Consider the following 288358-nt stretch of genomic DNA (forward strand, 5'->3'; position numbering starts at 1 on the left):
AGGACAAGGCAAAGTTTGTACCTTGAGGAAGTTTTTAACCTAAGCTGGTAAGAATAAGCATAGGGAGTCTTTCATGCAGGTCCCCACATCTGTACCCTAGAGTCAGAGTGGGGAAGGAACCTTGACAAATGTCTACACAGCTATTTGTAGTATGGTAATAACATAAGACTGGCCCTACTGGATCAGACCAAAGGTCCATCTAGCCCAGTACCCTGTTTTCCGACAGTGGCCAGTGCCAGGTGCCCCAGAGGGAATGAGTGTCGCTCATTCCCAGCTTCTGGCAAACAGAGGCTAGGGACACCATGTGGGCCCAAGTCTGTCAATCTGAGCTCAGAGGCTTGCTGCTGTGGACTGTGTAGACCTACACTAATAGGCCAAATTAAAATCCCAGATCCAACAACTATCAAACTGTGAAAGTGAAAAGAAAACTGGAAAATGTATATACAACATGACTATAAAAGAAGAAATAAAAAACTGTAATTTAATGAGCTGTAATAATGTCTTTTCAAACAAGCATCCTCAAACAGTTATAGTAGAGTTGAGTTGGAACCAATACTAGCAGTGTTAGTTGTAGTATATTTAACTTTGCCAAAAATTGACTGCTTTGAAATATTTACTACTCTTTTATATTGCTTTCGTCTCTTGCAAGACAAAAACCTTCATGTGGTGCTCCCGTTACATGTGGTTTGTTTGTTGTCAAAAGGCTATGAGACATCCATTTGTTGATCTCCAGGTATGGTTTTAGCAATGTGAAATTTGAGTCCTTGTCAGGGACAGCATTGAAGAACCGTTGGACCAGCTCCACATGTGTACCAACTGAATTCTAGTAGGCTGTCACATGCTAAGCGTGACTACCTTTCAAGAGTTCTTAAGGAGACTGACATTTTCTTGTAGAGCAACATCATCACTCATGCTGCAGATTATGAGCAAGAGATAAAATTCATGTCTATTAGCTCATTGCCACCATGGACGACACAGCGTATTGCCATGCCGTGTACATTAGGCACGGTCTTAAAGATGTCTCAGTCCTGGAGGAGTTCAAGACCGTGGGAATCTCTATTGCTGCACGAAGATTCAGACAACTGATCATAACTAATGTCTACAGACTTCCAAATCTTGAATAGCTAAAGCAAATATTACCATTTCCCCCTCACCAAGCTGTGTATCTTGGTGATTTTAATAGCGACCACTCACAGTAGGGCTATAGCAGAAATGATGCAGCTGCTTAGCAACTCACAGGCTGGGCCTTGTTTGCACATGTCCATCTTTTTTGACCCTAAAACTATTGACTTTTCACTTGGCCAAATGGAATACTCTACCTATGTTTTCTGATTAAAGACAATTCTGGTGTTCCTCTGTAAGCTTCAAGAACAGTCCTTAGAAATTTCCTTGCAGCCAACAGTGGCACATTATTCTGCATGTCTGCTTTGGAGTTCCATTTATTTGAATCAGCACCTGCAGTGTATGCAAACTGGGTTGCATACACTGCAGAAGTTGAAGACTGGATACACTGTATCAAACCAATCCCAGAAAACTGACTGCTTTGTTCATCTTATTAAACGTATTTCTCACAACTATCTATATTTCTTGCTGGCAGCTGGAGACAGAAGCACTCTTCAAAGAACATGGGAAGAGTGGTGATCTAGACACCGAAAAAGCAGGAATAGAGTCCTTGAACTCCGCTCGCCTGAAGAGATTGAATGAAACCATGGAGGATCTGGACTTCACTCATTTCAGTTGCAAAGCCTGGGCATTCCTCCATAAGCTTGGAGCTGCTGACTTAGTGAAACACCATCAACTGAAAATTACAGCCAATTCTGTTAACACATATCTTCTCTGTAATTCAAAGATCAAAACTGACAAGGTGATTAGACAAAAGATTGAGGAAAGAGTTCTTTTCAAATGTCCAACAAAGTCCTGCCACTTTGCTGCGATCATCTCCTTATACTGCAGAAGAAATGAACAAGGACTTCATGGCCTCCAAAAGTAGAAAAGCTGCTGGCAAGGATGGCATTTATCCTGATTTTCCTTAAGAATTTGGGACCAAAGGGACAAGTATAGTTGACAGACCTTTTCACTGCCATGTATTTAAACAGGGAAGATTCCTAAAAGCTGGCATGAGACAATAGTTATTGGCCTCCTCAAACATGGGAAACCACCAAATGATGCTGTCAGTTATCACCCAATATCATTCCTCTCCACAACCTGTAAGTTAATGGAGCGGGTTTTACTGTCCCATCTCACCCTTATCTTTGAGGCCATCCTGCCAAAGGAACAGGCCAGTTTCAGACTGGGACAAAGTGGCTGTGACCAGGTTCTCACCGTTAATAGTTACATCCAGAAGAATCTAAAACCCAGAACAGCACTAATAGATTTATCCACTGCCTATGACATGGTATGAAGAGATGGGCTATGGCTCAAGGTATCAAGGGTCATCGAATACCATAGCTCTGTGCAACTCCTGGCCACAATGTTGAGCAACTGTAAATATTGCATCCCTTTTGAAAGGGCAGATCAGCAAAGCATGCATCCTCAATGATGATTAACCTCAAGGATCCCTGCTGGCTCTTTTACTATTCAAGATCTATATTAGTGACTTATGTTACACAATTTCACATACATTGATTTATGCTGATGAAATTCCTCTTATGGAACAAGGCAAAAGGCCTCACTATCATGGACAACTTCCTCTTCACCAACGTCAAGATAATGGCAGAATACTTTAAATATTGGGAACTCTGCCCCAGTGGCTCCTCCAAAAATCTTGATAACTGCCTTTCTCCTAAACAACAAAGCTGCTAAGAAACTACTTAGTGTGACCTTCAGCAATCAACAGGTCCAAAATGAGCCCTATCCAAAGTACCTGGGTGCAACTTTGGACAGAAGTTTGACTTTTAAAGTTCATCTGAAGAAGACACGCAAAAAGCGAAGACTAGCTTTGTCCAAAAACATGTAGACGCAATATGGGGTGCCACTACATGCGGACATTTCAAACAGTGCATCTAGCACGTGTTCTTAATTGTTGAATATTGTGCATCGGTCTGGAGAGGCAGCTTAATGCTACAATGAGAATTATAACAAACATGAAAATCAACACCTGTTCCATGGTTGCCCACTCTGGCACATGCACTGTCACCCAAGATCCAGAGAGAGAGAGACATACAGCTTGTGAGTACAAGTGAACCACGTCCAACCTGAACTTACCAGTTCATCAGGACCTCTAGAACCTTCGAAAGACATGCCTGAAATCTCTCCATCCTTTTTGGGATTGGGTAAAGCTCTTAAATTGTCCTCATTCAATCCTGAGCCCCACTGGAAAAAAATTTGGGATAATGTCTCGAACACCTGATTGCAGACACCAGAAAAAACTTCTGGGCTTCAGTCTACCCCAGAAACAATATTCCACTTCGAACTGTTTGAGAACATCAGATGGCAGATACTGTCAACTCTGGAAGATGAGAGACCATGCACGATGTGTCTATGGAACCCAGCTGCAAACTGTGGGACCAGTCTGTAAGTCAGTGCCCACTTCAGTCATTTGCCAGTGGTATCTTAGGGTTGTACCAAGCCATTTCTGAGACTACCCGTTGGCTCACCAATCTGGACTTGGCTCTACAAATGTTGCTAATTACCCCTCTTACCATACACAAGAAATCTCCTTAGAGCAGGTTGAGGTGAAGAGGTTCCTGCACAGCTGATTCCAGAAATCTTCAGTTGCAAAGCTACAATAAAATGCTGATAATTTTTTATCTGACTTCTGTTTAAATGCCTACCCAAACACCATGGCTATGCAACTGATTGATTGATTATACAAAGTACGTACGCTTACCCTCTACTTAAGAGGGTAAGTACTTTAAAATTTTGGCAGAATCCAAAGAAACGACACATAAAATAATAGGAGTACCTACATATTGGTTAAATGGATTTGCACATAAATTGCTTTTGCTGCAGTCTGCCTTCAAAACCAGTGATCTGCAGAGAAATTTGGTATGTAAAAGTCACATTACTTCTGAAAACTGTTACTTTACAAGTAGTTCCGTAAGAGTTGTAGCTTCTGATCGTACATAGAATCCAATGCTGCATAATGTGAAGTGCTGCTATACATACACTATAGAGGTAACCATTATCACTTCTGCCAGAACTAGTTGTTGCTGTAACTGACACAAAGGCCTTTCATCCCTGGCAAATAAAATTAAGGCTTCCACTAGTTCCTGAGAGAGAGATTGGAAACTACATGACCCAGAGGAAGTAAATTACTCTTGTTTGTGTAATTTATACCCTTCTGCTGTGGAGCAAAGTTAAATTGGTAACAGATGTAAGCTGAGAGGAGAACTGGATTGTGCAATATTGACCTACATTGTTTTTGCAGCAGATAAGTCTTGAATGTGCCTTTGCTGAATGGTGCCTACCTTTATTCAACTTGAGAATTAGTTTCACTGTAATCTTTTGTTTAATTTTTTAATCAAGTCTTTTCTAAAGCTATTACACATTCCATTTTATTCACTAGGAGACGCATAGCAGTGACGTTGACATCTGGTTAGCAGAGCTACCAGCTTCAACCACCTCTATGCCAGCATAAGAATCCCTTTCATTTTAGTACCGCCCATCCTTCCAAAACAGTTTTAAAATGTTGACACCCTGAAAAAGGAAGAATGGTGGAGTGGGGAAATAAAGAGGCATGGGGGGTGGGAAAGGGACTGCACAGAGCCCCAGCATGGTGGGAGAAAATGGGGTACCTTGGCATGGGAGATGGGGAAAGGGGTGTTGCAGAGAGTCTTTGAAATGGAACAGGATCAATGGTGGCACAGCGGGAGCTTGGGTGGAATAGAGGGATGTAAAAAGCCCTAGCACATTGCTTTTATAGACTGAACTCACTTCACAACTAGTGTAAGTATCTTCATAATTTTACATTGGACTACTTCTTCCCCTCCGTACTCCTAGGGGAATTTTTGCTGCTGTTAGCATTGTAAGTATAAAAGTGAAGCTACTATAACGTTAACTTGGCCTGATTTTACCTGTATGACCTACTATCAGTACTGCAAAATTGTGGGGGTTTACATACACAAGATTTAAATATAATAGAATTAGGCTTGGTCTATACTTAAAATTTAGGTCAGCATAGCTACAGCACTTAGAGCTGTGAAAAATTCATATCCCGCAGCGCCATAGTTATGCTGCAGTTACCGCAGTGTAAACTGTTGACTAATATATGCTAGCCAGCATCTCAATATATATAGATAATATGCATTAAGCACACATATTGTAACAGTGATATAGTCTAAATTGTTTTATACCATAATCCTGTTAATTTATTCTAAGTATCCCATAACACTTTGCATTTGGTGAAGTAAGCATTTGGTGCAAAAAATTAGGAAACTTGTCAAGATACATTCATTCTCTGTCCTAGTACACAGCTAGGGAAGTACCTTCACGCATAAGTACTGTACCTGGAATGCTAGTATCCAACACGAAGATAAGGAAGGAACAGAACAACAAGTTAGGGAACTGGAACAAATGGATGGGTTGGATTTTAGTGATGCATGGGTGGATTTGGGTTGGATTTTTATGTGTAAGGAAATGTAACTTGTAAAATCATATAAATAATGGCAGCTGACATGTGTAACTTGGGGCACGTCGCTACCTGGGATGGCTCCTCACAGACAGGTATTGTACAGAACCTTTTCCCTGTACCATATTAATAACTCTCACTAAGTGGTTATTTGGTTTATTAGTTCATTATGAAATATATGGTCAAGAGACCAAATACCCAACGTGTGATTTAAGCAATTGACTATACAATTTCTCAACAAGACACAGCTGGGTCTATGCTTGTCAACCTAACTACCACCATCGCTCAGGGAGGTGGTGTTCCTAAAACGAAGGAAATACCTTTTCCATCACTGTAGGCTCTCTCTCCACTACAGGATTATGCTAGGATAGGTTTGGTGACAAAGCTACGATGCTATAGTCCCTGTAGTGTAGACATGGCCTTTGTAAAGATATAACTAAATTGGTAACTTCATGAGAGCAAACAAGTTGAACAGGGTCACACCCCAGCACAATAGGTTAAAGAACTTAAATGCCAGTGGGCTATATTGCCTACTTGAAAAAGGGATGTTAGTTTGGATACCATTCAAGCCAAGCAGACCATGTGACAAATTACCCATTTAAGAGGGCAAGAATATTAAAGATCATTATTGTTTCTGTTTATACAATGCCACACTTGGGAGTAGGGAACATGGCAACTGGGAGTGTCACCTTAATAGCACCAAGAATTGGAACCTTGTCTGTACCAAAATCATAATCATTCTATATTATTTGTATTATTGTAGCACTAGAAGCCCTAGTTATGAACCAGGACCACCTTGTACTAGGCATTGTACAAACACAGAATGAAAAGATAACTTTAATCATGCCATGTAGGCTGGCAATGCTACCTGAAAACCCCACCCTGTTACTTGATGATTCTGTCGAGAAAGGATTTTTTTAATTTGAAATGGAAGAGGAGTAGAAAGTTAGCAATGGGGGTGTACGTTTGGTTGCAGCAGCAGCAGAGGAAGACGTCAGCAGAAGCATTTTGGAGATACTGTAAAGAGAGAGATTATCAAGACATGCATCAGATAAAGGTGAGAGCAGTTCTGTTTCTCCTGCTGAACCTAATAGGAGAGCTCTCCCCTCCTCACATCTTTCATACAAAATACTGTGGGGTCCACCTGGCTGAAGAGAAGCGGATCTTCTTTTTCTCTTGTGCTCCTGGGAGTCCTGACTAGGGAGCTCTGCTTATTTTGCTTAATGTTGTTCTGCATACGTGAATAGGATTTGAATGTTTGGTAGTGTCTCCCTCAGGCAGAGCTGGGGTGAGCTCAATGCAGGCGTTCAGTTCATATCTGTGAATACTGAGCAAAAGAATTTCTGTTTGGGTGAAGCTTGTTTCCAGCTGTAATTGGCTAGTCCTGAATAATTTTCAATCAGATAAAGTTTACTAAGGAACAAAGCACCTCATCTGTATCTCAAAACCAACTTTTGTTGCAGTGATCTTTTAGCACAAAATGCCAAAGATAGTTGAGTGCACTTAGTTTCTCCTGAGGAACCAACTTAATTTGGTGAACCTCTCAAATAAAATTTGTCACAGTATGTTGCTAACTGGTGGGATTTTATAGAGTCTCTTAATACTAGGTGTTTTTCTTAAAGTCCAGCACCTACATTCTTGTGATTCAGATTGTAATTAAAAAAAAAAAAAAATTATACCCATATGGTTGGGAAGAAAAGCCTGAAAGTGTGATCCAAGTGTAACCCAACAGACTCAAAACACTACATAGATTGTAAGGCCAGAAGGGACCATTGGATCTAGTCTGACCTCCTTTATATTGCAAGCTGTAGAACTTCCCCAGAATAATAAGCTGCCCAAGCAAGCACTTGAAAGCTGTCAAGGTTCCTCCCCCACTCTGAACTCTAGGGTACAGATGTGGGGACCTGCATGAAAAACCTCCTAAGCTTATCTTTACCAGCTTAGGTCAAAACTTCCCCAAGGTACAAAATATTACCCCCGTTATCCTTGGAATGGCCGCTACCACCACCAAACTAATACTGGTTACTGGGGAAGAGCTGTTTGGACGCGTCCTTCCCCCCAAAATACTTCCCAAAACCTTGCACCCCACTTCCTGGACAAGGTTTGGTAAAAAGCCTCACCAATTTGCCTAGGTGACTACAGACCCAGACCCTTGGATCTTAAGAACAATGAACAATCCTCCCAACACTTGCACCCCCCCTTTCCTGGGAAATGTTGGATAAAAAGCCTCACCAATTTGCATAGGTGACCACAAACCCAAACCCTTGGATCTGAGAACAATGAAAAAGCATTCAGTGTTTTACAAGAAGACTTTTAATAAAAAATAGAAGTAAATAGAAATAAAGAAATCCCCCCTGTAAAATCAGGATGGTAGATATCTTACAGGGTAATTAGATTCAAAAACATAGAGAACCCCTCTAGGCAAAACCTTAAGTTACAAAAAAGATACACAGACAGAAATAGTTATTCTATTCAGCACAATTCTTTTCTCAGCCATTTAAAGAAATCATAATCTAACACATACCTAGCTAGATTACTTACTAAAAGTTCTAAGACTCCATTCCTGTTCTGTCCCTGGCAAACGCAGCATACAGACAGACACAGACCCTTTGTTTCTCTCCCTCCTCCCAGCTTTTGAAAGTATCTTGTCTCCTCATTGGTCATTTTGGTCAGGTGCCAGCGAGGTTACCTTTAGCATCTTAACCCTTTACAGGTGAGAGGAGCTTTCCCCTGGCCAGGAGGGATTTCAAAGGGGTTTACCCTTCCCTTTATATTTATGACACGCCCCCCAAATCTCAGCTAGGGTGAAACACTGGCTGGGATTTCTTCCTGGAGCTCTAGGAAAAACAGAGTTAATAAGACACATGCATCTCTAAATATACTACCAAGTACATAAAGACTAACAATATTTTCCACATCTCAAGGACGATTTTAACCAGTTGATTCTGGGAAACTTTCACGGGAGAGTGCATCAGCCACTTTGTTAGAAGCTCCTGAGATGTGTTGGATGTCGAAATCAAAATCTTGGAGAGCTAAACTCCACCGAAGAAGTTTTTTGTTAGTTTCTTTGACGGTGTGAAGCCACTTTAGTGCAGCATGGTCGGTTTGCAGGTGGAAACGCCGTCCCCAAACATATGGGCGTAGCTTTTCCAGAGCGTAGACAATGGCATAACATTCTTTTTCAGTGACTGACCAGTTGCTTTCCCTCTCAGACAGTTTTTTGCTGAGAAACACTACAGGGTGGAATTCTTGATCAGGTCCTTTCTGCATTAAAACTGCTCCCACACCACGCTCGGATGCATCTGTGGTTACTAGGAACGGTTTGTCAAAGTCTGGGGCCCTTAGTACAGGGTCAGACATGAGTGTCGCTTTAAGCTTGTTAAAGGCCTTCTGACACTTTCCGGTCCACTGAACAGCATTTGGCTGTTTCTTTTTGGTTAGGTCTGTCAGTGGGGCAGCGATTTGGCTGTAGTGCGGTACAAATCGTCTGTAATAACCGGCCAAGCCTAAGAAGGATTGAACCTGTTTCTTTGACTTTGGGACAGGCCACTTTTGGATAGCATCCACTTTGGCCTGTAGGGGGCTGATAGTTCCTTGACCCACCTGGTGTCCAAGGTAAGTCACTCTGTTTAGGCCTATTTGACACTTCTTAGCCTTAACAGTTAGTCCTGCCTCCCTTATGCGCTCAAGGACTTTTTGTAGATGTTCCAGGTGGTCTGCCCAGGAATCCGAAAATATGGCCACATCGTCAAGGTAGGCGACTGCATATTCTCCTAATCCCGCTAGGAGACCATCTACAAGTCTTTGGAAAGTGGCGGGTGCATTTCGCAGCCCGAAAGGGAGTACATTAAATTCATACAGCCCGAGATGTGTGATGAAGGCTGACCTTTCCTTGGCAGATTCATCTAGCGGTACCTGCCAGTACCCCTTGGTTAAGTCCAAGGTAGAGATGAACTGGGCCCTTCCCAGTTTCTCTAATAGTTCATCTGTGCGTGGCATGGGATAGTTGTCTGGGCGAGTTACAGCATTTAGCTTACGGTAGTCCACGCAAAAACGTATTTCCCCATCTGGTTTGGGAACTAGAACCACTGGAGATGCCCATGCACTTTCAGAGGGGCGGATTACACCCATCTGTAACATATCGTGGATCTCCCGTTCTATAGCAGTTTTAGCTTGAGGAGACACCCGGTAAGGTTGGACCCTAATTGGGTGAGCATTACCTGTGTCAATGGAGTGGTATGCCCGTTCAGTCAGTCCTGGGGTGGCTGAGAACGTTGGCGCGTAGCTAGTGCACAGCTCCTGGATCTGCTGTCGCTGCATACGCCCAAGGGTCATGGAGAGGTTCACCTCTTCCACACCACCAGCACATTTCCCTTCGTAGTAGACACCTTCAGGCCACTCAGCGTCGTCTCCTCCCTGGGCTGTAAACTGACAAACCTTTAATTCTCTGGAATAAAAGGGCTTTAGAGAATTAATATGATACACCTTAGGCTTTCGGTTGGAGGTGGGGAATGCTATGAGATAATTAACAGCTCCCAGGCGCTCCTGGACCACGAATGGCCCTTCCCACGATGCTTCCATTTTATGGGCCTGGAGTGCCTTTAAGACCATGACCTGGTCTCCTACTTTGAAGGAACGCTCTCTGGCATGTTTATCATACCAGGCTTTTTGCTCTTTTTGAGCATCCTGTAAGTTTTCTCTAGCAAGGGCTAAAGAGGTTCGGAGGGTGTTTTGTAGGTTGGTTACAAAGTCCAGAATGTTAGTTCCTGGAGAAGGTGTAAATCCCTCCCATTGCTGCTTCACCAACTGCAATGGCCCCTTAACCTCACGGCCATATACAAGTTCAAATGGGGAAAACCCTAAACTGGGATGTGGTACAGCTCTGTAGGCAAAGAGCAACTGCTGCAATACTAGGTCCCAATCATTGGAGTGCTCATTTACGAATTTACGTATCATGGCCCCCAAAGTTCCATTAAACTTCTCCACCATGCCATTTGTTTGATGATGGTAAGGAGTGGCAACCAAGTGATTTACCCCATGAGCTTCCCAAAGGTTTTTCATAGTTCCTGCCAGGAAATTAGTCCCTGCATCTGTGAGGATGTCGGAGGGCCAACCTACCCTGGCAAAAATGTCTGCTAGTGCCTGGCACACATTTTTAGCCCTGGTGTTGCTTAGAGCTACTGCTTCCGGCCATCGGGTGGCAAAATCCATGAAAGTCAGTATGTACTGCTTTCCTCTGGGTGTCTTTTTCGGAAAAGGACCCAGAATATCCACAGCTACTCGCTGAAATGGAACTTCAATGATGGGGAGTGGCTGGAGAGGAGCTTTGACCTGGTCTTGGGGTTTTCCCACTCTTTGGCACACCTCACAAGACTGGACATAGGTAGAAACATCCTTGCCCATTCCCTCCCAGTGGAATGACCCCCCCAAACGGTCTTTGGTCCTGTTCACCCCAGCATGGCCACTAGGGTGATCATGGGCTAAGCTCAAGAGCTTGGCCCGGTATTTAGTTGGAACTACCAACTGTCTCTGAGGATGCCAGTCTTCCTGGTGTCCCCCAGAAAGAGTTTCCTTGTATAAAAGTCCTCTTTCTACAACAAACCTGGATCGATTAGAAGAGCTGAGAGGCGGTGGGTTGCTCCGTGCCGCCGTCCAAGCTCTCTGGAGGCTTTCATCTGCTTCCTGTTCGGTCTGGAACTGTTCCCTTGATGCTGGAGACATCAGTTCCTCATGGGATTGTGGACCTAGGCTTGGTCCCTCTGGAAGCGATATAGGGGATGGAGCTGTTTGTTGACTGTGAACCGCTCTCCGCTGGTGCACTATGTTGGGATTCAGGCTCCGGCTGAGCCTCTTGTGTAGGGTTATCGGCTGCTGCCAGTTCAGGTTCGGTGGGGCCCTCTGGTGTTGAGGTTGCAAGTACTGGATTCAGTGCTGACACGGGGTCTGGTGTTGGTTGTTTGGCTGGTTCCGGTTCTGGGACTGGTTCCGTCTGGGTCTCTGGGACTGGATCCACTACTGCTGTTGCAGACATTGGCCTGGGGTCCAGGTCCATCACCTCTGACTGGGTCCTGATAGAAGTTTCCGGAACAGAGCTAGGCCTCACGGCTTGTTTAGCCTGGTTGCGGGTGACCATTCCCACCCTCTTGGCCTGCTTCACATGATTGGCCAAGTCTTCCCCCAACAGCATGGGGATGGGATAATCATCATAGACTGCAAAAGTCCACATTCCTGACCAGCCCTTGTACTGGACAGGCAACTTGGCTGTAGGCAAATTGAAAGAGTTGGACTTGAAGGGTTGAATCGTCACTTGGATCTCTGGGTTGATTAAATTGGGGTCCACTAAGGAAGCATGGATAGCTGACACTTGTGCTCCGGTGTCCCTCCACGCGGTGACCTTCTTCCCACCCACACTCACAGTTTCCCTCCGCTCCAAGGGTATCTGGGAGGTATCTGGGCCTGTGGACCTCTGGTGTGATTCCGGTGCAATGAACTGTAATCTGTTGGGGTTCTTGGGGCAGTTGGCCTTTACATGCCCCAGCTCGTTACACTTAAAACATCGTCCAGCTGACGGGTCACTGGGGCGAGGAGGGTTGCTGGAGAACGGGGTGGTGGGACGATAAGGGGTCTGGAGGGTTCTTTGGGAGGTAGGTGGGGCTTTGGGCGGCCCCCGGTAATAGGGTGTGGTCTGGGGTGGTCCCTTCTGGTCTCCGCTCCAACTGCGACCAGTTTTCTTCTTCTCTGCCACCTCCACCCATCTGGCTCCAATCTCTCCTGCCTCAATTACAGTTTTGGGTTTCCCATCTAGGATGTATCTTTCTATTTCCTCGGGAACACCCTCTAAGAATTGTTCCATTTGCATTAGGAAGGGCAAATTTACTGGAGATTCAACACTTGCTCCTGATATCCAGGCATCCCAATGTTTTACAATGTGGTAGGCATGTCGGGTAAATGACATGTCTGGTTTCCACCTTAGGGCTCTGAACCTCCGACGAGACTGCTCGGGTGTTATCCCCATTCTGACTCTCGCCTTGGATTTAAACAGTTCATACTTGTTCATGTGTTCTTTAGGCATTTCAGCTGCCACCTCAGCTAAGGGTCCACTGAGCTGCGGCCTCAGCTCTACCATGTATTGGTCAGTAGAGATGTTGTACCCAAGGCAGGCCCTTTCGAAGTTTTCTAAGAAGGCCTCAGTGTCATCACCTGCCTTGTAGGTGGGGAACTTTCTGGGATGGGAAGTGGTACCTGGAGAAGGATTGCTAGGGTTTGTTGGTATATTCTGCTGGGCCTTTATCCTCTCCATCTCCTCCACATGCTTCCTCTCTTTTTCCTTCTCCTCCTCCTTCAGCCGCATGAGTTCTATCTGTCTTTCATGTTCCCTTTGTTTTTCCTCAGCCTGAAATTTGGCTAATTCCAGCTGTAGTCGAGCTGAGGATTTGGCCATTCTAACCTCTCTGTTTTTAACTAACTTTACACCCGAGGTTTAGAAATAAACAAACAAAACTTGGCTGTAAAATTTTGCTGTGCTGGAATAGAATACCTATTCTCTGATAGTGATTGTCAGCCTACAGAAAAAGACAATTCCCTTGTCTCTGCTCTGGGCCCAAATTAAAGCAAAAAACCTCCAACTACTTGGAAAACTGCTTACCCAGCCCAAAGAAAAAAAAAATTTCTTTTCAAACCTGTGCTCCTTGTAAAACAAAAAAAAAATCAAAATCCTAAAAAAACCCTGCCACTTTTGTCTCCAGGCAAATGGGTAGAGCACACACCCCCTATTTACTTTTAGGAAGAAAAGAAAAAAAAACCTCTGGGTTGGAAGACTGTGAATTTCCCTGCAGGAGTTAAGTACCCTGCCTCCAGGCAAAGAAAACCTGCAATTCACAAGATAATCCCCTTTTGTCTCTGCTTGGCCACAAAGCAGAGAGAAACCAAGCTGCTTTCAGTTTCAAAGCTGCTTCTGGACTTCCTAAAAATTCCTTTTTAAAATCTGTATTTCTAGTTCAAAAAATCTCAACTGGATCTCAAAATGATTTCAGGTTAATCCCACCACTGTGCCACCATGTCAAGGTTCCTCCCCCACTCTGAACTCTAGGGTACAGATGTGGGGACCTGCATGAAAAACCTCCTAAGCTTATCTTTACCAGCTTAGGTCAAAACTTCCCCAAGGTACAAAATATTACCCCCGTTATCCTTGGAATGGCCGCTGCCACCACCAAACTAATACTGGTTACTGGGGAAGAGCTGTTTGGACGCGTCCTTCCCCCCAAAATACTTCCCAAAACCTTGCACCCCACTTCCTGGACAAGGTTTGGTAAAAAGCCTCACCAATTTGCCTAGGTGACTACAGACCCAGACCCTTGGATCTTAAGAACAATGAACAATCCTCCCAACACTTGCACCCCCCCTTTCCTGGGAAATGTTGGATAAAAAGCCTCACCAATTTGCATAGGTGACCACAAACCCAAACCCTTGGATCTGAGAACAATGAAAAAGCATTCAGTGTTTTACAAGAAGACTTTTAATAAAAAATAGAAGTAAATAGAAATAAAGAAATCCCCCCTGTAAAATCAGGATGGTAGATATCTTACAGGGTAATTAGATTCAAAAACATAGAGAACCCCTCTAGGCAAAACCTTAAGTTACAAAAAAGATACACAGACAGAAATAGTTATTCTATTCAGCACAATTCTTTTCTCAGCCATTTAAAGAAATCATAATCTAACACATACCTAGCTAGATTACTTACTAAAAGTTCTAAGACTCCATTCCTGTTCTGTCCCTGGCAAACGCAGCATACAGACAGACACAGACCCTTTGTTTCTCTCCCTCCTCCCAGCTTTTGAAAGTATCTTGTCTCCTCATTGGTCATTTTGGTCAGGTGCCAGCGAGGTTACCTTTAGCATCTTAACCCTTTACAGGTGAGAGGAGCTTTCCCCTGGCCAGGAGGGATTTCAAAGGGGTTTACCCTTCCCTTTATATTTATGACAAAAGCAAATAACACAATATACTTGTGACAGTCTGACACCCCAATAGTCACCACTGTCATATAATTAGGATATGTTTTGTACCAAGTATGTCTTGTGAGGTGTCATTCTAAAAGTCTTGATCTGCTAGACATTAATATCTCATTGGTTTGTATGTGCTATCATCGTGTATGAAGTTATGAAGTTTGGCTGTGTATGCGTTCCTGAAACGTTGTGAGTTTGAAAGCACCCACAAGCAGCCTCTCAGGTACAACAGTAGAAAGGCCAAACAATGTTAATGGTTTATTGAGGAAATGCACACAAGCACAAGGATTACCCCAGGAACTGTATACAATAGAAACCTCTCAGAGATAATACTACACAATGGGAACTGTTTGACCAAGGTCACAGCAAAAGAGCTTTCTAGGAAATGGGAAGAAGGTATAAAAGGGGGGACAATGACATCATAGGGGGACCTCAATCTCCCTGAAACAACATACCTGGAGACACCTGGGGGGCAAGGACTGAACTGTGGGAAGTGGTGGTCCCAGGCTAGAAGGATCTTTAGTCTGTGTATGAAAACCTGGGAAAACCAAGGCAACTTGTGCCTTAAGAGTCTGCCAGACTGCTTATCACACAGCATGAGAATTTGTTAATTTATATCCTACCTATCTAGTATGTTAAGCTCAGTTTGTGAGTTTATTTACTAAGGTAATCTGCTTTGATCCATTTGCTGAACCTTATGATCACTTTAAAATCTATCTTTTATAGTTAATAAACTTGTTTTGTTTTCTCTAATCCCAGTTTGTAGAATTCATGACTGGGGGTGGGAAACTGCATATCTCTTCCCCACATTGAGGGAGAGGGTGAATTTCAATTTTTTTATGCTGTACAGTTCTTTGTGCAGCACAAAACAATTTTGGGTTTACTCTCTAGAGTGGGAGTGCACTTGAATGGTGGGCAATTCCCTAGTTGAGTCTTCCCAGGCAGAACTGATTTCAGTGTCTGTGGCTTTCTGCAGCTGGTGTGTCCCTACGTGTGTGTGTGTGTGTGTGTGTGTGTGTTTGGAGGAGGCTTGAGGCCCTGGCTCATCAGGACAAGGTAAGGGAGTCCAGGCTGGTGGAATAGGTGGGATCATTGGTACCCACTGCATCAGGTGGCACCCCAGAATGGGGGATAACCCATCATAATACTTTTTTTTTTAATAAACACTTTTGGTTGCAGTACTGCAGTTGGTGCTTGCTCAGGCTGTCCTTAGTAGATCAGAGAGGGAGAAGTGAGATTCCTCTGTATACCAAAGTTCATGTAATCACTGGGATTAAGTCAGTCCAGTTGAGTACGCTTGTGCCAGCTTTGAGGTTGAGCTAAAATCTTTAGAATGGTCTCATGGCAGGGCAGTTGCTAGTGAAACAGATTTATCAATCATGGAAAAAGCTGGGTAAAAGGAAATGTAAAATTATTGCTTGCCTTGAACAGATGCAAAATGCCAAATATTTTTGTTTTCTTTTTAAACTGTTCCTGTGAATTTAATGTTTGTATTTTTTTCCTACACAAACTCAATATTTCCTACAAATGTTTAACAATCTTTTGAACTCAACAAACATTGGGGTAATGCTTGTCATGTACAAGCAAAAATGGTTCAATTTGTTTTGAACATGTCAAATAAGATTATACAATCAGCTTTAAGGGCCTGAATCTGTACCCTATTTGTAGGTGTAACTCAGGCCCTAAGCTTTTATTTACATTGATGGTATCAAAACCTGTCTCCAAGATCAATTATTATGGTGTAGAAGACCATTCCAATTAAATGATTATAAATAATCATGTTTAAAGCTTGTTTCCTGAGTCCCCTGAAAGCCGAATGAAGTCAGTGGGAATTGATGGAGCTTGGTGCCTGGTATAATTCAGCCTTCAGTATCCTACAAAGAAAAGATCACCTGTTAAATAAGGGATTCATTTTTGTTTACTGCCCATTAGAACTAACACCAAAACTTACTAGCCTAAATTGACTAGTTATATATTATAGCATATAACTGTTGTTATATGTTATAGCATACATTTTACTGTGAGGTATTACTGTAATCAGTAACTGCAGTTGTGATACCCTTGCATGCAATCAGATTTGACCTTTGCTATGGTATTTATCTTAGGCAGCTGCTTTGTTGAGTCCACCAGTAGCAGATTCTACCAAGTGGGCTGTTTTGAACATGCATAGGATTTTTGTTGTAGCGGATTTTTGTTTGTTGGTGTTGCTGTTTCAGTCCTTTTTGAGGCGTCAAAATAGGGAGTGGTACTGTGGAAGGTGCCCCGCTTCCCCCAGAACACCTCATTCACTTTATGAAGTTGGTAAAACCTTTTAAGAATCAAAATCAGGGCCTCCGTTCTATGCAATTTTCTCTCTCTCTCTCTCTCTCTCTCTCTCTTTTTAAACTAGTATAGGAGTGAAGGACAGCTTGGTTGTACGGACGCTTATCTCTAGCACGAGAATTCCTGCTAACCATGGCTTGTGGATCCACTAAAGAGAAGAAAAAAGGGACATGCATTTTGAGGCATGGTACAAATGTAACCGATTTTTTTGTAAAAAGAAAAGGATGCATCCGATGAAGTGAGCTGTAGCTCACGAAAGCTCATGCTCAAATAAATTGGTTAGTCTCCACCGTGCCATAAGTCCTCCTTTTCTTTTTGCGAATACAGACTAACACGGCTGCTACTCTGAAACGGATTTTTTGGTGTGCACATTTTGCCTTTTGCTGGTTATTAGGAAGTAAGGCTCCTTAATGATCATGGGGGGCGGGTCAGGGCGGCAGCGCATGCCTTCGGCGGCGGTGCACTGGGGGGAGAGGCGGGGGGCATGCCCAGGGACGTGGTGGGGGTGGCTCTTGCCCCTGTGGAGGGCACTCTGCCTATTTTCTGCCCCAGGAAGCCACGCGGTTGGCTCTTGCCCTCGGGACCGGGCGGGCAGCAGCCGCCCTTCAGGGCCGCGGGGGGCCCCCGGGGTGGGCGTTGCCCGAGGCTGCCGCGGCCCCGCCCCCCCCAAGCTGGGCGGCTGTTGCGTGCGGCCGCCCCCGCCCGCTCACTCCGCTCGCCCCGCTCGCCATGGCCTTCGCCACCCGCCGCTTCGCGCGCGCCGCGTCCTCCTCCGCCGCCGCCGCCGCGGCCGCCGCCGCCAAGAAGCTGATCGTGAAGCATGTGACCGTGATCGGGGGCGGCCTGATGGGCGCGGGCATCGCCCAGGTGAGCGGCCGGGCCGGGCCGGGCCTCACCTCACCCCGCTGGGGAAGGGAGACCCGCAGCGCGTCGCACGGGGCGGCTCCTCCCCCCCCCCGGAGTCTCTGCCCCGCCGGGCCCGTCACTCGGGACAGCGGGAGGCACCGCTGCCGGGGGCCCAAGCAGCCCCTGGCCCGCCTTGAGGTGCAGCCCGGGCGCCTTGGCCTGCGCTATCCCCGGACGCCGAGCTGCCGCGGGCCTGCCCAGCCCTCTGCGCCCCCTTCCCCCCCCCCCCGGGCACGGCAGGAGGGGGCTGTGCTCCGTCTCCGGAGGCGCCTCCGGAACCGACTCAGCCAGTTGTCACCCCAGCCATTGTATGTGAACTGTCATAGATTCTTTGAGAGCAGGAGCCTCCTGGAGTGTGTGTGTACAGTGCCTGGGGCCGCTGAGGATTACCATCGTATAAATAACGCTGCCTCTGCCACCTTTTTGCTCTTTTGGTTTCTGTTGTTATGTCTTGTCGTTTCTGGCACAGGCTGTCTTAAAAACTTTTCTGCCATGAGTCACTTACCTTGGCTTGATATTTTAACTCTGAGCATAATTAGCTGCATAAATGCTCTATGTAGGCAGATCTTCAAAACTTTGTTCTTAAACATCTGATAACCTGAGACTTACGTAAACACTCTTTCAACTTTTGAATACGTTCAAACCTGTATGTAGTCATCTCTTATCTCTGCATAAAAATGTGTGAGAAACTGCAACAACCCGTTCAGCGTAGAGTTGATGCATTCATTTTCTTCGTCCCCTTTGTGCTCCACGTTCCTGTTAGCATAGATTTGAATGGGATTCAGTTTCAGTAGGGACGCAGTAAACATGTAGGGTGGTTCGTTTTCAAAAAAATGAATTAAAAGTAGTTTCAGATATTGCACCTACTGCTGAGTTACCCGGTTTTGTGATTGTACAGTAACATTTTCCAGTCTTTTAAAATGTTTGTGGGGATTGACAAAACAATGGAGAAACTGACTATGAAGGGGAAATGGTAACTATACACAAAGTGTGGTTATGCACAAAGCAAACGCTGCAAAAACAAATATTTTTAAAGACTTTCTTATAGTAATCCTAGACCCCAGTCTTGAAATTAGCTCCCATGCTGTCCCACTGAAGCCAGTGGGGTTCTGTGTGAGGCATGCAGCCTGTCCATTTGGACTCAGTGCAGGATCATGCCAGAGGGATTACTTGCAACACTATGAGGTACAAAATATGTAGATGTGATTTATTGATTTTTTTAAATTTTAATATAAGCCGTGCCTTTCCAATGTATATTTGTGTTCAGAGTGTTCTTCGCAATGCTCCAACCTTTATTTGTCACGGAAGAGTACAAAGTTTGGGTTTTTCTTGTGAATCTTTCACACGTTGCCTGACTGATAAGGCAGAAGAAGAAAGCCCTATGAAAATGATTTGGTACCAGCTTGAGGAGGAACAGATTGATTGACAGTCTCAGATTGATTGACAGTCTCGTTAAATTGCAAGAGAACTAAATTTCATTTTGTTAAGATACTGTATCCTTATTTGTAATCTAGTGTTTTACAGTGGGTTAATATTTAAATGGAATTTGCTTGTTTTCCTTTAGTGTTCAGCCATTATAGCCTTTGACTTGTAAAGTTCACTTTTAACTTGACATTTTTGTCCATCAAGTGGCTGATTGCTAAGCCAGGGACAGGACTATTTCAAATATATTTACTTATCTAACGAGGAAAATAATACTTTGAACATCTACAGCACCTTTCACTTACAGATCTCAAAGCACTTCACAAACAATAATTAAGCCACACAACACTCCTGTGATGTAGGTTGCTGCTATTTTCCCCAATTTACAGACATGAAAACAGGCACAGAGAGGTATAGTGATTTGCGCAAGGTCACAAAGCAAACTAGGAGTAAATCCCAGGAATTCTTAACTTTGGATTTCCTGTTTTAACAACTCATTAGTGCTCCCTCAGAGGTATAGCTTTTTCTGATATTCTTGTTGCCTCTATTGTGGAAGGAGGTCCACACATTTGTCTGCTACCTAAAGTGAGGTTAGTCATCTATAACTTTAATTTCTCTATAAAAATAATCTCTCACACCCTTATCACGGGAATTTGGGATTTCTTCTGAAAGAGCCTTCAAGGCCTTTCTCAATAAATGCAGTGCCACATGAGTGTGTGGTGAAATCCATAAATATGTGCGCTGAAGTTTCAGGAAGGTGCACATTATTTAAAATTCATTAGTTCAGAGAGACAACTGAACTCCATATTGAATTCTGTTACACATTCTGACTCCTATTGGCAATTGTTTATAGAGAGAAACATGCATGGTTCTTGACAGGGACCCTAGTGTGAAGGAATGCAAGTCCTCAGGGTGAAGGGATGCTTTAGGGTGTCTTTGTTCCTTGTGCTCACTGCATCCTATTGTAATTATAAATATGGGGGTTATCCCAGAGCCACGTGACTGGGGTACTGCCTGGGAGCAGCACTTCTTTCTTTCTTTGCAATGACTTGTTTTTTCTTTTAAGGCTTTGGAAGATGCCTTCTTTTAAACCTTTCCGTACTGCAAGTGGGAGAGGTTGGCTGTTGCTCAAGTATAGGTGTAACATATTGTAAAATCCAGACTAAGAAGCAGCTGTGTCACCCCTGCCCTGCAACCTGGATTGCCTTGCAATGCCTTGCTTTACAAAACCTCACAAACAGCCTTCCAGCATGCGTGCCCCACCCTCAGTGTCTGTGTGCAACTATAGCCTGCGGGCTTCACTTGGGTTACACTCTTGCTCTCACTAGCCTAAGCTATAGTGCAGGGTGATCCCAACAGTCCTAGATTTTCCTGCAGAAGTGTATGTCTTGTACTCCCCAGCCCTCTCCTGCACAATACAAGTTATATTAAGCCTGTTATTCCTTTAATAGAAATAATATGCACACAACTTGTAACCCCAAATGGAGTTTCCCACGCACTTCAGTTTAAACACACTGGATTAAATAAAACAATAAAATTTGTTTATGAACTGCAAAGAGAGAAATTTTAAGTGAGCAGAAGTAATGAGGCATAAAAGTCAGAATTGATTACAAGAAAAATAAAGATAAAATGTTGTTGATGCTTATTTAACAAATTGTTAAATTAAAAAAAGTTTTCTCACCACATGCTTTCAGCAGTCTTACTGATCAAACTTCTTATATCAGGACCCCTCCCCCAGTCCAACAGCTATTTTGTCTCTTCCAGTGTAGTGAATTGATGGACAGGGGGTGGGTGGTTCCTTGGTGTGTTTCTCCCTCCTTTTTATAGTTCCCCCCAACCCCCTTGAAAAACATTTCCAGCTCAGTACCAGGAGATAAAAAGTTTATGTGGAAGGATGTTCCCTGCTGCTTTTTTCTCAGCTGTTAGCTTCCTTTGTTTCCCTTCCTGCTTGATGCCTCTGTTTACTGCTTAAATGCAAATTAAGCAGTGCAAGTATTCCTTTGTTTAGGACAGACTTGTTTCTCAGTTTCTGTTTGGAACATGTGTTAATAACACAGTGGAATCTTGTAATTTCACATGCAGTATTGCCACACGTATTTTGCCATGACAATAACGACCAGCAAATTATGAGTTTTTAAGTAATACCTTAAAATACATGATTTGTACAAAGATTATTATAGTAGTGTGTAGGGGAGTGGTTCTCAACCTGTGGCCCAAGCAGCGCATAGCAGCAGCCCATGTAACAGTCAGGGACATGCAGGTAGTATATATATTGTTTGGATGCAGCCCACATAACACAGAGAGAGCTGCATATGTGGTCCGCAATGGTAAATAAATTGAGAACCACTGGTGGAGGGTGTGAATACAAGAGTACATTCTGTCACAATGGGATCAGGAACCGGGATTTTTTTATTCTATTCCTGATTTTGCCACGTGCATCTTGTGTGACTTCAGGCAGGTCACACATTTGTTTCTGCCAGTTCCTCTTGTAAAATGGGGACAGTGCTACTTAACTCGCAGGGTTGTCTTGTTTCTTATTAGCCATTTTTAAAAAGCTTTGGCTCCTTGGATGGAAAGTACCATTAGTGCAATGTTACTACAATAAATTGACCAGCACCTCTTCCTGTTTTTCTTCTCTTTTTTGAAAGAAGAAACTGTGAATGTGGCTGTGTAAGAGTGGGCCTGAAAGAGGTGGTGGTCTTTTTAATAAGTCCCTTCTCTCTACTAGTTTCTGCCACCTGCTATATTTTAGTATAGCACCTTAGAAAACAATAAACTAGTTCAAGGGAATTTTTGTTGAATAATTTCTTTCTCCAAGTTGAAAGCATTATTACTTTGTTCAGCATCATTCAGAAAGACTAAACAAAAGACAGGGAATACATAGTAATAGCACATTGCAATGCAGCCTCGTAGAACAGTAATTTTGAACCTTTTTACATTTGTGGACCCCTAAAAAATTTCAAATGGTGTGCGGACCCCTTTCAAAAATCATTGGGGCCTATCCATGCGTCTCACAACATGTGGTTTACCTCATCCAGTGCATCAAATGCCCAAAAAACTATGTGGGTGAAATCTTACAATCAGTATGTCCTTAGATGAACTCTCACAGAAAAATTATCTAAAAAGACACAATACCATCTCTCCTGTGGGCAAACACTTTTCACAAAGCCACTCCATATCTGACTCTCAGTACTCATCCTTTAGGGAAACCGGCACAACACCTTCAAAAGGCGAGCCTGGGAACATAAAGTCTTAACTTTGTTAGACACTAGAAATCATGGACTCAACAGATTTCAGAGTAACAGCCATGTTAGTCTGTATTCGCAAAAAGAAAAGGAGTACTTGTGGCACCTTAGAGACTAACCAATTTATTTGAGCATGAGCTTTCGTGAGCTACAGCTCACTTCATCGGATGCATACCGTGGAACCTGCAGCAGACTTTATATACACACAGAGATCATGAAACAATACCTCCTCCCACCCCACTGTCCTGCTGGTAATAGCTTATCTAAAGCGATCAGTGAGTGAGTTTGTGTGTGGGGGGGTGGAGGGTGAGAAAACCTGGATTTGTGCTGGAAATGGCCCGACTTGATGATCACTTTAGATAAGCTATTACCAGCAGGACAGTGGGGTGGGAGGAGGTATTGTTTCATGATCTCTGTGTGTATATAAAGTCTGCTGCAGTTTCCACGGTATGCATCCGATGAAGTGAGCTGTAGCTCACGAAAGCTCATGCTCAAATAAATTGGTTAGTCTCTAAGGTGCCACAAGTACTCCTTTTCTTTTTGCGGACTCAACAGAGACACTGGTTTTATATCTCATGACAACAATTTGTAACACATCCCTTTGCCTGCTAACCCTCAATTGCCCACTTCATTTTAAGTGGTCTCCCACCATGTGTGTTTAACCCCTTACGTTTAGCAGTCTGTGTCTTGTATATCCTGGAACCAACACAGCTGCAACATCACTGCAAATAAATAATGAAGTAACATATATAGTAAAAAGCTGACTTTTTAAAATTGTGTTGTAATAATCTGAGCTGTTTGTAACGTAAGTAAGAACATTAAGTGCTTTTTAAGATTTTAAACTGACAGTCTCTCTCTTTTTTTTAAATGTTGTTTATAGATGAGCCAATATTTAGGTGCCAAATACAAAATCAAGATTATTTGATATGAACTCACTTCTCTTTATCCTATGGTGTAACTGCTTAAATTTAATTTTCTACCCACCCCTTTTTCATTTTTCCTCCTATTAGCCCAATTGACTTGTCTGCTTTACATTCTTAATAGCTCCTTTCTCTCTCTCTCTCTCCCTCCCCCTTCTCCCCAGGTTGCTGCAGCAACTGGTCACACTGTGGTGTTAGTGGACCAGACTGATGAAATCCTGAAGAACTCCAGGAAAGGGATTGAGGATAGTTTGAAAAGAATGACAAAGAAGATGTTTACAGACAAGCCTGAGGTGACATCTTGGTATTTTTAACCACTGGACAAATTTTATTGAATTTGGTAGAATTACTATTTTAATGTTGTGATTGTTGGCAATTAATGCACAGATGAATACAGGAGACTCAGATTGGTAGAATAGTATTATAAATACATTCAAAAAGCTGGGAAGATAAGAAGTTAAAATATTTGCAGGGTTTTTTGATTGGGAAAGTTGGTACATCGTGTCTTTTTCTGGTTTTTCAGATTGTAGTCTTAAATGACAGATTAACCTCAAAAGCTGGGAAGTCTTTGAAAACTAAGGTTAAAGCCCAAAGTTTGAGTGGTACGTTACTTATCCTTATCTAATAGTAAGATTTCTTTAAACCATTATAAAGCACTATACACCAACTTTACCCAAAAGCAGAGATTACAAGATTGTAATGATACCATTTAAGGAACCTCAGATAGACTTGCTTAAGTCACTGCATGGGGGAAGGGAGAAACATAGCTTTGCATTTTCCGCAGACATGTTCTCCCTTTGTATCAGAACTGCAGCTTACTGGTGGGCATAACTAATGTGCCTGAAATAATGGCTGGCTTTGAAAGAGTGGGCTTTCCAAACTGCACTGGGGCCATTGATAACACCCATTGGCCCATAATGTGCCCTCCTCCAGGAGCAAATGAATATGTCAACCGCAAAAGGTAATACTTCATTGTTCTGCAGGCCTTGGTCAATCACAGAGACAGGTTCTTGGACACTGTGATGTACTGGTTCTGCGGACGTGCCATGGACACTGAGATGCCAGGGTTCTGTGGAGATCAGGCATTTTCCATTTTGGACAAGTGAGAACCATGTACCCCCCCACACATTATTATTAGTGGGGTCTCAGTGCTCCCTGTTCTATTAGGAGACCCTGTATACCCTCTTCTGCCATGGTTCATGAAACTATACCCTAGTGTTAGAGGACTTGGCAAAAGAAGGCTCAGGAGTTGCCGGATGTGGTGGAGTGTGCATTTGGCAGACTCAAGGCAAGATGAGACTAGAATCGTGGAACCATAGGGTTAGCAGGGACCACAACGGTCATCTAGTAAAACGTTTGGATGTCAGTGTTGTCAGTGCCATCCATATTATTGTGGCCTGTTGTCCACTGTACAATTTCTGCAAGACAAAATGGAGAATTTTACCTGAAGTGGACTCAGAATGCTGCTGGTTTGCAAGCCTGGTACAGACAAGTAGACAATGCACCTGACACGACTGAGGTTGGATCCGGACAGGCAGGGGAAATCAGAAATGCCTTGTGTGTTCACAGGATGCTATGCATGAGAGGATGTGATTTTTAACATGCTAACGAACAGGGCACATTGCAATTTATGTGCCACTGCTTTATTGTATGTAGACATTAAGCTACTGCTATGTCGTGGATTTTGATTCTTTGGGATTTAATAAATCCTTTGGATAGAACTTTGAGACTTATTCTTCTTGCAAACAAAATAGTTTATTGAAAAATATTCATTCCAATTACATTGAAAAATCCTTGGCATCCCAGCTGCCATCAAAAAGCCAAAACAAACACACACAAAGAGCAGAATAAGCAAACCGCCAGACAGAAGTAGCAAACTGTATAAGTTCAACCACTACAGTTGTACTGGTAGTGAAACTGAATGTCTCTTGCGTGCCTGTTCTCCTTTGCCCTGGTGGGGTATGTTGTGTGCGATGTCTGTAAATGTACTGTTCCGTGTGTGGTTCATGGCCCACCGAACCCCTGAATTGTCCAGTGGCTGTACAGGCTGCAGGAAGTGGTAGCATGGCCAGGATTCTGTGTTTGCTAGAGTTGGGACTTGCTGCCTGGTGGCTATGAGTGCAAGCAGCCTCTCACATGGGTGCTTCTGCTGCACTCTGTCCTCCTCCCTCGGTTTCTGTTCATGATCAAGGAATGATGCCACCATTTTCTCTTCCAGCTTGGCTGTCTCCCTCCCCCTCTGAACCTTCCAGTCCTCCTTCCCTTTCTGGAAGGCCAGTTGCTCATCTGCCATAGCCACAATGTCCTGCAGCATTTTGTCCCGGACACTTTTCCTTTTGCTGGTTGCGTGTCAGCTCCCCAAGACTTCTAGTTTGATGCCTAGAGGTGGAAAGACCTGCCAAGGAAATGAAAAAGTGCATTATTTTGTGTCCATGGGCAGGGCGGGGGAAGAAAGCAATCTCTTTCCCCTTTTTACATTCTGCATTATGGCAAGACCACAGGCTGATACTTTTATCTCCTTGGTGGTGTTATTTTTATTATTATTCATTCTTTAGTCACTGGCCTGTTAAGAAGGTCTAGCCAGCCACATTGCTAGCCCAAATACATTATAGTAAGAATTGCATATTAGAGTCATTTAAAAATCAACTTTAAAAAATTTCACCCACACAGCGGGGGGTGGAGCGGGTCTTCATACCAAAGGGTCTGTTATAAGTTTCTATTTTAACATTATTTCAGGCTAAGTAAGTCTTAGAAGACATACATCTGCCAGAGGTACCAGAGGGATCTATTCAGGCCAGCAGAGGAATACCATTCCTCTGTGCAAAGGAGCTTTTCCAGTGTCAGGTGACTGAACAGCATATCTATGAAAGGAATGGGCAAGTGAGCTACAGAGTTGGCTGTAATAAGTTGCCCTGCCCTGGAATCTGACCAACCATATAGTTTCTGCTGCATGAAAAGTTTTCAAGCACTTACCAGCTAGGAGTGAGTGAAAATTCAGGCAAAAATCAGTAAGATGCTGAACTAGGATGGAAATGCTTTATAGCTATGGAAAAGACCACCTTCCACTGCCACTTCCACCCTGGATGATCCTGGACAGCATGCCATGAGTGGACAGGGATCCAGGCGACGAAATTCAGCCACCGCAGCCATTAGGACTGGTAATCCAGAAAGAGACCTGCACCAGTGCTGGCGGTGGTGAAACTCAAAACAACATGCTGGTGTGACAGAGTTGCACACGTAGCACTATGTGGTGAAATATGCACCCACACTTGCTGAGACTAATACCCCTTTTCTAACAATAACCATATAGTCAGTAAAAAAGTTATCACTAGCTGCTCCTTTTCATTTTTTTCCTTTCTTGACATCCATCATGGACCCCACATGGAACTGAGGGGTGGGTGGGGAAATGGCCTGACTTGTGGTCTCAGTAAAATACAATTCCCTGCATGTAATTTTTCTTTATACCAATAATATAGCCTGGAAATCTCTCCCACTTGTTATAATAACCAAGATTTTGGGTGCCATTTACCAGATTACAGCTCCTGCTGCATTGTCACTTCCTCTCCTGGCAGTTTCAGATCAATCCCCAAACAGTTAATGTGAATATGGGCCCAGGATGTCCCCTAATTGATCCAGTTCCATGACCTGGTGCAGACCTGATGCCAGCACCCTGCTGTGTTTGGGGTTTTGCTCCTGTGACTCTAGTGGTCTCCCTCTCTCTGCCTCCAGGATTCTAAGCATATCATCCTGACTCAGGAGACAGGACTGTAGACTCTCTATTGGGGTGCTTCCCAGCTTTTGATTGAATTCCTTGTAACAGAAGTGGCCAGGGAGTTCCTGGGCTGACCATTCCCATCCTTTGCTTTGCAGTAGATGATCTTGAGGTACATGATTTTCACTCCGCACTGGACAGTGGTCTGGTTGATCCCTGACTCTGCCAAGCTCTTGTACTGGTTTTTGTTGCTTTTGCCAGAATCTTGGGTCTTGTGGTCCTCACACCACAGACTGACAAGAAACCTTGTATGGAGTTCTCTCTGCTTTTTGGACAAGCAAGGCTCAGCTGTGTTTGAAGTTGAGCAGTCTGTATGCAACGTAGGGTTAAATGTAGAGCAGTTGCATTTGAACTAACAGGTTGCTTTCAATGCATTGGGGGTGAGTGAGAAGTTGAGAGGTAGAAGAGCTGGAGCATACAGGCCCCAGGAATTGTGGGATAGCATTGGTGGTTTATCAGAACACAAGCATTGCAACACATGCTTAAGCTATGTCCTCACTGCAAAGTGGGAAGGCTGGGACATGGGCCACAGCAAGACACTTATATCTATGCCCCTGCATGAGCCAGCAAGCCTGTGTTCTGAGGCGGTAACAAGCATATGATAGAAGGCTTTATGTGTGGATGGTAGGGAGATTGGTTTTAAGCATGTGTCAGAGCCTGTGTCTGCACTACCACGTAGACATACCCATGGCAGGAATAAGGTCTTGTCTGCATGGGGAAATTTGCCAACATAAAAATACCAGTATAATTATACAGCTATAGTTATAGCGGTATAACTCCCTGTAGGAACATTCATATTCTAGAATAAGGAATGTCTTTTTCCACTTTAGCTTATGCTGCTCTGGAACCGGTATAAGCTAAATTGGGAAAAGGCACTTCTTATTCTGGAGTACAAGTGTCCACATGAGTTATACCGGCATAACTATCGCTGTATAATTATAGTACTATAGTTATGCTGGTAAATTTCCCTGTATAGACAAGTTCTTAGACCCCAAAATGTAGTATACAAGTGTCTGTTTTCAGCTGTACTGGATCTCTATTCTCGTTTAAAAAGCCTGCCTTTGTATTTGATCTGTCCTCATAAACTGTGTCAGTGATTAACAGTTCTGGCAGTCACAAAAGAGATTCGAAATTTTGTTCCCATTCCCAGCAGAACTCTAATACAGTGGATGTTGCCTGTAAGCCATTTCATTTCCTGAGGTGTCCGTGAAGGGCTTTGAATTATAACAGTGAGCTGTGAAACCAGATATCTTGCTTATGGAAGGAAAAACAATATAATGGTTTAAAACCAAAGAAGTCCATTTTCACTGAGGGCAGGTCAGAATTCTCTTGGGAAAGTATTGAAGAGATAAGTCAGTTGTTCACTGGAACTGTCATTCTGAAGGTTGAAATAAAGGGTGGGGTGGAGAACAGTCATCGTAAAAGAATGAAATAAAGGATCTCTTCCTTGCTTGTGAGAAGACTTGAGTTGCTGTGAAAGTTTAGTCCATCTGTGGAAGTATAGTACTCTCATAAACTTAAAGCTTTCTAACTGATCTGGAAATATAGTACAAGTTATAACGCCTAATATTTTTAAGGCTCAAAAAAGCAACCAATGAAATAAATTGACCTATGAGAACTTTCATACCAAAGAAATGAAACCTTTTAGAAATAGGTTTTGTGACTTCTGTTTAACCTTTCAGGCTGCTGCTCAGTTCATTGAGAAGACCTTAAAGAACCTAACAGTGAACACAGACCCAGTAGCAGTGGTACACAGCACCGACCTTGTGGTTGAGGCCATTGTGGAGAACCTGCAAGTGAAAAATGATCTCTTCAAGAGACTGGACAAGTTTGCTCCAGAGTATGTATGATTAAACAGAATGAACTGGAATCCATCACCACTTGTCTCTTATGTTGTTTTGAAATTTATAGCTAATATCTTTTTCTTTAAATGACAGTTTTATGTCATTTTCTTAGCTTCTACACTGAAGCAAGAAGGTTTTCTTAGGCTCCCTTTGCTTCCAGACTATCATGTGATATGGAGTATTTGACATGCCAATTGCTGATTTTCTGAACACATGGCAAGTGTAGTTACCCAGTTTATTTTCATGTTATGCCTCATTCAAGAGATTTCATGGTATGCATAGACAGAAAATGAGTTCATTGCAAATTCCTTCTGTTCCATGGATTTGTAGTATACTTTTGCATGTCATGTTAAGGATCTCTTTGTTTGTTTAATTGTTCCAACAATATGTTTTTCAGGTCAAAGAGAAACGTTAGGCCTGAGCTTTTCTTTTTCTGTAGCAGTGGTTTTAGGGTTTTGTTTTTATAACTTTTTAATATTGGCAGTTGTTTAGCATGGCAGCCAGCAAACCAAAAGATGTAATTGTCCAACTTATTTCTGTGTAATATTTTACACATATTCCATCTTTCACCCAAATATTCTTCACAAATTATATGCATACAGCACGAGTGCAATGCAGAATTCTTTCCCTCCCCACATTAAAATAGGAATTGACTTCTAAAGGGAACAAAGGGAGAGCAATTCTCCAGTCTCAGCTTGTGAGCAAAGATTAAAAAAATATAGAGAAGCCAGTGAACCAATTAGAATGAATTATTTAACTAAACCCTTCTCCTGCTCCCCTCCTTCCCCTCCTTTCCCCCAGCTGCTCACACCAAAGAGGTTTAATCTTTATTGGTGTTATAGAAATGGAGATCTGACAAGTCCTGTCCTAAAATGGAAAATATTATCAATTACTTTGTCAGGCTGATAAATAATCAATCAAGGTGGCTGAAGAGGCGAGAATCATGATTCCAAACTCATTTTGTCATGTGCTTTTCAAAAATGGCTGCAGAAGTTCTGATCAGTAAAGGATTAGCAAATGTCAGAGTTGCATTTAGGCAGCTTGTGTCCTCTGAGATAAACATCACTCGCATACAGTGGCTGGGGTGGGTACCAGCACCCATACAAATACTGTTGGTACCACTGAGTTGTAATCCTGCATTAAAGTGGTTGAACTAGAACTATCTGTGCAAGACCTAACCCAAATATACCCACAGAACGATAATTTAAAGTTCTCCTGACACAGGTATTGGTAGGATTATTATACAGATAATACGAAGAGCATACAATACGTGAGTTCTAGTCTGTGGTTTTTAAATCAAGTAGGGCTCAGGGACAAGATGTGAGATTTCCCTGCATCTAGTGAAGATGACTTCCTCCTTCCTCTCTTGCTAGGTACAGCAAACCATCCAGGGTGGGTTGACATTTTATTGTGTGGCTCACAAAGTTACATGTGAATACAGTCCAGATTCCACCAACTGGCAAGTATGGGAGGGCAAGAAATTCCCCAGGGAGGAGAATTCCATACAGAATCCCTCCCCCTTTAAAGAGCTCTATTCCATTCCTGCTCCTCTGCAAATTATTCAGTTCAGGCTATGGAGAAGTGTTTGTATTTGGGGGAGATTGTCTACCTGGATAAGTACCCAGGATCAAATAATTTTGTTTGTATTATAAAGATAGCATAACAGTTGAAATGAAGGTATAGAGTGTGCTTCAGCCTAAAGTGCAGTATATCTGATTTCCTTTCACTGGTATCACTTGTTCGAAAAAATTCAGGAAATGCACTAAGTGGTTGAGGCACTCTGTAAAAATAAAAAAAAATAAATTAATATGTTAGCACAGTATTTACCAACTGCTCTCATTCTTTGCACCAGCAGTAGTGGCTGCATATTATATGTTTAAACATTATGTAGCATTGGATGCCTGGCTCTCTCTACTGAGATTTAAGGTAGTGATCTATGACTTCTCACGTGGAGAAAATGAATGGTAAGATGGAAGCAGACCTATCTCTGATGGGTCACTAAATAGATATCTGTAAATGCTAGTAGTTGTGGATTGTTACTTTTTCTAACAACTACTGCATTTTCCCTACTGTGTATTTTGATTGATATTAGGCTTTTATTTTCATTATTGGTGGTGGGGAAGGTGCGTGAAGGAAAGAAAGAAGATCCTCCTGCCCCCACGCTTTCTTCAAATCGGCACAGAAATCAAAGGATGGTGGCAGAAGGGAATTATGTTACTTCTAAGTGTCTTTTCTCCACTGGCTCAATAAAGTGATAGGATTGTAGCCAAAAGGAATTCTAATATATTCCCTACCCTAGAATGAAGGATTTTGCTTTTATTTTTATGTCTCCATCTTCCTGTGCCTTCCCCATAGCTTGGAATAATTTTGGATCCCTGTGCCCTGTATGTGCACATGCCTATAATTCTCATACCCACAAAAGAGCTGCTAGTGGAAAGGAGACAGGTTCCTAAGTTGCTTCCTTTTTTCTCCCTTCGTTAACCAGCCACAAGCCTAATTGGCTTAAGAGCTGGTGAGATGGATTTAAGAGCTAATGAGGTGTTGCGTTAGTTGACTTTTCTCCCTTTCTTCTTGCAGATCATATATGTTGCTATATGTCAGGTGGAAGGTTGGGTCTTTCCTTGTAACTCAAACCACTGACAGTGGCAAAGCTGGGCAGGGTCAGAGCCGAGACTCGTGCTCAGCAAATGTGGTGGCAGCTCCTTGTGGAGCCACTCTGAGCGGTTGCAGTGTTGGAGGGTGAGCCAGGTGTCTACTACTGCTTTTCCCTCAGAACTCCAGCATGCTCGTAATTAGCCAAAGCACTGAGCAGCGCTGCATGGAGCTATCAGCCCATTCTCCCTTACGAGAAGAATCCAAGAACTGTGGGAGCTATTGAAAACATACCTAATCCCTGTGACAGTGCAGCAACCTTTAAAACCCTGACTGATCCAGTCACAGTTTTTCTCTGTGGCAAGGGGCGGTACAGACCATTCCTCCCCAAAATATCTGTAGCTTGCTTAGGTTGAAGTGAAGACCAAGAATTGTATAGGTAGGTTTGAGCTGGAACCGTAAACGAATTTCACATAAGTAAGCTCAAGTAGCATTTCAGCTTATTGTTAAGAAAACTGTTTGAGTTGACTTAAGTTATTTATTGTACTTTGCTGCCCTTACCTCCATTTAGTATGCAGAAGCAGGTATACATCTGTATCCCACATAGTAAACTTAGTTAACTTTATAGCTGTGATTGCTACAAGAAATATAACCCTTGTGCAGAACACATAATGAGCCCCAGCCTACTTCCTTTCTCTCTCCCCCCCCTTACACCCCCCATCTTAAATAAATAAGAGATGGAAAAAACCCAAATCCCTCTGTGTGGAGAGCATAGTTTTCTACATAAGTTCTCCGAGGAGTTTGGACACAAGAAACATTGTGTCAGGTGAATTGTTTTCTACTGTTGAAGGTTTAGGGTTCACAGGAGGGGAGCCTGCTGCTATGAATCTTCTCAGGAACTTGTAGAGGTAAATTAGCTTATAGCTCAGCCAAGTTAGTGAGCTTTAAGCAGATTTGCTTCTACAATCATAAGTCTTTAAGATGCTCAAATAAGGTGGGGCTGCCTCTATCTCTCTGTGATGATGCTAAGCTTCATTAAGCTACCTGGCAGCCCCACGCAATTCACTACTTTGTGGAGCTGCTGAACTCTGTTGGGGGTGGGAGGATGGGACATTCAGGCTTGCCAACTCTCCGTTTGTACAGCTTAATACTTTTGCAGGGGAATGAAAGCTGCATGGGGCAAACAGGTAGTCCGTGGGACTTTAGCATCCCCAGAGAGCACTGGGGAATTGGGGTAGGTATTGTCCCTGCTGACTGCTTGAAATTTTATGCTTGTAGATACAAATTGACTTAAACTAAGCCAGTTAAGTGCTTTAACAGTACAGAAGTTTTGTACAAGCACAACTCAAAGCACTAAATCTGCACTCAGCAGCTGAAGGGGCTCTGGCTGCAGCTGTCACACAGGGTTTCTATTTCAGCTTAGATGAATCATGCCATTGATTCCATTGATTTGTATGCGTAGTCCTCTGCATTCTTATGGCACCTTCCATTTGAGGATTTGCTGGCACTTTACAGACTTTAATGAATTTACCCTCATAGCAGCACTGTGTGACAGGGAAACAGAGAAGTGTAATTACTTTCTGGGGTTTTGCCTAACTGTGTTTGCAGGTTATATTGTTTTCAGTATTACATTTGAGAATCCTCCTACTATTTGGAAATGGTTATGATGCCTCCTCTTCATACATAATCAATGACCCTGGTAATGTCTCTGAGTTTCGTTTTCAGAATAGTGATATGGGTGGGTTCCCCTCCTTATGCACCACATGTTCTACTGTCATTGAATCAGTTCCTGTCCTGCTCTAAATAGGCCAGTGCAGGATTGTCATGTCACTTCCTGCGTCCATTATTATGTGTGCATTTAATTTATGTTGCTTCTACTTTAGACAGGTGTGTCAGTCGTCATATAGTGAGAGTTCTTCATTATTTCTTTTTCTGTGAACCCCCCTGCCTTTTCTCTCTGCCTCCCTAACTGTACACTGCCCATTTCTGTGCAGTGGGCATTGCATATCATCATTTCTGTTGATCCAGGATTTATCTTTCTGTTAGGGCAGCAACCCCAGCCAGGAGCTGGCTGATGTGTCTGGCTTGTGGTTTGTATTCTGAAATTGTGTTACAAAACTGGCCAGAAGGAGGCATTCTTTCATCCACAACTTCAGCATTTTTAAAGAAGGAGCTGGACAGTCTGGATAACTTCATGGAAGGCGACGTTTCTTTTCTCTTGTCTTTTGAGTTTTGAGATTCTGTGTGATTCTTCCTGGGCCCCACTAGGTGGCACTGCAGGCAAGGACACCTGATTCCAAAAAGATTTCATTAAGGGTTTGTCAATATTTCCATTTACTAAATGCTATTTTCAAAGGTTGTTAAGCATTGCTCTAAGCTGGAACTTTTACTATCTAAATTTGGTTTAAACCAGTTTATTAGTTTAAGTAGATAATGTGGGCAAGGTGCACTCGGACACAATGTAGCTTTAATGAAGATTTTTTTCTAATTGTATCTATAGAACAATGCAAAGCTTTACTTTAACAGTAAGGTTCTGATTTTTACCCACAGAAGTGGGCATTTCAGAGATTAGAAGCTTAACTAAAAAATTCTGACCCTGCAACCATTAGTTTGTGAGAAGGAGTCTTGTCTGTTAGGTTTGCTTCTGGGTTTGTTTATTTATGAGAGACTTCTGTATGGAAATTCATTTGAAGCAATGGTGAACATTCTGAGTAAGGGTGGGTCGTGAATTGTTGTCCTTCATATTCTTTGACCTTCAGAAATCTTAACTACTGATATCAGAATTGTGGGTGCAAAACATTCTTTCAGTGCCCTGCCCAAGAATAATCTGGGGGTTTGTCTACACAGTGCATTAGTCTGCCTAGAGAGGTGTAAATGCTAATGTGCACTAGCATGTTGCATACTAGCTGGCCTATGCGGACCCTGCAGGCACTCACTAAAAGTTCCCTAGTGCACATTAATGTAAGGAGTGCAACACGCTAGTGCACACTAGAATTTACATCCCGCTAGTGTGGACTAGTGCACTGTGTGGACAAGCCCTAAGGCTTGTTTTGTGGTGCTGTTGCCAGGGAGAAATGATTAAAGGATAGCTGCTGGGGAGATGTGTAGGTAAGACTTTTTAGAGACATTTATGTGATTGTCAGACTCAGAAATTCAGATATTTTACATAAAGTAAAAATGCAGTGGCTTTCACAGTCTCTTTTTACATAACAAGTGTTTTTCTAACGCCTCAAGATCTATGATGCTCTCCTGACTCAAAGAAGAAACAGTTTCTCGATCTAACAGGTGTTATGAGGTTTAATAATTGAAAAGTGCTCTGAAATCTCATTAACAGAAGGTACTATATGAATTATTTAAATTTAAGAACTGGTTTATGCCAATGGATGGATTTCTTTTCCCTGCCATTATAAATCTAAAAAAAACACCCCACCAACCACATATCTGGATATGGTCCTGTCTACTGAATGACTGTGCTGTATGCAGCAATTCTTGTCTCTTCGTGGCATCTGTTTTCCTGCTCTACTTCTTCCTTTTGCAATATGTCTGCTGTCTAGATCTCTCAGTGTATACTGTAAAAAGATTATTGGCAAAAATTTTCAAAAGCTAGACTCTTAGATCCATATTTAGATTTCTAAGAATAGGATTTTCAAAATCATGTAAATGACTTAGCAGCACAAGTCCCTTAGGCTCTTTTGAGCCAATGAAGAATTTTCCTGAAATAAGAGATTTGTGATGGGGACTATGAAACTTTTCTACTTTTCATGGAAAAAACTCTTTTCTTGATCCAGTGAGGAGACCTATATATTCTTCTTGGAGTTACAAATTCATACAACTTTCAGAGACAAGCTTAACTATTGGTCATTGCGGTGCTATTTTTAGTTGCATGCTATGGAAAGACCAGTGAAGGGTAGTGTCAGCTATGTATGATGGGGTATTTTTAAGAACAGTTGGCCTACAATAGGCTAGCTGAAAAAAAAAAAAAAAGACACTCATGATTAGCCACTGAATGCCCATTGAAATCTGTTGATCTTTAGAGCACAGACCTTCTTGTTGACAAAGATAGCTGTCATTTTTACACAATCCTCACTTCCTTTCCCCACAGAAACACAATATTTGCGAGCAACACTTCGTCTTTGCAAATAACAGACATAGCCAACTCCACCACTAGGCAGGACCGCTTTGGTGGCCTCCATTTCTTTAACCCAGTGCCTATGATGAAGCTTGTGGAGGTAAGTGTCTGATAATAAATATTATAGCATGGCAATATACTTGTACTTCACTGAGAGTTCATTAATGTAATAGGATGTATCCCAGTGTGTAGCCCTCATGACCAGGAGGAGCTACCTTTAGAGATAAGAAGATGAAATGACCTCCATTCCAAGAGAGGGTGATGGACTGAACAGTCCAACAGGACTTTTTCATCTCTGGTTGATCCATCTCCATGCCCAATCAGCTTCTGGCTTCTCTGCTGAGACTGCCAACAAGAGCATCAGGTTTGATGATGATTTCAGTCACATGGACAACTGTCTGATAAGAACTTTTTGTGTTTTAAGTCATCAGGCAATGGGCAGAGGAATTTGGGTTCCTATGAGCCCAGGCTGGATATGAACTGATGTTAAAAGAGGTGAAAGACCCCACGTCCTGTTGCCAGTCCCCTGAGTCATTAGCTCCTTTATTGTGAATGTTTCAGAACATCCGAAGCTAATCCTTAGCATCTTTGAAACAATATGTATTTTTATGCTTCTGATACGTTTCAGGTGAAGTGTGTGGAGATTTTGAAATAATTTGTTTTTAATACCAGGTTTGGATCTTTATTTCTCAGTTGTATTAAGGTACGAAAAATACAATTATTTTAAAGCTACTTGACCATTCATCTAAAGGCACATGTGCCTGGTGTCTGTCGTTTTAATAGATCATAAAATATGTATTCATCTTGCTACTTAGAGTAGAATAATAAATGCATCCCCTGTGGAAGTGTACAGGAGCACATGAAGTCCGTCCCATCATAACAACATTACTATACTCCTTACCCAATTTATCCCCCTCTCCAAAAAATAATGACCAACATAACCATTTTTTTTAACATCTGATGCCTATGCAGTGGGAGTAGGGGTGAGCCAGAACCCCAGATCTGAAGCACTTACCATAATTCCCTCAGACTTGGGGGGCGGGGTTGAATTTCACAGCTGGATCTATCTTTGAAATAGGTCAAACCAAAAACTGCAGAGACAAACACATATGAACTTTTGGGTATGTCTGAAAGTGAACTTTGGGCCCATCTCTGCTACGAAGCAAGATTTCTTCCTCCCCATGCCCTAAAGTGCTGTGCTTCTTTCTCTCTCCTCCGACCCCCAATATATGAATAATTCTAGAGTTTCCTCAGTAACAAACATTCACCTATGTTGTGCCTTCTGTTATAACTTCCTAGTTTTTTAGGCTTATTTTTTTGTAATAATTTTCTGGATGAAATCTTCCATGTGTTATCTCAGTCCTAAAATAAATGATATTTCAGGAAAGTTTGAACAAAATCTGTCCATCTGTTGTGTTCTGAAAATGCCAATTGATACACATTTTCTGCTGTAAAAAATACTTGAGTCTCTCTCTCTAGATGCATTAATCATATGGCAGATCTTTGCAAGCTGAAATTTTCCACCTCAGTAGTGAATACTGGGGACTGATCTTCAGGCCAACTTACAAAGTGGTATTTACAGGACTGTGAAATAGCAGAGATGTATCATCACTGGAGCTGGTCAAAACTCAGGATCAATGACCATGAGAAAATATTTTCCCACGGAAAAGAAATTCTAAACAAATTTCATTTTGGAAAACTCAAGATGTTTCTGTTCAACTTTTCCCAAAATGAAACTGAGCCGCCAGCAGCTCCTGGCTCCAAGGGACTCTGAGGGCTGCCTGGGGAGTCCCCTGCTATGGAGTAGGGAATCTTAAAAGTCCTGAGAGCCCTGGTTCGAGCCGAGGCGGTCATACTCCTGGCTCCACAGCAGGGAGTCTGGAAGCCCTGGGGTCTGTGACTGAGGCAATCTGTATGGCACAGTTACCCCAGAGCTGCAGGCTCTGGAAGCCCAGGCTTCCCAGCAGTTCCCCAAGGGAGCTGGTAGACCGGCAAGTTTCCATCAGGACTCTTGGAGTGCACTGGCAGAAGTTTGTCAAACTGAAATGGTTCCACAAATATTTTGGTTTGAGGAATTGGCATTTTCCGACGAAAAAGAGTTTTGTTTTAAAATTCCCAATCAGCTATAATTGTCACTAGCCTGATCCGGCAAAGGCTTTTGGCGTTGGGACTTTATGTGGGCATAAATATCTGCCTGGGATCTCTTTGTAGGGTTGAAACCAATGCTAAAAATTGAAAGAGACATACTAGTTTTTCCTTTTGTCTAGAGGCTCTTTCAATTTCAGGCTGTCCTGCAGCATCATAATGTTTGGATTGGCAAACGCTGCAGACCTGTGTTCCCTAGGTAGAATAGATGATTCAGATGGAAATAAAGAAAAACCGTAGAAATGTGTGTTTTATTATTACAATAATGAGCTTTTGTTTAGAGTCATTCTATAGTAATACAGTCATCAGACCTCTCTAACAGGAGGTTACCATATTACATAGTGAGCATCTTTACACTACCCATGGCACGTCATCTCCAGTGATTTTACTGAATTGAGTGAAAACTCTCTGATTACACATTTAACAAACCAGGCATGGCTGCAAATGTTAACATTCATAAAAATTGGACAGGTATGTTGGGGTTTTTTGCAGGTGGAATGTTCTCTCTCTGAATTTTGAATAAGTGGTAACCAATATGTAGAAACATTTCAGTTACCCAAGGTCTCATGAAGCTTATTTTTGTGAAACCTCAATTTGGTGCCTAATTCCAGTTGACATTAAACATTTATGTAAAGAAATACAAGTTCAGATTCCTATAATAATATTAACTCATTCATATTGCATATATAGAATATATTAGATTAATAGTTTTGCTATTAAATGGTTGACATAGATCTTGTCAACCCCATAGTTTTGCACTGATTTAATTAAACTAGTTTACTTACATGTGCAAACCCCAGTGTGAACACTTCGATTAACAGCGGCTTTTTTCAGTTTAGCTTAAGTATGTTGCCAACTTAAGTTGAACTGGAATAAGCTTTTTTTAAATTGAAATAAAAATATCCACATGGCCTTTTGAACTGGCTTAACTAAATCTGTTTAAAATCACACTTCAATCATAAACTCTGTGATTCTAAGGTCAGAAGGGGCCATTATGATCATCTAGTCAGACTACCTGCACAACGCAGGCCACAGAATCTCACCCACCTACTCCTGTAACAAACCCCTAACCTATGTCTGAGCTGTTGAAGTCCTCAAATCATGGTTTAAAGACTTCAAGGTGCAGGGAATCCTCCAGTAAGTGATCCTTTATATCAATCCTGGGCATCTTTGTTTATAGTGTGACAAAGTTCCTCCTCTATCTTAGTGGGTCTTGCGCTTATTGGCAGATTTGCTCGCCTTGGAGCTTCACGGCAGCCCTCAGTTTGACCGTTTTCATGAACCCACAGTCCAGGTCAACTCCTCCTGTGTCTGACCAGGAGTTGGGACGTTTGGGGAGAACCCGGGCCCGCCCTCTTCTCCGGGTTCCAGCCCAGGGGCCTGTGGAATGCAGCTGTCTAGAGTGCCTCCTGGAACAGCTGTGTGACAGCTACAACTCCCTGGGCTACTTCCCCATGGCCTCCTGCCAACACCTTCTTTATCCTCACCATCGGACCTTCCTCCTGATGTCTGATAATGCTTGTACTCCTCAGTCCTCCAACAGTATGCATTCTCAGCTCCTAGTGCCTCTTGCTCCCAGTTCCTTACGCGCGCACCACAAACTGAAGTGAGCTCCTTTTTAAACCCAAGTGCCCTGATTAGCCTGCCTTAATTGATTCTAGCAGCTTCTTGATTGGCTGCAGATGTTCTAATCAGCCTGTCTGTCTTAATTGTCTCCAGAAGGTTCCTGATTGATCTGGACCCTTCCCTGTTAAGGAGCCGGAATCGTTCTTCACTCGCTCCTGAGCTATTTGCTTTCCTTTCTTTCCTAAAGCCCCCCGGCCCGGATTTTTCACACTTTTCCTTTTGCTTAGTTTCCCCCCCCGCGTTTGGGCCGGACGCTTTGTTTTTTTGGTTTCGTTTTTTCCCATTTTTTTGAGCTGCGTCAGTGTGCTGGCCGGTCGCCAGCACCCCCCCCCCCCCCCCGATGCCTGCTTTTGGACTTTGCTCCTTGCTTATTTGAAACCCCCGGAGGAGGGGGGGAGGACTGCCAACCTGCTGTCCGGAGAGGGGAGTGGACCCCCCCAGACCCAGCTGTTTTGCTTTTTGCCTGGACTTTTTCCGAGAGCCTTGGGACAGAGCCAACAGCTGTAGCAGACGCCAGAGGCCGGAGAACTCCCGGGCAGCTATGAATCATCGTGGAGAGAGGCCGTAAGACTGAGGGATTTCTTTTGAATTTCTACCCTCGGGGGGGGGAGTTGACTGCATTTCAGCTGCGCCTGCGGCGGCACAGGGGTGTAGCAGGGAGCTACCCCCAGATCCATCGGTGCCCCCAACCCCCCCCACCACTATTACAACTATCACGGCCCCCGCTGCTTCGTCCCTGCTGGCAATCTGCCATCTGCCTTCGGATCCAGCTGTTTGCTTTGGACTTTGCCTTTTGGACCAGGCATAACAACCAACCAAGCGAGACTCTTTGGACACTTGTGGTGGGTTGTCCTCCCCCCACCCCCCCCCGGATTGTTTACCCCACAGCCTACCCCTACTACCGGACCCCGATTTTTGCCCCCCCCCCCCTCCCAGTGTTTCCCTGTCTCTCCCTGCTTACAATGGCAGAGAAGGAGGGACGCAAGGCCCCTCCACCGAAATTGGTTGCCCCTTCCCCATCTACCCTCCTGCCCACCCCTCAAGATTTCCCCACCGCCTCCATTGTTAGAACCCCTGCCACCGCCCCCGCTGGGGCATCGGCAGTGGGAGGCACCGGGGCGATTACTACTGCTGCTCTGGTTCCTGCCCCACTAGATTTTAGGAACGCCCCCCCAGTTAGACGGAAAAATCGAAGTGGGCCAAAAGGGAAGGGCCCCGCTAATGCCGCTGGACCCTCCGTGGCAGAGGCCGCCCCCACCACAGTGGCCTCGTCATCGATCGCGGCACCCCTCCCAGCTGTTCCCTCCACCAGCTCTGCGACCATCCCTCCCCCGGCCCCCAGGACGTATGCCCGGGTGGCGACAGGCCCCCCCTCACCTGCCGCCTCCTCATCTCGCCCTCCCACTGCCTCCGCTGCCATTACCAGTAGTCGGGGCCCTCTTCCCGCCCTGACCAGGAAGCACGGTGTTCGTTGCCTTTTAGTACCCGCCTCGCCCCACGTGGAGGCATACGTGCAGGCGTTGGCGAAAGTGGTAGGACCCATGGCCATTGTGGCGGCCTCCAAGATGTATGGGAAGGTCGTTCTCTTTCTGGCCTCGGAGACTGCCGCCCAGGAGGCGGTGGAGAAGGGCCTAGTGGTGGGGGGGGTGTTTCTCCCCCTAGAACCGCTAGAAGATCTGGGCGTCCGCTTCGTCCTCACCTCCGTTCCTCCCTTTTTACCTAATGTTGCCCTGTTACCTGCTCTTTCTGCCCTGGGGAAGCTTGTTTCTGTTATTAGCCCTCTCCCGTTAGGCTGCAAGGACCCCGCCCTCCGTCACGTCCTATCGTTCCGCCGGCAAGTGCAGATTTTACTGCCGGCGGGGGTGCGTGACGGAGAGGCGCTCGAGGGGTCCTTCCTAGTTCCCTACCAGGGAGCCCGCTATAGGGTCTTTTATTCCACCGGAGAGGCCCGGTGCTACCTCTGCCGCTCGGCAGGGCATGTCCGCAGGGACTGCCCTTTGGCCCGGGGGAGAGGGGCACCTGAGACCCCCGAGACCCGGCGGGATATCGGCCCTGTTGTTGCCGACACCCCTGGCCACCCGGCACCCGACACCACCCCCCCTCCCACCCGATCCACCGCTGCCCCCGTCCGGGCCCAAGAGGCACCCCTCCAACAACGCCCGGGCGACCACGGGAGTCCCACTCTTGCCGTAACCACCTCGGCAGAGCCTATGGAGGGGGGTGTGGCAAAGCTTTTACCGGGTGCAGGAGAGGGCTCGCCCCAAGGAGAACCCCCCGCCCCTAATGCTGCCTTACCGCTACCCCCCCAAACCCCTGAACCTCTGCCTCCGCGCCCCGCTCCGTCCCCTGCTACTCAACCCCCGGACGACGCCATGGAGGGCTGGACTGTAGTCCAGGGGAAGCGAGGCAAGCGGAGGGCTCGAGCCCCGCTGCATTCATCTGACGCGGAAGCCCCCCGGAAGACCAGGAAGGGAGGTGCCGACCCTGAGCCTCCCGCCTCGGCCACGAGTGAGATCCATTCGCTGGTGTCGGGAGGTGAAGATAGACCAGCATTGGAGGGTGGAATCCCCCCTCCGCGGGGGACCCTCCCCTCCGAAGCCCCGGGGGAAGCCCCTTCTAACCAGATACCACCTGAACTCCCAACGAACCCCGACGTGACCGCCGAGGCGGGCCCTAGCGGAGAGGCCCCTGGGGTGGTGGGAGTTGGCCTCTCCTCTGTGTACGCAGAGATTGAAGCCCTGGATTTGACCCCGGTCACCCAGGGAGGGGATGATTTACTGCCGGCCGGCCTCGATTTGGGCAATCTCACCCCAGGCCCCCTCTCCCCATGCCCTTTCCCCCTGACTGCCTTTCCGGGTGAGCACCCCACGGAAAGTGGTTTACCGCCTGGGGCCATGGCTGCCACGACCACCCCGGAGCCAGTACCTAGCATTCCTCGGAGCCCCCTCCCTTGCCCCTTCACCCCCGACCCTGCTCGGGAGGCGCCTTCTTTTCGCTGTGCGCCTCCTGAAGCCCAGGGCCTTACCTCTGCCCCTGCCCCCACCCCTATTCCGGTTCAGTCTCCCTCCTCCTGCAAGGCTACCGCCGCCCCTGGGGTTATTTCTTTTCCGCCTTTTGCAGATTCCCCCCAGGGAGCAGTCTTTATGTTTTCTAGTTGCGACTCCCCAAGAGTTGCACCTTTCCCCCTGCCATCCCCGTCCGCCCCAAGGCACGAGATGGAGTTAATAACCCCAGCCTGTCAGACACCCCGTCGGCGGTCCGCACCCTGCCTACCCGCCTTAGCGGACCACGAAGCTGCATCAAAAGCCCCACCAGGGACTGCTCTGGGAGTTGTAACCCTACCCCCCCATGAGCTGCAGCATGCATTACGGGAGTTCTTGAAACGATGCCGTGGTGCCCGCGATAGGGCACAGCTGGCTCTCCAGCAATGGGGGGACTTTGATCGACTCCTTCGGGCCGCGAGAGCCCTTATGAGGGAGGGTAGAGGGCAAGGGAGGGGCGGTGCCGCGGCCTACGAGCGGGCCCGCAGCTTCCGGAAAGAGTTACTTACTCACGGGATGGGACACGGGTTGCTACGCGACCCGCCGGGGGCCATGAGTACCCCCACCCCTGAGAATTCCCCACCCCCCCAGCCCTCCGCATGACACCTCTCATCATTGTAACCCTGAACACCAGGGGCTGTAGGATGGCTCTCCGCAGGTCCCAGGTGCTCTCCTACCTTCGGGAGGGGAGGTACTCTGTGGTTTTCCTGCAGGAGACCCACACGGACCCAACCGCCGAGGATAGGTGGCGGCTGGAATGGGGGGACGGGGTATACTTTAGCCACTGCACGGCTTGGCAAGCTGGAGTGGCGACCCTGTTCTCCCCCACCCTGCGGCCCGAGGTGCTCGGAGTCACTGAGGCCGTGCCGGGCCACTTGTTGCACCTCCGAGTTCGTTTGGAGGGGCTCGTGGTCAATTTTGTTAATATCTATGCCCCGCAAGTGAGCTCACAGCGGCCGCAATTTTACCAGCAGGTGTCCGAATTTCTCGACACCCTGGATTCACACGAGTGCCTGATCCTGGGAGGGGACTTTAACACCACCCTCGAGGAACGGGACCGCTCGGGGGCCGAGCCGAGCCCGGCCGCCGCGACCATTCTTCGAGACATAGTCGATTATCACTCCCTAGTGGACGTCTGGCGTGACCATCACCCAGATGATACTTCCACGTTTACCTTCGTTCGGGTGGAGGCCCGTCGGTCGCACCGCTCTCGGTTAGACCGTATTTATCTATCCCGTCTCCATCTTTCACAGGCCCACTCCTCCACCATTCGGCCGGCCCCTTTTTCCGACCATCATTTGGTTGCCGTCACGGTCTCCCTCCGTGCAGAGGGACCGGGGCCGGCTTACTGGCACTTTAATAACAGCCTGTTGGAGGACGAGAGCTTTGTGATGTCCTTCCGGGAGTTTTGGCTGGCCTGGCGGGAGCAGTGGCGTGCCTTTCCCTCGGTGCGGCGCTGGTGGGATTTAGGGAAGGTGCGCGCCAAGCTCTTCTGCCGCAACTACACTCGGGGCACCAGCCGACGGAGAAATGCGGCGATAGAGCAGTTGGAACGGGAGGTCTTAGAGCTGGAGAGGCGCCTGGCCGCCAGCCCCGGGGACCCGTCCCTCTGCGGAGCGTGCCGGGAGAAGCGGGAGGAACTTCGAGCCCTCGAGGACCACCGGGCCCGAGGTGCCTTTGTCCGGTCCCGCATCCGCCTCCTTCAGGAGATGGATCGCGGCTCCCGCTTCTTCTACGCCCTGGAGAAAACGAGGGGGGCCAAAAAACACGTCACCTGCCTTCTAGCGGAAGACGGCACCCCCCTCACGGATCCGGAGGAGATGTGTGGGAGGGCCCGTGACTTCTACGCAAACCTTTTCTCCCCGGATCCGACCGATCCTGGCGCTTGCGGGGTGCTCTGGGAGGAACTCCCCACGGTCAGCGTGGGCGACCGAGACCGGCTAGAGCTGCCTCTCACCCTGGCCGAGTTCTCGGAAGCCCTCCGTCGCATGCCCACCAATAAATCTCCGGGCATGGACGGGCTGACCGTGGAGTTTTACCGCGCGTTCTGGGACATCCTTGGCCCAGACCTAGTCACTGTCTGGGCTGAGTCCTTGCAGGGCGGGGTCCTCCCTCTCTCGTGCAGACGAGCGGTGCTCGCCTTGCTGCCGAAGAAGGGGGACCTCCGCGACTTACGAAACTGGCGTCCCCTCTCACTCCTTAGCACGGATTATAAAATCGTAGCGAAAGCAATCTCGCTGCGGCTAGGGTCCGTGATGGCGGACGTGATTCACCCAGACCAGACCTATACTGTCCCGGGTCGCAGCATTTTTGACAACCTCTTTTTAGTCCGAGACCTTTTGGAACTCGGGCGGAGAGACGGTCTGTCGTTCGCCCTCCTGTCTCTCGATCAGGAGAAAGCGTTCGATAGGGTAGATCATGGGTACCTCCTGAGCACCCTGCGAGCGTTTGGATTCGGACCTCAGTTTGTGAGTTTTCTCCGGGTGCTGTACGCCTCCGCGGAGTGTCTGGTTAGGCTCAACTGGACCCTGACCGAACCGGTCAGCTTCGGGCGAGGGGTGCGGCAGGGGTGTCCCCTCTCAGGCCAGCTGTACGCTCTGGCGATCGAGCCTTTCCTCTGTCTCCTCCGCAGGAGGTTGACGGGGTTGGTGCTGCGGGAGCCGGAGCTGCGGCTGGTCCTGTCGGCGTACGCCGATGACGTCCTCCTCGTGGTCCAGGACCCGGGCGACTTGGCGCGAGTGGAGGCATGCCAAGCCATCTTTTCGGCAGCCTCCTCCGCCCGAGTCAACTGGGTCAAGAGCTCTGGCTTGGCGGTGGGGGGCTGGCGGCAGGTAAGCCCCCTCCCACCCGCGCTTCAGACCATCCGGTGGAGTGCCGGCCCTCTGCTCTATCTCGGCGTTTATCTTTCTGCCACGCACCCTTCTCCGCCGGAGAACTGGCAAAATTTGGAAGGCGGCGTGATTGAGCGGATCAGGAAATGGACGAGGCTACTCCGATGTCTCTCCCTTCGGGGGAGAGCACTGGTGCTTAACCAACTAGTCCTGTCCACGCTCTGGTACCGGCTCAACACCCTAGCCCCGGCCCCGGGTTTCCTGTCCCACCTCCGGAGATTGATTCTGGAGTTCTTTTGGTCAGGATTGCACTGGGCCCCTGTCGGGGTTCTCCACTTGCCCCTGAAGGAAGGAGGGCAGGGCCTGAAGTGTCTGTACACTCAGGTCCGCGTTTTCCGCCTCCAGGCCCTGCAGAGGCTCCTTTATAGTGCAGGTAGTTCGCCGTGGAGCATATTGGCGCATGCCTTTTTACGCCGCTTCCATGGGCTCCGCTATGACCGACAGCTCTTTTATCTTTGTCCGAGAGGTTTTCCGCGAGACCTCTCCGGGCTGCCGGATTTCTACCAGGACCTCCTCCGGGCCTGGAAACTGTTTTCAACGACCAGGTCCGTGGCGGCCATCGTGGGGGCAGATCTCCTCACGGAGCCCCTGCTTCACAACCCCCAACTTTGTGTGCAAGCGGCGGAGTCCCGCACGGTGCGCCAGAGGTTGGTCCTGGCGGGAGTTACGAGGGTCGGGGACCTCCTGGACTACGACCGGGGGGACTGGCTGGATCCCCTGACGCTCGCTCGACGCATGGGGCTCTCCAGCCTTCGCACCCCCCGGCGCGTGCTTCAGGAGGTGGAGGCCGCTCTGACCCCCGCCGCTCGGGCTTATGTTAGCCGAGCCTTGTGCGAGGGCGCGCCCCGCCCATCCCTTACCCCAGGCCCGCCGGACCTTTCCATCGGGCCCCTACTCTGTCGATCCCAACACACCCCTCATCCTTTCACTGCGAGCCGGCTGCATGAACTGCAACCGGTCGGTTTTCAAGTTGCATCACGGAAATATCTATATACACTCACGCTCCATACCCTTCATGCCCGCACCCTGGTGTCCCGCCCCGATACAAAGTGGCGAGATCTCTTACCACCTTTGGAGGGTGAGCAACCTCGGTGGGCCAGCCTGTACTCCACCTTGGTCCCGAGGCCCGTCGGGGACATCAGTTGGCGGCTCCTTCACGGGGCTGTGAGCACGGGCGTGTTTTTGACACGTTTTACCTCCCTTCCGGAGACTTGCCCTTTTTGCAACGTGAGGGAAACCCTGGCGCACGTCTATTTAGAGTGTGCCAGATTGCAGCCTCTTTTTCGGCTCCTCACAAATATTCTTTTGCGCTTTTGGCTTCATTTTTCTCCCCACCTCTTTATCTATACACTCCCCATCCGTGGCCCCACCAAGTCGCGGGATCTCCTGGTTAGCCTCCTCCTAGCCTTGGCTAAAACAGCCATTTATAAGACCAGAGAGCGGAGGTTGGCTCATGAGGCGTCCTGCGATTGTGAGGCCGTTTTCCGACTCTCAGTACATTCACGTATCCGGGCGGAGTTCCTCTGGGCAGCGTCCACCGACTCCCTTGACACCTTCGAGGAGCGGTGGGCGCTGTCCGGGGTTCTCTGCTCGGTGACCCCGTCCGGTTCCCTCCATCTGACCCTCTGATTGAGGGAAAGAGCGAGAGCCGCCAGTCACAGCCGTTAGTTGCTGTGAATACCATCATTACTGTTTTCTAGGAGGGGTCCTATAATACATGGGTGTACCCCCCTCCCTCCCAACCACCCACCCCGCAGCCGTGCCCATCTTGTCGGGCACTCTCAGGAGAGGGAGGGTCGGTGACCCTGGGCGCGGCGCTAGGTAACTCGAGAGGGTGGAAGACCACGAGTGTCGAGGAAGCCCCCCCGCTCTAGGCCACCAGGTAACTCAGGAGGGTGGAAGACCACGAGTGTCGAGGAAGCCCCCCCGCTCTGGGCCTGGGCTAACCTGAACACCTCTCCCTCCTGAAAGCTGTTGTGTTATACCTTTTGATTGCGTTGTTTTGTTGCTAAGTTTTTTTTTTTATCCCTTTGTATTCTTTGTAACTGTTACAAATAAATTTCCTTTCTGTTTCAAAAAAAAAAAAAAAAAAAAAAAAAACCTTCCCTGTTACCTTACCCAGGGAAAAGGGACGTACTTAACCTGGGCTAATATATCTGCCTTCTATTACTCTCCTGTTGGGGAACAGCGGAAACTGAACCAATCAGAACAAATGAACTCAGAGTGCTCTTGTTAGCTCCACGTTTTATTTCGTGCACTAGGGACAGGATGAAGAACATATTGGAAAGCTTTCACAGGAACCGATCCTGTGCATTGCTGAGATATTGTAATGGCAACGAGACTCAGCACTTCACAAAATAGGGACCATTTTTTTTCACAGAGCTACTTCATTCCAATCCAAAAGTCACTATGGGGAAACCGAGGCAGGAGGTGGCGAAGTAATTTGCTCAGGGCCCAAGGTCTCCTGTGTTCCAGTCCAGTGCTCTGTTATCGTTGGCTATGTAAATCATCCAATCAGAGATGAGCAACAAGACCACATGACTCCAAACTCACCAACACAGCATGAATGGCAAATATTTGCAGTTTGTGAACCACCTGCAAACCAAGTATTATTGACCCAATAAATGTGTGAGTAATTTTGCCAAATTAAAAAAAAAAAAGTACTCTCCTGTAGCCGTCTGCCCGGACCCTGTCACAATAGACAGGTCTTAATGTACAATGGGTCTGATCCTGTTTTTCCAAAAGTGTCATGGGATCTTTCATGTCTGTTTAGAGAAAATGAACCTGTGTGTCTTTTAAGGCTGAAAGGCCCTATATGATGACTGAATGGCACTCAGTTTCTTTGTTTCAGAATGACAAAGGGCTGAGGTCAGAACAGGTGAAATCCACTTGCATTGCGTTACCTAAAAGTGGAGGTCTGGAAGAAAGCAAACATCTCTGACGAGGAAAGAGATTCAGAACAGAATTGCAGGATGAGCGATACTTTTGATTATACATCTGGAGAGAACGTACCCATGCCACTGCAGCAGGCTTCAGTATCAATTTAAAATGTTCTAGTGTATTTAAATTTTATATAGATTTTTCAGTGGGACATGCATTTTGACCCTGTGACACTTAAGCACTTGCTTTAGGGATCAACGGTTTGAACTCTGGACGTGCCAGTGCCAAATGGCTAACTAAAACTACACTGGTTTCAGAGTAGCAGCCGTGTTAGTCTGTATTCGCAAAAAGAAAAGGAGTACTTGTGGCACCTTAGAGACTAACCAATTTATTTGAGCATAAGCTTTCGTGAGCTACAGCTCACTTCATCGGATGCATCACGAAAGCTTATGCTCAAATAAATTGGTTAGTCTCTAAGGTGCCGCTAGTACTCCTTTTCTTAAAACTACACTGTTAAGATGCTGTGATGCTGGGGTCAAATCCGTCACAAATTTCTTTGAAGATTGTCTAAAGGGCACTTATTTAGTCCATGCAGAAATTCTCACTGAATCTAACGGGACAGCTTTCACAGACACACATTCTCTTACTTGGCTGGTTCTTATTTGCATGCTCAGGGTTTAATTGATTGCCATATGTGGGGTTGGGAAGGAATTTCCCCCCAGGTCAAATTGGCAGTGACCATGTAGGGGTTTCACCTTCCTCTGCAGCATGTGTGTGGGAGTCACTTGCCAGGATTATCTGGATATATCTCACTTAATCATTTCCCTGCCATTGCAGGGGTCTCTGGCTTTGGTGCCCCTCAGTCCCTCCTGTTCTCTGTCTGGCGTACAATAGTCTAGTCTCCTATGGACCATAATACTTGATCTAATTTTGGTAGTTGGAATTAGTATGTGGGTGCTGGGTGGTGTTGGTGGCCTGTGATGTACAGGAGGTTAGACTAGATGATCTGGTGATCTCTTCTGGCCTTAAACTCTATGACTCCTTTTCAGAAAAGAAGAAGAGAGTTTTTAGAGATTTTTCCTTTGACAATTTGAGAGACTAGTATTTAGCATTCAAAATTCCTAGAAGTAAAATAAATTTGAGCTTCCTTGAAACTGGTGTACAGTCTTGTGTGAATGTCTTCCAGATGCTTAGATCTAACTTCAAAAGAAGCACACTACCATTTTACTGCTGAGAAACAAATCCTGCTGCTTTTATTCCACGCTCACTGTTTTTGTGTTGATATCAGTAGTCATTCTGGTGCTTAGGAGACCAAATTCCACTGAAAATCTTGTGATGATAAAGTCTATCTGTCACTGCTTATGTAGCATAGTTGATTCTGCGTGGATGCATAGAAAGTCCAAGTTAACTAACAAATGTTATTTCCAGAGCTGCATTGGCATCATTTCTCGTTCTGGGGCACTAATAAATAAGTAAACAGATACCTTGTTAAATTCAAACTCTGTTAAACTCTTTAGAAAAATCCAAGTTTGCCAAAGGGTAAGGATAAAATTGCTAAGAAAATAACTTGGGTCCTTCCTACTCTTAAGCTTATAAGAGGCCTTTACACAGTTTGAAAAGTAGAAATTAAAAACTGTTTTCTTTAGACTTCATGTGTTGATATAATACAGTGTCTGTGTCTGTCCACCTGTTTATATTGGCCAAGGAAGCCATGTTACACCCTTTCTATCAAGAACTGTGTGTAAACATGGTTCTCTAGAATGTCGCCAATGTGTTTCCCTGGGCATTAGGGACCTTATGGCTTTTTTGAAGTTTTTATACTATCCACACAGGAGCCTTTACAGTAGAATTCTAAAAAGATGAACGCCATTGCTTTGAACCTGGTGCATGTTTTAAATGTGTTACAGTAACAATTTCAGAATGTGGAGGGTACTTTGGGGTGCTTTAAAATAGATTTCACTGTTTTATTGTTACATGTATATTAATTTTGGTTAGTGTGACTGTTCTTTGTAATATAGGTATTTTGTGGAATATTCAGAGAACATCCTGAATCATGGTTTAATTTTTGGCACAGTTATCGGGGTGGGGAGAGAAAAGGCTTCTGGTTGCTTATTAACGCATGTTGGTTCCCTGCTAGGTCATCAAGACACCAATGACCAGCCAAAAGACTTTTGAGTCGCTCATGGAATTCACCAAAGCATTGGGAAAGAATCCAATATCTTGCAAGGCAAGTAGGTCTAGATTGTGAGGAGAGACGTGCAATGCTCAGGGGACTTCAGGTCTGCTCATTTTAAAAAAAAAACTATTCATTTTAATGTGGTGTGTAATTGCATGAACACAATGAAAATTTTGTACTCTGCTTCTGGCACAGATTATCCATTCCCATGCAAATCCCTTCAGGAGAGAACAACTTGCTTGCTAAAAGTCCTTGAAAGAAAGAGAGATCCCAATCTGCCATATCATTGTGTGAATGGAGTGGGTCTGGCTGTTGCGTGGAAAGAGCAAGGGATAGTTCTGGCAAACCTAGTGCGGGTCAGGGATCGCAGTTAACTGCTCCAGTCCATTCAGACCCTAACTACAGTGGAGAATCTTGATCCCCTTGCCCTCCAAACACCTGAGGCATCACAGCCAGTTCATGTGCTGTGTTGCTTTTGGATCCTCCACTATGGGTAGTCTATGCACATTATTCTCTCTCAGTGTGGGTCAGAGCAGTATTAATCTTCACTGCTTTTTGCTCATTCGCCTTATAGAGGGCTTCTGGGGACTGGAGTTGTGGGGAGGGGGAGGCAGCGCGATGGCTCCTCCCCTTTCATGGAAGCATCTGGCCCATAGAAAGGAGGAATTATTGTCAAGGAGTTGTTGGCATCCTGGGTTCTGTTTTCAGCTGTACCACCACATTGTTTTGTGGTCTTTGGCAGGTTTTTTTAAATCTCTGTACTTCAGTTTCCCAAATTGTAAAGTGTAGATAACTCTTTCCCTTCTCATCAGTTACTGTTTGTAAAGTAGTTTGACTTCCATGAGCAAAAAGCACGATGGAAGTGAGACCTTGGACAAGTTCCTTCGCCATTCTGTGTGTTAATTTTCCCCTTTGTAAAATGGGGATTATAATGTTGCCTAACATTGTGAAGCACTTGGAATATGTACTTGCTGTATAAGAGCGTGAGGTGTGGTACTTTGTACTATTATTTATTATTATCCTAACATGGGATAGTATATTAAATAATACTGGTGTTTACAGTACTCTTTCATATGTTCTATTTCTCATTTCCCTTTACATTTTTGATTACTATAGAAGCTTACATTAAAACAAGATCTTGGTTGTTTGGGAGTCAAGCTGCCCCTGCTGCATAATTCTCAACCCAGTTCATCACTTTCTGTTTGCAAAATTGACATTGGTTGCTGTTGAAGTGATTATGATGTCACAGAAGTTTGATTTACAATGATGAATAAACAGCAGGAGTAGAAAAGCTCTTAAACCATGAATGTGTTTGTTAATAAATTCACACACGAAAGGGAAGAACTCCTCTCCCTAGATTAGATCACCAAAAAAACCCAGTATCAGCAGAATTTTTCTGACTAGCTTGTATTTTCCAAGTAGCTTTCTAAGAGGCAACATTGAGTCTTTTAAGACCAGTTAATAATTAAGAATGGGGATGAGGCCCTTTTATGTTCCCCAGCCATATCTGATCACATAATAGCTCTTAGTTATGAGATTAATTTCTGTTAAACAAAAGTAGTGAACAGGTAAATCAGGCAAAAGACCAGTAGTCCAGAGTGAACTGAAACTTGGTGAGCTAATAAGCAACTTCCTTGTTGACCTTGTAATACAGCATTTGGCTATAGTATCGGTATAGAGGGTTTATTTAGAAACTCTGTGCGTTTTTTTTTACAGGATACCCCAGGATTTGTTGTAAATCGTCTCCTGGTGCCATACCTGCTAGAAGCAGTCCGGCTTTATGAGAGAGGTATTTACCAGTGGTATTTACTTTGTGAGATGTTGACGTTACTCTGCTAAATATTAATCTCTTCAGATAAGTGTTGGGATTGTTATAAATGTTTGATCTTTTAGGAATCAGTCAGATGATAAAAAGTTGTGATCATGTCAAATGTCAGCCTATAGATGTAATTAAAAGAATTTCTCATCTGAATTTTGAGATGCTGAGCAATCCCTGGATGCTGAATCAGTATTTATAAATTGCTTATTTGAATTTTCCAATGGCTGGGAAATGCTTTAGAGATGATGGGGAGAGTTGGCTTGGTTAGAACACCTGTTCTTGGGTTAAAACGGGTGAAGTTTTTGAACGTGTTTTAGAATCTTAAAAGCATATTTACCCATGAAAACTAATCCAGGATAAGGTAGGATATGGATTTAAAGTGGATTAACTATTCCAGATTAACTCCATGTGTGGACGCTCTTATTTCTGGAATAAGAGAGTCAGCACCTGAAGTTAGTCTGGAATAGCATTCTGGAATAACTCCTCTTCTAGACAAGCCCTAATACCCATTTTCAAACGTGTCTTGGGCACATAGGAACCTCGGGCTTTCTGCCCTTGAAAGTTATATCTGCATAGCTACAGTGGTCAAGGATTTGAAAAAAACAACCCCCTGACCGACATAGCTATGCCAACAAAATTCTCAGTGTAGGTGTAGCTGCTGTTCCCACACCAACAGAAAAACTCCGGTCGCTGTAGGCTGCGTGTATACTAGGGTGTTATGCTGACTGACATACGCTCGATAGTGTAGACAGAACCTCAGTCCCATTGCCTCCCAGTAACCTCCTGCTCCTCTCCCACTAGCTCTAGTTGCTTTGGGGACTCCTGCTTTAGTGGTAGTCTCTTTTGCATTAGGATTTGGAAGGGAAGGAATCCTGACTCCCATAACCAAACCCAGCTAATCTTAAAAACCTAAACCATTTAAAAAAAACAAACAAACAAGCTAGTAATGTGAGTGGATAAAGGGCAAGTTACAGACGCCATGTCTACACTAAAAAATTAAGTTGACCTAACTTACACTGGCAGTAATTACATTGTGCCTATCTACACTTTTCTCCTTGTATCAGCAGCGTGCATCCTCACCAGAAGCACTTGTATCAATTGCACTGTCAATCTGGGGCATTGTGGGACAGTTCCTGAAGGCCAGTAACAGTCAATGTAAACAATGCAGTGTCTACACTGGCACTGCGTTGACCTAAGTACATCGAACTTGACTTTATGCTACTCATGGAGATGGAGTTAAGTCAGTGTAGTGGGGCAGTTACGTCAGCAGGAGCAAAATTTAAGTGTAGACACTTCCATAGTTAGGTCGACATAAGCTGCCTTGCGTCGACCTAACCTCGGTAGTGTAGACCAGACCTTAATGGAATTGTTCTTATTTCAGGCACTCTGTTCGTCACTGCATGCTATTAACAATGTCTTTCCAAAGTTTTGTTTTCGAAAGCAGCATTTTCTTACAGATGAAAGCATTCCATTACCAGCATTCCAGCTAGTACATTTTAAATATTAAAAAATCTCCTTTATAGCTTATGGAAGTGATGGTTTGATCTCCAAGAGAAATTTAAACTTGTGCTACTTGTTTATCCATCAACAAATGCATCTAATTACATCACGAAGGGAGAATAGAGCAAATTACAGTGACTTGAAAGGCAAAGGAGCGGGGGTGGAGAGGGACAGCTTTTCTCTTAGTAAAATATCACAATTTGGAATACATTATGTGGGTGTTCTAATGTGTTAAGGAGATGGCTTTGTTAAATGATAGATGTAATTTTATGCACTTAGGGAGACGATAGATTTTTAAATTTATAGAAAAATTTCTCAAGGATTTTATAATAAAATCAACTCCCCTTTGCCTAACCAAAAACATTATTTTGATTTCAGCTTTGTTCTGGTTGGTCTTTTTTGTTGAAGAATACAAGGATTCTACACTTGTTTAAAATTTTATTAATGAACTTTAATTATTTAATGAATAAATTTAGGGGGTTGATTGAAGTTGCGTTAAAGCCTGAAGACCTGACGTTCACATTGATTGATATTCTCTGTTGGAATGTGTTAAACTTGTATCATATCTGTTCCTCTTGTGTTGATCCTCATGGTAGTGACTTGAATCAGGTTAGAAAAAGAGCATTACTCTACTAACCTTGGCAGGGAATCTAGGATATTTCTTGACAATAATAATCATTGAAACTTTAATTTTGTGGGGTCAATCATTGAAGTCCTGGGCATGCAAAGTATTCAGGCACAATAAACATTTGAGTCTGTGGGTAAAGATTTCAGGATTTCAGCTTTTGCATGGGCTTTATTCCTCTAATGAAACATTGCAAGTAATTATTTAAATTGGTGCCTTATTATGAGGATTAATATAGGAAAGTTCATATTGCGCTCTTTTTATTGAAAAACCAAGAAACCTCAGTAAAGTAGTCTGGCTTACATGGAATTCCTGTATTTAGGTAGCTCTGACTATGAATTGGGGGACAGCTTTTTTTGTGCTGTGGTCCTTCTAAGTGTATTCTGTCTTTATTGTTTCCAGGGGGCAGGGAGTTCTCCTGCAACTAGTTAATGTCGGTAGGTGGTCAGGCATCTAAGGCTTTGTCTACACTGGACTTTCGTCAGCAAAACCTTTGTTGTTCAGGGGTGTGAAAAAATCACACACACCCCACCCCGAACGACAAAAGTTTTGCTGACGAAAAGCACCCATGTGAACAGTGCTTTGTTGGCAGGAGAGTTCTCCTGCCAACAAAGCTACCGCCACTTGTTGGGGTGGAAGTTTTTTGTCAGCAGGAGAGCTCTCTCATGCTGACAAACAGCAGCACAGCTGTCGCTAAAAGGTGCGTAGTGTAGACATAGCCTAAGTGGTAAAGTGTCTACTGAAGCTAAGAAAGTGAACCAAATATTTTGCTGTTGTAAGTAGGTATAATTCCATCAACTTCAATGGATGAGTTGCATCCATTCTGCTGTGATGAATTAGGCCCAATAGTTTAAATCACATTGAAATTAAGTGTCATTAAAATTATTTTCCATTAGTGAAACAGGCTAATTCTTACCATCTTTCAAAAGTAAAATGCGGATCCCAAACATTTCAACATGATTTTTTTTTAAAAGGGCACAAGAGAACATATCAGCCACAGAAAGGGAAATGAGTCTTATCAGCTGCTTTAGAAGTGGATCAGCAGTTGAAGATGTCCTGCTTAAATAAAAGGCAGTTTGAAAACTTCTTGCTCATGTTCCACAATTCAGAGTATTCTCGTTGATTTATGAAAAAGAATGAAGCCCAGGGGCTTGAATCCTACAAGCTGCTGCGCACTCTCCTTTCTCATCAACCTTAGTGGAAGTTGACTTGACGCTTCACAGAATTGGGCCCTTTGAGACTTGTGTAACTCGATCACTTCAGGCTTCAACCAAAGTCCCTGGAAGTCAATCAAAAGATACACAAAGTTCCTTGGAGTCAAAGGGAAAGTCCCTTTAATGGCTAGCCTGTCTCTGACCTCTTTCTCTGTATCTAATCTCTATATGGCTGAGTTTTATTCTACGTTCCTTTCCTTTTTTTTTTAAAACCACATGAAATTATTTTTCAGATTCACATTATAAATTAAATGTCTCAAGTCTTGGTGTTTGGGATTTTATTAACGACATTTCTGTATATTTTGTATTTTTTGCAAGTCTGAAATGTATAGACTTACACCAGAGCAAGATATTTTTATGAAAACTTAAAAATAATCAAGCACAAAATTTCTTCAGAGTGACTTGTTTGCAAGGTTTCAAACAACTTTAACTTTAGTTAAAATAGCTTTCTCTTCTTCTCTTGTTAGTGTGCCCTGGATCAGGGGTCTTTTGTATCATTATCCTCACATACAGCACAAAAGCCTCTACTGAAATAGGCAATACAATAAGGACGAAGTCAGGAAAATGGGAATTAGACCCACAAACATACTGTGGGAGAGGCCCAGCTTTGTACTCTTCTTTCTAGCACTTCCTGTCTGCTCCTGCTTTGCTGGCTGGGCCCACGTTTAGTAGCAGTTGAGTCCCTAGGGATCTATCGGTTTATTGGCTTCTGGACTTTTCTCACAACTTTGATCTATGGGTCCATGTATTTGTCCTTAAACTGTCCTTGAAAGTATGCCAGTGAGGATACTTAGCACTATTCTGGATACTCCTTAATGTTTACTGTTTTATATTTCTGCTGATAACCATGCCAAACACAATGCTTATTTCCATAACATATTTACTATGTGCTGGCTCAGTTTTAGGGGACCTGCAAAGATTACTGTAAAGAGCTGTGCCAGCATGAAATAACACTGTGTTAATTATTTAAAAATAATGGCAAATGGATACAGAATCTTCTCTGTTCATCAGACTGTCAATATTTTCTCTAGGAGATGCATCAAAGGAAGATATTGATGTTGCCATGAAGCTGGGGGCTGGCTATCCCATGGGTCCATTTGAACTGCTGGACTATGTTGGGTTGGATACCAGTAAATATATTATAGATGGTACTGTATACACATTTTCTTTCTTTCTTAGATAAATTGTAACTGGAGGTGTCAACTTAAGTCTGACTTACACTGAATTTAAACTGAGGAAAGTGACTTTGCCTATTAATGAATGATCAGTCAGCATCAATAATAACATGCCATCGTTTTCAAAGGCATGTGTTTACAACATGGGGGAGGTTCATCCCAAGTGACTATAGTTGTTCTGGGGGTCCCTTTGTGTGTGTCTGCACTAGAAAAATTAGTCCCCTTGTTGCAGCACTGGTGTTCGGCTGCTAATGCAGCCATGGCTCAGGCTTTGAGCAGTTTGCTAACATAGACCACTGCTGGAATATAGGTGCTTTTCAAACCGAGACCAGGCCACAGTGTGTTGTGGGGGTGAGAGAAGCATGAAATGAGGCTAAACTGTTGAACTCTTCCTCTTCAAGAGTGTGAGGAGAGATGTTGTGCTCCAAAGAACACCCATAAACTCACTCTGTAAAATCCCTTCCAAACTTCTCTGGCTTTAATTTGTAAAACTGACTTACATTTCCTTAGAGAATGGTGCATGTGTATACATGAAGCGAAATAAGAAACCCTTTTGCCTACACCATTTTTGTTTTGGTTGGAGGAGCCCTACTAAGTGATTTACAACAGTTATTTTGGAGAGAGAAACCCACCTCTTTAAAATAAATGTGGTTTCTGCAACTCTAATCAAACAATTAGGAAAATGGATTGCATACTGTATAAAAACAAGTTGGCTGCTTTTGAGTGCCAGAATGACTGGAGAGTGTGGCAGTGCATAGCAGCATAAGAGGGGAAAGCTATAAAGATTGAGCAAAAATATGTAATAGGAATCACAGCATGATAAGGACGTGCACATTCTAAATGCAGGCTTGTGTTTACTGGAGGTAATTATGAGAGGTAACTTGGAAGTTTGCCATAGAGTTAAGCAAGTTGGAAGAAGGGGAGCTCCATCCTTGTGGAACAGTGTAAAGATTGTGTGGAAAGTAACTGGGAAACAGTAGGAAGAGCGGTCAGAGTCCTCAGTTTCTTGATACTATGAGGGAAAAAGTGATCATTGGGAATCATCTTAAACTAGTCTCTTTGTCAAGACGATCTCCTGTGAGTGAGCTGGGAGTATAAGTCTTCAGACTGTGGGTAGTAGAGGCTTAAACAAGAAGCATAAATATGTACATACCACTTCTAATGAATTTCTCATATAAATATTATATAGCCTTCCTTCTGTAATAAATGTGTGAGAGAGTTCCCAGTCATGTGTTTGTCATTATTGTTGCTCATACTCTACCTCTGGTGTTAAAATGTTTATTGCTGAGCACTATACTTAAGTGCTAACATCCTGAAAGCCTTTTTCAAACAAGAGCTCAATCCTCAAAACATCTCTGTGACGTGTAGGGAAGTAGTAGTATCCCCAGTTTACTGATGGGAAAACCAGGAATGGTTATTTGGCTGATTTAGACTGTGTTTTCAACAGAAAGGTATCAATGTAGGTTAATAATCCCAGTGAAACTGGAGAAGCTAATGAAAATGGGTGAGGAAAGGGAGAAGAGGAATGAATTGGAAGTGACAGATATTTAGGAATGTATTCCCTCCAGTCCATTTTCCTACATGTTTTACAAACCATATTTCCCTACAGAGCTAATAGGGAAGTCATTTATATGTGTTAAAAGTTGAATGTCTCATCATTTGTAAGTGAACAACAAAATATGAAGTGCTAAAGGTCTTGGCTTTTCAATAGCTATAAGATGTCAAACCCCAAAGAAGATGGTCTTGCAGAAGCACCTCAGAGATGTGATGAATGTTTGAGCTGATTAGCCAAATGGGATCTGGAAAAACTAAAACTGAAAGCCAAACTAATTGGGACTTTTTATCACCTCAGACTGAGTTTGATTCCAGCCTATTATCCCTAACCTAATGCCTCCCCTTGCTGCTTTGCTGTGCTCAATAACAAGGGCCCATAGTAATTGTGTTCCTGTAGAATTATTCTGGCAAATGTATTTTGAGGGGTCAGGTATAAGTGCTGTCCTTGCAGAGGTTACCATAGTGACACCTTTCATGACAGCTGCTCCCCAGCATGCAGTGGATCTCAAGGTGAAGGGAAGGCCCCCTCTCACCACAGTTGATAAATGGTTGGACACTGATTTAATGACTGGCCCTGCTTTCCTGGTCAGAAATAGGAGGCTGAGGCGCAATTGATGACAAATTGTCTGACTGTAATTGTTTAAACGGCTCAGATGTATTCAGCTGGTGTTCTAAAAAGGTCTGCTTGAAACAAAATCTCACTTTCAGAAAATTCTCTTCAGTAAATCGCTTGGCTTTCTATTAGTCAGTACTTCTGAGCAGTGTTACATTTTCTGACTGTTGCACAGATTAAAATCCTTCTTTCACCCTTGCTCTTCCAGTATTTTTATTACTATAGAATACCCCAGCTGCTGGGACACTGGGGATAACCTCCTTCAATAATATGTAGAATATACTTAGGGTGTAATCCATTAAGGTACATAGGTGTCTAAGTTCTGTTTTTAGACCCCACTGCAATGCCGAAAACTTCCATTCAGGTGCCACCTAACCCTATAGGTACCTAAGCTCAATCAGCACCTAAGCTTCTGCATCTGGAAGTGCACACTGCAGCCTCTCTCTAGGGACTTGGGCAATCTCCCACTGAGCAATTCACATCTCAGGGAAGATGGTCATTTAAATCACATGCGGGGACTTGATCCAGTAGGCATGTTCAGTGGTGTGCTCCACCTCCTAGGTCGGCCCCCTCAGGTGAGTTCACACAAAACAGCTGGAGGGAGGGAGGGGGAGAGGAGGATAACCTCTCACTATCTTTAGTCTAGTGGTTAGGGAACTCCCCCAGGATATGGGAGCCCTGCAGTTCAAGACCTGCCCCCCTCTGCCTGATGAGGAGAGAGGATTTGAACAGGGATCTGCCATCTCAGATGAGTGCCCTTATCACTAGGCTTTACTGTCACACTAACTTTCTCTCTGGTCCAATTAATTAAAGTGGAAGAACTTAGATAGGAGAGAATGACAAGACCCACATGAGAATATTTCATGGAAGAGTACTGAAGTGTCCCTGACATCTAGGAGACTGTCCTCTTTGCAAATAATAAATATCACCACTAACTTATTCTTCCTTTCTCCTACCAGGGTGGCATTCATTAGAGCCAAACAATCCTCTGTTTGCTCCGAGCCCACTGCTGAATAAATTGGTAGAGGAGAGGAAGATGGGTAAGAAGACGGGTGAAGGATTTTACAAATACAAATGAACTCCAGCATATGAGGGGTTGTCAAGCCATCTATATAAGCATGTGCCATGCAGTATTTCTCCTACTACACTAGGAATGCTGCTTGACCAAGCCTTTCCTAGAATGTCTCAGGTGGTTCTGTGCATTTTGATTGCAATCTGTCTCTGAAGTGATTGTTTACACCAGTTAACAATTTCTGGGCTGAGGGCCGATTTGGTAGATTAATTTTTCTTGTAATTCTGAAAGCTTTACACACATGGTGCCTTTGTGCAGATGTTGATCTTTCAGGCACAAGACATTTTCTTGCAGACAAAAATGAAAACAGCATTCATGTATTTGAACAGTTTATTATATTAACAAAATAACTCACGCACATTTTAGTGAAAATAAAATTGTCAACAACTCTGTATTGAATCCACTGGTTTTGAATTGGTGTACTTGGTTCTAATCCACCGGGTGGCAGTCTGTTTGCATCCTGGCAAATGTAGAGGCAGAAATGCAATGTCTGGTTTTGTTTTGACATTTTTTTTTAAATTATGCTAATCTATATAACATAGTAATAGCTGGATTACAATATAATAGTACCTTAAACAGATTATTTTTATAGATTCTGTATTTTTAAAAATTTAATCTTGAAATGATTTATACTGTCATTTGTGGCTGACTCCTCAGGAAAAAAGCTGCTTAATACTGTGTTTTAAAGCAGTAATAATTATTTCAATTGGGGTAACACTTAAAGGCTCAAATCATGGATCAGGGCCCCATTGTGCTAGCTGCTGTACAAATATATAACAGAGATAGTCCAGCCCTGAAGAATTTACCATCTTAAGTACATGGATTTATTTTAACCAGCTAGAATAAAAAGCTTGTAAACATTTTTATAAATGTTGGGGAGTCCTTTAAGCTAGCTTTTTTACTGGAACTTCTTCAAAAACTACATTTATTTTTGTAGTGTCACTCTCCTTGTACCAGGAGCAGCTCAGCTGCTGTAGCTGAGCTCTTTAAGATCAGGTCCCATCTGTGTAAATGTATAGGCAGGACACTCTTTGTAATGGGTCCTTGGTTTTGGAATTTTCTTTTCCCTGGGCTTGCGAGGGAGTTTTGTTAATATTTCATGCCTGGTTCAAAGCCCCCATTTTCTCAGGCTATTGTGGAAGAAATGGGTGGAGGGTTGGGGTGTTCATTTCTTTGGTAGCCCTTTTCTATTATTTAGTTTGTGATACTTTATAGGATGGGTGTCTATAACATAAATCGGAAGAAATATGAGGACAGTTCTTCCATCCAAAGATCCTGCAGAGCTTTGCAAACTCTCATTGTTCGGATAGAGAAACTGAGGCACGGAGCAGTTAAGTGACTTGCCCAAGGTCACACAGGAAGTGTGTGTGTCAGAGGCAGGAAGAGAAATCATTAACTTCAGTGAGACCAGGATTTCAGCCCACATCTGATTCCCAGTCCTGTGCCTTCAAAGAACAATGTCACATTAAAGAAATCTTACTGTCAACAAAAATTGTTGGTACTGATCACAACTTAGCTTGTTAAAACTGAATGAATTTTTAAATTTTAGTTAACTTTTCATGATCGGTGGTCTTCACTTTTTGAAATTCTTCCAGCGTGGACACAGAAATAGAGGAAATCAGTTTCACGTTAAGGTTCTCAATGTTTGAATTGTGAATCTTGTGTTTAGTGGAAGCTTTTTTGTTTTAAACACAAAATCAATATTTGGGGCCAAATTTGAGTTGATAGTCTTCCCTTTAATCATAAAATCATCTTTCATTTAATGTGAAGGATTGATGTTTAAAGTCCTGCATGAGCTATTTCATCATAAACTTAAATATAATCAATCATCAGTAAATGTGATATTTTGGGAAAACAAACTTTCCCTTATGCAATGTTTTCTTTTCAAGAGCTCTAACAGATACACTTTGTATGCGTGTGTACGTATATATAAAATATATACCCAAAATCTGCAAGTGGCATTTGGAGGTTCAGCTTGCTATTCCTGAAAAGTTTTCCCTCCAAAACGAATGGGACGTTTGGAGGTGCTTACTCTGAGGGAGTGGTGTTGGTGTCCGTCAGGAGTGCTTGGCGTGCCAGACAAAGCAACATAGGTAAGAGATACCAGTTCAACATTTCAAACCTGAGTGCCTAAAGTTAGCCCCATAAATCCATGTCAAGGCACAGAAATATAGAGTATGCATAAGTCCCATTGAAGATACACTTTTGAAAACCAGTCTACTTTTGTTGATGCATCTTAATATGGATTTAAGGGGCTAACTTTAGACACCCAGGTTTGAGAACATGGGCCAACAGCCATCTTAAAAAATAGCTTATTTTTGATTTGGCTTACTGTTCTCAGAAATGCATAAAACTTGTTGTAAGTAACTTGTGTTCAAGAGATTATGATGAAACAAATCTGAAGTGATAACAGCTACAAAAAGTCATTGTGCTACAGTTCAAATGTCCCTTCGCCAGAAAGGATTATGCAGTAGTCAGAGTCAATTTAAGATTCACATTAGGGCAGTGATAATGCACGAGGGATCATAACCCTAAAGGAAGGATTTCTTTTAATGACAAAATGGGATTCAAATCAAGCTTGAAATGCAAATAGTAAATGGAAAATTGTAGAAGAACTTTTTCCACCATTTTCTGGCAAAAACTTGTTTAAAGACACCTTTGGGAAATTAGCTTAAAATGATGCCTAATGAAATTCAACAAAGGAAACACCTGTTTGCACCTCCCCTTCCATCACTAACGATTGTCCAAGGATTCTGCTCCTTGACCTCAAGGTGTTGAAAAGAGGATGTGGTATCCTGGCCCTGCTAACTACTTACGCTCTTTCTGATAAAGTAAAGGAAAGCAAGTTGTGAAAAACTGGGGAATAGGGAAGAACAAAATGTTTGTTGATGTTTTTCCTTCTCTACTTGCTTTTAAACCCTTTGTCTTCCTTGTCCTTTTTCTCAGCAGGAGCATTCACTGCATTTCCCTCGAAGCTTTGAGATGTGTGCATGGCACAGATCTGGGGGGCAGCTTGACAGTCAACAGCTGAGGTGTCCGACATAAGCCCAGATACTGCAGCTGGAAAGATGGCTCAGAACTTAGCATCTGGGTCATCTGGCTGCCAAACATGTTCCCTCTATGGTCATTCTAGCTGCTGACTCTGTTGGGGAGAGCACAGGAGCACAGCCTATTTCACAAATGTAGTTTTAACTAGAACCTTAATGGGGCTGTCCTAGTCGGAATGCTTTGTACTGCTCCGTGTCGAGAGGGAGTGAGGTGTAAAATGCAAGCCATGGCACTTAGTGTGACAGGGATGCTAAGAAGGATCAAGCCTTGTGCAAAGGTTGTAGATCGGGCTGCCTGTTGGTAGAGGAAACACTCCCTATGTTGTATCAGCACCAAAAGATATATTCCTTCTAATCTCTCAATTTGGCTCATAATTACAGTTGCCCAGTAGATGAATGCAAGCATATTTTGGTTGTAATGTTTGTACTTACAGGTGTCAGTCTGATTCTCTAGCATGTTACTGTGTGGGATGGGTGCACTACTCTTTGCACGATGGCACCTCCTGGCAGTTCTGGGGATTAGCTCTGCCAGGCTGACACACCTTCTAGTAGTTACACTCTGCCACTCTCTCGCTCCAGGAACTGCGGAGTCCTCTTTGTAACTCAGCCCTTGGGCCAGGTCACTATGTGGTTTCCCCTTCCAGGGATGTGTATCAAAGTCTCTGCTCACCAGCAGTCTCAGGCAGTGCACCCATTTGCTGCCCCAGGTGCCAGTCCCTCAGTGGCTGGTAGGGGAACCCGAGCCTACTCTGGGTTCTGGCTCAGGGACCCTCTAAACAGTAGCTAAGGTAGGCTCCCTCCTGTGCCTTGCTGCCTTTCCCTGAGCCTCTCCCTTACCTCTTGGCCCTCCCCGCTGCTCTGGATTTGCCAGCTTCTCAGCTCCCTCCTTTCAGGGAGCTTTTTGTCTCTATATACCCACTTCCTCCCAAGGACTGACTGCAAACTTACCTCCCGGCAGTTTGCTGTCTTTCTATAAGCTCTGCCTGTTCCCACACAGGTGAGCTTCCCTTAATTAGAGCTTTCCACCCATACTTAGTTCTCCCAGATTGCAACCCAATTGACTGATTGGGGCCACTTGGCCCAATTCAGCTCTTGCAGGCCCAGTGTGGAGTGTACACCCCATCACACTGTGGTAGATATTTTCCTCCCTAGATAGTGAGGACAGTAGCTAGATAGGGATATTTAATTGAATCTAGGATGGGCCTATATGTAGCTGTTTTTTAAATGGTGTGGATGACATTTGAGAACACATTGTCCTAGACACCACCTTTTTCCATCGGCAATCACAGAACATCTCTGCGGTAGCTGTAGCAGTGGTTTAGATGAAAAAACAATATTGCAAAAACAATTACATGTATTGTAGGTGGTTTTAGATGCACTTTTGGCTTCAGAATCTCTGTTGTATTTTGTATGCCAGGAGGAAAGTTTGATGGTGGGGCCAAATAAAGCTACTTGAAAAAGGTAACCCTTTTATCCCTTAGACTGATTGCCCCTTGTGTCTCTCCCAAAAAGTGTTTGACCTAGTGGTTTTGGAGCTAAAATGCAAATGTCGTTTTAAACTAGATTTTTGTTTTTTAAAATGTCAGAGAATTGTGACACAAATGGGGCTACTGCAATAGTTAGGGCAGGGGCCCTTAACCTGTGAGACACAACCAGGTGTCAGGGACTCAGTACCACAAGCCCCAAGCATTCAACAATCATGAGTCTGGCCTCAAAAAATCATGATGTTGGCTTGAAAATCATGAGGTGATTTATTTTTTTTTTAAATGATAAATGCTTGTTTCATTAATGTGGTTTCTGAGCCTTTAGTGTGCACTCTGGTCACATTTTCAAGCTTTTCTCTAAAACCATCAAGCTGGAAACTTACTCTCTTTTTAAATGAATGCTGAGATTCTCAGGTAATTGCCTGCGTCCAGGAGCTTTAAGAAACTTTCCTGTATCATGAGAGCTGGCAGTGTGGGGTTGCAACTACTCTGCCCTTCCCATATTGCTAATATGGGTAGATCCCAGCTAGATGGGAGAGGGGCCAATGGGGAGTCTTGTTATGGAAAGTGGTAAGAACTAGTCTAAGACAAAGCCTTTTTACCTGTGTTCCTCTCCTTTAGGATGTGTGGTGGTGTTGTAGCAACTTCCACATGGTGGGATTCCACCATTCCTTTAAAAAAAAAAAAAGGTGGGGGGGGGGGAATTGACCACAGTTAGAAATCTCTGTACTATTTGTGCTGTTGCTCTTTGAAGGGCATCTGCTAGCTTTTATACGATGAATTATTCCCATTCTTGCAGGAGAACTAAACTGCAATTACAATCTCTTAAATGCAGTCTTCCTACTCTCTTGGATACTTGGAGTATCAAGGAGCTAGGATTTTTTTTCTGTCTCATTTAGACTAGTGCTCTTCAAACAAGTGTTCATTTTGATGTATTCCTGATGCTGATTTCAAATGTTTAAAACCCTCAGCTAAAAAAAATCAGCCCATAATTGTCAGATAACATAACATGCTTTTTCCATTCTCAGAACTGGAAAAAGCCACTTGCCAGTAGCATGTTAGAAACTGTCCCTGCAAAGATGAAGGGGAGTTGTATCTTGCACTGTACTTCAGGAGACTGCATATACACCATACATTCCTATTGGTGCATGTGGAGGTCCCTGTGTTGATCTGGGTCAGGAAATCTACATAAGGGCCTGGCAGTGAACCAGTGCAGAGCAATGGGATTGCTGCTATTTATGTTAATTCACCATCCAGTTGTGTTTCTGTAGAGCAGCTCTGTGCTTGTGTTATAGTTGTGTGTGTTTTTGTCCCATTCCTACCCCTTTGTGTTAGTTTCTAGTTTTAGTCAGTTTTTGCATTAAATTCTAGTGCAAGTACTTTGGGGCAAGGGACAGAGACTTCCTGTGTGTTTGTACATGGTCTAGTGCAAATGGGACTCCACTCCTGCCTGTGGCCTGTAGGTGCTCCTGATGGATAAGTAACTTAATAGTAAAGTACTATTCCAGGTGGCTAACTCATGTATTTCTTCTGCATGTGGTGATGTTTGTAATAAAAATGAAGCAGGAAGTCAGGTTTGGTTTTCAGCCTTGGTTCAGATGCTGCAGGTTGGGTAGAGTGCAGGAGGATATTTAAATACAGGGCAGCAGCTTAGCAGGCACTAAGGGCTAAATCCACAAAGGGACTTGGGTGTTGCAATGCTGAGGGCCCTACTGCCCAGTTAGACATGCAGGATCCCCATGCATGGTGTGGGAAGATTTGAGGCCTAAGAGGGATTCTCAGAAGTCCGCAAGATGAGTGGAGTGTTTCCTGAGAAAGGCAGAAGAGGGTTTAGGTCCCAACCCTCAAAGATAGTTGAGTGCCTAATTTTTGGGCTGAAGGGAGGCACCTGTTGCTGCTCAGGATTCGCAGCTGTGAACCCTCTTCTGGAGTTGGGCACCTATGCCAGGTCAGTCCTTTCCTGAGAAAAATGAGAGAGAGATTTGGCTATAATGGAGTGGGAGTCACAGTCCAGTGGTTAGATCACTCACCTGGGATGTGGAAGACATTTTTTCAAATCCCTGCTCTGCCTGACTGGAAACTTGGCTCTCCCATAATCATGGTGAGTGCACTGAGCACCAGGCTTTTGGTTTTTCTGGTGCAGATATACACATATTACACTTTCAGAGTAGCAGCCGTGTTAGTCTGTATTCGCAAAAAGAAAAGGAGGACTTGTGGCACCTTAGAGACTAACCAATTTATTAGAGCATAAGCTTTCGTGAGCTACAGCTCACTTCCTCAGATGCATATCGTGGAAACTGCAGCAGGCTTTATATATACACAGAGAATATGAAACAATACCTATTCCCACCCCACTGTCCTGCTGGTAATAGCTTATCTAAAGTGATTTCCAGCACAAATCCAGGTTTTCTCACCCTCCACCCCCCCACACAAATTCACTCTCCTGCTGGTGATAGCCCATCCAAAGTGACAACTCTTTACACAATGTGCATGACAATCAAGCTGGGCTATTTCCTGCATAAATCCAGGTTCTCACATCCCCCCCACCCCCATACACACACAAACTCACTCTCCTGCTGGTAATAGCTCATCCAAACTGACCACTCTTCAAGTTAAAATCCAAGTTAAACCAGAACATCTGGGGGGGGGGGGGATAGGAAAAAACAAGAGGAAACAGGCTACCTTGCATAATGACTTAGCCACTCCAAGTCTCTATTTAAGCCTAAATTAATAGTATCCAATTTGCAAATGAATTCCAATTCAGCAGTTTCTCGCTGGAGTCTGGATTTGAAGTTTTTTTGTTTTAAGATAGCGACCTTCATGTCTGTGATCGCGTGACCAGAGAGATTGAAGTGTTCTCCGACTGGTTTATGAATGTTACAATTCTTGACATCTGATTTGTGTCCATTTATTCTTTTACGTAGAGACTGTCCAGTTTGACCAATGTACATGGCAGAGGGGCATTGCTGGCACATGATGGCATATATCACATTGGTGGATGTGCAGGTGAACGAGCCTCTGATAGTGTGGCTGATGTTATTAGGCCCTGTGATGGTGTCCCCTGAATAGATATGTGGGCACAGTTGGCAACGGGCTTTGTTGCAAGGATAAGTTCCTGGGTTAGTGGTTCTGTTGTGTGGTATGTGGTTGTTGGTGAGTATTTGCTTCAGGTTGCGGGGCTGTCTGTAGGCAAGGACTGGCCTGTCTCCCAAGATTTGTGAGAGTGTTGGGTCATCCTTTAGGATAGGTTGTAGATCCTTAATAATGCGTTGGAGGGGTTTTAGTTGGGGGCTGAAGGTGACGGCTAGTGGCGTTCTGTTATTTTCTTTGTTAGGCCTGTCCTGTAGTAGGTAACTTCTGGGAACTCTTCTGGCTCTATCAATCTGTTTCTTTACTTCTGCAGGTGGGTATTGTAGTTGTAAGAAAGCTTGACAGAGATCTTGTAGGTGTTTGTCTCTGTCTGAGGGGTTGGAGCAAATGCGGTTGTATCGCAGAGCTTGGCTGTAGACGATGGATCGTGTGGTGTGGTCAGGGTGAAAGCTGGAGGCATGCAGGTAGGAATAGCGGTCAGTAGGTTTCCGGTATAGGGTGGTGTTTATGTGACCATTGTTTATTAGCACTGTAGTGTCCAGGAAGTGGATCTCTTGTGTGGACTGGACCAGGCTGAGGTTGGTGGTGGGATGGAAATTGTTGAAATCATGGTGGAATTCCTCAAGGGCTTCTTTTCCATGGGTCCAGATGATGAAGATGTCATCAATATAGCGCAAGTAGAGTAGGGGCTTTAGGGGACGAGAGCTGAGGAAGCGTTGTTCTAAATCAGCCATAAAAATGTTGGCATACTGTGGGGCCATGCGGGTACCCATAGCAGTGCCGCTGATCTGAAGGTATACATTGTCCCCAAATGTGAAGTAGTTATGGGTAAGGACAAAGTCACAAAGTTCAGCCACCAGGTTAGCCGTGACATTATCGGGGATAGTGTTCTTGACGGCTTGTAGTCAATCTTTGTGTGGAATGTTGGTGTAGAGGGCTTCTACATCCATAGTGGCCAGGATGGTGTTATCAGGAAGATCACCGATGGATTGTAGTTTCCTCAGGAAGTCAGTGGTGTCTCGAAGGTAGCTGGGAGTGCTGGTAGCGTAGGGCCTGAGGAGGGAGTCTACATAGCCAGACAATCCTGCTGTCAGGGTGCCAATGCCTGAGATGATGGGGCGCCCAGGATTTCCAGGTTTATGGATCTTGGGTAGTAGATAGAATATCCCAGGTCGGGGTTCCAGGGGTGTGTCTGTGCGGATTTGATCTTGTGCTTTTTCAGGAAGTTTCTTGAGCAAATGCTGTAGTTGCTTTTGGTAACTCTCAGTGGGATCAGAGGGTAATGGCTTGTAGAAACTCGTGTTGGAGAGCTGCCGAGCAGCCTCTTGTTCATATTCCGACCTATTCATGACGACAACAGCACCTCCTTTGTCAGCCTTTTTGATTATGATGTCAGAGTTGTTTCTGAGGCTGTGGATGGCATTGCGTTCCGCATGGCTGAGGTTATGGGGCAAGTGATGCTGCTTATGTATGCATATTACACTGTCTTCCTGATCTGATCACCCTGGCTCTCTTGGGTGGGTTATCTGTGCTCTCTGAGCATGGCCCTTGGATCAGGTCTGGCAGGCTAGATAAGCAAGAGAATGCCTAGTATAAGAATCCCACTGGGCCTTAAGTGACTTTTGAGCATGCCTTCTGGCACAAACATAGGTACCAAGGGCATTTAATTGCCTTCAGGGTTAGGTGGCAGCTAAGCAGATTGAGGATCTCAGTCGTACCTAAATGTTGGACTTAGGCACCTGAGGCCCTTTATGGATCAAGCCATAAGTAACTGTGCATATCCTGACTGCGGTGTTGGCTGTTCCACACAATTGGATTTTTCCTATTCTGGTCTCTGATACTATTTTGTTGGTGCATTTCTCTGCTGCCTAGTAACAGCCTGAGCTATTCTGGTCCTACATTTCTGCCAGCAATCACTTCTAGGGTGGTTTTCCATAAGTGGACAAACCCTTATAGTAGACACACCATTCAAAAGAATGCAAAACGTTTGTCACTGGTAACCTAACCTCCCACTGGGGGCCTTAGCTCCAGCATTGAAAGGCTTGCAGATTTTCACCAGCAAGCAGCTCTCTGCTGAGTTGTGGGAAAAAGGTTGGAAGGCTGCTTTCATGAAGGTTGGTCTACAATACACAGCTGGTACATGTATATGGGGAATTAACACCAACTAGAACCCCCCTTTATGCTTTGTCCCTGTAAGTTAGCATCATTGATTTGGTAAACATGTATACAGTACAGCAGAAACTTGCTCAACTGTGCATACAATTAAAATGGATTTTTGAGTCTGCACTGACCAGTGAGATTTGGCAGCTGTGATGAAGGCAGGGGTGGTAGAGGTAACATAATGCTCCCATTAAGAGCATCATGTCCACTAGCCCTTCTTCCTCTCGACATGCAACAGCACGCTTTCAATCGAGCATGTCCACATGGAGTCTGTAAACTTCATCAAGCCATTGTACAGCTACTGTCTGTTCTGGCACCTGCTCTCTTGATTCTTCTGGGAGGTAGGTTCAAGTACCTCATCCAAAGCGGGCAGAGTGAAGATTTGAACCCTGCTCTCCCACAGCCCAGGTGAGTGCTCTAACTACAGGGCTGATGGTAATAAAGAAAAATAAAACCACCCTGCTGCCAACCATCACCTCCATATTAGTGAGAAAGGGCTGAGCAGGAGATAAGTAGCTCCCCCTCAGCTTGCTGGGTTCTTTGGATTCCATGGAGAAGGAAGGTGCCTAGCTGTTGCGAGAGTGAGCCAGAGTCCCCCTTGGTGGCTAAAGTCTTTTCAAAACTGGCCCTAAGGCTGAGATTTTTCAAATGTGCCTAAAAGATTTATCTGGGAGCCTAATCTTAGATAAGCAAGAAGAGTTTTCAAGAAGTTCCCCACCAAGAGCTATTGGGAAAGCGCAGGTCTCCCTTAGATATCTCAGTGCATAAAGGAAAATGGAACAGAATTCCCTCTTAATGTTTTCTTTGCTGGCCTGCTCAGACACACTCTAGGAACAAATAAATGCCTACTGATGCAGCTAGTCAGTCACTTCAGCCAGTAGCAGTAACAGCAGGGCCCTTAGGGCAGAAAGAATACTGAACTGCCACTGGATTTGTTTGTTTGTTCAGCCAAATGGTTACTAGATTTTAATATAAATTGTGTACTGTCAGGGTATTTGTGTCAGCCTGTGAGCTTCAGGAGTTGAAAACCAAAGCTAGTGTTTGGATGTTAAATATTTCATAGGTGTAAATGTTGCCTAAACACCATCTCTCGTGAAATGAATTAAATGAAACATTCCACCAAGTGAACCTTGAGTCGGATCGCTTCAGAACAACAAGTATCAATGTGGAGTTTGAAGCGAGTCCTGTGACAAGCTTCTGCTAGTTTGCTCAAGAATTGGAGGTTTATTAAGAGACTGATTGTACCAAGTGATTGTTTCTTTGGTATTAGACAGATGTTTCCGAGGGTGGTAGGTTTCCCTGGAGAGAGAGACTAGTGTGTGGATGCTCTTATTTTAGAATAACTAACTAAGCTTGGTGTTTGAGTAAATTACACCAATCTACTCTTTCCCCAACAGTTAACACCTTACCAGATCTTCTCTAAACCCTTGCACATGTTAAGTGCAAAAGGGTGTAAACAGAGCCAAAGGAAGGCTGTGGGGGGCTGGTCTGTAGTGTACATACTGTTATATGGCTTAAGCTCCCAAAAGCAAAAACACAGGGTTGCTACTACCAAGATGCCTGACAAAACTACTAACTGCTTCCCAGTGAAATGGTGTTAGCCCTAGTATCCCTAAATATACCTTGCATACAGGAAGTGGAAGTCCTAATATTATAAGCAGTAGTAGATATGGATTGAATATTTCACATGCACTAATTTGTACCTTATTCCATAAAACAGCGGTTCTCAACCAGGGCCAGTGTTAAACTCACTGGGGCTGAAGCCAAAGCCTGAGCAATTTAACTTTGTGGGGAGCCTTGGCAAATGCACTGCTTGCCCTTAATGCCAGCCCTGGCTTTTATAAGCAGAAAACCAGTTGTGGCACATGTGGGCTGTGGAGTTTTTATAGCATTTTGGGGGGCCTCAATGAAAAAGGTTGAGAACCCCTGCCCTAAGAGACCCAGACTGCTGCTTAAGTTACTACTCACTGAGTTGTCACCACTGGGAGCTGTCTCACTTCCAAACCACAAAAAAGAATCATTCTACCCCGCCAACTGTCAGCATAAAGCAGAGTTGAAGGTCCCTCACAGCTGGGTGACTAATGCATTGCATGTCATCTGTTTGTTTCTATAATCTCATGGGGGTAGCAATAGCTGTGAGATAGATTACATGTATCATGCAGCTTTGCCTGTTTTACCCAGTCTGCCCTCTAATCCATCCCCCTGTGACTTACTCCAGTATGACCATTACCACATCATCTCAGTTCCTCTCAAAATCCCTGAGCTTGGGACCTGGTGACAAACTGAAACAAGTTAAATGATCTGCCCAAGTTGAAATTCAAATAATTTTTTTTTTTCACTTTAAGCCCTTTCTTAAAATTTACTTTCCAGAGATGTTGCTTCTCTTTTCCCAAATAGCATTTGGTGAGAGGCATTAGATCAAATATAGTCTCCCCATCCTGTAAGTGTGACCTTGTATTTAGCTATATTAACACGGTTTTCAGTTTGAGGCTGAAATCTTGTAGGGTAGCACACTGTTAAAAGCACAGGCAGAGTTCAAACTACAGTGTAAGTCCTCATGGATGTAAACAGAAGCAGAGGAAGTTCTACTGAGGTCCCTTAGGTATTTGTTCTTGACCTAGTGCTATTGTCAGTGATCTGAAAGAAAAAATTCATTGTTGGTAAAGTTTGCAGATCACAAAAATTAGTGTAGTGATAAAGACAAGTCAGTTCTATATAGAACTATCACCTGGTAAACTGGGCTCACTTGAACAGCATTATTTAATGTAGTTAAATGCAAGGTAACACAGGATGGGGAACTATTTGGGAGAGTGGTGACTCAGGAAAGGATGGAGTGAGGTCATGGTGGTTCACCAGCTGCACATAAAGCAATGCTGTGGCTAAGAGCAAATGCAAGCCTTGGATGTATAAACAGAGGAACAGTGAGAAGAAGTTGGGAGGTATTACCATTGTTATGGGATTTGTGAAATTACTGAAATATTGTGGACAAATTGGAAAAGGTTCAATAAATATCTACAAGAATGATTCAAGGTCTGGAAAACCTGCCTTACTGTGCAATAGTAAAGCAACTCAATATTTTTATCTTAAAAAAGAAAGTTAAGAGGGGCCTTGATCATGGTCAGTAAGTACCTAGGTGGGGAGATAGATGCCTCTTTAATTTAGAAAAGACATGAGCTGAAGGTAGTCATTCTGATTTAAGGAACACTTAATAGCGATGGTATTTAATCATTGGAGCAACTTACCTTGAAGTGTGAGCTCTTTCTAAAAGATATGCTTTTGATGCAGGAACTATTGGATGAGGTACTATCACCTTTTATGAAGGTGGTCAGACTAGAGATGATTGTAGTGGTCCCTTCTGATCTTAATCTGTGAATGTCTGATAACACCAATAAATACTACACCCCTGCATTTTTCAGAATACAGAAGAGCTGATGCTGTTTCCAGAAACCCTTCTGTGTGCATTTCTTCCATCAGTGAAGTCAACCTCATGTTGTCCATGGCAATGTGTATTCACGGAAGTACCAACTTTCAGGAAAATAGTTCAGAGATAATACAAAAGAAGCTCACCATACCAGCCAGGGCCCGCAACCTCCAATTGGATCCAGCCCCACGGACATCAATAAGATTCATATTTAGGCACTAGCCTCTGACTACATGAACTCAGTTGGCAGGTTCAGGACCCTTGCTTGTAGGTAAGTTTTTTGGACACAACAGTAAGAATGGAATATGTGCCTCTAACTTGCAAGGCTAACACTGACCATTCAATACCTCTCAGTAGGAAACTGAGAAAAAGAGTGAGGGCCCTTTAGGTCAGATGTCTGAGGAAGAGCCAGCCCCACCTCTTCCTCATTCCCAGGATGAGATTATGAGGACAGGTGGTTTCAGGTGCATTAAAAAAAAAATCCTATTTTTTCCCCAAGACCCTTAGAAATGCAGGTGGGTGAGTAAAAGAATCATGTTACCCATAAAAGGGATGTTGAGCTGAAGATCTGTAAGCCCCAAAATATGGATTCAGCTAGAACAATCCTAAGAATTCTGCAGTCCTTTTAAACTAGAGATGGCTCATGCTAGATCATGTAATCACTCTTAACCAGACAAGTGATGTTTTATTACAAAGCTTTTATTAAAAAAACAAATGCTCAGCACATTAACTCAAACTGGAATGACAAAAAAAATACAGTTGACAGTATTTTTGGCAAAGGCTGTGCCTTACTATTTTAAAAATGGGTACATCAATGCTCATTTCAGTAACTGGCATAAAATCCCACTAACAGGCTAACAAACAGATACAAATACAGAACAAGTGAAGTAAATTCAAGTGCTCAGCTTTTTGTTTTTACAAGGAGGAGGGAAAGGGGTGAGAACTCACTGCAGTTGAATTTACTGGATGTATTGCTTATGTTTATAGAGTGTAAATGAAACAGGAGTGACATGTCTACTGACCAGCTGACTGTGATGTTACATTTATTTAGTTCTCTAGGACACTCTATTACATAGACTGAGAGGCCACTATTTGTTACAAATAGTTTAACAAAAAGCCACATTTTCCATACAGGTTTTTTCCTCTGGCAGAAAAAAAAAACCCTTTAAAAAAAATCAGATACTTGAAGCTTATTTAAAAGCTCACAGCTAGTAAAATATACACCAGTGACATTAGAAACTAAAAAGTTAAAATATAAAAGCATTCAAGTTTCTTAAAGCTAAAACAAAATTGATCCTTTTGCACCATTAAATAAAAAAAGGGTGAGCGTCTTCCTCAACCAGATGAATTCCATTCTTCAATGTGCTATACAGGGGTAGCTGTTAGTCTACATTATTCAGTTGGCTGAAGCAGGCAGAGACAGCTGACCTACCTGTTGCCAACTCAGTATGGAGAGAGAGGCTTAGGAGTGCAAGGAGAAGATGAAAGATGTTCTGCTGACCTGGGAGTTCTGAAATGCTCATTTGTTCCTTTTTATAAATCAGGGTTGGGGTCCTGTGGTAGTGAAGGGTTTTGGCAGTGATTGTCTTTATGATTCAGTGTCTTTAGCAGTGACATCATGGTGAATTCGACCTCCTAGAAAGACCCTGGGGGTGGTCTGTACAGATGAAGGACACACCTGGGGTTTTAACAAGCTTCCATCTCCAGAAGGGGTCCTGGCGTCGCTGCCTTTACTTTGCACGTTGAGAAAGTACTTCTTTTCCCACCTACAGAGGGAGAGGAGAAAGTGTCAACCAAAACTAATTTCCTTGAAGCAATCTTCAAGGAGCCCTCTGAACAAATACACCTTAACCTGTCTTCCTCTGGGGAAGCCTATGATGATGGTCACAGTAATCTCATGGACCAGCTGCACTAGGGGAGTGCTTTGGGAATAACCTGAGTTTCTAGCAGTGCTTTGGCTCCTGTTGGAAGCCAAGTAGAATGTTCAGAGCTCTTGTTTTATATGTTTATCAGATTATTTTGAGTTATTAACATTTAAGGTCCCCATAGCTCTAGGATGTGAAAGTCAAAAAGTGTTAGGTGATGTCTAACACTGTGCACCTTACAACAGCGTGGCTGTATCACCAGAAGAGAGCGCTCCCGGTAACAAAATAAACCACTTCCACCAAGGGGCAGTAGCTTCCTCCATGGGAGCGCAGCTCCTGCCAGTGAAGTGCTGTCCACACCAGTGCTTTCCATCAAGACTTGTCATGGGGTGAGGTAGGGGGGTGTTTTCACAACCCTGAGCAACGAAAGTGCCAGCGTAGACCTAGCTTTAGAGAAGTAATTCCCTTTTGTGAGGGGCTTTATTTCCTTGCAACAATTGACCTAGAAGTTTGTTAGAGAATTAGACAGCCTCACATCTCATTATGACAATAGTAGGCATCTATTAGAACTCCAGCTTGGTTGGTGCCTCACTCCCTACTCTCTTTAGGCTATGTCTACACTACACAACTTTTAGCAACATGGCTGTGTTGCCACAGCTGTGCCACTAAAAATCACACAGGGTAGTGGCTGTTCAGCAGCTCTCCTGCTGACAATGCGCTGTTCACACTAGCGCTTGCTGCGAAACTATTTTTGTCTTTTGGGATGGGGGGTAGGGGAGGGGTTAACACCTCTGAATGACAAAAGTTTTGTCATTCAGTTGCCTGTGTAGACATAGCCTTAGAAACAAAGAAATTGACTTTTATTTAAGCAACTAGGGGGAAGGCCAGATGGGAGGCTGCTTAGCAGTGTCCTCTGAACCCCTGCCATAGTGTGGAACAGAGAACAAGTTGTCCTATCAGCTAGGGGATGGCTTGTAGGTCAGAGACCACAGGGCTCAATTATCTGACAGAGTTTGTAAGGATTTTAGGAATAGCTAATATTGTGGCATGCAGAAGGTCAGCAGTGCAAGCCTTAAGTACTGCTCATTCCCTGTCCAGAGATAAACAATTCTGATAGTTAGCCAGGTTGAGGTAATACAGAGACCTATAAAGACTAAGAGCTACCCCTTTCAAACAGAGACCTATGTAACTGCTGATTCAACAGTCACCCATGCCCTCCTGACCCAGACAGCAGGATTATAAAATAGCTCCTCCCAGCGCTTGTCTAGTGAGTCATGCCACAGTGCTAGATGGTGAATCAGGTATTTTCAGCATAAAGATCAATCTTCAATGGTGATCTCAGTGTTGCTGTTATGCCATCAACATCTACTTGAACTGTAACCCTTCAAGTACTGCACAACTGCCAGTGACTTATAATTTCCAGTAATTTTAAAAGCTCTTCTAATGAGAAAATTTATCAGGCACAGACTTCATAGATAATCCAAAGATTTCTTCAGCTGTCCATGAGAAGAGGTGATATCTTATTTGACAAACTTCTCATGGAGAGAGAAAGAAGCTTTGGAGTTTACACAGAGCTGCTCTATGGGGTCTGGGAAAAGGTACTCAGTGTCTCTGCTAACTAAAAGGTGAAACACATGGTTTAGCATAAGCAGTTAACTGGCCACTTCACCTTCTGTGGTCTCTTAACATCTCCAGTCATTTGGGGTGGGGGGTAGGGGGGGAGGAATTACAAACACTAAGGAAAAGGTGGTAGTGATGAGATAGTATAGCACTGTGGATGAGGTAAACCAAGAGATGGTAAACCCTTTTCAAGCAAACAAATGGGTTAAGTGTACACATTATTCCAAGGGTCAGGAATGCTGTTAGTTTATTATAATATATGTCAAATCAGACATCAGGTTAGAGAATCATATTGCTGAATGGCTCTATCATGTCATCAGAGCTGTAACTAAAGCCTACTAAACTTAGGGTGCAAATATTTATCTGATGTGCCAGACTGGAAAATGCAAAGTACATTCCTGCCAGCAGTTTAAATTGAAGTCTCATTATAGAAGGTGTTTGTACAGTGCATCTTGGCTATTGGTTAGACAGTGATTAACTTATTACTTTAACTCAGCAATTACACAAGCTAAAGCTCTCTAGGGACCAAATCCAAACACACACTGAAATCAAGACGTTTCTTTACTTTAGTGGGCGCAGGATCAGGTCCTAAATCCCAACCAGTAAGTTAAATTATCAAAATAGAGTCCACTAAGAACCATTATTTTGATGGAAGAGAAAAGGTGAAGGCTGACAAACATGGAATAAACAAGGCTGCTTCAGAAAAGCAGAACTGCACTAGAATGAAAATGCAAATCCTGCTGCTAAATCCATTCAGATCTGTAATTTGAGGGAGAGCTGACACATTCTGTATCACCCTCCTCCCTGCTTAGCTGAATAAGGGAAATTTTCCACTTGGTGCTGTGCTTCCTAGCCACAAAAACAGCATGTAAAGCTGTTGTGCCCTTTGCAAAGAAACAGCTGTTTCAACGGACGCAGTCTGTATTGACTAATTCAGTTCCTATTTCCTTGGAAAACCATCCCAAGCCCCAACTAAAAAAAGCCTCTTCAGTTTCCTGCCCCCCCCCTTTTTTTTTTTTAAGTAGCACATTGCTCCATAACATATGGGGATCAAAGAGTTATGAAGGGCTCTACCTTTCCAAGGAGCACGAAAGAGGCCAAGCAAACAGCAGAGGAACACTGGTGAGAGCACCCTGCAGATTTATATTTACTTTGTGCCTTTTCATCCCAGGTTTTCAAAGGTTTGGTCCAGGTTGCTCTTCCTGGGAAGGTTTTCCTCTCAGTCTTACATGAAAACATTCAGCTTCCTGTTGAGGAATGGCCTTGAGGCGCCAGGCCAGTAGTTCACAGCAGTCTGATACAAGTGCTGGGATTCAGAACTACTCCCCATTAGCAGCCACCAATGTCTACTTCACTGAAGGAAATGAAATGCTCTTCTGTTGAGATGATTCCCTACCTCCTCCCCCTTCCCTTCCCAGCAAGCCGTCTTTGAAGTCATAAGGTTAAAATAATGACCACGGCCTTGCTCTGGCCTTACATTTTTAAACTGGGACCTTTACTTTCTGAGTCAAAGTACAATCGTAGCAATTTCTGGCTCACATTTTCATAACCTCTCCTCATTCCTTTTTCCCCACCAGTAAAAGGAGGCTGCTTACGTGATTCCAATTGTACAAGAGGGTGTTAAAAAGGAGGCCTAAAGTTATTGTTTCTAGGGTAATACTACAGAAAATTACACAGTAGTTACCCTGAAAATGAGGACTAGGATATGGTTTTCCATAGCTGCCTGTTTTTTAAGGCTATGGATTTGAAAGTAACTTCTAATGCTGATAGACCAAACAGTACCTTTAAAAAAACCTGAACAACTATGGAGTTGCCTTAAAGATATAAAACAGGTCAAATCAGGATTCTTTTCAAGAAACCACAGGCATGTGCTAAGGAGACTGAAGACTTCCCACATCTGAGACTTCACTGGGGGGCTGCAGCTGAAGTCTGTCCAAGCCAGGCATGCCCCAGCAAAGCCCAATCCACAAGTGAAGTCGGCGCAATCAAAGACTGCAATTACAGTTCCCTGGCTGTGGTTAGGCTTCAAAGAAAGTGCTGCAAGTCACATTTTACATATGTGAAGTCTTGAGCCTGAGCCACAGCCTGCCATTTGCACTGTACATCAGACTGCAGAAAACACACACACCCCTCTCTGTCTTTGGAATAAGTAACTTCAATGGAAATCAACTCAAACATAAAAAGCTCTTAGATTTTGATAAAGCTGAACTTCAGCAACTAGCAACCCCAGACTTACGATTCACAACTGGCTGTTGGTGAAAAAACAAATGATTTTTGCTTTCCAAAAAAAGAGTGACCAAAGTTTTGCACCTTTTTCCTCCCTACTCCTTGCAATGAAATGGAATGAATCCTAGTCCCTCGAGGCCTTATCAGCTTCATCTCACAGAACATTACAAAATAAAGTTACTCATCTTCATGATTAAACAAAGTTTAGGGAGGATGATGGGGATTACAGAGATTCATCCAATTCAGACCAGTTATTGGAAGTGGGGTGTGTAAATAGCCTTACAAGAAGTGGTGGATAAAAGGGAGAACTACTAGCCCTCCGGAAAAGGCTATTTGAGAACAAATGTGCTTTAAAATGGGCTGTATTTGCCTGGTTTTTCCAGAGCACTTTGGTGTGGGGCAGTGGAAGGAAGGGTAGGGTAGAGGGTGGGGGATGGGGAGGGGAGGATTTCAATTACAAAACCTGCTTTTTATTAGTGTGTTTTGAATGACATGTCAAACTATTCCTGAGCAAAACTAATTAGAAATCCAAATGTGTTATTTTCTTTTGGAGTTTGCAGAACTACGGCTAAAGGCCCAACTTATTGCTACTGTTTCTCAATATTAAAGACACAAGTAAATAGAAGAAAAAAAAAGCCACTAGTACATTCTTAGACTGAAGCATTTAAAGTCTCTCTCTCACACACACACACACACAGAGGCCTTGTCTACTCAGGAAATTCTTAGTTTCTTCATCCATGCTAGCACCAGTTCAGCTCCATTGCTGGTAGTTACAGTGGGATTACTAGCGTGATGCTGATGCAGCAGCATCTGCTGCTGTTTTATATGACATGAGTCAAACCTACTGACTTAATGACCTAATGACAGGGCTTAAAGTGCCAGTGGCTACCTAAAGCCCTAGGGCTCCCTCCCACTGGTGTAGAGTAGAACCAGCAGCAGATTTTGTTAAAGGCATTCTAGAGAGCCTGAAGATGACCCTCAAACTATCACTGTTACAGTGTTTGAAGGGATGATACTGGAAACTCTGGACCTGTTCTTTCCATTTCAGACAAGGAACTGTGTAGTTTATAGTAAAAACATCAGGTTACCTCTAGGCAGCCAAGACTCCAGCAGCTTCTTTGAGAGAAGAATGATCAGTATATTAAGACCTGCAAGGGAGGAAAAATGGGTTTGTGCCTTTTTTGCTTCTTTATGATGTTTAATGAACATTTGAAGGAATAAACCTTTCAGAAGAGGTGGGGGGGTTGCTTTATTTTACACATTAGAAATTCAGTTCATGTCTACACTATTGCTGCTGAAAGATTTGGTCTGATAGAACAAAGAGTATAATATCACAAGTATCAAGCAAGTAAAACCTGCACAATTGAGAGGAGATGGAAATTTAGTCAAGGTTTCAAATTTTGTAACTCACAACACTAACTCAAGCACCTGACAGTGTCAGGAGGAAAGATTCCCTTCAATTCTCTTATGTTCCAAGAAAGTAGCTTGCAATAACAGGGAAAACTGGATATTCTTGATACTTTAAAAGTAAATCAAGTAAAAATTTCTTCAGATAAAAAAGAAGCAAAAAATGGCAAAAACTTTTTTCCTTGTAAATCATATTTAAGCTATACATATTTTTTTCCACTGCATGCATCCGATGAAGTGAGCTGTAGCTCACGAAAGCTTATGCTCAAATGAATTTGTTAGTCTCTAAGGTGCCACAAGGACTCCTTTTCTTTTTGTGGATACAGACTAACACGGCTGCTACTCTGTAACCTGTCATTTAAACTATAGCAAGTACAGTTTTTGGTTAGACTTAACACTGATTTGAAGAACCAACCTCAAAATTCAGCCTATGCTCATGAATGAGTTAATTCAGAAATAATTTTATATTGGAACAAAAATCTCTCCGATCTCTCCGTTACAGCCATCTGTTTTTACATAGCTCCATTAACTCCCTCTTTCCCAAGTCCAAAGTTTCCAGTGCAAGTAGCAATGCAAAGAACTCACTATCCCAGCACCATGGATTCCAAAGGCTCAATCATCATTTCCTAACAACCACCAACTGCTACAAACAAAAACCTTATCTCTGTTGTGATCTCAAGTGGAGTAGGTACATAAGGCAAATAGCAATAAACATTTGTCTCCAATTCTAACAACCAACAACAACAACAACTCAAGAGGGGATAAATTTGCAACAATTTTAACAAAAAACTTTCATCAACTTTCAAGTGAGTGCAAATTTTTCCACAATGGAACCTGGAGCTATTTTTGCACTAAAATTCTACCTTCTGACCTTTGAATATACTGTGCTTTCCAAAAGCATATGCTGGGAATCAGTGTCAAGAATTCTAATTCCACCTAAATGAGAGCAGATTTCATAAACATTATCCCTATTTTTATAATGAGGAAGCAGACTCAGAAAAAGTAAATGGACCTGCTCACATAATAGCACAGACGAATCTACATCAGCAGATCCATGCAGGGGAAGAGGTTGTCCTGTCCTTCCTCATCCAGGCCAGGACTAGCAGCTAGGAGCCCCCTCACTGGGGTGCTCCCAGCAGCACAGGGGAGATCAGACCCACCTCCAGAAACCTCCCCTGACTTCAGGAAGCTGCAGTCAAAGCTCAACTCTGAAGGTAGTGCAGAAGTGAGGGTGGCAATCCCGTCACACAGCCACACACCCCCACCCCTCCCCTCGTCACAACAGCTTTGCAACCCGCCGACTTCTTTTTGTATCGGGACTCTCACAGTTACAACATTGTGAGCTTTCAGATGTAAACATCTGAAAATGACTAATTTTAAAGCCCTCTGGCCATGAAATTGATCAAAATGGACCATGAATTTGGTAGGGCCCTACCTATATGTATAGCTGTGGAAGCCTTAACCCTGCACACCTTCAGATTTTTGCTCATGGGTCAAAGACTTTAAACTGGGGAGAGGATCAAAGATTAAATAAATAGACTGGTGTGGGGGGGCATTGAGAGCTAGTTGTTTAAGTACCAGATCAGGCTCAGGAGACTGGCTCAGTTAACAATTGGCAGAAGTCACTTTGCCAAGTCAAAACCTCTGAGCCTAGGTTGCTTATCTGTAAGATGGTTGTTTTCATGTTTACTTTACTACATAATGTTAGAGTGTTTCCTAAGTGCAAAGTACTATAAAATGCCAGCCAGTGGTAGAGGGGAAATAAAACTCAGGACTAGAGCTGGTCAGAGAAACATCAATGGAACCATATTCTGTTGGAATATGCAGTTCCATTGAAACTGAAATGCTTCATGATTTGCTTCATTTTGCCAAAATTTCATTTCAGGAGGGAAAAAAAAATCTGAAGGTCAAAACAGGATGTTTTGAACATTTTTAGGACAAAATATTTTGATTTTGAAACTACTTATAACTTTTGTAAAGGAGAATTCTGAACTTTTCAGGTTTCCTTCTCATTTGAAATTAATCTAGATTTTGAAATCTTAAAATATGTTGTGAAACGATTTCCATCCTCTACACAAGGTTCTACTCAGAACTTCAGTTGCCTGTCTGGTGCTAAATTCACTAAACCATGCGATTTCGAGCAGGTGTGGAGGTGGACTATCAGCAGCCTCCCCTCCTCCTTCCCAAAGGTCAAAATTAGAGCAAAAGTTTCCCATTCCCCCCCTTTCCAATAACACCTTAAAAGTTTGTTTGTTTTAATATTTTCTATGGAGGGGATGATTATAACATTTCAAGATCTTGTAAAATAACCCCTGCCTCACAGAAATTTCCTTTGAAATAGGGTTTTGTTTTATTAATTAAAAATGTTGGTTCTAATTAGTCAACACTGATTTACTTACTTTTTGGACTTCATAAGTTTGGAATATGAAAAGGGACAAGTCAGTTTCACTTGTGTATAGCTCATCTGATTTCACTTTCTAGCTCTTGTAGCAGAGTATGTGGGTTGCAAATATTGCAAGTTGGGATTTCAATACCAATCAACATAATAGTTTAAATCCATGGAATCACTTTGACCTTAAATTTATAAAAAAAAGTTAGAAAATGTATATGTTCACCCTAGATTCACCTGCCACTGGTCCCTTAAAAATCAAAAGCAACAAACCACACACTATGCCCTAGGTAACAGATGGAGACATGGCACAAAAACTTAATAGGGTTATTCTGTTATCTTTTGGCATTTGTAGTAGATAAGTAGAAGAATTCTCTATTCCTCATCTCTCCCAACAGGTGTCACCGTATTCTCTACGTGTAACCTGAATAGGACAATTTTTTTTTTGAAAAACATTTTTTGTTTTTTGAACACCTGAAAGGAGGAGACTTCTTCCTTCTTGTTTGTCTTTCACCTTAGAAATGTCACTATCAAATCTGATCTCCCCTTGGTTTTCTGGCAGACGTGCTGTATACGTTAAGTCCATATGTGCTTTTACACATTCTTTGAAGCTTCAACAAAAGATACCTATTTCCAAAATGTTAGTCCCTGATATTAACACCTGTTTCAACAAAAACATTTTAAATAGCTTGACAAATTATCTTCTGCTCAGCGGCCTGGTTCTCACTCAACACATGTTATCATCATTACCCTAGTTCTCCAGCCAACAGAGAGCTTCCAGGGTAGACAAGACCTAAATTTCTCATGTGATAACAGATTTTTTTAAAAATGTAAATAAGCTTTATATATCATAAAGCATCAGAGGAGACCACGCACTTTGCTGGTCACTTAAGACTTAGAATTAGATTCACTGTTGTAGTCATATTGCCATTTTTAAGGGAAAGTGGCGGGGTAATTATTTTCACCATTATAGTTTAGGGTATTGATAAGCCATACTAGAGTGAACACCTCTCTCTTGCTTCTCTGCCAGGGTCACAATGTTTACACCTCAAAAATATTTTTGCTGCCAGCCACCTTGCCTGTATCCAAACACACTTTACTAGAACACCACTGTGAGCCACAAAGGAAATTTATAAGCATTAAAGTAAAGTAAATAACCACCCCCCACAACTCTTGACACATTAACATATCCAGGGTCACATTTTTTATGTTCTCCACACCTACAGGATCTCTACTTACTGAACTCTCCAATCTGTCACTGGATTGCTTTTATTTTTTGCTCATCTAACAGCAATTTAAAGAGCTTTACCATACAAGCGATAAGATGTGTACTTCATCTTTATGTTTCTACATGACATCGGCCAGGAAACTATCTGACCAAGTTCTTTTCCATGTATTATTTATGGAAGCAGGTTTGATCTAGTTTACATTATTCGTGTCATCGTCTCACTCATTTCCACTACTATTTAGAAATAAATTTTCTTGTTTTGGATTCATTAGTTACCCACTATTCAAAATGTCATCCCCTTTTTTAATAGCATTTTGCTCCAATATTCCTGATACTTAAATGTAAAATAATTCATCTTCCACTTAAGCTTCACACACACACACACACACACACACACACACACAAAATCAAAATAAGCCTCTTTAATATGTTTTGATTGTAAATAAAAATTATTCAGGTTTTGTCCTCATGTTTGAGAGTGCTGCTGAACTAAATGCTAGTCCTACCAAATTGTTGAAAGCTGCAAATAAAGATATTTAATTCTCCCAGCTTTATTCCTAATTATTTTATCACTCCTTAACTAGTGGAGAACTTGACAAATGGCAGGGTGCAAATCATTAAGTGATATGCCAGTCGCAGTTCTTGTACATGTCAAGTTAAATATTTCCACATTTCAGTGTAACAATCTAGAGTAGGTTTTTTGTAAATTTGTTTTTAGTTGCACCTTTCCAGCAATTTAGTAGTTATTCTCAGTTCATAATGAGAAAAAGCAGCTTTTTTGATTCTGTTAAAATAAAAATTCAAGAAAGGAATCTGAAATCTCTACTTTCCGTACAGAAGTTGCTGCCATTTATGGGTTTGCGAAGAATGCTTGCATTCAGAGTATACAAGCTGTGTCACCTGCCCGCTCAAGAAAGATGTTTTCATTATCAATTCATTGATCTGAAGCCACCCTCTCCACCAAAAATGCAACTTTTACCATTGGTAAGTTGTAACCTTAAGATTTATTCTAGAAAAAGCATTTTCCCAACAAATAGGCAATATCGGTTTAAAACCATCACCACAAAAATACATTTGGAGACCATTCTGTAACGCTTTCAAATCTGCCATATGCATTTGAGGATCACAGAGTAGTTTCCAAACATTGGAATGCCAGGCACTGAGCTCAGCACTGCAGCATGCCATTTTCAAACAACTTTATTAAGCTTAGTCAGAATCCAGTCTCCGAGTCTCATGCAGCAGACAGATCAGCATGAAGCAGGGTTTCAAATGAAAACTAACTTTAAATCACCAACAGTGGAGCTGTAACAAGTTTACTGGTATTCACACGTGGAGAGGTGAGCAACTCGTAAAGCAATTAGTTCTCATTAAATGATGGATGAGCAAAAAGTTTGAGGCCCTGGCTTAACTTGGATACACTCAAACACGTGTGGGCACACCTTTCCATATACCTTAACTCAGTGGCTCTCAACCTTTCCACACTACTTTCTGTTCCCCTTTCAGAAATCTGATCGGTCTTCAAATTCAAAGCTTCAGCAAAACTAGTTGCTTACAAATCAGACACAAAAATACAAAAAGGTGCTACAGCACACTATTACTGAAAAATTGCTGACTCATTTTTACCATAACTATAAATCAATTGTAATATAAATATTGTACTTACATTTGAGAGTATCATATATAGAGCCGTATAAACAAGTCTTATATGAAATTTCAGGTAGTATTGACTTTGCTAGTGCTTTTTATGTAGCCTGTTGTAAAACTAGGCGAATATCTAGATGATATTCTAGACCCCTGACTGAGAACCACTGCCTTAACCCATCTCTCTTTGAATGTATCTTCTGCATCTTTCTTTTTCTAACCCCTCCCCCGTCTCATCCTTCTTTCAACTACACTCCCCTTAGTACAGAAGTCTCAGGCTTATCTCCCCTGCTTAGACCTAAGGATTCTCTCTTTTTGCTTCCTCTCCCAACTATCCTCAGAGCCCTGACCGCTTGCCCTCTGACCTCGAATGGACTCCCTACATTTGTAGAGATGGTGCATGGTGTGCCAATTTAGCACTTTCTGCTTCCCTGAGATCTTCAGTTCTCAGACCCTTTAGTGAATCTCGTTTTAAGGGCACTCCCAAATGCATCATCACCACTCACCCCCAGGGAAGTCCCAGAGACAGATTTCACAAATGTCTGGCCAGGACAGACTGCAACAGCCCTATTGTGGGCTTTGTAGTACATTAAGGAAACTGATGCCTATTGTAGGCAAACTATACCTGGGTTTGGAAAGGACACCTATCCTAGCCTTCAAAGTAAACGTTGTCCAATCTTAAGTTTGGTGGACTTATGTTTTCTGAATCAATCTGCCCATTTGTATTTCTCACTGGAACACATTTGCACTGCCCTTATAATCACACACAGAATCACTGTATCAACAAGCGTCATTCAAAAAAAGCTATCTGCACAGAACAAACAAGACAGCTCAGCTCCAATGGAGAAAAAGATGCCTACCATTCTCAAATTCCATGTTACAAACTGCTTGAGGATAGAGAGACAGATATTATAATACTTCCCACGCCAGGTAGGGAAAAAACACAAACACTTGCAACACATTCATCCATTTCTATTTCAGCTTGTAAGAACATTCTCTTTGTTATCTACAGAGTTCACAAAAATATTCCAAACACAAATAATTCACTTGAGGCAGAGCATCTGTTCTGAGAATCAAAGCAATCCAAGAAAAAATGAAAAATGTCCCAATAGTCAAGAGGTTTAACTGTTTTATCTAGAATGGAATCTATTGAAGTTTGATAAGTCCTACACGTTAACAGATTTTAACCACTTAAGTATTTTACCCATCTACAAGAATTCAGAAAGGGTTTAAATTTGGACTGTGATGATAGTAAGTCAAAAGATCAGTTTTATCATAACTCTAAAGCCCAAGATTAAACTATGTACCTGACATCTTTATTAAATTTGTCGAGGAGATAAAAGTTGAGCCAAGCAGGATATTTAGTCACATACTGAAGTATAATGGTTTGTATCTCCCAATTTTAATACTTGGGCCACCATTGTTCTCTTATTGAGCAAATGATTCCATGAAAACAACAAGAACCATCCTACCTGGTATACCTGCATAATAAAAGTAGACAAGTTCCACATGACCTACATGCGTATAATCCTTGAAAAATGACCCTTCCTAAGTATTTTCAATTTCAATACAATTGACAATATTTACTAGAGGCTCCTTTTTCTGTTTTATCATTAGGGATATGATCTTTGCTGTTTAGGCATCAATCTGTTCCTGCTTCTTGTTCCTCATGAGCTTTTCACTATATAAATCACCTCTACAAATAATAGTGAGGTCTCAGAGAAGAGGATTTCAGGTGAATAAGCAACAGGACTTGCTTGCAGAGGAGTTTCTAACAAAGAATGAGCCTGTTTTTATGCATGGTACAGAGCATGCGTTTTAGCACAGTACTCAATAAAACTTGTATTTAGAGACTGCTAGGAAGGAGCTGCTGAGTCTAATACTTAAGGCATTCACTTTTACTTCTGAGAAATCTGACTTCCGAGCAATATTTGCTGTGCAGACTCTAATAAAAAGTCAAGTTTATTATAGAAAGGAGTCCGGGTCAGATTTTCTGAAATTTTGCATAAAAGGCAAAACATCCAACCCTACATTTACTTGTATATTTTCCTCCACTCTATTCATTTCGACAAAACAGCACCCCTCAGATTTCACTATTGAAAACAACAAATAGCTCTTCAACACAACCCACTTTAGACTGAACAACATGACAGCATAACATGCAGAAGGGTAGTGAGTTGCACTCTGAGTGGCATACAACACAAAGGAAATAGAGTAGCTTAGCTTGTATTCCTCTGGTAGAGCACAAGCAGCTGTACATTCAGTAGATAACAGTTTTACTGGCTACTTTCAAAGCATGAAGTCAGCCATGGAAACAAATAGAAGATTCAGTAGCTACATGCATTCTCTTTCTGTAGCAAAAAGTTTTTCAGGAGGAGGGAGAGAAAGAAGGGACCTGGAATGTGGTTCATACTCCACACTGGCAATGAAAGGGTTAAGGGGCATTGGTGAGCTCAATTAGCAACTACAAGCCATGTCAGGCTCAAGTAAGGCTAATATGTAGGGAAGGAGCTTCGTGGCAAATATAAAGAGAAGGTTTCAGGGCACAAGGGGAAAGAAGCCCAGGAGAGTAGGCCCTGGAGTTCTCTCCTGAGAAAAGAGCTCTGAGTTAGTCAGGAGAGAGACTAAGAAACTACAGGGGTGGATAAAAGAACCAGATCTCTTGGGGGAAAAGCTCTGGGCAGTATTGCTCACTACCAGAGCCAGAAAGGAGCTGGGCAAGAGGGCCGAGGAACAGACCAACATAGGAACAGCAAGGAGTTGGAGGGAGCAGACCTTGGCTTTTCACTACTTTGTCTTAGGACCAGAAACCAGAGGGGGTGGGGGGATCTGGGTTCCCCTCCCCAAACTTAGGAAGGTGGTGTGAAACCCCCTGATGCAAGATATAAAGACTACCGGAAGCCCTGAGACAAGAAAGTGGAAGGACTACTGGACTCAGGTTTAGGGGCCAAAAACCTTGACATAAGGTCATTGAACTCAGAGGGCTGAGCCTGAGAAACAGCAGACCGCTGCAGGGCCAAAGAGGCTGTAAGGAGGGGGTGACAGAGGAGGCGATCCTGCCAAGCCCAGCCATGAGAGGGCATGCTGGCTGGTGAGTCACTGCTCTGTAGGACCTGTCCATATTAGTATTTAACCTTGTTATGATGCCTGAAACACTTGAGGACTTTTGTAAGTACAATCTGGGCTAATTAGATTGTGAAAATGAAATATTTCAGCTGACTCAGTGTCCTCTAAAAATGGATCTCCTTACAGAGGAGGAAGCTGAACGTCCTTCCAGCACAAAGATAGAGAAACAAAAATTCTGCTGTGGTACAGTCAGTGATGAGCTGCCAAAATCTTAACAGGTTCCCTCCTCACCCCACGAGGGGGTTGTTGCCCACCCCCGCCCCCCGGGACTCCTGCCCCATCCAACCCCTCCCCTGTTCCCTGACTGCCCCCAGAACCGGGCAGGAGGGTCTTGTGGGCCACGGTAGTGGGTGCCCACCCCTAAGAGCCAGAGGGACCTGCTGGGAGCAGAGGTGGGGAGTCCCGGAGATGCTTACCTGGAGCAGCTCCCAGGAAGCATCCGGCAGGTCTCTCTAGCTCCTAGGGGCAGGGGAGCGTAGCTGGGGGGGAGCAGGGCTGGAGCACCCATGGGGAAAATTTGGTGGGTGCAGAGCACTCACCAGCAGCTCCCTGCCCCGCCCCCAGCTCACCTCACCTCCGCCTCCTCCACTGAACACACTGCCCCGCTCGGCTTCTCCGCCCTCTCCCCCGGCTTCCCGCGAATCAGCTGTTCAGCAGGAAGCCTAGGAGGGCTGAGAAGCAGGCGGTGGCTTTCCGCTCAGGCCGAGGGTAGTGGAGGTGAGCTGGGGCGGGGAGCGGTTCCCCTGCACTCCCCCTCCCCCCGGGTTACCTGCTGCAGCGTGGGCACGGCCCCCCCCCCCCCGTGCCCTCCCCCGCCCACCTCTGCCTCCCTGGGCCTGAGCAGGAAGCCACGGCCTGCTTCTCAGCCCGCCCCGGCTTCCCACGTGAACAACTAATTCGCAGGAAGCCGGGGGTGGGCGGAGTGGAGAAGCAGAGCGGGGCGGAGGAGGAGGAGGCTAGAGCACCCATGGAGGTGGCGCCCAAGGCACCACTTTTGGCTGGTTAAATTTAGAAGCCCTTTTAGAACCGGTTGTCCCTCATGGAACAACCAGTTCTAAAAAGGGCTTCTAAATTTAATAACCAGTTCTAGTGAACCGGCTCCAGCTCACCACTGGGTACAGTCTATACTGATAAGCATACCAGATGCCTTTAGTGGATATCCATTGTGTAAATTAATAGTGATCTACCTTAGGAGAGTGAGATGGAGAGAAGAATCTCAAAAAATCTCTAAAATGGAGAACAGATTTTTTTTTTTTAATCACTTTGAGATTTAGCCAATCATTATGGGAGAAAAATTCTTAATATATAGTCTGAAATATAGTCTATTTTCTTATACCTTGCTTTTCATTAGTGTTTATTAATCATTTTCAATTAAAGAAAGACTATGAGAAAAAGCAAACCAGTGCACCCAGCCAACCAGCAACAAGTTAATTGCAGTGCTATAAAGCACAACTCTAACCTGCCCTTTATGAATTTTGTGTGGCGTGCTGGCTGGAAGGGTTTACGTTGCTTAATAAAGCCATCCTTGTGCTTCACAGGCAGACTTGCAGCTAGTCAGTGAGGTATGGTCTGTTTGAAAAATGTAAATAAGAAAAGGGAGGTGGTAAATCCCTAATACATAGCCGGTATAAAAACCATCAATAATCAAAACAAGGTTTCTTTGGGATATGGTATTTCTATAATTTGTGCTAAATTTAGATTTAATCGTAAAATTAAATCTAAGTAGTTTTACTAGAGTGTCTCTTTTACAACTGAGTTTTAGCAGTAAAGCTTTAGAGATGTTCTTACCATGCTTCAGATGTAGGCAGCTGTCATTCTGGGGCCTGTACCTGTAGAAGATTGTTGTTCTTTAACAAATTTCCACTGAAGAGATTTTGCACATTCCAAATAAGTTTTATGATACATTATAATATAATTTGTTTTGTTCTTTTTTATGGTTCTTATACCAGCCATTTTGTTGTTTTTTAAATATATTTTTCAAGTAAAAGGAAAAGAAAGAGACCTCACTGATGCTTTGAGCCAACCTATAAGGCAGCTGTTAGTGTACAAAAACTAAAATGTAAAAACACAATGGAAATACTACAGTGGCTACTAAAGTTTCACATGAAAGGATTATTTAGTGTCAAATCACAGGTCTGACACACTTTCTTCTAAGTCTAAGTATGATAGGGAAATGGGCATAAAGGAAATAAACAAGCAAAACAAGACAATAAAGATGGCAATGGATAAGTTCATCCAAAGTTAAAATGCCTATTTGATGCATGTTTAATCACTCACATTCAAAATAAAATATTTTAAAATATAAAAAGATGTGAATCAGAAACAAGTGAAAGAGCTGAAATGGAACAGTCAGTGCTGGTGGTTGCGTGTGTGTGTGTGTCTGTGTGTTTGTTTTTGTTTGGTTGGTTTTTAAAAAAACAAAAACAAAAAAACCACCACAAGAGAGCCACTCTCAACATACCTGCTGTTGACTCCTGTAGCTTCTCTCTCTTCCTCTTCTTTTTCTTCCCCTGGAAGATAGATGAATTTACCATACCATTCTATATATAGAATTATTTTCCCTGTGTCACCTCCACCCACTAACTATTAAACGAATTCTGTGCATAACATCCCAAATCGGAGGATATTGTGAAAAAGTGGCATTGAAGCAATAGCATTTTCAATGTAGTTAAACCCAATCTCACATTTCTTCCAGCTGTTCCAACTGTAGTCACAGTTTTACCCTTTTCATGCTTATGGAGAAACAGGTGCAAGGGCCTTAGAATGCGTTTTTTAAATGTGACAAGTCTTCCAGCCACCTAGCATTTGCCAGCATTATTTGGTCACAGGTAGACCACCAACAGAAATATTTTCTTGCCGATGTAGAAACACTAGGTCAGTGCCATAATTTACAGTCCTAAGATGTCTTCATAGATCATCTTAGAATCTAACAGGAAAGAAACAGTTTCATGTGACACCAACAGAAGGGTTTTCCAGGTGCAGAAATAGCTGGCAACTAAACTTGCCCTCACGTTATAAATCACCCAGTAAGAGTTTGGTCCAGTATGTTAACTGTAAAATCAAGGTCCTGTGTGTCCTGAGGCTGAAGAATTTGCCATAGAAGCCACCCTTGGAGCAGAATTGTGTTCCAGAAACTAAATTTTCATTAAGAAATTGCTAGTCCTTGTGCTTGCAAAGATAACCTTTTAAAAACATGAACCTAGTATAAAATCCATGCAGCATGGTCTCTGAGTTTGCAAAGAGCCTGAAACAATATCTCAAAGAGTCATGAACTGCCCCACTCATGTAGATGTGGCATTAACTGCGGAACGTTACCTCTGAAACATGACGGCATGCATTTATATGCACCATAATAGATGGAAAACAACAAACAGTAAGACATTCTGTCTGGAACAACTTTTGTTACGTAAGTGCATGCAACATTTGTGTTATTGGTATTGAGAGAATGGATTACTCCTTTGAAGCTCTCCATGATCATGCCAGTCAAATTGTGGTCATCAAGATTGCTGTTCACTCACGAATGCTATTTCAATTGACTACAGTATTCTTACTCACTGTCAAACTGTTGGACGTATAAGTGTTCCATCTCCTAGTCAGCTACATTTCAGTGATGGACAAAATACTTTATTATATAGATTGCTTTGTCATCCTTCAGAATTAAAGATACTATACATAAATATAAGGTAATATTTAGTTTTCAATCCAGTTTAGGGGAATCGAAAGTAAAAGAGTTACCTTCTAATTGAGGTTTTATGCTATAAAAAGTTGTACTACTTTTAACTCGGGCTAATTTGCTTTCTGCTGCCTGATGGATTGCTAAGTAGTGGCATAATAAAAAAAAAAAAAGGTAGGTATAGCCAGTCCATCTGAACAGGGACATATTTACACAGAAGCCCTCCTTGCAAATCAGATCTTGTCTACACTTGAAATGCTACAACAGCACAGCTGCGCTGCTGCACCACCATGTAGTGCTTCAGTGTAGACACTACCTATGCAGACAGGAAGGGTTCTCCTGGCGGAGTAAGTAATCCATTTCCTCAAGAGGTGGCAGCTAGGTCAATGGAAGAATTTTTCTGTCGACCTAGGGGGTAGGTCACACTGGAGGGGTAAGTCAGCTTCACTATATTGCTCAGGGGTGTGGATTTTTACACCCCAGAGCGATGTACCTGAGTCGACCTAACTTTTTAACATAGACCAGGTCTAAGACATTTTTAAAATCAACTACATGATACCAGAAGCTTGCTCGGAATATATTGAGTTCAAATGCAGTTTGTGTTTACCATATTACTCATGAGTGGCAGGATAAAGCTCTCATGTTAATAGGTAAAGTGATCAGCCAAAAGGATTGGTGAACAACTCTTGATTTGTATCAGCTCCTCTATTCAAGTATCTCAAAGCACTTTTGCAGACACTAAATTCCAAATACACGTGTGTTAGGTATGTCTACTTCACATGTAGAAATGAAGGCACAAAGTGTTAGATTTTACAAAGTTTTTTAGCCACTGAATGCAACAGAATGGATAAGGATAGGCCATGAAAGGCTTTACATGTGACCAGAACTCCTGCCTTCCTTTAACATTACATGAGCACTTATGTGACCACATGGCAATCATGCCAACCCACACAGTCGAAGAATGTGTCAGTAACAGTTTCCCCCTTCATACATGAAAGAGGGCAGGGCCCCATCTGTGATCTTTTACAAAGCTTCCATTTTTAGGTAGGCCCACAATTTTAGTTTGTTGGCCTTAGCCCATTCTAACTGCCATCTCTACATCCTTCAGCGACATTTCTTCCCTGCCCTACATTGCTATCAAAACTCTGGTCTTCTAAACCTCCTTGGGATGGTGACCCAGCTAGTATTCGTTAAGAGTCTGTTACCAAACATTATGCCAATTTCCACACAGCACTCTTCCAATCCTGGCCTGCATCACTTCTGGTGTTCACCTCCTTGCCTGTCCTCAGCAGAGCGCCAATAGCAACAGATAATTGGATATGAATAAACTTCCAGAGGCTAGATCAAGACCAAACACTTAACTCCTGAGCTAAACCAAACTTCAAGGTCTTCAAAAGCACATCAGCACCCTGTTCCACCTATACCGCTAGAGAGAGTGCCTCTTTACAGAGCAGTGGTCATGATGCAACATGCAGTTTGGGAATACCAGGAGAGCAAGACCTTTTTTGCTTGACCTTGTCATCTGAGGTGAAATTATGAATACACTGGAGCATTAAGATAGATGAAAACAATTAGAAATTAGATCAGGAAATTCGGGAAAAGCTAGTTGTCAGCATTCCCCAAAAAAGGTATTAAATTCTGGCAGCTCAGACACTGCTGCATTAACACTATTTTCTTGGGTCTCCCGTAATGGTGTTATCAAATGACAGACGTAGTTTTGCTAGCAATTTCTCCCTCTTTACTGACGAGGATCCCAATACAATGTCTTTTCAAGAATACCATGAGATTTTTTTTTTTTTTTGCCAAGAAATGTTCCTTCTTATGAGATTTCTGAGAGCACCCGAATAAAACAAAAGCATCACACTGAAGGGGTGGGTGGAGAGACTATGTTGTGTAAAACTAAGCCACCAGTACATTAGTAGCCCCAAAACATAGTGACATTCAAGGGTATTTACACCTCATGTACTAGATGTATATTGACCAGTCTAAAGTCCAATTCAAACATAACCAGGCAAAGTGACCATTTAAAAAAAAGCGAATCACTGTTGAAGCAATTTATTTTAAGTGATAAACTGCTCTTTACTGGGCTCTTCTGCTCATCACCCCTGCTAACACAGAACTGTATTCTGATGAGAGAAAGGTACTGCAACCTTGCGTCCAAGAGCATACGGTATAATATGCTGTGTCCATCATATGCATGCCCCCAGAGAAGCATGATGAAGTACTACACAAAACAGTTGGTGACACCAAAAACAGGAGTGCCCTCATTTGCAATATCAGAATACCCAAGAGTCTCAACATGGCACTTCTGCCTCATTGTCAGAATGTAATGGCTAGCAGCACGCTCTGATTTGGGGTTGAAAATAATGTCGACACAGTCATTAATCTGGATGTGCTGCACTGGAGATGGACATCAAACCTAATTTCCCTATATCTTGTAGTTGCCCAGGTTGAAAGGACAAGTGTATTAGGGTAACTAGTTTATTGCCAGCGTTTCCTCACACGGGTGCTGGTTCTCCTACCCAAGGCACTGTTACAGTAAAGGATCATCCCATCAAACACTGAAAATAAGTCTTTTCCTCTACTTTGGATCTTACTCAGGGTGGCTTCACATGCTGAAAACCTTAGTGACAATTTGATTTGGTATTTCAAAATAATTTAGGATTTTTGGAGAAATGGAAAATTTTAAGATTTGAGATAAAGATCTGTTTGCCGCAAACACACTGATTTTTATGTTCTCCTATAAAAGTGGCCATTCTGTGGAAGTTCTCTCAAAAGAAGATTTTTGGATAGTCATCGGCCAAGACCAAATGGAAAACAGTACGTGAAATTTGAAGAGAGTTACTTTCACTGGGCTATACATAGTAATACAAGAAATTGTATAGGACATATGATAATATTGGGTAGGAAATCTTAATGCAATAATTCTACATATTGAACTTTGAGTTTCCTCTTTCACAAAAATATGAGGCATCATGCTCATGCATTTCAAGACAGAATGCATCAGTCAGAAAGTATTATGGCTACAAAGTTTTCCAAACTTGGATGTTTAAAGTTTTGGTCTTCACATCTATATGTATTCTCATTTTAGGCTAGGATTTTCAGAGAAGTCTAAGGGACTTAAGGTGACCAAACTCCCTTTGGTTCTTTTGACAATCTCAGATTTATTTAAACATTAAATATCTACTTCACTCACTCAGTTCTACACTAATTTGTTGTGATGTAAGCAGCACTAATGCAACAAGCAAGCAGATTTCCTTAAAGGAAAGTAAATACAAGGCTAAGTTTTTATGGTCCTTGACCACCCCACCTCCCAGAGCCTTTCACAGTAAAAATCAGTTAGGAAACACTAGTTGAAAATATCCACCAAGTGAATGACTTACATAGTTATCTCTTGCAGACCAGCCTGGGTAAAGCTGCATATGTAGCTGCCTTTCTTTCCGAGCTAGTTCATAATATTTAGCTTGTTCTTCACGGGAGAGAGCATGCCACTTGAAATAAAACAAAGTGTTAAATTAGGAAATACATCATACCCAAACAATGTGTCTCATGAACAAATGTTTGTGACCCTTTTCCACTGCAAGTGGAGAAGAAATTCATTACTTATCACAAGCTCTTGCATTTCCTACCCAACCATTTGAACATTTGTCAGCATTATAAATGTCAGCTGCCTGGAGCTAGACAAAATTTGTTTATGCCAACTACAGGATTCTCCATATAATCTATTCAGGGAGCCATGATTGCCCACCATCATGTGAGAAGTCCACAGTACTGTTAATAAAAATAAATGTGCCTTTACGCTGTCTTCTCCATTTCACATATCTGAGTGCAAACATTAAAGATACATCTACACTGCAGCAGTGAAACTCTGCAGTTGTAGCACCATAGTGTAGATGTTTCTTACAATTGACGGAAGGGTTTTTCCATCAGCGTAGTTCATCTCTCTCAAAAGGAAGTCACTAGATCAATGGAAGAACTTTTCATCTAACTTGCTGCATCCACTCCAGGGATTAGGTCAACCTAACCCCAGCACTTGGTGCAAATTTTTTCACAGCCCCAAGCAACGTACAGAGACTGGTCTTTTTTAAGTTAAGACTAGGCCTAAGGCTCGGTCTACACTCAGACGTTAGGTTGCGATAGCTACATTGGTCGGGGTTGGGGAAGCCACACTCCTGACAGACACAGCTATGCCAACCAAACCTTCAGTGCAGGCACAGCTGTGTCAATGAGAGAATGCTTTCATCAGCAAAACTAACTTCATTCAGGGAGGCGATGTTCCTAAATTTATGGAAAAAACCATCCCATCAGCATACAGGACATATGCCTACAGGACAAGGGAATGCTGGCATAGCTATGCCAGCATACTTTCCACAGTGGAGAGACAGCCTAAGTAAGGCTCCAATACAAGAGAGCCTCCTGTCTTAGGTTTAAAAACAACTAATATATCCATATTCCTATAGGCGCGACTAACTTGAAGGCTGGTAAATGAAGTTACAGAAAGAACGTCAGAAGCTATTTGGGGAAGGGACTTTTTGTTTGGTATTTGTACAGTGCCTAGCACAGTAGGATCCTGTTCCATGATTAGGACTCCTAGGCACTATTGTAATACAGAAAATTAACTTTTGCAAGTTTGCTCCAGTAAGGCAACCAGATAGTCCAACTGCATCCTAGTAACCATCAATTCAGCATTATAGTGGCATCTGCAGCTCTGCTTGTGACCTAATGCTGTGACCTGTCCCCCTGCAAACACTAAGCCAGTCTTTTGCTGGCTCCTTGGTGCAGAGAAAAGTTTCTGAAAGTACTGGAACAAGGACATTTCTCCTTTCCATCTTCCTAGCTTCATTAGTGAATTTTCCAAAGGCCAAAAAAGGGATGCTTTGTTATTACCCACATTTAAAATCTAACCTGCATAGTTGGTGGGACACTGCCAGATAACAGGGTCAGTGTCCAACCCTTTTCTACTTCAGAACTAAAGGGTTTATATAACTTTTTAAACTTGTGCAGAGTCAAGTTCACTGTTTTCCCCAGAAGAGCCATTTCCCTTGTTTGTTTGGATTCTTCACACAACATGGAAGAGTTGTTTTTAAAAATAAATGATGTGACAAACTAGCAGGGAGACTCAGAAGCAGGAGTGCCCACCTGAAATTAACTACTTTTAACAAAGGACTAGGATTTCAGGTCAAGAATGTCCTTTTAATGTCTTTCTTTTTGACACTTAGGTTTAAGATGCACAGTAAAGGTTTGGGTTTAACTTAGCAAATTCCAATATGTTGCTGAAAGCATAACAATCTATCCTATTTATGGCTTTCTACCAGGCTAAATGCATGGTATCTCAATGCTATCCAAAGAGCACTGACTACTCCAGAATAAATAATGTTTGTCTTTTACATCTGAGCAGTCAGTCAATCTGGGTCACCCAGTAAAAGGAAAGTAACAGCTAGGGAACAAATTCCACACAAAGAACGCCATTCAGGCAGCAGGCAGACACAACTACGACAGCCAGATTTCAATAGAAAGAGAGGCTAGACGAGAAAGGTCAGAGTACCTCAAATAGCTGCCAGTTTAAGCATTTCTGCTCCAATGCACGGAAAGTGAAAATCCTTAGGAAAGTGTTTAAGACAAGACACATTTTTGGGAAGATTATGCTGTTCAGAGCAAAATGATGCATTGAATATAGCTGCCATATGACCATGAAAATAGAAACATCTTTCTAATAAAAGAAGCTCACCTTTCTGTTCAAAACTTAGTAGGAAGTTTACATGTAACATGAGGAGGTGAAAGTGCAGTGGCACGAGGAATTCCATTCTATTTTTTGGGGTCACCGGTTCCTAAAGGTCATGTAACTGTTTCTGATGTGGCAGAGCAGCACAAGTTTCATTTCTCATTGGCTTAATTGTTCAGACCCCTGGACTATCCAACAAAGCCTGGACTTCAAAATCTTGCAGAAGATTTTCTTGTACAAGTGCAGAGGCCCCTTTGCATAAAGGAGATGTTCTCCCATATCACATCTCTTGCAAGTCAGCTACACATGCAAATTAAGGTTTCATTTTTTATTTTTATATAAATAAATAAAAATATAAAGGATTTAAGTTCAGGGTCTAAAAAAAGAACTCAGGACATCAAAAGAATTCAGAGTTTTTCTCTCTCTCTCTTTTTTTTTTTTTAAATCAGAAGACATATCTAATATTTGCCTGTGGTGGATGCAACAGTTAACAGTTCTCACTGATCCCAGAGTGCTGACAACTTAAAACCTAGACTCTCGAGAGGCTCAGAGAATAGGAACTCTTCCCACTTGCATCTAGGAGTTTGTCAAAGAGGTCACCATTCCACAATAGCATCAGAATGCCCAAAAGCCTGCAAAGGTGTCAGAATACAAGCTCTTTGAGGCAAAGACCACATCCCTGTGTTTAATTGACAAAAGGCAATGAAAGGGGATGAAGGAGAGATAGCAAATAAGGGCTCATCTGCACTTGACACACTAGAGTGGTGCAGCAGCAGCATTTCAGCATAGACACTACTTACACCAACAGGAGGGGCTCCAATCAGCACAGGTAATCTACCTTCCCAAGAAGAGCTATCTAGATTGACAGAAAAATTCTTCCATTGGCCTAGCACCGTCTACACCGGGGGTTAGTTGGCTTCACTGTGTTACGCAGGGGTGTGGATTTTTCATACCCCTGAGCGATGTACCTGGATCAACCTAACTTGAGTTTAGACCAGGCCTAAGGTTACAAACACTCAAAAGGTACATGTACACACACACTCACTCACACACAACATAGGTTTTGTGTTTGTTTTGTTTCGTTTCGTTGAGGGAGATGGGGTGGGGTGGATTAGTTAGAAAGTAAGAGCCACATAAAGTTGTTGACACACCTTAAAAGTAGGTCTTGAGGTACATTAGTGAGATTAGCGGGGTAGCCTGGATTAAAAGATTCTGAGATTTGTGAGATAAACAAAATGAAGTATCAAGGCTAGAATGATTAGTGGAGAGGAGGAGAGCAAGTCTCATTAGGCAGGGCCATGAAGGCAGTAACAAGAAACTTGAGTTTGTGATGGAGAAGGGGCAGCCAATGAAGTGATTCAAAGAAGAGGGGGAGGGGTGAGTGGTCAGACTGCCAGGCACAGGAGATACCATGGTAGTTTCATTTTGTAAGTATTCAAAGGAATAACATGAATGTTGGAAACTAGAGAGAAGAGCGGTTGCAGTAGCCAAGACAGGAGGAGAAGGGTGTGATGAGAGACTTCACTGTTTAAACAGATTTCTTCATTTGGAGGGAACAAGTAGCCATGTTATAGCAGAGAAACAGCTCTGCTATAGACATAGTTAAAGTTGTTTCATTTTCTGTTTTAAGGTGGATTCTACAGGCTCTAAAACCCATATACAGACTCCAACTGTCTTGAAATTTGCTGTGACTCATGGGAGTGCTGGGTAGTGTTAGTGGTCCAAATTTGGGGTCATTGTTCCCAAGAATCATCCCTTCTAAAAACCCAACATTTTACAAAGTCGTATAATTCATGGAGCAGCACGGGGATGTTGGAGCAGTGAAGAGTGTGCAGAGATTGGGAGGGGAGATTAGGAGACAGGGCTCTGGGGCTTTGGCAAGGGGAGAGAGATAAATGGGGATTGGTGGCAAGAGAAGGAGATCAAGGGGAGACGATGCAGATGTAGGCAGGATGAGGTGTGGTATGGAGATATTGGGTGGGCAGGGATTAGGGGCAGGGGCTCTGTCAGTTCCATATCTTCCCCTCTTGTTTGACGTGCCAACCCCCCACCCCGCACTCTTCTCCTCTTGTCCTAGCTGAGCTGCGAAGTGGGGGCAGATGCCTTCCATTCACAGATCCATCAATTGGGCAACAACTGAGGGCCAGAGGGGGAACACCTCACATAATGAGGAGGATGAAATGGCAGGAAATGATCCCTTCTTTCCCTGACCCTCCGTGTGCCAGCATCTGGGAAGGCTAAGGGTACATCTACACTATGGAGATTACACCAGCATAGCCGTGCCACCATAATCCCATATAGTTCAGAGCTTCTTCAAATCCCCATTTACATAACTGAAGTCAGCCAGCTCAGAGATGTGTGAACTGCTCCACTAATCTCAGGCAGAGAAACAAGGAGATGATGCAGGGGCAGTGAAGGAATTAACATGCAGCCAGTTCATTCTGTGGCCAGGTTAATCACTGCCAAGGAGCCAGGGGCAGTGGTACATGGGGATGCAGAGAAATTGTTTTAAATAAACCAGATTAAATTAAATACCCCAAAACTTCATTAATGTAGAGTTAAGGTTACTTAGTGGTGCCTCGTGCCCTTCCAGAACATAAAGAGTGGCTAATTTTAAGCCTCTAAATACCAGGAAATGAATTAAGGTACATGTTACCCCTTCTTTGCGCAGAGACAATCGGTATATTTCTACAGCACCTAGCACAATGGGGCTCCAACCTGGTTGGCTTCTAGATGCCACCACCATATAAAAGGTTAAATAATTTTTATGTCAAGTACTGTGTATTTAGAGGAATATTCCAGGGAGAGGACAAAAGTTACACAGGCTGACTGCAATTGCGTAAACGGAGATTTGCAGAAATTCTCACATCTAAAGTATTGCATAAGGGAGGAAGAAAACGTTCAAGATGCACACAAAATAGCTTATTCAGTCTTTGTTAAAGCACAAATGGGAATTTTCAATCTTCTGGCCACATTAAAAAAGAATAATCATAATCAAATAAAGCATGCTTTGATGGAGTCAGGAAGCAAAGTTTACAATATTCTTTACAAACAGAACCAGAATCATATTGACACCAAACTCTGATTTAAAAGCCAAAGGCTTAAGGTAGCTGGCACGCACAGCTCAAACTAAAGAAGTCCCAGAAGAGAAAGAAAAACTGTTGTTGGCAGTCTTAGAACTTGCACAGACAGACAGGCTTTTTAATCAGGTTACTTGGCACGTATTCTGATCTGATAATCTCTAAAGTAAAGTAAAAATGCAAGGTACCAAAGCAACACAGCTTCACTATATCTCCTTGGCTAGTTTAATCATGCTGGGCATGGATAGTTCTAAGGTCTGATCTATAGTAGGAAGATAGGTTGGTATAACTACATCACAAAGTGGTGTGAAAAATTCACATCACAAACAATGCAGTAAACCAACCCAACCCCTGGTGTAGACAGCAAAGATTCCTCCTGTCAACCTAGCTACCACCTCTTGACGATTATCTACAACAATGGGAGCATCCCTCCTCTCAGCACAGGTAGTGTCTACACTGAAGCTACAGCTATGCTGCTGCTGCATTTTAAGTGTAGACAAGTCCTAGGGATGGATTGTGGTCCTACTTAGAACCTGCATTTTATTTTTAGATCAATTGAATCTAATAAAAGTCTCTTTCCACTTGCTTTTTACTCCCAAGATGGAGTTAGTAAAATATTAAGACAGTCCACGGTAACATACACATTAGACACAATCACAACTTTTTGATTGCAGCACTGGACCTAAAAGAGAGGGGTAAGTCTAATGATATGGCTAACTCCCCTGCATGAAACCAAGATGACCGTTTTTATTTTTAGTTGCATATCCTTGCTTCTAACAACGATGTAAATACGTGTATTCTAGTCAGCGCATCAAGCCAGGAAGTTAGCCTTTTTAGAGGGTTTTGAGGCAATATACACCAATTACTAGTATATACATATTACTGTACATACCCTTCTGCCAAGAATCTGGTTGATAGCTGCGCTCTCTTTCAGAGTACACTCTGCTACGACGTTTGCTCTCATTTCTTTCATGTATAACATAAAAGCATTCAGAGGTTTTTTAATGTGAGGTCTTTTCGGCTCTTGCTCTTTTCTCTGTTCGTGCTGAGGCTTCCTAAAACGTGGTGGGGGAAAAGACACAGTATCTATTTACCTTTAGCCTAAAAGTTATTGAGAGGAATATTTCCAAGCTTCAATTTCAAATTAAGGATGTGCTACTGTATGTTAAGTGTGAGAGCTCGTGTTTTATCTACTACTGCAACTTTTGAACTTACAGTAGAATCTCAATGTTATGAACACCAGAGTTATGAACTGACTGGTCAACTACATGCTTCATTTGGAAAGAGAAATGGAGATGGAAGGCAGAAGAAGAAGATGAAAAAGGAAAAGCAAATACTGTACACTACTGTGTTAAAGTACTAAAAAATAAAAGGGAAAGTTTAATAAAAGTTCTGACGAGTCAAGGAAACTGTTTCTGGGTTGTTGCATTTAAATTAAAATGGCTAAAAACAGCATTTTTCTTCTGCCTAGTAAAGTTTCAAAGCTGAATTAAGTCAATGTTCAGTTGTAAACTTTTGAAAGAACAACCGTAACATTTTGTTCAGAGTTATGAACAACCTCCATTCCTGAGGTGTTCGTAACTGAGGTTCTACTGTATTCTGTATTTAGAACTGAATTTAGTGCTCAAGGAGGGGAGTGTTGGATTGGCAGTCCTTGATGATGAATGAAATTGTACTTTATTTATCCATGAGACAAACACTCTGCCAACATGTTTCCACAGTGCTCCAGAAGGCCATCTTTAGGGGTAAAAAAGTAGCTCAGTCTCCTTGCCCATTTATTTCTTGAGCACTTTGTGTTCATCTGCTAAAAAGAATGCCAAAGTATAGTGGTGGTTTTTACAGTCAACACCTTTGCACTAGAAACTGACTATCAGCTCACAAGCCTAGCTTCAGATAAGCCACCAAATGACAAAACAGCGTTCGGCAGCTACCATCTTAGATAACATTCAAGGGAGTGGCTGAGAAATAAAGGCTTCATATCAATAGTGCTCCCATGAGCCATCCACTCCCCACTTTAGTTATGGTAAACTTTTACAGAATCATAATTCAGAGTGACCATGAAGGACACTTGTTTTGTTTTTTATTTCTCAGCTCTCCTTTTAACTATTAATCTGCAAACACTTCAGGATTTAAGGGCTAGCACAGAGAGGCAGACTCACACATGCATTAAGTCGCTGTCAGTATGTGGATGTTCTTGTTTGACTTGAGGTGTTACAATAGCTGGGTGAGGGATTCCAGTTGTGTGAGGGCCTGGAGGACCAGGAATCATATGATGTGAAAACCTAAAAACAAACCAAGTAGAGAGTCTGTAACAATAGGAAGAACAGGCTGCATATCCAAAACTTGTACTTTAGCAGTAGAACACTACAGAGCTTGCAACGAAGAAGATGTAAAAATTAGTTAGCAAAGATTCATGCATTGTATCTAAGCTTATTCAAAATAGGCCAACATTTTGGACTGAAGAAGTTATTTTATTACCTCTCAGATAAAGAGATGGCAATGTGCACAAGGAGGTGTAACATACCTATTGTTGCACTAGACATCAATAAAAATACACATTCCCTTAACCAAAAAGTGCATTTCCACATATAAATACTGAAAATATCCATCACCAGCCAACAAAGGAGGGAACTGCCATGCGGGGGGGGGGGAGGGGCGAGAAAGGGGGCAGAAGCAAAAAGGAAGAGAAGAGTCCTTTCAAAAAAAAAAACCCAATAGGTATGTCTGTATTTAGTTTTGAACCTTTTGCTTTTCAAAACATTTTATAGTAAACATGTAAGGGTCCAAGATCATTTCCCCTATAACCCTACTTCTCCAACACTCTGCGCTAATCTTTTAACTCTGAATGCAAATCTGGTATTCTGGGAGGAAAAACCAATTGGTTCTTCCAGAACTAGATTTCTTTCCCTTTCATGATGTCAAGGCAGAAGAAAAAAAATCATCCTCTTAATCAGGGGTGCGCTCCTCGAAGTGCTGAGCATTCTGACTCCAGTCAAGCAATGCACTTAAAGCACATGTTTATCTTTGAGCGTGCAAAATAGTCTCACTGCTGTCAAAGCAAGCACGTGCTTCAGTAGCTTGCTGGATTGCACTCCCAAGTAATCAGTACTTGCAGGATCAAGCCCAAAAAGAGAGCAGTTTACTGCATTTGTTCATGTTAAAGCTTATGCTACAGTGATTTGCACAAGAGAACGTAGTAACCCAACCAAATGAGGTTGGGAAGGGGCAAAGTTTGTTGTGGAGAGAGTAGCTATTTTCCTCTTGGATACCCTGACTGAGACATGCTTGTAGTTTACCTGAAAAGGAGTAGAGGAAGAGTAATTAAACACAGAAACCCATATAAAAAGTTGTGAGGAGACCACCACTTAAGTGGACAATCCAAATCCCAGTGTGAAAGCAAAGCAAAATGCAGAGATGGGACATTGCAACCTTGTGTACACCAAGCACAGGATGTGTAAGGCATCTTTTGAGAGTGCAAAAGCATTACAGAGAAGATTTGGAGTTTGGCATGGCTAAGTCTCAGTTAGCATTGCTTGCTTGCTTGCACTAATATGCAAACATAGTGCCTGATTCACACACCAGTACAGACAGTGTGTGTATTTACAGCTTGTTGGCATCCCTTTCCTTCTAATAGCTCTGGGCTAAGAAATTCCAACTTCGGAGTAGTTCTGCATATTTCCACATGGCACACTACCCAATTTGAACTATTTAAGAGCGTAATTACATAATTCAAACTAGAATGAGAAGTTTTGCCTGGTTTCATATTTGAAGAATAAAATCTTGGGTATTTCCTAATATAGTGTGTCTAACAATAATGCCCATTTTATATTAAATGGTTTGATTAACGGTTAACACAGTTCGTAAGTGTTTCTAATGTCAATACTTCACTGACTGCCAGGAAAATGCTGAATGAGACTAGTGTGGGATCCAGGCAAACTGTACATACACAGACATTTTAAATAAAAATTATACATACATTTTTCGCTGACTGAAAAGTAAGCAAAGGCAGACCAAGATGCAAGCAGAAGAGCAACTTGCCCTTTAATGCCAACAGTTACTCCCCATTCAGTCATTCACCTCCTACACCTACCTGGACATGGAAGGGTCGACTGAGAGTGAGGATGGGTAGGGCTGCCTGAATCCACTCGAGATGGGATATACAGGCTGACCTTGCCTGAGGTCACAGAAGAAAGGAACCCATCAATAATATGATATTGTATTAAAAGATACCCTAGAGTCACAAGCACTTGATGGGAACTCAGCATGGTAGCATAAACAGTTATCTGCCATGTATTCTGTAGCTCATGGGTGTCTACATGCTTGCACTGAATAAGATTTCTCTCTCGCCCACTGAAAAGATATTCATTATCTAGGTTTTGTTTAAAAAAACCCAAACCATTGCCTAATTTTAAGTCATTGGGCCAGATTCCAATACCCTCAACTCCTGTGGAACAGTAGTCCCAATGCAATTAATGTACAAGTACCAGAATCTGGCCCACTGTTAGTGTATTTACAGTGAGTCCCACAGAACTATTTGGAGAGTTTTCTTCTTTTTTTGGGGGGGGGGAGGGGTGGAATCTTTGAAACCGAGGGACTGTCTTCATTTTGCATCTTGTATAGTATGTCACAAGTTGTCAGCACTTTTAAGAAGCTAAAGAAAACTTTATATTTATTAATAAAATATAAATAAAATGAAAGTACATTTTAGTCACTTGGGCTTAAGGCTCTTTTTTGTTTTTGTGCAATCAAGTGACTAAAACCAGCTCATTTGAAATCCTACCATTCTTTAGAATGTCTTAAAGATATTGTCTCTCTATATGGAATTCTATCACCAATTAATGCTTCAAAACACTGAACTTTTTCTGCTTAGTTCACATCATCTTTACTTCCAGTTGGTGTTGATGCAACTCTTGAACAAGGATTAATGCACTTAAGTAACGAAGTTCAGACAGAATAATTGATCCAGCTTTGAAAGACTAAGCACAATCAATTCTATTCAAACACTTATTGATAGACAGATTTAGTGTTAAAACTGGGATTTCCAAAGCTGCTGGCATTTTTTATGCTCAGGATAACAGTTTTCACACTTCAAGTGAGCGTGTGTGTTGGGGGGTGGGGGTGGGGGGGAGAACAGTGCTCAAAACCAGTAAAAAAGAAGAGGTAGAAATCTCAGTAATGCTGCAGCACAGAATTGAGCTGGAAGGAGGCAGAGCATAACGGACTGTGGAATATGTTCAGGTATGAGCGAGCACTGCTGAATAGATTTCCAAATTTGACAATTAGCTAGTCTCTCCTTTTCTTCCTTCTCCTTTCAGTTTCCTTCCTCCCTTCCACACCCTCCCACTTTCTGGATCAAGAAACTATTCAGAAGTGCTGTCACTTAACCAAAGCTGGCAAAAGGACCACCAGAAATCATCTGGTAGTGGTGGAGGCAGCGGTTCAGTCTCGAGACCAGTGAACATTAAACTGGAAATCAGGTGCTCTGTCTTTGCTATTAACTTACTATGTGGCTTTCAGCAAGTGATTTTTGTCCTGATTCCACAAGGCCCAGAGCTCAGACTCAGACTTTACGTCCAGAAGGGACCATCATGATCATCTAGTCTCACCTTACCTCTTGCACACTGCAGGCCACAGAACCTTGCCCAGCCACTCCTGCAGTAGACCCATAACCTCTGGCTGAGTTACTTAAATCCTCAAATCTTAATTTGAAGACTGCAAGTTTCAGAGAATCCACCATTTACTCTACTCTAGTTCAAGCCAGCCAGTGACTTGTGCCCCATGCTGCCAAGGATGGTGAAAGACTCCCTGAATCTCTGCCAATCTGATCTGGTAGGAAATTCTTTCCCAACTCTAAATATGGCAGTCAACTGGACCTTGAGCATGTGGGTGAGACCCACCAAACACCTGAGAAAGAATTCTCCGTAGTAACTCAGAGCCTTCCCCATCTAGTGTCCTATTTCTGGCCATTGGAGATATTTGCCACTATAAGCAATCATCATACCACCCCCTCTATAAACTTATCAAGCTCAGTCTTAAAACACGTTATGTATTTTTGCCCCCCTTGGAGGGCTGTTCCAGAATTTCATTCCTCTCACCACCAGAAACCTAAATTTCAAGTCTAAACTTCTTGATGGCTAATTATATCCATTTGTTCTTGTTCCAACTTTGGACCTTAATTTAAAGACTCTTTCCCTGCTGTTTAGCCCTCTGAGGAATTTAGAGCAATCATTTCTCCTCAACCTTCATTTGGTTAAGATAAACAAGACACGCTCCTTAAGTTCAGAGGCTGCTCAGCACCTTGCATATTCTGGTCTGAAATGTATGTTGGTTTCCCCTCAACCTAAAATTGGGATGATAATACTTACCATTAGGTATAGGGTGACCAGACAGCAAGTATGAAAAATCGGGATGGGGTGGGGGATAATAGGAGCCTATATAAGAAAAAGACCCCAAAATCAGGACTGTCCCTATAAAATCAGGACACCAGGTCACTCTAATTAGGTAGGGCACAGAACCGACTGACAAGGCGTGGGATTCTAATTCACTTAACCCCTCTGCATTCAGTTTGTCCTCCTATAACTATATATATTTGTTATCCATTCTAAAATGCTTGGAGATTCTCAGACGGTAAGTGTCAAGCATTATTGATCATCCTGTGATGGGAGACCCTATACATAAATACGAGCTCCTGAAGGAATCCTACTGTGAGCATTGGGAGTAGGATCCTTATACTGCTAGTGTTAAAAATTAATATATGAACTCTTCAGTAACTGAGTACTAATCTCAAATCTTACCATTTCTGTAAGGAATGTAATAAAGTTTGTTCTCTATTTTGGTGCAGTTTTCAGTTAAAAAAATCCGTACTTGAAAGTTTGTTACAAGTCATTGCAATTTTGGGTTGTTAAAAAAATTGATCTTTAATTCCTTGAGACCTGTTTTTCTGCAATCCTACCAAATGCCAAGAGCCATAAGTGTGAGCCATAAGAACTATTCTCACTTCAAAGTGAAATCTATGTATTTCAATTTCTGTACATGTTAAAAAACAGATCCAATTTATTTCAAAGATCAACATTTTTGATCTTTCAAGCTAAAATAAAATAGTCACTTCTCTCACTGTAGTAATGTTTTTCTTAGTTCATAAATTCTACAATTAATTCAATAATCCTAGAGAGGATGTGTATGAACATATGTCTAAGCAGCAGCAAGAGGATCTTACCAGCCAAGAGGTGGCGTTATCTGTCCTACACCACCAGGAGACAAGGGATAGAAGGTAGGGATATCAGGAGCTGGAGGATGTCTGGACATGCCTGTCAGAGAGTATGAATAAGAAGTTTGGTATTTGAGTGAAAATGTGGTGATTAATGCTATAATACAAAACTAACATGGTGAACATCACAGTAAAAAACTGTTGTTCTATACAAGAAAGTCTAGCTTCATTTTTGGTTAGTATTAGAAGAAAACACCATTAATTCCAGCCTTTAGAATAATAAATAGAGCTTGCATCCTCGACTAGGGTCAGGATTAAAAAGAAAAAAAAAAACCTTGTGGAAAAAGTAAAGGGGAAGGAGGGAAAAAAACCAACAAACATGACTATGAATGCAGCCACCATGAGATCTAAAAAAATGTATGGAGATGCTTTGGCAATACTTCATCTCTGAAGTGTTGCACTGAAACTACTGACAGAGTCTTGAGCAAGTGTTCTGAAGAGCCAAATGAAACAAGAAAAACAAAGCATTTTCAAACAGGCAGCACACCAGAGCTAACAGCTGAGGTAAATTGTTACTTGTACATTTTTCACTGGTTCCCTTATGAATTTACAGATTTTGGAAACTTGCTACCACAGAGGATCAGTAGTTAATTAAGAAGCATTTTCAGGCCTGTAATGGTCACACTTGATATGATTCATTTGGCTTCTGATTGTCACTCCAGCTCCAACTAAGCTCTTCATCAAGTTGACTCCTGTGGGCTCCAAGGTCAATCTGAGTTGCACTAGTAGTGTTTCATGGAAAAAAATAAGAGTCCCATGAGAAGTGATCCATCAGTTCACATTCTCCAGAATACAAAATCCTACAAATGTAAAAATCACCTCAAGATTAAAGCTAATCCTAGTCCCAGCTGGGTCTGTGGTTTTCATGTTTTACCTAAAACTCATGCTCCAAGGAGAGAAGGAATTATGGTTAGAGGCCAGAGAGACATTGGTTTATTTAAAATGCGTTTCAGGAGGAGGGGTTTGGAACAGCAAGAATTGCAAATTTAACGTCACATGTTAAATCAGCTACTTTAAATTCTATATTAAATATTTATATAGGGACACTCTAAAGGTGAAAGATGGAACATTGTGATCTTTACTTTGAGACTCTTATTGTTGATATTTTGACCATAAATGGAGATTTAAAAAATCAGTTTAAGATTAAGGGATTTAAAAGGGTAGGTTAGAAATCTTAAAATTGTTTTGGGGGAGGGGGTGAGCATGGCAAAAATGTCACCCTAATGATGTTGCTGCTACTCTCTCAGTTTTGAGATTTCAGTAGGAGCTGAAATGAACAATTTAAGACCAGAAACTGAAAATTCATCTATGTTAAATTCATGGTTACAGGAAAAGTGATGGCTGACAGAAGAGAACTTTCATTTGGCTTATTCCCAGAGTACTCCATCTCCTTTTTACAGATTCTATAACAAGAATTGCCATACTGAGTGAAAACAAGCCCAGTGTCTCGCCTCTGGAAATGGCCAATCCCCAATACTCCCAAGGAATAAGAGACCACTATATTGTGTACAATCAAATTGCTCAATTTTACATAAGGGGCTGGTGCTATTCCTTCCCCAAGCCCTGAAACATGCGATTGGATTGCCCTTATTGAGCTAACATACATGAGTTACTCCTGGTCCAAGCTATTCAGCCCTTTAAGGACTACAGCTTCAGTATAAAACATGTTGATCACTTGCTGTATGGCAGTAAAATGCACAGGCTGACTACATACCGTGTGAAAGTGGTACTTTCAGTTATTTGTGTGAAATTTACTGACAGTTTGAGGGACCCCTTGTTGTCATATGAAGGGACGGCAAAAAGGAAGGACTGCTCTCCTTGGACAATGCCTTTGTGCGTGTGAATAAACACATAGCAAAGAGTAAGTTTTGTAACTATTTACTAACCCTCAACTCCCAGATGATTCACTTTAAAGTCAGGCTGCACATGCATGAAAACTGAGAAGAAATACTACATGATAGCCATTTCTCCAGGAACACAACAAAGCTCAATGGCAACCATTAAAATCTCTGCCTTTAGTTAAGAATGATTTGGGTGTGGCAAAACCAGTTCAAAGCCAGCACAACTCTTGCCAATTCTGTACCACATGTTCCCAGAACTCATAATACAAGGCACCTTAAAAGAAGAGCATAGCAAGAGCCAACGGTTTGCTGAGCAACACACCTCTATTGCCAGAGGCACACCAAGTCCCACAGTCAGATGCCAAGGTCTAGCAGAGCTCTGAGCAGAGGATACCCAGAAACTAGGATCTGAAGCAACTCATTTTATCAAGTCCTCAGATCAAAAAGTAACCAGGAGGTATGACACAAACACCAAGGGAAGCATATAGCAGCAAACATTCTTGTAGAATGACCAGATGTCCCCAGTAAACTTCATTTTACTAGGTTCTGGTGCACGGATTGCGTTTAAACTGGGAGACCTAGTTTGACTAAAACCGTGGAATGTGTGTCACCTCAAAGGCCTCCAGCCTTCTCATTCATTCCCACCTCCAGCAACCTCTCATCTGCTCATCAGAGGCATGAGCACTGCAACATCCCCCAGTTCAGTGAGAATAGGATCTATTGCCTTGCGTTAAGGGCAAGAGAGATCTGGCAAGTAGGGAGAAAGGACCGACAACAACAGAAGGAACCAAAATAAATAAGGGAGGACTTTGAGCTAGGGCCTATGGTGGGGACAAGAGGAAAATAACTGTAGCACAGAAGTGCAAATGAAAAGCAAATCCTGGCTGAAGTCACAACATTTTCTGAGTTACCATGCCATTTCAGTGCTGTGCACCCGATGAGCCACCACAGGCTGACAACTCTCTGAGATAAGGGATAAAATGTCAGTGTCATAAGGGGGAGGAGGGCGCATCAGAGCAATGGAATGGAGTAATTTGGTTGAAAGTCCCTGAGGAATTAATTCATATACATATTGCTCTCTGGGCATGAATGCAGAAGGTAAAGACTCACAAGGCCATCAGAGTCAGTACTATTGTCCACGTAAAAGGAGCTGGAGTAGTACACTGGTCTATACTTAGTTGCCCCAATACTTAAATTCTGACTATCTCACAGGCTAGACTTTTAGGAGTTGAACAGAAATCACACAGGAGTGTGACTGGTTCTTGGATACAGTCCATTGATATTGTTGGCATAGGAAGGACAATGAGCACGCAAGGGATACATGGGATGAGTTTCGAAAACCTCCCTCAAATGGACAATACTGACAAGTAGTCAACCATTTTTCTAGAAATAGGCTTGCACCAGAACCCCAATCCAGACAAACCAGAACTCAATGGACCTTCACATTCTAGCTGTGCAGCTTGGCAGTCCTCCAGGCATATACAAAAGAGTACTGAAACCAAGGGGTGCAACAATTCAGCCTATAGATTATGCACATAGCCAGACCCCTACACAACCTGAGCCAGCTGCCACCTGTCCCTTCACAAAGCCAAGTCTTCTGCCTTTGTTTCCCCAGTATAGACCATGACCATCACAGACCCAAGGGAGCAGCCTCTGAGCAGGCCCTCTATGGAGGGCCAGGAGCTCTGCTTTCTCTTCTCCGGTGGTACTGGCTACCCTAACATCCAAGGGAAGCAAGAGACTTTTCTACAGCCTCCTAACTACCTGTTTTCATAATCATAGAATCCGTTATATCTATGCCTCTGTTGCTTCATCTACTCAGCTACCCTGGCTCCTGAATCCTCTGTTCTTCTTTACCTATCTTCTGCTCTGGATCACGCCTCCACTCTCCCCATCTTTACCTTGTTCATCATTGTGCCTCTGCGTCTAGCTTCTACCGACCTCGCTTGCTCCTTCCTTGTCCTTGCCAATCCCCTGCCCTCACCACACCACACCCCCCTCATCTCCCCTCTTGGGGATCTCATTGGGAGCTTGTTTCCTTGCTCTCAAATCCACTCATCTGGTTTTGGTTTTGAATGTTTTACATGCACAGAGAAAGAGTTGACATCCTAAGATGCACAGTTCAACTACATGCCTAAGATTCTGTTATACTTACATTGCCTCAAATTGTGTGTTCTGAAAACTACACATATATTACACAGACCACTACTCTATTAAGGTAGTGGCAATAAGGAGAGAAAGGGAACAGAGAATCTTCCTCTTACATGGCACTACATTTTGGAATATGATGAAATACGTAAAGGAAATAAGGACATGAAATACAAGTTTGACAAAAGAAGGAACTTAAGGTTTTAAATATAGAATTCAACTCACCTTCCTGGGTCTCAAATCACTGACATTTCCTATTATGCCTGTATACTGCAATACCTGGGCACAACAGGGGGCGCCAAGGAGATAATTTTTTTTTAAATCATTTTAAAATATTTTTATGAGCAAAATAAGGCAAAGTGGTAAAAATGTGCATTATCCTCCAACTTTAAACAGCCAGGACATTTATATGACGCAAGAATAGCTGTCCCATACTAACATGTTACATGTCAAATTTCAGAGGAAGATATTTTGCTTAATTATGAGACCCTCGAAACCAGGATTTACAATAGATCCTTTGATATGTTGGCAGGCTCCAGGGTACTTGAGCTCCAAAAACAGCATTGACAGTTAGAAGTAGCCTCACCTTGTTTTGAGTTGACATCTGAGGGGATGTGTGAAGGGTGTGACCCTGGTGAAAAGTGCTCGTCGCTGTAAGTGATAAGTGGCGTGAGAGGGTGAACCGCATGGGAAGGCTGCACCACTGGAACCTTATTTGACTGCAAGAGAGTAAAAACAAGCAGCATTAGTAATAATTCTCAATTCTCTAATGGTTTTTTTCGGGGTGGGGGGGAGCGGACACTCACGGTAACTTGTTTTTAAAAGATTCTTATTTGTATTACTAACCATATTTAGCCTCCTTGCTCCTGAACATACAAAGCATGGAATCTTACCTGCTGGGGCAGAGTGCTTTTGAGGGGGATGAGACATGACAGTCAAGCTTGTAGTGGCAGCCTAAAGACTGTTGGGGTGGACCAGATAGAGAGGGTGCTGAAGCAACAGCCAGGAAGTGGCTATGGTTAGAGAGACAGCTGCAGCTGCTCTTGGGAGGCCTAGTGGAGTGGGAAGAAGCAAGAGGAGGAGCTGACTAGTAGGAGGGCAAGTAGTCCACATAGTACCAGAATAGGACCAACTTACACAGCAGAAATGAAATTACAGGAAAGCTCTACACCACCAATTACAGTTTGCATTTCTTTGGCCTTGAACAGTGAAACCAGTCTGATCAGTGTCATTTTTGTTTGAAGTCACTGTCTGGTTCTTATGCATTAATACAGTGCTATACTGTTGAAAATTTCCAACACTGCTGGGGTATCATCTCCTTCCTTCTGCCCTAGCCCTACCTCCCCCAAAAGAGTCAGGAAATTTTAAATACATATTTCAGTTCATAGCAGGGAACAAAACAGTCCTCCACAAGAGAGTAATTTAGGGTATAAGGAGTTGACAGTGTCCCTTTAACAAACTAGGTTGCTTATGAGCAAAACATACCAGCTCAGTTTCTGGAGAAGGGTGTCAACCTAAGCAGCAGGAGTCTGGTACTATTTACTAAGTTTCTAAGAACAGAAAAGTGCTAAAAATGCCTGAAGACCAGTATTGTCATGTTATGCTCCCAACTCGGTGTTGGGGGCGGGGGGAACCCACAGACATAAAACAAAACACTTGTATTTGATATTTTATACAAATTAGACACAGCCATTAAAAACAAAAGTGTTTGCCTAATACATGCAGGAGTGCCCTGAAGCTAAAGAAACACCACCAGCAGTAATTCTTCTCACAGCCCAACATTATCCCCAACTCCTTACAAAAAACACAAAACTAGAAAACAACTGTTTTGGGGACTTATGTGCACGTTACCTATTTTCCTATATTTTACATCCTCATTCCTCGTTTCTCATAGCAGGACTATGCTATAGTAATTCCGGCATGTAACAGATAGATTACTCATCATTTCTACCCCAGAATTCAGTCTGCTGCCCCTCTGCAAAAATAATTATGCCACAAACAGAGGTTTTTAATTAAAAACGAAGAAAGTCAGACAAAAATGCTCTTAAAGCTCAGCAAGGACACTAACTGCCAAATATTTGGAATTAAGAGAAAAAAATTAAGAGCCCTTTGAAATGAATTTTATTTGAATCCTAATACTCAAATCCTGGCATAATAATAGATTTTAGGACTATATTTTAAAGCATAAATCAAGGATTTCTTTAGACTTCTAGAATGAGAAGTGGTAAGTGGATAACTAAATTTAAAAAAAGGCTGATAAAAGTGCATGCAGGAGTGTGGCTGGGAACCAGTGCAGTATTTTCTGCTTTCCTTGTTTTCAGAGCACCACCTTAAGGAACTTGCATTAGAAGGCAGTATCTTCTTAATGTCTGACCTATCCCTCCAGTCATATAGCTCAGAATCTAGTGCCATGATATTTTGCTAAATTATGCTATCCTTGCTCTCCTCTTAATTTTACGGTTTTCAGCACAGATTTGCTTTCCTGTGGGAAGGAGATAAGAACCTCAGGATTTTAATTTAAGCTTTGGCCTTGTCTTATATTTTGCAAGATGGAGAGAGAAAGCAGCGCTAGTAGGTGTTTTAAAGCCAACAAGCATTAGGTCCATTTTTATAACCAAATAATAGAAGCAATATGAATTTTCAATAATATGAGGAGTTCAGTTCCAAAGGTGATCGCTCAGACTGCTGTTCATCCCTCCTTTTTGTATAAATTAAATAAAATAGGTGCCAAATTTCAGATGATTTGCAAATCATGTCTCAGTCTTTAGCTGCAAGATTCGTGCATTGACTCTCCAATCAGCAGTTACTTTAGCTAGCTTAGTCAGTGTATTGTAGGTCTGTAGATGCGTTGACGTCACACACATCAGTTAGGCAGTATTGATTGTTCAAGTTTGGTAACTAACCTTTTGTACCATGTTGAGTATAATTAGTCTGCATGTTCCACAGTAGCAGGGTTACTCACGAATTAGTTTTAAATATTATCCATTTATGCTTTTAGTTAGCCCTTCCTTCTATCCTCTAGGTCTTCAGCATCCTCGTGACTTATTTATTTAAACATCTTATTTCACACACCATGGACATCAGGTTATCCAGCGTGCCTGCCACCTGCTGCTTTTAAGTGCTTAGAACAGGCAGAGCAGGTTGTTTACCGAGCCCCCTCTCAAAAGCAGTGAGGACAGCACTCAGTAGCTTCTGTAAGAGGAATGGTGGCATCAGTCCACTTCCTACTGGATAGATGTTTACACCAAAAAACCAGTAGCCGGCATGGATGGCAAAGGCCCCAAGGACTGAATGGACAGACTACTGAACAATCCACTCATCCCTAGAGATTGTACCTTGTATATGAGGGACCAGACACTGGTGATGGGACTGTGGGGATGGGAACTTTATTACCACTGCTTGTGCCATTACCATCCTAAGAACAGAGGAATTCTCTCTAGACCTCTCCATCCAGCTCTACCAATGAACAGAAAATAAGAATCAATGGATACTCTTAGAAGTCTGACATTCCGAGAAGTACCAGGTCAAAAGTGATCTTAATTGGCTGATCCATGCATAGATACCCCTTCAAGTCACTGCTTACCAGAAGTTGCATTCTGGTAGTGGCGGTGTTTGAGACCCCCACAGATCAGAGGTGGGCAAACTATGGCCCGTGGACTGTCCTGCCCAGCCCCTGAGCTCCTGGCCGGGGAGGCTAGTCCCCAGCCCCTCCCCCGCTGTCTCCCCCACGCAGCCACACTGCTGCGCAGGCAGCACTCTGGGCAGCGGGGCTGCACACTCCTGCAGGGCAGAGTCGCAGCGTGTCTAGCTCTGGCCGGGCAGCGCGGCTGCCAGACATGCTGCTTTGAGCATCATGGTAAGGGGGCTGGGAGGTTGGATATGGGGCAAGGGATCCCGGGGGGCAGTCAGGGGATGGTGAACAGGGGACAGGGGGGGGGGGGAAGTTAGATAAGGGGTAGTGTCCCGGGGAGCGGTTAGGGGACAAGGAGAAGGGTGGTTGGATGAGTGGGGAATTCTGAGGGGGGCAGGCAGGGGGCAGGAAATGGGAGGGGGTGGAGGCCAGGCTGTTTGAGGCTCGGTGGCCTCAAGCCAAAAAGTTTGCCCACCCCTGCCATAGATTCAGATTACTTACGGCAAGTAGCAAAGATGTACCCTATTCTACAGATATCTAGATTTCATTTCAAATCTGAGCACTGAATCAAACTCTGCTTGGAAAGTTTCATGTTAAGTGTCAATATTTTTTTTAAAATGTATTTTATCAATGTTCTTCAGGTGATCACTGAGGAACACCAACGTTCCACAAACTCATTCAGGGAAAGGGATTCAACCTGGGCTCGGCTTTCATTAAAAGCCTTTTGTAAGTCTGGTACTAGCGGAAGAGTGATACTGTGCTTTTATTCATTTCCCTCAATCTTAAGGTCCCTGACTGGGCTCTCCAGGGCATGGGCCCTCATGGGCTGATAAATCTGCCAGAAGCAAGGGGCAGAGAGCAATGCAAGTCACCCAAAATCTCCACTCTACTGAAAAGGCCAGAGTCATCCGACCTGCTAATATAATGGGATAGGCCAAACATTCAATCAGGCCTTGTCTAAATGGGTGGGAAAGATTCAGAACAACATGAATGAATATAAACGGATACAGTTATGCCACTATTATCCCCCATGTAGACACTTTTTCCAGGATAGGAGAGGGCCTTTTTTCAGTTCAGGTCACATATCTATACTGTGTACAGCTATATTGTGGTAGCAAGCTCTCGGTGCCTCTTCCAGCTGGGTTCTTATAGAGCCCTGATCAGTTTTAGAGCTGCCTCTCTCCTGGTGAAATTCCTGAGGGAGGACAACTGGTACAGGTTTCTAAGGAGAGGGAAGTGGAGTTACAGAAGTGAAGTTTGCCCATACACACACACAGGGTGTTTTAAAGGGGCAAATTTATATTTGCAGGTTATGGCATTTTATCATTATGCGCTGCATCCACCCCCTTCCCCCCCCACAATAACCAATCTAACAGAGGAATATTATAAAAGTTGCTGCCAAGTCAATTTGCTTAAGCAGGATTTGTATCATGTTATAAGTGTTATCGCTTAATATTGTGGTTAACTGCAATTAATCCTGCTCATGCTGGAAAGCCAGAAAGGTTATGTTTTTCACTCAGAGGGTCTCCTTCCCAGAGTGTGTTTTATTCATGTATAATGTGACAAGACAGTTAGAGGGAGGGTGGGGGGAAAGGGTGGGGAATGTAGATTTTTTTTTCTTTGCAAAAAGAGAGGACTAGCTAAAACATGTAGGGAATGTGTTGAGTTCCAGCTCTCTCCAGGCCACACTCGAAGGTAATAGGATGTTGTACTTAAGAGCATCAACAGACACAATGGCCACAATCTAGGTCACGTAGAGTAGGAGAAGAAATCAAATAATTTGGTTTCTTTTTGTACAGCTTGATAAAGGAAACCAATCTTCAACCATTTTAGAGATTAGTTTCCCTTTATCAATCTGTATTATGGACTGCGCACATCAGCCTTTCCCCAATTATTCTATGAAGTAATGTATTTTACTGCAAAAAGACTTGAGCAATTCAAATAGATCTGAACCTAGAGACTATCACAGTTTGGGTCACAGATACTGTAAGCTCCAGGAAATGGGGACTATTTATGCCTTCTATGTTTTGCACAGTATTCAGTATACACTCAACAACTACACAATTTAAAAAATAGCCATTGCTACCATATGCAAGTTTTGAGGTTTAGTTTTTTATACTGCTGTGATACTTTCATCCCAAATAATTTACAAACTTGGAATCTAATCCTGTAAACCCTTAATCATTTTTTGATCAATCCCATTGAAGACAATGAAACTATTTGAATGACTATGGATCACTTCGGTGGTGAAAGTTTCAGGACTGTTCCTATACAGGAAGTTGAATCCCCCATTGAAATGCAATGTTTGGGTAAAATACCATAAAGCAGTTTCTGATGAAGTTCTTCTTATAGATTTGTCTTTTAATAAAATCATACATATGCTAAAATGGCTCCTCACCCAACTCCCAGATGGCATATAAAACAGACTGAAGCCTATGTATTTGGGGGAAAAGTGAGTAGTTAAGCATGTTGGTGTTTGTATATACACAAACACCCATTTCATCATTGTTTTGAAAAATATAGTTGAACGTAAACTTTCCTCAAATTCCACAGAAAATTTAACAACTGTTTTGTATGTCAATCACTGTGTACCGAAAAAAATTACATGCCTTTTAGGAGAAAAGAATCAGTCCAGACTTACTGAACAAAATATTTCCTTCCACTTGTGTTCAGAAGAATGCTATAAGACACATACATAACCTCATCTTTGTGCAAAGGGTGGAGGATACCCTCCCATATGACGACCAGCAAAAAAAAAAAACCCTCTCAAAGAAGCAGAGGGTCACAGATTTTCAAACCTAAAAACCTGTTATGCTTTAAACTACCTTGATGTTATACCAGGTTTATGAACATTAAAGGTTAATTAGAAAGAAACACTGAAGTCCATTAACCTGAGTGTGTGCCAGTTATGCTCTCACTGACCAAGCTCAAAAGGGCAGTCACCCTGGAACAGTTAAAAACTAACCCTGCTCTTTAAGGTTGAACAGAGTCATGTCACTGGCTCCATCTCTGTTACATAACAAAAAAACTCCAGTGGAGCATGGTGCTGGCACACAGGGTCTCAAGTATGCGGTGTGATTTTCAGAATCTCTTTTGGAAATAGTAATGTACATGGAATAGCTGGTACTTACTGAACTCTCTCTGGGCCACTTCCACACTTCATGGAAGTTTTGCCATTACCTGTGGCTTCACAGAATGATGCATTATTATTTGTTACTAGCATAGTGCTAACAGACTGCTAGAGACTTTGCAAGCAGGTAAGAAGGTCCCTGCTCCAGAGAACTTGCAATCCAGACTGAGAGGTCACAGCAGAGCTGGCTGGCCTGACAACCAAAGAAAAACACACAAAAACAGTTTAGCTTAACTGTGTACGCTAAACTCCTCTTACATCTTGAGACCCCTCCTGGGCATTCAGCCGACACTGGTCAAAAATTACTAGTGAAAGATTGGATGTTGCCTTAAAGTCATCCAAAATGTTACAACTGCACTATTTCCACAAATGAAAACCAAAAACATGTTTAATAGAAAAAGTAAATGCAGCCACAAAAGAAACCACAATTTTCTAGTAGGATCTTTCCCATATACAGAATGTCAGCTTAAAAAAAAAAAGTTATGAGTTTATGATCAAATGCAGAAAATTGTTAAGAGTTCATACAAATGCAAACAGGTTTCCTGGCTGATGGCTTTTTCTTTCAGAGACTACTGGGGCTTTATTTACTTTAGACTAAGAAGTCTACCATGATGATATTACTACAACTGGAATTTCACTGCTGACAATTTCCAGCAAACACTCCAATGTAAGAAAGGCTTTAGAGAATATATGCCACATGTTTGCGAAAAGAAGCTAAGCCAAGGTTTCAGGAGTGAGTAGTGATTTTAGGTGCCTTACTCCTTTGGGGCCCAACCTGAGATGTCTCAGAGGGGCCTGATTTTCAAGCAGTGAATGCCCAGGACTTTCTGAAGAGTGCATTTAAAGGTGCTCCAAGTTGAGCAACCAATAATTGGGATATCCAAAAGTAGTCACTTTTGAGAAAAAAAAAATCTTGGTCATAATTTTCACTTTCTTTTTTTAAAAAATCTTTGGATGAGCACTCTTCCAACACCACTTAAGAATACATTCAAATCAATTAATCTGAGAAGACTTTGGGGGAATAACAATGCCATATATTAGATTCAGTTTAAGCTCTAAATGTTTTTGTTCTATTTTTAAAGGTCTGTGAAGGAAAAATGATTAATTGAAGCTTCAGTAAAAGCTAGCAGCTGTAAGATATCCTATATGCAACAAGTGTGCAAAACTATAAAAAGCCCAAGACTGAGCTACCACAAAAATGTTTGTTGGTTAACACTAGCGATGAGTCAAGCTGTTGTGGAAACTTGCATTGAGCTGAATGGAGACTCTGTTCCACCAGGTGCTGAGAGAAAGATATTAATTTAATAATCTTCCAAAGGGCTCTTGTATCCATGACGATGAGGTGTTAACAATTGGACAAGGAGTTTAAAAAAAGATACAACCTGTGATCCAAACACCATGAGCAAAAGTGGAGAATATTGTGGTAATAAGTGGACTGATTACTCATCTTCAGTAAGGTTAAATTCATGCTGTCATCCCCATTCATTTCAATGGTAGTCACTGCAGGTATTAAATGTGTATATACAAAACAGACTCCAACAAATAGTAGGATGGAGTCGAATCAAGTTCCCAAATTACCTTTGCTGTTCTGGGCTGTACTAAACTGCTAGGTAGCTCTGATATTTTATTCTTGACATCCCTACCACCACCCAGCATCTGTTTGCACACTAGAGGGGCTTTAATCCCAATCTTTGTTTGAAACCATTTTGGAGAATCCTCATAGCTCTTCATTTGACGTGATCCAGACTGACCTGATCTCAGCTACACAAGTTTCTGAAGTGCAACCATCAGTAATTACTCTGATTAGTTCCCTGCCTCTAGGCTAAAATAGCTCAGAACCTCAGCCACTGGATGGATACAGTAGCATCACAAAAACGTAACAAGACTCAACAAGTCAGGAGTATAAAAATGATTTAAGAGTAAAAGATAGCCTGCCTGTACTTTACACAGAAAGGAAACACCAAAACGCAACTGTTGCACTGGCTGATTTTTATGTTCTGTTAAAATACTATCTGCGCTCTACTTGTTTCATGCTGCTGTTAAAAGATGAAGATACTGTTATTTAATACAACAATTATATGAACTTGCTACAGTGACACAGAATTTAGTAGTACACCTGTTTTATAGCCTACCTCTCCAACCCTATCCCGTTGGAACCTCTTAGACCACTCTGCTTTTCTCAGCAACTGTAGAATATTTCATATATCATTTATTTTCTCTTTTTTTCAAGCAAGGCATGTTTATGCAGATTAAGTTATAATTACAGCTGAAACAATAGTCAGTGAAGTACTGTTACTATGTTACACTCACAAAATTCATGTACCAGGGTGAAGCCACTTGCCGGGGGGGGGGTTGGGGGGCGGCAAAAGGACCTGGAAATCTATTAATTTGATCCCCAACCAAATTAAAAACATTCGGTCATTATCAATGAGAGGCACCACACCCTGCCTAGCAAATTCATGTTCAATATCCTTTGCAGGGAATATTCATACTTTATTCCTGAAAATAGAGTTGCTAATTTTTTTTAACCAACCCAATATTTGACACTTTAATGAAAAGTTTAATAAATAAATAAATAATAAATAATTTGGAAAATTTCAGCTAGCTCCTCCAGAAAAAAAAAAAGCAAAACAAAACACTGAGAGCATTGCTAACATAGCAAGTGTTTTAAAACTCTCTTGAAACGAATGGAGACCTTGTGGGAGAGCGATCATCTCACCGGAGAAAGATTTGTGGGGGGGGGGGGGGGGAGACATCTGTCACTCGGTATCTAATTTAGTCAATTCCAAGAGCGAGTGTTGTGCTCTGATATATCAGAGATTAAAATTATTTTTGGTAAGGAGTATTTAGCAGATCAAGAGAGGGGCAACTCCAAAGGCAAGGGAAATTATCCCAATCTTCCCATCAAAACACTGACTGAATTGTAATGGATTAGCAAATCCTTAGGTTTTTCCATATGAGGACTGTTCTTGTTCTAATAAAAGTAGTTTTGAACAATGTAGGAAGTGACGAGCCTAAAAGACCTTCAGGAGCTTAGCCTCCCATTGCCACAAAGGTTTTACAGGCAGAAACAAGACTTAACAAGTGGGTGAAATGAACATGTGGACTGGGTGGTGGGTGGAGAGGATGTGGGTAACAAGAATAGAATGTTTTAGCATGAACTAGCTACATGTAGATATAATAAGATGATCAGTGTCATAGTAATTGAAACTCACCACTTTCCTAGCAGGTATTAGATAGCAGCTTTATGGGGACATCATGGCAGAGATGTGGCAAGCTTGAGATATCTAAAGTTCAAGTTATTTTCCCTCCTCCCACCTAAAAAAAAATTTTAGGACAGTAATAATTTTTATATAGAATGAACACTAAACATCCTTCTCTAGGTGCTTGCAGAATGAGGACTCCTGATCTGACTTGCAGAGATTATTTTAAAGAGACAGAATAGAAAATAATGCTATACTCAGAAGGTATGGCAGTCTCTGAATTACTGCATTGAGTTTTGATCACCTGACCGTAAGTAAACAGTAGCAAAGATGAAGAGGACCAGACAAGGGCAACAATGATTAGTGATGCAGCAAGAACTAATGGAAGGGGTGTCCACACACACACACACAGTTAATATAAATATACCCTGTTAGGAAAAGAGTCACTGGTGGCTTCAGGAAAGCATTCAAAGTTGTGAAAGTCACTGTAAAACCTGACCCAGACCATCCTTTTGCCCTGCTTCATAACATGACAAAAAGCCACTTCCATAATGTATATGTATAACTAAAAAGGAAAATGTTTAAGTGCATCAATCCATGGATTTGCTATTACAGGAGGGCAGAGTCAAATACTGCAGCCACTCTGAAATAAGGGATTGGTTAGTTCTATAAAAACTGAAAACGAAATCTCATGCTTTAGGGGATAAACTGATCGCCTGCAGAATCAGAAAGGAATTCTTGTGCAGTTGCTGTCAGTCAGGTAAGTTACTGGAGAGGGGTGGGGGAAGAGAAGGATTATGCTCTGAATTAGGCATTCACAACAGAGGCAGAGGCAGATACCCAACTTGGACAAAGGAAGTGGTCTGAAATGGTATGGCAAATCCTATATTATTCTTATGCAGAGGACATTGTGAGGGTGCAGTAATTCTCTTCATTCAAAGGCACTAACAGCTCATTTTGTAAATGAAGTGCTACACATTCAGTATCACTCTCCACTTGGAGCTTTATGCAAGACAAGATAGGAGCTGCAATAGCATGGGAGACCAAAAGGATGGGGGGGGGGAGCTGGGGCCGGGGGGAGAAACCAGGACTAGGCCACCTGAGCCAAAAACAGATGACCAGTAGGGGCCAGAGAAATGTGCTAAAAATCTCCACCTTATTGCAGAAAATTCCTGCTGTTGCTAGGGTGCAGAAGAAAGCAACTAGTAACGAATTTAAAGGAGCCAGTTTGTCTTCTAGCTGTCCCCTAGTTCCTGGGCAACCCTGTAGTAACTGGCCATAGCCGCAACACGTGGGAAGACAGTCTGGGAAAGCAGCAGCCAAACAGATGTTTTTACCAGTCACCAACGGGCTAAGGGGGCAGACAATAAGGAAAGACACAGAAATGCCCGGGGGGGAAGGGGGGGATTTAATATGTTTAATATGTGGATGAAGAGGATGGGAAAGCCCCCCTCCCGAAAAATGGGGATGAGGGGAAAGCAAGGGTGACAATTTAAGAAAGGCAGGTTGTGGGAAGGGTTGGAGGCAATAACCCTAAATTTGTATTTTGTGGCCCATCAGCTGCATCGATTTCAAGGCCAGAAGGGCCATTATGAGCATTTAGTCTGACTTCCAGTATAACACAGGCCAAAACCCATTAACTTCTGTTTGAGTTATACCATACATTTTAGAAAGAGAATATATCCAGTCTTGATTTAAAAAGACTTCAAGTTTGGAGAATCCACCATGTTGCAAAGTAAGCTGTTCAAATGATTAATTACCCTCCCTGTTAAACAACATGCACCTTATTACTAGTCTGAATTTGTCTGGCTTCAGTTTCCAACCACTGGATCTTGTTATGTGCTTTCCTGCTAGAAAACTATTATACCCCTGAGAGACAGTGTTTCCAGCATGGCCAGTTCAGAGAAACCTGTGGGTCTGCAGAGTGTGACATGAGATGGGTTACATTAGTAGATTTAGATTTGCTTGCTGTTGGTATGCTTCACAGTCAGATATTTTTAAATCTGGCAGAATAGAGTTTGCTACACATTCGCCAGGGACACAGACCAGCATACAAATCAGAGTTTTAAGCATAAAAAAAATGGAGCAAAGAGCTAGAAAATAAAGGCAACACATAAGCAGGAGGAGCAAAACTTAAGTGCAAGCCAGACTGCAAAAAAGAGGTTCATTCTGTAAGGTCTACGTAGTTAGAGCATATTATGAGAAGAGAAGCATGGGAGCAAGCAGGGGAGCATTCCTTTCTTCCTTATGTCAGGATCCTGAACTCGACCATCTCATGGTCACTGCCTCCCAGGTTCCCATCCACTTTTGCTTCCCCTACTAATTCTTCCCAGTTTGTGAGCAGCAGGTCAAGAAGAGCTCTACCCCTAATTGGTTCCTCCAGCACTTGCACCAGGAAATTGTCCCCTACATTTTCCAAAAACTTCCTGGATTGTCTGTGCACAGCTGTATTGCTCCCCCAGCAGATATCAGGGTGATTGAAGTCTCCCATGAGAACCAGGGCGTGCGATCTAGTAACTTCTGTGAGTTGCCGGAAGAAAGCCTCGTCCACCTCATCCCCCTGGTCCGGTGGTCTATAGTAGACTCCCACCACGACACCACCCTTCTTGCTCACACTTCTAAACTTAATCCAGAGACTCAAGTTTTTCTGCAGTTTCATACTTGAGCTCTGTGCAGTCATACTGCTCTCTTACACACAGTGCAACTCCCCCACATTTTCTGCCCTGCCTGTCCTTCCTGAACAGCTTATATCCATCCATGACAGTTCTCCAGTCATGTGAGTTATCCCACCAAGTCTCTTATTCCAATCACATCATAATTCCTTGACTATGCCAGGACTTCCAGTTCTCACTGCTTATTTCCCAGGCTTCGTGCATTTGTGTATAGGCACTTGAGATAACCTGTTGATCGCCCCTCTTTCTCAGTATGAGGCAGGAGCCGTCCCCTCTCACGCGCTCCTGCTTCCTCCCGGTATCCCACTTCCCTCAGGGCTTTGGTCCCCGGTGAACCTAGTTTAAAGACCTCCTCACTAGGTTAGCCAGCCTGCTTGCGAAGATGCTCTTCCCTCTCTTCGTTAGGTGGAGCCCATCTCTGCCTAGCACTCCTCCTTCTTGGAGCACCATCCCATGGTCAAAGACTCCAAAGCCTTCTCTCCAACACCACCTGCATAGCCATTCGTTTACTTCCACGATTCAACGGTCTCTACCCAGGCCTTTTCCTTCCACGGAGAGCATGGATGAGACCACTTGCGCCTCAAACTCCTTTATCCTTCTTCCCAGAGCCACGTAGTTTGCAGTGATCCGCTCAAGGTCATTCTTGGCAGTATCATTGGTGCCCACATGGAGAAGCAGGAAGGGGTAGCGATCCAAGGGCTTGATGAGCCTCGGCAGTCTCTCCGTCACATTGTGAGTCCTAGCTCCTGGCAAGCAGCAGACTTCTCGGTTTTCCCGGTTGGAGCAGCAGATAGATGACTCAGTCCCCCTGAGGAGAGAGTCCCCGACCACCACCACCCGCCTCCTTCTCTTGGGAGAGGTGGTCATGGAACCCCCAACCCTAGGACAGTGCATCTCATGCCTTCCAATTGGTGGAGTCTCCTTCTGCTCCCTTCCCTCAGACGTATCATCTGGTCCACTCTCCGCATTAGTACCTGTGGAGTTCAGGATCCTGACACAAGGAAGAAAGGAAAGCAGCACAATGTGGACCCTGGACTTCAGAAAAGCAGACTTCGACTCCCTCAGGGAACTGATGGGAAAGATCCCCTGGGAGAATAACATGAGGTGGAAAGGAGTCCAGGAGAGCTGGCTGTATATTAAAGAATCCTTATTGAGGTTACAGGGACAAACCATCCCGATGTGTAGAAAGAATAGTAAATATGGCAGGCGACCAGCTTAGCTTAACAGTGAAATCCTTGCTGATCTTAAATACAAAAAAGAAGCTTACAAGAAGTGGAAGATTGGACATATGACCAGGGATGAGTATAAAAATATTGCTCAGGCATGCAGGAGTGAAATCAGGAAGGCCAAATCACACCTGGAGTTGCAGCTAGCAAGAGAGGTTAAGAGTAACAAGAGGGGTTTCTTCAGGTATGTTAGCAACAAGAAGAAAGTCAAGGAAAGTGTGGGCTTCTTGCTGAATGAGGGAGGCAACCTAGTGACAGAGGATGTGGAAAAAGCTAATGTACTCAATGCTTTTTTTGCCGTCTTCACTAACAAGGTCAGCTCCCAGACTACTGCACTGGGCAGCACAGCATGGGGAGGAGGTGACCAGCCCTCTGAGGAGAAAGAAGTGGTTCGGGACTATTTAGAAAAGCTGGACGTGCACAAGTCCATGGGGCCGGATGCGTTGAATCCGAGAGTACTAAAGGAGTTGGCGGATGTGATTGCAGAGCCATTGGCCATTATCTTTGAAAACTCATGGCGATCGGGGAAAGTCCCGGACGATTGGAAAAAGGCTAATGTAGTGCCCATCTTTAAAGAAGGGAAGGGGGAGGATCCTGGGACCTACAAGCCAGTCAGCCTCACCTCAGTCCCTGGAAAAATCATTGAGCAGGTCCTCAAGGAATCAATTCTGAAGCACTTAGAGGAGAGGAAAGTGATCAGGAACAGTCAGCATGGATTCACCAAGAGCAAGTCATGCCTGACCAATCTAATTGCCTTCTATGACGAGACAACTGGTTCTGTGGATGAAGGGAAAGCAGTGGACGTGTTGTTCCTTGACTTTAGCAAAGCTTTTGACACTGTCTCCCACAGTATTCTTGCCAGCAAGTTAAAGAAGTATGGGCTGGATGAATGGACTATAAGGTAGATAGAAAGCTGGCTAGATTGTCGGGCTCAACGGGTAGCGACCAATGGCTCCATGTCTAGTTGGCAGCCAGTATCAAGTGGAGTGCCCCAAGGGTCGGTCCTGGGGCCGGTTTTGTTCAATATCTTCATAAATGATCTGGAGGATGGTGTGGATTGCACCCTCAGCAAGTTTGCAGATGACACTAAACTGGGAGGAGAGGTAGATACGCTGGAGGGTAGGGATAGGATACAGAGGGACCTAGACAAATTAGAGGATTGGGCCAAAAGAAATCTGATGAGGTTCAACAAAGACAAGTGCAGAGTCCTGCACTTAGGACAGAAGAATCCAATGCACCACTACAGACTAGGGACCAAATGGCTAGGCAGCAGTTCTGCAGAAAAGGACCTGGGGTTACAGTGGACGAGAAGCTAGATATGAGTCAACAGTGTGCCCTTGTTGCCAAGAAGGCCAATGGCATTTTGGGATGGATAAGTAGGGGCATTGCCAGCAGATCGAGGGACGTGATTGTTCCCCTCTATTCAACCCTGGTGAGGCCTTATCTGGAGTACTGTGTCCAGTTTTGGGCCCCACAGTACAAGAAGGATGTGGAAAAATTGGAAAGTCCAGCGGAGGACAACAAAAATGATTAGGGGACTGGAACACATGAGTTATGAGGAGAGGCTGAGGGAACTGGGGATGTTTAGTCTACGGAAGAAAAGAATGAGGGGGGATTTGATAGCTGCTTTCAACTCCCTGAAAGGGGGTTCCAAAGAGGATGGCTCTAGACTGTTCTCAGTGGTAGCAGATGACAGAACAAGGAGTAATGGTCTCAAGTTGCAGTGGGGGAGATTTAGGTTGGATATTAGGAAAAACTTTTTCACTAGGAGGGTGATGAAACACTGGAATGCGTTACCTAGGGAGGTGGTGGAATCTCCTTCCTTAGAAGTTTTTAAGGTCAGGCTTGACAAAGCCCTGGCTGGGATGATTTAATTGGGGATTGGTCCTGCTTTGAGCAGGGCTTAGGACTAGATGACCTCCTGAGGTCCCTTCCAACCCTGATATTCTAGGATTCTATGATTGTGAACAAAGAATGAAGGGGAAAAAAACGCAGAAAAAATGAGTTGATAAATACTAGAATAACCACCACCGAATTGGCCAGTTTAGAGTAGCTACTGCATTGGTTCAGATTGTGCATCATATAGAAACAGCAAAATTGCAGAAAGGTCACCTGTAAAGAATTTTTTTTTTAAAAGAGAATTTGTGCCATTTTGCAATCATCATGCTTCTTATTTATTAATTGCTTTAAGATTTAAAAAGAATTCGGCCTTCTTTGGTTTTGCTGGATGACCTCTGGTTGGGGCAGGGAGAAGAGGAAGACTATCTCAGATATGTTTATTGTGAACTGACACTTAAAGAGACATGCCTTTATTGCATGTGTTCAATAGGCACTGGAGTTAAATGAGTGATTTTAAAAATAAAAAAGTTTTGAACATCTTGATTAGAAATTCATTGCCATATCAACTGTTATTATTAGGCACTAGGACAATGCAATCAACAAGACATTCATTCTCTGGAAAATGTGTATTTACAATGTAAACTACATCACATTAAAAATAGTCCTCATATCTAAACATTTATCTTTCATTTTCATCATATAGCATAAATTTCCAGGAAATGCTCTGCAATTTGAACACCGATTAAATAATTTACTTAAAAATCCAGTATTTTTCACTAGTGATTCCTTTAGTTTTGTCTAGTCTTAATATAGTTTATATTACAAAAGACATAAAAAAAACTATGTTAAAAATATCAAGGTTGCAAAGTCAAGCACTCAAGTTAGGAAATGTCAGAATTAATGTTGCCCGTGCATCCTTAATTCAGCCCCCTTGTACATGTGTTATGAGAGTCTCTTTAATTACATGTCACACAAACCTGTTGTTTCCACAGGACTCATGGGCAACTTTACTTTTGGCATTTCATAGTTTGAGTTTTTGACTTTGAAACCTTAACATTATGAACAAATTTTAAATTTTATTTCCTTTTTAAAAAAGGACTTAAAAATGTGAAATTATGTGGAATCTTTTTAACCCCCAATTTGGGTCAGAGTTTGGATCCTTGGATCTGCAGCACAGTCCTCTGCCACTCGAGAATAAGGAGTAACTGGTAGCAGTAGTAGGGGTTTTATCCTCTCTGTGAAGGAGCCACTGCCAGAGGGTTTCACAGTTATTTCCTTACAGCAGAAGAATTTGGAGACTTGGGACTCCTGGGTTCAGTTCCAGGTTCTGGATGGGAAAGTGCTCTAGTGGTTATAGACCCTTCTGTCCCTGTGACCCCATCTTTCCACACTCCCATTCTGCATCTTTCCAACTCCTCCCTTGACCAACCTTCCCCTCCCCATCATGCGATTGGCAGATCCCCTCATTTCAAGGTGGTTTGACCTCAGCTCACACCCTGTGTCCTGGGCTTTGTTATTTTTATTGTCTCAGAGGAGCACAGTTCTCTTGGTTTATAGATTGAAATTTGATCTTCAGAGCAATTAATGGACCAAACTTCAGAAACACTGAAGATTAGGACTGAAGACAAACTCGCATATGAAACTGCCTGGAAACCAATGCAGGGGACTGATGTCCTTCCTCACATGCTTTTTATGCTGCTTCAGCACTGCTGCCCAGACTGGATTTGGTGAAGTAAGGATGTGCACTGCATGCAGTGGCAGGAAGCCAGGTACTTTGCTGGGTGCCCTATCCCAATGATCATCACCACCCTGTGAGACAAAGGTGACACTGTGGCTATTCATGTCCCTATGTTCAAGAGGTTAAGAGGCTGCAAGTTTTGCATACTGTATATAATTTAATTGGTTAGTAATAAGTGTCTTGATAATCTTTAGACATTAAGGTAGAAACATTTTCAGGGCTGTCATCTTCAAAGTCTTGGAGTCCTTCAGTTTAGGATAGGATGGTTAAACAAAAACCCCTCAGACACTAGAAGCTGGTCCAGCAACAGACAGTTCACATTAAGACAATAAGAGGACTACTTCTGAAACTCCTGGTGTCTTACAATGATACATGGTATTGAAACACTGTGGGAGAGTAAAAATGAATGTGCAAAGATTCTGCTAATTTGTATTAATCACTAGGAGATCCTTTACAGATTGCTTATTCCACATGATCTAGTGAACAAAACAAATTTAAAATCAGATGCATCACAAAACATACTTTGCTCATTTATTTTGTCAGGTGACATTTAAATTTACAACATAGCATGTTATAAATGTTTATATACTATGCTATATAAATATCATTAAAATAGTAAGGACTGAAGAATTCTGTAATGAGGTCTCATTACAGAGAATGAGGTGAGATTAGTAATAGTATTGTTTTTCTTTGAACAGCAAATTGTCAGGTTTATGGATTAGAGGGGCCTTGGTTTAAAATATGCAAGAATCACAGAAATTGGAAATATTCCCCAGTCCTGTCTTTTGTCCCTGCTTACAATGCAAAAGTTCTTGTGGTTCAGAGGGGTGTTTATGCAGACTGTGTTTATATATTTGAAACATCTCAAAGTAAAAAATGTATTCACTATGTTTGAAGTTGTGATTTTTTTTTTTAAATCAGAAAACCAGAGACAGGCATCACCTACTAACTTTTAGCCAAAAAGCACAAACAACACTATACAAGCTATGCTATTAAGTGTAGTGGGAAATTGTTCTCAAGTGTTCTTGCCTTATTTCAAAATGGAGTCACAATCTCAACAAGCCAAAAACACTAATTCTTATATTGGAAGTAATAATGCTTATAGAGATCAATACACAAAAAGCCAAAGGAGCAAACTACTAACTGCAGCAGCTGCTCAGTGATCAGACTTTGCTTTTACTAAGTCTTCTTCCCTGCAATGCCTTCATTACTATTACACATTTTATATTGCAGTAAAACTCCTGGAGAACCACCAGATTAGGGCCCCATTGCGCTAGACATTGTGTAAAAGCTTACAGTCTCTGCCCCAAAGAAATTGAAATATATAAAAACTCATGACATAATAGGTGGGTGGGACCTTTCCCCCCACCACACTGTTGCTAACTTCAACAAGGTGCTACCAGACACTGGTCTTTTTACCACCATCTACACTTGCTCTGAGTCTGCCACAGAATACATGTCCACTTGAAGCAAAGTACACAGACCCTTGATTATGTGGTGTAGTGTCACAAGTCTCAGGATCTTGTTCAATGTAGTTAACATGCTGGTCACATAATATACAAAAAGGGAAGAGAAGCAGAGGGTCAGTTTATTGAAATTCAAGACTTCTGTAGACATTGACCCTGCATACTCTCAGTGGGGAAAAAATAACTTTTTAAACTAACTTTGAGTCCAGTTAAATCGTATTAACAGATTTATCCAATAATATGCAAATTTGGGTTTAAAAAAAGTCTTAAGTCTCAGCTCTAAGTGATTTGACTTCTCTGCTGATAGAGTCTGCTAATGGCTGAAGATTTAAAGCATCAAGTCTTAGCATACATCAGTGCAGACAACAGTCATTTATTGAAGGTAAAAAAGTCATCTCATTAGACATCCATCATTGGATATGGTCACGATGGTCCAATGTCTTCAAATAAAATATTCATTTTAAACTGAAAAAAATCCACTACAGGTATAATGATTACACCAAAAGCAGCAGTTTAACAATGCAAGCTGCAACATATCTGGAGGTAAAACATCTGCAAGTACCTGAAATTGTGCCTTCTGTGGAATAGTTCTACAGAATTTAACAGAAATTAACACAACAGGGCCCTACTGCAGTTACTCTATTAAAGAAATCTCATTTAGACAGGTTATTTGAATCTTCCTACAGAATTTTATTGCCAGGATTAATTGTCTAATAAATGATATAAGAATTTGTAAGAACTGCAGAAGCCTGTTGAAAAGATGTGGCATTTGAGAACAGGACTCTTCTATCAGAGCCCATAATTCAATTGTGACAAGAATAAGATGCAGATTTGACTTGATTTGTAACCACATCTTAATTATGTTTATAAGAGAAGAACAAGAATAATTTGGAAGAGTTTAGGTACTTTTCTATGTAAAGGGCATTCAAATCTACAGGTAGAAGACGACTTGTAACCCACACAGTATATATGGGAACTGACTGTGGCTAATAACTTATTCAGATGCCAATCGGAAGACTAACTGAACCCCAAGCTAGCTAGCTTTTTCCTAGATGCCCAGTGCTTTTAACCATCATCAACATGCCATCTCTCCACCACATGTACAAATATGAAATGCTAATGAAAAGTAACAAGGGAAGTCAATGGGATTAGCATGCTTAAAGTTAAGTATGTGCTTTGCTGGATTGGGGCCAGTACACTCAGCAATTTTTAGAGAAGATTCTATTAACATTTTCATTTTACATGTAAAGGAGATGCTTCAGTATGAGTTTTCTGTGAGTATCAGTCAAGTACTGAATATCCCCGACACATATCTGAGCAGATCCATGAATTTGTTTGTGCAGGGAAGAGAGGAAAGCAAAAGAGAAAAGGAGAGTGGTTTGAGGAGGATTCACATGTGCACACACACACACACACACACACACGTACATCTTTGCTCGTGTGTGCAAAGATCAGAATTTTTGCAACAGTCTCCAAATGCTAAGGAAGGACTTGATTGAGGCTTGCTTCACAATTCAGCAGCTCAGACTTTGGATAGACATCTGAATGCTGACCTGCTAGCGGTTTGAGATTCGTCCATCATTACTAAGAATACATCTCCAAGATTTATCGAGTTAATTAAGAAACATTACACAGCTTCAGTACTCAATAAGTCAAGTTTACAGTACTTTGGAAAGTGAAAACTTGCACTCTCTCAGCATTACTGAAACCAAAAAAAGGTCTTTTAATTGATCTTAGCATCTGTTTAACTTGCTGTAGGAGTCCATCTAGTTTACTATGTATTACTTCCTCTTCCACACTGACCAGATGAACGCTCAGGGTATTAATCCTGAGGGTGATCTGGACTGCTTTTCTAGTCGCTGTTGCTTAGGTTTTACAGAGGAGCCCAAACTGCACCTCAGGCCTGTGACAAAATGAACACTCTTCTGTCTATGTTTAGGCATTGACTATGCTAGAAAAAACTACCAATGGTTGAAAACTGACTCTCACAGGTCTGCTCAAACTATTTTCAGTCATCACTAGGAGTCAAACTGTTTTTCAAGGCAAGAAGAAGGGGTCCAGAAGACCTATGTCATACATCTATTAACTAAGGATAAAATCAGCACAGACTGAGCCTTAGAAGCCCCGACTCCTCACTGCTGGCAGTTGGACACTCCTGCTGCTTGAATGCCATACCTGCATGCTAGACCATGATCTGCCACATCAAGCACCTAGAGGGAGAGGCATGAACAAACTTCACAATAGCTGAGACTGCAGCAATGCTTCTTCCCAACCTTTCCCTCCACCCCACACCCAGTCATTTCATTCGGTTACTCCTGAGCATCATCATCCAGCTGGCCAAAAGGCTTTTTTTTTTGCTTTTTTTTTAAAAAGTTGTTGGTATGCACAACAGAGGTGATGCCTTTTAAATCCTATGTAGGACCTTCCTGTCTGCTGCTAGGCTTAATTTTTTATTCAAGAGCTGCCTTTTTAAATTTAAAGGAGAAAAAATATTTTAAAAAAGTTTGAAGAGTTAAACAATTCTAACCTTTGCTCACTGTAAAGTAATCCTGTATACACTTGTCTGGCATATAACCAATACAAGGTCTTTTTGCAAGGTTTAGTTTTTTTAATTCACGTCTTTAATCAACACTACTGGATGTAGTTCTGTTGTATACAGACCTGCTAGCATTAATAGATAATTGCAGACTAAAGTCAATCCTTCCGAACTCTTTGGAACATTATAAAACATGAATTATGCTTTTAAAATTAAAAAGAGAGAGAGACTTCTGAAGTTCACCATTATCCTTCCATTACAAATGGCTCTTTCAATTTTTCATGCAATTAGCACCTTCCCCTAAATACGTGAGGAGGATGGATGATTTTCAATCGTAACTGCTTTCCTCCTTAGCAGTTTATATACAAAGACCATAGTATCCTCTGGGGAGAAACAAAAGCATTATATTACGAGGGGCACATTGCAAAACAATTTAATCAGACACAAAATTAGCATGTGTCAAAACAGCTTTTTAAGGCAATAAACTGTTAAGATTCCCCCCCCCCCATCTCTCTTCATGTCACACAGAGCTACAGGAGATTACAAAATATAATCTTCAATAAGGGATATTCTTGCTTTAAAAGATTCTCACACTTCTTCCTCATCACTAGATCTGGGTTCTCACAATTATTCTATACATTAAAGCAGAGCCATTACCACCAAAAGGAGTTTAAGGGTTCAGGATTTCTGTCAGCTCTTTCATTTGTTCCAGGTTAAAAAGTTTAGCACATAAAAGGTCTTAGCCAGGCTGAGATTTGAAGGAGAGAAAGAAAAAATAAAAACAAACCCATGACAAAAAAAAGAAAAGAAAAACATACAACCAGCCCAGCTTTTAAAAAAAAGCTCAACAAGTGAGAAAGTGTTCTGACTGGCAAGCAGGCACCGCACTTTTATTCATCGTCCCATCCCCTACAGCCTCTACTAATATCTTGTTTTGACAAAAAAGTGAAAAGATATTTTAGGTAGCACAGGAAGCAAGAAATATTTGATTGCCTGTGGAAAAAAACCAAGAACTTTTGAAGGTCTATCCCCTCAGGGGACAGAGAAACAGCAAAACTAAGACAATTACTGAGTCCAGGAATAAACAACAACATTCAGAACAGGAATGGAGGGGTGCAAATCATAAAAAGTGCCAGCTCGACAGGCTTAGAGACTTAAATCCAGTGTAAATTTCACCTTGTTACTCTGCCAATAAGATGACCCACCATGAACCCAGACAAACCACCTTTAGTGGCAATAGTACAGTTCACTTCAATACTCATCACCAGGTCTCCTAGACCTCGGTCTATACAAGGAAGGGAGTCTGCATTAGATGAACCGCTGGGTTCAGACAACATATTTCTTGTCAGACCGAACTCTCAGCTGTCAGTGTCCTTGGCTGTCTTAAAAGCCAATTCGAAAGGTTTTTCTTCGGGGTTGTTTGGTTTTGTTTTTTTGCACTGTAAAACTGTATTGAGACCCACTCATTTCCCACAGGCCACTGCATAGCGGTCACATAGCAAAACATCAATATCGCGGTGGAGTCTGGTGGCCAGCCAAGGTAGAGCCCCATTCATAGCGGTCACATAGCAAAACATCAATATCGCGGTGGAGTCTGGTGGCCAGCCAAGGTAGAGCCCCATTGTGCTAATCACTGCACAGTCAGTGACCATTACCATCCAATAACCATTTCAGTTGCTACCACCAATGTTAGCCAGATTTGAGCCGGTGACTAGGAGTGACAGGACTGAATCTCCATGAGACAAAACACTTGAAGAGAATGACCTGGAGTCACTCCCATTTGGTGCTCTAAGAGGAGAATAGCCATGTCTATCCAGGCGCCCCTGATCGACCTCACCGAAGTCTGCCAGGAGCACCCAGGAGACGTACGACACTATCAGTCCTACTGCACCATCTGCCGCAAAGGCAAGGAACTGCTGCTGTACAGCAATGCAGTACCACGTCTGCCAGCAGCACCTAGGAGACGTATGGTGGCAGTGAGGTGAGCGGGCTCCATGCTTGCCGTGGTATGGCATCTGCATGGGTAACCCAGTGAAAAAAAGGCACAAAACGGTTGTCTGCCATTGCTTTCATGGAGGGAGGGGGGCTTGATGACATGTACCCCAAACCACCCGTGACAATGTTTTTGCCCCATCAGGCATTGGGAGCTTAACCCAGAATTCCAATGGGCAGCAGAGACTGTGGGAACTGTGGGATAGCTACCCACAGTGCACCGCTGTAAGTCGATGCTAGCCACGGTAGTGAGTATGCACTCCACCGACTTAATGCGCTTAGTGTGGACATACACAATCGACTGTATAAGATCTATTTCTAAAAATCGACTTCTATAAAATCAACCTAATTTCATAGTGTAGACAAGGCCTAGGAGAGTGGTGAAGCACTGGAATGGGTTACCTAGGGAGGTGGTGGAATCTCCATCCTTAGAGGTTTTTAAAGCCCAGCTTGAGAAAGACCTAGCTGGGATGATTTAGTTGGGGTTGGTCCTGCTTTGAGCAGGAGGTTGGACTGGATGACCTCCTGAGATTTCTTCCAACCCTAATCTTTATGATTCTATGAACCTTCCAGAAGGCTTAACGTTTTTACCAATCTTTTTTTCAGCACAAATTGGCAGAGTCTTTTTTAATGACTATTTCAAAAAGTGGAAGCCAGGATCCAGAGATACATCAGATCCTCCCATATTCCTCAGAGAAGGATGTTCTTTAGCCTACCATTCTCAGATTTCAGGGGCAGTTCAAGGTTTAGTTCTTATTTTAAGAAGGAACACTCCAAACTTAATCACATTGCTGTCTGAATATTAAAATAAGTAAATAAATAAATGAACAAACAAACAAACCCACCCTGAAAGGGAGGGGAGAAAGCCTTTCTATTTACTATATGCATTTGACAGAACTTTGTATCTAGGTAGTTTCACAGTTTCCCCAGGTTATTTAGCATTCAGTAACAAGGAAGATATTTTAAAAAAGAAAAATGGCATTATGAAACCACAGAAATAAGGAAGGGGACTCAGACATCTGAAATTACCTTTATGTTAAGACTGACAAGATTTAAAGTTGATTGCCTGGAACTTTTTTTGCCCATTCCCAGCACAAAGTGCCTCTTGCCCTGTAAGTTTATGTATGCTGGTACCCATTCTCTCAGAACGTTGCTTGAATTTGTATTTCTATGCCTCACTCCCAGTCTAAAAAAGAATCTGCTTCACAAATCTACGGATCCCAACACATTTTCATCAGCTGCCTTGTGTCAGTACCAACAGGACAGCATGCCATGAAAAGCAGGCAAAGGCATCAGTTAATCCTCCACCTATTGCCTCTACCCTTGAGGATTAAACTGCAAGAACAGTTTATGCTGAACTCGTTTTTTAAAAAGAACAGTTTTAAACTAGTTAAGGCTGACACTAGTTATAGTTTGCCTGGTTGCTGTGGACAAAGTTTTAAAACCATAATTAGGTAGTACAAAACTGAGTTCTTTAGAAGACTAAAATCCCCACCACAACCACTGAGGCTAGGCATATTTAACTAGAGCCAGTTTAAGGGCTTGTCTACACAGTTTTTGTACCAATCTAAGTAGGTGCAACCCCTTGCTGTGGGCACAAGTACAGTAGTAACTGCATTTATTTACTCGCGTCATTTTTACTACCAATTAGTTAGATACAAAAAACTGCATGCAGCCAAGCCTTAAAACCACTTCAGCTAAACTATCTCAGCACACACTTTTCTCTCTAACACCCTTCTCTCCTCCCACACATTCTTTAACAATCGCTGCCCTTGTAGGACAGCTGGCAAGAGACCAATATTGTACCTAAAACTAGCAGAACAATGCAAGTCAGATTAAGACCATTCTCCTCCTACTGGAGAGCTTCTCAGGTTTGTAAACTAAATTTTGGAATCCCAAACAGTATAATCCAACACAGCCAGATCCTTAGAAGTCTATGTTATTCAGTTGCTTCAATATACCAAAGGATACACCCTCCTCAGCACACTATTTATATGTTGTTTGGAGGGGCGGGGGTGGGGGGGGGACCAAGGAAATGCTGCCTCCTCCACAAAACTAAGCAGCTAAGCCCCCACCCCCAAAAAGTATTTTTTTATACATACAGGGAGATGGCTTTGCCACCTCAGAAAACCCAGGCCAGGTGTTTCATGCTTTAGACTTCAGGGTAAGGCCAGGCCAACTAATCTGTAGGCTCACTCAGTAACGAGATAAAGGATTTCAGTTAGGTGCTGAAGCTGCTGCTGTGAGAGATGTGGGACGGAGCAGTGTTTAGCAGGCAGCAGTGTCTCACTCCTACTGGAATGCCTGACCTTTCCCAGGGCTTTGATCATGCTGACTCACAGTGTGCGATAACGAGCCCTCTGCAGAATCTGGTGGTGTTTTTAAAAAAAAACACAAAAAAACCCCCACACACAGGCCACCGCACACCAGCAGCTTTGAGGCCTCATGTTTTTAGTGCCAGATAGTTACTGTATTTCCAGCACTCTACCCAATCCCCAGCTTTCCTTTCTAGATATTGTTTCTAGACCTGAACTTTAAACGGATACATTGTCAGTATTTACGCTGAAGAAAATGTTTTAGAAGGGGAGCAGGTTAGACCCATCTTCAAGCTTTTGCTTAAGACTGGTTTGTTTAAGAGTTAGAGCAACAGTCACACACACAAACTTGCTTGTGGGCTGAAATCTTTAGCCCCACTTCCATTTTGAATATTTAACCCATATTATTTCTTATATATAAAGGGCTGCTATTAAAAATAAGTTACATCCAATTTATCGGCATCTACCTCAGAATGGCTCATTTGGAATAATTTAAAATTAACAGCTATGGTACTAGGTTAGTAAAGTATGAAACATCTGGAGCCCTGGGTAGACTGCTGAATATTGTATGTGCTAATCACATCAAATCTTGAATCATTTTCTTTAATAAGACCCAAACCCACGTAACACCTAGCCTATTTTTGGCTTTGTTTTACATAAATTTGCAAGTAGATCTCCTCAAATTGTTTTTGCTCATGCAATTTTAAAATGATTTAAAAAAAGTTGGTTACAATTCCTTAAATGGTATGTTGTGGACTGTATTGTCTATAATGGTTTTACCACAAACATGGGTCACCGAGCAGAGCTCTCAACTGCTGCAAGCGGACGGAAGCTATATCTAGCAAACCTGGACGTTATCCCTGTTGAATAAAAAGTTGTAATCAGTCATGTTGTCTTCCTCTAGGACAGAGGTGGGCAAACTACGGCCTGCACGCCACATCTGACCTGCAGCCCAATCTCTGAGCCCCCGGCCCCTCCCCCGCTGCCTCAGCACGTGGCGCAACCAGCGTTCTGGCCTGCCACTCCTGCCGGGCAGTGCGGCGGCATGGCTGGCTCCAGCATGGTAACGGGGCAGGCAGGTCCTGGGCCTGGGCAGTCAGGGGACAGGGGGCAGTTGGATGGGATGGAGGTTCTGGGGTAGGGGGGTGGTCAGAGGACAAGGAATAGGGGGCAGTTGGATAGGTGTGGGAGTCCCAGGGGGCCTCTCAGGGGCGGGGGTGTGGATAGGGGTCGGGGTAGTCAGGGGACAAGGAGCAGGGCGGGGTTGGATAGGTTGGAGGTTCAGAGGGGGGCGGGAAGTGGGAGAGGGCGGGAGCCAGGCTGTTTGGGGAGGCACAGCCTTCGCTATCCGGCCCTCCATACAATTTTGCAACCTCGATGTGACGCTTTTGCAAAAAAACAACGTTTGCCCACCCCTGCTCTAGGAGGTTAGCTATGTAGATTTCAGATACAAATTTTACTTTAGGGCAGGCTTTAGGATATTAAGAAAGTCTCCTTTAGCCTGCTGAAATTTCATGTGTATATATACACTAGCACTCTCTCATCTCTGTTAATTGGGTTTTGTGAAATCTTAAGGGCAAGAGGGAGGGTTGCCTATTAAAGTGTGCTCTGGAGAAGTGGATACAGAAGTGTTAAGTACTACAGTACCAGGAGAAAGAAAGAGACAACTCCTCTTAGTTACCTGTCTTAGTAAGCGTACTATTCAACTTTTGGAAGAACCTTTCTTCAGGTTTCAGGACAGATTTTCTTGAGTGTTTGAGGAAACCCTTATGCTGCTGCTTCTCGCCCTGGTCAGAGCTATGCTGACCTTTTGTCAAGGCACACTCCCCTGGAACCACAGGTGAATTTCTGTACCTTTTCTATTCAAGTTTCACAGAATAAAGATTTCATAGATTTTCAGAGCCGAATCTCCTCACAAGTCCAGGTAAAGCCACCTCCTGGAATTAATACTTCCTTTAAATAGCAGTTATTACACCTAGTTAGATAGCGATCCAAACTTTAAGCCTTTGAACCATCAATGAGCTGTAACCCCTGCACCCAAATAAAAAAATTCAGCTCGTTTTCCTCCTCCCATACTATGATCTGATACATACGACTCGGTCATTAAGGACACAGTGGCCTTTTTAGCCACAGACTCATGTGCAGAGTACATGTTCGCTTTTACATTTGATAGAACTGCAGCAGCTGGTTTTGAGAGGAGGGAAATAAAGAGAATAAACCTGTATGCCCAATATGCCAGGGTAGCCTGTGTCCATATGGAGGCAGAAGATACAAAAGCATGGACACAGGCTACCCTGGCATATTGGGCATGCAGGTTTATTCTCTCTATTTCCCCCCTCCCAAAACCAGCTGCTGCAGCTATCATGAGGCTTACCCTCTTGCCAGGATGCTGGAAGGCTGGCCTCCAAGGCAGTCATTAATCTCTCTGTTAACCAGCTGAGAGTGGGTGTTGCTTACATAGAATCAGCTCTCTACCCTCCAAAACACCACTGGCATCTCCTACAGCCACATGACAGGCCCCCAAAAGCTCACAGTATACAATGTAAGCCCTAAGGCTACTGCCCAACCCAGGTTTCTTATGTACCCGGATAATGCACCAGTGCTGCTAAATCACTGGACAGGCTAAGACAGCCTCACTTTAGAAAGGATGAGCAGAAATAATGCAGGAATATTAATGTATGTTTTATCTACATTTTGATGAAGCAAGCTTTGATACCATGGTGATGAACACTATAGAAAACCCTGTGGTAGGTAGATACAGAAGGCAGAGGTGCGTGGCGTTTCAAGGGAAGTGCCTAATGGTCTGGATCAGAGATGGGTTTCTCATAAGTTTAGAGAAACACCCTAGACATATGAAGCATATTCAAGGGGAGAAACAGGTACTTTTAGTGTAGGTATCCAATATATGCAGGTCATGCACATGAAGAGGGGAAGATGCAACATTTACATGCAATGTGTGAAACATGAAGACCGTTTGACCATTTTACTCTTGCTGTTCAGCTAATTCTTAGTTTTGACCCAATCAGGGAAGAAGAATTCAGAAAATGGACAGACATTGGTGTAAATAAAAATCAAAGGTGCATCAGTCTTAGACAGTTGAGACTTGTACAGTTGCAGTTCATTGAAGTGATGATGTAGCCAGAAAGTGGGTTTCGTTTAAGTTTTACTGTAAACAAAACGGTACGTCACTTCTGTTGCAAGATTAACTAACTGTACTTTCCTGAGGTAAGCTGGAATGTGTAGGATTGAGTTATATAGTGTGCTGTAGAGATCTCCCTCTTCAGTCTGCACCATCACTCAATCTCTATCTATCTCAGCCTCTTACTGATCTATTCAGTTACTGCTTTTTAAGAGCACTAGCTGTAAAAAAAGTAAAAGCCTATTGAGAACTCTATGTTCACGTCTGCAGCTACACAATCTACTAATAGGATTGTAGGGTCTCAGATATAGGAAATCTATGTACAGATACTAAAATGTTTTGTCCGCCGGAGATACTATTTATGTAAACATTTGGGGGAAGAAAGCCTGTCCAGCAGTGGGTTGGATATCAGTTAGGTGGTGTGCCAATTAATTAAATTTTTGTCACTGGAGTGTGAAAGGTGATGCATGTGTGAGCAAAGTTTATTGTAATTTCACCCACTGCAGCATGCTGCTGTGACTGTTGTGGTCTCCCTCTAGATGACTAGTAGCATTTCCTGTGTCACAGTCTCAGTCAACTGCTGTTGGCACTCCAAGCATTAGGCTCCACTCCCCCAGGCGTTCACACACACACACACAGAGTAATGGAGGATTCATTCATTAAGGCTGCCAGAAATAGAGGTGCAAACCAACTTAGGCAAGACTACTTTAGCAATTACAACACAATCACAACAGTTCCTAACTCAGCCCAAGGGCATCCAGCATAGGGGGGACATCAAGTGAGACTTGAGACCCCTCCACACTGCTTGCATTCTCCTGCTGTGGTTACTACTGACCTCCCACCAGCAACATGCTGGATCTCTGCCCAGCCTTCTTCCATAGCCCGCTCCCCCAACTCACCCATTCACTATGCAGTCTTGAAAGGTAAGTTTAATTAAAGTCTGGGCTGTCAATTAATGGAGCCACATTCACCTCTGACGTGAAGTGGAGCTGCATCAGCTTGCACTAGTGGTGATTTAGCTCTATCGTGCTGGGTTTTTTTGTAATTCAATACATTTATTTCTGGGTGCAGCTGATCAAACTTTTCAATTTGAAAGAAAGAGAACCGAGCTTTCTTTGGCATTGCTAACTGATCTGAAAAGGAAGGCAGCAGGGAGGGGAATTGAGATGAGTAAAGAAAAGACAAATTAAAAAGTTTCCTATAAAGAAGTGTTCAAGGTTTGTTTTAAAAGTAAAGGATCAGTTTGAAAGTTAACTACAATAAAAGCCCAATGATGTTACTGTGATTCACTGATAATACAGCAACTCTCAATCTATGTATCTTCAGGAACTTGGGACAGCTATACAGGAGATTTGGATTTCCCCTATTCCTGCGCAGCAGCAATAGTCCTCAAAAAGTTTAACTGCACAGCAAAGCAAGATGCATTATAGAGAGAGAGCACTTCAGCCAAGTTTTGATAGTACAATTTCTATAATGCATGCTGTACCACACACTTTATGCATACAACTGCCTGTCACTTAGAGTTCCACTCCATCAGGATACAAATGGACAGAATTTAAAAACATGGATGTATTCGAGGCAGCACAAACTTTTTTGCTCTCTGAGTAACAGTAGAGTTGTGAGAAAGACAAATGCAGAAATTCAGAATTAAAAACTTAGCTTATTCACACTCCTGTGCCATTCTCAACCAGTGTCACAAACTTAGCTTTGAGTTTTCTGCCTTTTCACCATTGGTTTCATACTATTAACATTTCAGTCCATTAGTTAAAAACTGGGGTTTACTTTAAAATGTAAGCAGGCTGATTTTCAGGGATTGTGTCAGGGCTGTCACCTTGTTAATTCTTGCTTTCAATGCACTGCTACTAGTACCCGCTCAGTGTCCCAGCCCCATAATGTACATAGTTAATTTTGAATTGGGAGAATCGCTTGTGTTAAAATTTTTTAATCTAATTTCAACTCACAGTCAAGGTATGCATTTCTGATTCACTACACACTGTGCAAAAATTACAGAATTGAAATCTGCTCACCGAATGGTTGGTTGATAGAGACTCCAGTAATTTAATTAGCTGATTGTAACTGAGAATCTCAGTTACAGACTGGATCAAAAAGAGATCACGTTTTACTCACTACTGGGGATAGGAACAGGAACTGGGGATAGATCACCAAGGTTTTCATCTGAGGTGCTTTAACCCAGCCACACCTAAAGCAGCATTATCGGAGGATTGCAAAGGAGCATTAATGACTGCTTTTCAAGTGGCTTCCCATGACGGAGACTTCAATTAGTTTTGGCGTGTGCTTTTTTTTTTTTGCTGTAGAATGGGGAACAAGGGGAAAGAATGAAAGTCAAGAAACATGGCATTACTACACTTCTTTTTAGTCATTATTTAAGTTGAATATCAAAGTTAAATAACCCCATGATGATAATGTCTCTTACTTCAGATTAAATCATTTTAAGTCATGTGCTTCTAGTCAAGACACTTCTCATCTTGGTTCAAACCAACTAATTATCCAGTTATTCCTAGAGTCCTCCAGGATGGGGGGGGGGAATGGAAACACACACACACACACACACACACCCCTTTCAAGACTTTAAGATGTTTAAAAAAAAGCGCAGGGGTCATCAACACATGTTCTCCTCATCTGCAGGGTCTGATCTTACAAACACAATGTCTTAGTCCCACATCATACCCCAAGCTAAGTATTTCCAGGCTCAGACCCAAGTATTTTCAGGATCGGGCCCTCAGTTTGTGGGATTTAACTGTATTTGCCCCACAAATAGAAAAAGTTTTGTATTCTATATAATGAATTAATCTCAGAAAGGATACTTGAATTAGGTGCTACCACAGCATAAAATTATGCAAGATGCTGCTGACACGGATAATGACAATTGCAGCAGCTAAACAACATGAATGGGAAAGCTATTTCCAAAAATGAAGAAACACACACATGCACCATCCACTCTTCTGCTATGGCTGGCAGGCACCAGATTCAGTTCAGCTTCTTGTACAATTTAACTACAAACATTCCTGGTGATAGATACCACACCACTGCTTTATACTACAAAGTGTAAGGCAGCAAGGATTCCAGTTAAAACAAGTTTCAAAATAAAGTGATCTACAAGATGCTAATTTAATTTGTGATGAATGTAGTTAAGTTTTGAACAGAATTTGGGGGGGAGAAAAAGGAGGAACAACTAAGCAGTCCTCTGACATTTTGAATTGGTTAGAGGTGCTGTAATTTAATGCCTTCAGCCTGTCAATTTCAGAGATCCCCAGCTATCACAATATGGACCACAACTTCATACAGAATGCCTTGTCGTCCCCTCCTTTCCTTCCCATTTGTGAGCCCATAACATCCTTCTGGCAGCTCCTGAAACTGCTTACATGGAAAAAGCTATGAATTTTTAGCTGCCTTTAAATGCAATTTAGCATCAGGCAAACAGCCAGCTCTCTGCAGATCACTAGCAAGTACTCCGTGGGCCACCGTTTGAGAAGTGATGCAACTATTCTGTTACTATTGCATGTGCAGTACTTTCTAAAGGTAAAGAGTCCAAGTCCATGCCTTTTTTGGAACAAAAATTCCTTTAGGAATTCTACTCCCCATATTCTCACAATTAAAAGCAGGAGCTATTGTATTTTTTTGGTACAGGTCTAGTCCTGAAACATAGTGAGATGAGTTCTTGACCTCTGGCACCTACATTTCATCAAGTACCACTTAAAAATGAAAAGGAGCACTTGTGGCACCTTAAAGACTAACCAATTTACTTGAGCATAAGCTTTCGTTAGTCTCTAAGGCGCCACAAGTACTCCTTTTCTTTTTGCGAATACAGACTAACATGGCTGCTACTCTGAAACGCTTAAAAATGCTACTTCATAGGTTGATTGATTTTTAAAATGAGCATTAAGAAGCACTTTTAAATACAAAAGATTAGAGGTTTCAGGAGTCTGTTTAAATTTAGGGCCTAAGAAAGATCTTTCCTTTTAGCCTGGAAAGGTAAAAAGTTTTGATTCAAACAAAAAACAATTACACCTTCGAAGTTTTCCTACAAACCTTTGAAATCAGAGCTCCAAAGGCCTGTTTTTCAGAGGTACTGAGCACTTACTACTACTCCAATTGAGGTCAAGTGGGCATTCTGTACCCACAAACGTCAGACATACATCACTGATTGTGTCTCATTAAAGAAACTAAGTTACATTTTTCTTTAAAAGCATTTTCTTCACTGTAGGCTATATCCACACTATGGGGTTATGCTGGCATAACTAGGGTGCCATAGCTTTACTGCTATAGGCTTGTCTATGGTTCAGGGACTAAGTCATGCACCAAGGTGAACCAAAAATGCTTCATTAAGTTGGCACACACACTAAATTTCAATTTTAACCACTGAAAACAGAAAAACCTAGGATTTCTCATCAGTGCAATTTAAGATTTGGAGGGGGGAAAAAGCACTACAGAGATTTGCCTCAGTTGTCATTCAGGCTGTCAAGCGATTAAAAAGAGTAATCGCGATTTATCACACAATTAAATAAATGGTATTCCATTGTTTAACAATGCAATTAATTTTTTTAAATATTTTGCATTCTACATTTCAAATACAAAATACAAAGTGTACAGTGCTCACTTTATATTTATTTTTGACTACAAGTGTTTGCATTGTAAAAAACAAAAGAAATAGTATTTTTCAATTCACCTAATACAAGTACTGTAGTGCAATCTCTATCATGAAATTTGAACTTACAAATGTAGAATTATGTACAAAAAACCCTGCATTCGAAAATAAAACAATGTCAAATTTTAGAGCCTCTAAGTCCACTCTGTCATACTTCTTGTTCAGTCAATCGCTCAAACAAGTTTGTTTACATTTGCAGGAAAAAATGCTGTCTGCTTCTTGTTTACAATGTCACCTGAAAGTGAGAACAGGCATTCTTATGGCACTGTTGTAGCTGGCATCGCAAGATATTTACGTGCCATATGCGCTAAAGATTCATATGTCCCTTCATGCTTCAATCAGCATTCCTGGGGACATGCATCCATGCTGATGACGGGTTCTGTTCAATGACAATCCAAAGCAGTGTGGACCATTGTGAGTTCATTTTCATCATCTGAGTCAGATGCCACCAGCAGAAGGTTGATTTTCTTTTTTGGTGGTCAGGTTCTGTAGTTTCCACATTGGAGCGTTGCTCTTTTAAGACTTCTGAAAGCATGCCCCACACCTCATTACTCTCAGATTTTGGAAGGCACTTCAGATTCTTAAACTTAGGGTCAAGAGCTCTAGCTATCTTTAGAAATCTCACATTGGTACCTTTGCATTTTCTGAAAGCGTTCTTAAAATGAAGATCTGCTGAGTCGTCATCCTAGACCGCTAGATCATCAAATATATGGCAGAATGTGGGTAAAACAGAGCAGGGGACATACAATTCTCCCCCCAGGAGTTCAATCACAAATTTAAATTAACGCTGCTTTTTTTTTTTTTTTTTTTAAATAAAACGAGCATCATCAGCACGGAAGCATGTCTCCTGGAATGGTGGCCAAAGCAAGAAGGGGCATACGAATGTTTAGCATGTGGCACAAATACCTTGCAGTGCCGGCTACAAAAGTGCCATGTAAATGCCTGTTCTCACTTTCAGGTGACATTGTAAATATGAAGCGGGCAGCATTATCTCCTGCAAATGTAAACAAACTTCTTTGTTTTAGCAACTGGCTGAACAAGAAGTAGGACTGAGTGGACTTGTAGGCTCTGAAGTTTTACATGGTTTTGTTTTGTTTTTGAGTGCAGTTATGTAACAAAAAAAATTTACATTTTTAAGTTGCACTTTCACAACAAAGATTGCACTACAGTATTTGTATGAGGTGAACTGAAAAATACTGTTTCTTTTGTTTATCATTTTACAGTGCAAATATAAACATTCACTTTGATTTCAGTTACAACACAGAATATATGAAAATGTAGAAAAACATCCAAAATATTTGATACATTTCAATTGTTCTGTTAACAGTGCAATTAAAACTACGATTAATCGTGATTAATTTGAGTTAATTATGTGAGTTAACTGCAATTGATAGCCCTACTTTTCATTTAAGTTTATACCTTTCACGAAACATTTTAAAAAGAAATCTGTATTTATATACAAAATATCAGAACCCCTCATATATTGTTGAAGTCTGCAGCAAAGTTTTACACCTTAAGTAACATGCAATCTAATTCCTGTATGGTTGTGTTTAAGGGGGTGAGAGGAAGCAACTGTATTGAAGCCAATGCTTCAGGCAGCCCTGGAGCAGACTGGATCCAGTTTGAAAAGAATTGGCAACCCTAAAACTTTTTGAGAAGATAAAATTTCATTGATGTTGGCTCACACTAGGCCCACTTCAACTCTGCACTTGTCCTCTGTGTTTCCTTGGCATATCTGTTCCTTTCCTCTATCTGCTTTAGCATAACCTTATTTTTCTGTTTTATCTTTAGATAACTGCACCCAAGGACCGGAGGGATTGATTTTTTGTTTTGACTTATTGTTTGAAGATCTGTAACTCAAAGCAGCTCTCATGCCTGTGATGTCGAAGCTTGAGCAGCATAAAAGGTAAACTTAGTCCTGTGTATCAAACTAAGCACTGATACTATTTTATAATCTGTTTTATTTTGCTTTTTGTGGGAAAGGAAGACTATTTTAAGGCTTTATATTATAGGTAACAAGATTTTGAATAAGGAGTATGGCACACACAGTAGTCATGAAGACTTTTATTTTAAAAAGAGAAACTTTGTGAACCGCAGATTAATGCTCGGGGAAGGGAGACCCTTATTCTCAACATAAGGACACCATTACAGGTCATGTTATATATACACTACATACAAGACTGCCACAGTCAACACACTACCATATAAGTCTCAAAACCACCACACACAATTACCTGAAGATTAATCATATGAAAATCAACTTAATACCCCACAGAAAGGGGGAGATAGTAAGAGACACATTTGTGTCGAAACAATGATGTGTCAACACAAACATTAATACTAGCATATTCTGAGATAGGAAATCAAATCAACCGACAATTAAAAAAAGTCACTTCTACATTAAACCTCCTTTGTAATGATCTGAGATTCTCCTCTTCACCTAGCAGTTCTCTTCCTCCCCTTCCCCAAAGGTTGCTAAGATGTTTTAAATAATCAGTTCTGTAAAATAAAAAAAAAGCAGGCACTCAGATTTCCTATACTGGTGATATATTTTGTATTACAGAAAGCCAACACACATAACACACACATCCCTTGTTTATGATAGTCCATCTCATCTACTCCCTGAATTTGCCCAGCTTTCTAAAATATGGTTACATATGCAAACATTATCTCCCAATTGTAACCTCATTTTCTGCTCTGCTGGACAGCGTGACCAGCATTTGTCATCATGCCTCCCCCGCCCACATCATTCAGATGTCTATAATTGTCATCAAGATGTGGCATGTCAGCAGGACTCCAGCGTTCTCTGTTCCCCATCTCCACACAGTAACTCAGGTAACAAACCCATAATCTCGTCCTGTTTTCATGATGGTTGAATTACACATAATTGTTTCTGCACAATGATTGATTTCTGCCTGAATAGAGACCTCTGCCTTTTTTCAATGCAAGCGAGTGGCAGCCAAGTCTCTCCATCTAGGAGGAGGCAGCAGCCTTTGAAGAGATCAAAGCCAAGGCCGCAAGCAGTTGTGCGCCCTGGGAATATGGAAAGCCTTTATGCTCTCAACCCCATTTCTAACATCACGTTGGATTGCAGCTGCATTACATTCTGCCAGCATTCTTAATGCTTTTAGTATTGACTCTGACATCACCAATAGCTGTTTTAAAGTAACAAAAGCAGAAAGATAACTTATTTTGGAACACGCAAAGTTAAGCATTTGTTTTTAATATGAAATAATAAAAGAAAGCACACAAATTATACACATTTCACACAATTAAAAACATGTTTTTCATATGGAAAGAACAGAGGGGGTATTTTATAGCCTGGACCACACAAAATGAGCCAATCATTATGCACCCGCTTTTTCAAGCGTAAAGACTTCAGTAAAAAATACAAACGGATAAATGAGTCAAACTGGAGAAAATATTTTTTTACTTTCTAAGCATTGATGTAAAGTGAAATAGTAGACGCCTAAGGATTGTCTCCCCTTCCCATCTTCTTGTAGTAAGCAGACAATGGTTCATTTATGCATTTGTAATGCATCACATGTTCATTTTAGAAATGCATAAAATCCTCATTAGTTATCTAAAGGACTTAAAAAAAAACAACAAAAAAAACCACGCAGCTTCCTTCAAGGCTTTTTCTCCACAGAAGCGCCTGTACAGTCTCTCTCTCACCCTATTATGCCATCTTAAAATTGTTCCAGCCATATCAATGTTTTTAGAATTGCCAAACACTCAGATGCAAACCCCCATGCCAAATTTTGACAGTGCAAACCCAAACAAACTGGATTTGTCTTTATCAAGACAAATTTTCCAGATTCTGATTTTAAAAAACTTGCATAAACCAGATAAACTTTGAAGTTTTCTTCCAGTAACTTAACAATTTGAGGAAACAGAGATGAGGAGGAGGTAAAGAGAAAAGGAGAGTAGCATCAATAACCGCTCCACAACTCTAAAACAGTACTCTGGCCACAGATGTGCAGCACTGGGTATTTTGGTAAATACTTTATTATTCTGAAATACTTGGATGGCAGCTATCTTAAAAATATAACAGGAATCTAATAGAAACGGGTCAGCTGCCAGCTAAAAATTGCTTAAATGTGTGGGTGTGCTAATGCAGGAATGGAAGAATATGTAAAAATACAAGCAATGCAACTTTAAAATATTATGAACATCCATTTATTCCTTAAAAAAAAATACACATACACACACCCCTCCTCTTTTTTCCTGCATTGTTTTAATGTTTGCTTTTTTATTTATTTAGTCATAGTGACCCTTGTCTTGGGGATTCTTGATAGGAAATATTTTCTGCTTTAGTCCCTCTTTCTTATGGATGCAGACCTTGCCGTTATATACCTTTGTCACTTCAAGATTAGACTACTGTAATGTGTTCTGCATGGGCTACTCCTTAAAGCCATTCAAAGGCTGAAGCTGGTGCAGAACATGCCAGTCCAATTTTGATTTCCTGGGCATACTGTAAAAGCCATTTATATATTACAGGGCTTTGAGGATATGTTCTTAGGGATGATTTTTCTGGAGGGAAACAGGGGCAACAAGTGGGTTTTCCATTTTCTTAGCTGGCCAAGATAGACTTAAATAATCAAATGGAGTTAAATCTATGGAGTGTGAATATAGAGAGCGAGATTAATGCTGCTGTGTGGTTACCACAGATTTAATTATTATCGTGCTCAGCACTTTTCTGTGAGCATTTTTTTTATTGTTGTTCAATACAGCGACACAGTATTCTGCTCCAAACCAGTCCCTCTCATCCCCACCCACCCTACTAAACAAGTTTGTAGCCTTGCACGGCCAGTCCTGCTCTCCTGAAGATGGACTGGTTCTTCACAGCCCGACTGTCTACTGTGAACCTCTCCCTCCACACCTGCTGATTCATGATCAGAGAGAGAGGGCTCTGATTCAGTGCACAGTCTGGCCTTGAATCCCAAGTACACTGCCTTAACCCACACCTGCTGTAACGAGCCTACATGGTACATAAAAGGATGCAAGAGGCATTTTTGTAATATATACTACTATTAACAATGAAAAGGATATAAAAGTCAACAACTATTTTTCTGAGCCTTGAGTTCTCTTCAGTTGGGGAAATATACGTTTGATTCCATCATTGAGATAAATACTGTTCTACTGTGGACAACACAGGCCATACACTTTTTGTTGTTGTTGAGCAAAGAAAGGAGGCAGAGATCAAAGTGTTACACACAAAAACTCCTTGTATCTGTTTTCCACTGAAAAAAAAGGGAAGGAACCCAAAAACTCTACTTAACCCAACATACACAAATCAGTTTTGTTGAGAAACTGGGAAGTTTTTTGTGGGGAAAAGCTTTCTATATTTTTTTATTTTTCCAAAAAGGCCTTCGTCAAGAAAGTTTTTGAACAAAATATTTTAGCCTCCTCTACTTGGTGCCCTTATGGCAGTTCTGTTCATACCCCTTTGCTACCAAGAACAGTATCAGTCAACTTTTACATGTCATTCTGATAAGAAATGCCATCTATCCTATAGCCATGTACTGCAATAGTTCCCAGTAAAAAAATCCAGTACATTAGACAACAGTTAGGTGAAGGAATCTGAGTGAAGCATATCCTGTTTATTCTCCTCCTTTGTGCCCATCCATACACCAGTCACTCTCCAGTCCAAAAGCTTAATGGCACAAAGACCCAGTTTCAAGCCTTATTGCTTTATTCCAGTGGTTCTCAAACTTCTGTATTGGTGACCCCTTCCACACAGCAAGCCTCTGAGCCCCTTCTGTATAAAATTAAAAAAATTTGTTTTTTAATTTAACGCTATTATAAATGCTGGAGATGAAGCAGGATATAGGGGTGGAGGCTGACGGCTCGCAACCCCCATGCAATAACCTCACGACCCCCTGAGGAGTCACAACCCCCAGTCTGAGTACCACAACTTTATTCCTTGGGTTGGGATCACTGCAATAACCCACCTGCGCAATTTAGTTAAAATATTTACTAGTCACAAGACTTCCTCTTCTCCCAGTCACAAGGGATATAGGAGATGAAAGTGAAGGAAAAAGAGGGATTCTAATGCGAACAACCCAAATCACTATTTCAGTGAAGTGACAGTTCCTATCATACACTCAGCTTTTAAGAGATTACTTAAGTTCACCAGCAGAAGGGGACAAGTTTTAAGAGCTTGAATAAAAATATTAAAATTTTGCAGTTTGGTTTAAGCTTTGGAGGAGCAAACATGGGTGTAAGGCCATATCTACCTGATGATGTAAGACTACTTCACCATTTGTGCCCTTGAGGGGAATAAAAAATGCTTTCTAGAGACACTTTTATCACAAAGTGTTTTTTGCACTATTATTTTGCTATTCAGTTCTTTTAAAAACTAAAAAAACCAAAACAGTTCCTTTGTAATTCTTATCAGATTGACATAGCACAATGTCCTCAATTAGCACTGCACATGTTTACACATGGTTCTTTATATAAAAGATTCTTGAACATTCTTGTAGACTTTATTCTAATGTACATTGAAAGGCTCAATCCAACCTAAAAATTTTTGCAGTATCTGGCATGCAGAAGTTCTCCACCCACAGAGGAAGCTGTTTGGTATGGCCATCTCTAACAATCTGAATGTTAGATTAGGCATTCTGCAGCCATCCCATCCCCAGCAAGACTTAGGTACCCTTAAATGACATCATACTCCATTGGGGGGAAGGGAAAGAGGGAAAAAAAAAAAAAGTGTGTTCCTTCTCACCTGAGCTCACTCAGTCCCAGAAAAATGTTCACAGAAGCTGAATCTGAAGTTGCTTGGCTTCCCACAGCTGGCAGCTCTATTTTAGCAGTCAATCATCAGGGGAAAGAGGAAGGAACCATGCAGCTCTAAAGGCCACAAAAGGCAACTGGATGAGGGGTGAGCCACCTCCTCAAGTCCAGCAATCAGACAGTATAGAAAGTTTTCCCCTCCCTCTCAGGAAGTTATTGATTTGTGCTTAGTCCAGCCATCTGTCTCCAAACCCTAGATTGCCAGGAGTAACAGTATCTTGTGGTCTGCATAGCCCTAGATATTTGAAGGGGAGGAAGGAAACTCATTGCAAGTTTTTCCACTCTTCCTCCTTTGCCTATTCCCCAGAGATCTGCAAATTCTTGTTATCTGTGCAGGCGTCAAAGTATCTCGTCTGATCTTGCCCTGCATATACTGACATGACACAAAGCCAGAATGAAACTGTGCTGTTAGAGTTTTGGAAGGAGCTGCAGATATAGTCTAGCAAGATTTTCTCCTTTTACCAGGCAATTCACATGTAACAGTCAATACCAGAAATCAGCATTTCCTGAAACACTCAGGAGTTTCTACATGAAATTAGAGTAATCAAACCTCAGTCTGCTTTCTGCTTCCACTCACCAGTGCCTGTAGAAGCAGTTTAAAAAAAGCACCACTGAATGCACTGAAGATACGTCTTACTCTGGGGCAAAAAAAACCTGGAGTTTAGTCAAGTTAAAGTGTGATATCAGAAAGGTGAAAAGAGAATTGTTTTGTAAAAGTAGCCTATCACAACCAACCGTATTCTCTTTAGTCATAAATAGTTATCCAGTGAACTTTAAAATGGTGTCACAGCAGAAGAGACAGCCTTACTCTATAGGGCAAGACAAATGCCAAGCTTTCCTCAGGAAGACTGCTTTTAGACTGCTCCAGTGAAGTTGCAGCCATGGTGGGATCAATCATAATTATCAATATGCTCGGGGTGTGTGTTTGTTTTTTTTAACCAATCTGTCTCATTCCCCTCACCGCACCCCCTCCCAGAGTCCATCCCCAGCCATGGTACCACATTAACTACAATATGATATAATCATTCAAAACAACAAAGTGTGGGTCTTTTAAAGCACTGCAGTAAAGCCTCACTAATGGCCAGCACATGCACTGCAAGTTACTGAACTTTGTAATTAGCTAATAAGATCCACATCAGGGAGGCAACTTTGTCTGTAAATAAAGCTACATATTCTACATTTGTAAAATGAAGTACTGCACTAGTTAATGATTTGTACTATAATTTCTAAAGGGTTTTCTTCCTTGCGTTAATCCCACAAACAGCATCTGCTCTACAAGTCCTCTACCTTCAAGGTACTCTATTCAATAATCTCTCTCACACCACCTGCTAACACGTCTTCCTTTGTGATATCCCACCATATCTTCTTGAGTCTTCCTCTCTCTTTTATCCTTCAGTCTTGATCTATTGGACTATTACTCGCACAGTTGTCAGGACTGCGCTTTATATGACCAAAGCATCTGAGCCCGCACACCCTCATTTTTCCCTTTATTAGTGTTACTTGTCTACACATTCCTCAATGGTATTTCTTGCTTACACCATTCATCCATCTCAACATTTACATTTCTGTTGAACAGATCTGCTCACATTTCTTCTTTGTTGCCAAACATTCAGCACCATACATTACCACTGGACGGACCACCATGTTATAGACTTTCCCTTGTAAGTGTAATTTCTAAAGTAAAATGTCTTTTTAAATATTAGACCTCACTAAGACACTATTCGATTCATAGATTCCAAGGCCAGAAAGGACTATTGTGATCACCTGTAGAACACAGGGCAAAAAATTAAAAGCAGGAAGTGGGTAGAGATGCTAACATGTAAGACCCGTGGGGGACAAATGCCACCCAAGTCACTTTCATGAGCACTTTGTTTTAATATATAGGAAAGGGGAAGAGGCAGGACAGGTGCTGGAGCAGCACGCAGCTGCGCAGGGCACCAGGAAATTTGGTGCCTCAAATTTCCTGGTGCCCTACGCAGCTGCAGACTTTGCGTATGGGTAGGGACGGCCCTGCTTGTATCCATACCCTACAAAGGCTACCAGACCATGTTCCTTTTTTTCCCCGTTTGCGGTCCTTCCCAGATACCTACCTACCTACTTGGGCACTGCCAGACTGGCTGTCATCTCATCCCTAGCACCGGCACCTGTTCTACATCCACTGCAAAGGATTGCCACTTAAGGCCCAAAGCCAAGACATGCAGAGAAAAGTACAACTCTCATTGAGATTAGTGGGAATTCAACTTTCTTCACCTTTCAGCATCAGGCTTTTAAATCCCGCTAAGTCTCACTCTCTGGTGTGTTGTTTTTTCCTTTGTTTTAATACTTGCAGTAGGTTTAAATGGCAGGGCAGGGAGTGTCTTATAGAGTTTGAGCGTATGTATAGAGTCTAGCATAGTGGGGCCTTTAGGTTCCGCTGTAATAAAAAACAGCATGTATTTTCATTAAAATACATTTTAAGCCTCCCTTATCCTCAAAAAGGTGAGCAAAGGATCATCTCCAAAACAAAAAATATTTTGCTATTTGAGACAGCATTACTAGAATTCCCCAGTAAACACACACCCCACACACACTGCAGCAAATGCTGGCATAAAGCCTAGAAAATTTCTAGAAGGCATATGTGCCTACATGCTGTGAATTGGAATCACAGAATCCCAAGAGACCCAGTGCATCAGTTCGGGTTAAGTAGGATCTACCTAAACCCTTATGCAGTGGCACTTGAAATGAAGCCCTGAGTGTTGATTACAGAAACTCTTGTGTGGATGAAAACCTTTGGGAGCACATCAATCTGTGTCTCACATAATGAATACAACTAAAATGGTTCTATACACAAAAGTGTAAGGTAGTGTCAACAGTATGTTTGCTATTTAAATTACACTTAATAAAAATGCAGTAAAAGTTAAGTAACACTTAGCCATATTCCCAACTACGTTAAAAAAACAAAAACAGAACAAAAACAAAACAAACAAAAAAAACGCACACACAGACATTTAAGTCTGCTTTCATCTCCATGGAGGACAGTTAATTATCCAGATACAATCTTATTTTCCTAGCTCAGAAATAAAATGTCACAAAACTGGGTGACTGGGCAACAAAATGGCAGATGAAATTCAATATTGATAAATGCAAAGTAATGCACATTAGAAAACAATCCCAACTATACATACAAAATGATGAGGTCTAAATCAGCTGTTACCACTCAAGAAAGATCTTGGACTCATTGTGGATAGTTCTCTGAAAAATCCGCTCAGTAGGCAGCAATCAAAAAAGCTAACAATGTTAGAAACCATTAGGAAAGGTAGCTAATGAGACAGAAAATATCATAATGCCTCTATATAAATCTATGATACACACATCTTGACTACTGTGTGCAGATCTGGTTTCCCCATCCCAAAAAAGGTATTAGAAAAGGTACAAAGAAGGGCAACAAAAATCATTAGGGACATAGAACAGCTTTCAGATGAGGAGAGATTAAAGAGACTGGGATTTTTTAGTTTAGAAAAGAGATGACTAAGGGGGGACTATGATAGAAGTCTATAAAACCTTGACTTGTGTGGAAAAAGTGAACAAGAAAGCATTAGTTACTCCTGCATACAACATGCGAACCGGGAATCACCTGATAAAATTAATAGGCCTCAGGTTTAAAAACAAACAAAAAGGAAGTACTTCTTCACCCAACACACAGTCAACCTCTTAGAACTCCTTGCCAGAGGATGTTGTGAAGGCCAAAAGCATAAGAGTTCAAAAAAGAACAAAGATAAGTTCATGGAGGATAGGTCCATCAATGGCTATTAGCCAGGATGGTCAGAGATGCAACACCACTCTCTGAGTGTCCCTGTCCTCTGTTTGCCAGAAGCTCTGAGTGGATGACAGGATGGATCACTTGATTGCCCTGTTCTGTTCATTCCCTCTGAAGCACCTGGCATTATCCTCTGGGCCTGAAAGTAGATAGTGGCCGATAGACCGTTGGGTCTAATCCAGTATGGCCGTTCTTATATCTTATTTAAAAAACAATTACAGTTTTAGTTACCTATCGAAATCTAAGTCAGTGAACACACATGTCCGCTGAATACACTCAAGCTCCTCTAAAATCATTCACATCACCATTTTTCCCTCTCGTGGGAGTGGACAATTCCTGGCTGATTAGCACAGCTGGGGCATACTTTAACTCAATACTGTACTTTTAGTTCAAGCCCAAAGATTCAATTAATATATTTTTATTTAAGTGCTCAATCGCTTTCTTGCTGAGTGGACAGATTCCTTTGAAGTGGGAAGCCAAAAATAAATAAAAGCTATCCCACAAGATGAGAGTCTCAAAATAGAAACTATTAGGCTGCTAAATTAAGTTATTTTGCATGTAATTTTACTATTAATTTAGTGCTTATGAGGGCCAAAACAATAACTAGAGAGGCTAATCCTAGACACCCAGGGTAGGAACAGCATGCAAAGTAGCTATACAAGCTTCTCCACAATGACCTACCAATGATCCTGATAGACCAACACTAGTGGCAAGAATGACATTCAGACTTCTTGCCCAGTCTAATCTCTTTTCTCTCTGCCAGCAAGAATGCCAACTATGTATCCCCACCAGGAACTGCCCTAGCAGTAAAACTAAAGCACCTGATCTTCAGTCTTGGCATAGCTAGTACACATTCATATATGCACCTCCTTCCCCCCCATCCCAGTGGAAAAACCACAGCATTTTTAGCTGTGAAGGCAAGCCCATAGAGTGTAATTAAGCCCACTGTAATGTCACTGCAAGTGTGGTGGTATACCAGTCCCCTCTAGATGCGTGCTAGTACGCTAAGCGTACCACAAGCTTAAAGGCAAAACACAAGTGCCAAGCACTAGGCTCTTAGATTTCTGGTCTTACTTGAAGCATGAATGTTCAAGGGAAACAACTAACAGGATTCTTTTTATTAATGCCACCAAACAGTACAAAGTGCAAATATTCTAGGCACAGTGACTTTAGCTTATAACAAACAGTAAGCCAACAGACCCAGCCACTCATGACAGTCCAATGATGGGTTACAAGGATAACTGTACCTATGGGGACCCCTCAGGCTGCTACTGACATGGCTAGCATTTTGCCAGCAAAAGGCCACGTCTCTGTCCAGCTTTCAGGCCCAGCACTCAAGCTATCTGCATCCTCTGGGCTTACTACTCCTGCTCACATGAAGCCACTGGCTCTCAACCTCATCCTCTGACTTAGGCTGTCCCTTCCTATACTCTGGGAAAGAAGGATCCCTCTCCTTACTGGCTTTCATATGCGGGTGGTAACATTGCATAGTAGTGATCCGGCAGATTTGTTAAAAACACTTTGTCCTCATCTACACGGTCCAGTTAAGACACACAGGGTCATTGTTTAGCCATGCCATAGTAAGAAGAGGAGTTAATTGTGATTTAGCTAATGTAGACATGGCTTAAGTTAAGTACTAGAAGAGATATTTTATTTGTGGTTCGACCACTCAAAATTACTTAAAAAAAAAAATTGTTCTGTATACTAGTGGTAAGAGGCAACTTTCCATCACTATAGCACATACATCTAACAAGGTTTTTAGAAGACATACACTAACACTTCACTGTTTTAGTGACATTTCCTTCTCATATCAGAGGAGCTTTTCATACCCAAGACAGATGTTAGAAACTTAGTCAGTCAATCTTGCAGCTCTTCTGCATCCAGACTGAATGACTATAGGCATTGAAGAATATGACATGTATTTGGCAAGGTTTCTTCCCCCTTTCTTCTTGGCATCTAACATTATGGATGGGATAACAAATGAATGCCCGTTTCTTTAGCACCAGATCCTGCATGGTACTGAGAGCCTGCAACAAGCAATTCTGATCAACATTTTCTCTGGAGCATGACTGAAAAAGAAAAGATGACCACCACACCAACAGGATGACATTTTACTTTTAAACCTCCTTAAAATGAAAGTTGCAGTCTCCAGTTTTTAAAAGTTGCATTAAATTTGCTTGTCTATACACAGCCTCTGGCTATAGGGGGAAATAAGAGATTATGTCAAATAACCAGATCAACTAAAGCTATGAAGAATCAAAAGTGGAGCAGTGAGCAATTTTTTTTTTTCCTATAGCTCAGTCCAAAGCCAGAACGGTGTCACTGACTGCTTTCTATTTCTCCACAGCCAGTAAGGATTTTTAACAACTGGTCAGTTGTGGAAGTTCATTTCCAAGTAAGGGTTGCACCAGCTTAAGAAGGAGACGAAAGCAGCAGTAGAAAACCACTATGTGCTGAATGCCCTCATTAATGGCAGGAGAAGGACAGTCAATACACAAGTGAAAAGTCTTTTTAAAAAAGTGCACTGTATATGCATAGGGCCTTCATAAGGCCCCAGGCAGCATCATTCTACATTGTCACAGCTACTACAGTAGTCCTTTGAAACAGGGGCAAACCAGAGGCACTCAGGTAACTTCTGTTCTGTCTCACCCATTCCTCTTCCCAAATGTCCAGCGTACTTTGTTTAACAAATGAGAAACTGAACCCCATGTAGTTTGTCTCTGTTTCAAAGGACCTATCTCAGACATCACAGACTGATGCTCCATGCGGCATCACAGCTGATCAGAGCCAGGCCAGCTAGCAGAAATGGTTGAAATAGTAAGGTTCACTTGTTCATGCTGAGGATTTCCCTTTTCTCCCATCCATGTATGAGCTGGATGCCCACACTGGAGTAAAAAACAAAAACTAAAAGAAAAAAAAATTCAAATCTTCCATCTGGTCTAAGGGCCCCACTTCACTTCTATCCAGACTGTACCAATGAAGTACCAACTTAGGTACCAAATTTTGGGCAGCTCCACATGTGATTTTTTTAGTGTATGGTATTTAATAAGCGAATTTTCTTAACCCCAAAGTTAATCTTAAAAAACAAAAAAAAAAGTGTGGAATTTCAGTGCTGGTGAAAGAGTGTCTTGACAGCCTTGGTGAATAAAGTCCTCTGTTTACCTATACACTGCCTACCAACATGCCACCACTCTGATTATTGTAGGTGGAGGAGGGTGAGGAAAAGAGACAACTGTTTAAAAACAAAAAAAAGAGTAATAGGAGTAGTTTTGTCTAGGGCCCATACAGGTCTTGATCTCAGTTTATTTCCGCTCCCCCATCACTCATCTTATCTTGCACTCAGACTCACAAAATATCCATTAGAAAGTTAATTCCTGAATTAGGCTGGTTTCAAACTGGTGACTATCCAGTCTCCCTGTAAGTGCCAACGTTGACACCTTCAAGAATGAAGCTTGCTTTCTCGAAAGGTAAGTTTAAGAACTCAACTTTGAGCTATTTGAAGCTTAGCCAGGCAACATCATCTACTCTGGATATAGAGGCACCAAACCCCCACCCCAAAATCCCATACTGTTATTAGGCTCCCACAAACACTCAGTAATCAAATGCCCTACCCTGTTCTTGAAGGGACAGCTCCCACTGACCAAAATTGTTAGTCTGTATAAATCATTTTTTGTCTTAAGCCTTCTCCCAACTATGTTTCACTTATCTTGAGATGTAAGCTCCACAAGGCAGAAACGGTCTTGTGCATCTGTACAGCACCTAGCACAACCTGGGCTCCAAATGCAATTGGAAATTTTGAACATCACTCTAACGACTTTCCACATTAGAATTCCTTCCTGTGGAACGTCTAATGAATTCCATATGCATTGTCCATAGGGGACTATATCCAAGCCTTTTCCAAATGTTGCTGAGAATATTCTTCAGTCTACTTAATAATTCCAGCTGCTAATCAAAAACCAGTTTGGACATTAAAAGAATTCTTACTTTCTGCTAAGCATGCATGCATGCACATTGCGGGTGGGGGTGCGGGGGGGGGGGGGAGGGGAGAAGTGTGGAAATAGAGTTGCAGGAATTCTATACCATACAATATAAAGCCTAATCCCTAGGAAAGAGATGCATTTAATAGCATAGTAGGAATTCATTAAGGAATTTTAAAAATACAAAGGTTTTTATGAAGGTTTTGCTCCAAGAATGCTACTTGAAACTAATCTTGCTCAAAGGGCAAAAAACAAACAGCTGCCTACTTTTTCCTGTCTTCAACACCCATGCTACGCACCAAAGAGAAACCACTAAAAGAACTCTCCACTTCACGGGACTCATTCACCAGGTGTTATTGTGGTTTTCATATTATCCTGTGTGTGTGAGCATCACTTTTGCTGCAGCTACCTAAATGTATTTCTTTGCTCTTTTGCCTACCCAGCTATCTGATAAGGAGTATACTGTTATAGTGGCTTCTATTCTACAGTGCTGGAGGTGTAGAAGAGCTTGTAGCTTGTTTTTCTGCAAGTAGTAAATGAATGATCAGTTACCGGGGCGGGCGGGCGGGGGGGGGGGAGGGGGGAGGAGAGAATGCAGGAGGAGAAAGTAGCCTAACCCTAGTAAAAATTGAACGCAAATTTGACTTTCATCTCTCTACATCAGTGGTTCGCAAACTGGGGTGCCACTTGTTCAAGAAAAGCCCCCTGAGGGGCCGAGCCAGTTTGTTTACCTGCCGCATCCGCAGGTTCGGCCGACTGCGGCTCCCACTGGCTGCGGTTCACCACTCCAGGCCAATGGGGGCTGTGGGAAGGGCAGCCAGCACGTGCTGCTTCCCGCAGCCCCCATTGGCCTGGAGCGCCGAATTGCAGCCAGTGGGAGCTGCAATCAGCCAAAACTGCGGACACAGCAGGTAAACAAACCGGTCCAGCCCCCCAGACGGCTTTCCCTGAACAAGCAGCGCCCCTAGTTTGAGAACCACTGCTCTACATCAAGAACAGTGTCAATATCAGCTCATCAGAAACTAAACTCTATAGTAAAGTGCAAGATGTGTACTAAACATCGAAAAAGGAAAATTAAAGTCCAAAGAATCAAGTATGCATGAAGAAAATTTTAGCATTTTAAACATCAGTCTTTTGAGTCATTTTTCCATTGTTCTGAAATTTTCAGGAATCTTGACTAGTTTTTTCACCCAGCGTCTTTTCTAAGCACGATTACTGACAGTATTGTTCTTCCTCTCCCAAATCAAATTAATCTTGACAATAACTGCTTGAAAACTTAGCTACAAACATCACTAGTACTCCCCTGGCCCTTGCATACAAGTCTGTACATATTGCATACAAAGATCCAGAGGAAAAAGCGCAAGTTGAATGCCTGGACACAATTTGCCCACCCCAAACTGCAAGCCTCAGACAGGAGCAGCTCCATTGGCATGACTGGTGTCCCCCCCAGGCAAAAAATAGAAGTTATTCAACCATGGGTGTAGTTTGACCCAACCCTGCTGGCAAATAGTTGCACAGCTTTATGCATGTACCTAATTCCATTAAGATCAGTGGAATTATTCACATGCATTGAGTTAAGCACATGTAGCGTTGGCAGGATCAGGGCCTGAGCTTGTATCCCTGTCCTCTGAAGGAAGAGCTGGTTTTACACTATTATGTCTAATATAATGAAATAAAATTGTGTTAATTAGAAAGGGCCACTGCAGCTAATATCTATTCAGTTTAATGAGCATTTTACTGGATTATCTGAATGTAAACAAGTCAGACTGTTCAGATAGTGTGGGGAGAAAATCAGAATCCTGAGGTTGTTTCAAATTCTGTCTAACATTCCCAGGCAACAGATGCGGTAAACAAGCAGTTGCTTTGTTATGCAAATGAAGAATCTCAGGTATACCACAAGGTTACTCCACACGCAAATGGTCAGGCTGACACCACTGATGAGAGCTTGGGTCTCTTAAACCAACTTATCTAAACTGTTTTTCAACCTTACTATCTGCAAGGAAACAGAGGGAAGTTGAATGGGTGACAGTTAGAAGCCCAACAAAGGTAGAGAGCAGAAGTGACGAGGTGGGAAGGCATAACTGCTTACCACATAGGTTGTGGTTAATAGCAACGTAAGCAAGTATAATCTTCTGGATGCAGTGTTTTGATCTCTCTCTCTCTCTCTCTCTCACACACACACACTCTAAAAGACAGCTGTCAAGTATAAAAACAAAGATGATAGTTCAATTAAACAAACAAATAAAAAAAGATTAACTCAAGCATGTAGCCTTGTGGTTAAGTCTGGAGATTTCAGTTTATGGTCAACATTAGTATATTACAAGAACACTATTTTACAGGAATTGTGGTGCTGCTCCAATACGCTCCCTTAGACATTAGGCTGAGAGTATTGCAATTAAATCCATCTGCTTTCTATCCCCGCCAATATCACAATAGCTACTCAAATATTTCTACAATAAAAGGAAGCTGATCAATTTAGTCTGAAATATCGTTCTTCCACTATCTGAAGAGATGTACCAGTAGTGTGCAAGTAAATAACTGATGTCCCACTGTAACGCATTTAAGAACAAAACATTTTGAAATTTTAAATTCTCTAGTCATTTTTATAGGGCAACATTAAGAAGTTGGATTTATTTTGCTTCCAAATCTTGCACTCATGTATTGTTTCTTGGAGAAAGAGAAAGTAGCACAGGGTCTTATTAAATTCCTGATCTTCAAGGAGACATGGATCTGAGCATTAAAGACTTCCAACTGACTGCATCCTTTTTGTCAGCAAGATAGAACTGCAGTTTAATCTATCAAGAATTTTTATTTTACATATCTTTCAGCAGAAGCCAGTATACAAAGACTACATGGGATATAGTTTGAGTGCTTCAAAATTAAGTATATATAGACCTTCAAGCGGAAATTAAAAACAAAAAAAAAACACCCCCAAAAAACCAACAGGTTTTTCCATCTTCTTATTCAAGACAGATTTTTTTTTAAAGACAAAACTATAAAGCAGTATTGTATACAACTTTTTTTTATTCTTTCAAATGTAAATAAGGTTGCAGAATATAAGCAACATTTGCAGCAGGGTTCAGAATGCCAGAATCGATTGTGTCATTCTGAATTCAAGCACCTATATTTGGTGGAGACTGTCTCCAATGTTTAAGTATAATGTTTTGCTGTTAAAAATACCAATATGGATTAATTCAAAGTTTTTCCAAACAAGTTTAAAAAAAAAACAACACAGAAATAAAGTTAGAGTAGAGAAGTTGCCAAACACTTTTGCATCTTACTAGCTCTCCATTACTAGGGAAAAAAAATGCAAAGCATACAAATGAATAAAATGTATGAAACAATTTCATACCATCAGTGGAATTCTACAACAGGAGACACACAAACAACTTCCGGTTTTCCAAGGCAATTCTGCTAATGTGATTTCCTCAACTAGAATTAAATTTACAAAAAATTCCCACTGATTTACAAAAACAAGTGGGAATTCAGTGTACAGATGTTAATCAAGCACACTTCTACACCAACCAGAGAAAATTACTCATCTTGACAGTAAATCAGGGCCAATGGCCAACGGCCAACACATGGTAGAGCACAAACACAAAAGCTACTCTCAGCTACATCTTACATAGTTATCTTAGTTCATCCACAATTGTTTCACATGCTATATCTTCAACTATGGTTATTTTTCCAGGTGACATTCAATCTCACAGACCCGACAACTTCACACAGAGCAGCCTGTGTTAGAAATAATATCAGCTAAGAACAAGTAGATGAGGAAAAACATTTGTCAGCTCTTTTTGAATGTCGTGTACCGATTAGCAATTCCAGTAGTCCTACCCCCAATTCTCTATTTTCCCTCCTAAGCAGGAGGGACTAAAGCCAGTATAGGAGTATTTCTGTCCTTCCCATCACTATAAAGGTAGCATTTACACCATTCCATCACAGCTTATTCCATAAAGTCACATTAAAAGGTATCTTTTTCAGCCTTATTCAAACACAAAACTCAATACTTCACTTATTAGATTTGCAGCTTTTCCTCCACCAACCCAATCAAAATCCTCGGGAAGTTTATACCCCATATGAAAGCAGCATACAGAATAGCAATGTATTGTTCATCTTAGTTCTATTTAACATAGAATATCAAAAGTGTAATATACGGAACAGAAAGCAATTTGTCTCTCCAAAGACTATTTGTATAACAGGTAACTCACTGTTCTAGGGATGGGTGGAGACAAAGATCCATTAGACATGTAGGGATCATTGTTCATATTTGGCATCATGATATACCCAGAATAACCAGAGTATGATGGGCCTTTGCTGTATAAACCACCATCCGGATGTTTTCCTGGGAAAGAAAATAAGAGTTGTTAATTTAGCTTCCACTTAAGTTTTTCTGGTACATTAGAGACATTTTACAGTAAGAAATGCACAATATCTTTTTTTTTAAAATCTTTGGAGATGTGGAGGGGGGCAAACTGCTAGGGACTTCCATTTTATTTTTATTGCTTTCTGACAGCAGTTACTCACTTAAATGGTTTATTAAACAGGCATTTGTTAGGAACTGCACTTAAGATATGGGAAGACTTCAGTATAGCCAGTCTATTTTATGAGTCTACTCAAACACAAACACGGAGATTGTACTAGGATGATTTGCATAAGAGCCTGGAAGAATAGACACACATGTAATGCACTACATTAGATTCTAAAGCTACTTGGTGGTCTTTGCTAATAATTTTTAGACACCATAAGAGAAACCATTTCTAGGCTGTGTTGGTGCATTTCCATTGCATGAACAACAAGCAATGCTACAGACATCAAATAACAGCAATGGAGATCAAATGTATAAAGCAGTAATTCTTTCATTTTAGGTAGCATATGGACTTCTCCCATCAGTTACACAGCTGGTTGCAGGAAAGTGCAGTAGTATGGTTAGACAGAGACACTTCCTTCACTAGCTGACATACTGCATGTATGAACAATTCTTTCTGGTCATGCTAATTGAAAGCTATTAAGGAGAATAGGAATACAGGCTGGTGTGCAAGGATACCCTACTGCTTATTGGGGCCTATTTAAAACAAAGGGGGTTCCACTTCCAATTTGTGGAATATCTAATTTAAATAATAAAAGGCTATCAACAAGGACCAGGACTGACAAAAAGCTGAAGCCTCAAACTCTCATTTTAATTCTAATGGAGATCCTCCTTCTTATGAGCTATACCCCACTATAATAATATACTGAAGACAATCCTACATTACTGTCCAGCTTTCTAAACTAAATATGTACACTGTCAGTTTCACTCATCTTCCTTAATGAAGTATTAGAGTTCACTGATTTGCACATCAAAACATTAAAATGTTGTTCCTGATTTTTTAAGTGACAGACTTGGGTTGGAAAGTGAGCACACAACTTCTTAATATACATAACTCAGTAAGATTGTCAGAATGAGGGAAGAGAAAAGACTTATATATGAACTACTTATATTCTAAAAATAGTTATTTTTTCAGCAAAAAGATCTGTTTGGCCTACTTACTTCAACTGGCAAACAACTGAAATACCATTTAGTTACTGAAGTTAGATGAATACACACCAAATCTCATTTTTGCTCAACTTCGAAAATGTTTGGATTTTTTCCATAAATACAGGTCACATTTTATATACAAGTTCAACTGATTAATATTGCCTTTTAGTAAGCAAAGTTACATCTGTGTACACATTGAGAGGGACATAGGAAGTAACAATGTAGAGTAAAGAATAAGCACATCTCACCTTCTTCAGAATGTTCTCTGCCTTTGTCATGATAGGATTCCTGAGCTTGGCCTTGCCTGGAAACCTAACCACACAGAATCCACCATTAAAAAACAAAAAACAAAAAAAATGGTATTTTTATACATATCTGTTCACTTTTGCTTAGCACTTGATCTTTCAAAAAAAATTATTAAGTGTCTAAGGTCAGGAGAAGCAATTGTATATTTGTCCTACCTCATGCTAAAAAGGAAGTGTGCTAAAACATAGAATGGTGATTTTTATTACAAATGTAATAACCATGTGGTTCTACAAAGCAGGTCTAGCACAAGTAGTGCAGTAATTTACTAAAGGGCCTTATTTCTTAAGAATGCTTTAGGAATCAAAATAGTATTCCTAAATTGGTATCAAAGAATAATGAAAATTGAGTGCCCCCACTATATGGGCTTTTAAAAATTCCATCCTTGTTCTTAAGTTGTTTTCATGTTAATAAATTGCTATCAAAACAGTTTGTGCAAATCCTTTAAAGAGTTTACGATTAATGCTCTGACCTTTGATTTTACCAAAGAAATTCCATGGCTACTTTAGGCCTAATACTATTATAGGATCCTGTGACTCATATGAACTTGCTTGCCCTGGGCTATGGAAATGGACATCTGAAGGAGAGAGAAGGTCCTCCTGCATACACACTAAAAAGGTGTTTAGCACTCACTTGAAATATGACAGTGCAACACTGCAGATTCCTTTATTTTTTAAAAGGCTATTTTTACAACATGCAGTTTGGCTTGATCATGAGACAGCCTGGAACTGAGAAAAAGCCAGTTAAGCTTTTGGATAGTCCCCTAGTGGAAGCTGCAATAGAAGCCAAGAACCAGCATGTCAATTCTGACTATAAGTGAAAGGTTGTTTGTTAGTTGGCAGAATTAATCTACAGTCAAAAATAAGACTTCCAGAGTCAAAGCAAGGTAACTTCTAATGCTTTTATTGGCAGCTGATCTCAGTATTGCAACCCCAATATATTAGCTTATTGCAAAACAATTCCCAATCAATATATCAGAGGGGTAGCCATGTTAGTCTGGATCTGTAAAAGCGGCAAAGAGTCCTGTGGCACCTCATAGACTAACAGACATATTGGAGCATAAACTTTCATGGGTGAATACCCAAAGCTTATGCTCCAATACGTCTGCCAATCAATATAGTTACTACAGATCCACCTTCTATTACTCCCTCCCCCCCACAAAAAAACCCACCATGCCCATTCATTAGTTACTAGAAGTAGCACTATATAAACTCCAGCAGTTCAGTCCATTAGTTGCTCATTCTAGTTTCCTAAAATCATCACCAACTGAAATGCAGGGATTAGGTACAAAAAAAAAAAGTGAATAAAATGGTTGAGATGTGATCAAACTTGAATAGGAGTCTTCACAAATCTTGTTGAGCAATCTCAGATTGTTACTCAAATCCACCACTTAAACCTAAACACCAGAAATTCATGTTGTGAATGCATCAGATCTAGGGCACCAGATGTTAGCCATCTACAAAATCTGACTCCCCAATGCAATGAATTTCCCCAAATCCCTCTGTGTTTGAGGGTAAATCTTGGGATTTTTCTAGGTCTGCCTCTTAAATGTTTTCACAGGCCAATGCATTTTAGTAAGATAGAGGGGTGACCTTCTCCCCGCGAAAATTTCCTATCAGATGCTGAAAGATGATCTGCAACTTCTCCCCACTCCTTTAGGCTTTTTTTTTTTTTTTTTTTTTTTTTAGTTAGCTCCCTCCCACAGGCACCCACGTGTCTCTATTTACTCTGCTCTGATAGCTTACTGTACTAACAAGGCGTTCGAGCCGAAGGAGCCCCTAAGCAAAGAACAAGTTTGATAATGCACAGCACATGGCTCCAAAAAGGGGGTTTTATCTCAATTCGGGCTGGAGCACACGAGACAGACCGGCAGAGAGCCGACGCTGCCGTGCTGAATCAATCATCACGGGTCTCCCAACAGTGTGCGCCCAAAGTTGGGGGCAGATCAAAGAACCGCCGGCCCTGAATGAAATAGTACCATTGCCCAGGCTCTGCACACATCTCTCCGGTTTGCAAAGAAGGTCTCGGTGTTCGCTCTTCCACTCCCCGCACCCCTTACACGCACTCCTAAGCGCCTGCCCTCCCATTCACGGGAAACTTGGCGTATTCGCTCACAAAGCGCGTTGGTCAAAACCGCATCTCGCTTGGCGGCTGACGACGTCCTGTTTTCCTTTGCACCCCCGCCGTCCCCTTCCTCTCTCCGGCATTTTTTAAGCCTTCGCTAAAAATAGACGTGCCAGGAGAGGTGCCCACAGTGTTGCTTGCATTTGCCTGTACCGCCTTTAATTCATCCAGGTCTATTAACCCGATCCAGGACCCTGGAGGAGTTTGACTGTAGAACCAGGGGGGCCAGGCTGGAATCAAGGTGCTTCAGAGCCCTATAATGAGCAAAACCGCGAAGAGGCGTGTTGGTCTTCCCTGGCCGAAGTCTCTAGAGCTGCCCCCTCCCAAGATCCCTGATCAGTGGGTCTCTGAACACTCCGTTGGCATCACGAACTGCACAGCAGCTGGCTGCCCTGCCCTCGGACCCCCTTACCTCATGCCCATTGCTGTTGGGGGTGATCTCTGACTCGTTAACGAGAGAGGACTTGATGTCGGCCAAATCTCCTTCTTCCTCCGGGTGGCTGATCTCCGCGAAGATTTTCTCCTTCTGGGGATCGCCTTCGTCTTTGAAAGGGATCATTTCATCTGTGGCGCACAGCTCCGGATCCCCCCCACCGCCTCCCGGCAGCTGAGGCATAATTGCTCTTTAATTCCTGCTCCGCCCGGGGAACAATAATAATAAAAAGGAAGAATAATAATATTTATTACGTCTTTACGAGCCGCTTGCCCTCGCTACTCTAAGCCTCCCCCTCTCCATCCCACCCACCCCCCTCTTCCCGAAAGAGGCCAGGCGGGCACAGCCACCGGGGGGAAGGAGGGTCTGTCTGTCTGACTTGTCGGTCTGTCTGCTGCTGGGGGGGGGGGTTACATACACTTCCCCCCTCCCCCGGTTTCCGTTGTGTCTGCAAGAGGACAGAAGAGTTTGGAGAAGTTGGGACCCTTCTGGATCTGCTTTTATCTTCTCCGGGACTTCTTTAAAAGGAGAGGCTCCCCCCCCCCCGGTTCCCATTCCCCCGCAAGCTACAGGGGGAGAGAAGATCCCGCGAGCTCCAGCTCGTGCAGCAGCCGGAGGGGCGAGCCCGCTGCCTGGCAGAGCAGGAGCGTTCCCTGCAGCCCCGGCCCGCTGCCTCTCCGGTTCCAGCGCAGCCCCGGCGCTCAGGCTCTCCTTTCTTTGGGGGAAGGGGGCTACAAAGTTCGCCTCTAAAGTTAAGGGGGGGGTCCCCGCCGGCCAGTCAGGGAGGCGGGGAAGACGAAGGGGGCCCGGAACGCGCTTCCACCGCCGGCTCGCAATAACCGCCCCACGCGCAAAGCCAAACCCACCAAGCCTCTTTGCTTTTGTCCTCTCCCGCCCGAGCTCTCCCCGGAGCGCCGCTCTCGCCTCTGCGCCGCGCCCGGCTCGCCCGGGCGGCGTGAGAGCCACGAGGAAAAGCAAAACCCCGGGCGCGGGTGTTGAAATCACGGCGCGCGCGGGCGGCGCGAGCCAGGAAGAGTTCTCTCTCTCTCTCTCTCGAGGCGTCCCAAGGCGCCTCCGCATTCACAACCCCTAAAGGGGGCCAGCCCAGCCGCCGAGAGCCGCCCGCTGCAGGCCGGGGATGGAGCACCCCATGGAGGAGAGACACCCGGCAGCGGCGGCCCCTTTTGCCTCCCCAGGTGCCGCTGCTTCCTGGCTTCAGGGCCGCCACCAGCAATCCACACGCGCGCGGTCCCAGGGCACCGTCTCCCGCCTCTCCTGGGCTGGCCGACGGGAAGGCGGCGAGGCGCGGCTGGAAGCCTGTCGGACGAGTTCCCGGGGCCCGTGCGCGTCTCTCTCTCCCGGGGCAGGGGCAGGCAGAAAGTGGAGAGGGACGGACCGAGCGCGCCCGCCAGAGCGAAGTGGGAGCCAGTCTCTGTAATGTAACTTTAACATCCCCTCCACCCACTCCGCCCCCCGCCCCCGCCTTCTCTCCGTGGACAGGGCGGGGGCGGGGGGGGGAGATGAAAGAGAAGCCGCCGCTCTGATTGACAGCACATTGATAGACACTCTGGAGAGGGAAGGGAAATGGATCCGCGCCGCAGCCCGGCTTAGCTAGCTCGAGTGCGAGCCGCCAAGCAGCGGAGAGAGCTGCTGCAGCCTTCTTGTTAAATACAAAGAAGTCGCCTCGGTTGTCACAAGCCAGTAACGAGGAATCGGTAAAGCGATCGATTCGTTCAGTTCCAGGGCAGAAAGGGGGGGAGAGGATAGAAAGTGAAGCGATTTGGGGGGAGGGGACAGGGACACTTTTTAAAAAAAAAATCTGTCTTTTTTTTTTTTTTTTTTTTTGAAAGTGCAGAACTACTGCATGGTACAAACCTTCAGTAGTCTGCATTTAGTCAGTGATGATTTTGCAAGTTCTCAGCATCTTGCGGTAACACTGATTATTTCTATAATGCAGAGCCGCCAAGGGCGGGGGGAGGCTGTGAAGGGAATTACTACTCTAGGGGGTGGAGGTTTATAATTCACCCAAAACGGAACACACACACCCCGAAGAGGGCAAAGAATAGCTATCTAAACATCCCCAGACAAATCTGTAACAAGGATGTGTTTAGGATGCTTTGTTAAGACTTCCCCTTTTCCGAGACAAGGGGGGATGCACACGCATTAGATTGTTCGCAGGGGGAAAGGGACCTAAATATTTTTTTTTAAAAATGTTTGGAGTAATTTCAGCTGAAGGGCAGAGTTATTAGATCGTCATTAAACATAGCAATCCAGCAACTGACGGAGAGAAGTACCTGGCTAGTAGTCTTTGAACAGACAATGAGATAAACAGGTATCAGGGGCTCACGTTTCAAGTCATCAAAATAAACTCTAATAAACATTTTAGGAATAGCAAAAGACAATCAACTCTCCTCCCTATCCCATTCATTTAGAATTTTTATTGTTAGCCCTATGTATTAAACAGCATCCAGGGTATCTGTATAAAACACCCAGCGTTCAGGGCATTTGGAAATGTCATTAATATGCATTTACTCTGATTATCCTATCTATGTGGTGTTGTAAACACATGTTGTGCAGGAACCAGCTGAAATTACTTTGGCATCGGACGACTACAAATCATGTTTTGTATAGCCGTTGTAAAATTGATAAACATACAAGCTCAAGAACACGGTGAAATAGAAATGTAAAGATATTTTCAATCCGTTTTTAACCTATTATAATTTTACGCTTTATAAGAGACCCCTAGACGGCAAAACTGCTTTCGCTGAAATAATCATGAAAGTTAGGGTGAAATTCCAAAAGTTAAATATTTTCTTTACATCATTTCCCATGCAAACTGTAATTAAAATCCAGCGGGAATATAAAACTGACAAACCCTGATATGAAAATAGAAAAAGAGAAATGAGGATATGTTTGTCACGTTATTAAACAAGTGCACTAAATGCATTAGAAAGCAAGACATTAAAATACAGACCCCCAAAAGAAGCTAACGTGTACCATGTTCCCTTAATTAAACAAACATTCTATTGAAGATGGTTTGCGTAAAGTAATTAAGAGGCGGTTGTTTGGAAAATGGGGAAGTTAGTGATAATTTGTAAAGTCTGAAAGTTACACCTAATTCAAATCCTATTTTCTCCTTCATGTTAATTGTTCGGACTTCCATACTCATTGCAGACACCTCCCTTTGCTCTCAAAATTATTGCAGGCAAGAAGAATGAGTTTAAGCTACCTAATGGGACCCAATTTAGAGAGAAGGAGGAGGAGAAGATGTTCCATTTGGTGTTTTCTCGCAGGGATCTTCTATTTTGGAAAACTAACGAAGCCCATTAGATGCTCTAGGAATTTTCTTTAACATACACATGTGATTTTTAGTGGCTTGACTGTATTTGTGTATATTGCTGTCCTGCTCTTGTCACGCGTCCAGTTTAAAAGGAACTCCTGGTAGCCGAAAGGGTTCGCTTACAGATCCAGAATAAAATAGTTTTGGCATGAAGAATAAAAAAAAATCTGGAGAAGATGTTTTCAACCTTTTTATTATTTAAAAAACAAATCTTGAACAGACATGTTCTGTGAGAAGACTACACTAATTGTCACGACCATTAGCATATGGATCCCCAATCAACATGCAAACACCCACGTAACTAATCGATTGGAATTGGCATTAAATCGGAAGGAGATGTTGCCATGTTGAAATCCTTTCCAGTCCCCATGAGATGTGTCGATTTTGTTGTTTACTATGCAGAATACTGGAGGATGATGAGGGGAGAAGTCATGTTATAGGTTTCTTTTTACCAGGGTGTGAGGTTCACGTGGCGGATTTGACAATTAGCGAGAGATTTGTTTGTGTTTTGTCCTCTCTCTCTCTGCTCTCCTTACGTACAAGCACTGAGCAGGCTTTCTCTCTGTGGAGGTCCAAACAAAAGGGGTGGTTGGAAAAGTGGAGTCATGTACACATTTCTGCCGTGTTACAGAGATGCCCTTCTCCTTATAGCCAGAGGGGGTAGGTAAAATCCGAACAGCAGTTCCCTGCCAAATTAGTCTGCACAAAAATAAACTGTGTTTAATTAAAGAGAACGGAGCTGTGTCCCTTGTTAGAGAGCTCCCCGCGCCACCCCCACCAGGTTTTTCCCCTTCATGTGGGCTGGAGTTTCCCCCATAGCAGTTTTTTGGTGGGAACTTTTTAAAAGCGGGGGGGGGGGGAGTGTAATGATTTATGACAAGAGGATAAACTCAGGAAACCTCAACTCCAGCGCCAGACTTGACTGGAGACAACAAAAAGCTGTCGGTACTTTCAATTCATAGGACTGGAGGGAGAAATGGAAGAGGAGGAAAAGGCAATTTAAGTCTATTGCAAACAAAAGCAGGGATGTAGAGTTAAAATAGTGGGGGAAGGGGAAGAGAGAGAGAGAGAGAGAGAGAGAATGAGAAGAGAGAAAGATTGCAAACACTGAGACAGAACAAATCAGGTGGAAATCGGACACCTCCCCCCTCGCCCGCAATAAACTAGTCAAATAGGCTATATTCCCCTTTACCTCTTCCCTGTCTATACACACACACTCCCGCAGCCAGACCTAATATTCTTGCAGATTTGGTGCAATGCAAGTGAAGGAGCCAGTTCATTGTTTGACAAATCAATCCCCCTGTAACTTGATACATCCTCTGAACTTCGGGGGGAAGGGGGTGAGAAGAGAGAAAGTGAGCTGCGCTTTTAATATTACTTAAACATAAAGGGCTGGATTTTTACCGCCCCAGATAATCAAGCTCAATTCGCCTTGGGGGGTGGGGGGAATAATTATAGGAAACATACTAATCAGTAATGGAGCTGAATAAACACCAGCGGATGGACCAATGGGATAAATCACTAGAAAGAGAACAAGGGTATTAGCCAAGGTCTGACATCAGGATATGACTATATCGACCCGAGGCTGTAAATCCTCCATCAAAAGCTAACGAGACATTTCCAACAGCCACAAATAATAAAGAGGAGAAACGGCGACCCAATTGCTTGCTAAGAGCGGAGCAAGAGAAAATGGGGCGGGGGGGAGGAGGAAGAGAAAGAATTACAAATGGAAACTAAAAACCTACCCCCCTCCCCAAAATACTGTCAAGTTCGTAAAGTAGAAGGTCCGCCTGGAATAAGTTTGTGAAGAAAGTTAACGCCCAGCAGGGAGTCCGCCACCTTTCCCACCCTGTCTACAAATGTACATTGAAAACACAGCTTTCTAATTGGCTTCCATTCAAAACAGATCATGGCAAATCTCTGGGAAGCAGAGAGAAGGCAGCGAGATATGTGTAGGGGGGAGTAGGCGGGATTGCGTGAGAAGAGCCTGCTGCTGAGAGCCTCCCCTTAAATAGGCGGAGGGCGGGGTATGGGGAGCAGAGGGGCGGGGCGGCAGCTCCCTTTGATGTCCCGTCGGCTGCCTCTTTCATCCTCTCCCCCTCTGCCCCCCATCCCCTTTCTGGCCCCTTTGTGTGACTAAATTTGGCAAGAACATGGAGACGCGCCAGGCTTTCCACGTGTGCTCTGAGCTCCCAGCTGAGCAGGGAAGGGTTCTCTTCCGGGTAAGGAGACAGAAAGAAAGATCAAAGAGTTTGTGGAGTTGGATCTGAAATGTGCATTGAAAATAAAAAATCAAGCCTTGGACGCATTCCAACCCTGAGCAGCCTGAGTGAGACACACACACAGAGGAAGGAGCGTTGATCACGTGGGGTAAAATAGAAGAAATCAGAGGGGAAGAGTTATTCCCCCCCCCCCGATTTTTTATGGAGGTTTTGCAATTATTTTTTAAGGAAAATCTCACGTGTATACTTACCATTTTGTGCAGCCAAATGGCTTCAACTAGAAGTATTATTTTAACAGAAATGCGTCTTGCTCTTTTCTCCAGATGTGACAATCGGACCGACAGTGCTGATGAGTGAGCTTTGTTATGACTCACTGCAAAATTTGTCATCAGAGGAGTGAAGTACTTTACTAAACAAACAAAGAAAAACAACAATCCTCCCTCCCCCTCCAAATTTAATCCACAATGAGGGAGGGAGGGAGTTTTGGCAGGTCTGCTGTAATGTTTAGAAATATGCTGTGTAGTGACAAAACATACAACAGTGTGTTCTTACCAAGTGAAAATATTTATAGACATATGAGTGAGCTACTGCCGGTATGCTCTGAAAGTCAAAAGCCTAAGGCAGACTTAACTGTTGGAGTCGCAATCAGTGCCCCTCCGATAATACTATATAAAAAAATCCAACTCGGCAGACTTAAAATCGGGTCTAATGAACAGATTTTAAAAACATTGCTGATACAGAACATACCATTTTTGTATTTGTATAATTATTAACCGTGAGGTGTATTTGCAGTATAGCTACAAAGTTGGAACGAGAGAACCAGCATTGAAACATTAATTGTCACAGCCTGGTGTTTGTTTCTCTGTAAACTTGCCACTTACTAAACTGTGTCAACATTCTGAGATAAAGCTGTCTCTGCTTTTCCTGTATTTTATGTTTGCTGCCTTGCCCCACTGGGATTAAAAAGAAAAGAAAAAGAAAGAAAAAGGATGCTAGAGTCTAAACTAGCAGTTGAGCTTTTCTTTTTTTAAAAAGGCTACCTGATTGAATGAACATGCTTCCCGAGTCTTTGTTCTCCACTGTATTTAGATAACATCTTGATTTATACGAAAGTTTAGTGTATAGGCTAAATCCTGAAGTTCCTGCTCAGACAAGTCCCAAATGACAGGCGGCTTGGGTTAAATAAGGACTGAATAAAGGATTTATAATAACTAATTAATCCTTTGTACTTATAAAGTATTATTCAGCATTTGGTTTCCGACAATTATTTCAGCACAATGGGTCCTTCTAAACTGACCAGCCCTTAGTTACACAATCACAAGCAACACAAACTTATGTACAATGTTACCATTACAAGGCAAAACTTCAAAGAGTGCAAAAATTCTTGAAAGGTTTCAATTGTTGGATACCCAACTCAAGACACTTAAAGGTGCGGAGCACCTGCTATTCCGATTGACTCACTTCCCTAGGAGTTGTGGGTGCTCAGTACCTCTGAAAATAAGTCAAAGGTGCCTTAAAGCAGGCACCTTTCTCTCTGTAATCTGATGTACCATCTCTAAAATGGGAATATTCTCTCCCTAATGGGGATTTGTGAGGATAAATTCATATGTGTGTGTGAGATGCTCATGTACTACATTATGATATACTACAGTCAAGAGCACCATAGGAAAGCCTATAAATAATGAATTTGGATGGCCATTCTAGAGAGTCTGTTTTAAGGATGTCTCCTTTAACAATGCAGGTATCCCTCTGCTTTTTCTAGCACTGGGTACAAGACCAACACTTCTTGCCTAAACACAAAAGTGCTACTAACAGATCCATACTGACTGCAATGTAAAAGGAAGACAACAAGTATCATGCTAATCCAGCTGTTACTTTTGATCACAAATAAATGTAAATGTCAGCTGCAATAATTACAGTCTCCCTTTACTCTTTTTAGTCTATAAAGGAAGTTTTAGTGAAAGGTACCAGGTTGACAGCACCATAACCCAACCAAAATGCTTTGTTTATCCACAGGTCAGGTACAGCATGGGCAATGGCTGTACAACCGCCCACCCAGAGCCTATCAATTATCTTAATTCTTGACATAAAAGGACCACTTCCAGAGGTGAGGGGGTAGTTCAGTCTTTGGCCTCTTTGCTGAGACAGAGGTACTAACTAGTGCTAAGGTGACACCTATTTATGAGGCACTGGACTATAACCACCCAGCCCATTTCCCATAGGTTTCTGAGCTGTCATCAGACTGGAACAACTTTCAGTCACTGCTGATGTGGGCCAGATTTGAATGAGTGACCTAGAGTTGACAGGCTATATCTCAATCCTGAACCATGCAGTTCCCAAACCTTTGATTTCAGCTGCAAATGGTTTGAACTCAGATAATGAGGAAGTTACATGTTGCAGATTCAAAGTGTTTCATCAGTAGGGTGTCTGGTACATAAAATGATGCCATCCCATTTGGGTGGTTAAATTGAAGCACACAGAAAAGTGATGTTACTGGAACTCATTACAAATGCAGAATTTCTTATGGAGTTTCCATTAAGTTACTAAAAGGGGCTAAATCCTGAAGTTTTGACTCAGTCCTCACTCAAGCAAAAGTCTTATTTAAGTCAATGGGTTGCTGAGTAAGGATCATGTAATAACTTCTGTACTTGCCCCATAATTTGGCCTTCACAAATTTGTTCTTTGAGAACAAGAAATATAGAATGAAATAATCTTATGGTTTTTTTCAAACTCAGCTGTCATAAGAGTCTTTATAAAATAAACAATGTTATTTAAAGTAAAAGGGCACTTCAGTTATATATCTAGCAGCAGTATCAAAGGCCAAGAGTATTTTGGAAGTGGTCATGTATAATACATATCAGATTAGGATGTTGTTTAATTATTATTTATTTATTATTAGTAGTAGTATCATACACATCCAGCTTTTCAGTTCTGGGATGCCATCAGTGTTCTTAACTCAGAATGACAGTACATAAAGTGCTGTTTTTTCTTAACTAAATCCCCTTGAGATGAAGTGGGTTTTATGGGATTTTAATGGGCAATTTCAATTGTTTGTTTTTACTTGAGAAATTTTCTTTAGATGAAGATGTTGGTGGCCTAGAGCGCATGAATACTTTAAAAATAATTTTAAAATTAAAACAGTTAACATTCTGGGGAGCTCCCTGGAATTATTTCTGTGTCAGAGAGATGAGAGTCAAGCTGTGCAATATTGTCTCATTTAAGAAACAAATCGATTGCAGGTTTAACAAAATAGGATTGTGATGTCAGAGGCAAACTACCCACCATATTTTCTCTTTATTCTCTATTATCTTCTTTTCCAAAGTACAGCTCTTCTTCTGTTTTGTTATTTAACCTTCACACAAAACGCATAAGAAATGGTGTGGTTTGTTCAAATAAACTCTGTCACAGGAGCTAATTTTGCTGACTCATGCTGATGTAAAGTATTAGGACTGCATGGATACAGAATGGTTTCTGCTGACTCACCACAGCAGGTGACTCCTATTCACTCCAACCCAGGTGTATAAAAGAGGAATGAGGCCCATTCTCTAAAGGGTACAGAATTAGTGACCATTCCAGACATTCAGGTACAGGTGAATGCTTAGGCTGAGGTTTATGTTTTGCTTTCCTTAATACAATAATAAAGGCAAGCCCTGTGAAAAGGACAATGATTCACTGGTTGTTCAGTGTTTTCAGATCCTGCTGAGGACTCTATCTGATTACACACTCCTAAAATATGTGCTACTTGGAAAACATTTAGGCCCCTTTGAAAATTCTATCTGTAATTACCCTCACATAAGGTAAAATGGGCAATATAAGACACTGCACTTAGACCTTCCATTTGAAGAAGGGTGTTTCATTTCCAAAATAGCAACTTTGTCAGGTGATGCTGAAGTTTTTTAGAGTGAAATTCTGCCCTTGAATAGTTTGATGTTGTGCGTGGACTAGTGTGGGGACTGGAGGTAATGGAATTCTCCCTTTCAATGAGGTAGGACAGTGGATACCTAAGCAGCAGGTACATGGCTAAACTTCCAAAGGGGCCTAAAATCAAGCTCCATTTGCACATGTACAGCTTTGCAATCATAAATATTTGTGCACACATCTTTGAGTATTACCACTTGCATGCACTAGTGACAATGCTCAAAATGCCTATGCAAGTGCTGTTGTGCACACCCCAATGGAGGTCACCTTCTGAAAATGTTATGTATTGGTACTTGATAGTAGAAAGTATTGTTATTTACATAGTGCCAAAAGTATGCTAGTTTCCCTACAGGCACATAATCCTTATAAAATATCTCTTTGCGTGGACTTTTTTGAAACTCAAGCTACATTCTCATGTTTCTCATGTTGAGGCTCCTCACCAGTTAATACGCAGAACTCTCTGTATATCACTGTTTTCCCTTACCTGAAAGGGTGACTTGCTACCATCTCCATTGATTGAGGAAATCTGTGATAGTAATTTTTAACTTGTTTTTAAATAACATTATTTCCCTATGCTCTAACAAAATATTGCTAGTAGGAGAGGTCTGGTAGCTTCAGACAAGGTTCTTTGAAAGAGGTGGGAGGGGGTGAGTAGGAATGGGCAACTTTCCAGTGGCAGCTGTGTACTGAAGGCATGAGAATGTGGGAGTCTTCTGCTTGTTTAGTAAGACAGTTAAGCAATGCAATGAATGTTTGCTCCAAGTGCATGACTCCTATCTATTTTTTTAATTCTTTGACCGCTGTCTGACCAAGTCCATTTCACAAATGCAGCTGGAGATAGAAGGGGAGGATCTGTGGGCTATGCCACAGAATTGTCTTTATTGTAAGAAGAGCATTTCCCCGAGGAAAGTTTTTAAAACAAATAATATGGAAATGTCTCTTCCACCCTCACCCCACCCCACCCCACTTATGAGACATTCAGAGGTTTATTTTATTGTGAAGTTGAGCCTCCTACTTCCTGGTGAAGTAACTGACACTGAAGGTATGAAGGTTCATAAATTAATAGTAACAGATGTATGCCAGCAGAATCCAGTGTTGTTTGCTAAAGAAATATGCCAGAAGAATACAATTGGAAGGGTATTGTAGAAGTCTGTGGTATAGTTTCAGAGGGTCCTTATCAAAATACCATAACTGCATGGTTTAGGAGCCTGATAATAAAAACATGCAGCTTGATGGTGACTGAAATACAAAGTATATCAGAATAATGGTAAGTTTTCTCTTAAAAACAAAATGGAAGAAAAATCTGAGTTGAGGCTGAAAACTTCACCTTTAATTCAGTCCTGTTACGCATAGGCATTGTATAATTTGTCAAGAAGACCTGTTTTAAGTAGAAAATATACTATTCCTACTGCTGAGTGATTAAGTATTCCAAAATCACTCCCTAAGAATCAGGAAAATGAGGGAGTGTGGGCAGAATTATTTAATACAAAAAAGAGTGACTGAGTTGTTAGAGAAGGAGACTGAAACAATACAATATGCTCTTGAGAAAACAATTTTAGGCTAAATTCTACAGACATTAATCAGGAGTTTTGCCTGAGTAAAGACTGAAAATTTAGAAATTGAAAAAAGAGAGAATATGAATTTAGCGAGAATGCAGGAACCGAGGTGGAGCTGTATTATTGAGTCTAGTGTCCCAAAATTCCTTATACTACATGCGTCTGACTTTCAGAGCTGCTGAGCATCTACAGTTTCTATTGACTTCAGCTGGAGTTGTGGCTGTTCAATATTTATGTAAATCAGTCCCCATATTTGTATCAGTCGTTGTGGAATTTCCTAGAGGGGCAAAAATACTGCAGTGCCTACTCCTAGACTCAACAAATATTTAATAGTGGGGTGGGGTTGCTATGATTGTTTTAAACTTTAAAATCTCCATGAAATTTGCAACCACTGAATGTAGTTGTACTGTGCTGAAGTGCAGTCAGGAGCAAGTTGCTCAGAGAGGTCCATACTGTTGCAACAAAGGTAAATTAGTGCCTCATTAGTAACTAGGAAATGACAAAAATAATGAGGAGTCCTGGTGGCACCTTGGAGACTAACCCATTTATTCAGGCATAAGCTTTCATGGGCTAAAACCCACTTCATCAGATGCCTGGAGTGAAAAATACAGTAAGAAGAATATATATTATAGCACATGAAAACACGGCAGAAAATGACACAGATACTTCTGGGCATAGTGGACAAGATTTTCAAAAGTGATTAGTGTTTTTGGGTGCCTCAATTTTTGGATGCCCAACCTGAGAAAACTTTTAAAAGAGCCTGATTTTGAGAGGGTAGGTCCTTGTCACTTTCTGAAAATCAACCCCTTTAAGGTATCTCAGGTTGGGCACACAAAACTGAGGTATCCAGATTCACCAGTCACTTTTGAAAATCTTGATCAGTGATACCTATATTGCATTTACTGTTTAAAGGGCCTTCAGAACAGATCATGTTTTAATGCCTACTAGTCTAATACTGCTAACCTTCGTCATCTTAGCCAAAAGAAATATTATAATAATTGGGGTCCACTAGGCCTACTCCAACTGTGAACTCAATTATTAAAAAATGTGTGAAAGTTCATAAAATGTTACATTAACCTATGACAATCTTTAACTCCCTGGGTCCCTTTAATTTCATCAAGAGTAACACAACAGAAGAACCTATAAAAAAAAAAATGGAACATATAGAAAACAATATAAGTATCTTACGCAATTTAAAGATCAGACAACTTGCAGTCTTATCTGAGTTAAAATGAGATTTAATACATAAATTAAGATGACCATATTTTCCCCCAAAATATTTGAGTTTACAATGTACCATCAATCACTAATTACAATGACTGAGCCTCAAGCAATAATGATGATTAATACCAGCTGATGTGCATGCGCCACTATTATGTTGATAATGAAATTAAACACTCCCTGTATCTAGCTTTCCTATCTATGAACTCAGTTCTGCAATTCTAACTCAGCCAAGACTCCTGTTCGTATCAATATGTTTGGGTTGATGATCACCCAAACAATATTTCTAATTAAAAAAATATACGTTCTGGAGTTTAAAAAAACCTACATCTCTGTATAAATACCATCAATGTTACAAGAGATTTATGTTCCTTTAAGGAAGATAACATTTGGCATGAATACAGGCAGGCTGATACTGTGCCTTAAAATGGCATGCTATTAAAGGGTGTTTCATGAAACATTCACCATGAAGACAAAGCTAACCCACAATAAAAAGAGAAGGCAATTTTTTTGCAGGAGATTTAATTTCACTTTTTATATAATATTTTAGGTTTCTGCAAAGCATTTTTTTGTTTTAATGCAAGCCGATTTCACAATACTTTGAGCTATTTTCTTTTCCTCCTGTGAACCCCAAGTTTAGCTCAGATACAGACGTCAAATTCACCAGATTATTTTGCATTAGAAGAGTTTTATCTTTAGCAAGAGCAATTAAAACAAAGGGGCTTCAGGCCAAAGTGCTAGAGCTGCATAAGGATAGCGAAAAATGTAGATTAAACTATATATTAATTATTGGATTCCCTACTGGGAGCTATGAATAGTTAATTCTTTAATTTATGTTGCGTTTTTAAGGTCGTTTATAATTCAGTAAAACCCACCGCATTAGGAGTTTTTGCATGGGGATTTTAGAGTGAGGCTGTTTTAGACAAGTTATTTATACTCTGGAAAAAAGCTCCGATGCACCAGGTATACAGGTATCCATAATTTTTATGGGTTCTTTGCTTTTAGATGCAATGTTTTCTGCAACTCTGACAGACTTGTGCTGAGTAACTTTTATTTTAAAAAGTTCTTGGACTTCTGCCTGTTTTTATTTCATTTAGCTGAATTTGTGGTTAAAGAATTCTGACAACTGTGGGATGGTCTTCCAGTTCCTCACTCCTAGCCTCACCTGTGGTGTTTGCTATGTGGATGTTAATTTATTAACAGATTTGGATAGGGTCAGTAGTGTGCAAGGTGCTATACAGATAGGGCCCAAATCCTGGGGTAGTTAGGGGCCTAAAACCTTTGAGGATTGCATACTGCCCTAGACCTCTGCCCCAAAGAGTTTACAGTCTGCAAGAAGCTTGCCTCCTGGAACCAATAACTAATCTGCTTAAGTTAGTCTGATTTGGGGAAATTAAATTATCCTTCTGTTGTATCTGGAGTTCTCACAGATGAGGATGAGAGCGAACTGAATGCTGACGGTGTTCTGAATGTGACAGATCAGTACACCACTCCACACTGCCATGTGTGAGTCAAAAGCCATGAGATGAGGATGTTAGTGGATTCTGTTTCACCTTCTTCAAATGATATTAAATCCAAATAGTACAGGACCTGTCCTGCAAACTGAGGAGACACCACAACCAGGAATTGTCTCTGACTTTCCAGAAGGTTTCACCAATACCATAGGTGCTGGAAAAAAGTTCAAGCACAAGATCCAGCTAAAAAACTATGTGGTGCCTGTACACCATAAAATGTGAAACATACCAATTGCACAGAGACAGTTACTCAAGGAGGAGGTTCTGAATCTATACGAAGCAGATATCCTTGAACCTGTTGATTCATCAGAATGCGTTTCTCCTGTCATTCTCACCAGGAAATGTAATGGTGCTATCTGCATGTGTGTGGACTTGAGAGATCTAAACTCCAACATTGTTGTGGATTGTCAGCCTCTACCCAACATCAGTGGAGTGCTTTTCACCTTGAAGGAGGCAAGAGTCTTTACTATACTTGATTTATGCTCAGCTTAACACCTGATCCCCTTAATGGAAAAATCCTTCAAGTACACAGCTTTCATCACACCAGAAGGTTTCTGCCAATTCAAACAGATACCTTTTGGTATCTGCAGCATCCATATTCCAAAGAATGATGCTTTGGAGAGACAGAGGGAATCACTTACGTTCAGGATGACATTCTAGTCTATGGAAAAGATGAATCTGAACATGATGTCATCTTAAAATAGGTTATAGAAAAACTTCAACGACCTGGACTTATCAGCAAGAAGATATATCAATTCCGTGTTGACGCAGTGGCATATCTAGGACATACAATCTTTCAGAACAGTATACACGAAAATGAGACCTAGTGAAAGTCATTTCTGATGCACCAGAGCCTGACAACAAGAATAAACTTTTATCTGTCTTGTGATTGTGCAAGTACCATTCAAAGATTATACAGTGATTTGCTATGAAAGTAGTTCCTTTGTGTCATCTCCTAAAAGAGGAACTCAGGTTTGAATGGGATGAAGCATGCAAGAACAGTTTAATGAGATAAAACAAGCAATTTCCACCAACCTGGCTCTTAGCCCTTTTGATTCTGAGAAGCAAACAATTGTCACAACATATGCATGTGAGTATGATCTTGGTGCTGTCTTGACTCGGCAAAAAAAAAAAAAAAAAAAGGACAAGAAGTCACTACTGCATTCACCTCCAGAGCCTTAACTGATCCAGAAAAATCCTATTCTGCCATTGAGAAAGAAGCTCTGTCATGCGTCTGGGCAGTAAGACACTTCAGAACTTATCTGTGAGGTAGGAGATTTAATGTCTGATCACAAACCTTTCAGCTTTATTGACCACATGCAGTTCTGGACATGCAACTCCAAGAATTGCCAAATGGGCCACCAAATGAATGGACTTTGATTTCCACTCAGTTCACCTTACAAGTGCCAAGGACACTACTGCAGATTGTCTGTCTCACCTGCCCAGACCTTATCAAGAGGGTGCCATAGACATAGAGAAAGATGATGAAAAGATTGCCATTGCACAGATCTCTGCTACAACTCAAGGAGTGATCACAGAGTCTCAGAGTAGGCAAGAACTGAGAGAAGACAAGGTACTTTAGAACCTAAACACTTGCATAGTCCATGGTTGGCCTTACAAGCCAGTGACACCAGAACACTAGCAGCCATGTAGACATATTTCACATTATCTCTCTTTAAAATGAATTAATTTTGAGAGTTGACTGTCTTGTTGTGTCTACACTTCTGTGAGAATGATTAATTCACCTGGCACATGAAGGACATCTGGGAATGAGTCTAACCAAAAGATAACTGAGACAAGACTTCTGGTGGCCAGGGATGGACAAGTAGGTTGAGGAAATAAGAATATCAAGGCTTGTGCTAGTAGTGATAAGTCTCAGAAAACCTTCAGCATCCCTCTCACACCAGTTGACTATCCCAACTATACCTGGGAGAAACTGGCTCTTGACATAATGGGATCATTTGAAGATCAGCCTGTTACACAAAGATTTGCCATAGTAATGATAAACTATCTTTCAAAGTGGCTGGAAGTTACATTCACTGGTGATTAAGTTCATGTATTGGTCTTCGACACAGAAGGCTTTGCCCAGAAATTGATAACTGTCAATGGAATGCAATTCACCTCTGCTGAAATGCAAGCACTGCCTCATTTGCAATGTCATCAAGCACAAAACAGTTTCTTTATACCATCCGAGAGAATGAACAGACTGGTGAAAGAAAGTTTGCCACTTACCAGCTTGCAGCAAGACCATGCAAAGAAGCTTTATGTGAAACACTATTTGCTTACAGGACCACTCCACAACAGGAGTATCACCCTTTATACTATTAGAAGGACTCAAGGCCAATACATAACTTACTACCTTTCAAGGGCTTACACCTTCTACTTTTTCAACCAAGCCTTCCAATGAAACTATTTGTGGACATGTTAAGAACAAACAGAAGATATACAGACAGTATGTACGTCGTAAGAAAGGTACTAAAGCTTACAAATTTAAAATTGGAGATTTTGTTTGTGTGAAGCTGTCATACTGTGTCAAAAAGGATGTTCAAGATATTCATGTCCTTTGTGGATAACAGAAATCCAAGGAGATTCTGCTGTAATAATAGATGGAAAGAGATGGAATATTTCAAGATTGTCCACAGTTCTTCAGCCAGCAGTTGAAGAAAAGAATGCTGATTTCTGTCTTGGACCAGAGAACATTGATGCCACTGTTCTGTTGTCTTGGGGGAGGCTATGAATTAGCTGGCTGGAGGGCTGACTCACAAGAAATACACCACTGTGGAGCCAAAGTTGCTGTTGGTAGGGGACACTAGATGAGAAGACCCTGGAATGCCGGGCACTGCCATGAAGAGACATGCAAGTGGCGAGTCACTCTTGACATCATAGCGCCAGTGGGTGTTGCAAGTACTCAGCATCTGTCAGAATTCATTCCTGTGTCCTTAGAAGCAATCAAGGACAGGAACTGATCCTGCTCCACTGAAGGCAGTGGGAATTTTGTTACCGATTTCAGTGGGGTCAGAAGCAGTGCAGTTAAGAGCCACATTTTGCATTCTTCACTCCTTTCTTAGACAAAACTTCCATATCAATGGGAATCTTGCCCAAGTAAATGCAACAGCAGGGTTTTGCCCAAAGTGCCACAAGGGACTTCTTTTTTAAAAAATAAGAAACCAACCAGTGTTGTGCAACAACATCCCTTGCAACAGTAGCAAAACAACTCTCTGGGACAGTTCTGTTCCCATCTGTGGCCAGTCTCCTCTTTGATCCTTTGGTTCACTGTTATGTGAACTGATACAAGAGCAATAAGACAGACACCTGGCTTGCATCACTTGGTGCTACAGCTCAGCCTTATAAAAGTTGCTGCTTTGGGTACTGCTGCTACTGGCCGCCTTCCTGCTTCTTTAATTTTCCATCTTTGAATCCTCACTGTACTATGTAACAATAACAGGTGTTTCTGGGTAAGCTTATTTCCTCTCTCATGGCCAGATTCTGCTACGTGTACCCATGCAGAGTAATACCTGACTCTGGAAATAATCCTACTGATATCACTGGAACTACTCTTCAAGTACTGTTCAGTGTGAGTATGAGTGACAGAATCTGTCCCTCAACCACTGTCCTCCTTTAACCAAAGAAAAAGACACACACAAATTTAATCGTTGACAATTAATTGCCTGGTAATTTAAAGGTCCAGTCCTGTAAGGTGTTTAGCATCCTCAGCTCCTGCTTAAGTCAGTGAAAGTTGAGGGGGTGTAGCACTTCATAGCATCTGCCCTAAACTTGCTAAGATTATTTTAAATATTACATTGAAATTTCCTATGCAGCTTCACAAATACTAGGCCACTGTAATTTTGTCATGAACCCCTTAAGAAGTACAGTTGATCTTATCTAGTTTGTAAGCTTCCACTAGGAAGGACACTGAAAGAATTAGTGGGTACGTATTTCAGAGAGTCTAAAATTAATCTTTGCTTATGGTTTTAGGGGCCTAATCATGCTTTTTTGAAGTCTGCTGGATCCCAAGCTATGTCTGTGCGGTGCTCAGGAGGGGCAGCAAATGTGGCTTTAAGTTGTCTTCACACACTCCGAGTCCTGAGGCTGTCCCGCTGCTGGTCCAGTACACAGTGCAAAGGAAAGCAGCCTCAGTGCTGCTCTACTTTACACTGGCCAAAGGATGTTCCTGCATCTGGGGATCACCAGGGTTAAGGGACACCACAGCCACTTCCTCTTTCTCCTGGCCACCCTGCCATGTTGATTTGATGGTGGGTGTGTGAAGAAGATGATTGGTGTAGGAGCTGCTGTTGTGGCCCTGTGCCACCATAAGCTTCTCTTATGCATTATGAATCCGTGCTGGTTAGACCTGCAAAGTTAGAGGCCAATTTCTGCCAGCAGACCAACACAAGGTGGCCACAGTGTTAGGTTAAACTAGAAGGAAGACATATCTGCACTCTCCAGAAGTGATCCTGTGTCCTAAAAATTAAAATGTCACACTCAGTGTTCCTTGTGTAAGCTCCTTGAGCAGGACCATGTCTTCCGTGTGTGTGTGTGTATACAGTGACCAGCACAATGGGACCCCAATCCTAATTAGGGCCTTTGGATGCAATGGAAATGCAAAGAATAAATAATAATAGCAAGGTGAAGATTGTTGCAACCAAGACAGTGGCTTAAGAGAATGGATCCTGAAATTCCATAAGGCCAGGTCTTGCTTCCACTGAAGCCAATGGCAAAACTCCTATTGACTTCAACAAAGCAGAATTGGGGTCCTGGACTCCATTCAGACAAAACTCCTAATCAGGCTGAAATCAGGATTTAACCCCTCATCTTTAGGATTATTGAATTTTATCTCTCCATTTTTTTTTCCTATGGTGATGGAAAGCCCAAACGTCCCAGAACAGAAAAGAAAGGTGTGGAGTGCTCCTCCTGCTTTTAAATTAGTGTCTGATCAGTAAAGAGAGGAAATAATCCCCACCTTCCAATTTGTGTCTTTGATCTTAAAACTTTTTGTGTGGCGTGCAGCACAGGATCCCGCTGTTCTATTCTACTGCACAGGCCTGATTCTGCCCACCTACATGCGCACTGGTGAACAGTTTGCTCTTGTGCGTAGCCTGTTTGACTACAGCACTACTACTTGTGTGAAGACGTGCTCCCCAGCCTGGGTAAGAGTTGCACAATGAGGCTTGAAGTGTTCATCTGCTTGCTCTCCTTTTAGGCATTATTCTTACTACTAGAATAACGTGAGCGTGATTGGAGAAACTTGGCCACTGTGCAGCAGCACTCTCATTAATGCAGGATCAGATTTAGCTTGCACGCTCTGTCCCTTGCGCTTACGTGTGCAGCACTCCACGCCTGCTCGACGCAGCAGGTTCAAGTCAACGTGTGCTACTCTGTTTTATTCTGATTTTTTTTAAGGCTCTCCTCTGTATTACATCGTTAGCCTAAGAAGAGTGACATATCTCTGGAGATGCCCCGTCTAAGCACCAGCACTCGTCGTGCATACCATATGAAAGCACAGGACTAGGGAAATACTTCAAAGAACCTGAATGCACAATACACTTATTTTCAACTGACTTTTCTTTTGAAGAAAGCAAACACAACCAAACTGAGGCGCAATGCGGGCTTTACAGTCTGTTGTTTCCTAATGGGAAAAGAGTGGAAGGGTCTCAAAACCTGGGAGGGCTGCTGATGAACCAGGTGTTTTATTTGTCTTTACGGCTTTATCATGTCTGACGGAGGGCAGTTCAGGTAGCAGCGCTGCAATGCACAAAGCTCTAGTAAGGCCATTTTATTTTCAGTTTCCCCTCCTTTCAGATGCAACATTCTGCATCAGTGCAAGGTATTGTGTATGAAAACAGCCCTCTGTGTGGTCAGATTGGGCTACGCAATTAACCACATTCACTCAGCCTAGAAGGGTTTCTGTAGAAAATCCACTATCTGTTTAGTATAGTGTGTGTCTGTCTATAAAGAGAGATGATAGTGTGATGTGAAGGATTTATTGGCAGGAATTTGGGAGTTTTATTTTATTTAGACTTACACAAACTAAAAAAGGGCACCTAGCCAAGGTTCTAGGCACCCCAACATAATCCCCTTAATCAAATGAAACAGCTAAAAACACACAATTTCTCTTTCTGTTCCCACAAATCTAATTCCCGCCTCAACAGCCCATCTCTTCAGCAGACTTTGCAAATAGAGCCCCCTTGTAGCATATCCTGAGTGTCAATAGACCTGGGCTATTCTGGACTGGGAGGGAAAGTCTGTTCTGAAGCTGCAAATGCTCACAGAAAATGCTATACCAATAGGCTTGTCAAGGTTCCTTCCCCACTCTGAACTCCAGGGTACAGATGTGGGGACCCACATGAAAACCCCCCAAGCTTATTTTTACCAGCTTAGGTTAAAACTTCCCCCAAGGTACAAACTATTTTACCTTTTGCCCTTGGACTTTATTGCTGCCACCACCAAGCATCTAATAAATATAGAACAGGGAAAGAGCCCGCCTGGAAATGTCTTTCCCCCCCAAAATCCTCCCAAACCCTACACCCCCTTTCCTGGGGAAGGCTTGATAAAAATCCTCACCAATTTGCATAGGTGAACACAGACCCAAACCCTTGGATCTTAAGAACAATGAAAAAGCAATCAGGTTCTTAAAAGAAGAATTTTAATTGAAGAAAAAGTAAAAGACTCACCTCTGTAAAATCAGGATGGTAAATACCTTCCAGGGTAATCAGATTCAAAACATAGAGAATCCCTCTAGGCAAAACCTTAAGTTACAAAAAGACACAAAAACAGGAATATACATTCCATTCAGCACAACTTATTTTCTCAGCCATTTAAACAAAACCGAATATAACGCATATCTAACTAGACTGCTTATTAGCCCTTTACAGGAGTTCTAACCTGCATTCCTGCTCTGGTCCGGGCAAAAACAACAGAGAGAGAGAGAGAGAACCCTTTGTTTTCCCCCTCCTCCAGCTTTGAAAGTATCTTGTCTCCTCATTGGTCATTTTGGTCAGGTGCCAGCGAGGTTATCTTTAGCTTCTTAACCCTTTACAGGTGAAAGGGTTTTTTCCTCTGGCCAGGAGGGATTTAAAAGTGGTTAGCCTTCCCTTTATATTTATGACGTGGCTCCTTCTTTTAAACTCGGTGGGCTGCAGCTCGTGCACCTCTGCTGACCACAGCTGTGACAAGTAGGAAACTCCCAAGCCTTTTAGGGCTTTGTAGGTAGGTCAAAACAAGCACCTTAAATTCAATCTAGAAACATAAGTATTCATGGCAGATCATGGAGCATAGGCGTGTCACTACCAGGAAGCACCACTTATGTGGGCCACTCCATTCTGCGCCAGCTTAAATTTGTTGGGTTGTTTTAGGCATATCCCCATGTAGAGGGATGTCTGTATTCCTCACAGGTAGCAAGATTGCTTGTGAGTTGTACAGATTACTCCAAATCAGCATCAATTAAAACCTTTATGCTACACCACACTGTTGGGCATTCTATATAACCAACATATCTTACTGAAAACTCTACTTTAGAGATATTTTGGATCAGAGGTTTTCAAATGAGGGCTGTCAAGCAATTTTAAAAAATAGTCACAATTAACCACCGTTTTTATCGCCCTGTTAAACAATAATAAAATACCAATTTAAATTAATTATAAATATTTGTGGATGTTTTTCTACATTTTCAAATACAACACAGAATTCAAAGTGTACAGTGCTCACTTTATATTATTATTTTTATTACAAATATTCTCACTGAAAGAGAAACAAAATAAATAGTATTTTTCAATACAAGTACTGTAGTGCAATCTCTTTATCATGAAAGTGAAACTTAAAAATTTTTTTTGTTACATAACTGCACTCAAAAACAAAACAAAACAATGTAAAACTTTAGCGCCTACAAGTCAAGGCATAAAGGGGCATACAGATATTTAGCCATGCACACACCTGTTCTCACTTTCAGGTGACATTGGAAATAAGAAATAGGCAGCATTATCTCCCATAAATGTAAACAAACTTGTTTGTCTTAGCGATTGGCTGAACAAGAAGTAGGACTGAGTGCACTTGTAAGTTCTCAAGTTTTACATTGTTTTGGTTTTGAGTGCAGTTATGTAACAAAAAATATCTACATTTGTAAATTGCACTTTCACCATAAAGAAATTGCACTACAGTACTTGTGTGAGGTGAAATGAAAAATACTATTTCTTTCGTTTATCTTTTTTACAGTGCAAATATTTGTAAAAAAAAAAACTAATATAAAGTGAGCATTGTAAACTTTTTATTCTGTGTTGTAATTGAAATACATATATTTGAAAATGTAGAAAAACATTCAGAAGTATTTCTAATAAATTTAAATGGGCATACTATTATTGTTTAATATTGGCATTAAAACTGCAATTGACTATTTTTTTAATCTAGTTAATTTGTTTTGCATTAATTGCATACATTAATTGACAGCCCTATCTCAAACCTTTCCATAGTATGCACTGTATCTTAATGGAGTATCTTGTGGGCCTTTTCCTTCCATTCAAGATTTCCCAGGCTACTATCCCTATATGCAATTTCATAGCATCCCTTGATGAACACAATTAGTGATATGAAAAAGTGCTGTACAGAAAGTACTTAGTGTATTCATTTCTTTTAATGCACTGCAGAGCTGGAAACAAATAAGAACCAGCAACTTATCAACCAGCTCCCCATAGAACACCAGTGATCGACAGTTTGGAAACTTCCATTTTACAGAGTTTTTGCAAATGTTATTGGGACTATTTTTTCATATCCCTCCACCTGTATAATCCAAATCCCTTTAGTGTTACAGCTATATGCCAAGGCTCCTTCTCTGATGGTCTGTTCAGTGCTGTGTGTTTCTCCAAAACCTGAACTCACTTGTCCAACTTGCTGATCTGCCTGGATAGTGTCACTTGTCTCAAGATAGAAAGGGGATATGATAATGTCATTTAGCTTGCTTTGGAGTGAATCTAAGGAGATGATAGTTGAGTCTGTTCTGTGATGCTGTCTATGGGGTTTTCATCACTGAAGAGAACTGATTTCCTTTTTCTGATGCATAGAGCACTGGAGCAGAGCTCTCTGGGGTGGGCAAAAGACCCATTCCTTCCCATTTTTCTTTGTATTTAGACATGATCTAGCCAGTGGGAAGTTTCTCTGCACTTTTACCTTAATATTTCTGTCTATTTTATTCTCTTTCTCTGCCACCAGAGCTAAGGGTTTTAGGAGTTAAATTCATGCAGAGAGTTGACAGAACTTGACTGCCACCATTGTAGCTAGAATCATTTTACTGACTCTTCCCAAAAACTCTAATGGCACCCCTATACCTGTTAATGTCATAAGAGTGGACAAGAATAGGTCCTGTTTAATGGGTTGGGAGAACCTCCACAAACATTTCACAGGTGAGCTTTGTCACCAGGCAACAGACTTTTAGTGTATTCTACTTGGTCGGGTGTGGAATCTCTCCAATCTATCAAGCAGGACATGTTTTGGGGTGGGGAAGAGTTCTCAACAGTTTGTAGTTGTAGGCTCAGGAAGCTAGAAACATAACGGGGAAAAATGCTTTTTTTGGTAACTAAAATAAAGTGAGTATCAATGATCATTTAAAAATCAAATGGTATTCTATTTAAGGGAACTATGACGCCATTCTGTTAATACAATACTGGAGGCCACCAGGAGATAGTGTAATGGTTTCTTCATGTATTCTGTTTTCTGGAGGACTTTCTAGGGGCGGGGTTGGGAGTGGGGGGAAATATAGGTAGAATCTATAAGGTAAAATAGTACAGCAGGGATAGCTATTTCTGAAAGAGTAAACCCAATTTTCAAAAATGGTAATAATTGGACAATAGTTTATCCAACTATTACAGTTGAATATTCAAGTCAAGAGTAATTAAGGGCCAGATTTTAATTGATATTTAATTGCAGATAAGCACTCCTGAAAATTCCAGTAGGTGCCTAAGTACCTTCGGCATCTACATGCTTTGAAAATCCCACAAGGCAACAACTTGCAACTTTAGATGCTTAAATACCTTTAAAAATCTGACACTAAATGTATATTTTTTATGCTTATCTACTGTTGTGAGTATCCAAATATGGAAGATATATGTCCTGTCTAGGAGTTGACAATCAGTTTTTAAATGTGGGATCTACTCTGAATAAAGGTGAGTAATACATTTGTCCATCTCATTTGTTCTTTTAGAAACGTCTCTGTATAAAACCATCTGTCTAAAATTTCACACCTTTATAAACTTTATCCTTTCATAAAAGGTGTCTCCCCCTTTTTTTCTCTCTCTTTTTTTGCACATGTTAAGTAATAATAATCCCCATACAGGATGTTTCCCAGGGAATATTGACTATGAATTGATTGCCCAGGCTGGTAATTAAGATCCAGAAAATGTTTCTGCTCTGAGGTTTATATTGCTCTTTTAAACTAAATGTGTGAAGATACCTGAACACCTTGCACTGACTTTCCTGTATTCCTTGTTTTCCTTTCTGATTTTATGGCCTTGTCTATGCTACTGCTTAAGTCGATTTAACTTACGTCGCGTAGGGGTGGAAAAAAATCCACCCCCTCTGAGTGACGTAAGTTGCATTAACTTAAAGCGGGGTCTACACCTCTTGTTGAAGTGGAGTAATTACGTTGAGGGTGGGGCGCTCTCCCGTCAACATAGCGTGTCTTCAGCAGGTACACTACATTGATGCAGTTGCGCCGATGTAGCATGGTAGTGAAGACAAGTCTTATGTATGTTATGCTGTTAATGTGGCTGTGTAGAGAATTGCTGCCTGAGTGATTCACGTTTGTTTTTAACTTGACTCCACGCTGAAGTATGCAGGGCTGTTGTAGCTGTGTCAGTGCCAGGATATTTGAGAGAAAAGGCCAGTGAGCCAAATATCAGGGGATAGCTATGTTAGTCTGTATCCACAAAAACAACAAGGAGTCTGGTGGCACCTGAAAGACTAACAGATTTATTTGGGCATAAACTTTCATGGGTAAAATACCACTTCAGATGCATGGAGTGAAAATTACAGATGCAGGCATTATATAATGACACATGAAGGGAAGGGAGTTACCTCACAAGTGGAGAACCAGTGTTGACAGGGCCAATTCAATCAGGGTGGATGTAGTCCACTCCCAATAATAGATGAGGAGGTGTTAATTCCAGGAGAAGTAATATCTTTTATTGGACCAACTTCTGCTGGTGAGAGATTCAAGCTTTTGAGCTACACAGGGCTCTCTTTCAGGTCTTGTACAGGTACTGAGAATGTCACAGATAAATACAAGATCAAACAAATAGTTTAGCATAAGTAGTTAGCACATATTTTAAAGGACAGTTCAAGGTGAAGTGGGCTGTTAACACCATGTTCATAGAACAAAAAGGGAGGTTAGTGGGCTACAGATTGTTGTAATAAGCCATAAATCCAGTGTCTTTATTAAGACCATGATTTTTAGTGTCTAGCAAAGTTATGAATTTAAGCTCCCAGGCTTGTCTTTTGAAAGTGTTGTGCAGGTTTCCTTTGAGGATGAGGACTAATAAATCAGATATAGAGTGATTGCTTTGTGAAAAGTGTTCACCCATAGGTGATGTGGTGTTTGTCTTTTATCTTTTTCCTGTGTGAACTCATTCGGGAGTGTAGCGATTGTCTAGTTGTCTGGTTGTATGAGGTACACCACAAGTTGTGATAGGCATGTTTAGGACTCCTGGATCTTGAAAGGTGTGTTGATCTTTGTGGCAGTGGACATACGTCTGCAGATTTTGCATCTACTTCTGGTAAGATCTGGTGCCACACTGAAGTGCCTATTAACACCGAAACTATGGCTTAAGTTCTCAGGTAGGATGGATTCTGCCCAGCCCAGGACCTGGACGTGGGAGAAAGGTAGCTCTAGAGCCTCAGGGCTGCCCAAATTTGCTCTTGGCTACTATAGCCTCAAGAGGCCATTCTGGCAGCCAAGAATAGAAGGAGTTACATTGTGCTTTCTGGCCCTGTTCTCTTCATACCCACTATACCAGGCACTGTGAAGGAAAGTGCTATAGAGCCCTTGTAGGAGCTATCTGACACGCAGGGAGTCCCCGGTGGCTGGCTTGCCCCTTTGTCTTTGATAAAAGCAGTGGCTGCACAGCTCATCTGAAAACAAGGCCTTTTCTCTGCCTCAGTGTCCGGGTTTGTAAAACAGGTAATAACTTAAGGCAGGGTAGTCTTATGAGGTGTAACTTATAATGTGTGAAAGCATTTTCAGATTCTCAAGTAGAAAGTGCTACAGAAGTTACAGGAAAGATGGTTCCTTATTTGATATAGGCTACATGCCTCGGTCTCAGCAGAGTGGGGTGAGCTGCCTTTATGGGCTGCTGTTGCCCATTCCATACAGGTAGGTGAGGAGTGGGCAGAGGTTTGATTTCACCTCAAAATGTGCCGGCTGGCACAGGTTTAGATCAGTAACAGTTCACTTCTGTCATGGAGCAATGATTCAGTCACCAAACCCTCTTGTTCAAATGTTTGGTGCTACTGTGACCTATAGAAAAAAGGGCTACTGTCTGACTCTTGCAACAGAATCAGAGTTGTTAGAAAATAAAATGATGATGCACTGGCCACCTGAATTAATATTTTTAACTATGAAAAAGTGATTTCTAAAAGGCTTTAAAATTATTATTTCACCTTGTTGGATTTTTACGAGGCTCAATTTATAGTTTATAAATATTGTGAGATTGTTAATTCAGTTGTAATTTGTCTGAACCCAAAAGCTTGTGTCAATGCTGTTATCTATTATAGAAATGCAAACATGCTCTTTGATGTGTTGTTCTGAGTGACTTGGGAGGATAAAGATGGAATACTCCATGGATATGTATAAAAAGAATCCACAAATTGTAAGTCTACTAGGGCCCAATAACATGTTTCCATTTATTTTTGTTCCTCTCTCAATACACTTGATGACAATAACTTTAATGGGAAAGAAATAATTCATCTATCTACATTCACTTAGCAGAAGAGCCCAAGCCAGGTTTCCTGCTATGTTGAGAGAGAGAGAGTTTTCTCTTTCTATAGTAGAATGGTGCTGTATCTTTCAAACATTATTGTATTTATTTTAGAAGAGAAACTTAATGCAAACTGTCACATAGAGCTGTTGGGCAGAAGTTTTTGCTACATGAGCACCTCGTGCTAGTCACATCAAGGAACAGCATCGACCCTGAATGACAATGGAATCTTATGTATTTCTGGCTTGGAAGAGCCCCACAAATGGGAATACAAAATAATCAAAGTAGGATTTCCTGAAATTTAGGTGTAAAGGGATATAATCTGGACTGGCCTTCCATTAGACTGTGAATGTAGTCAGTAACTGCTGTGGGGATTACCAGCAGCACAAGAGCTGCAAAAAATACCAACTTGTTAATGGAGTGTTGGTATTCGAGATTCAATGTAAGGGCCGGATTTAAATCCTCATCAGTCACAGCTGCAGAAGAAGCAATGCAGAATACTCTTTAACTCACCTTAACTTAGTTCTACAAGGCTCATGTTAAAGTGTGTAGAGATCTGTGTATGTTAATGTGTCTGTAGGAGCTTTTTTGGACAGAAACAATATCTCAAACATTTCTGGAAGAGATTAAAACTTTCACTGGGACTATTTTTCAAATCCCACCAGAGGCTCCACCTCTGAAGCCAGGCTCCCTTAGCACTGTAAATCCAAGTATAAGTTCAGTGCACAGGACTGAAAGAAGACAATTATAACTAATGTTTCTAAAACCTGTAAATATTACCTAAACCAGTCTTTTCAGTATATAACAATACAATTTAAGGCTTGGAGTTTGAAAGGAGCTTTTGTAAATTAGGTACCTATGAGCAGATTTTGCTCCCATGGAAGTAAACGGTACTTAAATAGTGAAGGATCAAGTCTCCAACTCACTGCATTTTAGTAGGGGTTGGGCGCCTAGCTCCCAAATACCAGCTGAAGTCTAACTTCTGGCCTCCTACATCAAGAAACAAGTGTTGTGTCCCCCATTGGGAAGCTGGGAATCTAGAGCAAAGGTTAGGAGATATTGGACCGTAAGCTCATCACTGGTGCAGGAATGAATATAACCTATTCTGGGCCTCAGACCAGTGTAATTTATTCAAGGGTCAGGAAGAATCCCACATTTAGACAACAGAAGGAAACATTTTTGTGGCTGTTGCAGTGTTTGGGTTTTATTTCGTGGTTGAGCAGCTTTCAGATAGCAAATGTTTGGGATGTTAAAAAGCAGGCTTGGCTGAGAGAGATTAATGGGCAGAGTGTGGGGAGGGGTCGTCAGAGGTGTATGATCCCATATCCCCACCATGTATAAAGTCAATTAGATCTGTGCAGTGGTCTCCTATGCCAGCACAGAGCTAAATGGCTGATAATGGGGCTTAGCCACTATATCTAAGCGATGTGTGTTTGCACATGCGTGCATGAACACTCAAGCAAGGGTAATAGCAACAGTACATGACATAAACAGGTTTTACAACCAAAACTCCAGAACTTTGATTTCTAGCTCTGGTGTGGTTGGAAGAAGAAATATTCATATATCAAACAAGCAGTGCTGTTTTATTTACAATTGCTTTCAGAAAAATGATAATTAAATAGAATTTTGGTTAGTTCTGACATATTTACTGCACGAAGGCGATTTTATGGCACAAAATGGATTAACCTGTTTAATGAGTACATGAGTGACCAATACTGACCTCACATCAAAATGAGCTATTGCTGCTGTGTGCTGACCTGAATTTTAATTGTTCACTAGGTTCTTTAATTGAACCACAGATGTGCTAGAGAATACGCTGGGCATCTTAGATGGCAGTGTATATGTTCTAAAACATCAGATGCTAGCTTCAATAGATTAGACATCTAACATGCTGCTTTACAAGTATCCTAATTTTAAAAGAAATCTTTGGCATTGTCTTAAAATAGGGAACAAATTTCATTTATATACTAAAACTTATCTACATGCACTACTGTATACCCGAGGCTCTTGAATAAAGGTATATAAATAAATCAACAATGAATAAATTAGGATTACAAGTGTGTGTGGGGGTTCCTGTAAGGCTTATACATTCAGTCCTCTGAGTCAAAAAAAGCTCCTACAGACAGATGTTTTTCCCTTCCCTTCAGTATCATCAGTGTGATACATCTGTTGCTTCAGCCAGTGGCTATGCCAGACTCAAGAGAAAACATGCTGCTCCTTAGATGATGATAACTGCGGGAAATAAAATTTAAACATTCAGAAAGCTACTGTGCTTTGCTTTTTATTGTAACAAATATCTTTTTTGGATGCCCTCATAACGTAAAAGGGACCAACTCTACTTTCTCTGCCCCCATTCACCCATTTTTTGTTGGAGAAACATGCCTACAAATTTTCTTTCTCTATTTTCTTTCTTTGTTGTCCCTCCCCCATCCACCCACCCAATTGCATCTTAAAGGAAAAATGCAATGTCTTTGTAGGCTTTGTTCCCATGATGTTTGTGACAGGTAAGATTAAGATAGAACCTAGTGGCTTCTCAGGAGATGGGTGGGTTGTGCTAGAAGGGAAACGAGGTTCATGTTTCATTAACATACTTTGAAACATACAAAAAGATTTAGGAACAAAACTCATTTCAGTGAGTTGGGATTTGTGAACATAACTCCATAATGTATATATTGAGATGAGCCTATCATCCTTAATTTGGTAGTTTGTAACAGAATGCTTATGAAAGACAAATGTTTACCCAATAAACATTGGTGCCTCCAAAACAAAATATCTTGGAACACTCTTGCCAAAAAAGAGAAAAAAAATTCTGAACCTCCTAAAATCAAGAAACTTGCCAAAATAAATTGATTCTCAAAATAAAGAAACTAGTATTAAAATCAAATTAAAATGGGGGTATTCCAAAATTAAATACTAAACCAAGAGGTAATGGGAAAGAAATTTCTTACGCTTACTAAAATATAACTTTAAGGTGTATATGTTAAAAAGATACACAAAATTATTTTACATTAAGACATGTAATTTCAAGAAAATAACCAGTTTAAAATTAAAATAATTTATTAACTATTAAAAATTATAACACAAGTGGAGGAAGGTTGGAGGTAAAATATTGGGTTTCCTTAGATAGGTAGCGTAATTATGAAGTGTGCTTTTGAAGTTCATGAAGACAGCCTTAGGACAAAAACATTTTTTAAAGTAAAAATTGGCTTGCCCTCTGTTCAAGTGATTTATTTTACATTAAGAAATGGGTGTGAGACATGATGTGATTTAAAATTTTCTCCCTTGATGAAACTGCTTGAGGGTGACATTTTTTCTATTTAGTTTTTTGTTTTGTTTTGTTGGCTGTTCGATCTCTAAAATTTTCTATCTCAAAGCAAATTTGCTGAAAATATTTAGGAAATAAAAAACTCAAGAGTGAGTAAACTTTCCCTTGATACCCAGGAAGCTACAATCTAGAGTCTAGAGAGAACCACCGGGAAGGCATACATTTTTCAGAGTATGACATTCACCTTTTCTAATTTGTGCAGTTCACTGGACCATTCTCTTTGAAATAAACAAAAGTTACTTACATGAACTTGATCAAAGATAACCGATGAATCTTGGGGTACCCAGGACTGAGAGCCACCTTGTTACCCCCTGCCTCGAGTGTGAGAGTTTCTGTCTTGTAGTAGCTGGCTGTCAGCTCCCTGTCATCACCAGCTTTTTAGGCACACAAACTCTCTCTTCTGGGCTATGCCAGCTCTAATTTCACCTTACAGGTTAACAGTAGGTGCACCCCAATCCTTGAGTTACTTGGCAGTAGTCCCCTATGATAACCAGCCCCTCATGCTATCTACTTGCAGAAATGCCAGATCTTCTGCACCCAAAAGATCAGTGTACCCAGTTTACCAGTTTGACTTTAGACCACTGCTCCTCTAAACCACACAGTGCTCGTGAGCACTTATAAGAAAACAAAAACAGGTTTATTTAAGAAAGAACAAAAATTTAACTAGAAACAAGAGAGGGTGCAGGAAACAAATGGTTACAATACAAACAAAATCCTAAAATGTAAGCCTGGGTCTATACTTATCAATTGTTACCTTTCTGATCTAATAAAGTAGATTTTTTTTCTCCCACAAAATACAGTCTGATGCAGAGATAGCTGGTTGCTCAAGAACCAGGCTCCAAATGTTCATGAAAGCACCCCCTGCCCCACAAGAGGTTTCCTTGATGAATGGATACAGGATGCTTTTCCCCTCCTCTGTGTTATACTGAAAGCAGCCTTTTGTTTCTTTACCACCTGTCTTGTGGTAAAGTTTCTTTTTTTTACCTTTAAGTGGTTTTATTTGTTGTTGCCTCTGTTGGTTTCCCACTCAAAGTCTTAGTACTGTGCAAGGCTAAACAATTGAACCTTGCATTGTCTCCCTGGCTGAACAGAGTGGGGTGACAACTCCCCCTTGCCTCCATGGGTCCTGACTGAGAGGCGTTATCTTCTGGTGACTAATTTCTACGCCAAGTCCATAAAGCATACTTTCAGTATAAATACATTATTCATTAAATATTACCCATTCCATATGTCTTGCAATGGTTATGAATCTTGACAAATTACAAGCTTTCTGTGGACACCTTACATGTTCTGCTTTATGGATAAATAGTCTGTAAGATGTGTTTGGTGCAATGAGTTTGTCTGCTCTGAGGTGAGAGTTGTTTGCCAAGAACAGGGTGCTTTTGCCAAAGGGGTCTCTGTCACAGAAACTTTTCTATTGATTTCAATGGATACAGAAGCAGGCCCTTACTGAGTAACATGTCATAGACATGCTTGCTCTACTAGTCTTTACAAACAAAAGCGGGGGGCGGGGGGGAGTCAAAGATGTCTGTGCTGGTAATGGGCCTGAGTGGCAAGGATGGTGCTACAGGTCAAATTATGCTCTCAGTGACATCTGGGCAACTTCAATGTCTTCAAAGGGTTTGCACAGGTATAATGACGCTTTTAGACAGTGCTGCTCACTCTTGTGACTTCATCACAAGTCTTGCAGCGAGTTCTTAAAGCCCTAGCTATTGGAGTCAAGTGAATATTTGAGAATCTCTGCCTTTATTTATAAACAAACAAACTAAAACCCCAGTAAGTTTCTAGCCCTCAGGGATGCAAAGAAACTTGAAAATATGACCAGAGTGCACCTTAAAGGCGCAGAAACTAGAAAGCAAAAGAGAACCATAAGTTTATTATTTTTAAAAAATCTCATGGGGTTTTTAAGCTAACAGCATGACTTTTGGGGGCCTGCCTCATGACTTTTGAATTCTTGGGGGTTAGAAGCACTGCATATGTTCTGTTAAAGCACAAAAAGGGACAGAATCCAACTTGCTCCCTCTTAGCTGAATCAGCTCTGCAGTGCCAACAGACTAAAACATAGTAAGATACATTTAATCACTAACATGAGCAGGTAAAACTGAATACACACAGGGAGCAGATCTGCTGGGTAAGAAGGTGCCACTTTTTCTGTTTGTCACTTTTCAGATTAGAAATCCCATTTAATCTAAAATAAATCACTCCGGCTGAAAGTCCATGGATTCTTTTTGTGTGTGTGTGTGTGTGGGGGGGGGGGGGAAACATAACAAGGGTTATAACCAGACTCTCTATGACACTAAGAAGGTTAAAAATAGTTGTGCAATCAAGGAGCAGAATTCACCTCTAAATGGGTGGCACTGTTTGCTCACACTTTCTACTATATTAAACAAAATCTTTTCTTTTTCTATATCCCAGGCTTCTTAACTATTATGTGTGGGGCTCCAGAGCTGATTTTATAGGCCCCAATTCAGCAATACATTTAAGCATGTGCTTAATTGACTTCACTAGGACTTAAGCACATGTTCAAGTATTATTTTGAGTCAAAGCCTCATAGAGGAAGAATGGCCTCATGAATAATATACTAAATGGGGACTCAAGCAACCTTGATTCAATGCTTGTCCCTGACTCCCTATGTAGCTGTGGACAAGTTACTTAATGTCTCTGTGCCTCAATTTCCCCATCTGTACAATAAGGATAATACTTCTTTTCCCTCATAGTGGTGTAGTGAGGATAAATCCATGAATTCTGTGGAGGCACTCAGACACTGTGATAAATGGGTACCATATAAATACATGGAAACAGTAGGTAATCACTTTCCCTTGAGTGCCTAACTGGGTCCACAGTCCCTGCTTTCTTTCTTCACCCTGCACACCTGTGGGATAGCTAAGGGGTGAGTTAAATCTCTTTGTGCTGGTATTCAGGCAGCGCTTCAGAAAATTGAAAAAGTAGCTTGCTGCATGCCAGAAAGTGCAGTTCCAATCTTTGATGAAGGCAAAAGAAACTAAGAACACCTGCTGCAGTCATCTTTGATATGGGAAGAGCACTGACTCCACTGATTAGAAACACTTAACAGGGAACAGCTCATAAACTCAGCAGTAACAAAAGTGCATAGAACTCAGGAGGCAACAGCAATAAAGTAGCTAAAAGCCTAAAAGAAACTATATAAAATCACAGGTAGAGAAAAGTAACAGCAAAGAATTAATGCAAATGCCCTGATGCTTTTCCTTTTATCTTCATCACTGGCATTTAATATCCAGGAGGTAAGACAGTTGCTCAGCAATGGCAGAAATGGAAAAGTACATTCAGAAATCTGTTCACTGCACTTCGAATTGGAAGTCTAAAATGACAGGGTTCCCACCTGCTACACTAGTTGCCTATTGCAGGGAGATGAAAGACATTTGAGTTGCTGCCCAACAAAATATTTAGCAAAGATTAAGATCTCCTTGAAAGAAAAATCCCTTAATGTTCTGATTTTCCATTTATCTGTAAAAAGAGAGCGTTAAATAAAATATTTATCTTCAGCAAGAGAGACAAGAACCAGGGAGACACTGACCTTAGGCCAGATTCCCTTAACAAGCACTCACATGTGAGTTTGTTGACTTGGGTCATGAGCAAGGTGCAAATTGTGTAACATTGTTCATCAATCAGCTTTGACAGAATAGCTGTTAGAGAACCAGAGCTTACATTGCACAGACTGTTAGGCACGGTTATAGAAATGACAGAGTCCTAGGCTGTGAGTGTGGAAAAGAATGTACAATGTGTGTGTATGCTGAAGACATATAAGCCTATGGTCCTCAGCAGGGCAAGCTTCAAGAAATGAGATTAATTTCCAAATCTTTAAAGAAGTTGCAGGGGATCATATCCCCACCCAGAGGATACTTGACTTGCCTGATGCTTGGGATAAAATATTGTAAATGTGGCAAGACATTAGCACTTCATAACACAATGCCAATCCCAGAGAACAGAATTCAAATGGAAGCCAGGAAAAGGGAGAGCCAGCTGCTATGGACAAAGCTAGGGTGACCAGACAGCAAGTATGAAAAATTGGGGTGGGGGTGGGGTGTAATAGGTGCCTATATAAGAAAAAGACCCAAAAATCGGGACTGTCCCTATAAAATCGGGACATCTGGTCACCCTAGACAAAGCAGACATACTGTCAACAAGCAATGATTCTGAGTTGATCAGGGTGTGGCAATAAAGGCTATATTCTCCCTTCCGGATCCTGCTCTGTTTTTACCTGAGGCCCTGATTCAGCAAAGCACTTAAGCAGATGCTTAAAGTTAAGAATGCTTTTAAGTCCACTCCTATTCAGACAAGCATTGAAACCTATGCCTAAAGTTAAGCATATGGTTATGTGTTTTGCAGAATCAGAGCCCGAGTTTCTCTCCAACACGGTTGAGGGTGCTGAGTATGATAGAGATCTATGATAGAGGTCTATAAAATCATGACTGGTGTGGAGAAAGGAAATAAGGAAGTGTTATTTACTCCTTCTCATAACACAAGAACTAGAGGTCACCAAATGAAATTAATAGGCAGCAGGTTTCAAACAAACAGAAGGAAGTATTTTTTCACACAACACACAGCCAACCTGTGGAACTCCTTGCCAGAGGATGTTGTGAAGGCTAAAACTATAACAGGGTTCAAAAAAAGAGCTAGATAAATTCATGAAGCTGGGAATGGGTGACAGGGGATGGATCACTTGATGATTACCTGTTCTGTTCATTCCCTCTAGGCTACCTGGCATTGACCACTGTCGGAAGACAGGATTCTGGGCTAGGTGGACCTTTGGTCTGACCCAGTATGGCCATTCTTATGGTCTTAATACTGCCTTGCCTCACATGGGTGATGTGAGGATAAACACACGAATGATGTGAGGTGTTCAGCTACTGCAGTAATGGGGGCATATAAGTACCTAACACGGACAGATTCATCGATAGCTATGTTCTAAGCTCAGTTGATTGAATGTTACTGAGGTTCCCAAAGGATGAGTTTGTCCTTTGTGAAGGACAAGGCCTATAAGAACAATTTTGGAAGATTCCTGCATGCCATAAGGCCAGTAGAATTTGTGTTCTATTCTGCTCTGTGTGGAACTGATTGTGGTTTCCATAACTATGCTTCTGGCATGGATAGATATGTTCTTTTGTGCCTAGCATATGTCTTATTTTGGGTATGTAACCCAAAAATTATTTCCTAGTCCTTTCTTTTTCACCTGCAGCATGGATCAACATCAGAGTGACGTTTTATTGTATAAATGGTTCCAGTAATTAAACAAATACATTATTTATTTATTTTATTATAGCCAATCAACCTAATAGATTTGATCACTATGTATGGTTTCACATTGTGTATAGTAGAGCAAGGAACGCAGAGTGAGACTTCATTCACAATGAATTTCCAGAAGGGTTGCAACGTACAAATAGTGATGCTGGCTATATGTAATGACTGGAACTGTCATAAATTGAATATGAAATGTGTGGACAAATACGGTATAGCATATTATATTTCATGCTCATAAATTTGTGTGAGATAAGCTGTTGGGACTCTGCAAATTCAAAATAAGATTGCTTATTTCTTAGAGAGTTCAGGGGAAGTTACAGATGCTCAACAGCTCTCAGGATCAGGCCTACATAATTCTGAAATAGTTAAGTGAAATGCAAAAGATTTTACACATATGGTACTATCTTATTTTAAATGTTTGGGTTAATTACTCATTGAAGAATACTTTTTAAATGTTAACATGGATTCTTTCCCCCGTTTTATACCTGTCACAGCTGGGAAAATCTATGAATATATGTAATCCATCTGTTGATTTACTGGCCCAACTTCTTTCAGAGTGTGTCAGAAATCCACATGCTGTCTCTGGGTGCTGGATTTTGTATTTGGACCTCTGAATAAAAACTCATGTAGACTGAGAGCTCCCTATTGGCTATACATCTGAGGAGCCGCAAAAGTTCCAGTTACTCCAGCAAGGATCTGGTATAAATTAAACCCAGTAAATTGGCTCCAGATAAGTCTATTTTGGATTGTGGAACATGAAGAACTTGTGTGATGTGCTAAATCCTCCCCAGTTTTCCCAAACAATGTCCCTTTTTGGGGAGCTGCCATCACAGATGTGGAAGACATATGGATGTGGAGACTGGCACAAGTTGGACGGCAAAATCCTAGTAGTGGATCAAATTTTGTGCCAAGGCCTCTGTCACCCCCTTAGACACATAAATTACTAAAAACTGGGAGACATGCAGTGAGGAGCTGAGCGTAGAATCTGATCCTTTAGTTCACTCCAGTGAGACCATTTTTATATGTCAAATAAGTAGCAATATGTATCTTGATCGCAATATATAGCTGATTATGTGTAGTTAAATCTCAAAATTTGTTTTAAATCATTTGCTGCCATGCATCTAAAATAAAGTGGTTATTCAAAACATATTTATATTTACAAAAATAGCAGCATGAAAAAATAAATACATATCAATAGTTAAAGACCTATTTTGAGGTTTTAACACTGAAATAGATGTGTATATCTATTCCATAGTGGTAACACCTCAAATATTATTTTAGTAATTCTTTGTGTTTATATATTGAACACAGAAGCATCTTGTTAAATTTGAATTTAGATTTCGACTGTAAGATAGGCGATGTGGGTTAAACTTACAAAAAAATCTTCGAAATTTGTACCTGTAGTGTTGCATACATACACAATTACATATGTACAATGAGGAGAGAGTAGTGATAACACAGTTCTCCTGATTATTGAACCACTTCCAATGCAGATTGTCCCCCACAGTTGAGTTTGATTTTCTTTATCTATATTAATTTAGGAATGTTAGGCCAGACTCTCTAGTCTGTTAAGGACAAGCAGCGCTAACTGGCTTTAAAAGGTTGGAGATAGCCGATGGAGAATTCCCCTTGAATAGGGGAACGCTCCACTAGAGTAATTTCTTATGTCAGTGGCTTCCAAATCTCCGGCATAAGGGCAAGGAGACATGTCTGGGGCTTTCCAGAGACAGGGCATGGGGAAGGGGAGTGGAATTCTGTTATGTCCTGATATAAGGGCCAGACTTCATGCCAATAGGCTCCCTGCTGCTCTAACTTCTACCAGGGTTGAGCCACTTGAACCATTCCCTGTGGCTGCCATTGTCCACTATACTTAATGTAGTGGAGAATTTGGGCCACAATCATTATTGCCAGTAATTCCTAGCTGTATGGTCTCTCAATATATATATTTATACACGATTAGCTATATCTCCTAGTTTAATCGCACATGGGCAAATCCTGCAGTTAGGGTGACCAGACAGCAAATATGAAAAATCAGGACTGGGTGGAGGGTAATAGGAGCCGAAAAAGAAAAAGACCCAAAAATCGGGACTGTCCCTATAAAATCGGGACATCTGGTCACCCTACCTGCAGTCCTCACTCAGGCAAAGGTCCCACTGACTTCCCACTGGGAGTTTTATATGAATAAGGCCTACAGAATTTGACCCAAAACCAAAATTGTAAGGAATATACAACCTGGAACCTTTTATATTCTAGTGTGCTATTGCTTGGCTGTAGGCTGTTCTTTTCCTGTAGTAAAATGGGTGTCATTTGAAATCCCTTTCAGACAGTGAAGTTCTTTTCCTATAGAGAGATCGTCTTTAAAAACAAAAAACAAAACCAAAAAACCCCACACACAAGAGAGGGAGCGGGTACAATGAGCTAATTGTCTCGAAAGTGTGCACTCTGAGAGTTTCATCCTGACCTCATGCCAATTTTTCACTGACACAATCCTATTGACTTCCATGGAGACATTCCTGATTTACACTAGTGTGAGATCAAAATCAGGCCCTATCCCTCGAAGCCACTTGTCTTCTACTCTTTTTGCTTCTTTACTTTTCCCTTATTTAGTAGCATGGATATATGGTCTGTTTCTGTAATATTCCCTCCCCTGGAATTTTACAATTACAATCTTAGTGTTTCACGTTTGACACGCGCTCTCTCTCTTAATGTGATGATGATATTGGTGTATTTATTCTTAGGAAGCCTCTCAATCCCCACAGTGGAGAAGTTTAGGTGGATATCTATCTTCCACACTATCAGACCCTATTTTGAATGTTTTTGTGAAAAGGGTAATGCAACACAGAATGCTGTACATGGCTTCTTCCAGCTATGAATTAGTCTCTTTTATCTGTCTCTGACCACAGCAGAAGTTGGCAGCCTTTCTATTCCATATCCTCAAGTCAGACTAAGAATATCAGTTCCGCTTAGGGAAGCTGTTGGGAAAAGTTTAACCCTTTCAGCAGGTCTTTCCCTAATTTTTTTTAGTTCTTGACCTTCCTAGTTAAGAAAGAAAGAAAGAAAGAAAGAAATTGTCAGTAAATGTCCACAATGATGAATTCAACTTTAGGAGGTTCCAAGAGTTGGAATTTAATAGGAGCACTTTTTATCATTTTTACATTTGCAGATAGCTTTCCTGCAGTGGGGATGCATGGAGGGAAGCTAAGGGGACTGCTGTACATGTTTCAAATGTACAGTTAGAAAGAGAATTTGTATAGAATGACAACAGTACCATAAGCTGTTGAGGGTTATAATGCCCAGCACTTAAAATGTGCTACTGTGCATCATGGTAGGATATGGGTCTTTTCTGTGGAAAATGAACAGTCTTGCCAGTTAGTCTTTGTACAATAAAGCTCTTGAAATGTCATTTGGAGGGAAATAAATTAATGTGAAAGGTGCAGGGAGCTAGTATAGGAAGAGGGGAAGCAGAAGAATAGTTCATGAAATTAATCCAAATATTTGAGCACAAAATAAAATTATTTGACATTATGACAAACAGTAAAATGCAAAGGAACACATTAAAAGCAGAAGCAAGAGACAGATGCAGTGTGTATACAATGAATCTAATACTCCAGAAGAAGAAAGAACTCTTTAAACAGAGAGGAGGGTGCCAGTTTCTCAGTTCTGGATGTCTGAGTTGTACCCAGGTGTGGGAAAGGAAATGAAGAAGTCTGTGAAGATTTCCTAAATGCTATTGGTATTCTGCGTGATTTTTTTTCCCTTTTTTGTATAAGAAAGCATATTTTGCTGAAGTTTCTTTTTAAATTTCTCTTGAACCAGCAGGTGAAAGGAAAATGAAAATGCCATGATTATAAGTAATACCCATTTTAAAAAATGGGCTTATTTTAAGTTCTCAGAATCTGGAATCATAAGTCAGAGGAAACAACTTTCTCTTTGACCTACAGGGAACTTGAAGAGTTGCAAGAGAGAACTCTGAGCCACATTGTTAGAATAAAGTTTTCAGATATCTGGGACTGCCACAAGTTTTAAGGTGGAGTAGAGGGGGGGAATCTACCTTCCATCTTTGCCATATTAATGTAGTTTTTATTTTCATAACTTGTTTGTGCCAGTTTTCCCTGATGTGAAAGTATATGATGAAATGACCAGTGATTTTCTTTCCAATATATAGATAAATCACTGAGTATTTCATTATATTGAGATTATAGTGACTTGAAACATTATTTTAAAAGCTTGACAAGATAATGCATATTTTCCCCTATATGTAGAATTAACAAAAACCTTGCATACCTAGATTCTCTTCAGGGTAACCTTGGACTACGTACTCATCTTAAAACACAAATAAAAACAAGCAAGAAAAAACAAAGCCATGAATACATAATGATACTTAATTATGAGTATGCAAACATCTTATAAATTAAAAATGAGTTAATCTGAAAGCCTTAATTAAAAAGCATTCCATAAAAAGCTTGACAATGTAAGGTATACTTCACAAATTGCACTACATTCATCCTAGACTTCAGACTCATGGTTAACCTCCACCTCTGAGGTTTCTGGCTAACAGTAAGATTGTATAGTGCAGTGCCAGAAACCAGCCTAGTGGTTCTTCTTGCTGTTCACCCACAGTACTCATGTGTGAACTCTGGTCCCTATAAAGCCTAATGTGCAACTCATTAAATGTCTTCAAGGAATGGGGTGGGGGGGAGGGGAAGGGGGATGGGGATGTAAGGATCTAATTTTATTGACTGACTTGGAGTGAAGAAGTATACGCAGCTTGCTCACATCCTCTGTGGGATTGGATGTGGAGACACCTCGTTTTTCCACTGCACAGAGACGCCGTCACATATGTTCAGAGGCTAATGAACTAAAAAGATCTGTAGGCCACATGTGTCCAGCAGAACGTGTATCAGCCTGAATAAGAGTTTCTGTGGGAGATGGCTTTTGGGAAAGTTCCCACACACAAGCCAGTGTAGCATTTCTTTTCTTATTGAGCCTGACTCTCCTTCACACTGAGTCGGCCTGATGCTGCTTTGGCAACGTAAGAAGCCCTTTAGTGGACATAAGTGATATTTACACTCACTTTCGGGTTCCTTTACCCTGACAAAAGGGTATAAAGGGGGCATTGGTGTAAATGAGAATCAGGCCGACTGTTTCTTCACACAGTACCTTCTGCTGAGTCACAGAATCTGCCCCACAACCAGTAAAAGGGAAAGGCTTGTTTTAATGAGGGTATATCAATATTATTCAGTGACTGCAGAGCAGCCGGGAGCAGAGTGTGCAGAGGTTCACAGAAGACATTTTGGTACCTTAGAACAAACACATTTCTGAGTGATGGAGGCTTAGATGGAAAGATTATATCTTAAACAATAAGGACAACATTATTTTTGTGGCTTAGCTTCCCACTGTGGATGGTGGGTTGATGTCCCTCCCTGCTTTTGTCCTGCCTCATGGTGAAGAAGGCAGCAAGTGCCTCAGACTGGTGTGCCATCTTCTAGGCCTCAGCCTCAAGAGCCACGGAGGACATGACAAGCTGGACATTCCAGCCAGTTCAGACAAGGAAGTGGAGAAGGTGCTGCTCCTACTGGGGTACTCCACTGCCAGGCTGATGTGCCTGCAATATCCAGCCAAGCAACAGCTCAGCAGTTTCCCTGCCCAGCCACCTCCCAGCGCCAGGGGACCCAAACTGGATAGATTCACCTCACTTCAGAGCTCTCCCAAAATGTCCATGTCTATGGGCCTACTCGTGTGCCTTCTCACAGGGTGAGTCGGGGGTTCACAATCTGGCCTTGGGAACCTTCTTCCCTGGGAAGTGATACCTTATGCTTAGTGTGCCTGACACAAAAAGAAAATGCAGCAATTACTAAAATAAATTAACATTGTCTTATAAAGAATGCTGGTAAATGTTTTCTAATAAGTGATAGGCAAAAGATTTTTTTTTTTAATAAACTTGCTTGCAGTAATGTGGTCTTCCTCTTTGCAGGATAATCAGTCTTTTAAGTGGGATCCAACAACTTTCCTCAAAAGATTGGAACACTAGACTCAGCCAAGAAACACTTTGAAATGATATTTAACCTAAGGCTGCTAGCATTACAGAACATGAAGGAATAATATTCTCTTTTTCTTTCCTTCAGACTCACATGCACGTGCTTAATTGCATTATTTATCCATATCTAAATACTGTGTAAGGTGCTATCTTTATCCATCTCCATTGCATTTCAGCACTGAGGTATTTTTAGATGCTCCGTACTGTATCTGCTCAGTGTTAATCTTTCTATTTCATTCATCTGTAATTTTGCATATAAGTATAATCCTAATGATTCTTCCTTTAGACTTGATAACCATCTGCTAGCTTTGGAAGGGTGCAAAGTGGGGAAAATTATTATTTAGGGTAGACCAAATAGTATAACTAAGAGCATATACTTCCCTGTGGTGTGATCTGTTAGCTTGAAGAATAGTCTTGTGAAGGAAATGGTGGAAACCCTATATGGGGATATTTAAAAGTAGTCTGAATACAGTACTTGAGAATATACTGAAGGGAATAATGGGATGGACTTGACGTCTTGTCTTTCTCTACATTTTGTGGGCCATATGCTGCTCTCAGATGCCCTGATGTAAATCTGAAATCAGTGTAATTACTTCAGATTTACATTGTTGTTAATTATTATGTTTATCATGGTAGTACTTAGGGGTCAGCTTAGAATGACTAGGAATCACCGTTATGAACGACAAGAGATAGTGGGCCAGGGGGGCCAGGGACCTACTGTGAGAATGATTCTATAGCCTGCTGGTTTGGCTGCTCATGTAGGAGGTGGGAGAGCCGAGTTCAAATCCCTTCTCCACAGCAGGTAGAAAGAGGAATTGAACCCTTGTCTCATACATTGGTGGTGAGTGTAGTGGGCTAATGCATTCACACGCTTTTGTCAAAGTGCCTGAAAATCAAAATGAATTTTTTGGGGGGTAGAAACGAAACAAAGAGTTTTGTGCCAACATTAGTGAAATATTCGGACTCTTCTGGTTCAATTTAAACTGTTGGGCAAACATGACACAAACTCACCAATAGTTTAGCATTTTTTTTGGTGAATAAACTATTAATTAGAAAACTTTTTGCCCACCTCTACCAACAGTCGCTGTGATTTAAGATATAACCGGTCACACACTTGGTGCTGTTTTAAGTACGTTGGCAAGCGATACTAAAATGTATCAGTAGAGCTGGGCAAAAAAACAAAGAAAGGTGCCAATATTTCTTAGTCTGTTTAGTTTTGTTGGATTTTATAAACTGTTCACTTTTTGAAACTTTCCACATGTTCTTTGGTTTTTTTTAAAAGGGTACTTTTTCAAAACGAGCATTTTTTTGATTTTGAAAAACCGCACCATGTGACTAAGCTTGCCAATTTCACTTCAACTAAAAAGCACGCAAACCCTTGAAGATGAAAACTGAGAAAAGAAAACTGATAAAATGTTGCCTAAGACTCCCCTCCCCCCATCAACATAAAACGTTACAAAAAACAATTAATGTTGTCATGCGGGTTTCTAGTTTTGTTTCGTTTTTTTTTTTAAGGGTCACATTTAATTCAAAATCACTGGAACAGAAAGACTAGGCTAATTGTAGATATTGGGCAGCTATTCAATGGGGAGGGGCAAAAAGAGAAGCCTACCTGCCCTCCGGGAGAGAGAGAGTCTGGACGCGGAAAGCTCAGTTACGCATCAGGCGGATAATGCCACTTCAGCATGTCTAATTGTTTAATGCTTCAGTCTGTGTAAACTAGGGCAAGCTGCATATCATATAAATTGAAACAACCCAAGGCTGTTTTCGCATTGCATGCACTCTGCTGCTGTTGGAGTGGAGACTTACCATTGACTCTGATGGGAGAAGGAGCTGGCTCTGTGTTGTCTACTTTGTTGCTCAGTGGTTTCTAACACTAGGAAGGTGAGAATGTAATGTGATCTGTTTTAGAAAACAAAGTCACATCAGCACCAAGTTAAATTTTAAAAAAACTTCCTGGGATTCCTGTTTTTCATGGTCCCTGACAGTCCTTCAGATGTATCCTCTGCAGAGGTTCAAGTGGGGGAAGTGCCGCAGCTTTGCTTTGACTTCCAGCTGCAGGTGAGCATTGGGGTTGGGGTGAGGAGCACCATTCAATGGAAGCTCTGGGAGAGATTGCGCCTGGAGGTCTGGGGAGTGCAACCATTGTGCCATCCTTCCCAAGGATTGTGAGAGGTATGGAAAGACTCATATGAAGAGAGTTTGAAAAGACTTACCTTAAAGAAAAGATGAATAAGGGAATATGATAAAAGTATACAAAATAATGAATGGAGAAGAGATGATAGATTGGGAACTTCTGTTCTCCCAGTCTCATAACATGCTCCATTCCAAAGTCACTAAGTAACAGGATGACTAGAATTGGCCCGTTTCACTTGTTACTCATCTTTGAGCATTTACTGCCACTAACTGTAGTTCTCTGGATCTTTCCAATCCACCAGCTCTTGGATCCATCTTCTTATCACATTGTAGCTCTTTATAATTTTTGATTATGCTCCGCTATCTTGTCAATTGTTAATTTAATCCAGAGAAGTCACATGCATTTTCTTGTCACTGTGGCATTGAATGTATTGTAAGTGCTGTTCAGTTTACAAGGAGTTAAAGTGTGAGCTAATTTTGCTAAAGGGGGAAGGTCTTGAAAGCTTGTGTCCCATCACATATTGTTCGGACTCCTCTAACTCTGAACCCAGCCAGTCTGGTGGTAACAAGTTATTCTAAAGAGCTCCAGCTAGTTCTAGGGGTGCTGACAGCTGCTTGTATGGGTGCTAATAAAGCCTCTTGTGTTATACCTGTGACTGTAAGAAGAGAAATAATTAATTTCAGAGCTATCATAGCAATCTGTATTATTTTAAAATTTCTTAGAAGAGTAACTTAAATCTGCAAAAATAAAAATGCTAAATTACAAACAGAACTTTTAATGTAAGGGTAAGAGGAGACATTTAAAAATATGCAAAGCATCCATTTATGGTATACACATAAAAAGTGAGTAGGTGTTTCCCTTTGATAACTGTATTTTAATTTGTGGTACAGTGTGGGAGACTTGAAACACCTCCATGATGTGCCATGATGGTAGATTGCCCAAGTGTAATGAGAAAAGATCAGAGTAGTAACTTGCCTTTCACCTTTGCAGACCTGAGGGTAGATTGTGATCTCAGTTATGCTGCTATAAATCAGGTGTAACTTCCCTGAATTAGGGGAGTTACTACAGAATTACACTAATGTAGAGAGACCATATACCAGGCCCCGAGTTCATATGCTGCTTAAAGATCTTGTTGGTTTCACTGTAATCCACATTTCTCCACATTACAGAAGAAGAACCTAGTATTCTTGGTGGAGGACTAAGGCCCTACTCCTGGTCCCACTAGTGAAGTTAAAGGGAATTGAGATTTACTTTTCACATTCAGATCTTTATGAACTTTTTAATTCTGGTTGGGGTTGAAAGTAGAAATGCTGAAACCTTGTGAGAGGGCTTAGTCTCATGGGCTTTCTTGGTCAGTTTGAAGACTCTAGAAATGTGGATAGTTAAGATAAGCTTGGGTAAGCAACCAATCTGTAGAGTACTAATTAGAACTGAACCAAAACTTTGAATTGTTTGGGGTTATTCTGTCATTAGTTGCAGGTCACAGTTGAGATTCACTCTCAGGGATGCGTGAGGGACATGTTCACTGCACCCCACTGCACTATATTTGACCAGCCAGTATTATAAACCCATCACTTTTATGTAGCACATATTGATTTAGCAAAAGCCTTGGGAGGATCATACTAAAAAGAGCCTGATCCAAAACCCTAGATCTCAACACCCCCAAACTTCAGGTGGTTCAAAATTCCAATATAGATTTGAATTTTGTGTCTAAAGCAAAAACAACTATATGTCTACACAGTCCATGGAAGCGAGCCTCCCAGAACCCCACTAAAGCTTTAAAAGTATCTGTGTGGACAGTGCTTTGAAGTTGTAGTGTGGGCTGGAGTTAGGGCTCTGAAGCCCACCTCCCTGCTTATGCTTTAGAGCCCGAGCTCCACCCTAGGCCACAACTTCAATGTGCTGTCTACAAAGCTATTTTTAGAGCACTAGCCCCACTTGCCCTAATCTGTTGACCTGGGCTGGGAGGCTCAGTGCTACAAGCTATGTAAATGTCGCCTATGAGTTCAGTGAACTTGTGCTGTTTGCAAGCTAGCCAAGCAACTACCCAGAGACCTGATTAAAATCCTGATTACTGTGGGGATAAGCGTGAGATGAACCAAGAAATGGTGGCTAATATCTGATGTCATCTTGCAACAGAACAGCCTTAGATCTTGAATTTGTTTAATGCTCATTCAGTTTCCCATATATGGATGGCATTGGTCATCCCCTGACAAACACCACGGATGATGAAGTGTATGTGTGGGGTAGGGAGTAATTGTTTTGTTTAGAACATGAGAAAGGGTTGCTCATCAAATACTGAAGGGCTAATTTTTCAGAGATGATGAACACCCGTGGCTCCCACTGATTTACTAGACGTATGGGTGTCAAATACAGCTGACCCTCTTAGGGCCATTATCAGCATTTGAACCTGGGACTGTCAAAATTAAAAGCATGTGTCTCTTCCACTTGAGCTAAAGAAATAGTTAAATTAACTAACAGATTCTTAACCCCTTATGTGACCCAGTCACTACAGGGGGACAAAGACCCATATTGTCATAATATTTCTTAAAATTAGGCCCTCTACTAGCTATAGTTAGACACTGACAAAGAGCTCTTGTCCCTTAATTAAACTGTATGTATTAAGAACTAACGAATGGCCATATTGTGTCAGCCCAGTATCCTGTCTCCTGACAGTGGCCAGTGCCAGATGCTTCAGAGGGAATGAACAGAAGAGGGCAATTTATCAAGTGATCCATCCCTGTTGTCCAGACCTAGCTTCTAGCAGTCAGAGCTTTAGGGACCTGCAGACCATGGGGTTGCATCCCTGACCATCTTGTCAGATAGCAATTGATGGACCTATCCTCCATGAAACTGTCTAATTCTTTTTTTGAATCCAGTTATAGGTTTAGCCTTCACAACATCCAAGCGGTTGACTGTGTGTTGTGTGAAAAAGTATTTCCTTATGCTTGTTTTAAATGTGCTGCCTATTAATTTCATTGGGGGATCCCTGGTCTTGTGTTATGTGAAGGAGGAGTAAGTAATACTTCCCTATTCACTTTATCTACACCAATCATGACTTTGTAGATCCCTATCACATTCCTCCTAAGTCATCTCTTTTCCAAGCTGAACAGTCCCAGTCTTTTTAATCTCCCCTCACATGGAAGCTGTTCCTTACCCCTAATCATTTTTATTGCCCTTCTCTGCACCTTTTCCCAATTCTAATATCTTTTTTGAGATGGAGTGACCAGAACTGCACACAGTATTCAAGGTGAAGGAGTACTTGTGGCACTTTAGAGACTAACAAATTTATTTGAGCATAAATTTATTTGAGCAAGGTGTGAGCGTACCATGGATTTATATAGTGTCATTATGATATTGTCTATCTTATCATCTATCCCTTTCCTAATGGTTCCTAATATTCTGGTTGCTTTTTTGGCTGCCACTGCACATGGAGCAGAAGTATTCAGAGAACTCTCCACGATGACTCTGAGATCTTTCTTGAGTGATAATAACGAATTTAGACACCATCATTTTGTATCTATACATGGGATTGTTTTCCAATGTGCATCACTTTGAATTTGTTGATATTGAATTTCCTTTGCCATTTTGTTGCCCAGCCACCCTGTTTTGTAACTCTTGGCAGTCAGCTTTGGACTTAACTATCTTGAGTAATTTTGTATTCTCTGCAAACTTTGTCACCTCACTGTTTACCCCTTTTTCCAGATCACTTATGAATATGTTGAACAGCACTGCTATTTACCTCTCTCCATTATGAAAACTATTTATTCCTACCCTTTGTTTCCTATATTTTAACCAGTTACTGATCCAGGAGAAAATCTTCTCTCTTATTCCATAACTGCTTACTTTGCTTAAGAGCCTTTGGGGAGGGACCTCTAAGCCTCTGACACAAAAGCTTTCTGAAAGTCCAAGTACCCCATATCCACTGGATCACCCTTGTCCATATATTCCCTCAGATAATTCTAATAGATTAGTCAGGCATGATTTCCCTTTAAAAAAGCTGTGTTGACTCTCTTTCTCAACATATCATGTTCATCTATGTCTGACAATTCTAGTTATCTAGTATAGTTTCAACCAATTTGCCTGGTGCTGAAGTTAGGCTTACCAACCTGTATTTGCCAGGATCATCCCTGGAGCCTTTCAAAAATCGATGTTATGTTAGCTATCCACCAGTCATCTGGTACAGAGGCTGATTTAAGTGATAGGTTACATACCATAGAATTTCTTATTGGAATTCCAGAGAGAACTCTTGGGTGAATAGCATATGGTCCTGGTGATTTATTACTGTTTAATTTGCCAATTTGTTCCAAAACCTCTTCTATTGACACCTCAGTCTGGGACAGTCCCTGAGATTTGTCATCTAAAAAGAATGGATCTGGTGTGGGATTCTCCCTCATATCCTCTTCAGTGAAAACTGATGCAAAGAATTAATTTGCCTTCTCCACAAAGGCCTTGTCTTCCTTGAGAGCTCATTTAGCAATTGTACAGTAGTCCTACTGACTGTTTGGCAGGTTTCCTGCTTCTGATACTTAAACAAAAATGTTTGCTGTTAGTTTTTGTGTCTTTTGCTAGTTGGTCTGCCTAATTATATTGTTACACTTGACTTGCAAGAGTTCATGCTCCTTTCTATTTTCCTCAGTAGGATTTGACTGCCAATTTTTAAAAGATGTCTTTAAGAGCCTCTTTTAGACACGGTGGCATTTTTCTGGTTCTCTTTCTTTTTTGTCTTCGTCTTTTCGTCTTCATCTTCTTTTTAATTTGGGGTATGCATATAGTTTAAGCCTCTATTATGATGTTTTAAAAAAGTTTCCATGCAGCTTGCAGGCATTTCACTCTTTTGACTGTTCCTTTTAATTTCCATTTAACTAGCCGCCTCATTTTCATGTAGTTCCCCTTTTTGAAGCTAAATGCTACTATGGTGGCTTTCTTTGGATGTTAAAGTTAATTACATTATGGTCGCTATTACTGAGTGGTTCACTTATCTTCACCTCTTGGCATTATTTTTGGTAGTAATTACAATTTTTATTTCAATTATTTTCATTAAGTAGGACACCAATGACTGACTGAACAGTCTGTCTCAAAGTCAATTTTTTAACAGACAGCTCCCTGCAACCAGAAGAAAAAATAGCATGCTCTGCACAGTGAACTCGTGTGGTTTTGCAGCTACTGTACTTAACAGAGATATTAGTGTTACTATGATTTTAGAGATTTAGCTGTTGTCTTTCATTTACGTTTAAACCTCATTTTTTCCCCTTCTTATCCTGGGGGCATTACATAAAGAGTTTCTTGTTAAATTTATGATGGAGTCGTCCAAACTGAGAAAAAGAAAATGCTTACCCCACAGTTCCCATGTGAAATGTGGAAAGCAAGATGGTTAATTTCAACAAAGCTTTATTGGAAATTCTTTTTATTGAGTAAGGAATGAAGAAGGCATGCAGTTTGAGCACATAGATCAAGAAGGCATCCAAAATTGCAAACATTATACAGACTACCCCCTACACTTAGAAGCCAGATTTTTTACTAATATTCTCAGCCTTTTCAATCAGCATAATCCAAAAAGAGAAGGAAAAAAACCCCAAAATGAACTAGTCATTTTTATAAATGAAGACCATTCTGCAAGAAACAAATCATTATGGATCAGGATCAATCATTCAGTAGGAGCAATACCCGGGCAATGATTAAAGAGAGAATTTACTTTAAGTAGGGTCCAGAGGCCCCAATCATGATCAGGGCTCCATTGTGCTAGGTGCTGCAGCTTCATGTGTCTATACACACATGCTTGCTTACTTGCTCAGACAGTCCTTGTCCCAAAGAGCTTACAAGCTAAAAAGAGAAAGGATAAAGAAAGCAAAAGAAGATGTTCTAATTTATTTCTACATTAATTTAATGCCTAGCTGATGCAATATAAAGCATTTACATAGTACCAGTGTGTGACTGTTTGATGAGAATACAATACATGAATGAATGCCATGTTGTTGAAGACCTAGAATCAAGGCTTTCTCAGCAAAGGAAGGGAAAAAAGGTAACATGTCAACAAAGGAGGGAGGTTACTATCACATGTGGTAGTCCAGTTCCTGTCCTCCTTAGTTACTTCCGTGTCTCAGAGTAATACACTGGCCTAGCGCATATGATCATGCCTCCCACTAACAGTTGGTCCCAGAGATATAGGCCAAGATCCTCACTGGTATTTAGGTATCTAACTCCCATTGGCTTTAACTCAAGTGGTAAAAGCCTATGCTCTTACTCACGCATTAACTGCCATTACTTAGGGACTCAAATTAATTTGCTGGATGATAATTGCCATGATCACTTATTCTTCCTTTAAAAAAAAATTTTTTTTAGTACATGTGCCCTTTCTCCAGTGCCCTTGTACCTCTCCAGTTCTCCCCAATCTTTTTAAACTGTGTCAGAGATTGTTATTCTTTTGCTGCCGTAAGTCCCTTCACCCCTTAAAACACTTGTTATCTGGACCTCCTTTATTTTCCAAGTATATCCTTACCTGCTTTGTATCCACAACTCTTTTTACAAACCCTATTTCCTAATTGTCCAAGGAGTCTAGTATATCAACAATTTCAGAGTTATTCATATCAACCCTCTCCTCTTTTATGAATGGCTCTATCTTTCCTCTAAAAATGTTTGAGTCTTCCTCCTGAACATTTGTAGATCCCTACAATTCCCTAATTCCCCAAGCCCCCTTTGCCTCAAATTTAACTTATTTTCTTTGCTGCCTTAACTGACTGCTTCTCATTTCGTTTCTTCCTCCTCCATTTCCCATGCAGTTTATTCTTTGTCCTCAGAGCTTTGAGCAGCCCCTTGTGAAACCTCACTGGTTGCTGATGTGAGCACTGCAGTGTGCAGGAGAGTCAGCAGTGCTTGGCCCCTGATTACCAGAAGGTCCTCCCCTTGCTACTTAAAGCCTGCCTTGCAAACACTGGCAGGGAGGGGAAACATACAGGAGAGCAGATACATTAATACACTTACAACACCACCAATTACCCAGGGGGCGGAGGAGGGGAGAAGAACACGTAACTGGAGAACAACATTCATTTTTAAAATGTAGCTCATATGCTAATATATCTCCCAATGTAACCTGGATAACACCACCCAGCATGAATGGTACCTGACAGTGCTTTTTTGTGTATTTGCTTGCTTGCTTGCATTTTCTTTCATCTACTGTATGTATACAACTAAATTATCATTCAAGTTCAGTGGCTGGGTTAAATTGAAGAGGGTGTGATCATTTTATGACCAGTAACAAAATGTTTAATCAGACATATTCCCAAGACAAAGCTAAGGACCAAAACACCCCTGAACTTTGAGGGTGTTCCGAATGCAACCCCAGATCCATGGGGTTATATGAAAGTGATACCTAATTTTATAACACGCCTAAGCCATATGCTAGATCTGGTTTCAGAGCCAGATTTTTTGGCTTGTAACTGCGTAAGAGAGGGCTAGTCAAATCACATGCTTCATGGCAGCAACTGATTGGCACAGGATTCAGGATGGAGTTTTTCATCCATGATCAACTTTACACAACTGGCCAGGTTTATCACGGGTAACTGTTGTTTCTGTGTGTGTGTTCCTTTAAAGCCTCAAGTGTAGGTCATTAATAAAATCAGGATACTACACTTGTATGACTGATCTGATGTGATAAGGCATTTTTTTTCTGTTCCCATTACAGTTTTAAGAGAAAATGTGTCTTTACCAGAGCTATCAGAAAGTTCAGATTTGGAGCCAGATGCAAATTTTCACAAAGTTCAGGGCAGTTTAAATACAGGCTGTGATGAAGCTGGAGCTTGCTGTGTAAGAATTGATGAAAACTGCACATTGACCTGGTTTTTTGGGATGTTTACATATGACTATATTGGTTTTGTTTAATATGGGGGTTTGGGGGGAAAAGGCAAGAAGGGAAAGAATGGCTCAAGATAAGCCACATCTCAGCAAACACTGAGTTGTGAAGAGACAATGCTAGGACAGGAAGAGGCCCTGAACACAGGAGATCAAAAAGAACTGTAGCAGGTTTTAAAAGGAACACACACTCAAGAGAGGGGGTTAATTGTTCTGGGGAACAAACACAGGCACCTGCTGACGGTGTCTGAAGAAGTCAGGTTTGTCTAACCTGGATCAGGGGATGGTAAACTCTTAGTTGAGAGAGACTTGGATATGGACGGCTTTGTTTTTAAATCCTTTTTCTCTAAATGCTTTGTTCCTATTATTAAAATAAACAGTATTTTTAAGCATGCTGTTTTATCGCTACACACCATTAGTCCAAGACTCCTGAAAGGAAGAACCTCAGGTCTCCAAACTCAGTTTTGCCTGCTGGGTAAATACGGGTGATACACAGAATACGGTAACCCAGAGCCCTGTAGCCCATTGTTGGGATAAAAGTGGGAGAATTGTGGAATTCCACCCCAGTCGAGGTAAAGGCATGAGGCCTGCCACTAAGGGGGGACACACAGAGAAACTGAACAGAGGTTTAGCTGGCCCTGGATCATGACACAGGCCACTTTAGTGAAAGATTTCTTTATTCCTTCTTTAGTAAAAGGGCACACCAAATACTGAGTGCCAGGACTTGATGTATCTTTTATTGAGAAGTTCCTGAAAAATGAAAGAAGTCTAGTTCCTTGAGTGAAAGCCCCATTGTCTCTCTATGGTGAGGACAACAGCAGGGTGCAGTACTGGTAGCTCTCTTCATGCTGCATGTTAAAATCAGATTACATGGGACCAACATGCAACATCGAGCTATCAGAGACTCCTTATCCTTTTGCTCATTATCATGTGTATCATTTCTTACTACTGACGGCTACCTGTATTAATCTTTGTCTGCAAAGGCTGTGTGTTTGGGAGGATGGGAGCATGAAGTGATGGGCCATGGCTTTGACATGTTCCACTTGAAGGGTCATCATATTGAATGAATGACTGTCCATTTAAACGTTTACTTAATTATTGTGGCACCAGTTTGTCTCATATTAGTTAAGGTTGTACCAGCATTTTCCACAAATAAATCTTCATTTTTAAAGTTTTATATCTACCCATAAAAAGTTGCCCCAGGCTGATACAGGGATGTGGCATAAAAGTATGGAGACACTGGGCAGGAGGGGAAGGGGGAGGAAAGAGGCTAAACACCCGTTATGAATTAAATTGCACCAAAATCTGAGGTAAGTATTTGCAGCTAGATCCTTCCTGGGAGCCTGGCATTAGTATTGTATTTGCTGTGAGGGAGCCATGGGTTTCATTCGTGGTCTAGTTCCCTCATTCTCTTTGGATGAAGAAAGGGCTGAGAGTGCTGTGCTCAGCCCCTGAATGAGGTGGGGTGCCATGTGTTGCTAACCGTTATCCTTTGGGATGGCAAAGGAAGACTGATGACGAGCCAAAAGATACACACCCCTTGTCAAATCCTCCCTGGCCAGAAGGGTCATGTCTAGAGTGAGAGAATTTCATGGTGAGGAGGAGGAGGAAAGCTGATAGAGTAGTGAAAATGGGATATAAAAATCTCCTTCCTTATCTATCAGAAATAGGAGTGCTTTCAAATGCACCTTTCCCACCTGTAGCTCACATATCTGTCTAGGTACGTTACATGGCCTCCATCAGAGTATCCCACAATTATTAATGAATTTCACTCATAATACTCCTGTGAGACAGGGGAGTGCTGTTATCCCCATAGAACAGCTGAAGGATGGAGGCACAAAGAGACTGAAGTCTATGGTGGAGCTGGGAATTGAACCCAGATGTCCAGAGTCCTTTGTGTGGGGGCCTTAAGCAGCATCCCATTCTTTCTTCCTTCCTGGACAAACCTTTGTTCCTATTCTGAAGTTTGTGTAAGTTTTAAATGGAAAAGAAGATTTAGTTCTGCTTCTGGATGAGAATATCCCACTGCGCCTCAGAAAGCCTAAGATACTATGAGTCAAATGTTCAAAGGGGCTTTAGCTCAGTCTCTAAATGTGCACCCACAATTGCACATACAGATTTCAGATGTGGTAACATTCGTTTTTGTTTTGTTTGTGCTGATCAGGTAGTTAAATATTTTAAAAAACCGCAAAACCCCTGCCTTGACCATGTCTTTGGTTCATTTGCCTTGTGTGTAGGTAACCACAGAGGTCTCTGATGAGTAAGTATGTTTGTCTTGTTGTTCTCATTAAACATTTGTTCAAAAGGATTGCTCTTGGAAACCTTAATTAGAGAGCATGAAGCCATTAAAAAGTAAACCCTTTTGTCCTGGGGCTGATGGGGATGCTGGTCTTCAAAGCTACAAGCCCAGTCAGTTTTTCTACTCCCTTCCCTTTTGTCTGTGTAGAAATAGTCCATTTCATTTGCCCTTCAGACTCAAGGTACTGTCATTTCCCATACCCAAACTGGGGTTATTTTATTGGAATACTTTTGTATAGTGTCTTCTTTCAATGAAATCTTACAGACATGTTTAGGGCTGCCATCCGTTTATCTCTGATGCCTGTTACAGTGGTCTCCAAACACAATTTATTGTAGAAATGCTTCTTGTAGAAACTCATATATTTCATTGTTAAAATACGTGTAAGCAAATAAAGCATAATCTACAAATGACATACACATTTTTAATTGTATAGCAACAACATAGAATCTCTCTTCCTTGTGATTTGTCTGTTGTAACACACGTTCTGCTTAAGATCTTGTAACCACTGGCATGTCCTTTACAGTGTGAATATTTTGTGGCTTCCAAGGAGCTCATCACCAAAACGAGAAGAAGAAAACAATCTGTGTAGCTTCAGAACAAAACAAAACAAAAAAGGAGAAAGAAACAAATGAAAAGAAGGAAAATGATGCGTTTTCTCTTGTTGTAATACAAATCCTGCTATTCTTTATGTTTTGATGAGCCAGATGTCACTGTGCCAGCCCAAGGGAGAGTCAGGGTTAGGCATCTGGGCATAAAGCCTGAATATTCTAAAGAATAATCATCATGAGGCACATGGTCTGAGACTATTAAGTGAACTTTCACTCACAACTTTGGCTTCTGCCAGGCTGCTTCCTTGTGATGGATGGAGAATGTACAGATGCAAGGAAGATGGAGCAGGCCACAGATGTTAGCAGCACAGGAGAAAGGAGGGTAAACAGGGATGAGCTGCTGCTGAGTAAAATATGTAAAACAAGTGTCTCCAGAGAGGGAAGGTGCTCTCATGGATTTGTAACTGGTTAAAAGGTAGGAATCAAAGGGTAGTTATAAATGGTCAATTCTCAGAATGGAGAGAAGTAAATAGTGTGTCCCCCAGGGGTCTGTTCTGGGACCAGTCCTATTCAACATATTCATAAATGATCTGGAAAAAGGGATAAACAGTGAGGTGGCAAAATTTGCAGATGATACAAAATTACTGAAGATAGTTAAGACCCAGGCAGACTGTGAAGAGCTACAACAGGATCTCTCAAAACTGGGTGACTGGGCAACAAAATGGCAGATGAAATTTAATGTTGATAAATGCAAAGTAATGCACATTGGAAAGCATAATCCCAACTATACATATGAAATGATGGGGTCTAAATTAGCTATTACCACTCAAGAAAGAGGTCTTGGAGTCACTGTGGATAGCTGTCTGAAAACATCCACTCAATGTGTAGCAGCAGTCAAAAAAGCAAACAGAATGCTGGGAATAATTAAGAAAGGGATAGATAATAGGACAGTAAATATCATGTTGCTTCTATATAAATCCATGGTATGCCCACATCTTGAATACCGTGTGCAGATGTGGTCGTCCCATCTCAAAAAAAGATATATGGGACTTGGAAAAGGTTCGGAAAAGGGCAACAAAAATAATTAGAGGTATGGAACGGCTGCTGTATGAGGAGAGATTAATAAGATTGGGACTTTTCATCTTGGAAAAGAGATGGCTAAGGGGAGATATGATTGAGGACTATAAAATCATGACTGGTGCAGAGAAAGTAGATAAGGAAGTGTTGTTTACTACTTCTCATAACACAAGAGCTAGGGGTCACCAAATGAAATTAATAGGCAGCAGGTTTAAAACAAATAAAAGGAAGTATTTCTTCACACAACACACAGTCAGCCTGTGGAACTCCTTGCCAGAGGATGTTGTGAAGGCCAAAACTATAACACGGTTCAAAAAGAACTAGATAAATTCATGGAGAATAGGTCCATCAATGGCTATTAGCCAGGATGGGCAGGGATGATGTCCCTAGCCTCTGTTTGCCAGAAGCTGGGAATGAGTGACAGGGGATGGATTACTTGATGATTACCTGTTCTGTTCATTCCCTCTGGGGCAGCTGGCACCAGCCACTGTCGGAGGACAGGATACTGGGCTAGATCAACTTTTGGTCTGATCCAGTAGGGCCATTCTTATGTTCCAAACAACATCCTCAAGGGCTTTGCCACTGATACAAGTGTGTGGATTTTGGTTTTAGTTAGTTTTTATTTAAGTGAAATATAGTTGGAACTACTTAGGGTAGATACTAAGTCAGTTACAATGGGAGTTTAGAGAATGCAGAGCACATGGATCATAAGCAGCAGTCTGGAAATGACCAAAACCTGCTTGATTATCCAGGGCATGAGGCTGGCCATCAGCAGGGCTGGGACTGAGACCCAATGAGGCAGCAGGATGGGCTAACAGACCCGTTGCAGCCATCTGGTGCACAGGGATGTGTGCTGCATAGCCCGGACCCTGAGGCAATCCAGAAGGTCAGAAAGGACAAAGAGAAGAACAGGAGGCTGGGAAGGGAATCCCATCCTAAGTGGCCGGGGTTAGGGCAACTAGTAGAAATGATGCAGTCCAGTTCTGACTAGATTGGAGCCCTGGAAATCAATGTCAGGCCCAGCACAAGCCACTCGGTATCACACAATAACTTGATTAAAAAACTAGACCAATACAAAATTAATATGTCACACATTAAATGAATTCAAAATTGGTGAACTGACAGGTCTCAAAATGTAACTGAAAAATGGGGAATCATCAAGTGGTTGTGCTTCTTGTGGGGTCCTGCAGGAACTGCTTCTCCACCATGTGCTATTTAGTACTTTGTTCAGTGATTAGAATGCTCCCCGCTCCCTCTCCCCCATACACACACAAAATCATCACTGATACAGTTTACAGATGACACAAAAATTGGGGGAGTGGTAAGTAATGAAAAATACAGGTCACTAATACGGAACCATCTGGATAGCTTTATAAGCTGTGTGCAAGCAAATAACACACATTTAATACAGCCAAAAGTAAATGTATACATTTGGGAATAAACAATGGAGGCCATACTTACAGAATGGGGGATTCTATCCTGGGAAGCAGTGAGTCTGAAAAAGACTTGGGGGTCATGGTGATAATCAGCTGAACATCAGCTTCCAGTGCAATGCTGTGGCCAAAAAGACTAATGGGACTCTTAGGTACATAAACAGGGGAATCTTGAATAGGAATAGAGAGACTATCTTACCTCTGCATTTGGCACTGATGTAACCACTGCTGTAATACTGTGTTCAGCTCTTGTATCACAATTCAAGAAGGATGCTGATGAATTGGAGAGGGTTCAGAGAAGAGCCACAAGAATGATTAAATGATTGGAAAATGTGCTTTATAGTGATAGTCTGAAGGAACTCAGTTTATTTAGCTTATCAAAGAGAAGGTTAAGGGGTGACTTGATCACAGTCTATCAGTACCTACATGGGGAACAAATATTTGATAATGGGCTCTTCAGTCTAGTAGTTAAAGTTAATAACAAGATCCAATGGCTGGAAGTTGAAGGTAGACAAATTACAACTGGAAATAAAAACAATGAGGAGTCCTTGAGGCACCTTAGAGACTAACAAATTTATTTGGGCATAAGCTTTCATGGGCTATAACCCAGTTCATCAGATGCATGGAGTGAAAAATACAGTAAGGAGGTATAAATATACAGCACATGAAAAGATGGGAGTTGCCCATTCCCAACAGTTGACAAAAAGTTGTGAGTATTAACAGAGGGAAAATTATTTTTTGTAGTGACCCTGCCACTCCTGGTCTTTATTCAGGCCTAATTTGATGGTGTCAAGTTTGCAAATTAATTCCAGTTCTGTAGTTTCTCATTGAAGTCTATTTCTGAAGGTTTTTTTGTTGAAGAATGGCCACTTTTAAGTCTGTTATTGAGTGTCCAGGGAGACTGAAGTGCTCTCCTACTGGTTTTTGAATGTTACAATTCTTGATGTCTAATTTGTGTCCATTTATTCTTTTGCATAGAGACTGTCCGGTTTGGCCAACGTACATGGCAGAGGGGTATTGCTGCCATGTACATTGGCCAAACTGGACAGTCTCTACGCAAAAGAATAAATGGACACAAATCAGACATCAAGAATTGTAACATGTAGGAGAGCACTTTAATCTTCCTGGACTCTCAATAACAGACTTAAAAGTGGCCATTCTTCAACCAAAAATCCTTCAGAAACAGACTTCAGCAAGAAACTGCAGAACTGGAATTAATTTGCAAACTTGACACCATCAAATTAGGCCTGAATAAAGACTGTGAGTGGCTGGGTCACTACAAAAAATGATTTTCCCTCTGTTGATACTTACAAAAACTGAAGAGAAGGTTGAAAGCTGATTCAATCCATCTGATGTGGCTAAGCACAATTTGGAGTGTTAACAAGGAAGCATGGGTGGTAGTAATTCCCTCCCTTGCTATTTAATAATCAGTCATGAAACTGAGTGCCAACACCATATTTAGTTTCTATCTCTTCTCACCCAGAAAGAGCAGTTGAGTGGCTTTCACAGTATCTGGTGGGGACAGGCCTGAATTACCACAAACAGGCTTAGGCCCAGTCCAGAGAAGACAGAGGTGATATTGGTGGTTCAGAAATAACAACTGGAACATATGGGAAAAATTATATCTGTTCCACCAGTTGAAGATGGCTCCCCACCAGCTGACTGGTGGCAGTCTAGTTAGATTCCCAGTTATTGCTGGGTGGCCATCTTTCATCAGTAGCCAATATGACCTTCTAACATTTGCATCTGGTGAGCAGGTTGCAATCTTTTCTTTCCAAGCAGACATCACCACTGTAACTCATATTTGCTTTGTCACCTTAAGACTAAATTACTATAATGTGCTCTCTACTAGGGGCTACATCATAAAACCATTTAGAATTGGAAGCCAGTGCAAGACATGAGAGCCTGCTTGGTTAATAAGTGGTCTTGCCTTGCGAATATTCAACCGGTGCTCCATGATCTGTTCTGGCTGCCTAGAACTCTTTTGGACCTTCCTACCTAAGAGACTACCTCTCTCCATCCTCCTGTAGGGGTGGAGGGTGGAGTCATTTATGACCTGAGTGGTAGAGGTGGGTGAAATAATGTGGAGAAGGCACAATCATAGTTCTAGTGGGTTGTAAGAATTTCAGTGAAGGATTAGCTAGTGATATCCTGGCTCATGATTTTTATGGTTGTGTGGTATTTGCACTCGAGCAACTTTAACTGTTTTTAAACAAATTTTGGGATTTTTGGGGGGGGGAGGGACACAGGTAAGAATAGCAATAACATTCTTAGCTATATGTAATTCCTACGGATTAATAATTGTCTGGAGTTAATGGTCGCAAGCAGTGCCTTGGGCCACCATCTCCTTCTGGACAGTCATTAAACCCCAGCAAATGTCCTGCCACTCAATTTGTTACTTCTTAAATATGGCTTTTCAAAATACATTGTCAAACTGGGAAAGATGGAAATTCCCTTTCTCCTCTTCTGAAGTTTATATGTTAGTAATGTCATGCCACTTCTTTAAAAAGAATCTACATGTTCCCTATATTCTCTTATAAATTACAGCCATGAATTTAATGTATTTACGTGGGAGTGACAGAGGGAAGAATTTTGGCCCAAAAGATTGATTATAGTGAAAGGAAACTTTCCATATAGGGTTATTTGTAATCAAGTACATGGTGTGCATGAATTATGGTCACAGTTACACCAGTGCAAATCCAGAGTAACTCCACTGAAGTCAATTAAGTTACTCCAAAACAGTGTAAATGACTTCAGAATGTGTCCAATTTGGACTATGGCCTTCTTTGAATCCATGTTTCCTTGAACCATGGTTGTGGTCGAACCATAGTTATGGCGTCACTCTGACACCATAATTCCAGTCTTTTCTGCCAAAACCTGTGAAGATCTGAGCTTTTCTTTTGGAAGAAGTTAAATTAGTTAATTTGCTGAATAAATATGTGGTTGAGTTTTGTGGGTAAGCCTAAGGGGGACGATTGAAATAAAAAAAAACACATTGCACATCAGCTTACCGTATGAAAATCAAGACAATGACAGTAGTAATTTTGTAGTAGATATTTAAGAAAAACTTCCATAATTTTGCATTAAAATTGTAATATTTTAGTACTTGTTTGTATAATGGTAACCTATAGCCGATCTTATATTAAGGTTTGGAGTTAGCCGTGTCCTAGTCAGCTCAGCAGCATTTGTCTATTTGCAGAAAGTGTGGGAACGTTTTCTCTCCTTTGCTATTTAACAATCAGTGCTCTTTTTAATTTTACAAGTACAGTACACCAAGGAAAAATGCAGTCATAATTAGCTATACTTATTTAGGTAATTAGATATTATTTTAAATAAGAACATACTTATACTATATATATATAGTGATAATAACTGTGTGATAAATTCTGGAGCCTGGTGATAAATTGCACGTATCATGCACTTTTGAATTTCTGACCTGCCTCCTATCCGTTTCAGCAGGGGTTTCTAATATTCTGCATCTCCAAGCACATTTCAAACAGCTGCCATTTAAAAAAAGAAATCTGACTGCAAAACTGTTTTGCCAGCCCACCAGCACTTGCTGCAACAGCTGGGTCAGCTAACTAAACTCCATTGCTCCATGCAAGTGACGTCTCAGGACTTGGGTAAGGAGGAATAGAAAGAAATGGGGGAGAGGAGAGAAAGAGAGACAAAGAGAGAATGGAATAACTATAAGGGAGGGAGAGATGAGGAACCACACAGGAAAAGAAGCATCCTTAGGCTCCCAGAGAAAGAGATCGGGATATGCCTCTGAATTTGCCATGGGGAATTGGTTGAAAGGGATGGGTTAAATTTCCCTTGAATGGAAATTAAAGAAAACTTTTTTTCTAATAAGTAATGGTTATGTGCATTTTATGTTAATTTATGTAAATTTGATATCTGGCTTTTACATAGCTCAGTGTAAGTAGGTGTATTCTCAATATGTGACAAGTTGAGGAAGTGATAACTGAATGCCACATAGCTACAAATCATCCTTGGAACAAGATAGACATTTAAATGGGGTAAACAGGAGGGTTAAGACAAGTTCCTGTCTCCAATCTCTTTATTCCTTTCCTCATTCTGTGTTTTATTTCACTGTTGCCTTAAGCAGGGTGTTTTAATGGCTACATTGTCTTTTCAGTGCCTGCTGAATTGGTGAGGTCAATTTATTCTCAATTTATGTATATATTTTATTTTCTGAAGTACCCAAATCCAGGCATCTAGGACAATACATAAAATCTAAACAGTCAGAAGACCAAAACAATTGGGGCATAATCCTACAGCTCATTAAGGGAGGCCAAAATGGTCAGCGAAGTCAGATGTCAGGAAAATGTTCTTGAGGACACAAAGGCTTTTGTTGTTGGTTTGACTGGATAAAGGTGATTCTAGGGGAATACTGGAGGTTTTAGGTTATTCAGATGGCCTGAGGTTTGCACTAGCTCCATTTTGCAGGACTAGCTGGTTTCACACTGGTGAAAGAATGATTCTGGATTGAGGCCAAGGTTTTCCAAAATCACTGGGATAGAGTGGGCACCTCAAATTTTGGATGCACAGTGTGAGACACCTTAAAGCGGCCTGGTTTTCAGAAGTGCTGAGTGCCCCCTCTCTGAAACTCAGGCCCCTTTCAGGTGTTTCAAGCTGGGTACCAAAAAATGGAGGCAACGAAAATCAGTAGTCACTCTTGAAGACCTTGGCTTGGTTTCATAGTAATATTTTATACTAAGGATCTCAAAAGTGCTTTACAAGTATTCAGTATTACCAACCCCAAGCATTCAAAATCATGAGTCAGACTCTAAAAACATCATGAGATCGGCTTGCAAATCATGAGGTTTGTAAAATAATAAATGTTGGGTTGTTTTTATTTGCCTCTTCGTGTTCGAGCATTTAGGGGGTCATGTGTTCACTCTTTTCCACAACTGAGGGGGAGAGAGTCAGAGGTCTTTTTTTTTAAATGACAGCTGAGGTCCTCATGTCTCCAGGAGTTGGGGCAATAAGAAAAACACCAAATATCGTAAGACTTAAGGTAAAATCATGAGAATTGCAACACTGAGTATGAATAAATTCAGCATCACCACAACCATGAGGTAGGTAAGCAACATCAGCCCCATTTTAATGATGCGTAAACTTAGGCCCAGAGCAGTTACTTTATTTGCCCAAGGTCACTCAATACAGGAACAGAACCCAGTAGTCTTTACTTTGACTCCTCTGCTCTAACCACTGTGCTACATTGTTCTGTCTTGGTTACAGCTTATTAATGGGCTCACAGCTGGGCAACAGGAAACCACCATGACTTACTTTGGGGTTTGATTTTTGTGGTGACTTTTGTGACTTAATTTACCCAGATTCAGAATCATGTAAGTGACATTTAGTAACTGAAAGGTGTTTTCCATTTTCATCCTTTTCATAGTCCCTGAATTAAGTAATTGTGGAAATAAGCCAAACAATACACCTTTTTTGGCAAATAAATATTAAAAATTAGATGCCTCAAGCATGTTCCATGCTTTGCAGGAAATTCCCAGACTTTTAGAGAGACAGGCAGATGTAAACTCTGCAGAGCAGATCAATATCACAGCTATTTGCATAGGTGGCAAAAACTAGAGGAGTTAGATGGTCGAGCTCATTTCCCCAAATCTAGGAATTTTCTATCTAAAAGTACCTCTTTTAGTAGAGTTTGCTTTGGGAGCAGCCACTTCCAGAGTGAAAAATGTGCTTCTACTGATATTGCGTCATGTAACATTTTATTGTACAAACCAGGATTTTCATAAGCTCTCACCTTTTTAACTTGGCTTTTAAAATGCTAAGGAGAGAAAAACAACTAAATCCAAATGCATCTGCATTATCATCATTTGTTCTGGCTTTCCCAGTATGTTAGAGCTGATCTATTATTGACATATTGATGCATCTTTTCGCCTCTCGATAATAATTAAGGGCACAATTTTGCCTGTGTATGGTAGTATCTGAAAGTGTTTGGGGTGATGCCAAATGGTCAATTCTCATGTGGCAGTGAGGAAGTGGCTAGATAACTAATTTCCTAATAATAATAGGGTGGTGGAGGGATTAGTATGTTTGTCATAGGGAGGTTGAGAACTATGGTTGGTTTTGTGGCTGTATAATATAACACTCTTTTAACCTTAACTCTCTTTTAATTAAAGTGTTTGTGTGGGATAGAACCTCATAAAACAAAACTGCACAAGACAAGACACTGAGAGGTTCAAAGACACATTAATTACAGGTCAGTTCTATCATACTGAGAGAACACAAGCAGATGACGACGATGCATTTGGTTTTGGCTGTTTTTCCTTCTTGCTATCTTGGACATGAACTGAGAACTTATGGAGAGCCTAGTTTGTATACTGAAATGGTGCACAATACAGGGGGGGCAGAGCGCTTTATCATTAACAGGTGAAACTGAGATAATACAGGCCAGATTTGTCCCTGTATGTCTACATTCCTTTTCCTTTGCCTCCCTAGAGTGGGGTGGGGCTTTGTGTTGACAAGACACGATGCGTTTTGGAGTCCTTCCAAACGCAGACTTCTTTTTTTTATCTAGACATGGACCCAAATGGAACTCTTGGATCTGACCGCCCCTGAACTTGGAAAAGTTCAGGTAGAAACCCAGACTCAGGCTTGCAGCTGCTTCTATGTTTTAGAGGCAATAGTTGCTCTCTGATAGCACATGTACCATGATTCATACTTGAGGTGTGTGCCACTCACCTTTCTCCCCACACCTGGCTGTCCTCACTGCTGTCATGCCTGGAAAAAAAAAGGAAGTTAACACAACCATCAGCTAAAGAAAACAGGTGGGGGCGGCAACTGCTAACTGCAAAGGAAGAAGTTCAGGAGGTGAGGAGGTCACTAAAGTCCTGATCCATAATTCTTTGACATCAATAGAAAACTCCCATTGGCTTTAATGGGATTTGGATCAGACCCTCCCTGCAGAGGAAAGGGTTGAAAATAATGCTAGCCATAGGAGATGCATTTTCAAAAGTGCCTAAGTGACTTAGGCTCCTAAGACTGAAATTCTGGCTCTGTTAAAGTTAATGGCAAAAACTCTGTTGACATCAGTGGAGCCAGGATTTCAAGTCCCATTGTTAAAAGTGACTCAGGGCTTGTCTACTCAAACAATTAGACTTCAGCAAGCTGGGGTGTGAATCTGCCCCACACTAGCCTCCTGCATCCTGCTGATGCACATTACCAGTTTGTTAGATCACTTTGAGCTAGTTCTCTTTGCAACAGAACTAGCTCAAAGTGCTCTAATGAAATGTTAATGCATGTCAGCAGGGTATACATGGACAATTAGACTGCAGCAGGCTCGTGCGGGATGGATTCACACCTCAGTTTGCTGCGGTCTAATTGTTCGTGTAGAAAAGCCCTTACGTAGTTGGGAGCTTAAGTCTCATTAGAAGTCAGTGGGACTTAGGCTGTAAGTCACTTGTGAATATGGAACTTGGGCTCCTATGTCACTTAGGCATTTTGGAAAATTATACCCAAGGTCTGTAGGGCAGCACAATTACATGAAAAGGCTAAGGAATACTTCAGCATGAATTTGCTTTTCTTTCCCCTTCATTTTCATTCATTCATCTGACGGAGGAGTTTCAGCCATCTAAATCGGGATGTCTCTGAAAGCAGAGCTATGCAGAGTCTGTAGAGTCCTGAACCATAACTCTTTCCAGGCCAGAAAACATTCTGCAACTCAGGAGTTCTTCTGACTATTGCTGTTACTTTGCATTTGTATGTGGTGCCATCGGTGATTTACCCAGCAAGGTGATTTACGTGGCACGTAAAGACGTGGGCTTTGCTCTGGAATTAGAACAGCATTTGAATGAAAAATTAGGCTACATGTACACTTGGAGTTAAGGTTGTGTGATTCCCAGCTTGCAGAGACCTACTTGTGCTAGCTCTCAGAGCCAGCATGCTAAAAATAGTAGTGTAGCCACCGTAGCATGGGCAGCGGCAGTGCAGTCTTCCAGCCCTGAATACATACTCCTGGGGGTTTGGGTGAGTTTGTACTCGGAGTAGCTAGCCCATGCCACTATTCGCCCCTGGGGGTCTGGGTGGGTTTGTACTCAGGGTAGCTAGCCCATGCCACTATTCGCCCCTGGGGGTCTGGGTGGGTTTGTACTCAGGGTAGCTAGCCCATGCCACTGTTCGCCCCTGCCTGTTCTACTGTGTCTACATTACTGTTTTTAGTATGCTAGCTCGATGACAGTGAGCACGAGTATGTCTACCTGAGCGGGGAATCACACCCCCAGCTGCAAGTGTAGACGTAGCCCTAGAGGAGCACAGGTCACAGACAAGAACTGAGGGGATTTCCTTTTCTTATAATCTACTTTTTTTAGATTAAGGCTGTAATAAATAATAAAATATCAAAGAACCATACCCCTACTTCACTTTGTGAACCATCAATCATAACTCAAAATAAATCTTCCTGCAAAATGTTCAGAATTACTATTGTTAATTAATAATTACCATGAATTTCATGTTTTGTGTCTCTCTGCACTTTGGGATTTTGTCTGGGACTGAAATAGCATGAGAGGGTATATCTTCACAATATTTCTATCCTAGTTTTGCTGACCCAGACGGCTCAGATAGTTCAGCCACTCTGTAGTTAAACATTCAGACTTTCTTGGGGGTCGTATCCAGGCCAAACCTTCAAAACTTTTGGGCCTGATTCTCAGTTACACTGAGTTCCATTCTCTTAGCTCTGGCAATGTAAGGGGGCCTTAAAACTGATGTTTGTTTAATGTAATTGAGAATTCAGCCCTTTGAATTTCCTTCTTATATTATTTTTAACCCCCCTTCCTTGCTGTCAGCATACCTTTCGATAGACTAATTCCCTATTCTACTTTACCTTTTTATTTAAAGACACCATCTGCTCCCTGCAGCCGTTCATATCTTTTTTTTTCACTAATCCTTTGCTCAGCACTTGCTTCCTTTCACTGTTTTCCTGACATCCACTCATGTATTTTCTTCCCCAATTCAAGTTTTTTGTTCTTTCACCATTTCCCATGCCCTGTACACTTAAGAAAATTTGAGAGACCTTTCCAGAAGTCCTCACAGTCAAAATGTATCTTTATGTTTACTGCCATCATCTCCTACTCCTCATCCAATAGGAATATGCAGAATCACCTGGATAGGGCCTAATCTCTTCCTTTAACTAGATTTCTAATCAATCTCTTAAAACAGACCCATTTGAAGGCCTGTCCATCTGATATCCTATAACCATGTCTGGAACGGTTTACAATTATGTTTATATTGTATCAAGAACGTAGCATGATTAGTGTGCCTGACACTCACAAAGTGTGTTACAACCTGAGCCTGAAATGATTCACAAAAAGAGAATTCACTTGTGGCCAATAAGGCCTATTCCTCAAAGGATAATCTTTATAAAACAAAAGCAAAATAAGTGGAATAAATGGGACAGTGTGCTGGAAATCAGCCACTGAACCAACACTCTAGTCACTGTTTAACCAATTAGGCCCATGGGGAGGGCTTGAATAAGTAGAAGAGTTCCTGATTATCAGGTCAGATTGGGGATGGATAGCTAATGAGCTAACTAGCCCATTAACAAGGAGCCTGGATAAAAGAGCATGGGAAGGAAGGGGGGGGGGGGAGGCAGAAGAGAGAGAAAAGGTAAGGTGGACCTGTCTTTGTGTAGAGAGCCCTTTCCCACCCCTAGGGAGCAGGGGTAGTTAAGCTGAATGAGTCTGTAAATAGTAGGACTGCCTGAGTATATAAAAAGATGGGGAGGTGAAGCACTGTAAATAAACTACCTGGTGGTATCTACAAAAGGAAGGTCTCTGGGCAGTCTGTGTGCGAGCAAAGAAGTCTGGAGCAGAGGGTGTCCCATCACAATAAATAACAAAGGTAATAGAAATCTCCTCAGTATGGGTTCTGCTAAGACCTGCTCTATGATCCTGCTACAGGCATGTCCCAAATGCATTCACTCTGCTGTCTCCCGCCAGATGATCCTGTGCCAATTTTTGCTTCCATGCTAGAAACCTATTCTTCTCCCAAGCCTGTATTACATATCCAGTGCTCTGGTCAAGTTTCCAGTACTGCACATTCCAGGAGATGGGGTGCTCCCAATTGTTTGACTTCATAGTTTATTTAAGGTGATATGTATGTTTTGGAGCAGAATGCTCCACAAGTAAAATCAGAATTCACATAAGAATATAAGAATGGCCATATTGGGTCAGACCAAAGGTCCGTCCAGTCCAGTATCCTGTCTGCCGACAGTGGCCAATGCCAGGTGCCCCAAAGGGAGTGAACCTAGCAGGTAATGATCAAGTGATCTCTCTTCTGCCATCCATCTCCTCCCTCTGACAAACAGAGGCTAGGGACACCATTCCTTACCCATCCTGGCTAATAGCCATTAATGGACGTAACCTCCATGAATTTCTCTCTTTTAAACCCTGTTATAGTCCTAGCCTTCACAACCACCTCAGGCAAGAAGTTCCACAGGTTGACTGTGTGCTGTGTGAAGAAGAACTTCCTTTTATTTGTTTTAAACCTGCTGCCCATTAATTTCATTTGGTGGCCCCTAGTTCTTATAGTATTCAAGATGATCTACCCTAGTTTTCTAGTTAATAGAAGTCATTAATAGAAGGAGTCCAGGAGAGCTGGCTGTATTTTAAAGAATCCTTACTGAGGTTGCAGGAACAAACCATCCTGATGTGTAGAAAGAATAGTAAATATGACAGGTGACCAGCTTGGCTTAACAGTGAAATCTCTGCTGATCTTAAACACAAAAAAGAAGCTTACAAGAAGTGGAAGATTGGACAAATGACCAGGGAGGAGTATAAAAATATTGCTCAGTCATGCAGGAGTGAAATCAGGAAGGCCAAATCACACTTGGAGTTGCAGCTAGCAAGGGATGTTAAAAGTAACAAGAAGGGGTTCTACAGGTATTGTGACAAAGTTCCTCCTCTACCTTGGTGGTATTGTGCTTATTGGCAGATATGCTCGCCTCGGCGATTCACGGCAGCCCTCAGTTTGGCCATTTTCATGAACCCACAGTCCAGGTCAACTCCTCCTGTGTCTGACCAGGAGTTGGGAGGTTTGGGGGGACCCCAGGTCCGCCCTCTACTCTGGGTTACAGCCCAGGGCCCTGTGGAATGCAGCTGTCTAGAGTGCCTCCTGGAACAGCTGTGTGACAGTTACAACTTCCTGGGCTTGTTCCCCATGGCCTCCTCCCAACACCTGCTTTATTCTCACCATAGGACCTTCCTCCTGGTGTCTGACAATGCTTGAACTCCTCAGTCCTCCAACAGTACACATTCTCACTCTCAGCTCCTCACACAAACACCACAAACTGAAGTAAGCTCTTTTTTAAACCCAGGTGCCCTGATTAGCCTGCCTTAATTGATTCTAGCAGCTTCTTGATTGGCTGCAGGTGTTCTAATCAGCCTGTCTGTCTTAATTGTTTCCAGAAGGTTATTGATTGTTCTGGAACCTTCCCTGTTACCTTACCCAGGGAAAAGGGACCTACTTAACTTGGGGCTAATATACCTGCCTTCTATCACTCTCCTGTAGCCATCTGGCCCGACCCTGTCACAGTATGTTAGCAACAAGAAGAAGATCAGGGAAAGTGTGGGCCCCTTACTGAATGGGGAGGCAACCTAGTGACAGAGGATGTGGAAAAAGCTCATGTACTCAGTGCTTTTTTTGCCTCTATCTTCAGGAACAAGGTCAGCTCCCAGACTACTGCACTGGGTAGCACAGTATGGGGCGGAGGTGACCAGCACTCTTTGGAGAAAGAAGTGGTTCAGGACTATTTAGAAAAGCTGGACATGCACAAGTCCATGGGGCCGGATGCACTGCATCTGAGGGTGCAAAAGGAGTTGGTGGATGTGATTGCAGAGCCATTGGCCATTATCTTTGAAAACTCATGGCGATCGGGCAAGGTCCCGGATGACTGGAAAAAGGCTAATGTAGTGCCTATCTTTAAAATAGGGAAGAAGGAGGATCCGGGGAACTACAGGCCAGTCAGCCTCACCTCAATCCCTGGAAAAATTATGGAGCAGGTCCTCAAGGAATCAATTTTGAAGCACTTTGAGGAGAGGAAAGTGATCAGGAACAGTCAGCATGGATTCACCAAGGGCAAGTCATGCCAGACTAACCTAATTGCCTTCTATGATGAGATAACTGGCTCTGTGGATGTGGGGAAAGCAGTGAACATGTTATTCCTTGACTTTAGCAAAGCTTTTGATACAGTCTCCCACAGTATTCTTGCCAGCTAGTTAAAGAAATATGGGCTGGATGAATGGACTATAAGGCGGATAGAAAGCTGGCTAGATCATCGGGCTCAACGGGTAGTGATCAATGGCTCCATGTCTAGTTGGCAGCCGGTATCAAGTGCAGTGTCCCCAAGGGTCGGTCCTGGGGCTATTTTTTTTCAGTATGGATTGCACCCTCAGCAAGTTTGCAGATGACACTAAACTGGGAGGAGTGGTAGATACGCTGGAGGGTAGGGATAGGATACAGAGGGCCCTAGACAAATTAGAGGATTGGGCCAAAAGAAATCTGATGAGGTTCAACAAGGACAAGTGCAGAGTCCTGCACTTAGGAAGGAAGAATCCCATGTGCTGCTACAGACGAGGGACCAAGTGACTAGGCAGCAGTTCTGCAGAAAAGGACCTTGGGGGTTACAGTGGATGAGAAGCTGGATATGAGTCAACAGTGTGCTCTTGTTGCCAAGAAGGCTAACAGCATTTTGTGCTGTATAAGTAGGAGCATTGCCAGCAGATCTAGGGATGTGATCATTCTCCTCTATTCGATATTGGTGAGGCCTCATCTGGAGTACTGTGTCCAGTTTTGGGCCCCACAGTACAAGAAGGATATGGAAAAATTGGAAAGAGTCCAGCAGAGGGCAACAAAAATGGTTAGGGGGCTGGGGCACATGACTTATGAGGAGAGGCTGAGGGAACTGGGATTGTTTAGTCTGCGGAAGAGAAGAATGAGGGAGGATTTGATAGCTGCTTTCAACTACCTGAAAAGGGATTCCAAAGAGGATGGATCTAGACTGTTCTCAGTGGTACCAGGTAACAGAACAAGGACTAATGGTCTCAAGTTGCAGTGGGGGAGGTTTAGGTTGGATATTAGGAAAAACTATTTCACTAGTAGGCTGGTGAAGCACTGGAATGAGTTACCTAGGGAGGTGGTGGAATCTCCTTTCTTAGAGGTTTTTAAGGTCAGGCTTGACAAAGCCCTGGCTGGGATAATTTAGTTGGGGATTAGGTCCTGCTTTGAGCAAGGGGTTGGACTAGATGACCTCCCTTCCAAACCTGATATTCTATGATTCAAATAGAACATTTCCTATTAGGAGATGGAATATGTATGGGTATTCTATGCGTGTGCCTCATTCACCTTAGCAGTCTATCTTAAGGTAGGGTTGCAGCACTCTTACATTTGTTTTCTTGTTAAAAACAACTACAAAGCAGAATTTGTTGTTGAATTGCAATTGGAGTGTTCTCTTATTTTTGGGAAAATAAGTATAACATCAGGCTCTTAAGTAATGTCCTGCTAAAGAAAACATTTTGGTAGAAATCACAAATTCTGTGTGGAAAAAATAAAATTCTGCGGGGAACATTAATTCTGAGCAAATTCTGCATTGTGCAGTGGCGCAGAATTCCAGCAGGAGTATTTTAGCATCCCCTCCTACTAGCAAAGGTACATACAATGTCAGAATGATACATAAATTTTTAATACAAAGCACCCCAAAGGTATTAACACTAGTTCAATAAGGTTTAACTGAGTTGGATAAATGTTATCTTAATTCCATAAGGTTTGTTCAGGATATTGTCAGTCTGTCACAAAGACCAATAGAATGAAGATCATAAGTAAAGGGTATGATTCTTCTTCACATATGTTGCTTTGAGTCTTGATTTTTCACAGTAGAAGAAAGTGACTGAGTGAAGTGACACACAGTATCACCCACAGCATCTTCAAAATGACTATCCAGCCTCTTACACGGAAGCCAAGGAAGCTTCACTCATGAATAAGGGCTTGCCCATGAGTCATTTATAACTGAACCAGATAAAGTGTGAGATAATGGGTTATATTCAGCACTCTGTTATGTGGACAGATTTTCCATAGAAAATACATAGAAGTTAAAGACATAAATCCAAGGGCAGAATTTGGGTCTAATCTCTGAGAGTTTGATAACTGAATTGTAATAATAAATAATAATAATAATAATAATTAATAACAATAAAAGCCACTTAGGGCCAAAATCCCACATATCTGTATAACCCGTTAACTTCATTGGGTTTGCATGGATGTGACTGTGACCAGAATTTGGCCTACTTTATTATACCGGCCTCAGCAAAGGCTTTTTAGGTGTAGGAAGGAGCCAGTGATCCTAAAATATGAGCAGAATCAGAGTTTTATCCCACTACTGTTTCTGCTTTAAGCCAGGGCAACATCTAGTCCCAGCTCACAATTTATGACTGCTCTTTATAGTAAAAAAAAGTTTGGAAAGAAGCTTCCTGGCACTCTTTGCTGAAGTTTTCTTTTAACACAGTCAGATGATTCATAATTAGAAGGAGTGAGTGTAATCTGTTTGCTCTGTAGTGAAAAGAAAAGGAGGACTTGTGGCACCTTAGAGACGAACCAATTTATTTGAGCGTGAGCTTTCGTGAGCTACAGCTCAGTTATGCATCCGATGAAGTGAGCTGTAGCTCACGAAAGCTCACGCTCAAATAAATTGGTTCGTCTCTAAGGTGCCACAAGTCCTCCTTTTCTTTTTGCCAATACAGACTAACACGGCTGCTACTCTGAAACCTGCTCTGTAGTGGTTACACTGAAACTCATTAAGCACAACTGCATCCAGGTGCACTGTTTTATGTAAATAAGACCTCTGTGAAAGATATAGATGTGTAATAAAGAAGAAAAGAAAAGAAAAGCAACAGACTAATTTTGGGACAAATTAATACTGTCCTTGTCATGTTCAGGAAGAAAAAATCATTTGCTGAGCAATAACTATGTTTTAAAGCAGGACAGGGGTAAGGTGAGATAGCAGTAGAGTGTGAGGAGTAAAGATTCACATAGACAGGGTTAACTGCAGATGCTACCGGTAGTAAAGTGGGTCAGCTCTAGTTGTGAAGCTGTTACAGATTAAAAATCAGCAACAAAACAGGCCAGTGTCCTGTTTGCCAATCAGATGCTTATGGTCAGAGTTTTACTTTGTAAATGCCCTTTGCTGTGACCAAGAGGGGTGGGGTGGTGCACCACATTGAATTCTTGTTACCAAAAGCATAATCCAGAACTGTTCATGCCTCACTTCTCTTAGCCAGGGATTTAGGTTATCACGTGGGTTTAGCTATGGTCTTTGCTGTTTTTAACATATTAACAAAGTCATAGTGTGATGATTCACGTCTTCACTATGCCGTCCTTTACAAAATAAAGACCTGCAATCATGTAGGGGTAGCCGGGGTGCTGTTCGAAGGGCTGGGACTGTATTGGGAGTAGGAAAGAAGTTCTTGAGATTTGTATGAGCAGGGCTCACAAACCTTGGATGGTTTGGATAATCTGAACTGAACTGAACCCATACTTAATTTTCACATGGCTGCACTTCCTGGTTCTGGCTAAGACTAGAAGTGACGTACCAGAGAATTGCGAGAATGGACACTCCTGTGAAATTTCCAGTTTTGCAGACCAGAGAGATATGGATAGTTCTAATAATTAGGCCTCCTCTGTACTAAAAGGTGACTCAGTGCAACTGAATCCATTAAAAAAAATCATGCCAATAAGTTACCATTTAAGCTAAATCAATGTAACAAAAGATTAAGAGTTCAAACGTTGTCTACACTAGGTACTTTCACTGATTTAACTAGATTGATTTAGTTAAATTGGTGCACTCTGACAGTAAAGACAAGTTCTAAGGCTTAGGAAATCTGGGGCAGGGCAAAAGTAATGTGTGATTTCCATCATATCAACCAGCTAAACAGATTTAAACTCAAAATACATCAACAGCAGTCTGTAAAAGTCAGTTATCCAGAAAATTCAAGAAAAAGCTTCCATGGAGATTTAATGGACAAAAACAAAATTCATGCTGGTTTGAAGATGCAGTTTGAACTGGAACCAGGGAGGATTTAAAGAACAGTTGGGGCGTCAAACTGATTTCATATGGCAGGCCTGCCGCTTGATGCAGGCCACATTCAGAAGTTATTCAGACAGAAATGCATAAAGACAAACCATGTTAGTCATTATTTACATTCATCCTTTGATTTATTTTAAAACTATTTTTCTTGGTAGGTTGGGATATCTACTCTCCATCTGGAGGGAAAGTGCTCTTCAGTGCCATTTCCCCTTGCCGGGACACTTGCCCTTATCTAAAGGGGTGTCGAACGTATCCTGCCCACAGAATAGTTTCATCCAGCCCGCGAATTTTCCATGAATATTTGGGCTTGTCTGTATGACCCTGGAGTCCGCACTTCAAGGGTATGGTTTATGTTGCTCTGTAACTCCTCCGTGGGGACCCTGCTGGCATTCACTAAATGTTCCCTTAGTGCACATTTATATAGGCCTATTTGAAGCAGGACTACATCAATGCACACTAGCAGGGTCTACGTGGGGAGTCAGTGACCTGAGGAATGTCAGAACTACTGCTGCAACTGGAACGTTGACTTCCATACTTTTGATTGACAACGCTTAAATTTAAATATAAGTGAAGATATAGACGGCAATCGGTGTTTCTGCAGCATGTGTAGATTACTGAAGAATGATTTTTCAAAGAGTGTGGTATAATCTGCTTAATCAGGATGTGCTTAACAGACACTTTAAGGGAATTGATGTAACCTAATGAATAGTAAATAGCAATGACTGCTGATGAATAGAGCTGGTCAGGCATTTTTTACAATATTTTTCATCAAAAATACCAATTTATCAAAATGGAAATTGTTTGAGGGTCAGTCTCAACAAATCTCCCACCTCCAAAAAAGCTGGGGGGGAAAAAGTTTTGAAAATTGTTGAAATGTTCCATTTGACATTTTTTGAAACAAAATCTGTTTTTCTCATTCAAAATGACTTAGGCTAAAAAAAAAAGGTGAAAAAAGATCAAAATGGAAACAAAATGTTTTGATTGACACAAAGTGAAATTTTTTTTGGATTTGCTAAATTTTCAAGATTTTGCCTTTTGTCTTGATTCAAGATGGGGAAAAAAATCAAACTCTTGAAAATATTTGATGGATATGAAGACTGTTTCCCACAGCTTTACTGACAAACAAAAGTCAATTCAGCACAAAGTCTGCTCGATGGGGATAGATTTTCTTGCTTCAAATGGTTAAAGGGAGGTCTACTTTGAAAAATAGCATTGTGGGGTCCCATGGTCATTGATCTGGAAATGAGTGAGAGACATATTTGCTCAGTTTACAGTAAAATGATATGTTTTCTAATATTGCAAACTCACTCTGGAATGTGAAAGCCAAGTACATTCTGTCATTTCCTGTAAACCTGACTCAACTAAGATGTGTAATAGGAATATACAGAGTTGCATCTTACCTACACTTATATGATCCTTCACATAACTTAAATATGAGTCAGGTTAGGCCAATGTTCAGTGATTTGAAAACCCACCTTAACTCAGGGCTGAGACCACTGTTAATTTATTTCTACTCCAAGGAACAACTGGCTTTCAGGGACACTTTTTTCTTTTCATTGCTTTTATTACTTCTCTCTTTCTAGTTTACTTTCTTCCTGTTATGGTAATGATAGTACATGTCAATGACACACTGCTTTTGGTCCAACGTTAGGAAAGTCAATTAGTTTGAGTATTTAACACCCATGACCTGGACTTTTTTGGGTGGGTTATTGATGAATTAGGTTATTCAGTTCCCCACAAAGCTATTAGGTATCAATGGTTGTAACTGTAATTTCAACTCCAGCCCATTCCTGAAAATGATAAATAAATCATGAATTACTCAGCTGGAATCTTGCATCAACCAAACATAAACAAATAGGTAGTTGGAAAGGTCATAGACTACATAGCACCTCCTAGCCAACTGTTATCTGGAAAGCCCCAAAATGTTCATTGCTAATATGCAAAATTCAAGACAGCCCAGAGTGCCCACAATGACAATGTCCACTGACAGGAGAATTCAGCTGTGGACCATGTGCCAATCCATAAGCCTTTCTGGAGAGCTCACCTCAGTCACAAACCATAAAGTTATGAAAAGAATAAATTCAGAGCCCATAAGATTCAACCACTTTAGAGTTAACACAGGATTGATTTTATGCTAAACTGTGTTACATCTAAAACCAACATCAGAATTCAAAACCAGCTCTACAATGGGATATATTAAAGCAGCAGGCTGAATGGGATTTTCCCCTTACCCATAGTTGGAGTGTGATGTATGTTTCAAAAGACAGAGGATCTGGTTTCACCTAACACATTGCCGTTTTGCTTGCCTTTCTTCCTTAATTGATTTTTTTCTGGACATCCAACTCACAAACAGGTAACCCACTGGCAGCAGGATAGCCATGTGTACAGATAGGGAAGCACTTGCATAAATCACATATTAGCCATTCACCAATGGCAGATGATATAGCCTCTCTCTGTCTTCCTCCAGTGAATATTTCACTATAAAAAATGATTTGCATCCAACAGACTTGAAAACTAAGAGTTGGTATATGCCTAACAGTTATATTGCTCTTAAATATATAGGTTTAAAAATCAAACGGCAGAGGATTATTGGTCCATTTGTAGAAAAGCAGGTAGTGCTTTTTTCAGATACACACTGATTTTTCCACCAACACAAAAATCCCAACAAGTGAAGCGAAAGAACCATTGGCACTAATATATATATATATTTGCCTGATAGGGATTCCCTCCACCCCTGCCCCACTTACAAAGCACAGGCCTTAATGAGTTCCAGGGGGACAGTGACCTGTCAATCACAATATACTTTTCAAGTATAGTCATCTTTGCCCCATCACAGAACCACAAGGCATGAAATAATTAGAAAGCCCACAGTAACTGCTCTGTTTTACAAGAGCAAAATCCTTGTGTGGATCATTTACATAAACTTGTCACTTCCCATTACAGTTCTAATGCAGGCTGGGTAATAATCATGGGACCAGAGAGGGAAGGTCAAGGTACGATGTCCCTCCATGTTTGAAGCGCAAGGTACATATGTGCCCAGCTTTCCATCCCCCCAATGAATTAATGTAAAGTATCTTTTATTTTCCATTAAAGAAAAACTATTCATGCTGCTATGGCAGCAGACCATGTGCAGCCTCTTCTTCTTAAGAGAGAAAAAAAGGCTTTTGCGTCAAGCCATTGTTAGGGGAGAATTCACTTTGAGGAGCATTTCAAAGCTGATCCGATTGGGGAAAGAATAATGTTAAATATTTCGTATGAAATATTTATAAGACGCGCACATGAGCAACTGACAAAGTAGCCTGGAAAATAAACAGTCTCCTCTGACAATTTTAGCTTTATTTTTTAATGATGGGGTAGAGAGTGTGTGTGTGTGTGTGTGTGTGTCTGTGTGTGTGTGCAGGTGGGAGGGGGGGACTGTATATATGTATAAACACACACACAGGCAGACACACTCACACGCAAACGGTTGAATGGGTTGATGGGATTTAAGGCAATCTGCATCTGAATGCTGCTTCCCAAATATGGTAGGAATAAGAGATTGCTGGAGACTGTTTTAATAATTGTGAACAAAAAAGCCCTACCCCAAGTACGCCAGTAGCAAGGGGCATCCATGGAGCAATAGAAGCGGCAGTGGCTGCTGCTGCTGCTGTTCTCCGGCAACCATTTTGTTGGTATTCTTCACAGCCATTATAGGGGATCATCCACAAGTCTGCCACGAGAAAGCGAGCCTCTTTGCATTCTGAAGGGGATTGACCTTTCACATAATTTTTTTTTAAATGAGTGCATATAATGATGAGCCAAGAGCAGATTTGCCTACAGTCATGCAAACTTCTAAAGTATTTTTTTAACCTTTTCATCTCTTTAGGATGGGGGACAAAATCTATCTTTTTCCATGGGTCTGGCAGAGATCTTATAAAATGGGTTGTAACTGCATGTTATAGTCCTCATGGCAACAGGTAAATATGGATTTTTAGGTGGCTGTCTCTTCAGGACTTTTACAGTGAAGTGCATGATATGGCACATGTTACATACACAGAAACAAACAAATCACATGATCTGCTTCCCTTGTAAAATAACCTTCCCCCCGAAGCAGTATTCCCTTTCCCTTTCTCTTTTGATGTCTCTCCTCTTTGCATACCCCACCTCTAATTACTGCGGTCTGTTGTCTTTTTTTGCTGTGATGTCTATCTAATTTAATCTGCAAGCGACTTGGGGCAAGGACCTTACTTGTCTATAAAACTCCATGCACACCTATGGGGCCATCTCAATAAAGGCAATGCTTTTGATGTATGAAAGAGTCGTATGTTTCTCTAGGCGGTTTGGAAGAATAGCGCACTGTCATTTTTAAAAGTGTGAGAGCAGACACGTCCAGCAGACACCATATATTGTACAACATGTTTCATATGAATGATGAAAGATGGTATCATTTGCTCTATTTCTGCCAGGATGGCTGTTTTTTTCTTTTGTCTTTGAGTGGGGTACATGGGGAGATGAGGAGAAGTAGGATATGAACTGTGTTCAGCCTCTTCGTCTTATCTCCAAGATCACCAAGAGGGAAAGCATTGTTGATGGATTTAGATCAGCTTTTCCCCCTCTTCAGGCACAACAAAAGTCTAAATCCCTTTTCAGGCCAGATTGCTCCATTTCGCTGCATGGGCTAGGCAGATTGGAAACATGTTTGTCATTCAGCTTTACTCCCAATGTAATCAGTAGACACTGGGGTGATGTTCAGTGTATCGCCTTTTAATCTATGGAGTCTGCCTTTAAAAGCTGCCGCTGCCATCACTACTATGTGCGAGCTGCTTCAGTCTGTCATCTCTGAAGACAGATATAAAAATAATGTTAACCACGAGCGTAAGCAGAGGGTTTAGCAGGGATTTGAATCTAAAATGTGATACTTCATGCAGACCAACCTGATGTGGTCCAGCAGAGCTGAACCCCTTGTTCTGTTCTAACAAAGTGAGTAGTATAATGCAGGAAATCGTAGTGAGATTTACTGCTTCTCTGTTTTAGTTCTGCTGCTGAATAGGCCGAAATGGTGAATAAACATTGGTTAGGATGAACAATGGTCAGAGCAAAGTGGCTTGGCAGACGTGACAACAGGTTTCAAAGGTCTCTTTGGTAACGCCACAGGCTCATCAGCTTCTTCAAGTTCGCTGGGGTTTAGTGCATGTGTATCAGCTCCATCTGTGCCAGTGACAGCAGCCTTAAAGAGACATGTCATTGCGCCAAACAGGTGTGAAGGCACAGGCTAGCTTTGTGCTGAGTGTTTGTATTTGTATCCCACTGATGTTTGCACAGGTTAATTTAATCCTGTTTTGTTGTGTGTATGTCTGGTGAGAAATTGTATTAAAAATAATTTAGTAGACTGTGTTGACTAATATATGCTGCCTATCATATCATATTAATAACATCTGTTATCTACACCATATTTATTGTGACAGGATTGGGCCAGATGGCTATAGGAGAGTAATAGAAGGCAGATATATTAGCCCCAGCCTAAGTAGGTCCCTTTTCCCTGGGTAAGGTAACAGGGAAGGTTCCAGAACAATCAGGAACCTTCTGGAGACAATTAAGACAGGCTGATTAGAACACCTGCAGCCAATCAAGAAGCTGCTAGAATCAATTAAGGCAGGCTAATCAGGTCACCTGGGTTTTAAAAAGGAGCTCACTTCAGTTTGTGGTGTGTGTGTGAGGAGCTGGGAGCAAGAGGCGTAGGAGCTGAGAGTGAGAACGCGGACTGTTGGAGGATTGAGGTGTACAAGCATTATCAGACACCAGGAGGAAGGTCCTATGGTGAGAATAAAGAAGGTGTTGGGAGGAGGCCATGGGGAAGTAGCCCAGGGAATTGTAGCTGTCACACAGCTGTTCCAGGAGGCACTCTAGACAGCTGCATTCCACAGGGTCCTGGGCTGGAACCCAGAGTAGAGGGAGGGCCTGGGTTCCCCCCAAATCCTCCCAACTCCTGGTCAGACACAGGAGGAGTCGACCTGGACTGTGAATTCAGAAAAACGGCCAAGCTGAGGGCTGCCGTGAAACTCCAAGGCGAGCAAATCCGCCAATAAGCGCAAGACCCACCAAGGTAGAGCAGGAACTTTGTCACATTATATATTAGTACTTATTAAGCTCCAATAACATTAAGCACAAATATTGTAACAGTGAGATAGCCTAAACTGGCCTATACCCTAATCCTGTTCACGTATGCTAAGTATCCCATAACTCTTTGCATTTGGCATAAGCAGATCGGAAACTTGTCAGAATCAAGTTACATTTATTCTATGTCTTAGTACAAATGAGGGAAGTACCTTCCCGGCCCAGTATCTGGAATGCTAATATCCAAAACAAAGATAAGGAAGGAACAGAACAGCAAGTTAGGGATCTGGAACAAACTGATGAGTTGGATTTTAGTGATGGGGGAAGAGATGTGTAACTTGTAAAATCATTATATTAATAGCAGCAGCTGAAATGTGTAACTTGGGGAGCATACCTTCTGCAGAAGGTGAATGTAGCATTGCTATATGGGATAGCTCCTCAGAGACTGGTATCGAACAGAACCTTTTTCCTGTCCCTATTAATAAACCTGACTGACCATGGATATTGGTCTCTTGAGCATATTTTTTAAAGAACCAAAATGTTGTCCAGAAATTAATTATACAATTGATCAACAACTGTAAATTCTTCAGGACAAGGATTGTCTCTTACAATGTGTATGTCCAGCCCCTAGCACAATGGGGTCTCAGTCATGGCTCAGACCTCTAGATGCTCCCATAATACAGTAATAAAAAAATGATGTGATCCTTGAGTGTGATGAATTGCATCTTCTGGATGTGCAGTAAAATTTCAAATCTTACCTGCTGTTACACAAATATGTTATGGATGTATGCAGTACCTTCACAAAGCCACACCAGTACACACCCGTGTTGGATATAGCCTATCCTTTTCTGTGATATTCAAGGGGATTAATAAAATAGAGCCATATGTGACGGATTTCCCCAGAGTGCAACATATAACTGGAGTATTGCTGAGCCCTCTGTTTTACCAGTTTGGGTTCCCTCTCACACTGTGATGTTGTGACAAGCTGCCATGCCTCCAAGTTTGCTCTCACACAAACATCCACAGTCAGGAACCACACCCAGATGTGTTCATGAATGCTCTGGCCAGCCACTGCATGAACCAACAATAGAGAGGCTCCAGCCAAAATATCCCCAGCACTCTAGCCTGGGACCCCAGAGTACCATCCTGCCCTGGTCAAAAGCCTGACCAGTATGAATTTATTACCCAGTCCGCCACTTCTACAAAGGAACGTGGATGTGCACCAACTCTTGTTCCTGAGCTGAGATTTTCCTCCAAGCACTTCACTCAAACCACACTGTTTTAGGTAAAATATGAAACAGATTTATTAACTACAGAAAGATAGATTTTAAGTGATTATAAGCGATAGCAAACGGATCAAAGTAGATTACTTAGCAAATAAAAAACGCAATCTAAGCCTAATATACTAGATACGTTTGAATTAAGCAGTGTCTCAACCTGTTAGACAGTCCACCAAGGATTCATACATAGGCAGGCTTCCTTCTTTCCTGCCTGGGACCAGCACTTTCCCCAGTTCATTCTTTGTTCCTCAGGGGTTTCCAGGGGTTCTCTTGTGTGGGAAGTGAGGCCATTTGGTGATGTCACGTCCCCCTTTTATAGCTTCTTCCATATGGTGGGAACCCTTTGTTCCAAGTCAAGTTCCCAGCCCAGTTTGTGGAAAAATACAGGTACCAAACTGGAGTTCAGTATCATGTGATCTAGTCACATGCCCTTGCATACTTCGATGAATCATGGCAGCCATTATCCATAGGCTGACTGAAGCGTCCCCAGGAAAGTTCATCAGGTGAAGATAAGCATTCCCCATGGCCCACTGTCCTTGTTGATGGGCCATTCAACTTGAATAGGCCAATCACAGTGTGCTGGCAAACTGTATGTAAAGCTTTGAAGCACATTTGAAATACAAATACATAGTTAATATTCATAACTTCAGATACAAACATGATACATTCATACATAATATAATTGTATTCAGAAAACTATAACTTTTACATAGACACCTTACATGGCATATCGTGTACAAGATGCATCATAATCGTATCATAATCATATTACTATGGTGAATATGGGGTGTGGAGTGTCACACCATATTTACCAGCCCTGCTTCCTTTGTGTCCTATCTTGCACATGTAGGCAATGGGAATTTTGGGTACATGAAGTGGCTGTGAATGGTCAGTTATTTTATTACTTTAAATGTTAAGTAACCCCTGGATGCTTTTTGTGGAAGAACAGTGGGGAAATATCAACTTCATGGTCATAGGGAAAGCCAAAAATATTGAATTGCTCTCTGGAATACAAGCCCTCACGTTCTAGAAGATGTTCAGTGTAGCATAAATAAGAATGTTTTCCTATGAGCATTTTCTATCCTGCAAATTGCCCATCATCCATAATTCCCATTATAGGCTTCAGTTGTGGATGCTCCCAACAGTGACCTGGATCAAGGTCTAGGGCTTTTAAATAGACCAGAAGGGCACCATGAAATTAACATGGTATCAGAAACAATCAGGCCATGTAATGGATTACAGCAGAATTTTTAAATTTGGGTATATAATGATAGGCATCTAAATAAGAAGAAATAAATGGGAGTTTAGGGGGCTCAGCAATTTTCATGATTGAGCGTTAAAAGAGAATCACTAATGACTCTCTTTGATCAGGAGCAGATGGGAGGACATGGGAAGGAGGTTAAAGTGGAGACAAAAGTAGGGAGGACCCTTGGGGCAGGTCTACACTACCCCTTATATTGGCAAAATGTATGTTGCCCAGGGATGTGAAAAAAACACCCCCTTGAGCGACATAAGTTTCACTGACATAAGCGCTCATGTATACAGCACTATGTTGGTGGGAGACACTCTCCCGCTGACATAGCTACCACCAATTGTTTAGATTTTTTATGTCAACGGGAGAGCTAGTAAGCTTGCTAGTGTAGACATGGCCTTGAAAAAATGAAGAAATGTCTAGTTTTTTAAACACTATGAATGACATCCTAGCTCCACTGAAATCAATGGCAAAACCCTAATTGACTTCAGTGTCCTAAAGGTTTCACCCAATGTTTCTAAATCTCTGACCTGTGGCTCCCTATTGGATTACAGATTGCAGTATATTAACAATGAGAAGCAAAGAGTGGGAGGTTGGGAAGAGAGGTAATCATCAAGAAGCTCACCCTCCTTCGAAGAGGCCTGCATACATAATAATTTAAAACAGCCAATTTAATTAAAGAAAATTCCTTGCAGGCTGAGACTTCACATGACAAGATTCAACCAAGAATTATTTTTTTTAAAAGCTGCTTTCAGGCATAAACCCATAAAACATAAGGGGTTGATATTGCAAGACAAAAAGCTCTACTAGTTGTTTGCTGGTCAAACATATTGATCAGATTTACAGAAAGGTCAAATCTCTGAATGGCTAACAAAACTCCCCCCTTATTATGGACACCAACCAGGACCATAAGAATTCAGGCTTGTTAGCCACATTAGCCTCCCATTAATTCAGATGCCTGAGAATGTAAAATTAAACCCAGGAAGTAAAAATCTTGTCTGTTTTGAACCTGAACATGCATAGTGCTGAGCACCCACAGTCCTTGGATGTTGGTGGGTGCTGAGAGTGCTCTGCGTTTCTCTAAATCAGGCCGCATTTTTTAAAAAAAAGGAGTGTGAGTAAAATGATTACAAAAGACTAGAGATGAGTGGCAGGATGCAGCATTTCCTCCCCCCTCTCCGCCCCCACAAACACACCTGTTTCCTGTCCACTCTGGCCACATCTGAGGTCACACTCACACAGTTTACAAGGCACAATAGGTAGCAGTGCTGTAGGATGGAATTAAAGAAGAAAACTTTTTTAAATTAAGTAAATGCCAGGAAACACTTCTCAGTGATGATACTGATTAGATTAGAATAGTCTCCTATTTATGATAAAAGATTGGAAAAATCACCTGAATTATGGAAAGACCAGTCCTGCACTGAGAGGATTAACCAGATGATTTAGAAGGTCTTTTCTACCTCTAATTTCTTTGATTTGAACTTTTAACTATTTTTGCTTCCTCTTCTAGCTTTCTCATTCTCTAGATAAGAGCTAGGTATTATTATTATTTTATTACTCTCTCACTGCTCTATACTACTTTTTTCTACTATTGTACATGCTAATACTTACTCTGCTTTCTTCTTTACGAGCCACATCCCAGAAGAGCTGGGTGCACACTGACCACTGAAGGCAGAAAGCCACCTTTGCTACATCCTCCATTTCTTCTCTGCATCCTGCAGAAGCCCCTCTATTGGTGTTCTGTTCCAGCCAGTGTCTGTATGTAGGGAGGAAGCGCGATCAGACTTGTTGTCCCCATCAGTGGCATTATCTCCTCTGACCAACCTGGTGGTGAATCTTCTAAGGAAATGATGAGTAAATCAGCTTTAATTGAGGAAAGTTTCTTCTTTGCACCCAGTCTCCTAAGGCTGTCCCCAGAGACCCTCCTTTATGTGGACAGTGACAATAGGGGAATATTTGCAAGTGCAGCATGCTGCCATGGAAGCAGTGTAAGACAGAGAGGCTGTAAAGCCCACTGCCTTGTGAAGTTTCCTTCCAGTCCTCTACAAAGAAGTCAGTCATGCACATAGGCCATACATTTCAGTCTGTTCATTCTCTCTTTCCCCATTACTCCCCTCTAAACTGCTTCCATTGGAGCAACAACACAAGCACAATAACTGGCTACTGTGGAAATTATGATGATGATGTCACACGTGGGGTTATGACAACAGCCACCGGAGAAGCAGATGAACTCTTAACACCTGGAAATCAAGTAAATGTCCTTAAAAATAACAAGAACAAGGGAGAGAGAGATATGCCACAGATATGTTCTCTGAACTATGTTGTTTCTAAACAGGATACTCTTCCAAATTATATACAAGACTTCAGCAGCATTTTAATTTACTTATGAGTCATGTCTCTTTGTCAGAAAGTGGTTTGCGTTTATAATTTCATTTCCAGGATTATCTTCACTTTAAAGTGAAGGCGAGCAGTCAGTCAAAATATTCCAGTTCTCATCCCTGGACCTAATAATAACCATAGATTCCTTCCCAAAACACTGCCATCAATAAGTTGTCTGCGTGAGAATGATGCCAAGCCAAACTGTTTGACGTCCCACCTACTATCAGGAATCCCAGCAAAGACTGAGAAGTTAGCTTTGACAACCACTATACTACTTAAATTACGTTCTTAGTTCTTTTTCCGCTCTAGGCCTCTGGATATTTAGACAGATGTATATAGAGACTTGCAAAACTTAAGGGAACAGCCATGTTACCTCACTTTGTACTGTTTAAATGACAAAAAAAAAAAAAAAAAAGCTATCGCCAGAAGTGAATGAGAGGTCAGGGCCTGGCTATTACTGAGTGTACTGGGTTTGTCCTTTGTTTTCACTGATATTGGGTATCAGTCAGTGGAAGTGTGGAGTCTCTTCTGTGCTGAATTCCCCATTGGTCTTGCTCCTTGATGACAATACTTTACAGCTCTATAGCACCTTCTATCTGAGATCTCAAAGCATTTAATAAAGATTAACAAATGAAACCTCACCAGGGGCTTTGAACTGCAGTGGGAATGGGATGCCTAATTCCATTAGACTTCTGTGAAAATCCTACTCTTAATAACTGCATAAATATGTCATCATAATTTAAGCTTCTGGTGGGAGCAAGGTTCTTTTCCTGAGCAATGGTTATGTTTACTACTGCTGCTGCCGCCGCTGCCCAAGGACAGTCTTGTGAATGAAGTACTACACCTAAGTGACTGATCCTGGTGGGGGGAGGGGAAAGAATTAATTTCCTTTACAACTCAATGGACCAACAAATAAGAAACAAGAGTGTCTGTTTGAAGAGCACCAGGAGAGGCAGGTCACCTGGCTTTGTTTGGTTTGGCAGAGCCAGAGCGTTACTATGAAATGAAGCTGCTACAACATGCCTTCCCTTTTCCTAAAGACACTAAGACTCCTCTTCCAAGAGGAGCGTTCCAGCACAGCACACGCAGCAGATAAGTGTCTGCCAAATGACAAAAATCCACAAATGGCGTAACAAGCATGTGAGGATGGGGTGGGGATTCCAAATAGAGACAAATCTATGTCCCTCGGGGAGTTGGTATTGAGCTGATCAGTGGGAGATATTTCACCACTAATTAAGTCTTGATCCTTTGGCTGCACTTGAAACAGAGCAGGAGTATATCAAGTCTGAGAGCAGGTGCTGACTAGTTTGAAAGCACTGGTCCATCAAATCAGGTAAGGGTTTTACATACAGTAACTCCCTTTAAAAGGGAGAATGTAACTTGCTAAGTGATATATATACCCAGACCCTTTCAAGTATAATACATTATTGACAGTTACAATGCCTCTGATTTAGTTTTATTCACTAGAATATTTGTAAAATTCCCCTCTGCTGCAAAAGATCTATCTCTGTCTCATATTCTGTCCTTGTCAGTGTTTTTCTTGTGAGCGCTTAAGGAGGCAGGACCAGGTGCAGCTTAGAAGCCAAGAGAGATTACATTTTTGCATAGGCTGGCTTGGTGGGATCTCAGACTCAAGTAAGAAATTCTGATTTTTATGGGAGATACGTCTATCATTCAGTTTATACCCTCAAAGGCTTCAAGGGCAAGAGCAGAAGAACATGCAAAAGATCAGATATTTAGTTGAACTCTATCCCAAATTAGTAGAATCTTTTGGGGGCTGCGTCAGTCTCTTTAGTGGCACATAGATTTCTGGTGCAGGTCGGAATGAGGAAATGCAGAGGTAAATGAAAGTGAAAAATAATACCTCTGAGTATTTTTGAATCCCAGAAAGAGTTAACTTCAGGTTTGGATAAACTTTGTATAACATTTTACCATACATAAAAAGCATACACATAATTTCAGTCTGAATTATCTTTATTCTAGAGTAAAGGAGAACAGCAAACCAGGACAGAATAAAAGGAAAGACCCCATACGAATGTGCAACATGGTTCCCCTCTGGTAGGACTGCCTGTGAACTGAACTCAAGATGGCAGCCTCCTCTGCAGACATGAATGCTCCCACCATTGCCAATTCCAAGTGCTCACAATCACAAGATTGACTGAAAAATCATAAGAATTTTAAAAAAATAATACAACTTGTTTTCTTTTTATGTAATAAGAACATAAGAACGGCCATACTGAGTTTGACCATTGGTCCATCTAACCCAGTGACCTGTCTTCTGACAGTGGCCAGTGCCAGATGCTTCACAGGGAATGAACAGAACAGGGCAATTTATCCAGTGATCCATCCCCTTTTGTCCAGTCCCAGCTTCTGGCAGTCAGAGTTTAGGGACACCCAGAGCATGGGGTTGCATCCCCGACTACCTTGGCTAATAGTCATTGATGGACCTATCCTCCATGAACTTATCTAATTCTTTTTTGAACACAGACATACACACTTTTGGCCTTGACAATATCCCCTGGCAATGAGTTCCACAGGCTGGCTGTGCGTTGTGTGAAGAATTCTTCCTTACGTTTGTTTCAAACCTGATACCTATAATTTCATGGTGACCTGTGGTTCTTTTGTTACGTGAAGGGGGAAATAATAGTTTCCTATTCACTTTCTCCACACAGTTCATGATTTTATAGACCTCTATCATATCCTCCCTAGTCATCTCTTTTCTAAGCTGAAAGACCCAGTCTTTTAAATCTCTCCTCATCTGGAAGCAGTTCCATACCCCTGATCATCTTTATTGCCCTTCTCTGTACCTTTTCCAATTCTGATATATCTTTCTTGAGACTGGACAACCAGAACTGCACACAGTATTCAAAGTGTGAGCATACAATGGATTTATATAGTGGCATTATGATATTTTTGTTTTATTATCTATCCCTTTTCTAATGGTTCCTAACATAGGTAGTTTTTTTGACTACTGCTGCATATTGAGCAGATGTTTTCAGAGAATTATCCACAATGACTCTAAGATCTCTTTCTTGAGTGGCAATAGCTAATTTAGACTCCATCATTCTGTATGTATAGTTGGGATGATGTTTTCCAATGTGCATTACTTTGGATTTAGCAATATTGGATTTCATCTGCCATTTTGTTGCCCAATCACCCAGTTTTGTGGGATCCCTTTGTAACTCTTTGCATTTAGCTTTGAACTTAACTATCTCTATTTGCCTTCTGGTGTTTGAGAATTACCTTTTTAACCTTCCTCTGCCACCATGAGATCTATGCATTTACTTTAGTCATAGCAGAGATTCTCACATAATCAAATGGGGATTTAAAAAAATGACCAAATATCACAAGACTCATGACAAAATTATGAGAATTGTCAACATTGAAAGGTACAGTTCACAGAAAACATTCTAAAAGTTACCTAGGTATATGCAAACAAAAGTTCCAGCTGTCTCTTTCTTTATCCAACCAGATCACTCTGGTACATTGTCTCTTTAATGTATGACTCCTGCACCACCATCTCTCGACAAGGTAAACAAAAACAAGTTAAATTAAAACAAAACTACATTTACCCTACTCTCCATATTAAGTACATGTTACACCCCATGTAAATATATTTTGTATTATATATATCCTTCCAATGATCTCCAAATGCTTTATAAACTTTGTATTTATTCCTCAAAGCCCTCATATTATAGGGTATGTATAATAAGCTACATATTATAAATGAGAAAACTAAGACACAGAGTTGGGAAGTGACTTATACAAGGTAGCACAGGATACATATGGCAGTGCCAGGCTTAGAACCTCCCAACTCTCCTCATTCGCAGTCCTGAGCCTTAACCACAAGGCTCTTCTTTCACTCCTCAGTAACATTTAAAAGTCAACTGTTTTCTAGCTGAAATGAATGGGAGATGAAGGCTTTCCATATCAGTGCAGTCCTTTTCAAAGGAACAACATGGCCTCCATTTATTTTAAGGAGTAAGTCTAGCTGTTTTGTTATTGTTAAATACCATGTTAATTTCAAAAGCCAAAATTTTCAATGAAATTGACAATTGACAATGAAAATTTTGAAAATTTACTAGAGATTCACTTTTTATAAAGTTACTCATGGTTTGGCAGAGGAAGGAAAATTTGCTAGTTGTGATACTTCAAAAATGGATATATTGAGAAATATTTATGGAATATGAAAGAGTAGAAACATTGGAGATAGCATGATGTGATGGGGTGTATAAGGACCTTTGAGGCTGCAGGCCTGCTGCAGGCCTTATGGTTCTACTAAACCCTAGCCCAGGAAAAGTGCAGTAGAGGTGAGTCCTCCAGACTGCCTAGAGAAGCTGCGGGGAAGCAGCCAATCAGAGCCTAGTAGGCTCATATAAAAGGAGCTGCTGGACAGAGCAAAGTCAGCTGCTGGCTGGAGTCAGAGGTGCAAGGATGATGCTCTTGGCTGGCTGCAGGGCTGGGCAGAGCAGCTTCTGGCAGGGACCGGGGAGCAAGGAAGGTGCTCCTGGCTGACTGCAGGGACTCAAGCAAGACTTCAGCCCTGAGCTAAGGGTAACAATAAAGGTGAATGGAGCTGCAGGGAAGTGGCCCAGGGACCAGGAGCTGCAGAGTTGGCTGCTATTCATAGGAGCCATGGGTTGGGACACAAAGCACTGGGTGGACCTGGGTCACAGGTGGAGTGGCCAAGGTGAAGAGTTTGGGCCACTGGCCTCAGGTGGAGTGCCCAAGACCCTGAAGAAGGGGAGTTTAACCAAGCATGGGGAAGGGGCTGAAGACCCTAGAGAGGTCAGCATTTGTGGACTTTGATACACCCCCCAGAAGAAGACTGAACTGAGAGAAGGACTCAGTTGAGACTTGCCAAGAGGCAAAGAGTGTCCAGGGAGGGAGCCCTGGAGTGCCGCTCTATCCCAGAGCAGGGACCATTTGAGAAGGGCCATTTGAATGCTAGCCCAGATGGGGGCAGAACAGTCAGCCCAGAGAGAGTCAGTAAAGATACTAACTGAGGGCACTATGATAGGCCCTGTTGGACTGATTGAGGACTGAGTCCAGGGACAGGGTCACAGATAGAGACATAGCTAAGGGCACTGTGATGGGCCCTGTTGGACTGAGTACTCCAGAGGGGTTTATTTTGTTGTAAGCCTAAAGACTGTGTGTGACTCGGCCGGAGGGCTGAGTCACTGAAAAATCTGCCTGAGAAGGTTAACTGTCAGCAGTGGTCACCACAAGCAGCAGTGCAGGTGCAGACGCACCCGGCCGACAGGGGTACTCATGAGAGGCAAGTGGGCCACCTTACATGTGAACAGAGCATTGTGCTGGCATCAATGTGAAGTTGTTTAGAGAGTATCAGCACAGAGATACTTGAAACTTGCACAGGAAATGTAAGGAAGTAGTACAAATATGCAAAAATGGTGAAAACTGTATGTATTAGGACATAAAAAACTAGAACTCTGAGTAAAACATGCATACGCCTCATGTAACAACACGGGATACAGTAAAAATGAAAAAGAGTTGGGTGGGATAAATGCTTGGATCATCAGTTGCACATATCAAAGAAACATACTAACTAGGCTGCATAAATCCTAGCCATACACTTTGATAGAAGAGATCACAGACTCACAAGATTGGTTTCATATTCTTAAAACAGAAATTTCAAGATAAAGAATACAAAATCTCATTAAGGTTTATGGGTAACATTTTCAAAAGAACCTAAGTGGCTTAGGAGCCTGTGACAGAGTGGGAGTAGCCTAGGGCTGGCTCACCACTTGGTGCACTTTGTAATCACCCCTGCCTAGGCCAAATTGGGAGATAACTGATTAACCAGTTAGTGAGGCAATTCAGCTCATCAGCCCGGAAGGGTTACATGGAAGACAGGAAGGGAGAAAGGGCGGCTGGAAGGAAGGGCAAAGAAGCTCAAGATCACAGAGAAGTGAGACCTCCCCCCCCGTGCCAAAGGGGATATGTTGAAGCTTGGGGAAAGCGTTATCATGATGGGACATGAAGCTGCATAACATACTGTAAAAAAGTACACTATGATGACCTAATGTAAGCGTGGGTGAGGACTGCTTGCAAAGAGAAATTCAGGGTTGAGGGAGCATGCCCTGTGACACTTGGGGCCTTGTCCAGGAACTTCCTACTTCAGTGTAGGCAAAGGCTGGAAAGGGGAACCAATAAGAAGGCCTTTCAGGAGTTTCAATGGAGCCAGCTCACAGAAAGACAATCCTTGTTATTCTAGTAAGCAGAGGTGGATTAAGCTTTTGTGGGACCCTGGGCCAGAGCAAGTGGGGCCCCTCCACACCCCTTCTGCCTGCAGTCCGCCACTCCGCTTGGCACTCTTGCTGGGGAAATGGTATCAGGGTGGAGGGGCACCCATTTTTTCAGAGCCCCCCGATTGGGGCACCTGGGCATGGGCCCCATTGACCCAGTGGCTAATCCGCCACTGCTAGCAAGCAGAAGAACAACAAAGCTGACAGCAATTTATTGCAGGTCAGTCTCAGGTGCAGCAACAGCTCTAGCGGCTGGTGAGTGTCTTGATAGAGAGTGATAACTGAATGATGGGCATGGAGCTGTGCAAAATGGGCCTGACAGATGATCCCAATACCTTTTTGTTAATGTTCAAGAGGGTTCAGGAGGGGTCTGGAAAAAGAGGGTATGGGCCATCAGATTGGCTCCTTACCTCTCTGGAGAATCTCAAACTGCTTATATGAGTCTGAGTGATGAACAAGCTGTGGATGATGACACCATAAATACAGCCATTTTAGACTGGATTGCTCTGTGGGAAGAATGATACAGACAGAAGTTTTGAGCAGCAAGTTGGTCAGAGGGGGCAAGACCTAGGGCCTTTGCACAGAAGTTATCTGATTGGGCACCTACGTGGCTGAGACCAGATGACGGAAGAGCTGAGGAGATCAAGGATTCCATTATTTTGGAACAGCTGTTACAGAGATTCCCTGAGGTCACTAGGGTTTGGGATTGAAGGCACCAATCTGCTACTTTAGAAGCTGCCATTAAAGTCACAGTGGAATGTGTAGACGCTGATGTCCCTAGTAAAGCAATCTGTCTATGACACAAGAAGGAAAGATGGGAAATTACTGACATATATTTGGCATATGCAATCCAGTCAAGCCATGCCACAGAGTTCCTACCAAAGGTGTTCAAGGCACAAAGACCTCCAGGAAGGTTTGTCATTTTGCAGTCCTCAGCAATGTGTGTTAAGGTTTGTGACTGCCCACATTGACATAGTGGACTGTCTGTAAAATGCCACTGAGATTTCACTGCAGCACAAATTCCACGTCCAGTATGACTGTGAGGCTGCAGGAGAAGAAAAAGACAGGCGAGGAAGGAGATGGTGAGACTTCAAAAGCAGGGGAGCTGTGCTGTGGTGTCCAATGGTATAAAAGGTTACCCAGAATGTGAAGACAGGTGGGCAGAAACAGAGATGTGGGTGTTACCCCCTCCATCGAATGCACATTTGTGGGCGAAAGATGGAGAAATTTCCTACAGGTGTTTTAGCCCTGGTCTACACTAGGATTTTAGATTGAATTTAGCAGCGTTAAATTGATGTAAACCTGCACCCGTCCACACGATGAAGCCCTTTTTTTCGACTTAAAGGACTCTTAAAATCGATTTCCTTACTCCACCCCTGACAAGTGGATTAGCGCTTAAATCGGCCTTGCTGGGTCGAATTTGGGGTACTGTGGACACAATTCGACGGTATTGGCCTCCGGGAGCTATCCCAGAGTGCTCCATTGTGACTGCTCTGGACAGGACTCTCAACTCAGATGCACTGGCCAGGTAGACAGGAAAAGAACTGCGAACTTTTGAATCTCATTTCCTCAAGAAAAAAGGCGCGAAATGATTGTCTGCTGCTGTTTTCACGGAGGGAGGGAGGGAGGGAACGGGGGCCTGACGATATGTATCCAGAACCACCTGCGACAATGTTTTAGCCCCATCAGGCATTGGGATCTCAACCCAGAATTCCAATGGGCAGCAGAGACTGCGGGAACTGTGGGATAGCTACCCACAGTGCAACACTCCGGAAGTCGACGCTTGCCTCGGTACTGTGGAAGCGCTCCACCGAGTTAATGCACTTAATGCACTTAGAGCTTTTTCTGTGGGGACACACACACTCGAATATATAAAAACGATTTCTAAAAAACTGACTTCTATAAATTCGACCTAATTTCGTAGTGTAGACATACCCTTAGAGGTTTAAAGAAACTTTTAAAGAAACTTTGCTCATGGGAGGGGATGACAGTCCCCAGAGGAAAACAATGAGGAGAAAAGGTCCTGGTAGGAAACAAACAAAAAAAAGTGTGAGAGTTGATTTGCCTCGTTAACTGGTTAATTGCCCAGTCCTAATCAATTATCTCCCAATTTGGACCTTGCAGGGGCATTTACAAGGTGCACAGAGCGGTGAACCAGTCCTAGGTGAACCAATCTGTCTGTCTCACACACACACACACACTTTTTTTTTGTTTTCTTCCAGGACCTTTTCTCTCCTCGTTGTTTTTCCTCTGGGCATGAGCAAAGTTTCTTTAAACTGTCTCTTGTTTGTTTATAAGTTACCCTCATACACAATCTGAGAGAGCCCAAGCACCAATCTATGCTGTATTCTTACTCATATACCCAACGATATCACAGAGTCTGGTGGATTTCCTCAGTAGGTGGTCATTGATAGAGGGGTGGTTCCTGCTTGGGTAACTGTGTATGTGGTCACTGTATTCATTCTTTGTGTGCTTCTAAGAGTCTCCCAATTGAAGAGAATTGTACAGAGCACCGTTCACCCTATTGTTCTGAAAACTCTAGCACACAGGAGCTGAGCTTACCCCTAGGGACACTATCATTTAACACAGAACTATCAATTCAATTTTAAATGGAGGCTATGTTAGTGATCATAATTCACTTTACATTGAAATGCTCAGCATGGTCTTCACAGCCACAGGTGTACCTATTACCTGCTGCCTTTTTGCTGAGAGCAAGCTCCTCACTCTGGCTCTGTTGGTGCTGCCTGGTCCAGGAGTGAGGTGCTTGATTTCCTTGTGCCTGAGGGGAGATGAGTGTGTGCAGGCAAAGCTATGGCATTCCCACAGGCACCTCACATTCTCAGTGCACCCAAATTAACTTGCCACTCCCTCCATTTATATTGTGAGATGAGATGCGCTCCAGTGCCTACGTTATAATCAAATCCTCCCCCAAACTGGCAGACAAGCGGATGCCTGCAGAAAATTTTTCTTTTCAAATAGCATTTTTATTGCAAAGGCCCTTACTGCATCAGTAGTGCAATGCTCATAGCAAAGCAAATGAGGCAGCATTAGTAATAAATGGTTTCATGAGGTTGAAATAATAGGGTTGCATATATATACAGGGTTTGCATACACACATCATAGTTCTCTAACAACAGAGCAGTGCTTTCAAAACTTTACAGGTAGGTTGGCAAGACACCATAAATTATGAATAGAAACACATACAGTGCACTTAGAATTAGTAGTTCAAGATCACACAACCTATTGTACATTTCCTCTTATAGTTGAGTAGCATTGTGACATTACACTGATATGGAGGCCCTGTACGCCGTCTGGAAAGGCACCGGGAACTCCAACCACAAACTCATACATACGTAGCACCTTCATGAGGTACAGTTAGTATAGAGGGGATACACACTGACCTTAGAAAAATTCTGGGTGAAGCATGGCTGGGGTGGGGACAGAGCACAGAAGTGAGCAAACACATCTCACCCACAGGCCTTTGCAGTGCCACGGCCTCTGGCTGGAGCAGCCTGTTATTTTTTAGCTTTCCATTTAGCTTTCCAGTCTATCAGTGCAGTTTCCAGACCTTTTCCAGCAAGGAATATTTAAGCTTTGCTTGGACATTGCAAGGCAGAGCTGCTTTGGCCAGCACACTGTGGTATGACACATTCTCATGCCACTCCACCAGAACCACTGAGGGGGATCAGTGTGGAAAACAGCTTGGCTGCATATGTCTCCAGGCCTCTTGAACAGCTCCTTGCTCTGCCACTCTGGGATCTGTCTCCTGGATAAATACTTAGGGATCACGACTGTCTGAAATAGGTGCAGCTGTTTTTACTAAACAGTATCCTTTTATATACCACAATAACCCCCTCCTCCACCTGTTCCTCTTAAATGGCTTGGTTAAGAACTCCAATATACTCACCCTTCTGTAGGATCTAAGACTCGTGATGCTCTTGTAATTCTGAGGTGGTGCGCATATGAATACTGCATGAGGTGGGAAAATCTGACTAGCTGCAACAGTTATCTGGTGTGGAACACCAGCCCCTACTCAGCCTAACCATTGTTCTCTGTTTGTTTATCATTGACCTCAGCGGGGAGAATCCTGAAGAGTGCCCCACGTACACCTGTAGAGCATCAGGTCACTCTCAGGGCCAAAAGGAAGTGCACAAAGGAGGACCTGTTCTCTGAGACTGTACAGGGCTCCAGGCAAAATGCAGAGGATGCTAGGGATTGGCATGAACAGCTGCTTGAAGAGAGGAGGAAGGACAGAGAGGTGCAGAAAGACATACAGCAGCTACTGGGACTGCAGACCCAGCTGCTTGAATTAATTGTTAACTAGGGAGTACCAAGGACACCACTGTTGTAGTTCCACCCACTCCAAAGCCTGGACAATATTGGCTACTGGCAGGGATCATATACCCCCAGCTCCTCGGGCCCCCCTGCCCCAGGTCATTTTTCATTACACTCTACTGCAGGGAACAAAAAGAACTGCTTTGATTGTAAGTCCTGTCATCTGTGATGCGCTGCCAGCCAGTCTGCACATTGCACTTTGTGTGCATAGCTAGTAGAGCACACAGTTGTTTGTAAGTGGCTGCCTCTCTTTTGTGATGCTGGCATGTTGCGTGGCTAATACCGTACACGTTGTTTGCATCTTTATTGTAATTGCTAGCATTGCAGAGCTGCTTATAGTGCTAGAAAGTAATCCATATGGCCAGAAAGGATTCCGTACCTCATTAACTAAATAAACAAATACTTCAAAGTCCATAATCCATATATATTACAGAAACAATTGCCTTTGCTCAGTCTATCAATAACCAACAATTATTTTACTATTGCTCACTGTCAGTCTTCTGTACTCCTGTCAGATATTTCTTAACATTAATTAATTAATGCTATGTTACAGAACAAAACAAAAAGACCCACTCAAGCAGTGTACAAATACAATGTACCACTGGTTGCACTAATAATTACTATAAATAAAAGACATACCCATGCGAGCTTCGATTGAGTTAGCACACTAGAAAAGAGCTAGCACAGGTATGCCTCCTTGAGCTAAAAATTATACCTTCCAGTCTGGTGCAGACATATCCATAGAAACACTGGCAGGCTATTGCCCACTGTCAAGTAAGCTTTTAAAGCTTCCCTCACCTGAACTGCACTGGCGGTGGTTGTTAACTAGCTTGTTTTCAGGCTGTTGGAATTCAGCAGACAGCCTGGCCACCTCGCTCATCCACCCAGGGGATAGGGTCTCAGCCTTGGTCTCACAGATGTTATGCAATGCAGAGCATGCAGCAGTACTTGGGGGAATATATTTCCCACTGAGATCAAACCTTTTCCTGAGACATCTCCACCTGCCCTTCCATCTGCTCAGGTGGCAAACAAATCTTTCCATGTTTTTCTTTGTTTGTGTCCAGCTCACTGGCATCTGAGCCAGGGAAATAAAAGGTTGACTGGGTCATGAATAATCATAATTTGCACATAAACCCCATTAATGTCAATTGGACAATCTGTTGAAAAAGTCCCCACTTTCAGCTTGTCGAAAACTGCACTGCTTCTAAAAATCTGCGCATCGTGAACTATTCAGACCAGCCAACATTTATGTCAAGTAAATTGTCCATGATGATCTACCAAGGCCTTCATAACCATTGAGGAGTACTCCTTTTTGCTTATGTACTCAGAGTCTAGGGGGTGTGTGTGTGTGCATCTATTATTTCCTGCATGTTGCCTAACCTGACTACCCTGTACAGCCCAAAACTGCTGTTCTACATACAGTTGTTCTGTGACTAAGGATAACTGTATGATCATGTCAGTTCTGTGTGGGTATTCACAAACCAAGCACTCACCAAGGCCTAACTTGTAGCCACAATGGGACAAATTCTGCTCTTGGTTAAATTAGTGGGGTTGCTCGGATATAGTTGGGAGCAAAATTTGGCTCAGTGGAGTTACACCAGTACAGTAACTCCTCACTGAACGTTGTAGTTATGTTCCTGAAAAATGCGACTTTAAGTGAAACGATGTTAAGCGAATCCAATTTCCCCATAAGAATGAATGTAAATGGGGGGGTTAGGTTCCAGGGAAATTGTTTTTTGCCATACAGTACAGTACTATAGTTGGGAGGTGCCCCTGCCTTACCCCACACAGGCACAGCCCACTGGCACTGGGGACAATGAGGCAGGCAAGGCGGCTGAAGGTGCTGTAGGCTAGGAGAAGCACGTTGTGCAGCAGCAGCAGTAGCAGCTTCCCCTACTCTGCAAGCACCAGGGGCGGGGGGCTCAATCCTCGGCCCGCGCACTCCATCTCTTCCCCCAAGTCCCCACCCTTAACCCACCTCTTCTTCCCTCCTTCCCCCTTTACTCCGCACGCCGTGTCCTTGCTCCTCCCCCCTCCGTCCCCTGCCTCCTGCCCTCAGAAATCAGCTGGCTTGAGGCGTTCAGGAGGCACGAGGGAGCGGGGAGGAGCGAGGACTCAGTGTTCAGCCTCCCCTCTCCGTCGCCTGCCTCCTGCCTGTGACAATTAGCTGGTTGGTGGCATTTGGGAGGCAGGGGAGGGAGGGGGATCCTGTGCGCCGAGTCCTCGCTCCTCCCCCTCTCTCCTGAATGCCACAAGCCAGCTGATTGCCACGGGCAGGAGGAGGAGGGAGGAGAGGGAAGGCGCTGATCTGCGGGGTCTGCCGGCGGGCGGGAGGTGCTGTTTGGGAGCGTGTAGGGGAGATGATTGAGGGGCTGCCAGCTGTGGACAAAGCAGGCAGCCAAACGACATTATAGCGAAGCATTGCACAACTTTAAATGGAGCATGTTCTGTAATTGAGCAGGGACATAAGATTGAAACAACATTAAGCGAGAGGACGTTAAGTGGGGAGTTACTGTATGAGTTTAGTCAAATATGCTTTGTCCTGTGTAATAAATACATGTTCTGCATACTCCACACATGTACTAATGTGACTCATTAAGAGGGAACTGGTTCAGCCCACCTGTGCCTCATTAACAGCCTCACAATGGGACCTGACTGAGGGAAGCTGGTTTTCATAAAGAGCCAGACTGTGGCAGAGACTTCAAAAAAGCTGCAGTGAGCAGTGGCTTCTGCAGGAAACCTCTAACTTGGAGAAGGGGTTGAGCATAAGGAGAAGACTCCTGAGAGTGGCTGCTGAGCAGAGCGTGTTTCAAGGAGCCCAGTCCACCCTGTGACAACTAGTAAGAGGACTTTCATCTTCTAGCTGCAGATCCTCAGCTGGTGTAAATTTTTGTCCATTGCTTCATAGATGGAGCGATGACAATTTACTCTAGCTGAGCATCTGTCCCCCAATAGGCTCTGCACAAAAGGGGTTACACAGGTACATTGTCCTGTATGTTACAATGGCAGGAAATAAATGAGATTGAAGGAGAAATCCAAAAGCGCAACAACAAATGCTGAAACCGTATTGGGTAGACATGACACTTAGAAATAGGTTAAAGAGATTCAGATTTGAACTGAGTATATTACTGTGCACATGTACTGATAAGAAACACTTTGACATTTAAAAATATATTGTTCTGCTGACAAACCTAATTGCTTTCTGCTACAATTGCTTAGTGGTTCCTCTGAACAAAGACCACTACCAGCCATTAGAAACTTGAAAAGTAGAAGTTCAAATGACAATACACAATACTTTGAAACGAATTTGCAAAATACTAAGAAAAACTATATAACTCAGAGGCTCCAGACTCAAACCTAGGAATTAAATAACCAATCAACCCCTCATCCTCAATAACCCTGCTTTATCTACACATACATCTAATCAGATCACTAAATATCCAAGAAGTACAAACATAGACACACTTAAGGTGGAGTTTGCAAAAGTGCTTAGCTTTGATCTAACTCAGCTACCATTGAAGTCAGTGGTAAAACACCCATGGGCTTCAATAGGAGCAGAGATAGGGTGACTCTGAGCTGAGTGCTTTTGAAAATCCTAGTCTAAAAGTTTATTCAGGAACAATTCACCTGCTCTAGACTGTTTTCTTAGAGTTTTCTACAAAAAATATCTACAGAGATACAACTCGTCTTTTTTTAATCACATTCTAGAAACAGGAACAAAATACCCACATAGTATAAATTTCAGATATTTCTTGAATAGAGAATTCTTATGGGCCATTTGAATATTGCTTTTGAATATGGACATTAATATGTGGTCTCAAGCTGGAAATGGGGGCCTGATGCCAGTTAGGGTATTACTTTTTGAGCGTGATAAAGCCTTGCTCTGTGGTTTAGGGGGAGAGTCAAGGAGACACTTTCAGAGAAAATTGTCCCTGGAGTAGAACAGAGACCTAGAGAGCTGGGGAAGCCTGCCAGAAATGAAGCACAGCCACAGGAAGGAGGGGGGCTGCAGTTACCTTGCCCTATGGGGAGAAGTTTGAATACAGGATTGGGGCTAAAAAGACCTCTCTGGAAAAGCCAGTACATAGTCAGAAGCCCTGGGAAGGAAAGAGAGTGAATCTTGGTTTGAGTTGCAGGGCCCAGTTGTTTAGAGTTCCCAAGACCTGGACTCTATAGTAGGGGTTGGGGTGGGTTTCCCCTACATTGCCACCTCTTGAGGTGATGCAGTGGATCTTGTGAAGAGGAGGACGGAGAGATTGAACAGAGCTCAGAGGGACTAGAACAGGGCCCAGGAAAGGGCAGTGTTGGAAGGATATATAAGAGAAGACAGACCCTCGAGAAGGAAGGACTGTGCCCAGAGACGGTGGGTTAGAAGAGTTGTTTTGGGCTTGTTTGGCCTTTGGACCTAGAAGGGGTCGACTTTTTGTGACTTGGCTGGAGCGCTCAGCCACCTCAGCAACTGAACTGGTGAGGGGAAACTGAGGCAGGGTGCCTGCTGTGCTGTGAGGTGATGTGCTGGGACTGCACCCAGCCCCATAGGTGTTGAATACTGACTCTCAGGAAAGAACAGTAAGCATCATTCCATACTAAAAAAGAGTTTTTGACAGCAGGAATGGGTTTACCCGATAGAAGTAAGGTGCTGGTAGCAATAAAGTATGGAAATGATGAAGGAGATCTCCTCTGGGCTGTGTTGTTATTTTTTAGCAGGTGTGGTATCCTCACTTCTGTACTACAGATGTACAACATGGTAGTCATGTTGGTGGGATTATCTTTGTGGCCTATGGTTATATACCACACAGATAACCTTTTACTGAATAATAGAAAGGTTAGTTACATCATGCTGGTTAGCTGCATGTGGTTCATGGAGCTCTGACATAAACACTTACCTACCTTAGCAGGAGATATGTCACAAAAATAAATTGGGACAAAGGTCTTTTGTTAGAAATCTCCCCAAAGCCAGGGGATGAGTGCCTTATTAGGAAAGCCCCCTTCCGGTAGCCACTCTTTATTTGGATTTACAATTCAAATGGATTTGTGGTGTTGATTCGTTCTTTGTCCTGTAACAGCCCCAGCATAAAGGGGCCATAAGCCTGATGAACCAGTCCTCAGGAATGCTATCAGCATAGGAGAATCCCTGGGTAGTGCAGAGCTACCATATCAGTTCTACCCCCTCCTGCCCACACTTACACCTCTCCTGGCTCTCCCAGTACATGGAGTGTTCCTGACAAAAGGCAGCATGCCTGGATGCCCCTTGTGTTCCAGCTATTCCCCATGTCAGAATGTTCCCTTGGGGCCAGAGACAATATCACAGTTCAAGTTAGCGCATCTTTGAGGCTGTTTTAACTTGCAGCAGGGGCCTCTGCATTTCTGACCATAGCTCTTCTCCTGAATGCAGTTTTCATAGAGATTTAGAAATCAACCTGGTAGACTTTAAACTAGAAGTGGCCCACTTCTTTCCCTCCCTCATTCCAACCCTTTCCTTGTTTTGATACTACTGCCAGGCTGTGGATGAACCAAATGAGGCCGATGGAAGTATCACAATCGTTGGCTCCTTTCTAACCTCCATCTTCTAACTCCCCCACCCTCAGGATTAATGTACATCACCTCCAAGATATGGCAAACTTCCAGCTGCTTGGGAGCCCATGGCCACACACTTGAGCTTGGAGCTACCAACTGTCAGAGGCAGCAGCCCTATGCCTTCGGAATGGTTACAACCAGTTTCTTTGAAGTCCTAACCCATCCGTTATCTCCTATTGCACAGTGCTGGTGATACGCAACTCCATTTCATGCAGCTGCCACCATTTAAGTCAGCAGGCATTTGGAGACATACTGGCTACCCCAGTGAAAGAGATGAGAGTTTAACAAAATGTTCATCTTCATTTAAATTATTTGGATGCTGCATAAGAATAACATTCTCTGCACCTTTTCCCTATAAAGCCAATGACATGTCAGATCTCTTTAATAATAATAATAATAATTAATAAAAAGAACTCAGGCAGCAGCCAAGGATTCTGATAATGGTGAAAAAAGTTAGTACAAGTTAGAACCAAAGCTCTGGATCAATACTGGGACTGATTAATTCACCTGTCATAGATGGTGATTTTAGCTCCTCCATGCTTCTCATTGCTGCCTTCATAACAGCCAGTGACTCCTCTGAAAGCCTAAGGCTGACAAATTTGCTGTTGAACATATGCTATAGGAAGCCAATAAGATAATACCCAGACAGCTGAACCAGTGAACACAAACGGTGGGTTTTTTGTAAAAAATGTCCTCACGATGAGCCAAATTCAGCTCTAGAGTAAGGGCAACTGCCACTGATGTCAGGTCCACACATCTTTCATTGACGCTAGGGTCCAGATTCTCCTCTCACGCTAGTGTATCTCCACTGATGACGAGTGCCGTTATTCCAGATTTACACCAGAGTAAGTGAGAAGAGAATGTGGCCCTGTTGCTTGTTGCACCCACTTACTCCTGGGCTGAATTTGCCCCAGTGTTTTTCTTTATCACTTAACAAATATGCCATCTGTAGCAACAGACTTTGGCACCTGCATCTCCCCCACCTGTGGGCCTCATCGCTCTGAAAACCATTTTATCTACCGCAGCAAGAGAAGACATTCCCTCAGAGGAGATTTCTCAGAATCATAAATGCTGCTCAGCAAGAAACAGGCACTCCATTTGCATTAGCTGTGCAAGTATTTCAAAGCTTGGCTTTCTGGGTTTATTTGTCTGTTACTATGAACTCTACATTCTGGAGAATTTGCTCCCAACTTCTGGAGTGAGTTTGATGCCAATTGCATAACAAAACTATTGACAATACATGTTCACATGAGTAAATCCACTTACATTCTTTAAGACCTGGCTTTTGCTCTCCCTGGCCAGCTGGCCTCCCTTAGCAACTAGTGCACATAGCAATCCTGCTGAGAAATCAAATGTCAGAAAGCAAATTTTTCATTTACAAAAAAAACCACACACAAAAAAAACAGGCAGTAGGGAAAGCTTATAACAGCTAAGTTACAAACTGCTGTCAGGCCAGGGTAGCTAACTTGGCAGTCCATGATCGAACCAGAATTTTTTGCCATTGATTCAAGTGGGAAATGTTCTTGTCATTCACAGTCAAAGCATATCAAAGGAATTCATGGTATGAAAGTTGTCTGTCTCCTACCGCTTCTGCATACACCATGTGCTGGGCCACTTGGCAGGCCGGGAGATTACGTAAAAAATCTTGGAAAGTCGGCTGCCTTTGTTTGCTATACCAGAAATGCTTTCCTTCTACAGCAGCAGCTCTGTTACTGGAGATTTCAAACAGAGAGACAGGCCTACATCCAGGCCAAACCCAAAACAGCCCGTCTCCCATTCATTACCAGGCCTTCAATAAGGTGCCTTGGGGACAGATTCACAAGAACCATGATGGGCTCCAGCACGTGGCATGGTTCCTGTTCTACGCTTCACTCAAAATAAATGCATTCATGTTTGTCAGGAATTTAGACAAACCAACTAAAATCATACTAGCTGGGCTCCGCAGGAGCTAACACAGCGGGTGGGCTGGGGGACAGTTTTGAAAGCAGTCCAGGGGATTTAGCCACACCCCCCCAAAGATATTAATGAAAGCTGTGTAGCTGAAATCTCCTGGCCTGCTTTGAAAATGTCACCCTAAGTGTCTCTTCCCACACAGAGCTGAGCTTGGGTGAATCTGATATTCCCTTCCCCCACTAAGGGGCTTCAGTCAAGTTAAAAAATATATATTTACAATGGATCAGATTTCTTTACCCTATTTAACAAAACCAGAATTTTAAAATGGCAGATTACTCCTCACTGTTTCTTTTGTTTATTGCTTACATTTAACTAAGCTTGGCAGATGAAAATAGACGAGTCAATTTCCTGTTTGCTTGTAGTTGTTTTTCAGTCAGTTACAGGTTCAGGTTCTCATGCATTAGCACAATATTATGATGTCTGAGCTGCAAACAGAACTGAAGAATGCCTGGTTTGTCTGTTTATTTTGTTTTTTTTTTAAAGAAACAGTTTCAATTTGGGTTTAAAAAAGGTAATAGAAATATTGATATTAAGATTTCATCAAAAGTTATTTTTTTTTTTACTTTATTTTTTCAATAAAACCTAAATTTGTAAGCAAACTCCACCTAACACTCTCCATTTAAAATAGTCATCGTTCCTTGAGAGGTACTCGGAAGATTAAGAAAGAAGTTAAAGGGATAATGGCAATCCAGAGAAATGTGGGATTTCTTTTAAAGCGTGCGTACCTAGTGTTAGAACAAGTAACACCTAAAAGAACCTAAAAGATCGCTATATCTGAAAAATGTTAGTGAGAAAGGATGGTTCATTTTTCTTTTCTTTTTTTTTTTCAGTTGGCTTAGCTCTGGGCTACACTACAAATTTATGCCGATATAACTAAGTCGCTCAGTGGTGTGGACCTAACTTCCGGTGTAGACAGCACTCTGTCAACGGGAGGGCTTCTCCAGTTGACATAGCTACCGCCTCTTGGGCAGCTGACACTACACTGACAGAAGCAGCTCTCTCATTGGCGTAGGTAGTGTCTTGACTGAGCGTTACAGCAGTGCAGCTGCACCAATACAGCGCTGTAAGTGTAGACAAGCCTTTACTTTGTGATTTTTGACATCACTTTGCATGGAGTTAGTTTCACTTTTTCTTCTGTATGGCTAAGCTACAATCCTGCAGTGAGCTCCTTGGGGACAGACTCCTGGAGAGAAGGCTTAAGCTTGGGTAAAGAGCAGCCAAGTCTAGGGTTCATGTTGTGGTATTTTGGAATTATTTTTTTGCTCAAGCAGATCCCAGAGGGAGTATTTGGAGCTGAGTGGGATCTCTGTTAACTGTCAGAAGTTCTGCTCTGTGTCAGCTTTGCCCTTAAATGCACAGGATGTCCTTTATGTTTCTGTTTTGTTTGTTTGTTTTACAGCAGTAAAGCACACCACCTAAGTTTGCAGGTATCGCTCCTGCTCTGAGTGGCTTATTGCACTACTCTCTCTTCTCTGTAGACCTGTGGGGCCTTTAAAGGCCATTTTTCAGATGCCTTAGATGCCTCCATTAGAGACAGGGTGGGTGAGGCAATATATTCTATTGGGCCAACTTCTCTAAGGAGTTATGTCATACTGTAAACCATTTTGGATTGGAACTCTACCTTGGGAGATGTCATCAGCAAGTCACATTCTATTCTGTAATTCCTATTTCAAGTAATTCATCTTTTTTTCTTGTCTCCCAAGTATACATAGATATTAGGCGATTGTGGGCTTGGTTTTCAGAGGTACTGCCCATGACTCCAATTGAAATCAATGGGAGCTGTAGGGACTCAGTACCTCTGACACTTGGACTTTGTTTTTTTAAGGGTCCACTCTTTAATATTCTTAATGATCCCTGATGTGTGTTGGAATAGGGTAGTATCTCTTTAAGTAGTTTGTAAGCCCAGTGGTGGTGTTCTCTGTATTCCATGTTTTAGATGCTGCCAGAAATCAGCCAGGGCAGCAACAAGTATGGCATTTTTGTGTATCGTTAGTAAACATGGTTCTCTGGACCCAACTGTTCCCTGTGGTTTCTTCATATTGTTATTGTTGTGTAAAAAACAAAAGACACAGCAGGTCTCAAATATCTTTCAGAGAGGCGTGGGTTGGTTTATTTATTAGATGGTTCCTCCCAGCTGAGTAGCCAAGAATAATAGTAACAGCTAATTGGACAAAAGCTATCAAGGAGATGTTACTTAGATCAGAGATATTAGGTATATTATGACATCAGACAACCTTAATAAAACATTTAATAAAAATGTGTAGATCATGCATCGCTGCCCAGTGGTTAAAATTCACATTGCATACTGTCCATCGCACCTAAATCCAAAAGGCCTTCAGAATCCCTAGAAAATACTCTGTTAGAGTATTGTACACATTTAAACACATTTAAGTATTTAAACACATTTTTGTGTATCTTTTGTTTTCCTCCCAGTTTGTGATGTTGCCTTTGTCACAATCTGAAACAAACTACTATCCTTGCGGAAAAGTCCTATATAATTCGATAGAAAAAGTTAACTTCTATAGATGACTGCTCTTGAGAATGTATTAGAAAATGAGATTTACTCTATAGCCTGGTTTAAAAAAAAAAAGAAGATTATTTTATTTTATAAGTGATCAGAGAAATTTCTGTAGAATGTAATAGGTTTTATCCCAATTGAATTTTTTAGGACTTTTCTATATAGGAATGGCTGTGAAACATCATGTCATAGAGGAAAGGGACTGTTCTATTGGAGCTACAGTATTTTCCTTCAGAACTAGTTCAAACTTGCATAGTGCTATGAACCTACCCATTGTAAAATACTATTCTTGACCATGTTTAGCTCTAATTTATCAGTTGGTCTGGCTCATTTCTCATGGGCAGTTGTGATGAGAGTCGTGCAGTTGCCTCTGGGTCTGTCATGAGGCTAGGCTGCTGATGAATTTTCTGAGAATTGTTACAACATACTTTCACATGCTGGAAAAGTAACTTCTTGTACTAATGCGGCATTTACATATTATACAGACCCCTTTTTATGGCAGAAAAAACAGTGTTTTCCCATGAACATAGTTAATGTGCTGTAAACCTATGAACTGTTTGGATCCCTGGGCCACTTCTCAATATACAGATGTATTGATAATACACTTTCCTCTGGAAAAGACTTGACATACCAGTTGGTTAGTTATGCAGGTGCAGCAACCAAAATCTCTTATTCAGGTGGTGTACAGGGGTCAACGGTCTTACTCCATGCAAAATCTGGAGAAGTAGCTGCCGATGGGCTGCTCCACACTCTGACATTTGGACGAGTGTGTGTGTTTCAGTGGCCCTAGGATAACAGATGGCCAACAAGTGTGTTGGGCCCCAATGTTGTCTGTTAAAATTGGGCTTTTTAAATGTATAAAACAAAAGATTTTTTTTAAAACCCAGAATAATTCATGCAACTTGCCTTTTGACCCAGCAACAAGAGATCAAGACACATTGCATCAGCAGGCACTACAAGACTTCTACACTAAGAGCTGAGTAACCAACTAACTCCCCTGCATTAAGCAGCCTTTTGTATAACCCTGGGAGAGTTCCCATAAATTCCTCTTTTCATGGGCATAGATTCACTCTGCTGCAGGCACTCATTTTATTTTAAGAGCGCTCCCTTTCTTTAAGGTTTCTAAGTCACAAGGAAATTTAATTCAGAAGCCCAACAACAAAATGATAGATCTTCACAGATTCATCCTCTGGGTAAGTAATCTGCCTCAAAGAGGCTGGCAGCTCATCTGTGATCAGAGAAGTCCCTTACTGGAAGGAAAATTCAGTATAAAATGAAGGGAAAGAGTTGCTGGCTAGCTAGAGAACTACAAAAGGGAAAGGCATTTGTTCAGAGCCAGGAGGTTTCTCCCCATTGCACCTAGATTCATACCCCAACAGGTGAGTAAAGGAATGTGGAGAGAGGGAAGCATGAACCTTATATGGATGGAGTCTTGCTTGAATCTTTCACCTCCTCTGGAAAAAGAAGAAGGAACTCCTGCCCATATACTCCCCACTCATCACAGTTCTGTTCTTGGGAGCCCTCGAACAGAGAGGTGCAAAGATACCAGAGTACTGACTCTCTGCCTATGACGGAGCCCCTCTGTTCAGCATAGCCTAAAGCCCAATACCATAGGATTATTTAAAAAAAACAGGGACCCCTCTCAAAAACAATGAGCCACTATACTAATAAATGGAGGTCTATCTTACAAAATAGTGTTGGGCAGTTGGCTGTGTTTCCCTTTAACTCTTAGCCTTAATCAATATAGAAATGGTCCCAGCTGAGGTAATACCATTCTCTCCCATTGCCTGTTGCTTAGCTTGCCTTTAGATTTTCTGCTTCCTTCTACAGCAGTTTAACAGCAACCCAGTGTGTGACTGCTATAGTTGGAAGAAAGGTACTTAGTCTCCCATTTCCATTGCTGAGCTATCTTTTGCTTCTTCCCTCCTCCAGATAGTGAACATGTTTAATTAAATTTTGAAACTTCACTATGAAGATTAGGAGAAAATAAAGATACTGTTAAGGGGGAGAAAAAGAAAATGTTTTCAAGTCAGCTTCATTAACTACCAGGCTATTAGAATGAGGGTCACTTTGCCCAGACTGAAATAACTGCATATCCCTAATTGCATTTTATTTATTTCTTGTTAGCAATTTAATATGGCTGGAAGCACAAATTAATTATACCTGGCAGCTAGCTGTAGGAAAGTTATAGTGATCAATGTTTAGGATGTTTTTTTAAAATATTTATCTTTAGTTTATATACTTGGGTCACCACCACCTATCCTCAGTATTAATCTGGTGGAATAAGGAATGGATTTTTATAGTAGCCAGTGAGCTAGATAGGCAAAAACAAAACAAAACAAAAAAACCCAGCATAAGCCTTCTTATCCAAAAGGGCTTGGGAAATCCACAGTATTTGGATAAATGGGGGGTAGAGCAATCAGGGGAGTGCTAGGGAAAGTGACCCTGGCTGGGGCACCTAAGCTTTAAAATGGACTTGCAGTTAAATAGTGCTTGGATAAGCAGGGTTGTAAAAGGGGTTAGATTTTGGATATGGTCACAGTTCTGTTCTTGCCTACATTTCTGCTCTTATAGCATCATATACCCTTTCTTGCCACTTATACTCCTTTATATCTTTTCTCTGGACTCACCCACTATGATGGAATGCACCCCTGTATTCAAACCCTACACACTACTGTAATAATCTTTGTATGAGGTATGCCTTGTGAGGTGTCATTTGAAAACTCATAACTTTCTAATCAGTAATATCATGGTAAAATGCATGTAGCAACATTATGTGTAAAGTTTTGAACATAAGCTGAAATCATAACAGAAGTGTGTTTCCCAGCTAAATCAAGGGAGTGGCTAAACCAATTTCTCTAAGATAAAGGGCAAACTTATACTTCAGCCAGGTGTCAGCAAAGCTGATGGACCTATCAAGTGGTCATCCTTGGCAAGAAAGTGGGTCAGGGACAAAGGGATCTGCATCTTAGCGTAGAAACAGCATGAAGTCTCCTTCCTTTTCCAGTCTCCCTGTCTCTTGGTTCTCAGCTGGAAATGCTTTTCAAAGAGGGACTAAAACTATAAAAAGCAGGGGCAAACACCCCAAGATATCTCTCCTTTCTCTCCCTGTCCATCTCACTCTTTGCATCTGAGAAAACAAAAGAAACAACTATTGGAGTCTGAGGGAGGTGTCCTGACCTGAAGAGTTTAGTCAGTAATGCTGTTGGAAACATGTGGTGAGAAACTTTGCTTGAATCTAATATAGTTTAAGTTTAGCACTAGAAAAGTGTTTCATCTTTATTTTTCTTGTAACTAATTCTTACTCTTATGCCTCGTTGCTTGTACTCACTTAAAATCTAACTTTTGTAGTTTATAAACTTGTTCTATTGTTTTATCTAATCCAGTGCGTTTAAGTTAAAGTGGCTGGGCAACTGCATTTAAGGTGGCAAGTTGTTGTGTATTATTCCCTTAAAGGAATAACAGGTTTAATATATTTGGACTATCCAGGAGAGGGCTGGGGTGTACAAGACATATATTTGTGGTGCAAAATCTGGGACTTGGGAGTGTGTTGGGGTCGCCCTGTAGTATAACCAAAGCTGGTGAGAGCCAGGGTATGATTGGCAGGCTGTAGTTACACCATCTGAGAGTGACCTGCATGCTAGCAAGCTGTTTGCGAGTGGTCCAGGTTGGGAGATACAACAGCAAGGCCTTGTGAGGCACCCCAGGTTGAAGGGCAAGGGTGATACAGTGCCTCGCTGGTCTGGATTGCACCCTGGTATGTTACACCCACTTAGGAGAGAGGATGGTCCTGTGATTAAAGCACTGGACTGAGACTTAGAAGATTTGTGTTAGTCCTGCATCAGCCATAGACTTCCTGAGATTAATCTCTTGGTGCCTCAGTCCCCCCTCTGTAACCTGGGGATAATAGTACTTCCCTACCTCGCAGGAACTTTCCTTAATGATGGTGATGCACTCAGATACTTCAGTGATGTGGCCATGTAACTACACAGGTATAATCAATAGCTGGATTGCACTGAGTGCCTGCGGCTCCTATTAATTTTAATGAGCTGAGAGATCAATGCCTTGCAAGACTGAACCTCCTGTCTCCTCCTTCCCTACTTGTTTGTGCATGTTTTTTATGCCGCCCCCTACACTTTTGTACAGCATTCCATTTCCTGAGTGCCAAGCATTCAGCCTTCCTTTCTTCAAATCTGCCCTTCAACCCCATTTCTTCTGTAAAGACTTCCAATGGCCAATTCCACGTTGCCAACTATGTCCACAAGCCTTCTTGCAACTGAACTGTACTTCTGTGTACGTTCTTTTTCTGTGCAATAGCAAGATCCTTGGGACAGTGATCTAGCTGTTTATATGTTTTGTAATGTCCCATGCAGACTTATGGGGATCTGTGAATAATAAACAACAAGATGTGATATCGACAGTATTGGAAAAGACAGGAAATTGATTATTGCCTCTTGGGCAAGTCACTTCACGTATCTATGTCTCTATACCCCTTTGAAAAATGGGCTTTTCTTTAACTATCACAGAGGGGGATGTGAGAATTAGATAGTAATCTTAGCACAGTTCTTTGAAACTGTACAGGAAATTTTGTGTATTGTTGTTGTTTATTAGCTAAGGAACAGGTCAATTATCAGCTGAGGAACTGGTCAGTCAATTCCCAAAGGGCGAAAGCAAAACCATCTGGCAAAATATATCTGAGAGCTTAGGGAATCAGGACCAAGAGCTGGATTCTTCCTCTGTCTATGGTATTAGAGAGCCACATGGGGAGCTCTGGGAGGCAAGATTACTCTCAGATGATGATCTTCCAGGTGTGCAAGGAAAGCATGCTCTCTGCACTACCCCTTAGGACGGCGCAGCATGCATTCACATCTGCAGCTAATCAGCTCCAGTGGTTAGTACACAGGGAAGGACGACACCTTCTCCTCCTCATCCCAACAGCTGGCATGTGAGGTGTGCCAGGAAGGTGCAGCCCTTGCACTCAGGACAGCATGGGGACTATGACTATGCCTTACTCCTTGTGCCCACCCCACCCACATCCTGCACACGAACTCGTAGGCCAGGCACAGTCCTGCCCGATGTGGTTCTTTTGCACTCCTTGCAAAAACTGGTAATGGTTGGGATTCTAATCACATTGCTGTACTCAGAGGTTGCCCTCTCAATGCAGAGATGAATCCTTTTCAGGGGATTGTTTCTCTTTTCCCAACTTTCACAGCAATGGGGGTGGGTCGTCTCCAACAGAAAACCACACTGTTGAAAAATGTTCATTGGTGGAGTGAAAAACCTTTTTAGTTGTGGATGTGACCCTTTCAGATTTTTCAGCAGATGAACTGGTTGTGGGAATGCTGTTCTTTTTGAGATAACAAGTTGCGGAGGGTCTATGCTTTGTTTTTGTGCCAGAATACAGTACCAGGAACAAGAGCATTCTCCCAGGAAATAAAGACGTAGGACTTACGTAGTGCTGAAGCCAGAAAGCTAGGGATCAGTTCAGTAATACAGTGGCTCTCAAACTTTTTCAAATTGTGGACTATTCCTAAGAGAGAGGTTATTTTGTGAGGGCTGGTAGGTGCTTGCCATTTCCGAAAATCAGGCTGCTTATTTAAGCATCTACATAAGGATTTAAGAGCTTAATGTTCAGCTCCAGGGTCGTGAGTCTCATCCACAGGGTTAAAAGTGCAAAACCCCCAAGTTCATGACTTATCAGCCCAGGCCACTCCCTTCACCGTACGCAGGCATTAAAGGATTCCGATGTAGCACCTGGTGTCTCTTGTCTTAGTCTGTGCCTCAAATAGTTTATGTAGTCTATTTTTTCATTATGTGTGCACACACAGCCCCAATCCTTGGGCCCCAATCCTTGACTGAGGCCACTAGGTTCTACCACAATATAAAAAATAGTACACAGTAAGGGCCTGGACCTGTTCCCAGCAAAATCCATGGGAATTTTTTCAAAGTATGGCTATGCAGTTCACTTATGAAATTATCAAATGTCTTTTAAAGATCTAGCTTATTAGGGGGGTGTGTGTGTGTGTGTGTGTGTGTAAAGTGGACTGAAAAAGAGAAATACAGCTTCTCACTGGAACCTCAGTTCTTTGGAGGACTTGCAGTCTTGCATCCTCACCAATTTCTATTATCCATATTTTTAGCTGCCAAGAACAGTAGATTTTCAATAAGCGCAATACGTTCTTGTGTTTCTATTTTGTGTTCCATGATGCTCTCAGTTTTCTGGCACGTGGTTTAAATTGAGCTGCCACCTTAATATCAACAGCATTCTTTGTATTTTTGAAGAGATGTCCTAGTCAAACGTTATTTAAGAATGACTTCTAATGGGGTATGGTCAAGTTACTGTCCCAAGTTGTTTCCCATGAATCCCATGAACATGCTGGTGAAATGTTTCACACCTAAATGCTATGGGCAGTGTCTTTCTTTTTAGGCCAGTAGAAGCTCTCGAGCAGAATTTTAAGTGGGGCATTGTAATTAGGTATTCATTACTTAAATGCATTTTTGAAGATGCCCCGCAAAGCTCTGATGTGACTGACAGACTGTGCAGTACAGCTATGGAGCCCCCTACTGGAAAGTCTGCATCAAGCATGGAACATTGGAGTAGTGTTGTCCAGTATGAAACCTTCATGGAAGAGCTATTCTGTTAACAGCTGTGAGTGGTGCAAATTATGGGAGTTGAAGGGAAGCTTACTTTATCATGATATTTCTCAGTAGCTCCCACAGGTAGGTGCCCTATTGATAGAGCTTCCATTAACTTAAGCCTTTTTTTTTAAAGTTGGGGTAATTCCTTTGGAAGCAAAGCCAATTGTGGACTCATTATGTAACAGAACCAAATCCGCTTTGTGAGGGTATTGGCAGTCATTTTAAAGTGTCTTATTTGGAGCAAAGCAATCCTAGATAAGGATGTTTCTTATCCGTTACTTTGCCTTTTCCACTGTTTGAATGGATTTTGCTGCAGATAGCTATTTAGTGGGCTCACATCCTTGGGTGTTGGTGGGGATTCATGGCTTTCATCCCACAGGCACGCGTGTCAATTGTGGTAGTCATTCCACAGGAACCCCGCCAATGAAGGTTGCCCAGGTGCTCTGTTCATGCTGCCTTCTTAGCCAGTGCTGCTTATTTTTGGCTGGCTGGCTGGCTGGCTATTGGACCTTCAGTGGAGCAAAGTTGTGCACATCCTCCTCTAGGTGGAATTTGTCTCTAGGTTACAGAGTAGAAGCTGGTGTAATCATGGGCTGAAACAAGCCTGCAGTCCTTTTGCTATAACCGTCTCAGTGGCATGGTTACCAAACCACTAACATTTGTGGCAAGACTTTGGAAAAGTTCATAAGCATTCCTAAGTATCTCTATAATTCCTATTATTCTGAGGTACTACCGCTTTCCTGGTAAATTTGAAGTTCTTCAATTTAATACCTTTTTTGGATAATATGTTTCTCAGCTACTTAAGCTCTAGTGTTTTGAAGTTTTCCTTTATTAAATCTGAAACCCTCTTTTCATTCCAGTTAGAGCTTTTCTTAATCTAATCTATCATATATTCCTCTCTGGTTTTGTTCTAGATCACCACACCTGAGGTACAACTCTGCTTAGTTCTAGTGCAACAGAGTTAAGACATGATTGTAGTAAGATGCAGTATCTTGCAGATGTGCGGCGTGCTTAGAATTCTCTTGGTCAGATTTGCTTAACTCCACTGGATGCATCCAAAACAGTGAAATATTCAGTTCCATCAAGAGTAGTACTTATTTCTTCCCCAGTGGGAGCTTTATTGTTTTCTATAGCTTTATTTAATCTATTTAGATTTCAGACACTTTTTCAGTACTACTGCTATTGGAAGTTCCTGTGTGCATTATTGGTGAGGAGAATAGCAGTTTAAACCAGCCCAAGAAAAGTAAATATGATGATGACTGATAAGAAAATAATACTTAGGAGAAAATGGATGGGAAAATTAGCCTGCACTGATAGAAAGGTTGTTTTCTGTCTGTGTAGGGACAGCACCTGCTCAAGTGGTGGTAATTAGGTCAATGGAAGCATTTTAGCTGCGTCTACTTTGAGGACTACACAGTATGCTCTTCTGGTATAAACAGATATTGCACTTTGTCTTCTAAGAGACTGTAAAAATGCTTTGAAAAGTGACTGTCAACATCATGTGGATCCATATACTAAGTTTTTTGTGTTTCAGCGACTCTATCAAATTTTCACAGTTTACAAATAAAAATATATTTTTTTACTAATCACTGTCCTTTTAAATTGAGCCTTGGATCTGAATGTCAGAAAGATTTTGCATCTGGAATTTAGTTCACAACTCTGATTATGATACCTAAACCAGAAAAATATTCATCTGATTCTCCCATCGCTATTTAGTCCTGCAGTGTGAAATGGAGTAGGGAGGAGTACAAATGTGGTGATTTTTTTGCTCTCATTGTAGTAATTAGGGATGACTCCAGGTGCATGGAGAGCAAATCCACTGAATAAAAATGATGCTAGTTCTCTTTTATGTAGGCAATTTTCTAATGCCAGCCAGGCTTCGAGTGGTTTGAAACCAAAAAGTTTGATATATTCTCAGAGTCTCAGTCTTCATTCTATTACCCAGACATTATCAACAAGTAATTAATAATAAGTTAGTATTTTTAGGTACTGGATTTCATTACTGGTGCAGTTGGTAACTTTATTTGTTTCTTGGTGCATAGTCACTGCTGACAAGCTGCATTCGGCTTGTGTTCTCCACAGAGAACTGTGTTCCAGTACTGTAAAGGGCCCAGGATTAGACAGTCCACTATACCTGCTGTAGGACCTTGTTTTGCAGACCTTAGGATGAGTAATCTATGACAGGTTGCTGTTACAATACTACCAGCACCAACTGTTCAAAGAGTGGGTTAAAAACATGAGATTTTTTAAAAAGTAATACTTTTGGGGATCTTTCCATTTGCCTCCTAGTTTTTGAGCCTTTATGGTTCACATTTTCAAGCTTTTCTCCACAATAATGAGGGCTAGGAACTTTTTTTTGAAAAAATGAAAGCTGAGATTCTCTCATAATCACATGACTCCAGGAGCTAGAGCATTAAGAAAAGCACCAAGTATCATGAGAGCCATAATAAAATTGTAAGAGTTGGCAACACTATTGCCATGCTCGCTCTCATCACAGCAGCTGCTTTTGTGGCTGGTGGGTGCCAGAAAGAACTGTAATTTTTATAACACTGGTGATGCTGCCTTTTACCCAGATTTAGGCATAGGTCATATCTGTTCCCCTTGCCATGTACTGTCTTTGCACGTGGGTAACTGTATTCTTTCCATAGGAACAGTACAGGGTGGAATTTTGCTCCAATATTTTGACGTATTTTTGAGTGTATTCTGTTCCCATGTGAATATTTGTGCTACAAGGGCTGATTACGCCCTAGCGGTATAAGAGAGTAGAGACAACCACAACAGCAAGGAGGGGATGTGATTTTTACTTTTGTGTTTTTCCTATTGATATGCTTGCCTGTCAGATAGGATTCACCAAGTCTGGACTTGATCTATTGTTTTCCTTTACTGTACAGCCAATGCAGTAGCTAATGCTAGCATAAGATGAAAGGTAAAACAAATACCGCTGGCAGATACAGTATATGTTCTAGTGCTCTGCAAGGTATCAAGAAACACTGCTCTATAGAGCATTTGAATCTCTGCTCTGCTTAGAAGTTACCACTGTATGTCTCACTGCCAAGTGTCAGCCCTTTTAATCTTCCACAATAATAAGAGCTACTTGGGCCCTTACAAGAACAAAAGGACCCATAAATTTTGCCCACTAAATGAGCTTTCAAACTGATCAAGTCCAGTTCATTGTTAGCACCTGAACACACAGCAAGCCGGGCAATTACAATTTTAATATATACCATTGAATCTACATGAATGAAGGAGAAAACAAAAGCAGGCAAAAATAAATTAACTATCAAATGGGAAGTACTTGAGGATAGAGTTCATGATGTTTCAAAGCATGAATTGCAAAATGTGTTTAAAACACGACTGAGCCTTTATTCGCAGCACGGGCGTTATACTTAGAATATGGAACAAGAATATAGCTCTTTTTCAGGAGCTGCATTCTTAACAAATTTTTCTTAAAATGAAACTGTTTGATGAAAGGTTTCAGAGTAGCAGCAGTGTTAGTCTGTATCCGCAAAAAGAAAAGGAGGACTTGTGGCACCTTAGAGACTAACAAATTTATTTGAGCATAAGCTTTCGTGAGCTACAGCTCACTTCATCGGATTCATGATGAAACTGCATTTTAACTGCTGTAGGAAACCATGCATTGTTAACAGAAAACTATACATAATACAGTACAGCACTCTGCAAAGTAACAATGATTCGGCTAACTGATTCGTTATATAGTTTTGAACCTTGTAACTTTCTATTTCAAAAGGTATTGGGTATTGACTTTACAAATGACCAGGAGACTAGTGCACAGGACAGTTAAACTGGCACAACCTCAGCTCTGGAAAGTTCATGATGGTTTGCAGAGAGCAGGTGGGTGAGAGACCTACACTGCAGGGCAGATTGTGCAGCTGTGATATGTGGAATTCCCCTTAAAAGGATCGGCACGCCTTTGAAAATGAATTCATCATTAAAATAAAAGAGATTTCTGAAGCCATGAAGTAAAATCGGTGCTTGATTAGTTTCAAATGAACTCTTTTTGCATTTTCTTTTGCCTTCCTCTTTTTTTTTTTTAATTACTGTGGTTTGCAAGAGAGAATGCAAGAGATTTTTTGACAGCTTTTAAATTATTACACTGAAACATTGCAAGACATTCTTTAGTGCAGCTTCATTCACAGCAAGCACATGGACTGGTGGAAGCTGGTTACATTCAGGAAATTTGATTTAGGAATTCATTGACTTTACCCTAATGTTGGTAGGGTGTGCATTAATGGACTTTTCCCTGTAGACACTTAAAATGGCTGTTTGTGAATAATTATTTTCTAGAGTATATTTTTCTGCGTGACAACAACAAACCACAAAGATTAGCAGAGTACCTAATGGGTGTACAGTATTTTATGCTCCAAAGATTTTGAATCTGATTCTGCGAGGTGCTGGCTTAGTGGGAGGTGAGAATGTTCAGCACCTGACAGGTAGGACCCGAGGGTGCTATATAATGATAAGCAGTGGTAGTATTTATGTATTGGCTGCAGGAATGAAAATTCTCATATTTCAGCACCAGGTATCTCCTCTTATGTTCTTGATGGATTTTGAACACTGATTGTCATTATTATTATAAATATCTTAATTCAAATCCTTATTGATGCTTATAAATGATGTCTTTGTCAGGGAAGGTGCCCTTCCTACCTACCATCAGGAGGATCTGTTGCAGGTTATGGCTGGTGGCATCAGACCACAAGAAAACAAATGTCAAAATCAGCTGCAAAACATATGAAAAAGTTTTTGTTTTATTTTGTAATATCAGCATTTTCTATTGCTGGTCAACATTCTACTATTAATGGTTTCACGACTGTGAATCTGGGTTAAAGAAATCAACCAAACCAACAAAAAAAACCCCAAACTGTTGCATCTGATAAAATTTTATTGTGATATCACAGTTCAAATAACACTCACTCTCTAAGCAATTCCTGGAAAAAGATACATTAACTTGGGTTTGAATAATACTCCCAAATATTAAAGCTGCCAACTGAAAAGAGAACAGATAATTAGAAAATGACAACAGAGACCACAAAGCCAATGGAGGAAAAACTGGAACACAGCTAGACAGCAACACCCACCATATTTTAATCCATTAATGGCATACTATAATTATGTTTTGCTCTGGCATTAAACTGGTATGAAGCACAAAGAAAATATTACTGAAGTTTTAATCTCCAGAAAAAGAAATCTCATCCTGCCTCACAGCAAGCAGCACACACAGAAATGCGACTTCAATTAGCACTACTGTAAATGTTAATTTAGCACTTGGTAGGAGCATTCACCTAGTATATATAAATAAAGGGGGCATGATGTTCCTTTAAAGGCGTTCTGTGCTATTATTCTATTGATCCACTGTTCTATCCAATTCATTTTATTGAGCTGGACGGAGGAGGGTTTAGAAAAATAACTCATGAAAGATGTCCAGTTTTTTTCTGTACATACTGCACCTATCTAGATATTCATACCCTGTTCCTTACCATGGTGTCTCTGATAGCTGACATCTCAAAACGGAAGTCTTCTGTTTTATGTTCAGAACAGGACAGCATGGTTAGCAGCAGTGCAAGCTTCTTCACTCTGCCCCACCTATGTGCTTTTTCAGCCTTGTTCCAGAGGGACCAGCTATGGGAGTCTCTGAGACCTCTTTACTGTCAGTGCCAATTATTGCCCATTATTATGTTGGCTTTTGGGTGGTGGACACCTATCTACTGTGAACTGGAGTGAGACCACCAAACTTCTTTTGTCCGATCATTTGTGTTTTATTTCATGTGTTTGACTGGAAAAGTGGCGACAGCCCAATGGGTTAATAGTTAGCAACTGTGTACGTTTAAATGCTGCAGAGTGATGTGTTTTCTGGTTGTTGACTTTCAAAGAAGACTTGCAAATTTGCTCCAGTCAAGCTTTAGTATTCAGTTCAGTCATGGTGCACATAGCTCTTCTTTTTACAGAATTATCTTGTGTGAGCAGCATGCAGGTTTAGTTCTAGTAGTCAACTGCAATATTTGATTTGGTTTAGCATATTAAAGTACCAAGTAATTCTTTTGGTTGTTGTTTAAAATTATTCCCTGGTGGCAGTGCTTATTTGTGTTTAAACCACACACACCTATATTTATACATTTAAATTGTGTAAAATGTCACTATTATTATTTGTTTAAAAAATTATGCTAAGTTTGCCGCAAAGTATAGTGTGGTTTACTGTACAGCCCCATACTATGTCATCTTAGTAAGAATCTTAACCAGGCCTTATGCATTGTTCTCCCCCCCGCCCCTTTTTTTCTTTCTGTTTGTTCTTCTCTTTAATTACATTCATATCAGCTACTTTGAAGTTAATGAGACTGTTGGGATATGTAAAAGAGCATCCTGTATTGATTTCAGTCCTAATATCTTATCTTGGCATCTTTATTTGGTGCACATAATGTTTACTGACTGAGTCACATTTACTGACATGTTGTGATGGATATAAAAAGTTTGGGCTTTATCATGTAAAATAGAAAAACCTGAAAAACTCCATACGGTGCTGCCTTCTGATTGGCTAACAGGGTTTGGAATCTACAGATTGTAATTTATTAAAGCCACAAGGGATCCTTTCACATTCAATTTCTAAATTGTCAGAAATATAGCCTGCTGATTTTCCCATTGTTTTTAAAGCAAAGATTATTTCTAAAGACAGGCCAAAGAGCCATAGTTCAGGTTGGGATGCACATCAGGGTACGGTAGCATTCATGGCCAAATCAGAACTCGGGTTCAGCTTCAACAGAGATGGTATCTTGTGAGCTGACTGTCACAGTTCAGTGCAACTGCATGTGTATCCCCCCTCCATAATCCCTTTAGGACGCACGCTCTAAACTCGCAACTTCTCAGTTGTCACCTCTCTTGGTTGTAGACCCATGTCTCCCTTTTCCTTCTGACGAGGGTTGTTCTTGGTTGCACAGCTCCCTGCCTACATTGTGATACCCCAGCAAGCCAGACTGCCAGAACAGGCCAGAGTCTGAACTTTGCTTTCTCTTTGAAGTCTACGTAATAATGTAATTGTGAGCAGTTATGAATTACCACAGAGCTCTTTAGAGGCCAATACATTTATTCTGAAGGTGAAAGCATTACAGAGAAAATGTCTAAAAAACAATAAAAGCTTACTAGAAGTCACCCATCGGTCTTCTGGAGTGTCTGTAGGCCAAAATCCTTCCAACCCTTCCCAGGAAGGACTGGGGCCCCTCTTGGACACAAAGTCCTGTCTGTTTGCTGGATCAGAAAGAAAGCCATGAGTCAGTTTAAACTCCAACTATTTATCCAAAAGTCCTTTCTTTGTCTGTTGGTCTCTGAAGACTCTAGTCTGGGCTAGTATATGTGAGCCTCTCCAGGTGGTGTTACTACCTGATTGAATTTGCCTAGCTATCCCCCACTGTTTTTAGTTCCTGGTGGAGATGTTGTCACCCTCCCTTACATACAATCACTGGCACATAAACTTCATGCAGCAAGATCTCCCCAAGATATTGCAGGAAATTGCCATATCTGTCACACTAACCTTGTGAGATGTCCATCATTTAGGGCCAAATTTTTGGGAGATCATGGAAGGCTTCTTTTGTTTTGAGATGATAGAAATCTCCTGAGATCAACTGTTCACAAGAGTGTTCTGCATCTTGGACAGAAATCTCGTAAGCATGGCAAAATAACCAGAGGTCATCTACATCCAAGACAAAACCAGTAAATAGGCACAATTATGGTTTTGGAGCAGACTTGGAACCTTAACCATGGAGGCAGGTTCAAGTTCCAGGATTCAGTCCCTCATTGAAATTCCAGTAGACTCTTTAAACTTGTTTTTGTTGGTTTCTACTGGTCTCTGCTCATTTTGTTTGGTGGCCCAAACCAGTAGCTCAATAGATCCATTGCTCTGTTCCAGAACCTAGCTGACCAACTGGAATTGGTAAGAATCAGTTGCACATTTGTAACAGGAATATGCGCAAGGGCATCTCTCCATTTCACAAGGGTACACTCTGACTGCATGCATCTATTGAAATTTGAAGAGGTGTGATATGAAGTGTCAATTTTTGACTCAGCTCTGATTAAAACTGTAGTTTTCTCTCATGTAGACAGTGTTGTCTTGTAGCTGTCTCATGTGAGAAATCAATATTTTGAATAAGCAGGGATTTGTCCTAACCTCTTATTTGGTTTCAGTTTGCTCAGTATTTTGTGACTCATCACCTTTTGACACCATTAAAAATAGCAAATGACTAAAAAGTTACCTAAATTAAT

General features: G+C 41.9%; 2 protein-coding genes and 1 long non-coding RNA gene across 6 annotated transcripts; 1 reads left to right on the forward strand and 2 right to left on the reverse strand.

Annotated features, from left to right (window-relative positions):
- Positions 1 to 17578: 17578 nt before the first annotated feature.
- On the forward strand, positions 17579 to 60456 carry HADH (hydroxyacyl-CoA dehydrogenase). Its single transcript, XM_084626671.1, has 8 exons — positions 17579 to 17763; positions 23554 to 23682; positions 28844 to 29001; positions 35700 to 35826; positions 50447 to 50536; positions 52202 to 52274; positions 56675 to 56791; positions 59945 to 60456. Exons 1-8 carry the CDS (start codon positions 17626 to 17628, stop codon positions 60061 to 60063), a joined length of 951 nt encoding a protein of 316 aa, XP_084482797.1. The 5' UTR covers positions 17579 to 17625; the 3' UTR covers positions 60064 to 60456.
- Positions 60457 to 73961: 13505 nt separating this feature from the next.
- Positions 73962 to 170390, reverse strand: LEF1 (lymphoid enhancer binding factor 1). Of its 4 annotated transcripts, XM_084625878.1 has the most exons (13): positions 169861 to 170387; positions 168974 to 169193; positions 166383 to 166446; positions 164828 to 164961; positions 113079 to 113211; positions 108453 to 108543; positions 105327 to 105410; positions 103396 to 103518; positions 102129 to 102291; positions 95818 to 95925; positions 91223 to 91271; positions 90550 to 90590; positions 73962 to 75025 (listed from the first exon to the last, which is right to left on the reverse strand). In XM_084625878.1, exons 2-12 carry the CDS (start codon positions 169175 to 169177, stop codon positions 90556 to 90558), a joined length of 1188 nt encoding a protein of 395 aa, XP_084482004.1. In that variant the 5' UTR covers positions 169178 to 169193; positions 169861 to 170387; the 3' UTR covers positions 73962 to 75025; positions 90550 to 90555. The 4 variants fall into 4 exon arrangements, with proteins under 4 accessions (XP_084482004.1, XP_084482006.1, XP_084482003.1 ...); XM_084625880.1 differs by lacking the exon at positions 105327 to 105410 and having other exon boundaries at positions 169861 to 170389; XM_084625877.1 differs by lacking the exon at positions 90550 to 90590 and having other exon boundaries at positions 169861 to 170388.
- Positions 170391 to 249233: 78843 nt separating this feature from the next.
- On the reverse strand, positions 249234 to 263259 carry LOC311520277. Its single transcript, XR_014711540.1, has 4 exons — positions 262979 to 263259; positions 252038 to 252265; positions 251623 to 251694; positions 249234 to 249773 (listed from the first exon to the last, which is right to left on the reverse strand). It is a non-coding gene; the product is annotated as an uncharacterized lncRNA (long non-coding RNA).
- Positions 263260 to 288358: the final 25099 nt, after the last annotated feature.

Source organism: Lepidochelys olivacea, assembly GCF_965140295.1.
Source record: "Lepidochelys olivacea isolate rLepOli2 genome assembly, chromosome: 4".
Taxonomy (NCBI): Eukaryota; Metazoa; Chordata; order Testudines; family Cheloniidae; genus Lepidochelys; species Lepidochelys olivacea.

Bases quoted from the DNA above. Each gene is read 5' to 3' on its own strand.
- HADH (XM_084626671.1), top strand. From the start codon at position 17,626: ATGGCCTTCGCCACCCGCCGCTTCGCGCGCGCCGCGTCCTCCTCCGCC. The intron at 23,683-28,843 runs GTGACATCTTGG...TTAACCTTTCAG, and splicing joins TGTTTACAGACAAGCCTGAG to GCTGCTGCTCAGTTCATTGA. The intron at 52,275-56,674 runs GTATTTACCAGT...TATTTTCTCTAG, and splicing joins AGTCCGGCTTTATGAGAGAG to GAGATGCATCAAAGGAAGAT.
- LEF1 (XM_084625877.1), bottom strand. From the start codon at position 169,177: ATGCCTCAGCTGCCGGGAGGCGGTGGGGGGGATCCGGAGCTGTGCGCC. The intron at 166,447-168,973 runs GTAAGGGGGTCC...CTGTGTGGTTAG, and splicing joins CCAACAGCAATGGGCATGAG to GTTTCCAGGCAAGGCCAAGC. The intron at 103,519-105,326 runs GTAGGTGTAGGA...GTTTGTTTTTAG, and splicing joins GTCGACCCTTCCATGTCCAG to GTTTTCACATCATATGATTC.